The sequence below is a fragment of the Erinaceus europaeus genome, chromosome 8 (assembly GCF_950295315.1).
Source record: "Erinaceus europaeus chromosome 8, mEriEur2.1, whole genome shotgun sequence".
Classification (NCBI taxonomy): Eukaryota; Metazoa; Chordata; class Mammalia; order Eulipotyphla; family Erinaceidae; genus Erinaceus; species Erinaceus europaeus.
In genome coordinates this window covers 112138793-112426131 of record NC_080169.1, presented here as the reverse complement: position 1 = coordinate 112426131, position 287339 = coordinate 112138793, and the positions used below count along the sequence as shown (strand labels likewise).

At 46.5% G+C, this 287339-nt stretch overlaps 3 protein-coding genes across 3 annotated transcripts; 2 read left to right on the top strand and 1 right to left on the bottom strand.

Annotated features, from left to right (window-relative positions):
- The first annotated feature begins 1732 nt into the window (after positions 1 to 1732).
- KDM7A (lysine demethylase 7A) lies at positions 1733 to 91439 on the top strand. Its single transcript, XM_060196685.1, has 20 exons — positions 1733 to 2074; positions 41139 to 41224; positions 48077 to 48194; positions 51593 to 51753; positions 53530 to 53671; positions 54039 to 54225; positions 55262 to 55424; positions 59211 to 59298; positions 61619 to 61725; positions 64601 to 64692; positions 67113 to 67202; positions 72098 to 72307; positions 73855 to 73979; positions 74159 to 74313; positions 76695 to 76792; positions 77426 to 77574; positions 77707 to 77915; positions 79308 to 79393; positions 83557 to 83833; positions 84359 to 91439. Exons 1-20 carry the CDS (start codon positions 1881 to 1883, stop codon positions 84451 to 84453), a joined length of 2832 nt encoding a protein of 943 aa, XP_060052668.1. The 5' UTR covers positions 1733 to 1880; the 3' UTR covers positions 84454 to 91439.
- A 22364-nt stretch (positions 91440 to 113803) lies between these two features.
- Positions 113804 to 147019, top strand: PARP12 (poly(ADP-ribose) polymerase family member 12). Its single transcript, XM_016189120.2, has 12 exons — positions 113804 to 114630; positions 120166 to 120301; positions 121765 to 122059; positions 126061 to 126162; positions 131771 to 131894; positions 133980 to 134175; positions 136607 to 136748; positions 139813 to 139909; positions 143137 to 143212; positions 144305 to 144435; positions 145065 to 145216; positions 145917 to 147019. Exons 1-12 carry the CDS (start codon positions 114296 to 114298, stop codon positions 146276 to 146278), a joined length of 2148 nt encoding a protein of 715 aa, XP_016044606.2. The 5' UTR covers positions 113804 to 114295; the 3' UTR covers positions 146279 to 147019.
- A 2061-nt stretch (positions 147020 to 149080) lies between these two features.
- Positions 149081 to 275371, bottom strand: TBXAS1 (thromboxane A synthase 1). Its single transcript, XM_060196684.1, has 13 exons — positions 274992 to 275371; positions 248655 to 248748; positions 246469 to 246521; positions 225898 to 225994; positions 214112 to 214228; positions 199507 to 199595; positions 196183 to 196331; positions 193831 to 193961; positions 192252 to 192482; positions 152954 to 153045; positions 152360 to 152497; positions 150296 to 150458; positions 149081 to 149286 (listed from the first exon to the last, which is right to left on the bottom strand). The coding sequence occupies exons 1-13, from the start codon at positions 275078 to 275080 to the stop codon at positions 149212 to 149214; spliced, it is 1518 nt and encodes a 505-aa protein (XP_060052667.1). The 5' UTR covers positions 275081 to 275371; the 3' UTR covers positions 149081 to 149211.
- Between the last annotated feature and the right edge of the window lie 11968 nt (positions 275372 to 287339).

The window sequence follows — 287339 nt, the reverse complement described above, 5'->3', positions numbered from 1 at the left end:
GTCTAATCTTTCTCTCCCCTTCTCTGTCTTCCCCTCCTCTCTCCATTTCTCTCTGTCCTACCCAACAACAACGACATCATCAACAACAACAATAACTACAACAACAAAGCAACAAGGGCAACAAAAGGGAATAAATAAATAAATAAATATTAAAAAAATTATTTGGGAGTCGGGCGGTAAAGCGCACGAGGCGCGAAGCACAAGGACCAGCCTAAGGATCCTGGTTGGAGCCCCCCCCCCCCCCCTTCACAGGCGGTGAAGCAGGTCTGCAGGTGTCTGTCTTTCTCTCCTCCTCCCTGTCTTCCCCTCCTCTCTCCATTTCTCTCTGTCCTAGCCAACAATGACGACATCAATAACAACGATAATAACTACAACAACAATGAAAAAACAACAAGGCCAGCCAAAGGGAAACTAAATAAATACATATAAAAACTTATTGATTGATTTATTGTTGGATAGAGACAGAGAGAAATTGAGAGGGGGAACGGGAGACAGAAAGGGAGAGAGACAGAGAGAGACACCTGCAGCCCTGCCTCACCACTCATGAAGCTTTCCCCCTGCAGGTGGGAACCGGGGGCTTGAACCCGGGTTCTTGTGCGCAGTAGTGTGCCCGCGCTTAACCAGGTGCGCCACCGCCTGACCCCATTCTCTCCCCTTCTAAGTCACCTTAGTAACACCTGTCACTACTTCCACATGTCCTTCCTTTCCCCCTCTTCTCTCTCCAGGTCCTGATGGAGTCGGGAGTTCAGAGCCCCTGGTCATCTCCCCCTATGATTCCTCACCCTCTGCAAGTATGGAGCAAAATTCTTTTTTGGGTGCAGAAGGTGGGAGGTCTGGACAAGGGCGTTGGCAGGTGGATCCACGCCCCCCGGGTCTGTGCTAAACAGTTTTTATACTTTTGTTTTATCTACTTGGACGCCAGCACCACTCAGCTCTGGCATATGCAGTGCAGGGGTCTCCTGCCACGCAAGTTCTGTGGACTCCAGCAGAGCTACCTCCCGGGCCCCATGCATTTCTGCTTTTCTTTCTTATTGTTGTTATTACTAGCGGATCCAGTCTTCGTGCGGCGTTAGCAGCGCCCCTCTCGCGGGTGCCGGGTGCCTGACTTCATCGCGCTGACAGCTGAGCCCTTATCGGCCCGGCGGGAACCGGTGGGTCGCCGGCCAAGCTGGCACGGCCCCCGGGACCCCCAGCCGCTGGAGGGGGCCGAGGCGGCGCGCAGGGCCCGGGACACCTCGGCGAGGCGCTAACTTCCAGGCTCCCCTCCGCCCAGAACGGGCGCCGCTTCCTCGAGCTCAGGAACTCCCCGAGCCGCCGGCGGCTCCGAGACTCCCGCCGCCGGTTCCTCCTCCTCTCCCGGAGCCGCGCTCGGCGCTGTCGCCCGTGTCCTCAGAGCGCCTCCGCCTCCCCCGCCCCCGCGAGCCCTTCAGCGACGGGAGCGAGGCGCGCGCGGCCGCGGCGGGACGACGTGTGCGAGACGGCCGGGCCCGCGCGAGCGCCGCCGGAAGGAGCCTGGCTGGGGGGGCCGGGGTGGGGAGAGCACTCGCGGGACGTGCGCGCGATGTGCGCGCGATGTGCGCGCGATGTGCGCGCGATGTGCGCGCGATGTGCGCGCGATGTGCGCGCGATGTGCGCGCGCCGCCACTCTCCCCCTGCTCTCCCCCGCCCCCCGCCCCCCATCCCCCGCCCCCCGCGCGCGCGCACTGAGGCGCTGCCGCCGCCGCCGCTGCCGCCGCCGCCGCCGCCGCCGCCGCCGCCGCCGCCGCGGCTGCTGCTCCGGCTGCTGCGGGAGGCGGCGCTGCCAGGCGGCTGGCTCGCTCCAGTCGGCGGGCGCAGCAGCAGCGAGCGAGCGTGTGTGTGTGTGTGTGTGTGTTTTAAAGATGGCCGGAGCGGCGGCGGCGGTGGCCGCGGGAGCAGCAGCCGGGGCCGCCGCGGCCGCCGTGTCGGTGGCGGCCCCGGGCCGGGCCTCGGCGCCCCCGCCGCCCCCGCCGGTGTACTGTGTGTGCCGCCAGCCGTACGACGTGAGCCGCTTCATGATCGAGTGCGACGTGTGCAAGGACTGGTTCCACGGCAGGTAAACAGAGCCCCCGGCCCCGCGCCCGCCGCCCGGCCGCCTCAGCCCGCCCGGCCCGCGCCGAGCCCCGGCCCCGGGCGGCGGACACGCGGGACGCCGGCGGTCGCGGGGGCCGGGCGGCCGGCGGACAGTCGCCACAGCGCCCGGGAACAAAGGGGGCCGGCCGCGAAGTTGGCTGAGGGACCGGGCCGGGGAGGCGGCCGGAGCAGCAGCAGCGCCGCGGGGCTCCCGGGCCGGACTCTCGGGCCGCCCAGCCGCCCTGTCGGCGGGCGGGGGCTCCCCTCCGCGGCCCGGCCCGGCCCGGCTGGTCCTCAAACTTCGCGGGGACGGGGAACCCGGGCCCGGGGCGCGGGGACGGGGGCGGGGGCTCCGCCGGGTGCCCGGAGCAACAGATGAGGCGCTCCCCGGGACTTCTCCGACGCCTGTCGGAAGTTGGGGCGCGGGTCCCCCAGACACCCCCGTCCCGGGACGCAGCGGATGGCGTGGGCAGCGGGGACGGCGCCCGGTCGCCGGTTTCCCCCCTGCGACGGTCGCGGTGCAAACTTTCCCGGGAGTGTCGGGCCCGGGGCCCCCTCGGGGGGCAGTGACAGCGCGGGGGGCTCGGGGTGCGGGGCCCGGCCAACTTTCCGTGCCCGCGGGCGGGCGGCGGGGACCCGGGGACGCGGGGGCCGCTTGACGTCCCGGGAGCCCCCCTCCGCTCCGCCCCGCCTCGCCCCGCCCCGCCCCGCCCCGCCCCGCCACCGGCTCGTGTGTTTTGTAATCAAAGTGTGAGGCTCCCCAAGGGCGGCGCCGCAGCCTCTTGACTCCGGCGTGGGAGGGATCCGCAGGCATTTAAACAAAGAAACTAGTTGGGGCCGGGCTCCCCAAGTCCTTATTTGGGTGTCGTGGCCGAGCCTGCGGCCACCCCAGGGTGAGGCAGGTCCCTCCCGCCTCAGCCCCCTCCTGCCGCGGGCCGCCTTGCGGGGTCGGGACGGGAGCCTGCGCTGGGGCGCCGGCCGATCTGGGGACCGAGATTGTCGGAAGTGTCCTTTGATTGACAGCAGGACATTTAAATACCCCCCCCCCCCATTTCACAGCCGCTCACACGACCAGGCCAGATGCCTCAGTCTCCCTCTGCTGGCCCCGCCGAGAAAGCCGCCTGCACCCAGCTGCCGCCGGCCGTCGCGCCCCGCTTTCAGGTGGCTTGGCGGTGACAGCTGCAGCGGCTGCCGGCCCTGGCCCTGCCCTTGCCCCTGCCCCTGCCCCGGTGCCACTCTGTCCTCTACTGGCCGGGCCCTGCTTGGGGGCTGGGCTACGGCCCTGCCGCACACACCGCCGGCCAGTTGTACAAAGTTGCTATTTCTCTTTTCTTTATTATCCCCCCCCCTTTAATTACTCCAGTACCGAGGTCTTACTGTAGTTTTTGAGTCTCCGGAGAGCGGATATGTGAAGACAACCAAATCTTGCCAGTCTCGTCTCAGTTCTCTGTTCCCAGCTACCTGGAGTCTAAGTGACTGTGCCCAAGTCTAGGCTACCCTACATCAAACCCACACGTTGGTGATTTTGCAAACCCTTGCTCTCCCTTTCCCTTCCTGCCTCTCTCCCTACCTTCCTTCCTTCCTTTTTTTTTTTTTTCTTCACTCTCTCAGTTACATAAGAGATGTGTTCCCTTGTGTAGTGAGAAGGTGTGGTAGACTAGAGCTTTATTCTTGCTTCTTCTGACGTGATTTCACATCCAGAGAAGCGCCACCCCCCGCTGGCGGTGGATCTTTTAGTGTCCACGTATGGGTTTGTCAGTAGAAGCTGAGAGAAAAATAGGACAATAAAAGGACTTTCAGTCAGGACCACAGCAAGCTGTGCTCCGCTTCTCACACCTTGTGTCACTTCCTAAAGTGGAAGTGACTGAGTTGTGTTGTTGTTTTTAAATCAGCAGTTCTAGAGAATTGGAAGTGGCTCGTAAGTGGAAAGTTAGGCAAGCAGTGAAAGCAGGGAGAGTCCCACACCTCCGGGTGCTCTTAGTGCATGGCTGGATGGCTGGTGACTTGGGGGCTGTCTGCGTCCCGGCCGGCCGGTATACTCCGATGTTTGCTGTCCCATGACATGAGAGAGTAGCCTTCCCCCTCTTCATGAAATGTGTCTGCGTTAACTATTAAGCCAGTGTCCTTGCTGACCCTGCCTGCCTGCCTGTCTGCCTGCCTGCCTGGGAACCCTGTGCTCAGCTCCTGTGGTCTGGCTGGGCCATCTTGAGGGAGGATAGTTTGTTTGTTTGTTTTTCCAAGGAGTCAGTGGTTTTGGGGTTCCCTGTGCCTGGAATTCTAAAATGTTTCGAGCCTGCTGTGTCCTGATGGGGAGGAAAGGCCTGTGCGGGGTCAGGGGGTGATGGAAGCAACTTAGTCCCGGCTCAAGGAGCTGAGCTGGGAGGGCATCCCTGGTGTTTGGGAATTCCCACCCATCAGTGATCGAGAGGCCAGAGAGCTTGTGCCAGGGCGGGAGATGTAATTGATACCTTGGGGGCTGTGAGAGGTTGCCAAAGGATGCTCGAAGCAAAGCTCCTCCCAGCTGCGAGATGGGACTCCTCCTCCAGCTGAGTCCTTGGTGGAAGGTGACAGTGGAGTTTTCCTGACTGTCACCACCCCCCCCCCCCCATGACTCTTCTAGTGCTCTTCCATTGTCCCATGCAAAATGAACCCTTATCTTCACTCATTGGAATTCAGTGTCTTCTGTCTTCCTGTCTGGATATTTGTCTTTGCAGTCACATTTTTTTTTTTTTTCCTGACTGACAAAATAAGAGAAAAATTTAGAAAGCAAGAGTGTGTATGAATGTCTTGCAGAAACTACTGTTTTAGCATACATCTTTTAAAAATAGAATCGGAATTCATTCTCTGCATCCTGCTATTAACTCACTGCTTCCATTAATGGGTATTTTTTCTACCTCTCTGATGTTCTTTGAAAACACTGTCAGTGGTTGATTAGTGTCTCATTTCATCGAAATGCCATGTAGAAGCCACCCCCTCTTACTTACCTTACCTCCGTTTCCTTGTTATTTCCTAGTGATGGACTGTCGACACCCCTTTAAACCAACCATTGTGAGAGCCTCCGTTACTTCCTTAGAACAAGACACATGAGTTAGTCCACGTAAAACACTTAGAAGAGGATCTGGCACATGGAAGTACTCAGTAAGAAGTTTTCTTGAGGCAGAATTATTAGTCACAGGGTACAGATATTTTTAGGCTTCTCGTGCCTCTTGCCAGATTGTCCTCCAGAAAGGTTATTCCAGTTTGTGCTCCCAGGCCCCCAAAGCCTCACTCATCAGAGTATTATTAGCTACCCTGTTCCCCAACCCTGTGTCCCCCCAGACCAACCCAGCCAGACAAAAAACTTGGCCAGTCTGCAGGCAGGTAAATATTTCCACCAAAAGACACGCCTAAAACCATTCACGGCAGTAGTGTTCCTGCTGTTGCCCGCTGTCACGACCGAAATGTGGCTGATTGTGTGGTATGGTTAGGAACCGGGAAGCTCTTCGGCGCTGGCAGAGAACACGGGGCAGGGCAGGCGGGGAGGCTCCTGGGCATGGAACCCACACTGTCTGCCTCTGAAGTTCAAGTACAGGCAGGACTGGCTGTCAGACATCAGCCGGGCGTGGCCTTGTGGGTGGATTGTCCGGGGCAGCTTCCGAGGTGCCCACATACATGCCTGAGTGTAGACAGACTGACGGAGCTGCCTGTTTAAAGTGTGCTTCAGTCACTTCAGACTTCACAGAGTGACGTACTTTCCCATGTAGCCGGTCTCTTGACATCTGTCTCTTGTTGCCTTTGGTGTGCTATGTCATTGGGTATGATGCTGGCTGTGGCCTGGAGTCCCCCATACTCAGTTGTGAATCCAGACAAGTCTTTGCTCTTGTGACACTCTGGCTGGGGCAGGAGCTCTGCAGATAGATAAGTGTGCTGAGAGCATGCTGTGTGCAGCAAGAAATAGTGGTGGTGGGGGAGAGCTAGCTGGGGCATTGGGGGCAGAGCTGTGGTGGGCCTGCCAGGAGGCATCACAGCAAATATAGCTTAGCTTGTGCTCAGTGAGTGGGCTCACAGACCCCTCTGCTTAGCCTTTTTTACCTACTTGCAGAAACTCCGAGCACCTGTGATTTCACTGCTCCCAGTAGGCTTTTTAAAATACCTTTTAATTTCAGAGTGGAGAGACACCACAGCACGACTCCCCTGTCCTGGTGCTGGGGGCCGGAACCTAGGTCCTCTCACATGCCAAAGCTGTCCTCTGGGCCTGACTTAACCTTTAAAATGCTCGCTTTGGCTGTCAATGGAAGCTGGAAGATGGGAGCGAGGCAAAGGTAGTATTCCTGTTCCGCTGCAGTAAGAAGACTGTGACGATAATCTAGGTGAGAGGCCAGGTGCGGCACACCAGGTTGAGCACGCACATTACAGTGCACGAGGACCCAGGTTCAAACCCCTGGTCCCCTCACAAGTTGTGCAACAGTGCTGCAGGTATCTTTCTTTCTCTCCCTCTCTATCACCCCTCCCATCTCAATTCCTCTCTGTCTCTATTCAAAATAAGGCAGTGTTTAAAAAATAATTTAGGTGAGAGTCTTGCGTTCAAATTGTTTCCTGAGGCTCAGGTGAATGAAGAACTTAGTTTATGGAGACGGGAATTTTATTTGGGAGGCTAGAAGATAGCTCCCATGGCAGAGTGCACACGACACCACACACAGGGACCTGGGTTCAGGCCCCCGTGGCCAGCACATAGGTGCACCATGCCAGGGGGAAGCTTTACGAGCAGTGGAGCAGTGCGGTGGTGTCTCACCTCCTTTTGTCTCTGTCTCTTGGTCTCTCCTACTGGGTAGACATTTTTTTATAAAAGAGGCCATCCAGAGCTGTGGGACTGTACAGGTGCAAACCCCCAATGAAAAACCGTGGCGTCTGTGAAGAGGAGGCTCTCTAGAACAATGGATGGGTAGGAGCTTCTTAGGCTTTTCCTCTAGCAGCCCGGATTTGTTGGGACACCAGATGCTTATACCAAGTGCTGGGCGTCTCTCTAATTGCCTTTGCTGTGTTAATTAGCTCGTCTGACCTCATAGTCTTGCTGGACAAGTACTCTTCTTACCCCATTGGGTAGTGAGGGATCTGAGCATCAGAGACATAAGTGACTCTCTGGGCTCTAGCCAATCACAGAACCAACACTGGACCCCGCTGGGTTAACCCCAGGCTTCCCTTTTCAGCTGGGCAGTGGAGGGTCCCTCTCCTTCCCTTACTCTGTCCTGGGGTGCAGCTTCCTGGGCCTAAACAGAACTGCTCCTGGGACTTGACTGTAAACTTTGTACTGTTGTTTTTGTCCTTTAAGACCAAAATGGCTTTATTTTTATCAGAGAGACAGACACCAGAACTCTTCTGGGTGAGCTAAGTTCAGCTGCACAGCTCTGCCTTATGATGGTGTTGGGGATTGAACCTGGGGCCTCAGGCATGCAAGTTCTGAGCCATTTTTCTCCGGGTTGTCTGTTTTTATGTTGTTTATTCAGATTACTATCCTCAGATCTATCTATATGTTGACAGTGTTACTAACTGCCTTGGGACCAGTACTTACACAGTATTTATTTGAAAAGTTTGATAATTTCACTCTGCTTTCATCCTTGCTATGATGGACATCTTACTGAAATGACTTTAATTAGGGATGGGAATTATTTTTAAAATCAGTTTTATGAACATTTCCCCTTAATGATGAAGTCTGAGTGTTTTAGCATTAAGTTTACTGGTGAGTATGTATTTTCCCATAAGAGAACAAAAAGCCATTTATGGTTGTTATGGCGTGAAACTTTATCTCAGGAGGTTGTGAGTATTCTCTGCATGTGCTTCACGCATGAGGCTTCTATGGTCCGGCCCTCATGTGCTGCTGAGAGCAACTGTGCAAGGGGCCTTAGCTTAGGCTGTGGAGGCCCTGGCTTACTGTGCTCTCTGCACTTGTTTGAAGCCATCGACTTGGGGCAGGTTTCTGTGTGGTAGGTTCTTAGTGTCCCAAGGTATGAACTTGAGTCTACTGAACATCAAGAAGAGGGCTGCCTTTATGCTGGATGATCTAGAGTAGGAACAGACAGGCCTAGAGGGAGCGACGCTGAAGCCAGCTCTGTGCGTTTGCACTGCGTGAACTCCAACACTGCACGCACGCGCAGCCTTTCAGCACCGGTCTGGCCGCTGGTACCAGACTTCTGGCTCTTTGGGAAGTTCCTTTCATTATATTCCCCGCTGGATTGCCTGCTTATTTTTCCATTAGCAGCATCAGTACTATGCTTCCTCCCTGAATCACAGGGGAAGCAGTGGTGAGTTGTGTGACTTGCACACACATCTGTGTGAGCTCTTGATCCTTGTATTGGAGGAATGGCTTTTGGAAGCGAGGCTCTGGCATTCCGTGGGCTCATGCTGCCTGGCCTTCTCAGTGGGCAGGACTTGCACAAGCAGACATCTCTCTTCTCTGGCTGTGCATATTGAAAGCTGTTAGATGTGCCTGATAGCTTTCATTCGGGTCTGCCACACTCCAGAGTTCATTATAATACCCACCCCTTGTTTTGGCCAACGGTGAAGCAGCTCACATTGTCTTCAGCAGAGCTGGGGTTCAGTCCTAATGTGTATACATCAAGTAGCTTGCACTGTCCGTACACATTGGCTAGGTAGATGTTCCCATTTGTATGCAGTTACTTTTCTCTCTTAACCCGATGCTCTCTAGTCAGATTGTCGTTTCCAGAGTTAACTGAGGTGAGCTTTTGCCCCGTTCTAGTGCACCTTGTCACTCACTCACTGTACAGTGAGGCTTATTTGTCACGGTCTCTGTTTCTGCTGTACTTTGGATTCGTCCTACATCCTGGTTTCTTTTCCCTGTTGGCTGATATTTCCAGTATGTAGAACCTCACTGTGGTTCTAAGAAGTCAGTTACATGAAAAGCAATGCTCTGCAGGGTCATGCCCTCTTCATTCCTTCAGTGTTTCCACCCCTCCTACAGTCTACAGTAAGACGTCTCTGTAGTTACTGGCTTAACCTTTCCAGGGGGGTTTTCTTGTCTGTTTCCAACAAAGGAGCAGGTGAATGAATGTTCACAGGGTAGCATATGACACTGCCCCATTTCACTTAACAACATTAAGTCAGTTTATGTGGCTTTCTGTGTCCTTTTACTAACAGCTCCTCTGTGTGAGTGTGCCCTGCTACTCACCCATCCTCTTGGGCCTGGGCATGTAGATTGTTTACAGTACTTTGTAACCATAAACAGTGATAATAGTGGCTAACCCTGGGTGTATGTATTTCCAGACTGTTGGAGGTATGTCTTCAGATCAACTGAGAGAAGTGGAAGCATTTAGTTAAAAGCTAAGTGCATATGCTGTTTTGTTAGATTTACCAGAATCCCCTCAAGGATAGTTGGGCAAGTTGGAATCTACAGCAGCCATGTTTGAAAGTACCTGTTTCCTAAATTCTTGCCATTGCGTGTTGTTATATTTTTAATCAGTATGGTCTTCTTCTTTTAATCTTCATTTCTCTAATTATAAATAAGATTGAACAGTTTTTCCTATATTTGAAGATCATTTCCTTCTCTTTTTGTGTGTGGGAAGTATAATTGGTTTATTTGTGTCTTTTTCTGCTTCTGTCAGGTTTTTGGTCCTTTGAGCCTTAGTTTTCAGGGCTCGTTATGTTTTACATTAGTACATATACAAACATTTTTTTGCCGCCAGGATTATCTATGGGGCTTGGCGCCAGCACAACAAATCCACTGCTCCTGGTGGCCATTTTTCCTTCCTTCCTTCCTTCCTTTCTTTCTTTTTCTTTTTTTTTTGCTTTTAGGAGGCCGTTTTTGTTGCCATTGTTATCATTACTGTTATTGCTTCCGTTGTTGCTGGATAGGACAGAGAGAAATCGAGAGAGGAGGGGAAGACAAATTGGGGGACCTGCTTCACTGCTTGTGAAGTGACTCCCCTGCAGGTGGGGAGCTGGGGGCTCGAACTGGGATCCTTGCGCTGGTCCTTGCACTTCATGCCACGTGCACTTAACCTGCTGTGCTACTCCCCCCTCCCTTTCTATTTTTCATTCGGTGAAACTGAGAGAAATTGAGAGAGGATGGTGAGATAGAGGGAGAGAAAGAAAGACATCTGCAGACCTGCTTCACCACTTGAGAAGCAGACCCCCAACTAGTGGGGAGGGTTGATTCAAACCCAGGTCTTTGTGCTTAGTAATGTGTGTGCTTAACCAGATAGACTACCACCCAGCCCCATATACAGATATTTCATCCCAGTTTTTATTTTTTTTGGTTTTGTGTGGTGATTTTTTTTTTTTTTTGCCATGAAAATGAAAGAATATATGTTTGTGTTGTCATAATTTCCAAATTTTTCTTGGTTTTGGTGTTGGAGTAATAATTACTAAGGCTCTTTCCCAGGGCTAAGGAGGATTTTACATTTGTTTTCTTTAATTATTTGTGAGGTTCAGTTTTTTAGGTTTTTTAGAAATAATTTACTTTGAACTTATTCTTGCATATGGTATGAGATGGAGTAGAGTTGTGATTCATTTCTCTCCTCAAATAATCTACTTAGTTGCCCCTGTATTTTTTTTTATAATTTAAAAAAAATTTTAAAAATATTTATTTGTTCCCTTTTGTTGCCCTTGTTTTATTGTTGTAGTTATTACTGTTGTTGTTATTGATGTTGTCATTGTTGGATAGGACAGAGAGAAATGGAGAGAGAAGGGGAAGACAGAGAGGGGGAGAGAAAGACAGACACCTGCAGACCTGCCTCACTGCCTTTGAAACAACTCCCCTGCAGGTGGGGAGCCGGGGGCTTGAACTGGGATCCTTAGGCTGGTCCTTGTGCTTTGCGCCACCTGCGCTTAACCCGCTGTGCTACCGCTCGACTTCCGTTCCTGCAATTTTTTTCTTTGCTTTATTTTACAAAATTACATGTCAACAGGGGTTTAAATCACAACATTCCCACCACCAGAGTGTTCCTGCACTTTTTAAACTTGATATTTGCCCAGTCATTTGAGATGATATCTTTGTCATAAGCTGAAGTTCTGGTCCACCTGCTCTGTATCTCTGTTTGGTTCCACTGACCTGTTTATGTTCCAGCAACATGCTGTTATGGAAGCTTTTTACAGTGTGATTTAAAATCTGGGTCTTGTAAGGCTATTCCCAGCCTTGTAGCTGTTTGTTTTCAATATTTTTCTGTATATTGTTCCAGATTTGTTTTCCCCATATGAATTTGCATCTGATTTTAGCAAATTAATGAACTTGTCTAATGTTATTAAAAAGCTTACTGATATGCTACTGGGCTTGCATTACATTTATACATGATCCTAGAGAGAACTGACTTTTTTTTTTTTAAAAAAAAAACATTTATTTATTAACACCAGAGAGAGAAAGAGAGGAGCCAGAGCATCACTCTGGCACATGTAATGCCAGGGCTTAAATTCAAGACCTCATATTCAGAGTCCAACATTTATTTATTTAAATTTTTTTATATTTATTTTCCCTTTTGTTTCTCTTGTTTTCCTTTTATTTTTGTAGTTATTATTGTTATTGATGTCGTCATTGTTAGGACAGAGAGAAATGGAGAGAGGAGGGGAAGACAGAGACGGGGAGGGAAAGATAGACACCTGTAGACCTGCTTCACTGCTCTTGAAGTAACTCCTTTGCAGGTGGGGAGCCGGGGGCTCGAACTGGGATCCTTCAGATTCTTCAACCCGTCCTTGGCGCTTCGTGTGCTTAACCCGCTGTGCTACCGCCTGACTCCCTATTTATTTATGTTTTTGAGTCCCAACATTTTATCCACTGTACCACCTCCTAGTCTGTGAGAACTGACTTTTTATTGTTATCTTTAAAACTGCTCTAGACTGACTTTTTCATTTAGAAAGGGACAGAGAGAAATGGAAATAACCACAGCACTAAAATTTCCTAGCTTGTGCCCATGGCATAGCAGCACAGTGTCTAAGTGAGCTATTCTCCAGGCCTGAGAACTGATATTTTTATAATGCGGATTCACTATTCAAGAACAGGGGTGTCTCCTTAAGTCTACTTTGTGTCTTTTAGATACATTAAATTTTTTCCTTTATGTAGATTTTATAGGGTGTTACATTTATTCATAATTTTTTTGTTATTGTTGTAAATGGGAGCATTTGCTTTCTAATTGTTAAGTATACAGTACCTGATCGTCTTCCTTTTTTTTTTTTTTTTTGCCTCCAGGGTTGTCCCTGGGCCTCAGTGCCCACACTACGAATCCACTGCTCCTGGAGGCCATTTTTTCCATTTTTGTTGTTGTTGGATAGTACAGAGAGAAATTGAGAGGAGGGGAGATAGACAGGGGGAAAGACACATGCAGACCTACTTCACTGTCTGTGATGTGACCCCCCTGCAGGTGGGGAGCCAGGGGCTAGAATCAGGATCCTTACACTGGTCCTTATGCTTCACTACCGCCCATCCCCCAGTACCTGATCTTCTAATGTTACTTTTAAGTCTTGCTGAAGGAAGATCTTTCATGACTTCCTGAAAGAACTGTTTGGCTGAGCTGGATTGCCAGTTCAGTAGAGCTCCTTATCATAGGCAAATAGAGCTACCTTTACTGCCCCTCCTAGACTTACGCTGCTGAGTGATCTAATTACACAGCTTACACAACCAGTGTGTTGCTTAGTGAAGGAGATAGGGGTATCCTTGCATTGTTTCTGATTGTACTGAAAATGCCTCTAATGCTTCCTCATTAAATAAGGCTTTAGCCCTAATTTACCTAGGAGAGGGAGAGGGGGAGAGAGGGAGAGAGAGAGGGCGCTTGACTGCTCAGCTTTTGCTATTTGGTGGTGCCCTGGCTCCAACCTGGGGCCTCTCACATGCAAGTCCTTATGGGCTACTGTTACACACTCTTCCTGCCCCAAAATGAATGTTGAATTTTGTTGAAGAAGACTTCCTTTTTTTAAACCAGAGCACTGCTCAGCTCTGGCTAATGGTGATATGAGGATTGAACCTGAGACCTTGGAGCCTCAGGCATGAATGAGAGTCTCTTTGCCTAACCATTATGCTGTCTACCCCCACCCTTGAAGAAGACTTCTTCAGCATCTACATAAAAACCAACTCCCACCCCCAATACCTGTAATATATAACCTTTTTTTGTAGTGACACTTTTAGTTTTTATTAAGATTTTACTTATTTCTTCATGCGAAAAATAGGAGAGAGAGAAAGAACCAGACATCACTCTGGTACACATGCTGCCAGGGATTGAAGTCAAGATCTCAAGCTTGAGAGTTCCAGACCACAGTATATAACTTTTTTTTTCTTTGCCTCCAGGGTTATTGCAGGGCTCAGTGCCTGCACTGAGTCCACTGCTCCTGGAGGCCATTTATTTTTCCTTTTTGTTGCCCTTGTTGTTGTTATTGCATAGGGTAGAGAGAAATTGAGAGAAGAGGGGAAGACAGAGAGGGGGAGAGAAAGACACCTGCAGATCTGCTTCACTGCTTGTGAAGTGACCTCCTTGCAGGTAGGGAGCTGGGGTCTCCAACCCGGATCCTTACACCTGTCCTTGCAGTTTGCACCATGTGCGCTTAACCCGACGCACTACCACCCAAGCCCCCTTCCTTTTTAATTGCACTTTATTCTTTAGCTACTGTGAAGAATAACCTCATGGAAAAATACTTGTGTTCATGTTGGGTATTTACGTTGCCCTCTGAGAATGCTTTATACCTAAATTAAAAGAAAAAAATCTTTAAGTAAAAAAAAAAAATTCTGGCCTTGGTAGATTTTAGTATCAAACAAAATAGACTCCTATCAGTGACTTAGAGAAACAGACACTAAGCAAGTAAATGAATATACTCAAGCTCTCTCTAAAGTATTAACGGCCCAGAAATTTCTCTAGTGTGACGTTTTCTAAACCTATATTTTGTGAACTCTGTGAGTGTAAGGTATTCAGGGAATACCTTTCTTTTAATTTGTCCTTTAAAAAGAAGTGGTTGCCTGCCTTTTGCAGTGGATTAGTTTGGGAGTCTTGAGTGTATAGCTTACATGGTTGGCCAGTGGAAATGTTCCCAAGGCTCGCTTAACAGACCAGCAGGGTTTGTCACTGAGCTGAAGTTGTCATTCTAGCACCATGGTATTTGTGACTTTAAGTTTAATCTTGGTTTTAAGAGAAAGTTGCAGTTAACCATGTAGACTGGACTGCGTTAGGTACTTGAGGTAACCTTCACCCCACTCCAGTGATGGTCTTGTTGCCTTGTGCTGCATGATATTGGGAAGCAGATTTGTGACGTGTTGTTCTCGCTGTGGATCTTTCAGCATATGTATCGGTCAGAGGAAACTACAATACCTTCTTCACCACAAAACAGTAACTGAATTCCGTAATGTCACCAGTTAAGTGTCCGGAGTAGCAGCTGTCTCTTCAGTGTCATCGTTTTGTACTGTTTATTTCGACTCAAGATCTAAGCGAGGAGGCCACAGGTGGGCTTCAGTTGGTATGTCTTCATCTGTTTTAGGGATTTTTTTCCTGGCTGGCGGGTAGACATGTGGCAATGCCTGGAGACACGCTTTCTCAGGAAGGGGCTGTTTTGCTGACCTGCGGAGGTACAAAGTGGGATCCTGCTGAACTCCTGCACAGAAAGGAGAGATCTGGTCAGTGGCGCTGCTGGGGAAGCCTGGTTTAGACAGCTTCTCACTGCTCCCTTTCCCCTGCAATTTACTGGTCACAGAAAGGCCTTGCTTACCCTGTAAAGTTAATGAAATTGTTTTCCTCTCTGTGGATTTTGCTTCTTACATACTGACAGTATCTTTGAACATTATCCTCTCTTTCCTGGCCATTGCCAGTTTGGTCTAGAGAAACCTGCTCAGGTGCAGGTTTTCTTCCCCAAGAAACATTCAGTAAGTGGGTGATCTTCTGTCAGGAGACCTTCTGTCTGCTTGCTTCTTTTTGTCACGTTAGCTGCCACTGATGAATGCCAACAGCTGTTCATTCATTCATTTGGTGATTACAGAACGATGAAGTTTGAATTATTTTTTTTTCTTCATATGTTTTCTGGGATACTTCCATATAGAGAAAATTTTCTTTATTTCTTTCTGTGGACCCCTGTGTATAGAGAGGCAGAATTAAATGCTTGCTTTGGGTGGGGGCGGGGCTGGCTTAATAGCATAATGGTTATGCAAACTGACTCTCATGCCTGAGGCTCCAAGATCCCGGGTTCAATCCCCCTGCACCACCATTAGCCAGAGCTGAGCAGTGCTCTGGTTAAAAAAAAAAAAAAAATTGGGCTTATTAGCATCCTCTATAATCATTTAAAAGGTAAATTTTAGTGTAAACTAGCCATTAACTTTAGCAGTAGAGAGAAGTAAAAGGACATTAAAAGAATTCTTGTCTCCTTTGACCATATAACCTGCAATTTAAAAAAAAAATGATAAAAATGTAAGCAATAGAAAGATTCAAACAATGGCAAGTGAAAGTCTCTCAGCTCCTTCCCAAAGGCTTCTTACCCCAGCGATTAAGCCCACCAACCGTGGTTTCCATCTAGAAGTGAGGGGCCGTGGTCCCAGGGGAGGTGTGCGTCGTTCTGTAACTTGCTTGTTTTCATGCTTTGAATTCTCTTGGAGGTCTAGGAGGTCTTTTCCTATCAGCATATGCATACATGTCTTTCTCTTCTTTTTAATGGCGGCATTAAACTCTATTCTCTGGAGTTAATGCCATTTGCCTGGTTCTCTGTTGATGATCTCTTTCTCTTTTGATACTTAATGCTGTAGTATATATTATTTATTTATTTATTAATATTTTATTTATTTATTCCCTTTTGTTTCCCTTGTTGTTTTATTGTTGTAGTTGGACAGGACAGAGAGAAATGGAGAGAGGAGGGAAAGGCAGGGGGAGAGAAAGATAGACACCTGCAGACCTGCTTCACCCTGTAGGTGGGGAGCCAGGGGCTTGACCCAGGATCCTTGTGCCGGTCCTTGTGCTTTGTGCCACGTGCAGTTAACTGGCTGCACTACCGCCCGACTCCCTGTAGTATGTATTTTTGTGTGTCTTTATTCTGGAAAAGCATTTGGGCATCTATAAGAAGTTCCTAGCATTATATGTTTTGAAATTGTTTTTATCTGCCAATTAAAAAAAATTAAGTCAGGAAGCATACAGAACACTGATACTGAAATGTAATGTTGATCTTAAGTTTACTAACTGTAAAACTGAAGATAGTTATTTGCTGGGGCTGTAGGATATATTTATTTAGTGATCCTCATACGTCAAAAACCAGTGTTAGAGAGATTAGTAACATAACCGGTTTGTATTTTATTGGGAGGGGCAGTCAAACACTTTTAGAATGTTTTGTGAGCTTCTCTTGTAATTGAGAATTGACATTTTCTTTGAATACAAAACACAGGATTTTTGAACACCTGATACCCCCAATTATCAGTTAGCAGTTTGGCACATGCATGTGTGTTATGTGTCAGAGCTGTTGTCAAATGAGTGCTCACTGTAATCTCACAGGAAGTTGAGAGATGCAGTTCCTTGTGGGCCTGGTGGACACCTCAGTGTCCATAGAGAGGAAAGGGACAGTGCTGCCCAGCTTCCTGGAGGCCTGGTGCTCCCCATAACCCAGGAGTCCTGTAGATGGCTTTTCATTTATTGAGATATATACATATATATGTATATTTCAATTTTTAAAATTTGCCTGCAGGGTTATCGCTGGGGCTCAGTGCCTGTACTATGTATGAATCCACTGCTCCTGGAGGCTGATTTTTCCCATTTTTGTTGCCCTTGTTGGATAGGACAAAGAGAAATGGAGAGAGGAGGGGAAGACAGAGAGGGGGAGAGAAAGACACCTGCAGACCTTGCTTCACTGCTTGTGAAGCGACTCCCCCTGCAGGTGGCGACCCGGGGCCTGGAACTGGGATCCTAATGTGGGTCCTTGCACTTCCTGCCACGTGCACTTAACCTGCTGCGTTACCCTGCCCCCATATATATATATATATATTTAAAAATATATGTATTTATTTTTTAAAGCTCTTTTAAAGATTTTTATTATCTTTATTGTTAATTTATTGGATAGAGATAGCCAGAAATTGAGAGGGGAGGGGGAGATGGAGAGGGAGAGAGACAGAAAGCAGCCTTGCTTTACCCCTGCAGGTGGGGACCAGGGACTTGAACCTGGGTCCTTGCTCACTGTAACATGTGCTCAACCAGGTGTGCCACCAAACGGCCCTTAATTTATTGATATTTTTTGCTGTCACCACCTGTAGCATTGTTCTACTGCTTGTGAAGTTCACTCCTCCCCTCCGCCCCCCGGGGGCACAGAAGGCTTGAACTCATGTCTTTGGGCCCTTGTACAAGGTAATAGGCACTCTACAGGTGTGGCACCTCCCCTTCCCCCCATATTTTAAAAGCCCGTGTGGACAAAGTCAGAACACCAACAAGGATGACATTCTAGGTGATCCAGTGAGTGAGCAGAGGGGCATTCTTTGCCAGCAGCCACCATGGGGGGCTGTGGTTAGAGAACCCCCCCTGCCGGCCCACCTGTCACCTGCTGTAACCCTGCATTCAGGCTGGTTACTGCTGTGTGTGGGGGTGGGATGGGGGGGAGGGGGCTTGGCGGGAGAGCTCTGGAACAGAGGGGTCTTAGTCTTTTGACTTAATTGAACTTGTAGCAAATCTGGTTCACCTTCCTCGTTTACACTGAAGTAGAAATACTTTAAAAAATTTTTATTTATTTTCCCTTTTGTTCTTTTTTTTTTTTAATTTTTTTATTTCTTAAAAGAAAACATTGACTAAACCATAGGATAAGAGGACTACAACTTCACACAATTCCCACCACCAGAATTCTGTATCTCATACCCTCCCCTGATAGCTTTCCTATTCTCTGTCCCTCTGGGAGTATGGACCCGAGGTCACCGTGGGATGCAGAAGGTTGAAGGTCTGGCTTCTGTAATTGCTTCGCCACTGAACATGGGCGTTGACAGGTGGATCCATACTCCCAGCCTGTGTCTCTTTTTCCCTAGTAGGGTGGGGCTCTGGGGAAGCGGAGCTCCAGCACACATTGGTGGGGTCGTCTGTCCAGGGAAGTCTGGTCAGCATCATGCTAGCATCAGGAACCTGGTGGTTGACAAGAGAGTTAACATACAGAGCCAAACAAATTGTTGACCCATCATGGACCTAAAGGTTGGAATAGTGCAGATGAAGAGTTGGGGGTTCTTCATTTTGTAGATAGCTAGTAGGCATATTTTAGTCATATTCTAAAGGGCCTGTGGTTGCCCTTGTTTTTTTTTTTTAATTGTTATTATTATTGATGTCATTGTTGGATGGGACAGAGAAATGGAGTCAGACAGAGAGGGGGAGAGAAAAATACCTGCAGTCCTCCTGCTTCACTGCCTGTGAATCGACTCCCTGCAGGTGGGGATGGGGGGCACATGCGCTTAACCCTCTGCTCTACCACCCTTCATTCCTTTATTAAGGCTCACTTTTCTGAGGGAGTTCCTTGCTTCTTGAGTCCTGTTCCTTTTTTTTTTTTTTTTTTTTTTTTTGCTAGCTTGGCTTTGTTTTCTACGGATCAAAGGATCGCCATTTCCATTTCCTTAGACCCCCCTCTGATTCAGGGCCTTCTCTCGCCAAGGCCCTTAGGCCTCCCCACACCCCCCCTGCCATCCTAAGGCCTGCGAGCATCCAGGCCCAGCCCAGTGTCCCTCGCTTTTCTCTAGCGCTTCCCTCCCCACTCCTCCCCTCCCCCTGGGCCTGTGGGTGGGGCCAGAGCTTGGCGGGTCGCCCCTAGCCCCTGGGAGCCCCGACGTGAGGGCTTTCACGCAGCCCCGTCCTTCAGGCTCACCTTGAAGGGCCTGCCCCTTTCTTCAGGAATCCAGCCACTTAACCCTGGCTGTCCCAGGGGGCTTAGTCCTAGCCTCCCGCCCCCCTCCACTGCCTCAGGAGTCATCCACTGGCAGCTCTGGCTCTGAGAGCTTCTTTTGTTTCCTTAGACCAGACAGAGGCAGACAGTGGTTCACGCTTCTTAGGGCTTTCAAATCCTGTGTTCTTAGGACACGGCAGACTTTTTCTCCTTTCTGTTTTATTTATTTTTTTCTCTCTACCACATCAGTGATTTTTTTTTTTTTTAATTCCAACACTACATAATGTTGATCTGTCAGATCTGCGTAAAACTTGAAATATTTATTTCTGGAAAAAAAAACTTAATTTTTTAAGAAGATGTTTTAACATAACTTAAAATGGATTTAAAAAAGGGCATGTCCCACGTAGAGGTATCTCTTAAATCCCATGTTTGTACCACTCACACATTTTAATGTTTTGTGAAAAAAATATTTGTATTAAGACAGTCTTCCTTGTAAAAAAATGTGGAGGAAAGCTTGGAGACAGGTGATGCAGTTGCTGAAAGGATGGTAAGGGTGGCAGAAGAACACTGGGCTAATGGTGGAACCAGCTGCCCTGGCCTTCCGTTCCCCTGCATGTGGCAGAAGCCAGTGCTGAGGGCCAGACCCTGCACTCCAGCTATCTCTTGGTGGCCTCAGGCCCCTGACTTCTGCCTAGTTTAAATTGGGTACCCAGAGTGACCACTTACCATCCAGGCAGTTCCTCTGATCAGGTGGCATGAAAACTAACTCCTCAGGTGAGCCACCTCCCTGGCAGGCTTTGAGCCAGCATCTGTTCCTGCAGATGTGCCCAGCTGTACTTTAATGACCCATGGTGACCTTGAGCTAGATCATAACAGTTAACTGGAAGGTCTGTACATACCCACTGGAAATAAAGGATCACCAGATGATTAAAAGTAGTGTATCTCTTGTCATAATAGCTTACATTATTTATTTATTTATTACTGCCACCAGGATTATCACTGGGGCTCGACGACTGCACTACAGACCACCATTCCCATTGGCCATTTTTTCCTTCTTTTCTATTTTACTTGATAGGACAGAGACAAATTGAGAGGACATAGATAGGGAGAGAGGCAGAGAGACACTTGCAGACCTGCTCCACCTCACGTGAAGTGGCCCCCAGCCCCCGCAGGTGGGCAGCAAGGGCTTGAGTTTAGGTATTTGACCATCCTAATATGTGTACTCAGCTGGGAGCCCCACTTTCTGGCCCCCAGTATGTAGTCTTGAAATAAAGGAGGGGAATTGGGCGGTAGCGCAGTGGGTTAAGTGCAGGTGACGCAAAGCTCAAGGACCTGCGTAAGGATCTCAGTTTGAGCCCCACCCCCCCAGCTCCCCACCTGCAGGGGAGTCTCTTCACAAGTGGTGAAGCAGGTCTGCAGGTGTCTATCTTTCTCTCCTCCCTCTGCCTCTCCATTTCTGTCTGTCCTATCCAACAACAACGACATCAATAAGAACAACAATAATAACTACAACAATAAAACAAGGGCAACAAAAGGGAATAAATAAATAAATAAATATTAAAAAATCTTGAAAGAAAGGAGATGCTTATCTTTAGAACTTTGATCTAGTCACTGTTTCTTCTTTTATTTTCTTTCTTTTTTTTTTCCTAGTCACCTTTTTCGAAGTGCTTACATTACAGGTTTTACAAGCAACCACTTACATGTGAGCCAAAGTTTGCTTTGGTATGTTGAGATCTATTTTCAGGCTTGGGAAATTTCTGGAAATGCCATTTCAGACAGAAACAGAAAGTACTAGGTGTATCAGATCCTATCTCCTTTCATCATTTCAAGGGCAAGGCTCCAGCAGGTACCCCTCCCCCATCCTCTTTTCTCATTAGTGTGAAAATAGTATGTAACCTTCTTAAAAACATCTCCTTTGACCTGACATTTCCCCTTGAGCTACAGCGCCATTTCTTTGCTCCCTTATAGCAAAACCCATCAAGAGAATTGTCCATGGTGCTATCTCCCACCTCCCCCACCTCCCTTCCTAGCAGGCGCCCATTCTCTCTGCACCCTGCCCACTCAGCTTCCAGCACAGCCACTGAAGAGGCTGGCTGGCTCCTGGAAGCCCCTCCCTCTGCTGCTCTCCTCCTGATCCTCTGGACTCTCCAGTCCTTCTTTCAGGGGGTCTTTTACCTCCCTGACCCCAGGACTTGCAGCCACACCATATGTGAACAATTCCTAGAAGCTGATCTCTATGGACTCCTCCCTCACCTGGTCACTCATGTTGAATATGCAGTGGCCAACTGAGTACCACCCCCTGGAGCCCCAGCTTGGGGTCTGGGCCCTCTCCCAGGCTGCCTTCACTTCTGCTGGCTTCTCCATGGCAGCAGGGGCAGTTCCTTCAAGGCATCGTGGGAGCCCCCATCGCTTTTCTCTCATAATCTGCAGACTCTTGTGGGCCTTTCTTCCCTACACCTCCCTGGAGTGAAGAGGACCACTGTGGCAGCCTCCTGGCTAGTCTCCTTCCTCCTACTGTGCAGAGGCGTGTGTGTGTGTGTGTGTGTGTGTGTGTGTGTGTTTGGGGGAGTATGTTATTTTGTCTGATTTACTGTTTTTTATGCAGTTTTTAAAAAATATTTGTTTATTTCCTTTTTGTTGCCCTTGCTTTTATTGTTGTTGTAGTTATTATCATGGTTGATGTTGTTGTTGTTGGATAGGACAGAGAGAAATGGAGAGAGGAGGGGAAGACAAAGAGGGAGAGAGATAGACACCTGCAGACCTGCTTCACTGCCTTGCACTTTGCGCCACATGCGCTTAACCCGCTGCACTACCCTACCGCCCGACTCCCCAGTTTTTTTTTTTAACCAGAGAATGAGCCTAGAGCCTTGCACATGTGCTCTGCCTCCGTGGTCCTGTTTGTTCTGTATAGTTTTAGAGAGGGCCATGGGGGAGCAAGAAGAGAGGGAGGTGAGGGGTGGATGGAGAGAGAGGTACTGAAGCACCCTGCAGCTTCCCTGAAGATCCCTGAGGCCGTCTGTTCACGTTCTTCCACATGGTGTGAGGGATCGAACCCCACCCCCTGCGCCCTCTCCAAACCTTTGCCCCCATCCCCATTAGGATTTTAAAATAAGCCAGATCAGGGGATTCTTCTGCTGAACCCCTCCAAAGAATCCCATCCCACCGAGGGAAAAGCATCCCTGAAGCCCAGAGGCCTCTGGCGGCCCTTCCTTCTCTGTGGGCTTGGTGTCCTGCCCCCAGCACCCCGCTCCAGCCTCCTGTTTCCTGGCTAGGCCAGGCTCTCTCCACCTCTGCTCAGAGCGCTTGTCCTCACTGTCTCCTCTTCACGGCAGCCTCCCCACTGCTCTGATGCCTGCTGAATTAGAGCTTCCCTTGCCTCCTGCACCCCTCCCCCTTGGCACTTGGTGCCCCAGTAAAATGCCAGCTTTAAACATTCAGGTCAGGCTTTGAACGTGCAAGCATGAGGTCCCTAGTTCACTCTCCAGCCCTGCATATGCCAGAGTGCTTCTCTGGCCTTCTCATCTCTTTCTGCAGTTTCTCTCTCTCTCTGTCTCTCAAACAAATACAGGTGCCTGAGCCATAGAAGGCACCTGTTTTCACAGCAGGGCGTTTGCCTCCTGAGGAGGGATGGCAGGAGGTGTGGAGGCTGAGTCTTGCCCTGTGCTTGCTAGGCTGAGGCTTTCACCTCTCACCTCTGCTAGCTGGCTCTTCCTGACCTGCTCTCTGCTGCCCAATTCTTTGTTCCCCTCCCTCATTCTCCGAGCAGGCCTCCCGGCCCCCAGCAGAGACAGAAAAGGAGTTTCTTCTTGGGGAAATGTCTAGGAATCCCCTGATCCGCATTCTTACTTTGGTTTCTTCCTCCATTTAAAATTAGCCTTTGCAGTGAACTGTGGACCTTCCCTGAGATTCCTGAAAGCCCTGCACCCATCTTCCCTTCTGCTCCCAGCCGCCCACCTCCCCTGAGGCTCACCATAGCAGGGTCTGTCCTGCCTGGTCAGCCACAGCCATCACAGGCAGGGCCGGAGGTGCCAGAATCCCTGTCTCTGCACAGTGTGTTGTCTGAACTGTTTTCCCCTCGTGCATGAATCATTTGTGAATTTCCTTGTCACTTCACAGTGTTTTCTTTCATCTCTGTTCAGGAATTAGACATTGCATGTTAGTTATTAGTGACTGTTACTTGTTTCTGTACTTGACCTCTACATGGGTACACACCTTCAGAGTCACTCTGCTGTGTGTCTGCTATGTCTGCTTGTTCAGTATTTGTCCATTGAGGATGGAGGAGGAGTCAACAGTGAGGAGGGAACCTGCATCTACACAGACTGAGCAAGCACACAGGCACATTGGTTCCACTCGTCTAGACTTTTACACTTGCAGCTGACTCTGTGGGAGTCCACTTATATAACCCCCGGCCTTCTGTGCCTGTTTTACTCCCCTCCTTTTGTCACTTTATTGGGGGGGAAAATAATGATTTACAAGGTAGACATTGTCACATGAGCCTCTCTCCACCATTGTGCAGAGGCCCATCGCAGTGCCTTCTCAGCCCCCTCCTGCCCCACCTCTGGTCTCAAGTCCCCCCCCTTGGCTCTGCTGCAATAAGCCACAGCTAGTCTTCACTCGCAGGTGGAACTTAGGAAGCAGGGAACAAGAAAATACAGGGTGAAACTCCATCTCTGTCCCTGGAATATTGAGAGCCCTGGAGACAAAGCCTGTCTCTGGGAAAATCTAGCCACTTGCCCTGGAAGCTGGCTGGGTAAGCTGGGGAGTGCAGCCTCTGGGCTAGCTTCAGCCTGGCCTCTGAGGGAGGGGATGAGGGGGCAAGGGTTAGGTCTCTAACTCCCTCTTCCCTTGGAGAGGACCACACCAGTGTAGATTGGTTTCCAGATGTGTCTCTTTCGAGATCAGCAAGTGAACACAGCAGCCATCTAGGAAACAGGATCTGAACTGTGCTCATATCTGCACTTGGAGTTGAATTGTGGTTTGGGGTCTGCTTCTGGGAGATTCCAGTCTGAGCTGGTAGAGAGCCAGGACTACATGGTGTTGAAAGAGAGAAAGAGAGAATTTGAAGGTAGAGTTCAGGTCCTGTTTCCTACATGGCAGATGCGTTTGTGTGTGAGGGCCTGTGTAATTAGTGCGTTCACTTGCTGATCTCTATGGGAACGCAGCTCCCAACTGGAATGTGAAAGCTCCTTGCTTAACCTCCTGGACTTAATTTCTGGTTCTGCTTTCTTAGAAAAGATGTCTTGCCTTGACATTTGTGTAAATCTGGTTTTAATTTAAAGCTGTTTGTTGCCATTGCTTTATTCCATTTGAATATCTTTTTTTTTTTTTTTTTTTTTTTTTCTGGTAGGAGCATTCCATAGAAGTAAGTAACCTGGGGTCCGGGTGGTGGCACACCTGGTTAAGCACACCAGTTACCATCTGTAAGAACCCAGGTTTGAGCCCCTGCTCCCCACCTGCAAAGGGTGAAGCTTCACAAGTGGTGAAGCTGGTCCGCAGGTGTCTCTCTGTCTCTCTCCCTCTCTACCTCTCCCTTCCCTTTCAATTTCTGTCCATTAAGTAAAGATAATTTAAAAATTTTAAAAAGTAACCTGTAGCATGAGGACAGTTGCAAAGAAATATTAATGCTTCACAGATTTAAGGAGCATACACACCACACCAATCACCATCACCAGCAGCAGCAGAGAAGTGATATGGCCTACTGAGAAGACATTTTTCTGTAACTGTGGATTCTACTTGTGACATGTAGCAGTGTCTTTAGAAATATTACTCAGGAGATACAATTCTTGGTATGTCAACTATTTGTCAAAGGATTTTGAAGCTGGGGAGACAGCCTGATGCTCTGAGGTCTGGGTTCAATCCCTGGCACCACCATAAGTCAGAGCTGAGCTGTGCTCTCGTCTTTTCTCTCTCTGCACCTTTCTTTCTGTATCTCTCTGACGTTAAAATAAATGACATATTGAAACAGCTCTTCCTTCTGCTCTTCTAGTAGAACTCTGTTGTATAAAGGCTGGTGAGTCAGCACCGTGGGCCTTCACTGTTTTCTGTGCCATGTGGGCTGTTGGTCTGCTTGTACACAGCTGCTCCAGCGGGCAGTTCGTGACAGTATTCCAACCTGCCCCCTTTTTCCTGGGTTTTCTTACCTACATTCACCACCCTCCACTGCTGCTTCTAACTTCTTGTTTTCTTCACTAGGGAAAGGCTTCAGATTTTTCTGGAGATAAAGACAGTAGATTTTAAACAGGTGGCCCTGGGCAGGACTGAAGTCAAGCTGAGAAGGGGGACTTGAGACAGTTATCAACTACTAAGTGCATGTGGCGGCGCAGACTGGGAGTTTCGAAGTCAGGGTGCTCGTGATACTTCTAGGGATTGGCTATTTTTGACAAACTTGTTGGTTCTTTAGGGTAAGGGTACTCATTCTTTTTAAAAAAATATTTTGTATGGCCATGGGTAGATAGAAAATGGTTACACAAAGAGACACATGCCTGAGGCTCTGAAGTCCCAGGTTCAATCCCCTGAAACACCATAAGCCAGAACTGAGCAGTGTTCTGGTTAAACATAAATAAATAAAATATATATTTATTATTGGACAGAGACAGAATATGAGAGGGGAGGAGACACCAGCAGCCCTGATTTACTACTTACTAAGCTTTCCCCCTGCAAGTGGCAAACCAGGGGCTCGAACCTGGTTCCTTGAACACTCTAATGTGTGCTTAACCAAGTGTGCCACCGCCTCGCCCCTGGGGTACTCACTCTTTAGACTCAAGCTTAGAAACTATCCTATAGAGTGTCGGGCGGTAGTGCAGCGGGTTAAGCGCAGGTGGCGCAAAGCGCAAGGACCAGAATAAAGATCCAGGTTCAAGCCCCTGGCTCCCCACCTGCAGGGCAGTTGCTTCACAAGCAGCGAGGCAGATATGCAGGTGTCTTTCTCTCCCCCTCCCTGTCTTCCCCATCTCTCTCCATTTCTCTCTCCTATCCAACAACAATGACATCAGTAACAACGACAATAATAATTACAACAATGAAAAGAAGGGCAGCAAAAGGGAAAGTAAATAAATATAAAAAAATTTAAAAAAGAAACTATCCTATAAGTACTTCTGTAATTGTGATAAGAGAAATCTGAGGCAGATATCTCTGATATATCTTTGAAGGTTAAAAAGTAAAGTTTTAGTGTGCTATCAACTGTTGACCTTTTTTTGCTCAGTTTTTCTTATGTGCATAGTAAATTGTGGTGCTTTCACTATTTTGATATTCTGTTTTGTTAAAGGGGTGGCCTTTTTTAAAAAAAATATTTATTTATTCCCTTTTGTTGCTTTTATTGTTTTGCTGTAGTTATTATTGAGGTCGTTGTTGTTGGATAGGACAGAGAGAAATGGAGAGAGGAGGGGAAGACGGGGAGAGAAAGATAGACAACTACAGACCTGCTTCACTACCTGTGAAGTGACTCCCCTGCAGGTGGGGATCTGGGGCCTCAAACCGGGAGGGATCCTTACGCAAGTTCTTGCGCTTTGCCTGCACTGCGCTACCACCTGACTCCCGAAGGGTGGTTTTATGAAGTCCTGATTCATTGTCACTTTGAACAATCGCAAAATTGTAAGTAGGTTTTTTCAATTTTGTATTTTTAAACTATAAAGTTACATCAGTTGTGATTATAGAAACAATACATTTTTCATAAAGTTCATTGTTGGTAAGCCAGAAGATTGGCTTCAAAAGTCTGTTCTTTTTTTGTTATTATTTTAATTTTTAAAGTTTTTAAAAAGATTTTATTTATTTATTAATGAGAAAGATAGGAGGGGAGAGAAAGAACCAGACATCACTCTGGTACCTGCGCAGTCGGGGATTGAACTTGACCTCATGCTTGAGAGTCCGATGCTTTATCCACTGCACCGCCTCCCGGACCACCAAATGTCTGTTCTTAAGGTAGAAAATACAAGCTCCATGGAAGAAAAAGAAAGCCCTGGTGTCTAGCACCTGCTCATTCTCCATCTTGGAGATACAGAAGCACATCAGTGCATTTCAAGTCTCTGAAATCTCTACTGGTAAGTGAAGGTGATTTCATCAGAGCCCCGAGTCGCCCAGTCTTACTCAAATAGAGGGTCTTTTAGTGAGTGGCCTTCATTCCTATGGGTGTTTATTTTTGATCTTACAATTTTTTATGTATTTACTTCTTTTGGATAGAGACAAAGAAATTGAGAAGGAAGAGGGATATAGAGAAGGAGAGAGACACCTACAGTTCTGCTTCACTGCTCGTGAAACCTCCCCCTGCAGGTGGGGACCTGGGGCTTGAATCTGGGTCCTTGCACACAGTAATCTGTGCACTGACCCAGGTGTGCCACTACCAGGTCCTTCCTGTGGTCATTTAGGAGAAGCTCTCCTAGAGAATGATCGTTAGGCAGGTCTCACTGTGCGTGGTTCCGATACACACAGACTTTGACTACCGTGAAAAGGAAAATTCTTCCTCCACTCACAACACTTCGGACAGGAATGTGTGGCTGCTGCATACCGAGCAGAGCCAGGGCTCCTGCAGGTGGATTCCATTCTCACACTGGCCTGGAGCCTCAGCCCAGCCCACAAGACAGCCCCGCACTCTCAGACACGAATGCACATGGAGACTTGGGTACCACAACCCCCTCTTTGAGTCTGGAAATGGGCTGCAGTGACCCACAGAGCCCAGGGAGGATGCTTTAAATGCTGTCGGTGCCCAGCAGGTGCAGAGATGCCTCGTGCCAGGGCCAGAATGGTCCCAAGGGCAGGAGCTTCTCTCCCCCCGGGGCTGGAGGATGGCCCACCCTCTGGAGACACAAGAGCAGTCCCCAGCCTGAAGTCCTGCACCAATGAGGGTTCTAGTGGAGACTCCTCAGATTAAGTTGGGGACTGAGAGTGCCCTACTCCTCTGTCTTCTGTGGAGGCTAGGCTTTGGGCTGAAAGCGCCAGGCCCAGGTCACATGGTGGCCCCTGCGTGAGCTATAAGGGAGTCTTCCCAGGGTCATCTTGTGTGTAAACTCAGGTGAGGCTGAAAGGGGCTCGTTAGGGACAACAGAAGGGCTTGGGGTGCTCTCATGCCATGAGCTAGGGACACAGACCAAATCTGCATTTCATGTCACATCACAGTGGCACGTCATGGCTGAGTCAAGTACCACTAGCCCCTGAACATCAGAGTTCAGACGTTAGTCACCGTGGGAAGTGACTGAGCACTGAGTGTAAGCTTTGCCACTTGCTCTGGAGCATGGTGGGAACAGAGACGCCTCTGTCAACACAGACTGGATGGTGAGCCACTGTGCTGCCTCCTTGTCACCTTCCATAAGCCCACACAGCACATTATAGAACTGGTCACTTGAAAGAGAAGTGGGGGAAGGAAGGTGAAAATGCAGTGAGGACACAGAAAGAGATGGTTCTGGAAGTGAACTCTAAACCGAGCACAAATGGAGTCATCAAATGAACAGCTGGAGGGGAAGGCTGAGCCTGCCCCTGCTCCCCAGGTTGGCCAGGCAGCCAGAGGTGCTTGGGAAAGGCATGCTGGGGGCCTGATGTCTCAAATCACAGCGAGCTAAACAGTGGCTTTGCCTGCTTTCATGTCTCTCTCCATTACAGCTGCCAATAAGCATTTTAAATGTTTTGACAGTATTTTTAAAGGCTAGGAACACTTGTAATTTTTCCCACTGACTACTAACATTGCTTCACATAGTTTTAGCTTACTTGAAAAAAACACATTTTTAAAAAGAACACTCTTTAATGTGTGTGTATGTATCGTTGAGAGAGACTAGAACACTGCTCATCCACATTCTATAGTGCCAGGGATAGAACCCAGGCCACCACATATGCAAGACATGTGCTCTGCCACTGTGCCATCTCCCCACCCCCTGAGAATGGTTATTGTCAGGCCCCCACACCACCTTGCAAAGCAAGGACTGCCTATTTTTTTTTTATATTGGCTAACCATTTATCATCAGGCCTCTAGTCTGAAACTAAGGATGATTTCAAAAAGGATTTTGAAGAACTGTAATAATCACTAAGTGTGTGGTTTCCATCCACCACCACGCAGTGATACCCCCTCCCCCCGCCTCTCCCCCAGCCTTCCTAGGTCACCATTCTGTAACCAGAGTCCGCTTTTCCATATGTGCATGAAACCATGCAGCTGCTGCCTTTCTCCGTCTCAGATTACACTGAGCACAATCCCCTCAATTTCATCCATCTTGTCACAAATTGCAAAGGTTTCATCTTTAAAAGTATTCAGATTTTTTAATAGAAATGGAAAGAGGGCAGGAGGGATAGAGAGGGGGAGAGAAAAAGTGACACCTGCAGCCCTGCTTCACCACTTGTGAAGTTTCCCAGGTAGGGACCAGGGGCTTGAACCAGGGTTCGTGTACATTTTTTTAAAAAATATTTATTTATTTATTCCCTTTTGTTGCCTTATTGTTGTAGTTATTATTGATGTCGTCATTGTTGGATAGGACAGAGAGAAAGGGAGAGTGGCAGGGAAGATAGAGAGGGAGAGAGAAAGACACCTGCAGACCTACTTCACCAATTGTGAAGTGATTCCCCTGCAGGTGGGGAGCCGGGGGCTCGAACCAGGATCCTTTCGCCAGTCCTTGCTTTGCACCACCTGTGCTTAACCCACTGCGATACTGCCGACTCCCGTTCTTGTACATTCTAACATATATGCTCTACTAGGTGCACCACCACCATTGCCTCCCCCCCCCTCTTTTTTTCTTTTCTTTTTTTTTTTTTTTTTTTTACAGTGACTGTGTCTAGAGTCAGCTGTCAGTGATGTTTTGGTCAATGATGGATTACATACATAATGATGTCGCTATTAGCCTAGGTGGATAATAGGCTTTGTCATTTAGTTTTGTGTAATTACACCCTGTGCCATCCATTCAGTGACAGCATTTCCCATCAATGCCTTTCTCAGATTACCCCTTCCATTGTTAGTGACACATGACTCCATGTGCTGACCCATCATCCTTCACCATTCCCAAGTCTTGGCCATTGTAAATAGTGCTGCGGTGGACATAGGGATGCGTATCTTTTTGAATGACTGTTTCTGTTTTCTTTGGGCAAACACACAGAAGAGGAGTAACTGGGTCATGTGGTATGTCTGCTCTTCATTTAAAAAATAAATTGACTTCTGTACCGTTTTCCAAAGTGACTGTGCCAATTTACATTCCCAGTGACACTGGAAGATTGTTCCCTTTTCTTTACATCCCCACTGCTAACAGGTGTGAGGTGGCTTCTCACTGTGATTCTGATTTGCATTCTCCTCCTGCTAAGCAATGGCGGGCCTGTTTCCATGTGCCTGTCAGCCATCTGTCTGTCTCCACAAAGTTTTCATAGGAAGCCACTGCGTGTAAGGTACCACGTCTAAGGTTAGAGATCAATAGTTCCCCAGGTGCCATTTCTCTACCTGGCGGGCAGCAGATGAATCACCTGGGGAACTTGTTAAAAATAAAGATTATCTGGGCTCCACCAGGTAACTTTTCCCTGTAGGCTCAGGCACTGTTCAACTATGTGTTTTCTTTTTTAAAAGAAGCCATGCACAGTACAAAAGATAGAGCAGGGTAGATAGTGAAAGCGGCCCCCCTCCCTGAGGTTCTCACCACTCAGTTTTCTTTTCCAGAGGCAGCCACTTTGACCAGTCTTTGTCTGTAGTTCCAGACATACGCTCTGCGTTTACAAACGTGTCTGTGTGGCAGGTTGAGTGGAGTCATCTTATCCAGTGGCTCTGCACCTGGCTTTTGTTGCTCTAGGTCCTCTTAGAGCTCTTTCTGTAGCCTTTCTTACAGAGCCAGCCACATTGTTCTGAAAGCCTCCCTGCGGCTTTTCCGAACTCTCCAGGGATTCGGATGCACAGACCAGTGCTAACCGAGTTACTATAAAGTTTTCTTGAAATGTTGACTTCTTGTCTTGTATGTCAGAGCTAGTGGTGGACTCAGCAAGCACTTCATAGATTTACAGGTTCAGCTTGCTTGAGAACAAGCGTTGTCATGGTTCTTCCGTGCAGCAGTTATTAATGGAGTTCATTAATCATAACTCTTGAAGGCAGGTCGTGTGATGTGTAATGCTGGTGGACCTAGTAGTGACACACTTTTAAACCCTCCCTTTATTAACCGAGGACATTGCCAAACAGAGCTTGATGTGTCTGCTACTGTTTATGCTCTTATCATTATGAGAAGGTGCCCCCCCCCCCATGGTTTACAAAGTTTGTGAACTCTCCTTAAGCATTTCTGGAGGTTGTGCCACTGGCTCTGAATAGTATGATCTCCCTCCCTGAAGTAGCAGATTCACTGGGTGCAGTGTGCACGAGTGCCTCTCTTAGCCCCCGCAAGGACAGACCACAGCAGTTTGCACACACGAGGAGGGAAAGCAGTAGACTGAGCAGGTGAATGGCTAGTGATGACTACAGGGCAACGGAAAGCAGGTCCACTGAGGTTGGGGATCATTCAGAAGTTGAAAACACCCTTTCTTTACAACACTCAACTAGAAGCCATCTCTTTTTGGATAGAACAGTGTGCTTGTGCTTCCTCAGAAAGTCCCATGCCCTGCGGGTGCCCTTGCTGTTATTGCTTCTGTGTAATCTGGTGCCCAACAGCAGCAGACAGGATGAGTCTGTTTGCTGCATTCGGAAATAAAACCGTGTTACATGTCAGTCTGTAAATGCATTTGATACATGTACTTCCCATCATCATCTGGGAATAGATTTTATTAGAAGCCCATCAACAGGATCTACAGCTTTTTAAGTGATGCGTTTTTATGCTACAGTTATTTTTATTGAGGTGTAATTGGCATGGTATCTTGTATTGGTTTCAGCTATGGAGGGTGATGAGGAGATGCATCGTACGTTCCTGAGATGATTGTCAGGGTAGCTCTACTTAACATTCATCACCATGCAGTGACATTTTTTTTATTCATTTTTGTTGTTGGAGCTTCACTTCTCCAGCCTGAAGTTTTTTCTCATAGAGACAGAGAGGGAGAGGGAAAGATACCAAAGGTCTAAAGCTCCCCCAGGCTTTAGGCCCTGGGCTTGGAGCTGGGTCTCACATGTGACAAAACAGGCACCGTCCTAAGTGAATTATCTTGCCAGCCTCATGAAATGTGTTTTTTCTTGAAATAAGTCAGAAACAACAGGATGAGTATGGGATGATCTCACTCTCAGGCAGAAGTTGGAAACCAAGATCAGAAGATTAAACACAAGTAGAACCTGAACTGGAATTGGTGTATTGCACCAAAGTAAAAGACTCTGGGGTGGGTAGGTGGGGGGGGGGGGAGGGGAGAATACAGGTCCAAAAAGGATGACAGAGGACCCAGTGGGGGTTGTATTGTTATATGGAAAACTGGGAAATGTTATGCATGTGCAAACTATTGTATTTACTGTGGAATGTAAAGCATTAATTCCCCAATAAAGAAATTTAAAAAAAAGTGTTTTTTCTTGTGATGAGACTTTTAAGGATTTATTTTCTTAAAAACACTGAAACAGGGCAGAGGGTAGATAGCATAATGGTTATGCAAACAGACTCTTATGCCTGAGGCTCCAAAGTCCCAGGTTCAATCCCCCCGCACCACCATAAGCCAGAGCTGAATAGTGCTCTGGTTAAAAAATTAAAACAAAACAAAACAAAACAAAACAAAAACACTGAAACAAACAACAAAGCAAAAGAAAAAGACACTGAAACTTATCTATCCAGGTCTATTTGTGTTGTTGCAAATGATAAGATTTTTTTTTTTAAATATTTATTTCCTTTTGTTGCCTTTGTTGTTTTATTGTTGTAGGTATTGTCATTATTGATGTCATCATTTGTTGGATAGGACAGAGAGAAATGGAGAGAGGAGGGGAAGACAGAGGGGGAGAGAAAGATAGACACCTGCAGGCCTGCATCACCTGCTGTGAAGTGACTCCCCTGCAGGTGGGAAGCCAGGGCTCGAACCAGGATCCTTACACCAGTCCTTGCGCTTAACCTCATGGGCTACTGCCCAACTCCCACATGATTTCTTTTTATGGTTCAGTACTATTCATCTGCTAGTCCATTGTTGGGTACTTGAGTTGTTTCTGTATTTTATCTATTGTAAGTAATGCTTTCATGAATATGGGTATACAGACACTTTTTGAGTTAGTGTTTTTATTTTGTGTGAATAAATACCTAGAAGTGAAGTTGCTAGTAGTTCTAGTTTTATTAATCATTTATTCTTTTTCCTTAGCACACTACTCTGGCTTGTGGTGGTGCTAGGTCCAGTTTTTAGGTCCAGTTTCTTTTTTTTTTTTTAAGGAAACATTTTTTATAGTGGTTGTCTCAGTTTACATCCCCAGCAGCAGTGCACAAAAGTTCTCTTTTCTCCACATCCACACTAACATTTGTTTCTCCTCCCATCTGATAATAGCTGCTCTGACAAACCCAAAGGCACACTTCCTGTGGCTCTGACGTGCACTTCCCTAGTGATCAGTGATGACAGTATCCTTTCATGTCCCCACTGGCCATTTCTGTATTGCTGAACTTGCCTTTGTGTCTGGGGTCCCGCCCTGGAGCCATGTGCTGCAGCAGCAGAGTTCTGATCCTGTTGTCTCACAAAATGAACACTGTGTTTTTTGTTCTTCCAAATTGAAGGTATTCACTGGTTATTTGGGTGTCTAATATGTGCTCTAAAGAAACATGATTAAGTGAAAAATATCAACCTGACCGTGAAGCTGCATTTATACTAAGCCCAGAGAGATCTGGTCTGTGACTGGCACCTCGGGAACACAGCAGTGTGGCAGGCTGTACATGTATTGCTTGTGCTTCACGTTGCTTGCTCTCTAGAGGCTGAGCCGTATGTTCTGCATCCTTGTATGCCTTAGTTTATTCCATCCCAGGGGAACTCCTGCTCAGAGACTGAGAAACTTGTCCAAGTTGAATCTTGTCGCTAGCAGTCAGGATCAGCTAATTCCAGAGTCCCTGTACCTTGCAGACACCAGCAGCACTTGAGTACTTGGTGCTGTGCATGGAGGTGGAGCAGGTCCTGCCCGACTGTCTCTGTCCTAACACCTAAGCAGACCCCAGGGGCAGCTCTGGGGAGGAACATGCAATGCAGGGTATGAACCATCCAGACTTCGCCTAGCCCCTTCATTGGTGTTAGTGTGGGACTTTGGAGATCTCCAGAAGACTCAGTCCTGTCATCCTGAAGTCACGTAGCTTGGCCCTTTCAACAAGGATGGAAACCTTTCATACACAGGTGGACAGTTGTACTGAAGCAGCATTTATAATGAGTTTCAGTGCCACGGCCTTCTCCCATCTAAGGAGAAGAGAAAACTGTAATATATATGAATGGCTTTTCCTCTGCCTTTTTTTTGTTTTTAAACCAATTGTGGCCTTTTGTTCTTATAACAAGAGCTTGAAAAACTTCAGCTAAAAAAAATACATATATATATATTATTATTATTATATATTTTTAAAGCAGCTTGTGACCAACCAGGAGATAGCATGATGGTTATGACTTCCATGCCCGAGGCATCAGAGATCCCAGGTCCACACTCTGGTACCACCATAACCTAGAGCTGAGCCATGCTCTGGATTTAAAGAAGGAGAAGGAGGAGAAGTGAAAGAAAGAAAGGAAGAAAGAAAGAAAGAAAGAAAAGAGAAGAGAAGGAAGGAAGGAAAAGCAGAAGTAGCTTGTAGGGCAGCTGAGATAGCTCACTTTGGTTGGATGCCCCAGTTCACCACAGGGCTGGGGGGAGGGGCTTTGATGCTGTGGGGTCCCCCCCTACTCCTTTTTTTTAAGTTGCTTTCACCTTGATTACACCATACTTGGGTTCAAGTAAATTTACAAGAATGTAACTCCATGGTAGACTCTATGCTCTGCACACAGAAGGCCCCGGGATTATTTCCTGCCTCTACCCTCGCCCCTAAAATTCTCAGCAGGGTTAATAATCAACAGAAACTCTCTGGGATCACAGTGGTTGGGGTGGGGGGTGGGTGGCGGCGGCACAGGACTGAGAGAATTCTTGAGCTCAATTCAGGAAATAAGATGGATAGAACAGCTCAGTATTAGACACCAGTGAGTGGTGTAAGGTGTGTCAGTAAAATGGTGAAGACTTTCTGTGGGGTGACCCAGTGCAGGTTTCCCCAGAAGGAGAGCTCTGAGTTGGAAATGGAGGGTTGCTTATGGAAGGACGGGGTGTAACCTAGTGCAGAGCTTGGACGCTGAGGTCTTCAGGAATGTGGCCACCCACTCTCCTAGCAGCAAGAGCAGAGAATATAAACGGGGCATTATCCACAAGGCAAAGGGAGAATGTTTGGCAGATCCCAGGGAATTCTAGTTAGTCATTCATTCACTTCTGTCCTTGTCAAGTGTCAAAAAAAAAAAAAAAAAAAAAGCCAGCTCAGCAACTATTTCAGATTAAGACAATACAAAGTGCTAAAGCTGTCACTGTCACCCGCACCAAATGGCCACAGAGCCATTCTTGTATAGACGGAAACTATTCAGCAAAGGTCAGACTGTCACCCCTATAGGAAAATGCCACACCCCCCACCCACGCTGCTGATAGGAAAAAGTGGGGGCAGTTAGCGATGAAGGAGCAGTTTATAGGAAAAGCCAGTGGAGTGGGGAAGACTGAGGAAGGGCTCAAAGTGATGCTTACAAGACTGGTTTTCAGAGTACTAGCATGTGTCTTACTGTGTTTGCTCTTGGAGCATCTCTTACAACTTGCTGTGATTCTAGAATGCTTCAGTGAGGATGAGGGGTGGGAGAAGTTGCCCTTTCCAAAATGGCTGTACCTAGCTTACGGCAACTGCTAGGAAATGAGAGGCTCCACTGCTCCTCGTCACCTTTAGCACTTGGCATAATTAGACTTTAGGATTAGCCAACTTGCTGGGTATCATGTTGTGGTATTTTACTGTGGCTTTAATTCACATACCATCCCTCCCATCCGCCTGCCCATCCATCCATCCATCCATCCATCCATCCATCCATCCATCCATCCATCCATCCATCATCTTGGCCACTTGGGTTTTCTTTGATGTGCCTACTCAAGTCTTTTGACCGTTTTTCTGTTGGCTTTTTTCCTTTACTGGTCTGTAGAAACTTATATATTCAGGGTATAGTCATTTGATGGTGGTCTATACAGAGATGTGGTCTATCTCCCACCCTGGCTTAGCCTTGCATTCTCTATAGTTCAATGAACAGGATTTATTTTAGTATGATTGAATCTACCAGTTGTTCTCCTTATGGAGCGGGCATCTTATGCTTAGAGTTAAGAAAACAACTTTTCCTGCCACAAAGTCATGAGGACATTTCCACATTGTTTATATAAAACAAGGCAGTCTTACACAGCCTGGGTAGTTGAGATTTTTTTTTTTTTAATCTACTCTTGAAATCACTTTTCATGTTGTGAGACAGGTGTCTGGTTTCTTTTTTCCCCTGAGTACAGATAGAGAACAGGTGTCTTATATTCTTACTGTGGAAGGTCTCTCTGTGCTGAGTCTGCTGTGGAGCCCGTGTTATACAGAAGTGCCAACAAGGGCCTGGCTCTTTGTTCATCAAACCGCCTCAATTTCTGTTACTTGAAAATAAATCTTGAAGCTTGGTGCTCCCTCTCCCCCCAGAATGGCCTGCATATTCTTGGCCCTTTGTAGTTCCACATCAGTTTTAGAATCTGCTTTTCAGCTTCCATGGATTTTGATTGGGGTTAAATGAAATCTCTAAATCACTTTGAGGAGGATTAATTACTTTACATTATGGAACTTCAAATCCATGACTATGATGTATCTCTCCATTCATTTCAGTCTTCTTTAAATTCTCTTAATAAAGTCTTAGATTTCCTTTAGAGTAGTCTTGAGTAGTTGTTCAATTCCAGTGTGCTTAGTGTTTTTATGCAGTTGCTTGTGATGTATTTCACTTTTTGCACTGAAGTTGTTGGACTATATAGAGATGATTACTTTTTATGTGTTGATATTGTATCTGGAAGCCTTCCTTTTGATTAATTTTTACAACTTATCTAAATTTACTTGTGTTTTCTGCTTATGTAACCATAACATTTGCGAATGACAGCTTTGTTTCTTTTCTAATCCCTGTACTTAATTATATTTCTTCTTGCTTGAGTACAGCTAAACCTTCCCCATGGAAGGTATTATCAGAGACCACTTTTGTGATATCTGCAAAGGATTTGTTAGGAGGAATATTTACCAGATTGTGGAAACATCCTTCTAGTCTTAATCTTTGAAGAGGCTTTGTTTTCTTTTTAATCACAAGTAAATGTTGAATTTTATCATTTTTACTTATTTTTAAAGGGGCCAGCAGTTTTTTTTTTGAATCTATGAATGTGGTAGATTTCACTAGTTAAAGTTGTTAGTGCTACAACCACCTTGAATTTCTGGAATAGAGAAAATTTGATATATGTATCCTTGCTCATAAATAAGAGCTGCTTATAATTTTCCTTTCCTGTATCTTTCATTCTGAGTTTTAGTGTGTCAAGATTATATTATTTTAATGTGAGTTGAGAAGTAAAACATCCCCTTCATTCTCTGTCGCACATTTTATATAATATTGGAGTTATATATCTTTTGAGTACTTGATAGAATTTGCTTGAGAGGCCACTTGGGGCTGAGATTAGCTGTGTTAGAAGCGGTTGTGAACTATTGCCTAAACAGTTATAGTATTATTTTAGATTTTCTACTTTCTTCATGATTTGAGTTTCTCTAACCTAGTTTGCTAATCTCTGGGCTACAAATAATTTTTTATACTCTCTTGTCTTTTTTTTTTTTTTTTTTTAACCAAAGCATTGCTCAGCTCTGGTTTATGGTGGTGTGGGGGATTGAACCTTGGACTTAAGAGCCTCAGGCATGAGAGTCTGTTTGCATAACCATTATACTATCTACCCCCACCCGATACTCTCTTGTCTACTCAGTGTCTGTACAGTCTCTAGTTTTGGCTCTCTCTGTATGCCTAATACAGATTCTTTATATTTGATTTCTCTTTGCTTAAGTCAGTTTTGTAATGGTTTCAAATAAACATCAGTTAGCTTTGCTTTGTTTTCTGTTATTAATTTGTTCTTTTATTTTCCTTTCCATATTTCTTAAAGGTTTGTTTTGCTATTCTTTTTTGAAACTTTTTGAGATACTTAGGTCATTGATTTCAGCTGCTCTTTCTTTTGTAGTAATGCATTTAAAGGCAGTGTATTTTCATCTATAAGTTCTATATTCTAGAATAAAAACATACTCATTTTACTGTACTTTTAGACTTTGTTTTTCGAATTTTCACTATGATTTACCTTTTGACCCATGGGCTGTTGAGAAGCTTATTTCTTTCTGAACACATGGAGATGTTCTATTTTACTTTTTATTAGTTTCCAGCATAGCTTGACTATGTGCAGAGAATATGCTCTTTCTGACTTCAGACCTGTGAGATTTGGCTGTGGCCGCTTACTGTGAGCAGCCCATGTGAGCTCGGAGAGTGTGTTCTGCAGATGCTGGGCATAGTATCTATCAGTGACGTCCACTGCTTCTTAGTTTTGTCATTCAGGTCTTGTATACGTAGAGAGTTTTGTTTTGCCTGTTTGTTCCATCAGTTAAGCTCTGCTTCTACAATTGCTCCTGTTATATCCTTCAGTGACGTGGAGTTTTTGTAATTAAAATGTCAAAATATTTGACACAATATATATTTGTTCTTCTATGTTGCTGAAGGTTAATGTGGCTGAGCTAGCTCTCAGCTATCTTCATGTAATATTTGCTTATTGTTTTTCTCTCAGCCTTTTCCTGTCCTTGCTTTCTGTATGTTGCTTATAACCAATGAATTGTATTGTTTAAATTCACTTGGAGAATCTGTCTCTTAGCTGCAATATTTAGTTCACTTGTGTGTAAAATAGTGGCTGACAATTGAGTTTCTGTCTCCATTTTATTTTGGTCTTTTCTTCTTCTTCTCTTACTGAATTGATTATCTAATTCATGTTTGGAAAATTGTTTCTTTTTTCGCAGTCATGTCTACTAGTTTGGAGACAAAGCTGTTTCTGTTCTTTCAGTTACCTTCATCTCAGATTGCAGTAGGCACCTGGTTGAAGTCTAAGGTGGACCACATCATTGCTCTCTTTCCAGTTTGGATGTCTAGGACGTGTAACTCCATTTCTTCTCTCCTGATTCAAATTCCACCGTCTGGCTTTAGTTCTTTATGTATTGACAAATCTCACATGACGTTATTCTGTCTTATGTGGTCCATGTGCATCTGAGCTTACTCACAAATTTATTACTTTCTTCAGCTTTTCATTTTTTTTAAATTGCATTCCACACATCTCTGATCACTTTCCTTTTGCCCAAGGTGTATCCTTTGGCATTTCCTTTGCCTTGGGTTAGCTGGAGGTGAACTCTGAGTCTTCGGTTGTCTACAAATGCTTTCTTTCTATTTTGAAACATTCTGGGACTGACTGTTGAACTCTGGGTTAGTATATGTTTCCTAATGGTTTCTGATGTGCTCCAGCTTTCACTATTACTCAGGCAAGTTGTCTGTCTTTGTGAATGATCTGTACTTTTTCTTTTTGTAACTTGAATTTTCTCACATTTGTTTCCTACAGTTTTTTTTTTTTCTTCTTTTTTTTCTTCCAGGGTCATTGCTGAGGCTCGGTGCCTGAACTATGAATCTACTGCTCCTGGAGGCCATTTTTTCCCATTTTGTTGCCCTTGTTGTTGTTATTGTTGACATTGATATTGTTGTTGGATAGGACAAAGAGAAATCAAGAGAGCAGGAGAGATAGAGAGGGGGAGAGAAAGGCACCTGCAGACCCGCTTCACCGCTTGTGAAGCGACCCCCCTGCAGGTGGGGAGGTGGGGGCTCAAACCAGGATCCTTACGCCAGTGCTTGCGCTTTGCGCCATGGGCGCTTAACCTGTTGCCCGACCCCGACCCCAACCCCAACCCCATTTCCTGCAGTTTTACTGTGATGTTATTAGGTATAGACTTCTTTGTATTTGTCCGGCTTGGGTTTCTTGAATCTGAGTCAGTGTTGCTATTTCTGGAATTTATTTATTTATTTAAGAAATATTTATTTATTCCCTTTTGTTGCCCTTGTTGTTTTTTTATTGTTGAAGTTATTATTGTTGTTATTGATGTCATCATTGTTGGATAGAACAGAGAGAAATGGTGAAAGGAGGGGAAGACAGAGAGAGGGAGAGAAAGATAGACACCTGCAGACCTGCTTCACTGCTTGTGAAGCGACCCCCTTGCAGGTGGGGAGCCGGGGCTCGAACCGGGATCTTTACGCTGGTCCTTGCATTTTCCACCACTTGCGCTTAACCCGCTGCACTACTGCCCGACTCCCTATTTCTGGAATTTCTTAGCTGTTATCTCTCCTAAGATAGTGCTTCAGCCCCAATTCTGTCTTTAAGTTTTGAAGGCTCTGTTTAAATTAATACTACACTTTCTTATCTTACCCTTTTTGGTTCTTACCACCATATTTCCCCGCCAGATTCTGGGTATAGTGACCATCACTCAGTTCTTAAGCAGGTTACTTGGAATACAATAGGGCTGCTGTCATCATTCTTTGATAAATTAATCATTTCTGTTTTCAGGATGCCATTAATATTTTTAGTTACTGGTTCCCTCATACTTTTTATTTTTATTGTGTACCACTCCAGAGTATGGAGTATTCCAAGTTCATTTTCTCAGACTAACTTAGCTGATTACTTAGGGCTGTGAGATTTAGAGCAGAACTGTTGGGACTTAAAGCTTACCCTGTGTCAGCGATGTTCCCCAAACTTAGCATAACCGCCTGCGGCTGACGGCAGCCTCACTTTAAGGCTGGTCCATGTCTTTACCCGTTGGCATTGCTGTGACACAATACCCCAGAGTAGAAGTATTGTAGGCAGACTTCGGCTTTCTTGCAGTTCTGGAGGTGGCAGTCCAGTAGGCTTGCTTTCTGGCATGAGTTTTCTTGCCGACATGCAGACCCTCACCTTTGGCTGTCTACTCACGTGGCCTTTCTGGGGCAGGTGTCTTCTTACAAGGACACGGACCCTGCTGAGATAGCACCCGATCCAATGGCTTCTTTAACCATAACTACCTCCTTGGGAACCTTTCTGCAAATACAACTTGGTGGTGGCGGCGGTGGTCGGGTGGTTAGCGAGGCTGTTGGCTCTGAACTGACTACTCCCACGCGCTGGGGTGTGTTCTGGCCACCACGTTTAGCAGGCGTGCGGAGAAGAGAGCGCGCTGCTTTGTGTTTGTAAATTGAGTCTGTGTACTCTTCTCAGCTAAACTCTAGATCCTCCCTTGTAGTTCACACTGTCGACTTATCTGTGCACTAACCCCCCCCTCCCTCTCTCTCAGCTGCGTTGGAGTGGAAGAGCACCATGCTGCGGACATTGACCTGTACCACTGCCCCAACTGTGCCGCTCTCCACGGCTCCTCCTTGAGTAAGTACTAGGTGCTTAGGTAGAGACTGTTAGGTTTAGAACCCAGTGTCTCCGTGTTAGTAGAACTTGAATGAGACCCCAAATAGTGATACTACAACCACCAAGGGCTACAGGAGTAATTTTTCCGAAGATACTTGAGAATGCAGCTTTTGCCCAAGTTGTTAAGTTACTTATTAAATCAGTCAAATGGTGAAGGGTATTTGTGTATGTGTGTGGGGGGGAGGGAGGATCATCCTTAATTACCAGAGCAAAGTCCCCAAGCTCAAGTGCATATTTTCAAAGCTTTCCATGTGAGAGATGTGATAAGATAAAATGTTCCTACTTCCAAGAACTGATTTTCCTTTTTTTTTGTGTGTGTGTGTCTTTTGCAAAGATCTTTCAGTAATATTGGGAGACAGAGTAGGACTTTGATGCATACACTTGCGTAGTTGCATTATGTTTTAGGAGAACTGGTGGACTAAATGGTTACGTCCACTCCCCAAATTTAGTTCTCATATTGAGCATGGCCTGGCTGATAGCATTCTGCTTGAAACCACTTGCATGTGGTCCCTGCCCCAGGAAGACGGAGCCTAGGCCTAGTCTTTGCCCTCAGCCTCTCCCCAGGGTCAAGGGTGAAGGCAGGGGTGCTCAGGTGCCCTCCGGAAAGCACCAGCTTCACCTGGAGAACAGCACTTGGTATTAGTCACTCCCAGATGTTTCCGAAGAATAGACTGAAACGCAGCCACTGCACAAGTATTAGAGAGAAGACTTGAGAGGTTTTAGATTGTATCTCTCTATAAAAATTTAGATAATGTAGGGAGTCGGGCGGTAGCGCAGTGGGTTAAGTGCACGTGGCGCAAAGCGCAAGGACCGGCATAGGATCCCGGTTCCAGCCCCCAACTCCCCACTTGCAGGGGAGTCGCTTCACAGGCGGTGAAGGAGGTCTGCAGGTGTCTATCTTTCTCTCCCTTCTCTGTCTTCCCCTCCTCTCTCCATTTCTCTCTGTCCTAACAACAATGACATCAATCACAATAATAACAACAATAAAAAAACAAGGGCAACAAAAGGGAAAATAAATAAATATTTTTTTAAAAATTTAGGTAATGTAAATTAGTGCCTTTTTTATAAAGTTAAAAGGAGAAACTAAAGGATTAGCTATTTTAAAACTAAAAGGACCCCTTTTCTTATACCACGGCACTCTTAACAGCCACTATTTAGTGCAACACGTAAGCATGTTGTGTATGTGATTTGAAATAATATTTTATTGAAATGCTACATGTAAAAAGTATATAACTTGAAATTATTACAGAGAGTGTAATTATAAGAGGATGTAAGCAATACTATGCCATCATCTCAAGAAGGGAAATAGAACTAGAGTTTATAGCCATTACGATTTCTAATTTAAATAATATAACCCCCAAATGAAATAATTTGAATTTGATATCTATGAGATATTAAGTGGCAGGATAATACACTGTTTAAAACATGACTGCATGAGATGCACTCTATTTTCTATTTTCTCCGTAGGATTTAATTTTTTAAAAAGCTTATCATGCTCACTAAATTTATTTCCCAATCCATACTGGATCACAGCCTGCACTTTAAATAATGATGCTTCAGAGAGAAGCCTGACAGGGGCCTGACCCTTCCTATGCTTCTTATCCTTGAGAGACATAAGACCGGACGTTGGCCATCTTCTGGGCCAAAGTCCAACCCTGAGGACCCACAGGGAAGATGCCCAACATCCACTAAGCTACTTTATCTTGATTTAAGGGTCACCTCCTTACCCCTTGTCCCCCCAACCCCTACTTGGGTAAAGCCTACAGTTCCCTTTCTTCCTGCTCTTAAGCCTCTCTCGCTGGCCACCCAGAGTCTGCTGCCCCTTTCAGAGTTCCCTGGACTCCATGGTGCAGACGCCATTTAAACGATACAGTGCCCACTTACAGTGGTGGATTAGACTGTACGCACCCGTTGGGAATAAGACTCTGCTGGGGGGGCAGGCAGCACAAAACAGCGAAGTGCTGAAACACATACTCTCTGCGCTCCGCGCTCCTCGGCAGGGGTGATCCACGCTAAGGATTCTCTCTCCTTCCCCCTTGACCACCACCGAAGTGCTCCTTCCTTTAAACAACCCCAGCAGCTCTCACAGGTGCTGACCGGAGGGGTGAAGCACACTGGTCCAGCTGGACAGCCTGCTAACATCCTTTAAGTCAGCACACTGACAAGGGAAGCGGAGTAGCTGGCAGCTTATCTATGCTTGCATTATGCTAAGAAGTTCTTGACCTGTGACTCTGCCCATGTTATAAAAACATCACATCTTAATATGAGGAAAATGAGCCAAGCTGTTTGGCAGAGCTGGAGTTTGAACCCATAGCTGGCCAGTCTCAGTGCTGCTCTAATTCTAATCTGTCCTGGCAGAATGGACATTCAAGCAATGCAACATAATTCGCTTACCAAGCAGGCACTGCTTTCTTCTTCCCTCTCTCCTTCCCTCCATCCTGTCTCCCTCCCTCTCTCTCTCTCTCTCTCTCCCCCTCTCCTTCCTCCCCTCCCCCCTTTTGACCCAGAGCTTGGGAATGGGTTGCTTGCTTACACAACATTCACAAAATTGTAAACGACCTACTGCTTTTCTGGAGGCATTTTTGCAATATTTAGCAGGTGTCTTAAAAATAGAATCTTCCTTGCATTTCTAGTAATTTGTCCTAAGGAAGCAAATACGAGAAACACATTTTTTTTTTTATGTGTGAATATTAGTCTCGGCTTTGTTTGAAGAAAGATTCAGGATGAATTTAAGTGCCTAAGATAAAAAAATGATCATAATAGGATGAATCTACATATTAAAATTCTAAGCTGCCTTTAAATTGCTTTTGAATATTTAATAAGGAGAAAGTGCTGATAATAAAATAGGAAAGGTAAGCAGGATAAACATTATAATCCTAGTCGAAAATAAAATGGGGCTGGGTCTGGGAGACAGCATAATGGTTATGCAAGCAGCTTCCATGCCTGAGGTTCCAAGGTCCCACGTTCAATCTTAGGTACCACCACAAATCAGAGCTGAGCTGTGTGGGGGAAAGAAAAGGAAAAGAAAATGGGATTGCCTCTCTTTATATGTAGAGAAAAAAGGTCTGAGGTGACATGGAAATAGTTCACCTGGTAGAGCACAGGACTCACACACTTAAGGTTCCCTTGCACCACATTTACCAGAGCAATGTTCTGTCGTCTTCTCTGTCTTTATCTTCCTCTCCTCCTTCTCCTCCTCCTTCTCCTTATTATCTTTATTTATTGGATAGACACAGAAATTGAGAGGGGAGAGGGTGATGGAGGGAGAATTAATTGTCTGGGAGGTGGTGCAGTGGATAAAGTGTTGGATTCTCAAGGCTGAGGTCCTGAGTTTGATCCCCAGAAGCACATGTATCAGAGTGATGTCTGGTTCTCTCTCTCTCTCTCTCTTTCCTCTCATTAATAAAGTAAAAATATTTAGAGAGAGAAAGAAAGAGAGGGAGGGACAGAGAGAGACACCTGCAACACTGCTCCACTACTCGCAAATCTTTCCCCCTGCAGGTGGGGACTGGGGGCTCGAACTCAGGTCCTTACACATTGTAACTTGTACTGAACCAGGTGTGTGTGTCACCACCCGGCCCAGGTTTTGGCTTCTCTCTTTCCTCTCTCATGTGAAACTATCTCCTGTGAAATTAATGACATTTTAAATAGCTTAATGCAAAATATACATGTGTTTATTTTATTTTACTTTGATTTTTTGATAGGGCAGAGAAACTGAGAGGGGGAGGGGAAGAGAGACCTGCAGACCTGCTTCACTGCTTGTGAGGCGACCCCCCGCAGGTGGGGAGCTGGGGCTGGAGCTGGGATCCTTGTGAAGGTCCTTGCACTTTATACTATGTGCGCTTAACCCGCTGCGCTACCGCCTGGTCCCCATGTGTTTATTTTCAGTGATGCACTCCTACAATTTTATGTTTTAACTCTATGTCACTTCATTTTAACTATATTAATAAAATATCCTTTAAAGAAAAAAAAAAGATATGGAGTGAAATATCCTTAAATTTTAGAAGTAATTTTTAAATAAGGGAAAAAAAAATACATGAAGAATGTCTTAATGGGCTTTTCTATGAGGGTTTAACAAATATTTGTTTCTTGGGGCCGGGTGGTGGTGCACCTGGTTGAGTGTACATGTACGGTGCTCAAGGACCCAGGTTTGAGCCCCTGGTCCCCACCTGCGGGGGAAGCTTCATCAGGAGTGAAATAGTACTGCAAGTGTCGCCTGTCTCCCTCCCTCTCACCCCTTTCCTTCTCGGTTTCTGGCTGTGTCTATCCAATACATAAGTAAAGATAATAAAACAAATGAAAAAATTGTTACTTTATTTGTCATCACTTAGACTTTACTGTTCCAGGATGACTTTTTGGGGTAAAGAGGGACAGACAGAGACAAAAAGACTGAAAGATTGAAAAAGACCACAGTGCTGAAACTCGCTGCAGTGTAGTGGGGCCAGGGGAGAAACTGAATCACATATACTCAAAAGGTGTGCTACCCAGGCAAGGTCTTTTTTCCAGTCCAGAAGGTTGTTTTTTGAGTGTCATTTTTTTCTCATGAAGTTTACTTCATTGCATATTGAGGAGCTAAGTGCCTGATTATAGACTCTTAACTGTGAGTAAACCTGATTGCCACCCCAATTTGAAAGTGGAACTTGTCATTCATTACCTTATGTGGGTTTAATGCTGTTTTATTATGATTTTTTTTTTTTTTTTGCTTCCAGGGTTATCACTGTGGCTTGATGCTGGCACTACGAATCCACTGTTCCTGGAGGCCATTTTTTCCTTTTTTAAATACATATGTTATTTTTATTAGATAGGACAGAGAAATTGAGAAGAGCAGGGGAGACGGAGAGGGAGAGTGAAAGAACTGTGCCGTTCGTGAGGCACCCCTGTTGGTGGGGAGCAGGGGCTCAAACCAGGATCCTTAAATAGTTCCTGTACGTTGTACTATGTGTGCTTAACTGGATTTGCTGTTGTCTGGCCCCTCATTATGGTTTTTGAAATTACCTAGACTCATAGAAGCTGCTACCTTGGATGCTTGTTTTTTTAAATGAAAGTTTTTTTTTTTTTTTTTTGCCTCCAGGGTTATCCCCTGGGGCTTTGCCTGTACTGTGAATCCACTGCTCCGGTGGCCATTTTTATTATTATTATTTTTTTTTCTTTTTGGATAGGACAGAGAGAAATTGAGAGGGGAAGGGAGGATAGAGAAGGAGAGAGACAGAGAAATAACTGGAGACCTGGTTCACTGCTCGTGAAGTGACCTGCCTACAGGTGGGGAGCTGGGGGCTTGAACCAGGGTCCTTGTGCTTGGTAACATATGCACTCAACCAGGTGTGCAACTTATTCAGATTAAGTTGCAGTCATCAGTGCGTGGACATCTTATTCTTGAAAGTGGTTTCCAAACTTGAAAACATGTTCAGCTGAAGTCATCTGTGTGCAGTGCCACCCTGGAGGAAAGAGGAATGTGACCCACGCTCCTCCTTCTGCCTCTTCTCCATCTTCCCCTCTCTGAGTTCCCCTGCATGTCGTGAAAACTAGCATCTTCCCCCTCTCTTTCCATGGGAAGGAACCAGCGTAGGGACATGTCTGAGACTGCACAGAAGTCATAGCTGACCTGGGAGTCAAAGCCAGGCCTCCTGGTTCTGACAGCTGACTGCCAGAGGTACAGCAGTGTGTGAAATCCCCTTTCCTGTCGTCCCACTTTATCTGGCTCTTCCTTGGGTCTGTGTTGCCATGCTTATTTTGGGACTGAGTCTTGACATAGAAAGGAAGTGCACTGCTAAAATAGATTTCCAGAGTGAGATCAGAAGACCTATTCTGAGCTGGTCATGACTCTAGCAAGAGTGTTGATTTTAAATAATGGTGAGATTTTATAGAATGTGCAAGTGTGGTTGTTTTAAAGCCCCCATCTTAAGTTGAAGTCTTTTTAAGATTATTTTGAAATAAGAGTGCTTTATTTACTTAAAAAATTTTTTTTATTGGGGAATTAATGTTTTACATTCGACAATAAATACAGTAGTTTGTACATGTGTAACATTTCTCAGTTTTCCATATAACAATACAACTCCCACTAGGTCCTCTGTCATCCTTCTTGGTACCCACCCCAGAGTCTTTTACTTTGGTGCAATACGCTAATTCCAGTACTTTTTAAAAATTGTTATTGTCATTAGGGTTATTGCTGGGGTGAGGTGTTGGTGCTATGAATCCACTACTCCTGGCAGCTTTTTTTTCCTTTCTATTTTGATTTATATGATAGGACAGAGAGAAATTGAGAGGGAAGGGAGAAATAGAGAGGGAGAGAGAGAGAGAGAGAGAAAGACACCTGCAGACCTGCTTCGCTGCTTGTGAAGCGTCCCCCTGCAGGTGAGGAGTGGGGGCTCAAACCTGGGTCCTGGCACACAGTAATGTGTGAGTTCAACCGCTGCACCACTGCTAACCCCCTAAAATTTGTTTTTTAAATCTACTTAATTGTCTTAATAGAGTTCCTTTACTTCCAGAAGTATAATATTGCTGTTTTATTTGGTAACTTTGGAGGCCTGAAGACACTGTCATTAAATTTCACAGAAAAATGTTGAACATTACCAACCCTTCAGAATAACATGCCAGATCAGAGTGTTCCACTTCTGGGTAGTGGGGAGGGCCTGTCTTTGCAGCAGTCTGTTGATGATTTAGTTCTGTGGCCAGAGATGTCTTAAAAGTACGACTGTTTGAATTGTACCACAATTGTTATCGCTGGATATACAGGACATAGTGGTCAGGAAGCATCACTACACTGTAGCCCCAATTACCAGATAAATGCGTGCTTTTAAATTTTTTAAAATCCAGTGAAAAAGAGGAGGAACTGGCACAGACACGACTACACAGAAACTGACGATGGTTCCAAACCGGTGCAGGCTGGGACTAGGACCTTCGTGGAGGAACTGCGCTCTCGAGTCTTCCCCAGGTACAGAGACTGCATCTGGCCAGAGAACATTCTGACGTGACGTTATCTAAAGCAGTGCTGCCAAACATCAGATTTATTATTGCTCTCAGTTAATCTTTTGCTTCTTAAAGATGAGGTAGAATAGAAAACCTCAGTACGCTGCAAATAATAGGAGTGAACAGCCTAGCTTCAAGAATCTTTTGTTGTGTGTGTGCTATAAAAATGTTTCCTAACTGTGGATCTTAATCCAGAAAGGTGTGAACTCTGTTCATCTACGCAGTGCTTGGTTCCTTATGCTTTGCGGCTGCTTTTTCTCCTCATTACTCCTTCTCGTCAGACCCCCCCCCCCCCCCCACCTCACCCTAGCATTGTATTCAGAGCAGTCTGTGCTCTAGGTCTGTCAGATGTGCCCATACCTATCACTCAGCCTCAGTGGCAGCAGAATGGACCTGTTTGATTACTTTTTCAAAAAGATAACGGAATGTATTGGACTGATCTGTAATTCAGAGAGTCTGAAGCATTCTGCAGCATTTACTCATGTTAATTTGGATCCTTTCCTTCTCACTGCCTCACATCTATTCAAGTGACAATGGCTACGGTGCTCTTCCACACAATCACAGCCAGGCCTCTCAAAGAGGGGAAGGATGACTTAAATTTAAATCATAGTGTCACCTTCGATCTATAGAACCCCTGCTCTTTCTTTCTTTCTTTCTTTCTTTCTTTCTTTCTTTCTTTCTTTCTTTCTTTCTTTCAACTGTTTATGGAATCATAGCAATTTAAATATATCTCTATGGATTCTCTTTATCTTTATTTATTTAGTAGATAGAGACAGCCAGAAATTGAGAGGGAAGGAGGAGGTAGAGAGGGAGAGAGACAGAGAGACACCTGCAGCCCTGCTTCACCACTTGCAAAGCTTTCCCCCTGCAGGTGAGGACTGGGGACTTGAACCTGGGTCCTTGCACATTATGACATGTATACACAACCAGGTATGCCACCACCCGGGGGCCCCCCACTATTTCTTCACAGGACTACTACCCCCCAAACAAACAAACAAACAGACAGACAGAAGCGTAGAGAGGATAAGCATCTTTTATTGTCTCCCTCAGTAAGAAAGAGCACTGAGACGAGACATAACGGTTTCCACAGGATTTATGCGATGTTGATGGTCTGTCATCAGTTATTTTCCTTGAACTGCTTCCAAGTCATTGGGGAAATACTTGTTTTCCTTGATTGGTTTGGAGCTCAGGGCTGGAGTCTCTGGGATGATTTGAGAGACTCATGAGTGTCTTGTAACTGTATAAATAATCCAGTGTGAGTGCACATTGTTTTAGGATAGGAGTCCTCCCTCCCTCCCTCCCTCCCTCCCTCCCTTCCTTTCTTTCTCTCTTTCCCCCTCCTCCTTCCCTCCTTCCTTCCTTCCTCTTTCCTTCTCCATCCATCCCTCCCACTCTCCCTCCATTTCTTCCTCTCTTCCTTCCTTCCGTCCGTCCTCTAAGTAGGTTTGTAACCAAAACCCTAGTATAGTGCTTCCCATGGCACTTCTACCAATGTGAACACAAATGTCAGAGATATGCCCAAGCTGTTATTACCATTAATAAGAAATCTCTGCTTCTATTATTATTATTATACTCTGTAAGTCTTCATGCCATCCAAAACCATGGAAGAGTAATAATAATTAGCTAAAAATGATCACAATAAGTAAATTACACACACACAAAATAAGTGAATGGATCACCTTCCTCTTCTTTGCCTGTTTTAAGACCCAGCCTAAGTCTTCTCACACCCTTTTGTCCATTACTAGCACTGGTGTTTGGCATGCTAAGCGGAATGAAACTGTCCTTATCACCACACAGGTGTCCCTCTGTCCTTGACCGCTGTGCAATGTACAGGGGATATGCCAACAGTGATGTGCCTGTCTCTTTCAGCACTTGTAGCTGTGTGTGATTGACAGTAGATATAAAATGCCAAACATTTACAATAAGGAAGGTGAGGCATTTGAAAATCTTCCCTCAGAGTGAAGGAATTGCTTAATTCTCAGAGGCAAGAGATGAAGGGACACTTGTAGATCTTACTAGAGACACTACAAAGGAATTCAGAACTCAGTGAGCCAGATGAAGGGAAGCTAAGCCCTCTGATTTGAAGACTCCAGAACATTTGTCTTGACTCTTCCAAACTGACCATTTCTGTATTGCGTGAAGGGGAAGATGGAAGCACACTAAGTCAGAGAACCAGCTTCTCCCATTCTTCTCTTGACGTGAAGGTGACTTGAAGTTCAGATCTGATGGTATACATGCAAACTATTATTTTAACCGCTAGCACAAGTGTTACATGCACTTTATGTGTCAGCTGTGTTCTGTGAGAAGTTGAAAGGTGAAATGTAGAATGTTCTCATTTAAAGAGACTTGTGGCTCTTTAGATCTGTGATTAGATAGAGGACAGCTGAAAAGAGGCAGATCACACTCAAGTGTTGCCTGTAATGTGCTAATCATCAGAGGAGGCAGCTGAAGCCACAGCAACCTTCCCAGAGGTATAAGGTCACTACTTAGGAAAAGTTCCCGAGGACTAATTGTAACAGATGAGTCGGGAGCTCTCCATTGGGCATTTAAACACCTGTCTCAGTGGGTAGGAACCAGGCTACCAGTCCTCTTCTAGGGCACAAGACCACAGCATGTTGTTCTGTGTCCCCCGTGTCTGGCACATAGGTGTGTAGGACTCTGTAGCTGAGCAGGGCTAGATGCTGGTACACCTGGGGGAGCTCACGCGTCACCATGCCTGAGACCTGGACTCAAGCTCTCTCCACCTGCAGGGTGAAGCTCCCCAAGTGGGACAGGGCTGCAGATGGCATGCCTTCTCCCTTGTCTCCTTCTCCCTCTCACCTGCTTGAAAAATCAAATTTAAAAATAAAATAATTTCACAGTCAGATAAAAACTGAGTCTGTCTTTCCTTCCAACACATGCTTCCTTTTATTCTTCTAAGTTCTGCACAGACTGTATGCAGCGATTCTCATCTTGTTGCTCTTCTTTACAATTTAGCCACCCACTCAGCAAGGAATATAAGCATCCTGTTATTCTGTTCTGCCTTCAAGTCTAGTTTACCTGAATATTGTACCGATTGCAGTTCTGTATTGTGGTATAAGCTAATTTGGATTTGTCTCTCATTATAGTTAGTACATTTTCTATAGTACATATATAGATTTCCAGGTATATCAGCTGAAATAATAATTGTGTGCAAATCTCACCTGAGGACCACAAAGGGAGCTTTATCAAACATCTGTGATGAAAAGGAGAGTGAGAGTGACAGGCTGAGAGCCCCTGGTGGAGGTAATACTAGTCCATGAACTGACCCCTTGCCGGAGTTTGGGGGTCTTTTCAGCTAAACCTGCCAGCAAAGATGTGATGTCTTTCTCTTGTCTTCTTCAGTGCCGACGAGGTCATTGTAAAGATGCACGGCAGCCAGCTGTCACACAGATACCTGGAGAAGCATGGATTCGAGGTCCCTATTATGGTCCCCAAGTTAGATGACCTGGGACTCAGGCTCCCTCCACCCACTTTTTCTGTTTTGGATGTGGAACATTATGTAGGTACGAACCTGCTTCCTTTAAGTACTTGGGAAAACATGGTCAAAGGAACGAGTACTAACACCCTGTGTCAGAAGTTGGATGAAGAGTTTTTGTTGAGCTTCCTGAATCCAGAAACGTGAAGTCTAGTATCACCTCTACTGAAAGCTGTCTATATTTTTTTTTCCTCAGAGGACCTTACAGTGACATGAAAACCAGAGTGAGCACTGTGCATGTTCAGTTTCCTCAGCCAGCCTGCCATTTGTTGTCATCCGCTTTGCTGGCACTTGCTGGGGGTGGGAACAGAGGCTTTGAGGATTGAGACTTACCTTGGGAAACCCGATGGGTTCTGTACTCCACTCAGTCACCAACTCCATCGCCTCCTAGAACCTTTAGTAATCTCTTGCTGCCCAGAAAGAAAAAAAAAAAAAAGCCTAAAAAATGGTTTTCAGATCTGCCTTTAAATTAATGACTTGTTGATAAATCAGCATTTAGTATTGTTTGGACATAATTTGTGATTTTTGAGATCCAGAAAAGCACTAAGAAACACGAGGGTGGGGGTAGTCACCTGTTGTAATGACGCTGACATCTCCTCCATTCCTGTTGTGTTGTTTCCAGATGAGGCTGTCTGCAGCTGCAGCCCTTGTAATCATCAGATGCGGATTATGGGGGGATTAGATTTCAAGTTATTTTGATCCAAATACACACTCATACAATACACTATCTCCACACTGTCGAGGACTTGTCATTTTATTGAACCATTGATTAGTAGCCGAGCAAATCCGCTTAAGTGTTGTGTCTTCACATTCGGTTAATTTCAAATATGTGATAAAGTCAGAGCTGAGGCTGAGTTTAACTTAAACTTGTTGACACAGAGAGCGCTGTAAAATAATAGCTAGTGCAGCATATGCAGAACAATTCCAGTGTTTGCCTGCTGACGACCTGGCACTTTAGCAGGCTTCAATTAGCAGAATTGTCTTGCCTCTTAAAGATAACATAGAGTAATCTCTGGAGAGGAAATGGCATTTATTTGTTTTCTATTTCAGAATGATTAAGTTAGTGCCATATTTGGAATTCTGCCATAGCCTGTAATTCACAGTCAAATTGATGGAGTGTCGTGGGGTGATTGTACAGTGGTATTAAGCAATGCCTCACAGTCTTATTGGAAACTTGTTAGTTAGTCTCAGGTCAGAGACACTAATATCTACCGATTTTTGCTTTCTATCCACTATTTTCCCCTCTGGGCAGAGTGTGGAAGAGAAGACATTGCAAGACAAGCAGAAACGGTGTGTCCTGGTTAACTTGTGTTAGTTAGCCCCAGTTCTCCTGTGACTGCTTGTTCACAGTGGTAGTGGTAGAATCTTTGGTGATAGAGGGGTGAAAGGGAAACGTTGGTGCTCTTGTTTTATGCTTGAGGAATTAAAACCCAGGCCATGTGGCAGCTTCTACCCTGTATGTTACATTTACACTGTGAACTGAATAAGAAATTGGTATAGAGGAAGCTTTGTAAACCATGTAAAATTTTGTGCTCACTGTCAGTTATGCAGCTCTTTGCCCATTGTTTTATTTTTTTCCTCAAAGACTATCCCCATTGTTTTATTTTTTTCCTCAAAGACTATTCTGGTGGGAACTTCTGAAGATAAAAATATGAATATAGAAACATCTCTGTTTAGGCTATGGAGTTTTATAGTTGACTTAACTGTCTTATCACGTAAATGTGATCTTTAAAATATTTTTGTTTAGGTCATCTACTGATGTCGCTCTTAAGCCTGATAATAAGATTATAACTTTTCTTTGCAGGTGGTGACAAAGTGATAGATGTCATTGATGTGGCAAGGCAGGCAGACAGCAAAATGACACTTCACAATTACGTTAAATACTTCACGAATCCTAACAGACCAAAAGTGTTAAATGTGATCAGCCTTGAATTTTCAGATACAAAGTAAGTAGTTCTGGACAGTTTGGTTTAGCCCTCTGAGTGTTAGTTAAATGTACTTTAATGGTGAATTTGTTCCAGTCAGAAGCATAACTGTGACTGCTGATATGGCCAGTGGTAGTAGCACTGTTGTAAATTTTAGTTTGGCATGAATAGCGAATATTTAGAAATAAGAGGAGCTATAAAATTCAGTATCATTATTAACCTTGAATTCCAGTTAATTTCTTGGTTTGAGTTGAAATGGGAGATTGCAATTTTAAGAAGGTTCAATTTGCACATTGTGTGTGTATGTGTATATATGTATGTGTATATGTATGTGTATATGTATGTGAATATACACACAAGGTGTGCATTTGTGTTTTGTCTTTTCAAGGATGTCTGAATTGGTGGAGGTCCCTGATATAGCCAGAAAACTTTCGTGGGTAGAGAATTACTGGCCAGATGATTCAGTCTTTCCCAAGCCATTTGTTCAGAAATACTGCTTAATGGGAGTTCAAGACAGCTACACAGACTTCCACATCGACTTCGGTGGAACTTCAGTTTGGTACCATGTTCTCTGGGTAAGATGGGGGTATTTCTGTGCTCCCTTTAATGACAGAAATGCAGTAACTACTTTCCCCAGGGTACATTCATTTTCCGTGCAGAGGGAAGTTGTACTTTTTGCATCGGTCTGTCCTTACACAGTCTCCTTATCCCAAGTAGCAGAGGAACCCTGAGCACCTAGTGTACTTTGGGATTCACTTTTTACCTTCTTTTCCTAAAATGACGTAACCTTTTGTCTCTCTGTTTTTCCTTCACACTAGTCAATTATTTGTTAATTCTTGAGAAAGGAATAAAATTAGAGATTACTTCTGACTGTCAGTCTGGGCCAGGACAGCTAGTTGGATAAAACAGGCATTCCTGTGAAAGTGCTTATTCTTGGCAGCTTACATATTCACCTTGCTTTATCTAGAACTATACCGTTCAGTGCAGCAGGCAGTATTTCACTTTAAATACTGAAAATGAAATAGAACCGAGACTTTAGTTCCTCACCTGCACCAGGCACATTTCAAGTGTGAGGTACACACAGCTAGACAAGATTTCCATAGGCACAGATCGTGCACAGACAGTGCAAATCTGGAACCAAGTCACCGTCTGTGTCATATGTCAGGAATGCATCGGTGCTTTGTCCTTGGGCACTGGTTCTCTTTCTCCAGGAGAAACTGAAGGGTTAGTTCACTAAAGAAAGCTCATTCACGGGTCTGTACAGACCTTAGGAGCAAGGTGAACATTTTCAGAGGGGCCTGCGAAGAAGTGTTGACTCCCACACCTTCACGTAGCCATCAGTGGGTTCTCTGTGGTTCTTGTCCCTCCTCTCTGGTGACTGTTTCCCCAGCATGACTACTTAATTCACTCCTTGTCGGTTTGGGAAGGGGTATTTTAATTGCTGTAAAGAGGCTTGTTAAGGGCAATAGCAATTATCCAGGTATGTCAACTAAAAAATCGGATCACTATCTAATTTAGATGACTGTATTGTGAAATCACAGATATGTAGGCCATCCTAAGAATTTCAGACTCTTTCTTTTTCAAAAAAATAGTGTGGTAACTTCCTTCTAGGGTGAGAAGATTTTTTATCTGATAAAGCCAACAGATGAAAACCTGGCACTCTATGAATCCTGGAGTTCATCTGTGACCCAGAGTGAGGTGTTCTTTGGCGACAAGGTGGATAAGTGCTACAAGTGTGTGGTAAAGCAGGGACACACCTTATTTGTCCCTACAGGTAAGGCATGCTCAGTCACAGGCAGTGGCTTTGCGTTAGAACCCGGGGCACTACGGGTTTGGACTGCGGCCTTGCATAGTCCAAGAATTTTGCTCTTACTACTCTGACTTGTCTGTGCATCCTAGTGATATTTGCCTTCATTTAACTTTTTTACTTAGTGAGGATTCATACTGTAAATATTTGTAACATTCACCTTTTAAGTGTACAGTTAAGTGGGCTTTAGTCACATAACAAGGTTATGTAATGATAACACCAGTTTCAGAACATTCCATCACCTCCAAAAGAAACCCCGTGCCAGTCAACAATCACTTCCTCTTCTCCTCTGTCTCTGTGGTTTTTGTTTGTTCTAGAAAATGGAATGTGTATCCATTTGCATCTAGCTTCTTTTACCTATCATGGTATTTACTAGAGTTGTCCTTGCCGTGACATATAGTCATACTTTAGGGCCAAATAACTTGCCATCATGTGGGTACACCCTGTTTGATTCATCCATTCGTCAGTTGATAGACATTTGGGTTGTTTGCACTTCTTTTTTGGCTCTTATGAATAGTAAGTACCGCATTGAAGAGGGGACATAGATTTTTTGTTTGGAGGTCTGTTTTTATTCCCGTGGTTATGTACCCAGTAGTGCAATTGCTGAGCCATATGGTGTAATGACTTTTTTGAAGAGCTGCCAAAATGTTCTCCAAACAGCTGCACTGTTTTAGATTCTCAGCAGCTGTGGGCAGGTGTCCGCTTCTCCTCGCCCTCGCCAGCACCGTGATGCTGTTTTCTTTATGCGTGCTATTCCAAGACGTGTGAAATGACATTGTGTTGTGGTTTTGGCTTAATGAATAGTGGTGCTGAGCCTTTTTCTAGTGCTTGCTGACCATTTGCATTTCTTCTTTGGAGAAATTACTGTAAACTTGAAGTTGGGTTGTCTGTTTTTGAGTCCTAAGTATTCTTGATAGATTCGTTAGACCCTTAACCACATGTGTGAGTTGCATATGTTTTCTACCATTCTCTATGTTCCCTTTTCGCTTTCTTGATAGTCATTTTAAAAATATTTAATTTATTTATTCCCTTTTGTTGTTCTTATTGTTTTATTGTTCTAGTTATTATATTATTGTTGTTATTGATGTTGCCATTGTTGGATAGAACAGAGAGAAATGGAGAGAGGAAGGGAAGACAGAGAGGGGGAGAGAAAGACAGACACCTGCAGACCTGCTTCATCGCCTGTGAAGCGACTCCCCTGCAGGTGGGGAGCTGGGAGCTCGAACTGGGATCCTTATGCCGGTCCTTGTGATTTGCCCCACCTGTGCTTAACCCATGCACTACTGCCCAACTCCCTTGATAATGTCATTTGAACGGGATTTTTTTTTTTGCTTTTTTAAAAATTTATTTATGAAAAGGAAACATTGACAAAACCATAGAATAAGAGAGGTACAACTCCACACAATTCCCACCACCAGAACTCCGTATCCCATCCCCTCCCCTGATAGCTTTCCTATTCTTTATCCCTCTGGGAGTATGGACCCAAGGTCACTGTGGGATGCAGAAGGTTGAAGGTCTGGCTTCTGTAATTGCTTCTCTGCTGAACATGGGCGTTGACAGGTCAATCCATACTCCCAGCCTGTGTCTCTGTTTCCCTAGTAGGGTAGGGCTCTGAGGAAGTGGAGCTCCAGGACACATTGGTGGGGTTGTCTGTCCAGGGAAGTCTGGTTGGCTTCATGCTAGCGTCTGGAACCCGAGTAATGAAGCTGAAGGGTTGACATTCCACACCTGAAGTCTCTGGACACAGTCTGAAGTGAAGCATGCTGAGGTGGTACTCGTATTGATTAGGTTGGGATCAGCAGATGCAGTATCATTTGGTATGAACTGAGAGAAGCATGCAGGAAAGTGAACCCCATCCTAGAGGTTCCAGGACTGGGGGAAATATAGGCTTTATAGAGGAAATGGGAGGTCCTGCTGTCTTAGGGTTAAGAAAACAATAGATAGTTATTGCTATAATCACAGTATTTGGTAATTAACAGGTGTCGGGTGTGATATCTAGGCTCAGGGGTTACATGTGCACATTAACAGGTGGGGGGTGATATCTGGGCTCAGGGGCTCCGTGTGCACATTAATGGGTGGGGGGGTGATATCTAGGTTCAGGGGCTCCGTGTGCACATTAACAGGTGGGGGGTGATATCTAGGCTCAGGGGCTCCATGTGCACATTAACGGGTGGGGGGGGGTGATATCTGGGCTCAGGGGCTCCATGTGCACATTAACGTGTGGGGGGGTGATATCTAGGTTCAGGGGCTCCGTGTGCACATTAACAGGTGGGGGGGTGATATCTGGGCTCAGGGGCTCCATGTGCACATTAACGGGTGGGGGGGTGATATCTGGGCTCAGGGGCTCCATGTGCACATTAACGGGTGGGGGGGGTGATATCTGGGCTCAGGGGCTCCATGTGCACATTAACGGGTGGGGGGGTGATATCTGGGCTCAGGGGCTCCGTGTGCACATTAACGGGTGGGGGGGTGCAATGGCTCAGGCAGCCTCCAATAGATTTTGTACTTGTGTGAATCAGTGGAAAGCCCGAGCTCTAGAGCGCTACCAGATAGCTTCTCGGGGGGATCTGTCCTCCATGCTGTCCCCTTGGTCCCCAGTCACAAAATGACAGGACTGCTTCCTCATCACAGTGACACTCCAAACAAACAGCCCGGATGTTTCCAGGACAGCCCTGTGTAGAACCATGGGTCTGTAGGTTTGGTAGTTGGTCCTGACTCAGGGCTCTGTGACTCTCAGCACGTAAGGGGGACCATGTGAAAGTCGGTCTTCTAAGGAGTTGTATGCTACTGTCTCACAGGACAGTGATGGATCAGAAGATGAAAACTATATTGAAAACTGGATGTGTCCTCTTTTAAAGATTTGTTTTTATTTATTTCATGTTAGACAGTGTTTTACCAGGGGTGGGGGTGTGTAGCGGGGAATGAGGAACCAAAGTACTACTGTGGTGGATGAGGCACTAGGACTCGAACCAGGAACCTTGAGCACATGAGTCTGGTGCTCCACCAGTGGGGCTGTCTCTCCAGCCAGCAATGTGTCTGGTTCTACAGCTGATGTTAACATATAGCGTGTGTGTGTGTGTGTGTGTGTGTGTGTGTGTGTGTGTGTGTATGTGTGTGTGTGTGTACACATAAAATCTTTGTGTCTGATCTGTTGACATTTCTCTCAAACATTAGTCATTGCCTCTTGGAAATGCCTCTCAGTTTGAACACATTTTTATTGGCAAACAGAACAGGATTTGTATTGGCAGGCCCATAGCCTCCACAGTGAACTGTGGGTGATATTGCTTCTCTGTCTTAGAGTCAGGTCTTGGCTGAGGGTCGATCCTCCTTTGTTTAGTCGTGAAGGGGACCCCTTGCAGGGTGACACTGGGAGGTGACACACACTCTGCCAGCCTCACTGTTCATTTAGTGGAAAATGTTCACTTGACAGATTTGACTTGTCTCAGAGTGAAATCTTTAATATAAAATTTTATGGTGTTTTTAAATTAGATAGCAGTAACCACAGAACTCTCCACCTTACCCCATATGGTAATGGGATCAGTGCATTTGTTTTCTTAAACTCGGCAGAGACTGCGCATCATGGACATTTACTAAACATTTGAATGAATCAACCTCTAATTGCTGATAGGCATTCATTTCTCTAGCACGGGAGTAAGAATTCAGCTGGTGTTGGTATTCTAGTTACATGTTTAATGAGCAGATTTCACATCTGTGTGGTTAAAGATCACTGACTTTCACACTTAACTGTTTCAGGGTGGATTCATGCTGTGCTCACTTCTCAGGACTGTATGGCTTTTGGGGGGAACTTCCTCCACAACCTTAACATTGGCATGCAGCTCAGGTTTGTGGCACTGTTATTTAAAGAATGTTTGTCCTTCATTAGTAGGGCATTGCTTAATGGTTTCAAAAGACATAAAGTCATAACGTGTTTTAATTATCACCCTCTGGAGCCTGGTCCCTAGAAGTGATTAGAAAAGGGAACTTCTGGGAGGATTGGGCGGTAGCACACTGGGTTAAGTGCACATGGAGCGAAGCGCAAGCACTGGTGTAAGGATCCCGATTCGAGCCCCCGGCTCCCTACTTGTGGGGGTGGGGTCGCTTCATGAGCGGTGAAGCAGGTCTGCAGGTGTCTACCTTTCTCTCCCCCTCTCTGTCTTCCCCTCCTCTCTCCATTTCTCTCTGTCCTTTCCAACAACAACGACAGCAGGAATAACAGTAATAATAACAGCAATGATGAACAACAAGGGGAAAAAATGGCCTCTAGGAGCAGTGGATTTGAAGTGCAGGCACCGAGCCCAGCGATAACCCTGGAGGCAAAAAAAAAAAAAAAAACAAGCAAACAAAAAACAACCCAGAACTTCAAACAAGAATTGTCTTAACTTTTTGTCAGAAAACATTGATACATCCTAAAACTCATCAAGGAAGAGTACTTTTTTCAGTTTGAGATAAAATATCTCCTGAATTTCAAAATTTTTCAAAAATGTATGGATTCTCCTTTGGATATATATATATTTTAAATATTTTATTTATTTACTCCCTTTGTTGCCCTTGTTGTTTTATTGTTGTAGTTATTATTGTTGTTGTCATTGTTGGATATGACAGAGAGAAATGGAGAGAGGAGGGAAGACAGAGAGGAGGAGAGAAAGATAGACACCTACAGACCTGCTTCACCGCCTGTGAAGCAATTCCCCTGCAGGTGGGGAGCCGGGGCTCGAACCGGGATCCTTATGCCGGATATTTTTTTTTTATACAAATAGCTAAAACCATTTATATAAGTAAATATATTTAATGTGTGTATACAGGTGTGTGTTTGTATGTGTGTAAGAGAGAGAGACAGGGAGAGAGAAATGAAAAGCAACCACATATATCAGGGTTGCTATCAAAACACCTGCTTTAGTTTTGCAGTTGGTAAAGGTGACCAGCTGTTTCTGCTATATGGGAATTTGACCTCTGGCTAACACTTCCAGTAGCCACCTGCTGGTAGGAAGCTACTAGATCAAATTCTGGTGGCAGAAGGATCCCCAGCTGATAAACTGCACCAGGACAGGAAGACTATGTTCAGCTTGCCTGAATGAGGCCTCTCTGGTGGCATGGCCTGTCCCCGGGAAGCCAGAAGCTTTGCCTCTGTGGGGTTATTCTGAAAGACAGTGGCACTCAGGGATGTAAATTTTAGCCTGGGCAGCCTCCACACCTGTCAGGTGTGACTTTTGTTTCTGTTATACCTGGAGGCAAGTGGCTCCTGCCACTTGGACTATGCAGGGGCTCCCAGCAAAGACCAGCAGACGGCACACTGGACTCCTGCGTCTGCTGAAACTGAGCCCATCCAGTGTGGACTTTTTAAAAGATCTGTTCTATATCACACACACACACACACACACACACACACACACACACACACACACACACACACACACACACACACACACACACACACACACACACGGGGGTGGGGGGGATTTGCAGGCCATAGCACTACCCCGGTACATGTGGCAACTAGTATCCAACTGGAAAGCTTAGGCCTACAAGCCTGATACTATTTCTCTAGCCCCCAGGGTTTTTTTATTTTTTGCTAGTGTAATTATTCACTGTCATATTTGTTAAGGCCATAAGTGTTCTGTCATGCCCAAAGGTAGTGTTTTATTTATTTCTTAAAATTTTTTTTTTATTATTTTCCCTTTTGTTGCCCTTGTTGTTTTATTGTTGTTGTAGTCATTGTTGCATAGGACAGAGAGAAATGGAGAGAGGAGGGGAAGAAAGGAAGGGGGAGAGAAAGACACCTGCAGACCTGCTTCACTGCCTATGAAGCGACTCCCCTGCAGGTGGGGAGCTGGGATCCTTAGGCTGGTCCTTGCACTTTGTACCACATTCGCTTAACCCGCTGCGCTACCGCCTGACTCCCAGTGTTTTATTTTTTTTAAAAGGGAATGATCAGAGCTGGTGTTTTGTTAATATGGAGTGCCAGGGGTCAAACTCATGGCCTCGTGTGCGGAAGGCATGTGTTCTGTGTAATGAGTCACTTCTCGGGCCCCAGGTGTGGAGTTTCTCTGTAACCTATTTGACTGGTCGTATTTATGAGTGCCTGCTTACATTATCTTAACTTGGTTACCTCCTTTAGCTTTGAAAACCTTGGTACTGAATTTCTTCCAATTTTTTTCGTTTAGGTGTTACGAGATGGAGAAAAGGCTAAAAACACCAGATCTATTCAAATTCCCTTTCTTTGAAGCCATATGTTGGTTTGTAGCCAAAAACTTGCTGGAAATGCTGAAAGGTAATCACTGACCTGCACACTCTGTTGTGTGTGGGGTGGCGCATGAGGCTTGTAAATCCACTGAAGCCATGGACAAGAGGGCCCCTTTCTGTGTGGTATGTCTGCCGCCCCTGTGTTATCTTCTCATCTCACTGAACATTTTAGTAAACTGGAGTCTCTGGTGCAGAGCCTTACAAGTGAGGCACAGGAGAGCTTCTTCTGAGCAGCATGGACTCTGCTGGAAACTGTCCTCCCATCTGGTGCTCAAGTAGTCGGCTCACGCCAGCAGCGCCTGAAAGGGCCTCGCTCTCAGAACAGTTCACCTGGTCTGTTTGAGTTTTTTCTTTTTCTTTTTTTTTTATTCCCTTTCTATTTTACTTGATAGGACAGAGAGAAATTGAGAGGGAAGGGGAAGATAGGGAACGAGAAAGAGAGACACCACTAGTGAAGCTCCCCCCCACCCCCACAGGTGTGGAGTGGGGGCTCGAACCTGAGCCCTTGTGCATAGTGATGTGTGTGCTGACTGGGTGCACCACCACTGGCCCCTTGTGTTTGGTTTTAAAATTTAAGAGACTTGGGGAATGCCAGTACCCCTGCCCTCAAATTTCATTTGTCAGCGAAGACTCAGCACCTGGTTGCACAAGCTGACTTTGGTCAGCCACTGAGCCTGTGCTTAAAGTTTTTTTTTTTTTTTTTTTTTGGTGGTGATGGGGGAGTCCCTTTGTTTGAGCTTTCTGTGGAAGTTCAGTTCGGTGTGGTGGTTTTTATCTCTTGGTTTAACATTGCTCTTCTAGCTGCCAGTTGTAGACTAGACAGCACTTGACATCCATTCATGTTCTGCTTGTGCTGCACTTGTGCCTGGGTAAGTCCAGCTGTCTGATTCTCTGTTGTCTAGCCTTTCTTTCTTTCTTTCTTTCTTTCTTTCTTTCTTTCTCTCTCTCTCTCTCTCTCTCTCTCCTCCTTATACTTAAAATGTTTTTATTTATCTATCATTGGATAGAGACAGAGAGAAATTGAGAGAGGAGGAGAGGTAGGAAGGGGAATAGACAGGCAGGCACCTGCAGTCTTGCTTCTCCACTCATGAAGCTTTCCTCTATAGGTGGACCAGGGACTTGAACCTGGGTCCTTCCTCACTATAATGTGAGCACTTAATCAGGTATGCCACTGCCTAGCCCCTTTGTTGTCTAGCTTTTCTAGTCAGTTTGCTATGTAGCTCTCAGAAGAGCAGATAGAAATAAGTCAAACAGTCAAGTCTCTTAAGAAACATTGGCTTCTTTTTCCACTTAAAAAGTACACAAAAGGGAGTCAGGCGGTAGCGCAGCGGGTTAAGCACAGGTGGCACCAAGTGCAAGGACTGGCCTAAAGATCCTGGTTCGAGCCCCCAGCTCCCCACCTGCAGGGGAGTCTCTTCACAGACAGTGAAGCAGGTCTTCAGGTGTCTGTCTTTCTCTCCTCCTCTCTGTCTTCCCCTCCTCTCTCCATTTCTCTCTGTCCTATCCAACAACGAACAACATCAATAACAACAACAACAAGAAGAAAACAACAAGGGCAACAAAAGGGAATAAATAAATATTTTAAAAATTACACAGAGGAAAAAGAGTGGAGATATAAAAAGAAAATCAAAAACTTACTTTTTGAGACAGTCTGTCCATCATAAAACAATAAGGCTCCTGTATGGATTGTTTCCATCCAGGCTCACTCCTTTTTATTTATTGAGACCCTGGCCCACACCTTGCAGTACAGTCCACCACATCCTGGTGGTCCAGATGCATGTGAGGGAGATGGGGTCTCCAGGAATGAGGAAGGACAGATGCTTCTGCACAAGACATGTTGCTGGTTCAGAAATGTCACATTCTCTTTGCTTAATTCCTGACTTGTTCAGTGTTTTCAGGTATTTTCTTGGTTGCAGGAATGTCTCCATGAACTAGAATTGACATAATTTCTATTAGATTCTGACTTCATATACTAAGTCCACAGTATCCTATTCAAGTCCAAGCATAGAAATGCAGGAGCACAGAAGTACTTGTAAAAGTATTTGCTCTCTGAAATATCCCTCAGTTACTAAGCCCTCCAGGGAAGAGATTCACCTTTCTGTAACTAGAAAAATTCAGAGCACTTTCTTCCAGGTTTTCCCCCCTCAGTCACACACACGCACACGCACACACACCTACCTGGGGTTGTTCTTTTTCCCCCATTATATCTAAGAGGGGCTCATCAGTCAACTTTTTGGAATAAGTTAAGAGTTTGCCTGGAAGACAGAATTTTGCTGTTCATTTTGAATCAGAGTTATATAGCCTTAGAATAACTATTTAGAGCTGGGGACACACACACATATTTAGTTTTTGTTTTAGACCATTAGGAGTTCAGAAATATTGAGGTCTTATGGTGCCAATCTAACATATAGCCCTTGACTTAAAAAAAACTACTATGAAATACTCTTTGTGGCTTAAGGTTAGAGATGTTTTCATTTCATTAACCAGATCTGTCCCAGGCACCCAGCAGTACTTGGTGATTTCATTCAGACTAGAGCCTGGTGACAAGCAGACCAGTGGTCAGATAGATCCCTTCTGGAGAGAATCGCTGTCCTAATTTATCGGCATGCTTCTTCATTTTTATCACCTATGTCACTAGCTAAAGCAGTTTAATCTTGTCCATGTTTAGACTTCACATGAGTAGATGGGTGCTGACATTGACATCTGACCTCTTTTCCAGTGTGACTGTGAGCTTGCTTTTACCTAGAACATTTACCACCACTACAGTGCAGTTCTTTCTCCTCCTTGCCTTTTCAGTCAGTTCTCTTTATTCATTTGTAATTTGGTGTCTGTTCAAGGCCTGAAGTTAGTCCCTTTATCTCCAGAACACTCTCACTCCATTCCCCACTTCTCTGTTCCCCCAGAACTGAGAGAAGACGGTTTCCAGCCTCAGACGTACCTAGTGCAGGGAGTGAAAGCACTACACACTGCTTTAAAGTTATGGATGAAGAAAGAAGTAAGTACCTCTCGAGATGATCTGATGGTTTTTGCCCATATGGCAGGGCCAGGGAAATGGAAGCCTTGGGCCACGTTGGCAATGCTCGTGAGCGGCGGCAATGGGATTAGAAATCCTGCTCAAGGCGCAGCCTGTATTGTACGGTATGCATAGCTGTAGTGTACGGTATGCATAGCTGTAGTGGTTTCTCTTTGTTTTCACGAGGAGCCCCGCCCTGAGTATTTCTTTAATCTGTACTCCGGGAAGGACACTGATGCGAGCATATCTAGGATACCGGCTAGGACGTAAACAGGCAGAGTCATGCTAACTGGCAGCACTTGGTGCTTAGTCTGTGTCTCCGTACTCTCTCTCACGTGGCCTCCAGCAGCTCCAGGAGGCCCAGGTGCTGTTGTGCTCACCATTTTGCAGAAGGGAAAGCTGGGGTCCAGAGTGTCTTAATAACTTGCCCAAGACATCTGGCAGAGTTCAGATTTGAAGCTCCACAATTGCAAAGACTAAAGTCTCTCCCCTGTGCTAGTCTTAGGTGAAAATGAAGGAAGAAGTGAGTTCTAAACAAGAACTTTGCACTTTTTCTAAATAGTGGTCTGGTTCGCATGTGAATCCAGCTTCCTCCCAAGGTCGTCTCAGATCTCTCCCCATTGGAATGAGTGTACTTTCCCTTTTGCTTCCATGAAATAGAAGTTGTGTCTGTAAAACAGTTACTCCTTTCCCCTTAACTAGTCTGTGAGCTCTAGAAGAACAAGGGTGTCATCACCTGTATTTCTCTGTTGGCACCTTCTACACAACACTTTATTAAGTGACAAATATCTGAGCTGGTGAAAATATATTTCCATACGAATTCCTTGAATGTCCACTTAAAAATGCTCTGAAAATGTATTATGAGACTATGATTTTATACGCCTATCTACCTTTTTAAAATTAAATTTAAATTTAATTTAATTTTAACTATTTGTTGTTTTACCAGAGCACTGCTCAGCTCTGGTTTATAGTGGTGCAGGGAACTGAACCTAGGACTTTGGAGCCTCAGCAATGAGAGGCTCTTTGCATATCCATTATGCTGTCTTACGTGCCCTCTTTCTACCTTTTTATTGCTACATAGCCACTAGAGCAAGATAACATGGAAACATTCAGGGAAATAAAAATCACTTTTTCCACTATCAAAGATGACATCATTTAGATAAATTAAAACACATGCAGATTATAAAGCCAGATAACAAGAAAAATGCAAAATCAGGGATACATTATAATATCTGCAATTTGTTTTCTGCTAAATACTTGAGACAAGTGGTTCTTTGACTGGTGTGTTAACCAGAATTACCTTTAGAAATTTAAAAAAACAAATAAAAACAGACCTCCTTCCCTCTCCCCTCCCCACTTGTGCTCCCCACCCCCTCCAGTTCTGCTTTAATAGATCTGGGGTAGGATCCAAATCTGTTTTCAGCACACTTCATAGATGATGTTGAACTAAAAGGCGGTATTTTGCACACCAATCTTCATTAATAATGAATACTGTTACTTACTTGTCAAGAACATATTATTTAGTGTGGGGTTTGTGTTGAAGTTTATCTGTTAACCCTGCGCAAGAGTGGAAGGCAGCTCAGCACAGTGGTTAAGAGCGTGGGCTCAGGAGTCAAAAGTTTGCTTCTGCTCCCTTACTTGGAAGAGCAGAAAGTAGTGTTCCAGTCAGTGCTGGGAGAAGCCTTAAGTGAGTTAACACTTAGAAATGTACTTGACGGTATTTTACCTGATGCATAGTTAGCACTAGACCTAGTTGGTTTTCATAAATTATGCTAAAGTCTGGGAGGAGATATAAAGCAAAAGTGAAAGCTAATATGTTGAGTGCATCTGAAATACCAGGATATTTGTAAAGGATAATATATCTGGAAAAAGGCATAACAAATGATAGGAGTTTGTGGTTCAATAGAAACAGTGGTTCATTAATTACTCTTTCCTGTTGGTGGGATCTTTCTTTTCCCTATTCTGCTTTGGCTATTAAAAGAAAATGTTATAAACATTTTTCAAATTACACTTCTCTTGTGAAACTAGGAATATTTTACTTCTTCTTACCCTTTTACATATGAAGTGTCAGACTATTATAATTAGTTACCATTTTGACTGTGGTAGCTGGTAGAGAAGCTTTGAGGTGTTGGCAGAGTTTAGGCAGCACACAGTAGGTGTTGTAAAACAGATAGTGGACAAGGGTGTTTCTCGGGCAGGTCCATTGTTGGCTAGTCCTAAGAAGATTTGTGGTTAACAATGATCTCCCAGGTGGCCTGACACCAACTCCATGAACCCCAAGAACTGGTTAATTAGATGTGTCTGTAAAATCTGGAAGACCTCAAAACTGGTTTAGTTCCTTTTTACATATCAACGTGTAAGTAACTTCACTTGTCTTTTTTTCTTTGTCAATCTAAATACAGCTGGTATCTGAACATGCCTTTGAAATTCCAGACAATGTTAGACCTGGACATCTCATTAAAGAACTTTCTAAAGTAATTCGAGCAATAGAGGTAAGTGTTTGTTACCTGCTTTGAAAGCAGATAGCACTACCACCATATTACGGACATTTGCAAGCTCTTATACACTTAAAAAAATAATGTCTTGGTTTTCAGGCTTCTGAAGTCAGAGAGAAGTCTAGAATGTAGTTTAATGAAGTGTGAAACGTTATTTAGTTGTGATTATTAGTTTGTGTGTTTCTGAAGACTGATGACATTGGGCACCTTTTCACTTACATGTGTACCTTCAGTTGGCAATATAGCTGAAGCTTTGCCTGTATGTTAGTATTGACTTGTAGGTGTTTATTATATATTCTGGACACACGTTCTGTGTCACACATACACACAGTAGTGAATGTTTATCCACAGCCTGTGGCTTATTTTTTCATTGTCTCATTGCTCCCTTTTGATGCACAGAAATTTTTTTGTTAATATTTTTATTTACTTATTATTGGATAGAGACAGAGAGACATTGATAGGGAATGGGGACATAGGGAGGGAGACAGAGAGACATTTGTAGCCCTGCTTCACTACTGGTGAAGCCTCTCCGCTGCAGGTGGGGACTAGGGGCTCGAACCTGGGTCCTTGTGCATTGTAATGTGTGTGTTTAATGAGGCGCGCCACTGCCTGGCCCCCACAGAAATGCTTGATTTTGAAGATAGCCAGTTTATTAATTCTTTGTCATTTACAATTAGTTTTTTTTTTCCAAAGAAAACTCTACCTTCCCTAAGATCTAAACATATTTTTTATAAGTTTTTGCATTAGTAAATGGTTAATCTTGAAATTACCATATAGCATAAGGTAAATCAAGGCATTAGTTTTCTTTCACTGATGTATCTAGTTTTCTTCACTATTTATTGAGAGGTTAAAAGACAGCCATAGGGAGAGAGAAGGAGAGACACCTGCTTCACCGCTTGTGAAGCTTCCCCTCTGCAGGTGGGGACATGGGACTTGAGCTTGGCAGCATGTGCGGTCTTCCACAGGGCCCATCCCCTGGACCCACCAATTACTTTTTAATGCTGTCTTTTAAATGTGTATGATCAAGAATTTTGAGGCTGGAGACTAAAATCAAAATAGAAAATGAAAAAAAAAGGCACTTATAACAAACACTCTGTAATTATTTGCCCAAATACCTAAATATGAGGGAAAGAGTAGATGTTGTCACTGTGACAAAAAGAATCAGAGGCTATAGTGGAGGGACATTCAGAGAGGAAAGACTAGCTGGGGAAATTGGTCAGTGGGCAGAGCATAGGACTTGCGTGTGTAAGGGCTCTGTGTTTTGTCTGTAGCACCACACATGTCAGAGTACATTGATGCTCTGATATCTCTTTATCTCTTTATTGCCACTAGAGTTATCACTAGGGCTCAGTGCAGTACTATGAATCCACCACTCCTGGTAGCCATTCATTTCCACCCCCCTATTTTTATTTGATAGGATATAGAGAAATTGAGAGGGGAGGGGAGAAAAAAGGAGAGACACTGGCAGACCTGCTTTACCACTTGTGAAGCTTCCTTGCTGCAGATGAGGAGAGGAGCCTTGAACCCAGGTCCTTGCACCAGTCTTTGCACATAGTACTGTGTGTGCTTAACCAGGTGTACCAGCGGCCCCCCCAATTTCTTTTTCTCAGTTTGTTTCTCATAAAAATAAAAATTAAAACTACAACAATAAAACAACAAGGACAACAAAAGGGAATAAATAAATAAAATAAATATTTAATAAAAAAAAATAATATAAAAAAAAAATTTAAAAAGGAAGTGAGAGATAACTAGGTCACTGGGTAGGACACATGCATTGCCTTCGTGTGGCCTAAGTTTTAACCCCAGCACCATATGGGAAGTGCTGTATAGCATAGGAAGCCCAGGTGCTGTGGTGTTTGTTCTTTCTGTCTCTCTACCTCTATGGGGTTTGGGCCAGAGTGATGAAATTGCACATGTGTGATGCCCAGACTCCATAATAATAATAATAATAATAATAATAGTAATAATCAGGAGGAAAGGAAGAGGAGAAGAGAAACAGAAAGGAGTAGGGGGAGGTAAGGAGGAGAAAAGGTTGTTTTTTTTTTTTTTTGAAATTAGAAATGTAATAAAAACAAAATTTAAGGAACTGGCTTAGAAGATCATATTGGAGAAATCTCTCGTGATGTTAGAAAGTGAAGCCAGAAATAACAAGAAATTAGGTCATCTTTATAGAGTCACTATCAAAATATTAGCCATTCTCCAGAAAGAGAAGACAAGGAGAAAACTGTCAAAGAAAATGAAAAATGAAAATACTTGGTAACTCAAAGACACACCTTTCTAGATTGAAAGCTCTGCAGAAGGCTCAGTATAGTGGGTAAGTAGGGTAAACAGAGTCCCTGAGGAGCAAGTTTTAGAGAACGTGACGGGACATAGCCAAAATTCATTGGGGAGAATAGCCTGTGTCACACATAAAGAACTGGATAGTAGATTCTGTTAGGCCTCTCAGCAGTAACACTGCAAACTGGAAGGCCGGGGGCAAAGTCTTTGGGGTTCTGGGGTCAGGGACATGCAGCCAGCAACCTTCAAAACTATATTCAGCCAAGGTATGGGTCAGATATGATGGTGAAAGGAAGGTGTCAGAAAGCCAGATCGCAAAAGATTGTGATTCCAGTGTGTCCTTTCTAAGGAAACGGTCAGAGGATGTGCTCTCCCAACTAGGGGAATAGTCTCCCCAAAGAAGGAATCCTGGAACTTAATCTTCCCAGTACTGAGTACTCGCCGCTTCCTGCCTGCCAACTAGAGCAGCCTTAGAGCAATGGCGACAAGGGCTGTGTCCTCATGGAGCAGTTGGAGGAGGCTGGCCATCAGTATATATCAAGGATTGGCGCGGTCCGGGAGGCGGCACAGTGGCTAAGGAGCTGGACTCGTAAGCGTGAGGTCCTGATCTCAGTCTCCAGCAGCACATGTACCAGAGTGATGTCTGGTTCTCTCTCTCTCTCTCCCCCTCTCTCCCTCTCTCCCTCTCTCCCCCTCTCCCTATCTTTCTTCTTATTAATAAATAAATAAAATCTTTAAAAAAAAATTATGCAAAGCGCAAGGACCGGCATAAGGATCCTGGTTCAAGCCCCCGGCTCCCCACCTGCAGGGGAGTCGCTTCACAGGCGGTGAAGCAGGTCTGCAGGTGTCTGTCTCTCTCTCCCCCTCTCTGTCTTCCCCTCCTCGCTCCATTTCTCTCTGTCCTATCCAACAACGACGACAACAATAATAACTACAACAGTAAAACAAGGGCAACAAAAGGGAATAAATAAATATTAAAAAAAAAAAGAATTGACAAGTACTGCTGATTAAAATAGAAGAGGAAAAGACAGGAAGTCAGGGCCAGTGCTAGTGGTTCCTGCTGCATCTCGTAGTGGAGATGCAGCCCCTTCAGGACGAAGGGATGGGCCTTACAGGATATGCATCTTAAAGTTAAACATATCTATCTGTGTTTATTATTGAGAAAGAGAGTAAACCAGAACATTATTCTAGCACATGTGAAGCTGGGGGCCTCATGCCTTTGAGTCCAAGGTTTTAACCACTGTACTACCTCCTGGGCTTCTGAAGTTCACTCTTTTTAAGTTTACTCTTAATTATTGACTTGTGCTTTTTCTGATGATCTTGTCCACAAGGAATGTCTCTAAAAATACATAGAGAGTTGACAGTCTACCTAGTGTGATTGAATGTCTGCATTCCATTAGTTGGGAATTCTGTGATCCTTGAGTGATCGGCACATAGAAAACAAATGTAGATGCGAAGTGAAGCATTTATAAATTCAAGGGAGGAAATCAAAAGATTGAAATGTAATGATAGTATGTTGTGCTGGGTTGTAAATAGTTTTTACTGATCCACTTGAGATGTACAAGGATTAAGATTTCATTTTACCCCAATAGGAATTTAATAGTACCTGTAGTTGGAAAAACCAAGAAATAAAAGTCTAAATCTGTCATTTAGAATTTGGAGACAACCAAGCAATATCAATAGGCATAAGAGCTGTAACTCCTGGGTATTTACCCACAAGAATTGAAAATGGGTCCAGAAACAGTTATACACATGTTATGTCCACATAATTCACAGCTGCCAGAAAATACCCATTACAAATTAGAGGAAGGCAGAATTTGGGTATTGATTATTCATAAAATGGAATATTATCCATTCCTCACAGAAAACTTGCAAGTGTGTGCTGCTGGAGACTGGGCATTAGAATGGGAGGAGCAGACCGCTGCTTTTCATGATTTGCTTATAGAGCTCTAATTTTTTTAAGCTTCATAAACATGTACCTCTAATTTAAAAAGCAGCTACTGATTTATATAAATTATATATTAAACATTACTTATAAGAAGGAACTAGAAGCAGCCAAGATCAATATTGAGTCATTAAGTTGTCTTGGGTACAGTAGAATACAGCTCAGCCTGTGAAAAGAGATGTTCACAGCATATTATGTGGAGAGAAGCAAGAATAAAGATGCCAGCATAGCTGTTCCTCTTACGACTTTTTTTTTTTTTTTTTTTGCCTCCAGAGTTATTGCTGAGGTTCGGTGCCTGCACTATGAGTCCACTACTCCTGGAGGCCATTTCTCCCATTTTGTTGTCGTTGTTGTTGTTGGATAGGCAGAGAGAAATGGAGAGAGATGGGCAAGACAGAGAGGGGGAGAGAAAGACAGACACCTGCAGACCTGTGTCACTGTTTGTGAAGCGACCCCCCTGCAGCTGGGGAGCGAGGGGTTCAAACCAGGATCTTTAAGCCAGTCCTTGTGCTTTGTGCCATGTGCACTTAACCCGCTATGCTACCTCCCTTTTCCCCCCTATGATTGAACTGAATGGATTTTGCCTTCTAAAGGTAAATGTTTGTGTGGGTGGTTACTTCAGTATGTGTGTAGCCTTGTGACCCAAATACTCTGCATTGATTTCTTAAAGGAGGAAAACGGCAAACCAGTAAAATCTCAGGGAATTCCTACTGTGTGTCCAGTTTCACGATCCTCACACGAAGCAACTTCCCCCTACCATTCTCGACGGAGGATGAGGAAGCTTCGAGATCATCACGTGCGCACTCCTTCCAACCTCGACATCCTGGAGCTACACACGAGAGAGGTCCTCAGGAGACTAGAGATGTGTCCGTGGGAGGAGGCAAGTGCATGATGACGGGGGAAGCATGGTGGATCCCGACAGCTCTGTGAAGGGATCGTAGAGGGAGACCAGTCCATCTGAACTGTGCCTGGCAGGGACTGTCACCCAGCATTCAGGCCCCGTCCGCTTCCCAGGCCTCAGTATGGAGTGGGCACAATAGGTGATATTTGTCTGCTGGTGTTGCGGTGTTGACCAAGAGCGGTGGGCTCCTGTGTATTCTGGGGAAGGTACCAGAGGGAGCATCCTTGGGTCCTTGACCTTGTGTGGCTCCCTGCCTACTACTAGTAGGAAGGGCGGGATGTAACAGGGTTTCAGAAAACAGCTGTTAGGAAGGACGGCAGACAATAGGACTGAGGCTGGTGGCTGCCTCAGCTCTGTTGGCTAGAGCCCCACGGGCAGTGACAGTCACACTGCTGTCTAATAATGACCAGAAGGCAGATGGGCCCACAGATCTGAGGGAGGAGCAAGTGTGCAAAGCCCACCCTGACTCTCAGTGTCAGCCCAGATGACTGTTAGATGGTAAGGCTGACACATGCTGGCTTGAGGGCCAGAGCTTGGCATTCAGGGAAACTGAGGCAGTAATGAGGCCAGTGTAGGGTAATCATGGAAGAGAGCTGGCTGTGAGCTCTTGATCTGTCATCTTTCTTAAACAGGGGTGAGGCAGTCATTCAAAGTGAAGAAGATAGTGGTGTCTCTGAATCAGAATTATTAAAGAAGTTGTATGGAAATCATACTTTGCCTAAATAAGTTGTGTTTATCTATTTGAAGAGTTCTGCAAGGGGACCAGGCGGTGGCATACCTGGTTAAAAGCACACATTACAATGCATAAGGACCTGGGTTCAAGCTCCTGGTCCCCACCTGCAGGGGGAAAGCTTCACAAATGGCAAAGCAGGGCTGCAGGTGTCTCTCTGTCTGTCACCCTCCCTATCTTCCCCTCCCCCCTCAATTTCTGGCTGTCTATCCAGTAAAGGAAGAAAGAAAGAAAGAAAGAAAGAAAGAAAGAAAGAAAGAAAGAAAGAAAGAAAAGAAAAAAATAAACCAAAAAGAGTTCTGCTAAGTCTTCTTAGCTGTCCAGGAGGGTCAAGCTTCCTGGAAAAGATTCCACTGTTAAAACAGCTAGCACAGAGCAGAGGTAGTCTTCTATGTTAAAAACGGGTTCCTGTGTGCTGATGACTCCCAGTGGCCTTTGTCTGGTCGGTGTGGTTCCTGCCAGTGCTGGTGGGGCAGGGGTTCTGGTGTGGACACAGAGACGGGGAGGGACCTAGTAGCTGGACAGCAGCAGGAAGCAGCGGGGGGAGGCTGGAGATGACAGTGGAGAGCTTTCTTGAGCTGCTGCACTCCAGGCTTGCTTTCTGTACCTCGTGGTCTTCAGGGCAGAATGTGTGTCTGCTCGTGCCCTAGCGGAGGGGGCAGGAGCAATGGTGTAGCTTCAGGAAGCTAGCCCAGGTAGGCACTGCCAGGTTGGCACACAGAGGGCGTGCTGTACAAAAGGAGTCAGGGAAGCATGGGAGGGCAGAGCTTGATGCCTTCTGTTTGTTTCCCTTAAGGACATTTTGAGCTCTAAACTGAATGGAAAATTCAACAAGCATCTCCAGCCGTCTTCCACTGTTCCTGAATGGAGAGCAAAAGATAACGACCTCCGGTTACTGCTGACAAATGGAAGAATCATCAAGTATGTGGAGTCAGACGGCTTGCATTTCAGCGGGTGTCCTCCATCCACTGAGCCACACCTGTCCAGTGCCGGGGACTAGCAGGGTGCCTGCTCAGACCCCCTTTCTCTCTAAGCTAAGGGGTGTGGTGTATGGCCGAGCAGCTGCACTCTATCCTGATGTGTTTCTTCTCTACACACAGAGATGAGAGACAGCTCTTCACAGACCACAGTCTTTATACAGCAGACAGTGAAAATGAAGACGAGAAGAGAAGGACAAACAAGACAGAGATGAAGAGAGAGGAGAGCTCAGGAGTGGAGGGAGTGGAGAATGGAGACTCTCAAAAGCCACCGAACAGTATGCTTGCTTTATGGACGCTTTCTTTCTTTTTTAAAAAAACTTAATTATCTTTTCTTATTGAATAGAGACAGCCAGGAATCGAGAGAGAAGGGGGAGGGAGAGAGGCAGAGAGACACCTGCAGCCCTGCTTCACTGCTCGTAAGGCGTCCCCCCTGCAGGTGGGGTCCAGGGACTTGAACCTAGGTCCTCGCACACTGTAACATGTGCGTTCAACCAGGTGCTCAACCACCCAGCCCCCTATGGACATTTTCAAGGTCTTTCCCATGTGAATGTGACCCTGGGAGTAGCAGTGAAAACACTTGTGTCTCTTATGCTCTCCTCAGAAGTCTGCTGTATCTGTGAGCAGTGCACCATGGGGGAACTGTGGGCATGAATGCCAAGAGGTACAGCTTTGGGGTAGGATCCCTTGATGAGGGAATTTGTGGTCAATGACACCATTTGGCCACAGCTTTTGGAAGAGTCATACAAGCCTGCACATTTGGGCAGGGAAGGCAATTCCACTTCAACTCGTAAAACAGTTACAAATTTAGTATGATTTCATGAATAATTACAGCTCACACATATATGGTCTTCCACATTAGGAATCATGATTAATCTGAAGTTGTTGAACAGTGTGTTGTTTGACTTAATGTAAACATGCTAACTAACAAAGGAAGACAGTCTCTACTGGATAACTAGATAATGGCTCCTTCTTTCTTGAGGTCCTTGGTCTGTCTTGTTTGAACAGAGTTTTAATTTCTCGACATTATCCTGGGTCTCCATATACTATTTTTAAAAGTAGTTATGAGACCTGGGAGCTGGCTCTATGGGGGTAATACATGCCTGACCACACAGGAGACTCTGGGTTTGACCCCCAGCACCATGGACAGCGCTGCGAATGGTGGACCAGTGCTGGGTGTCCCTCCCTCTGTCTTTCCTTCCTGCCCTCCCTCCCTCCCTCCCTCCCTCTCTCTGTCAGTCTCTGTTTCTGTCTTGGTAGCAGTCTCTGTTTCAGTTTCTTTCTCTCCCTCTCAAGATACAGAGTAAAAATTAGGCTGGGGATAGGCCACTCTTCAGTACTGCAATTGTGCAAGGGCCTGGGTTCACTCCCAGCTAGTCCACTATTTTGGAACCTAACAAGTAGATATTTGGACAACTAAGATAATTTAACCTGTGCTGAAGGCCCCATTCCTGCTGACAGGGGTAATCATGGGATCACTGTGGTTGGTGACTGTCATAGGCCAAGGGAAAGACAGCTGTCCAGTGGATTCCTGCGTGGCAGTGCAGCATGGAGAGTGGAGGCAGTGCTCAGACTCAGTGGAGCAGCTTATAGCTTGTTTATTCGCTCCCACCTTACTTACATGCTCTGTCTGTCTAGGAGAGTTATCTCTCTCTTTTCTTTTCTTTTCTTTTCTTTTCTCCTTTTTTTCCTATAGAGAAAAAGAAGAATGCAGAGGGGGGTGTGAAAAACATCTTGTAGATAACTTTAGTGTTGGAGCTTTTTTTTCCTAGAAAAAAAATTAAAATAGCAAGCCCACCCGAATATGGAATACATGAGCATTTTCTGTAACATCACAGATGTTTTTAGAATTCACTTCAGTCTGTAGGTTGTCACTTGGGGAGAGAAGCAGATGAAAGCTGTGTGTGTGTGTGTGAGAGAGAGAGAGCAGGGATCTTTTAGACAGATGATCAAGTTGGGCAGATGAAGAGGGCACCTTGTGTGGTCCTGGAGGTGACACACTGGATCAAACATTGAGGTCCTAAGTTCAGTTCCCAGCACTGCATGTGCTAGAGTGATGGTTCTCTCTCTCCTCTTCTCTCATAAATAAGTAAATAAGTAGATGTCACTTTGCTTCTAAATTCTTTTTTTTTTTATTTTTATTTATAAAAGGGAAACACTGACAAGACCATAGGATAAGAGGGGTACAATTCCACACAATTCCCACCCCCAGAACTCCGTATCCCACCCCCTTCCCTGATAGCTTTCCCATTCTCTATCCCTCTGGGAGTATGGACCCAGGGTCATTATGGAATGCAGAAGGTGGGAGGTCTGGCTTCTGTAATTGCTTCCCCGCTGAACATGGGCTTTGGCAGGTTGATCCATACTCCCAGCCTGTCTCTCTCTCTCTCTCTCTCTTTCTCTTTCCCTAATGGGTCAGGGCTCTGGGGAAGCAGGCCTCCAGGATACATTGGTGTGGTTGTCTGTCCAGGGAAGTCAGGTTGGCATCATGGTAGCTTCTGAACCTGGTGGCCAGAACTCCTACCCTCACCCGAACTTCGTAGTTATGAAGCAACCTCCTTGCAGAGCTCAGGCCAGGTGTTGTCTCCAGTCAAGTCGTCATCGTGGCTCCTGTTTCTAAATTCTAACGTTTATTTTTTTCTAACTCTTTCCTTCCCAGGTTTTTTTACAAGTGTGAAGTTAGAACTCAGGAATCGATCATCAGAATATTCAGATATTTCTGATTCAGAAGACTCTGGACCTGATTGCACTGCACCGGTACCCTTGGAACCCTGGGGCTCAGGCGCTTTTAGATGGAGCCCTGAACCCTCCTTCCCTTCCCAAAGGCTATCTGTCTGTCTGTCTGTCTCTTCTCCTCTACCCTCCCATATCAGCACTGCTCAGCTTTGGGTTATGGTGGTGCTGAGGATTGAACCCAGAACCTTTGGTGTTTTAGGCATGAAAGTCTTTTTGCATAACCACTGTGCTATCTCCCTAGTCCCCAAAAGTTGTCTTTCTGACCTTTGTAGCACACATCTTTGCTTCCCTGTACATGCGTGTGTACATACACACATACTACATCCTGTGTCTGTTCACATTTAATGATTCTAGCATTTGTCTGCTTTGGGGAGGGGTAGAAGGAGATCTTCTTCTTACTCTTTTCTTGTTTTCATGGTTTATATTTGGTTTTACCTTAAAGAAAATCCTTATGGTGTCTTTTTTAGTAAAGAATTATGTTTTTGTAGTCACTACACATTTTTTCCTATCTTCTATGGAATGTTCAAAGCATTCCATGATAATTAAGACTCTGACTTCACCTGAGGGACTCAGTACTTCTATGTAGCTTGTGTAAAAATCAGCCAAGTCTCTTATAAGACTCTACTTCCATTTAATTATTTCTTTTTCTCTCAGAAAAATAACTTTACCACTGAAGAGTCTGAAAGTTCGGGCGATGAAAAGAAACAGGGAGTAACATCAAACTTTAAGGAGGAGTCTCATGTGAAGAGGAACTTCTTTCAGAAGAGCCAGAAGCCATCTAGAAGTGAAACTCCAATTAAAAGGCAAGCTTGTCAACACAAGTCTTACTCCACTGCAACCGCAATTACAGGAAAGGGTGTTTGGTTTATGTTAGATTTCACCCAGAATGTCATTACAAATAAGACTCTTGTTCTGTTCTGATGCCCCCTGTGTAGGGAATGTCCTACCTCGACAAGCACAGAGGAAGAAGCTATTCAGGGCATGCTGTGTATGGCAGGGCTGCACTCTCCCCCGTGTTTACAAAGGCAGGTGCCCAGCACAGATGACAACACTGACAGACACACCTTCCAGGACCCCGGCAGCTGTCACAGCAGCAACCACGAGGCGAGCCTGCTGTATCGCTGTGACAGGCCCGTGGAATGCGGTAAGAGGCCTTTATGAAGAGACTCTAACAGGTCCCAGCTGATCCCCGTCCTGCGTCCACTGCCGTCCTCACTGAGGCTAGAGCTGGGAGTGAGAACGGGGTGCTACAACCTCTGTAGCTGGAAATGGCACCAACTTACTGACCACACATGCTAGCCTTACAAATCGTGCAGGATCCAGGCATAAAAACACTTAGTACTGAGGGAATGGGGCAGAGTTTACAGCAACATGATTCCCACTGCTACTGCAAGGCTGTTACTGCCCCTCCAAGGTGTGGTCAAACTGGAAGGCGTGTTTTGGTGCTTTAAGGTCTGGAAGGCGTGTTTTGGTGCTTTAAGGTCTGCTGAGCTCAGCAGTCAAGCCCTTTTGCTTCTGTGGGAGGGAAAGTGAGCCTTAAGCTGCTTCTGATTGAGGATGTGCTCTCCTCCACCTGAAAGTGAAGTGTGGCAAGAGAGAAGACTCAGAGACAACACCCATGATGTTATGTTTCTTCCTGTGCCTTTAGAGGCGGTCTCAGAAGGGGTGAGGAGAAGATGGTCCTGTGTTGAAACCAGACTTCTTGTGTAGTAATTGTGTTCATCCTCACCTAGTTCAGCATTGGCTGAGTGCCCAGAGGTTGACATTCTTTTCATTCAGTTCCCCAGGCAGCCGTGGTTCGGTGAAACAACTGACTGGTAAAAGAAAGTTCATTTAACTTGTCCTCTTTGGACTCACTATTATCCCAAAGTGTTGAAATTTGAACCTAGGCCATCTGGTCTCAAAATCTCAGTTGGTTGTGCTAGAGGAAACCAAGGTATAGAGAGATTAAGATCGCCGGCCTAGAGAGGCGCTCGTTAGTAATTGAGAGCTCTAGTGGTGCATCTGTCTATTCTGACTCTCTGACCTGATCCCTAGAAGGCAAGTTTTCTATGGAAATACTGCCAAATCTAAGTAAACTGGCCTTTATTCTATATCATTTTGGAAGAGTGTATTGCATCAAGGGGGTATCTGTTTTGCTTGGTTTTTAGACACACACACATACTCACTCACCCACAGTATTGAAGGTTCCTTCCATGCATTTGAGGCCAGGCTTGCATTAAGTTTTATTCTACAACAAATGGCCATAGGATTTTACTCTAGCTTTTCTAATATCTGGCGTGAGTGCACACACACACACACACACACACACACACACAACCTGTCCTTAAGGACAGTCTGTAAGAGAATTGAAAGAATCTAGAAAGTGGCCTGGTGAGCGCTTTGTCTTTGAGAAGAAAGTGCTTCGTGTGGTGAGAACATATGATGAGTTCATATCTCAAAAGCTAACATAATCATTTTTTATGCCATCATTAAGCTTACTTGGATCTTTAAGATCAAGTTGTACAAAGATAATGTAACTAAAACTTTTCTTTAGGGTACCACGTCAAGTCTGAAGAACAGGAGTTGAGGAGTTCTTCCTGGATTAAACAGTTTGATACAACTTCCAGATTTAACTTTCAGGTACAGTCACAGTTTGACACCCTAAAAGGAAATTTAGAAGTATCCATTAACTAGGGTTTTCTTTTTTATTCTTTTTTTTAAATGCAGTTCTGAGAATTGACCCGGGGTCTTGTGCATGCGCAGTACTCCCAAGCCCCCTCCCTAACCCAGTGTTTTTTTTTTAATTCTATGATTTTTTAATTAAAATTTTTTAATTATCTTTATTTACTTATTGGATAGAGACAGCCAGAAATTGAGAGGGAAGGGGGTGATAGAGAGGGAGAGAGAGAGAGAGAGAGGGACACCTGCAGCCCTGCTTCACCACTTGTGAAGCTTCCCTTTTGCAGGAGGGGACCAGGGCTGGGCACTAAACCAGGTGTGCCACCACCTGGCCCCGAATTCTATAATTTTGAAGAGAGTGAGCGAGAGAAACGCCAAAAGTAGCACTGTGCCAGTCTCAAGCTGTTTCTGTACTGTCTGCAGTGCTCACATGTGCTGGCACCAAACCCAGGGCTTCACACATAGTGAGACCTGCACTTGACCTCTGCGCCACTGTCTCCAGGTGCCTTTCTTTCTTCTCGTTCTTTTTATTTTTTTAATTTTTATTTGTTTATTTATTTTTCTTTACTAGGAGATTAATGTTTTACAGTCAACAGTAAATACAGTAGTTTGTAAATGCATGACATTTCACAGTTTTCCACATAACAAGACAGCTAGGTCCACTAGACTCACTAGGTCCTCCTCTGCCGTCATGTTCCAGGACCTGAACCCTCCCCACCACCCTCCCCACCACCCAGAGTCTTTTACGGTAGTGCAGTACACCAACTTCATTCTAAGTTATGCTTAGTGTTTTCTCTTCTTCTTTTTTTTATTTCTTTATTGGGGGATTAATGTTTGACATTCGACAGTAAATACAATAGTTTGTACATGCATAACATCTCTCAGTTTTCCACATAACAGTACAACCCCCACTAGGTCCTCTGTCATCCTTTTTGGACCTGTACTTTCCCCCCCACCCAAGCCTGTTCATTTTCTTTTAAAAATATCTTATTTATTTATTTATTTATGAGAGGAGTAGGAGAGAAAGAACCAGACATCACTCTGGCACATGTGCTGCTGGGGATCGAACTCAGAACCTCATGCTTGAGAGTACAATGCTTTATCCACTGAGCCACCTCCTGGACCACACCTGTTCATTTTTATATAGTATTGAGGAAGAGTGGAAAGTTGTGAGGAGACAAAGGATAGGAGATAGTACACTGGAGGAAAGTTGGCAAAGCCCACTTGGTTTCTTGTTGGTGACTATGTCTCCTACTCTAGTGAGTGGGTCTAAGGACGTTACTTGACATGAGAGGCTTTCTGCCACCTGCTTGTTTTTCTTTCTTTTTAAATTAATTTTATAGTTATTTTAGAGACAGAGAAATCGAGAGAGAGGGGGAAAATTGAGAGGGGGAGAGACACCTGCAGACCTGCTTCCCCACTTGTGAAGTGCCCTCCCTGCAGGTAGGGACCAGGGGCTTGAACCTGGGTCCTTGCACACACCAGGGCTTTGAACCTGTGCTCAAACAGGCATGCCACTACACCTCCTTTAAAAAAAAAAATTATTTATTGGGGAATTATGTTTTACATGCAACATAATAATACAACCCCCACTAGGTCCTCTGTCATCATTTTTGGACCTGTACTCTTCCCCCCCACCCCACACACACCCCAGAGTCTTTTACTTTGGTGCAATACACTAACTCCAGTTCAGGTTCTACTTGTGTTTTCTCTTCTGATCTTGTTTTTCAACTTCTGCCTGAGAGTGAGATCATCCCATATTCATTCTTCTGTCTCTGTATTTTTCTTTTTAACTGGGGTTTATTAACAACTAGATTGAGGAACTTGTAGAATTAAAATTACACACTCATTTGAACATATAATTACTCATTTTTATTCATTTGCAGGCCACATGAGGTAAAAGTGAGCTGGGGTTGGGGGTGCCAGATGATGGCACAGTGGGTTAAGCGCACATGGTGCCAAGTGCAAAGTCTGGTGTAAGGACCCTGGTTCGAGCCTCCGCAGCTCCCCATCTGCAGAGGGGTCGCTTCACGGGAGGTGAAGCAGGTCTGCAGGTATCTATCTTTCTCTCCCCCTCTCTGTCTTCCCTGCCTCTCAATTTCATTCCGTCCTATCGAACAACAATAACAGCAGTAACAACAACAATAATAACAGCAACGATAAAACAACAAGGGCAACGAAAAAGGGAAAAAATACCCTCCAGGAGCAGTGGATTCATAGTGCAGGCACCGAGCCTCAGCAATAACCCTGGAGCAGTGGGTTCATAGTGCAGGCACCGAGCCTCAGCAATAACCCTGGAGGGAAAAAAAAAGTGAGCTGGGGAAAAACTGTTCACTCAGAGAGCTCACTGGAGATGACTAGCTGCCTATGCCTTTAGGTCACACCTACTTAGAGTGAAACCCCACTTTACCAGTGGCTCTATACAAGGAAGGGGACCTAAGCTTTGACTAGACCTGGGCAAATGGCAACCAAAGAAAGAATCAGAGCCCCCGAGTGGCAGAGTGGGGGCCCTAAACCTTGTGCCAGGCAGCCTCAGAGTAGTGCGATGATGGTGGCTTTTCTTTTCTTCACTTGGCTCCTCAATATTGCCTGAACATGGCTAGTTATTTTTACAGTAAGTCAAAGAGTCAAGTTAGTATTTTTTAGTGGCTTAAGAGTGTGGGGTCCTGGGTGTGATTCCTAATATCATATATGCCAGAATGACGCTCTGGCTCATTCACCTTCCTCCCCTAATAATAGATAAGTCCTTTAAAAATTCACTGTTTATCAGACGTATTTATATTATGAGAGAGAGAGAGAGAGGCTGGAATATGGCTTTGCTCTAGCCTTTGCAGTGGCAGAGACTGAACCCAGGGCCTTTTCCACACAGGCCCTGCACTTTATCCCCTGAACTGCCTTCCCAGCCACATGAAGAGCTTATTTACATTGAGGTTTCCACTCCTGGTGGGTTCACCATTCCTGGAAGACTCTTTTATTTTCTCCCAGACAGAATGTGAGAGACAGGAAGTGGGGAGAGCCACCCCAGAGTTGCTGGGGGCTTGAACCTGGACCCTTCCTTGCACATGGTAGTGTGTGTGCTACTGGGTGGTTCTCCCAGTCCCCCAAGTTGTTATTGCTGTTGCTATTTTATTTGTTTTTCCAGAGCACTGCTCAGCTCTAGCTTATGGCTGGGGACTGAACCCAGGACCTCTCTTCTGAACCTCAGACATAAAAGTTTGTTATGCTAACTGCTCTGCTCTCTCTCGCCAGCACTCGGGCTATATTTTGAGCAGTTTTGTGAGTGCAAGAGCACGTGCTGCAGGGTCATAGGCCAAGTAAGAAATCCCAGAGCTGTTTTAAAATGGAGTCAGTGGGAACTGGAGCCACACCTTATCTTAGGTTCCTTCTGCATGGTGCAACACATGCTCACTGAGTCACTGGCCCGAGTCACCTTGCATCTCTCTTCCCCCACACCCTCCCATGTACAGAATATAAGGCCTTTTGATCCACAAATTGTGATGTAGCTTCAAACCTTGAATCCTACAACATTTTGGACTGAGATGAGCCTCTGAAGGGGTGGACTGCTGTGCCTGCTACATGAAAAGAAAGCCCAAGTTCAAGAGTCTATTCCCTCTCTTTCTTCTTTTTCTTCTCCTCCTTCTCTTCTTCTTCCTCCTCCTCCTTCCTTTCTCTCTTCCTCTCCTCCTCCTTTTTCTTACTCTCAAGAATTTTTCATGTGGTTCAGAAGGTGGCACAGTGGCTAAAGCACTGGACTCTCAAGCATGAGGTTCAGAGTTCAGTCCCCGGCAGCACACGTACCAGTATGATGTCTGGTTCTTTCTCTCCCTTCTATTTTCCTCATTAATAAATAAATTAAATATTTTTTGAAAGGAGTAGATTATTATTTTTTTGCAAAAAGAGGTCTTCATTTATTAATGAGACAGAACCAGCACGTCGCTCGGGCACATGGAATGCCAGAGGTCCGTGTGGCCTCCTGCTCGAGAGCCCGGCACTTTACTCCCTGTGCCCTCCTGGGTCCCTCAGCAGCCGGTTTCTTTGCTCTCCGTGGGCTTGCAGTGATGTCAGAGCCCTCGCTAATGTCAGGGGAGCCCTAGAAAGTCAGCCCTCTTTCTTTCCTTCTTTAGGATCTAAGCAGAAACCAGAAGTGCATCAAAAGGGATGGTCCAGCTGAAACCGGCCAGAAGGTCCAAAGCAGGACTCCCGGGGACAGCAGTGGCTCCGGCCCTCAGAGCGGGAAGCATCTGCAGAACCCCGGCCTGACTCTGGGGACCTGCCAGCTGAGCAACCGTGCAGGGAGCCCAGAGAGGCCAGCTGGTGACACTTCCTCCTTCTCGGTGCCACTGCACCCCACCAAGAGACCCGCCTCTAACCCGCCACCCATCAGCAACCAGGCAACAAAAGGTAGCCCTCCCTCACTTGCAGCCAAGTGTACTTCTGCCAAAGCACCCTGCTGGTAGCCTCTATGCCTGCTTGCTCAGCAGGGTTCTTGATGGGTAGAGCAGTGGCAGCAAGTCTGCACCAGTCGCCCTAGGGTCAGAACAGAAGGACTCCTAAGTCAATGCTGAGACTCAGGAGGACTTCCTGGAGGAAGAGGAGGTAGATTCTGGAAAGAATACTTGAGGTGTGTTGATTTGGGGGAGGCAAACACTATGGCTGCACCGAGGTGACAAGACAGTGCCTAGTATATCTGTGAGCTGTGGTCAGTCCCACGGAAGTCCGTTTGGGTGCAGCACAAGTAGAGAAAGCTCAGGAAGAAAGAGGCGGAGCTCAGGCCGGGAGGTGGGGGGGGGTGCTGAGGGCCATGAGGGGCTACAGGGGCTTTACTCCTGCACTGGAAGCAGCCCCCTGCCTGCTCAGAGCACCCCAGGTGGGCCGGCAGGGGATGTGCATCTGGGCCTCACTCACACCTCCATGGATGCTTCACAGGTAAACGCCCCAAAAAAGGAATGGCGACGGCCAAGCAGCGCCTGGGGAAGATCCTGAAGTTGAACAGAAATGGCCACGCGCGCTTCTTTGTGTGATGGCGCAGCCTGCCGGGGGGGCCACCTTCCCATGGAGCCCAGTCTCGGGGTCGCAGGAGCCCGGAGCTCCTACCGCAACCCCCTACCACCCCACCCCCCCCAGCAGTTTGCATGTAGAGCAGGGAACGCCGCCCCCCGGAACCGAGGAAGCCGATGCTGCATCTTCACTGTGCCACGCCCACTCAGCAATAACCAGTTTGGACCTGGTGGGGGAGGAAGGAGGGGAGGAGGACCTTCAGAAGGGACCTTGAACTGGCAAGGGTCTCTCGTCAGGGCTTGAATCTCACTTTGTCGTTGGTAGTGTGTCTCGGTTTGTTTTCAGTAGTAGGGTAAAGAATTATCAATAATTTATTTAACAGATTTTTTTTTAAAGTTAACAGCTTTTAAATTCTTTTTCCTTTGTAAAGCTATTTATTTGGAAGATTTCTGGAGAAAGATCTCACTAATTTAGATTTAAGAATGTGAAGGTTTTTAAATTATTTTTGATAGTGTGTGTGTGTGTTACATGTGGGGAAGAGCTACGGTAACAGTAACTCGTCTGGACTCTTACACTTGCTATTCAGGTTAAAGTCTTAAACAGGGATTTGATGCATTAATTATTTTAAATTAAGATGTATATGAAAATCATTTTATTTTATATATTTCATGTGTTTTTTATAAGCTACTAGCTTCGCTTTTGCTAACATCCAAGGTGCATACTGTTATCCAGGTTGGTGACCTTATCTCCCACCTTCCCTCTGCATCATCCCCCCACCCCCATCCTTCTGCGCCTACCCGACCAGACTCCTCTCTTTGCAGGGAAATACTGTCACAGCCACGTGGAGAAACTCCACACTGACCCCACAGCGCTCATTCCCATTCCGTGTGACATTGCCATTTGCTCCTAAGTATCAGAAGTAGGCCTATCTCATGTTCATTTCTGCTGATGATATCTCGGTCCCAAAGAGAACAGCTTTAAGATCTCTTTCCACTCGTGGGAAAGGGATGATAAGTTTTGGTTAAATTGTCATGTTTGTAGTCTCTCCTCTCTCCCCCTCCTTCGCCCCCCCCCCCCCCGATGTATTTTTCCCAAACATTTGTAATTACAGAGGGCCTTCTTCAGACTGCTGGTCTGGAAGAGCAGGGCCATCACCTGCCACAGAGTTTATCTTTCATAATCCCAAAACCTAATTCGTTGGACTATATGATTTGACTTAGTATATTCAAAGTCTGCGTAATATAGTAGGGCTATATATCAAGTTGTATAGAAGCAAGCATGTCAGAGTAGATCTTGTGGGCGTGTGCGCATGTGCGCATGTGCGCATGTGCGCATGTGTGTAGATTTCGATTTCTTAACCATCTGAAGCATGTTTTAGGTATGGAGTAAAATGGGCGCTTCTTGCAGTTTCTTCCGTCTGCTCTAACTTAGTAAGTATGTATTGAGGTTAAGTGTATCGTTGAGCTTTAATCGTCAATTTCTTTTATGTACATTTTTGACTAAATGCCAGTTTTCAGTTATTCATAATGTGTATCTCCCCCCATCCCCAGCAAAGAAAAAAGTGATTGCTGGGGCTGGATATTGGGAGAACTTCCTAGTTCTGACAATAGAACATTTTTCATAAGTTCCAACCCAGAAGATATAGGAAGATAGGATAAAATGTATTTTTGTGAAGACTATGACCCTTTCATGAATTGTCTTTTTTTTTTTTTTTTTTAACTTAGCAAGGTAGCAAGACTTTCCTTCCTGTATAACTGTCACTTGAAGAATAAGGAAAACAGACTTTTATACCATCTTTCTTGGTTGCAATCAAATGTGTATTTTCAGAGAGAAATATTTCTTACTCTGTCTCCATTGCAATATTTCATAGGTTAAATATTGATATAATTTGTGAATTGGCCTTTCTGGTCCAAATGACTAAAGTTTGGATCTTATCTGTCAGGAAGAAGACTTAATGTAAATACCAAGTATCTTTGGATGACTACTGAAGCTTTGTCTACAGTATGCCAAAGCTAGCAATAAGAGGGCGAGTCAGTCAGTCATCACACAAGGTAAAAAAAAAACAAAAAAAAACTATGTGGATTTCACCCATGTTGCCACCTTTCCGACACGATACTATGTTTTGGTTTTCTGTAGACAGCAGTTAGTGCTATAGTACACACATTTTGGTTTTGGTTTAAGAGATTAGAGATTATCCTCCCCCCAGATCCATTACAATCTGTATTATATTATTTTCTTCACATTTCTCACAATTCTATGTATTCTTTATTACCTGATTCCCCCCACCTGATAAAAAATTAAGATAACTTATTTTTATGAATTAAAATCATGACCTGTATTCACTCTGTGTACTTTGGCCAGTAAATACTAAGTTCGCAGTAGTCAGTGTGTAGAACTCATAAGTGAAGGTGCTATGGATTCTCCTTGGGCAACTATAACCCAGAAACTGGCTGAAATGGGGGGTGGGTAGAGAGAGAGAGAGAGGCAGAGAGAGAGAGATAGAGAGATGGGGAAGAAAAGTAAAGTAATATAACCACTGAAACAAAATACATGTTATCTTTTTCTGATTTGGAAAAAATCAGCTGCTGATCCAGTGACTTTCCTGTTCAGACTCCCTGTGAAGTTGCTGTGCATCTCTTTCAAAGGGAGAACTGCATGTCAAGGTGGCGGCAGCTAGTGGGTGTCTGGACTCCACCACACCATGGCAGGCAGCCATTCTCCTTGCCCTCATCTCCGTGATGGTCAGATAGACAGACGCTACCGTTTAGGAAGGGAGCCATGGCAGTATGTGTGTCAGAAGCAAGTACAGATATGTAAATCAGAGTTATGACCTCAGCTTAGCCATAGACAGTTACCCAGTACTGACTCAGAAAAGTGGCTTCTGCTAACTGGGACCCATGGCACTGGAATTTATAGCATGTTAGTAGGCTCTCCAGTATTGAGTCATGATATAATCATGAAATTGGGGAAGGTTTAGCATCCTAGAAATATAATGAGCTTTAGAAGCATCAATTGATTTTTTTTTTTTTTTTCTTTGCAGAGCCAGGGCCTCATGCATGTGTGAATCCATCATCCCTGGGCCGACTCTTTCATTCTGAGAGAGCCAAGATAGACAGACAGGGGAAGACACAGCAGCACTGGAGCTTCCCTTGGTGCCTTAGCATTCCGTGGTGGTGCCGGGGCTCAACCTGGGCCTTATGCATGAGCCAGTGAGCTATCTTTCAGGCCCTGCATCAGTTATTCTCTATAAAATTTAAAATTCTGACTGAATTTTAGGAAAACAGAGAGCTAACAAGCCCATCTTTATTACTATTTAGTTTGAATTCTATAATCCTAATTATTGCCCTTTTTTGATGAATTCTACTGTATTCATTTGTAGAGATCAGCAGGTATTTATCAGATGTCTACTATGTGCTCAGCACTGCTTAGTACTGTGGAGAGTATGGAGTTAAAGCTGTGCGCCCTGCCCTCGAAGGCACCTCTCACCTCTCGAGGGGATAAACAGTATTATTTTCACTTCTAAGCAAACTTAAGCAAAGGAGGACTTGCTCACTAAAAACAAATGCATAGCTCGGTTAGTTTTAACTGAGGCATACTTTACAACTATGGGATAGCATTTTAAAAGAACATTTTTTACAATTAAACATTTCAAAAGTTATCACTTAGTGTCTGTAACAGGTGATATGCAGAGCCTGGAAGGAAACAGAAGGCCTGGACTGTTGTCCAGATTCAGCCATTGATGGATCCATTGTGTGACTTTGACTTAGTTCCTTCTTAGTTTTCGTTATCTCATTTATTTGTAAGTTCGGATAAAAACACCATGAAGATAAACACAAAAAAGCCTTCCGTAGTCTGCTACCACTCCATACTTCTAGAGACTTCCATCCTTACTTTGTTACACTTGGTAATGAGTGCACATTCATATATATTTTAATGAAACCTATCAGAACACAAACTTTGTTTTGAGATCAAACATATGCCCCGCACATACTACCAAACAAAATAGTAATAATTTCAAGACTCTGAACAAGGTGCTGAAATAAAATAAGAACCAGTGGTAGGCATGGAAGAAAGTGAAAGAGTTCAGGGACAGTGGTCCGGGAGGTGGCGCAGTGATAAAGCTTTGGACTCTCAAGCATGAGGTCCTGAGTTCTATCCCCAGCAGTACATGTGCCAGAGTGGTGTCTGGTTCTTTCTCTCTCCTATCTTTCTCAAAAATAAATAAGATCTTAAAAAAAAAAAGAAGAAGAAGAATTCAGGGACAAGAGTGAGAGCACTTCAAGGCAGTCATGTTTATCTTGATAGAGAGGCTCGAAGGTGACTTCGTGGCATTGAAAGACAGCTTCCGGTTTTGCCTCAGAGAGGGATTAGGACATGACTGCTCCACAGACTCTGAGTTTCTTGAGAGACCAGAGAAGACAAAATAAATCTTGGACCTTATGTGACTTTGCAAAACTCCCCGGGGGAGTAGGAGGGGAGAGGGTAAGATGTTGAGGAAGGTGGGAGTCCACAGAGACAGCTCGGGGTCAGTGAACAGCAGCTAAGGGCAGAGCTCTCCACTTTTCTCAAGGGCAGAGACCACCCCGGGGAGCTTGAGGAGTGACCGAGCCACAGCCAGGAGCAGCTCTTGCAGTGTATCTGCATTGGATGGTTTCATATCAAAAGAGGTGGGTTCAATAATCTCGAGCTGAACATTTTTTCAAAATCTGACTTTTTAAATTTTTTCAGATGGAGCTAATTTCCTGCTCTAGGAGGGGAAGCTAAAGCCCGCCCCCCCCTCCTGCCCTTCCCCCCCCCCCCCCCCCCCCGTCAGTTTTGGATGCCTTAGACGTTCTTTTAAAGCAATCCCCAGACGCTTGAGTCCCCAGATTTCTACCTTAGGACTAGTGTCTCCGGTAAACAAAGGAGACAGGTGAAACCCACACACAGAGGGGCATAGTGGATCCTAGACCCCGAGACCTTGCTTCCTCCATCCCCTTTCTCTGTGGGGAGGGGAGGGGCAGTGTGGCTTGCTGACTGGTAACAGACTGGTGACACTGCTGTTGAACGTAATATAATTTGAACACTCTAGCCTTACTAAGAACCTCTTGTTTTAACTTCTCAGTCAAAGTCATGCCACAAATCAAATCAATGGATACCCCTTACATAAACAAGTGTTGGCACTTAAGGTCATGAAGAAGCAAATGCCTGTTTCCAAAACAGTTAGGGTATTGTGATTGACTGTGACACCCCCCACCGCCATTTTATGATATATTTTCCCTCTGATCAGATAGGGGGAAGTATAATATTCACCCATCTGCCTTCTCCCTCTTTGATTCTCCCTCTCACCTTGGTGCCCCTTCTAGTGTCCTAAAGCTTTGAACAAGTGCAACATTCAGGATTTTTGTTAAAAAAAAACAACCGGTTTTGAAAGCTGTAATCAGTGATTCTTCCAACATGCTCATCCACTCTGCACTCTTTCACAAATAAACCCTGGCTACCACGTAGCCTTGACCTCCAGGTAGTTTACCTATGCAAGACCTGTGACATCTGGGACTCACTCTCCAGGGCTGGAGAAAGCAATCCTAACTGGAACCCAACCACAAAGATCAGCCTTGTCTCCACGTGCTTTTATTGTTACCATTTTCTTCCCAAAATGTCATCTATTTTACCCCTTCAAGATCTTCTCACCAAAACAATGATCATAAGTGCTGGAATATATAGTACTTTGCAGGTATAAAATAACCCAGATGTAACTTTTTTACCCCTAAGGTGAATTTTTGTTGGTAAGAGCTACTAACAACAAGTGTAATACATCGATAGAATGAGGACTAGGTTCCTTGCCTCGAATCCTTTCTTGCCTCTGAGTTTCATATATAACCTTTATACTTTTTACCAAGCAAACACAGGACTTCTGCATTATAGTCAGGGACCTGAGGTGTAACTTGCGAAGTGAACCCCAAGGTTATTTTATCTTGCAAAAGAAACGTAAACCAAACTAAGGGCCTTACATTTTATGGTTAGACTGAATCAAAAGCGATAACCTCAATATCCCCCCCCACCCCCTAACAGCGTCTGACTGTGAGCACACGTCAGGCAGTTGTTTGCTCTGAAATAGCACTGATCCGGGAACACACGTGTCCTCTGGAGAAGACTTTTCTACTTTTAATAGAAATTAAGCCATAACAGTTTCATGCTGTGGAAAGAGGGTGCAAAGGTTCATTTTAAGAGATTATATGATAGGGTTTTTCACACTTGCTGTGAAAAGTCTCACTTGGCCAGTGCTTCAGCATATTTTTCTTTGGGGGTGGGGGTGGGGGCAGGGATGTAGAGGGTGGTGACGGGGGTGTAGGCTTGGTCTTAGGGGTTTTACAGCTGTGAAATTTGAAAAGGGGACAGTTGTCGGCAAGGGTATTTACTAGTTTTGTAGGAATGTTTTGCTAGTCTATGATTTTCCTGAACTGATTTGTACGCCCATGGTTCCAGGTGACTTCTATCTCTTCCTGTCTGGGGTGTTTGCAGAGTAGTATGTGTTTGTGTGTGAGAGCATGTGTGAGAGTGTGTATGTGTGTGTGTGTGTGTGTGTGTGTGTGTGTGTGTGTGTGTGTGTACACGTGTGTGTCCTTTGCAGAAGCACACTATGTGACAGCAGAGTGGGGTGTGGCTGGGAGGCGGGAGGCCGAAGCTTTAAGAGCATTGTTTTCGATTCATAACAGTATTTCCCATCTTTTGCCTGCAGGCAGGGAAAGTGTACAGTATTTATTTTGTTTCTGTTGCAAATGTGTAAGTCTTTAAGTAGCTTACATTGGTTATTATAGGGGAAGACAAGTGACTTGTTTAAAGTTGTATTTAGTATTCTTTTCTGATTTCTGTATTTTAAAAATATTGAGATTAAAAGTGTATTACTTTAGTTCTGATTTATTTTTTAGCATTTGGTGTAATTTTTGCTCATTTTTGTTTGAAAGTATAAATGTTGAGAATTGTATAAAAATGTGTCTTTGGAAGAAAAAAAATCTGAATTCTATACCCAGTTTTGACTTTGTGTTCCCTTTTTTCCTGCTTGTTGGGTCACGGCAGACTTGTCTGAACGTGTGAACTATGTCTGTATTATACTTCTGCTATTTCTGGAGAGTTCAAGGTGGAAACAGCAGCATCTCCTTACCTTGAGTGCAGACCTGGAAAGATCACAGAAGAATGCTTTGGTGTTTGAGAGCGCCCATGTGCTTTGGGGCCTCGAGAGTGGGGAGACCCTGGCCTGGGCTGGCTCTGGGGTGGGGGTGGGGGGCTCTCGTTCTGTCCTGACCCCAGGACCTTTGGGTGACCAGAGTGCATGTAGCGGCTGCTATAAACTTGTCCCCAAAGCACATGTGAACACTCCTCTCTGTGTTTTAATGTGGCTTCTGGGAATGAACCCAGCATGTGACTGCTCTGGCCCACTTGCTTTCATCCTTTACTTTTTGGGGAAAGAGAGAGGGAGATGGTGAGAGACAGACAGACACTACAGCATGGTTCCACTATCCCTGGGCCTCCCGGCCCTGCTCCTCTCACTGGCCGCTTTCAGCCAGCTGACATAACCCACCTGGACTCATCCGCTCCTCTGCAGACCATCTGGATCTTCACCTATCATTGGGTTCCTCTGTGGGACAAGTCAGTGAGGTCAGGAGGTAGCTCCTTGCTGGAATGCATGCCTTAGTATCTCGAGGTTCTGAGTTCAAGCCCCAGCATCACATGGGAGCACCTTGGAGAGTGGGGTGGCACACATAGTGCTGGGGAGCACAGCCAGGGCCTCAATATGCTGTGCTACCTCCTGGCCCCCTTTTCACTCTAAATAAATTTTGCCTAGAGACAAACAGAGAGAGATACTTGCAGCAATGCTTCATCACTCCTGAAGCTTCCCCCCCGTATGGAGGGGCCAGAGGCTTGAACCTGAGTCCTTGTGCATAGTAACGTGTGCCCTCCTAGATGCACCAATCCCTTCCCCATTTTTCACTTTTTTAAAGTGTTTAATCCAAAATGTTGAAAGGTATAGTTAGGGCCCCATGGTGACACACCCAGTAGAGTGCACGTGCTCTCATGCTTGGGGACCCTGGTTCAAGTCCCAGAACCGCATCTGAATCTGGGAAATCTCATGAGCAGCAGAGTGCTGCAGGTGCCTGTCCTTTCTGTCTCTCCCCCCACCTCGTCTGTCACCCTCTGTCAGAAACAGAAAGGAAAAGAGAGAGGCTGCAGGTGCCTGTCCTTTCTGTCTCTCTCTCTTCCCCCACCTCGTCTGTCACCCTCTGTCAGAAACAGAAAGGAAAAGAGAGAGGCTGCCAGGAGTGAAGGAGTCACACACACACACCAAAGTCCAGCAATAAGCTTGGTGGTAAAAAAAAAAATAAATAAACAAGTAAAAAAAAATACTCATATGGCTCTTCTATGCCAGTTTAAAAAAAAACTAGTAAAAATAACATAATAAAAAATAATAAAAAGGCCCTACAAAGTGGAATGCAATCATGAGACTCCCATACATGTGTCAAAGGTCAACATAAAACACATCTAGTAAATCTGGGGTGAAAGACATCAGTAAGAGAAAGAGGATGTGCCCTTCACCATGGCTACAATTCCAGAAGCTTCCATGCCACCCCTCTCCAGACTCCTGGGGGTTGGGGGAGGTTGGTGTTGTTTAACTGGACACTAGTCACCAAGGCCTCAGTCTGTCCCTCCTGACCAGTGTCATTTCCCGTGTTATCTCAGGACCAGTCTGGTCTCCCCATCCAGCCACCCACCTGTCTGTCGTGTCCCTGCTGGCATCTGAGTGCAGGCACTGAGCACTGGGTGGCACTTCCCAGGCCTCTGCCAGGCTTTCCTTCCTGCTCTCTGCCACATGGCAGGGGGGTGTGGGGTGAGGGGATACCTCTTCTCCCTGCCATGCTGGGGCCTGTGCTAGACTGAGTGGCGTTAGCAGGTAAACCTTGGCTCTGCCGCTCAACAAGCTCAGGTAGGTCATAGCACCTGGCCGGGTGTGATCTCTCTGCTGGGTAATTACCTGCCCAGCTAGGTGGCACCTGAACAGTGGGGCTGTTCTGCTGTCCCCAGCATGAGCGGACGCCCCTACTCGGAGCCTCTTCCTGCCTGTCGGCCCTCCCAGTGGGCTGAGTCAACCAGTGCCAATGACATTGGGTTAAAGGCCAGGCTCTCACGGGAGAGAAGGGAAGGGGGCCTGCTGGGCTTGGGGGGGGGTCACAGCCCAAACATCCACCTGGGACAGTGGTCTTGGGGGCGGGGATACAGCTCAGGACAAGGGCTGTGGGGGACAAGACAGGGGGGGTGGCCATGGGCTGGGAATGCGCATAGATGCAGGTTCACGGTCTGGGTTTTTTCCTCATTCAAAAAATGTGTTGGGTGGGTGAGATAGCACACTGTCACTTGGCTGCTGTGCTGCTCTGCCATGTGCAGGAACCAGACTCGAGCCCAGCACCCACCACCTTGGAGGAAGCTTTGTGCTGTGGACTCTCACTCTCTCTGCCTCTATCTAGAACAAAAGCAAGTCAGATCTGTTCTGTTGTCCCATGAGGTAGAAGGTGGCTGGAGGGGGCGGGGGGTAGTTTCAAGGGTGCTGGATGGGACAGCAGGTCTTGAGGGCTGGGGCTCTTTTTTTTTTTTTTTCTTTTTTTAAGTTGACCTAGGGTACATTGTGTTTCTTTATTAGCTAGAGAAGAGGGGGCCGGGTGGTAGCACAGCAGGTTAAGCACACATGGCACAAAGCCCACGGATCCCTGTTCGAGCCCCCCGGCTCCCCACCTGCAGGGAGATCACTTCACAGGTGGTGAGGCAGGTCTGCAGGTGTCTGTCTTTCTCTCCCCCTCTCTGTCTTCCCCTCCTCTCTCCATTTCTCTCTGTCCTATCCAACAACGAGTAGTGTCAACAATGGCAATAATAATAACCACAACGAGGCTACAACAACAAGGGCAACAAAAGAGGGAAAAAAATGCCCTCCAGAAACAGTGGATTCATGGTGCAGGCACCGAGCCCAGCAATAACCCTGGAGGAAAAAAAAAAAAAAAGATTTGTTTCGGGGAGTCAGGCAATAGCTCAGCGGGTTAAGCACACGTGGCATGAAGCACAAGGACCGGCTTAAGGATCCCAGTTCGAGCCCCCACCTCCCCATCTGTAGGGAAATCGCTTCACAGGCAGTGAAGCAGGTCTGCAGGTGTCTATCTTTCTCTCCCCTCTCTCTCTGTCTTCCCCTCCTCTCTCCATTTCTCTGTCCTAACAACAACAACATAAATAACAACAGTAATAACTACAACAACAATAAAAAAAGACTTGTTTCATAAGAAAGGTGTGTGTGTGTGTGTGTGTGTGTGTGTGTGTGTGTGTGTGTGTGTGTGTGTGTGTGTAAGAGAATATAAAGCCAGGCCACCACTCTGGTGCAGATGGCATGGGAGTTTGAACTGGGACTCTCAGGCAGCACATCCTGCACCTGCCATTTATCTCCCAGCCACTTGTGTCTCCCTGGGAGCTGTGGAAACTGAGGTGCCATCTTGAGGGATGAGACTGACCCAAAGTCCCCCAGATGTCAGACAACTTCCAAGTCCAGGCTCTAGACAGTATCAAGAAAAGTGACCCCAGAGAGGCTGGTGGGAGCATACCTGCTAGAGTGCACTCTACCATGCTCAAGGAGCCGGGTTCAAGCAGGAGCCTCTTGTAGCAACCTAAGGTGTCCTGGGGAGCAGGGAGGGGTTCAGAGCACACTGCTCCTTCATCTGTAAGTATGACTCTCTCTCACCCCAGGGAAAGGCTTTCTCTGGAACACCCCCACTTCCTGGCTCTGCTTCTATTGTAAGATGCTTCTTAGTCTGTTTCCACTTCACCTCAGAGGGGTGCTGTCTCCCACCTGTCATCTGTTGGAAGATGCTACTGGGCCCCCTGGAAGATGCTGCTGGGCCACTTAAGCTCCTGGAGAAATATTTCATCAAAGGGCAACTCACAAGTGAGGGAGCAGGGACTAGGGGAGACAGCAGGAGAGGAGCCGTTATTGCCTCCCCCCCCCCCCAAAGCAACAGGCAGAGGGAAGTTTCCAGAAACTTCTTACTTCCCTGTCACCCTCCTTCATCCTCTGATGGCCGTCCTATCACCATTCCTTGTCCCACTGGTGGCTGCCAGAAGCTGGACAGCCAAAAGTCCTCCCACTCCCAAGACATCAGCTCCACCAGCACAGAGTAGGGGTGGCCCTGGTGGGGGTGGTGGTGAGGGGAACCCCCAGCACAAATCCTTTGTCTGCATGATGTTCACAACCACCTCCAAGGACAGCCACCCCCTGCCCGGCCCCAGCTGCACCCCAGAACACAGCCATCACTGTTTCTGTTACCACATGGTGGCTCAGTCAACCACAGTCTGAGTTATTCATTCAAAAATAATGGGGGGAGGGCACCAAAGTAAAAACCCTGTGGTGAGGGGTAGACATGCAGCTTCCTGGGCCAGTGGGGGGTGGGAGTGGGTGGGAGGGATGGGTCACAGTCTTCTGGTGGTGGGAATGGTGTTTATGTACACTCTTAGTAAAATGTAGTCTTATAAATAACTAGTTAATTAATATGAGGGGGGAAATTAATTGTATGTCTCGAAGTTTTTCAAAACACAAACTGAATCTTTTTAATATATAGGCTGTGTAATTGACATGCAGACTCTCTCAAAAGCCTAGACCAAGTAGAGCAGAAGCAACCAATAGCACAGCTATATACAAGATACTGGGTACTGTACAGCAAACCCTAACAAAGGGACCTTTCAAAGTTAACCCAATTACCAAATAATGTGATGATACCATTAACTATTGATTGTCTTTTTGAACCCTAAGACAGCAGGAACCTCACATCTCCACTATAGAGCCTCTACTTCCCCCAGTCCTGGAACCATTGGATAGGGCCCACTTTCCCGTATGCCTCTCCCAATCCATATCAAATAATATTGCATCTGCGATCACAACCTAACCAACACGATGGCCACCTCAACATGCTTCACTTCAGACTGTGTCCAGAGACTACACGTGTGGAATGACAACCCTTCAGCTTCATTACTCGGGTGAGACCTTTCCTTTCATAGTATACTCTAATTCCATCTCAGGTGGTTCACTTTCTAACAAAGTCCCATAACCTAGATATACACCAGTTTCTGTGAGAGAGAGCATATGTTCACACATATCTGTAAACTACTGCAAAATATATACCTGAAAGCAGAAGTACACTAGAGTTTGCAGTGAGTACCCCCCTAACACTTCCTCTCCACTATTCCAAGCTTTGGGTCCATGATTGCTCAACAATTTGTTTGGCTTCGTATGTTAACTCTCTTTTCAGTCACCAGGTTCCAGATGTCATCAGGATGCCGGCCAGGCTTCCCTGGACTGAAGACCCCACCAATGTGTCCTGGAGCTCCGGTTCCCCAGAGACCCACCCTACTAAGGAAAGAGAGAGGCAGACTGGGAGTATGGACCGACCAGTCAACGCCCATGTTCAGCGGGGAAGCAATCACAGAAGCCAGACCTTCTACCTTCTGCAACCTACAATGACCCTGGGTCCATGCTCCCAGAGGGCTAGAGAATGGGAAAGCTATCAGGGGAGGGGATGGGATATGGAGATTGGGTGGTGGGAATTGTGTGGAATTGTACCCCTCCTACCCTATGGTTTTGTTAATTAATCCTTTCTTAAATAAAAAAAAAAAGAAAGAAAAAAATAATAATGGGGGGGAGGGGCCTTGGTGTGTGTGTGTGTGTGTGTGTGTGTGTGTGTGTGTGTGTGTGTGAATAGAGGAAGACAACCAAACGTGTAGAATGCAAAGACCCAGGCCATATCTGAGGGACCTAAAGCACAGATTACTGAACCCCAAAAGCAACAGGCAGAAAGCAGTAAGAAGGGGCTGCAGTTCCCATTTCCTTTAGTCAGAAGAGGGCAGCGGAGTGGCCTCCACCCTCAGCATACCTAACCCCAGACCAAAGGGAAAGAAAATGGCCCTTCAAAAGAACACTGGCAAACAACTCCAGAAGCAAAGGTATAAACTTGAAGGTCAGGGCTAGCTAAACTGTCCTGGTTTCTTAACTTAAACCTTTATCCTCGAGCTTGACACCTCGTGACACGGCAGCCCAGGAGATGGCCCAGGATGGGCTGTGGACTTGCCAGCATGAGCTCCTGAGTGTGATCCTGGCATCTCATAAGCTGGAGTGATATGTTGGAAAAGATATACCATATATATATATGTCTCTATGGAAGAGGAAAAGGATATTGAAAATATGAAAGATGTAGCACCTCTTAAAAACAGTGTAGGGAGCCAGGTGGTAGCGCAGCAGGTTAAGGGCATGTGACCTGAAGCGAAAGGACCAGTGTAAAGATCCCAGTTCAAGCCCCCACCTGCAGGGGGGTTGCTTCACAAGCGGTGAAGCAGGTCTGCGGGTGTCTTATCTTTCTCTCCCCATCTCTGTCTTCCCCTCCTCTCTCCATTTCTCTCTGTCCTATCCAGCAACGATGACATCAAACAACAATAATAACTACAACCCCAATAAAACAACAAGGGCAACAAAAGGGAAAATAAATATTTTTAAGAAAAAAGGTGTAAGAGAAAATAGACATAAAATGGTAGAAAAGTTTCCACTATGAGAATTTTCTCTCTCGTTAAAAATAATAAATAGGGGGCTGGATGGTGATGCACCATTCGAGCGCACACACTACCAGGTGTAAGGATCCAGGTTCGAGCCCCTACTTCCCACCTGCAGTGGGGGAAGCTTCATGAGTGGTGAAGCAAGTGTTTCTATCTCCCTGCCCCTCTCAACTGCTCTCCGTCCTATCAAGTCAAAACAAAAATAAAAATAATGAATAAAAAGTACCAAGTAAGCCAAAGGTGACATTTCTATTACTGATAGTTGGTACACTGTAATTATGTACATTCTAGAATCTGGGTGAATTCTGACTGTGAGTGGGGGTCTATGAGGGATTATAGACCTGTCACACTGCTGAATCCATCCACACACATGCCAACTCTCAGAGTAAACTCTAGACATGCATTTTCACATTATTCAAGACTTGTTATGTACTGCTGGGGAATGAGCCCAGGAGCTCCCACATCTGTGGGATCACTGTATCTCCCTACCTAACTCCTTTGTGGCTTTGTTTTTTTTTTCCCCCTTTGGGGGAAAAAGAGACAGAGAGACAGAGAAACCAAAGCACTCCACCGTCCAGGGAGCTCTTTCCAGTGCTGTCCATGGTGTTTGCATGTAGTGCTGAGCACTTCTTCTTCTTCTAGCGTTTGCCCTTCTTCCGTAGCCAGTCAACAGCGTCAGGTTGAGCCTGATGTGAAGTTTCGAGACCTCCTTTGAATCTGGAGAGGTGGCAGTCGTTGACTATGTGGGTCATAGTCTGTCTGGAGCCGCAGGGGCTGTTCGGGTCTGAGCACTGAAGCCAGGGTTCTCAAACTAGGAAGGTGTGCACTCACTCTACCAAGTGAACTGTCTCCCAGTCCTCCATTCATTTTATTTAAAAATAAACATTTTCCTTAGCAGCATATTATCTATCTAGAGTTCCCTGGCCACGATCACAGTGATGGCATATAAGAAGTGCTGTTGCTTGGGGGCCAGGCGGTACCGCAGCGGGTTAAGTGCCCATGGCATGAAGTGCAGGCACCCACGCAGGGATCCCAGTTCAAGCCCCTGGCTCCCCACCTGCAGGGGGGTCGCTTCACAGGCAGTGAAGCAAGTCTGCAGGTGTCTATCTTTCTCTCCCCGTCTTCCTCTCTTGTCTTGATTTCTCTCTGTCCTATCCAACAACAATGACAGCAACAACAATAACAATGATAAAGAACAAGGGCAAAAAAGGGGAAAATTAAAAAATAAAAGAAGTGCTACTGCTCTTGACTCCACCAGCAAAGGAAAACAAAAACAAAACATACAAACAAAAAACTGGGACAACATTAAGCAAAAACAAGCAAACAGAAAAACTACTGCATAATGAATAGAATTATATATATATATTTTTTTTTTACTTTATTTATTTATTTATTTATTATGATTTTTTTTACTTAAGAAAGGATTAATTAACAAAACCATAGGGTAGGAGGGGTACAACTCCACACAATTCCCACGGCCCAATCTCCATATCCCACCCCCTCCCCCGATAGCTTTCCCATTCTCTATCCCTCTGGGAGCATGGACCCAGGGTCCTTGTGGGTTGCAGAAGGTAGAAGGTCTGGCTTCTGTAATTGCTTCCCCGCTGAACATGGGCGTTGACTGGTCGGTCCATACTCCCAGTCTGCCTCTCTCTTTCCCTAGTAGGGTGGGTCTCTGGGGAAGCTGAGCTCCAGGACATATTGGTGGGGTCTTCAATCCAGGGAAGTCTGGCCGGCATCCTGATGACACCTAGAACCTGGTGACTGAAAAGAGAGTTAACATACAAAGCCAAACAAATTGTTGAGCAATCATGGACCCAAAGCTTGGAATAGTGGAGAGGAAGTGTTAGGGGGGTACTCACTGCAAACTCTAGTGTACTTCTGCTTTCTTACTTTGGTGCCATACTCCAAACTCAGTCAATTTCTGCTTTGCGTTTCTACTTCTTTTTTTTTTTTTTTTTACATGCATAACATTCCCCAGATTCCCATTTAACAATACAACCCCCACTATTTCATTTACAGAAGGATGAATACGGGATGATCTCACTCTCAGGCCGAAGTTGAAAAACAAGATTAGAAAAGAAAACACAAGTCGAACCTGAAATGGAAGTGGAGTATTACACCAAAGTAAAAGACTCTGGGGTGGGTGGGTGGGTGGGGAGAATACAGGTCCATGAAAAATGATGAATGAAATAGAATTATATTTTTAAAAAGACAACTTACAGGAGTTGGGCAGTAGCACTAGCAAGTTAAGCGCATGTGGCACAAAGCACAAGGACTGGCATAAGGATTCAGGTTCGAGCCCCCGGCTCCCTACCTATAGAGGAGTCACTTCACAGGCGGTGAAGCAGGTCTGCAGGTGTTTATCTTTCTCTCCCCCTCTCTGTCTTCCCTCCTCTCTCCATTTCTCTCTGTCCTATCCAACAACGATGACAACAACAATAACTACAACAACAATAAAAAAAAACGGGCAATAAAAGGGAATTAAAAAAAGACAACTTACAGACTAGGAGAAGATATTTTCACTTCATGTATCAAACAAGGGGATGAAATCCAAAATATATGAAGAGCTTATACAATTCAACAACAAGAAAAACAACACAATAACAACGATGGGCAAAGATTTGAACAGACCTTTCTCCAGAGCAGATATACAGGTGGACAGTAGGCACACGCTCGAGTTCACTTATTTGTGGGTAAGTGTTAATCAAAATCTCACACCAGTGACAATAGCCCATATCAAAAAGAACTGGGGTACAGGAGATAGCACAATGGTTATGCAGACTCTCATGCCTGAGTCTTCACTCTCCCAGCTGCAATACCACCATGAGCAAGAACTGAGCAGTGCCTTGGGGGGAAAAAGTGACTGGGGTTTTCTGTTTTGGTACAATACATCACACCCAGTCCAAGTTTTGCTTTTTTCCTCTTTTTGTCCTTGTTACTTAAGTTCTGCCTATGAGTGAGATCATAAAATGACAAAAGGGGGAAAATTTTTTTTAAAAGGACTGGATGTAAGTATTGGTAAGGATGCAGAGGAAAAAACTCTGATAACACTGCTGGTGGGAGCACAACCTGGAGAAAGAAGGGTCAGTCTTTAAACAACTGAAAACGGAATTCCCATACTGTTTGGAAATATTCGAGGTGCAGCTCCAAGTGTTACAGCTCAGAATAACCAAAGAATGAGACCGAGGCTGAGTGGAGGGCAGGGAGTTATGTTTTATTTTACGCCAGCAGAACCAGGCAGATTTGTACCACACCTGGCTACCTGCTCGAATTTGGATGGCTGGTTTTTTTTTTGTTGTTGTTGTTGTTTTTACAAGAGCTTTGCTCAGCTCTGGCTTATGGTGGTGTGGGGGATTGAACCTGGGACTCTGGATTCAGGCTGCTTATATTCCCTTCAAACTGGCTGCAGTGTGATCTGACTGGCTACAGGGTAGGCTGGAAAGGGCTATTTCGATTGGTTACAAAGTATACTAAATCAGATGTGCACAGGTACAAGTGAAATGTGCAGTGGATTGGTACATTTCAAGCTGCCAAGGGGTGTGAATACAAAAAAATGAAAGATATAATCTGATTGGTTACATTCTAGTCTGCTAAGGTTTACTGGAATGTGGACTTTGAGATACCTGCATTGTGTTTTTATTCTTTACCTTGGGAGTTTTCATTTTAATACAACCCAACAATGCCACCTCTAGTTATTTATCTGGAGAATATGAAACCACTAATTCAAAATGACACATGCAGCTGTGTCCACAGCAGCTCATGTGATAGAGGGCCTCTCTGACTCCTCTGGGCTCATTTTGGACTGAATAGTCCAAGCAGCGTTACATCAGTCAGAGAGATAATACTATTCTCTTTAGGGAAGCTGTATTTCTTTATTCAAGAACAACGATTCATAAACTAAGACAAATTAATCACCAAACAGAACTCTGCTGTCTCTTTGCGGCGGCGCAAGCACTCTCTCTTACTCTTGAACTCAGGAACTCTCCAACTCTAGAACTCTGGAACTCTCGTACTGGAGAACCCTCTAAAAACTCTGGAACTTTCGAACTCAAGAACCCTCTGTCGGGGTTCTTTGGGGCGGGGCCAAGCAGGCCCGCAAAATTAACTGGACTGATCTAATTCTCTTGGCGGGAGAGGGCTAGAACAAACCAATGTAAAACATACGACATTTTTAAATTTATTTTTTGATTTAATAATGATCAACAAGACCATAGGATAACAGGGCTACAATTCCTCACAATTCCCACCACCAGAGTTCTGTATACCAGCCACTCCATTGGAAGTTTTTCTATTCTTTATTCCTTTGGGAGCATGAGCCCAGGATCATTATGGGGTGCCAAAGGTGGAAGGTCTGGCTTCTGTAATTTCTTCTCCACTGAACATGGGTGTTGGCAGGTCAATCCATACCCCCAGCCTGTCTCTTTTCTTTCTCTCTTGCTTTCTTTCCTTCTTCTTTTTTTCTATCTTTCTTCTTTCTTTTCTTTTTTTGCCTCCAGGGTTATTGCTGGGGCTCAGTGTCTGCATCATGAATCTACTGCTCCTGGAGGCCATTCCCCCCGCCCCCTTTTTGCCCTTGTTGTTTATCACTGTTGTTGTGATTGTTATTGTTATCACTGCTGTCAGTGTTGTTGGATAGGACAGAGAGAAATTGAGAGAAGATGGGAAGGCAGAGAGGGAAGGTGAAAAATAGACACCTGCAGACCATCTTCACAGCTTGCTTGTGAAGCAACCCCCCTGCAGGTGGGGAGCCAGGGGCTGAAACTGGGATCTTTAAGCTGGTCCTTGTGCTTCATGCCATGTGCGCTTAACCTGCTGTGCTACTGCTGTGCTGTGATGACCCCTCCCCCAGCCTGTTTCTATCTTTCCCTAGTGGGGTAAGGCTCTGGAGAAGTGAGGTTCCAGGACATACTGGGGGGGTCATCTGCCCAGGGAAGTCAGGTTGACATCATGGTAGCATCTGCAACTTGGTGTCTGAAGAAGCATTAAGATAGAAAGCAGAACAAATTATTTAATAATCAGGAACCTAAAGGCAGCAATATAGCAGATGAGATTTAGGAAAAAGCTGGTCAGTCTATTTGAGGTATATTCCAAGGGACCCATGACTTTACTGATTTTTTAAAAAATCATTTAAAATATATTTTATTTTTTATGTTTATTAATGATAGGGGTAGGAGTAGAGAGAAAGAACCAGATATCATTCTGGTATATGTGCTGCCAGGGCTTAAACTCAGGACCTCATGCTTGTGAGTCCAGCACCTTATTCACTGCACTACCTCCTGGACTGCACTTGACTAATTTTTGCCTGAGCCTGACAGCTAACATGCAGGTGGACTAAAGGTATTGTCTGGGGGATATGATATCAAAGTTGGAAACAGGAATAGAAAGCTGGATCAGGGAAGAGAGTAGCTCCCAAATATGGGAAAAGTATATAAATATTGTTAATTGTAAACTCCATCAGTTTGATCTGGGGCCCATATTCAGCACAGGAGCCTGTGTAATGTCTGTATCCCTGTAGGTCTGAGCTTACGTTCAGTGGTCATAGCTAGAAACATTCTAGGCTGCACTCATGTCAGGACCCGTCTTCCTCGAGTGGCAGAGTATGTTGACCCAGCCTCCCTTCAGAGAGTGGGGCAGTCCCTACCATTGTTGTTCCATGTTGAGGGCCATGTCCTGGAGAGGCCCACAAGAGAGTCCACAGTGCTGTTCCTGATGGAGATGACTAGCGATGGTGGAGAGAGGGATCTGTTAGAGGTCTAGTCTCATCATGTCTGTGTGGGAATCCCAGGATTCCCTGGCTCAGCCCCCAGATGATGGGGTGGCCTGGTAGTGACCAAAAGGATCATCATTAAAGTGTGCTGGTCTCTTGCCCTTATTCAGCTTTTGTAGTCCTTATTGTGTCTGACAAGGTTAGCCTTGGAGTGACTGAGGGAAGTGAAACAGGAAGTAGGTGAGGAGGGTATCGAGTTCTAAGTAGAAACTACTTGATTAAACACTTTATGGTGACTTTTTTTTAGGTCTTTCTATTTGCTGTACTTACTGAGTCACTGCAAACTATCGTGCACTTTTACTTTAAGGTCTATATATGTATTTTCCCCTATCTTACGGATACACGTGCACATGCGCTCTATCTCATAGACCCTGGTCTATATCTATGTTCTGTGGCTTTGTTAGGAAGTGAGCCACCTGAAATGGAATTAAGGAGTTTTATGAGCTAGGAAAGGTCTCACCAGAGTAATGGAGCCAGAGGGTTAATATTTCACACCTGGCATCTCTGGACTCAGTCCGAAGTGAAACATGTAGAGGGTACTAGTTGCACTGGTTTGGTCGAGATCAGCAGGTACAATATCAAACGGTATGCATCGAGAAAAGTGGTTTATATACACCAAGGAATACTACTCAGCTGTTAAGAATAATGAACCTACCTTCTCTGACCCATCTTGGATGGAACTAGAAGGAATTATGTTAAATGAGATAAGTCTAAGTCAGAAAGAGGAAGACGAGTGTTTGATGTTCCCACTCATAAACAGAAGTTGAGAAAGAAGAACAGAAAGGGAAATGCAAAGCAGAATTTGACTGAGTTTGGAATATGGCATCAAAGTAAAAAATTCTAAGGGGAGGGGGAGGGTAAATATTCAGCTTCACTATAGGGCAGGGGTAGGGACACAGACCTTTGGTGGTGGGAACAGTATTAATATACACTCCTATTAACTTACAGTCTTATAAATCACAATTTAATCTATATGAGAGGGGGAAAATGGATTGAATGTCTCGAATTTTTTGATGCATAGAGCAGTTCTGAGTATATATTCCTTCAATCTAAGCACGTAAGGTTTCAAACTGGGAACCTGATTGAATTTTAATAGTGGGCTTAAATCATTAATACATTTCTTTTTTCTTTTTCTTTTCTTTTCTTTTTCTTTTTTTTTTTTTTTGCCCCCAAGGTTATCGCTGGGGCTCGGTGCCTGCGCTATGAATCCACTTTTCCTGGAGGCCATTTTCCCCATTTTGTTGCCCTTGTTATTGCTGTTGGATAGGACAGAAAAAATCGAGAGGGGAGGGGAAGACAGAGAGGGGGAGCGAAATATAGACACCTGCAGACCTGATTCACTGCTTGTGAAGTGACCCCCCTGCAGGTGTGGAGCTGGGGGCTCGAACCAGGATCCTTATGCTGGCCCTTGCACATTGCACCATGTGCACTTAACCTGCTGTGCTACTGCCCAGCACCTGTTAATACATTTCTAATAATGACTTTTTCTTTGAAATATTAAATCACCTATAATCTTAGACCAGGGAGACCAGAAGCAACTGGTTGTGTCACTATATAAGATTCAGCTATATGTAAATCACATTAAATGGCATAAATCATGGTGAGGTCTTGTATGATACAACAAATCCTAACCATGGGATTTTCAAAGTCAACCAAATTCCCAAATAACTTGGTTACGATGCTGTCTATTGCCTTCTTAAACTCTTATGACAACAGGACTCTTCCCCATTCCCTATAAAATCTGTGTTTCTCCCAGTCCTGGAACCTCTGGGTCAGGGCTCGTTTTCCTGCACTGTTCTCTCAAATCATTTGAAAATCCCTTCTTACCAGTAAAATAGTTACCATGAAGGGTGGGTCCCCACACAGCTGGAGGAGCAGTGGAGGAGGAGTATATTCAGAATTGCCTTCAGGGAATTTGAAGAGAGGGGAGGAAAGCTGGAAGTGACAAACAGAAAGGGGAACAGAATTAACAATCACTTGGGGAGGGGCTAGCGAGGGTAGTTGAAGTGGTGCTTAATTTATAAGGGAGCGAGAACAGCCAAGTCCTCAGAACCCAGGTCGATGTTGGGCCTGAGTTTTTAGCCCAAAATAATGTGTGTGCTGAAGAGGTGCTTATAGAAAATATGAGCTTTGAGATGCTTCCTGATGTCTCTTTACAGCACCTCCACATGGAAAAATGTAGATGTGTGTAGACAGATGACTGGTACATATATTCAATGGAATTCTGCTCAACTATTAAAAAAAAATTAAGGCCAATCGGTGGCACACATGGTTGAGCATATGCATCACCATGTGCCAGGACCCGGGTTCAAACCCTAGGCCCAATCTGTGTATGTCTGTCTGTGTGCATGTGGGGGGAGGGGAGCTTTCACAAGCAGTGGGGCTGCAGGTGTCTCTCCCTATCTCCCACTCCCCTTTTAATTTCTCTCTGTCCTATCAAATAAAAGAATAAAAGGAAATAATAAAGGTCACCGGGAGTGGTGAATTCATTGTGGAGGCACCAAGCCCTGGCAATAACTCTTGTGACAATAAAATAAAAAAATAAAATAAAATAAAATGAGGGGCTGGGTACACTACCAAGCACAAGGACCTGGGTTCGAGACCCTGCTCCCCACCTGCTGGAGGGAACACTTCACGAGAGGTGAAACAGGTCTGTGGGTGTCTTTCTTTCCCTCTTTTTAAAAATTAATTATTTATTTATTCCCTTTTGTTGCCCTTGTTGTTTTATTATTGTAGTTATTGTTGTTGTTGTTATTGACGTCGTCGTTGTTAGATAGGACAGAGAGAAATGGAGAGAGGAGGGGGAGAGAAAGACAGACACCCGCAGACCTGCTTCACTGCCTGCAGGTGGGGAGCCGGGGGCTCGAACCGGGATTCTTATGCTGGTCCTTGCGCTTTGCGCCACCTGCGCTTAACCCGCTGCGACTCCCTCTTTCCCTCTTTAAAAAAAAAAAATTATTTTAATAAAAGACATCAGAGCAGTGCTCAGCTCTGACTGCTGGTGGTGCTAGGGACCTAGTAGCCTCAGGCAAGGGAGTCTTTTGCATAAACACTATGCAGTCTCCCCAGCACTCTTTCCCTCTCTTTATCTTCCCTTATGCTCTCAATTTCTCTGTCCTATTTAATAAACAAACAAACAAGAAAATGATTCAGAAACAAAACAAACAAAAAAGGCTGCCAGAAGCAGTGGATTTAAAATGTCGGCACAAATCCCCAGAGAGAGCCTTGGTGTCAAATTAAAAAAATAATAATAATAATTGAGGCCTGGTAGAGTTCATTTCCCCGTCTTATTAATGATTTAATAGTGGTTTACAAAATTATGAGGTTATAGGGGAAAGAGTGCATTTTATCAGGCATAAGGCCCTGGGTTTGAGCCCCGGTACCACATAAAAGTACCAAGGACAAGGGGCTCACTGGGTGGTGGGTTGTGGCTCTGGCTCTCCCTCTCCTTTCTCCTGTTCTAAAGTGAATGGGAAAACTGGCCTGGGAAAAGCAACTTTGCAGTGGTATCGTGCATCTACTAAACCCCACTGCTGCATTAAAAAAAAAAAAAAAGTGGAATTTTTTTCCTTTATCAACAAAATAGTTCATCACCCCTGGTTTCTCCCCAAAAGTATGTTAGGACACCTGCTCAGCACTAGAGGGGCAGCTAGGGAGTTACATGCAAACATTCTGAGAGGAACACGTCCACAGGCCTAAGGGCTTCCGCTTTTTTTAGTATTTAATTATTTATTTTTTAAATACTTATTTATTTATTCCATTTTGTTGCCCTTGTTTTTTTATTGTTGTAGTTATTATTGGTTTTGTCATTGCTGGATAGGACAGAGAGAAATGGAGAGAGGAGGGGAAGACAGAGAGGAGGAGAGAAAGATAGACACCTGCAGACCTGCTTCACCGCCTGTGAAGCAACTCCCCTGCAGGTGGGGAGCCGGGGGCTCGAACCGGGATCCTTTATTTATTTATTTATTTTTATTTTATTTTTTATTTATAAAAAGGAAACTGACTAAACCATAGGATAAGAGGGCTACAACTCCACACAATTCCCACCACCAGAACTCCGTATCCCATCCCCTCCTCAATAGCTTTCCTATTCTTTAACCCTCTGGGAGTATGGACCCAAGGTCATTGTGGGTTGCAGAAGGTGGAAGGTCTGGCTTCTGTCATTGCTTCCCCGCTGAACATGGGCGCTGACAGGTCGATCCATACTCCCAGCCTGTCTCTCTTTCCCTAGTGGGGAAGGGCTCTGGGGAAGCAGAGCTCCAGGTCACATTGGTGGGGATGTCTGTCCAGGGAAGTCTGGTTGGCATCATGGTAGCATCTGGAACCTGGTGGCTGAAAAGAGAGTTAACATATAAAAGGGCTTCAGCTTTTAAGTGGGGGTTGCACTCGGCACTCATAAGGACTGTCCAGTCAGGAAGCAGCAGTTGCACATGGCTCCACTTTTGCACTCAGCACTACTGTGCCTAGCACGTGATCTGAGCGCCTTTTCACCCGGCCTACCTCGGTTTCCACTCGGCCCGCTCGTGTGCTCCACTCGGCCTGCTTCTGTTTCCACTCGGCCCGCTCGTGTGCTCCACCCGGCCCCCTCAAAATGGCATCTCTGCGCTGCTACTCCCCCAAGGTCATGCAGCGGTCACGTACTGGTTGGCCCCAAGCACATGCACAGGGGCGCCCTGCTCTGGTTCTACACGGTGCTTTGCAGGGCTGGCGGCCTTGGTGGGGCTGAAGGGAGGGTGTCACACCTAAATCCCCCTTCTGCTCAGATCCCGGGGATTCCACTGAGCAAAATGAGCCCCCAAATCACATGGGAGACCTCATAGCCCAGATCCCAGGCAAATCAGAACAAACACCTAGGACTGAGGGAAATAAGATGGCACATGGGGTGGTGGGGGGGGTTGCTGGGGGTCACTCTGGTCATGGAATGACGCTAGAACTTGGGGGCCAGTGCAGTGAGGCTTATAGAGAAAAGGCAGATGAAAATAGAGCAGGGCAGAGGAGATAGCACAGTGGGGATGCAAGAGACTGAGGCTCTGAGGTCCCAGGTTCAATCCCCAGCACCACCATAACCAGAGCTGAGCAGGACTCCAAAACAAAACAAAAATAAAGCAATGCGGTGGCCCTGGAGGCAGTGCAGTGCAGTGCAGTGGCTAGGGCCTTGGACTCTCAAGCATTGGGGGACTGAATTCAAGTCCCAACATGGCTTGTGTCACCGTGACCCTCAAATCACCTACTCACATCAGCCACCCCCTGAAGGGGAGAGCATCTGGACAGGAGGAAGAGGGGAGCTGGAGAGAGAGAGAGAGGCAGGAGCTGGATTTGGGTGCAAGTGGGGAGGGGTCCAAGGCCTTCAGCGCCTCATGTCTCCTGAATCATGAGTCTCCTTGCCCATGTCTTCCTTGAACACACATAGAACAAAACCTAGGTTATTCTTTATTATTTTAAGAGGGGAAGGTGGGAATGCTATTTTCTTTACTTACTTCTTTTCTCTCTGGACACCAAGGTTATTTCTGGGGCTCAGTGCTAGCACAATGAAACCTCCACTCCCCTTGGCCATTTTCCTTCCATCTATCTATCCATCCACCCTTCCTTCCTTCTTCCCTCCCTACCTCCCTCCCTCCCTTCTTTTGTTTTGATAGGACAGAGAGAAATTTAGAGGGGAAGGGGGTTGATAGAGAGGGAGAGAAACAGACACCTGCAGTACTGCTTCACCCCCTCTTGAAGCCCCCCCCCCCCCCACCAGGAGATCAGGAGCTCCAACCCAGGTCCTTGCACATAGTAATGAGTGTGCCAGTGCCCAACTCCTGGAATGCTCTTATTTTCCAAATTCACTTTACACATACTAGCTTTCAGGAGAGTTATGCTCAATCCAATTTGTTAGCTCCAGCTCACCTCTCCTCCCCTTCCCCCCTCTGCCCCTTCTGGAGCCAACTCAGACTGTCCTGCCCTATACTTATTTATTTATTTATTTTGGGTAGAGACAGAGAGACATTAAGGATGAAGGGCGAGATAAGAGGGGGAGAGAAAGAGACCTGCAGCATAGTTTTACTGCTCATGAAGCTACCCCTGTGCAGGTGGGGCCTGGGGTCTTGAACCCAGGTCCTTGAATGTGGTAACCTGTGTGCTTTACAGGAGTGCCACTGCCTGGCCCCCTGACTGCCCTGTCCTTTAGGGCCAGGATTTCAGTGTCTTTGAACAGAGACACACAGGAAGCAAGACTAGTTGCCTGCAGTGGGACAGTGGCTCCCAGGAAGCCTGCACTTATGTTCAGAGCCATGATTCAGCGCTAACCCAGGGCACGTGTTGGCTCTCTAGCCCAGAGCCACCAGGGATAATGACAAGTCGCTGTCACTCCCCTAAGTGCTCAGCCTGTGGCTAGTGCTCCCCAGTCTCTCCTGGGAGAACTGCAAACATCACCGGGAGAAGAAGAATCAGCATCTCAGTCTGTTCTGGGGTTTGGAGCCAGAAAGAGAAGGGCAATGCCCCTACCTCTTGGCCCCCCAATCTCTCCTCATCCCCAGAGCCCTGGTGAAGAGGGTAGTCACACAGGTAACTCCCAGAACAATCTAAGGCGACTGTTACCTGCCCATACATAGCATAGTGATGTTAAAAATAAATTGCTCCCTAAGTAATGATTTATTTGCCTTGAATGTAAGGTACTCTCTGATCACCATCTTTGACCCTCTCACTTTTTTAGTCTCACTACTTATCCATCAATAAAGTGTTTATTATCTGACTTTATCATTCAGTCATTCACTCATTTGCTCAATCACTCATGTGTTATGTATCTTCTATTTCTCCTCCAGGTTTTCTTCATTACTATAACAGTTTCTGATCTAATTCAGATTTCTTTTTAAAAACAGATTGTTTCATTTATTAAACATGAAAGAGGAGAGAGAGAGAGAGAGAGAGAGAGAGAGAACCCCAATTTGGTTGCAAGTGGGGAGGACTGGATTTGGGTGCAAGTGGGGAGGGGTCCGAGGCCTTCAGCGCCTCATGTCTCCTGGATCATGAGCCCCCTTCCCTATGTCTTCCTTGAACACACCTAGAACAAACCCTACATTATTCTTTATTATTTTAAGAGAGTAAGGCCCGCAGGCCTTACCTACAGTACCCGGGGTTGAATGGGGAAGCTCAGGCGTGCAAGTCTAATGCTCTACCAGTTGAGCCATTTCTCCCCAGTTGCAAACAGATTTCTAATCCTTCTCCTTTTATACTCTTTCCCTCCCTCTCTTTGTCTTTGTCTGCTTCCCAAACCCGGACTGCTTTCCATATTCTATTAAGACAATCTGTATTGGTGTATGCAGTACAGTGCACATGTTATAATGGGGAAGGACCCTGGTGCAAGCCTCCGATCCCCACCTGCGGGGGGGGGGGGGGAAGCTTCACAAGTGTAAAGCAGGGCTGCAGGTGTCTCTCTTTATCTCCCCTTCGCTTTTTAATGTATCTCTGTTTATACCCAAAACAAATAAAGACAAAATAAAAAATAACACAAGAATTTCTAGGCTGTGGCCTCTATGGCAAGACACCCTGGGGAATAGGTGGGGAGAGACCCTGGAGGAAGCAGGGCCATCTGGGGTAGCCCAGCCCTAATTTTAGCTAAACCATTTGGGGGTAGAACTAGTCAAAGTCACCCAGTCAACTCACAGACTCACAAAAAGTCTCGTTTGCAGGTTGGGATGGAGTGTTGTGCTGTAGGACAGGAAACAGTGAGTTGGGGTCATTTCAATAGCCACTTCTCCAGCCTCATTCTCTCAGCTTCTTTCTCAGCTTTTTTTTTTTTTTTCCTCCCTTTATTGTTTGCTTCAACTGCTGAGAAGAAGCCTTTGGGGTCCAGCTGGCTGCAATAAAGCACAGTCTTTCCTGGAAGATCTGGGGGGCCCCTTGGACAGGTGGGATGAAGACTGTCATTTTGAGAGTTCCAGTCCTGCTCGCTCTCAGGAACAGGCAACAAGAAAGTCTTACTGGTTTTCAAGACTGCTGTGAAGCTGGGGCAGAGGAGAAAGGACTAACCAGCATAAGTTAAAACTTGATAAGGGGTTCGGTCCCCAGCTCCACCATAAGCCCGAGCTGAGCAGTGCTCTGGTGCATCTCTCTCTCTCTCCTCTCATTAAAATAAAATATTTAAAAGTAATAAACAAAATATGACAGGGCTCCATGCTCTTAGATTCATCTGTTCTCTGTAACCAACTGGAAATAGTTGTTGTGAAGCAGGTGAATTCCCAGAGCTCTGAAAAATACCTATTCTCACCAGCTTTCTCCAGAAGTTGCTTATCTGGAAGAACAAACCTTCAGAAAAAAAAATTCACTGGTGTATTTACTGTCGAATGTAAAACATTAATCCCCCAGTAAAAGAAGAAAATTAAAAAAAAAAAATAATAAAAAAAATTTACTGGCATTTCTTTCCTTTTAAAATAGTTTTCTTGCAAAGCACCATCTACACACACACACACACACACACACACACACACACACAATCTGCACTAAATACATTTGATTCGCCCCCCCACAATTAAAAAATTTAAAGACTGCATTTAAAATCCAAGAGGAAGACCACCCTTCACAACCTCAATTCATTTTCATTTTCTCCTCATTCTTCTGCCCGTCCTCCTCACTGATTTCAGAGATCTTATGTTTAAATAAATCCCATCGATTCCTTTCGGTGAAGTTTCCTTCTCTTTTTAAAATTATTAGGACTATGAGGAGAGGGAGGAAGAAAGGGAAGAGCACTTTACAAGGTGTTTCTTCTCTGTTTTATGGGGTCTGTAGGACAGGGGAGTGGGCTGGTTTGGAGTCCAGAGGCTCCCATGTTCTCTCCTACCTAAATTTCCTCACTCACACACAACATTATAAATCTAATTTTCAAGTTCGTTTTAAGGGAGCACTGTACCAAGGCTCCCTCCAGCCCCCCACATCTTGCCACCCCTCACCCAGTGTCCTCCCCACAGCCGGGGGTTAACGCAAACTCCCTCAGCTCTCTGATTCCACTCAGGACCCCCCCATCTCCCCTCAGCAACAGTCTAGAAACCCGCTCGACCTCAAGAAATTGAAATAATGTGGGTCAGACATGGACCAGCCACTTTGTGCCCACCCACCATCCTATTGGCACCTAACTCTTCTATTATTCCTTTTGTTTCTAGAACATTCCCTGAGGAGGAAAAGATGGCGCGTGTGTGTGTGTGTGTGTGTGTGTGTGTGTGTGTGTGTGTGTGTGTGTCACAGTTCAGGCACATTTCAAACTTGAAACCCGATTTCCGCACCCCACTTCCCAAAGGTGAGGGGAGGGTCTCTCAGCACCCCAGTTCCAGTCAGCGAAGCCCGCAGCCCGCAACTTGGGGTTCCATCCTGCTCCCACCCCTGAGGGAGAAGGGGGTGTGCCTCGGGAGCCTCCCTTCAGGCTTCAAAGACGAGGGGACATTTCTGGGGTTGTTTTGGCCTCCGTGGGCGGCCTGGCAGAGTGACTTTTTTTCACGTGTGTGAGACTTCACGGTCTCGGGGGGTATGTGTGACCCCATGATGTCGGGGTGTCCGTGTGACTGACTTCCCGTGCACGGCCATCTTGGCCCGGAGGGTCCGTTTTTTGTTAGGTGTTTGCATGCGTGTGACCTCACGCTTACGGGGGTACTTGTGAGCCCCACATTCATTCTTGTGATACGTGTGTGTATGTGTGTGGGGTACTTGTGAGCCCCACATTCATTCTTGTGATACGTGTGTGTATGTGTGTGATGGAGAGACCCCGCATTCCTGGGCTTCAAGTGTGGGGTTCTCAGGAGCGTGAGGTCCCACGTTCATTCTCGCGGAGGACGTCACCCCCTCATCTGGGGGTGTTTGTCCGTCCCCACGATGTCGGGGTGCCCGCATGTGACCCCTCATTCTCAGGGGAGCCTGTGAGTGACTCCGCCCCCACGTTCATTCTTCGTGCGGGCGTGACCCCACGTCCTCAGGGGGGCGCGTATGTGACCCCGCGCTCGGGGGGGGGGGGCGGTGCGCGTGTGTGAGACCCCACGTGCCAGGCGCGCGCGGCGCCGAGCCTTCTGGGAGGCTCTCGCGGGGGCGCCGGGACGGGACCTCTGGGGCGCAGACGCCCGACGCCACTGACGCGGTGGGCAGCAGCGCGCTCGCGGGAGCTCCACGGGACTGAGGCGCCCAGCCCGCTGCCGCGTCTCCCCGGGGCGACCCCACACCTGCCGCTGCGTCTCCTCAGGGCCCCGTCGGGGTGCCCGGCGCTCGCCCAGCTGGCGGCCCTGAAGCCCGGCGGCGGAGGCGGCGGCGGCGGCGGCGGCGGCGGCGGCTGGTGCGCTCAGCTGCGGGGCCGCGGGCCGGGGGGCGTGGCGAGGCCGCCCCGCTCGAGTTTCTCCCCCGCGGCGGCGGCGCTGGGTCGCTTTCGCTTTCGTTTCCCGCTGGCGTCCCCGCTCAGCTGGAGCTGCGGCCCGCGCTCCGACGGCCCGCGCGCCCCCGCCGCCTTGGCCGTGGCCGCCGCCGCCGTCGCGGCCATGGCGCAGGCCGCCGCGCTGGCTGAGGTGACCCAGACGCTGTGCGCGGCGGGCGGCGCCCTGGAGCTGGACGAGCTGCGGCGCCGCGTGCGGGACGGCGTGGCCTCCGACGTGCTGGAGCGCCTGCTGCGGGATCGCGGCCGCCTGGTGGTGGCGCGGCGGGCGGGCGCCGGGGGCGCCGAGCGCGTGGTGGTGGCGGCGTCGGCGCTGCGCCTGTGCCGCGCCCCGCCCGCCTCCCCGGGGCCCCCCAAGGCCGAGTGCGCCGCGGGCTCCTGCGGGCAGCTGCACCTCTGCAAGTTCATGGTCTACGGCGCCTGCAAGTTCCTGCGCGCCGGGTAAGGGGCGCCCCACTTCCGCGGCCCGCGGGGGACCCCGCACCCTCGGGGACACCGCGCCCCCTTCCACCGCGAGCGCCTCCTCTCCCGGGACGGACGGGTCCGCGGGGCGGGGGGGGGGCAGTGACTGAGAGCCGGGCGTCGGGGGAGCCACCCCAGGAGCCTGGCGGAGCCCCGGGGTGCGGGGTGGGGAGCAGAGATGGCCCCCGGGGGGAGGGGCGGAACGTTCCAGAACATTCCATGCGGGGCCTGGTTCGTTCCATGCGCCCTGAGCTCCAGCTCCAGCTCGAGCGCTTCCCCCAGCAGCGGCCGGCCGGGAGGGCTTTTCCCACAGCGCTTGGGGTTCCCCCCTGGGTTACGCCGTAGGAGTTGGGGTGCGGTGGGGGGGAGGGGGGACAGAGTGGGGGAGGGGCGGGGCGCCCCCAGCCGTTGCCCCTCAGGCCTGGGGGGAGGGTCGGCCGAGATGCTTCGCGATGCCACGTGTGTTTTGAGGCCCCTCCTTCCTCCCTGTCGCCTGCCCAGCCGGCTCCCCCAGTGCCCCCCAGCCACAGCACCCTGACAGTCTGGGGGCAGCGGGAGGTAACGGCCCAGTTGAGCCTGGGGTGACATCCAGGGCTTGAACCCTCGCACCTCATGGGAACTCCAGGGAAAGCTCTGGATGGTGGGGCAGTGCTGTGGGGTCTTCACAACCCCCCCCCCCAAGAATCAAGAAAGGGCCAGGCGTGGCGACTCCTCAAAGCTCAGGTGTTACCAGGCACAAGGACCCAGGTTCAAGCCCTCGGTCCCCACCTGCAAGCGGTGAAGCAGGGCTGCAGGTGTCTCTTTTTTTTTTTCTTTTCTTTCTTTCTTTCTTTTTTTTTTTCCCTCCAGGGTTATTGCTGGGCTCGGTGCCTGCACCATGAATCCACCGCTCCTGGAGGCCATTTTTCCCCCTTTTTGTTGCCCTTGTTGTTGTAGCCTCATTGTGGTGGTTATTATTGCCATTGTTGACGCTGTTCGTTGTTGGATAGGGCAGAGAGAAATGGAGAGAGGAGGGGAAGACAGAGAGGGGGAGAGAAAGATAGACACCTGCAGACCTGCTTCACCGCCAGTGAAGCGACTCCCCTGCAGGTGGGGAGCCGGGGGCTCAAACCGGGATCTTTACGCCGGTCCTTGCGCTTTTTGCCACATGTGCTTAACCCACTGCGCCACCGCCCGACCCCCAGGTGTCTCTCTTTGTCTCTCTCTCCCTGCCTCCCCTTTCCCTTTTGATTTCTCTCTGTCCTGTCAAATAAAAGGGGGGGGGGGAAGGCGGTAGCAGTGGGAGTGGTGAATTCACTGCATAGATCCCAGTCCTGGCACTGACCCTGGTGGCAATAATAACATAATAGTAACAACAGGTAATAGAGAATTGCGCTGGGGAGGGGCTCGGTGGTAGGCTTGTGCATGTGTGTGGCCCTGAGTTCACTGTGGTTCTGCATTGAAGTAAAACAAACAAACGAAAGTGGGCCCCAAGTTTAAGATGCTGCCACAGCAAAGGGCTGAGAGAGCAGCCTTGCAGTCTGCATTTTAGGAAGATCTCAGGGATGCGGGCGCTGATTTTAGGGAAGGAGGATGAGTATCCATTGGGCAGCAAGTCCAGCTCTCTCTCCCAAATCTATTTCATGTAGAGAGAGAGAATTTGAGGAGAGAGGAAGAGAAATAGAGGAACACCTGCAGCCCTGCTGCACCTCTAGTAAAGCTTCCCCTTTGCACTGGAGACTGAGGGCTTGAACCCAGATCCTCGCTCTACCAGGTATACCACTGCCCAACTCCATGCTTTTTGGCTGAACTCGGTCCATGCAGCCACTGGAGCCCCATAGCTGAGTGGCCCTCTGGCAGGTGGGGTGTCACCCCGGGAAGCAGCTGCCCAGGCCTGGATAGAGGGTTATGTTCCCAGACCCCAGTTCAGGCCTGGGAGAAACTGGGGAGACAGGAAGTTGCTAAGAGCACAGCGACGTGGTTTTATTTAACAGGCTGAGAGGTGAGTCATGAATGTTTTTCCCACTATTGACTGAAGGATGACTCTTAAACTCTTCCTGTTTGTTGGCTGAGGATGTCCAGAGGGGGTTCAATTTCAAAGAGTTACTTGGGCGCAGTTGCCCAGGTCTGAATGAAGCAGGACAGCCAGCGCCCCGAGGGGCTGCTTCAGGAGTTGGTGGCTATCTGCTCACAGCTGGACTTGCTTCCATCTGAGCTGGAGCCTGCGGGGCTGTGGGGGACAGTCACTTAGCCCTGGGGTGTGCTCTGAGGAATGATGTTGGTGGGGGGTTCATCCCCTGTCAGCCTCACTGGATGTAATTACACTGTGCTGGGTGTACACACTAGGGTCCGTGGTATAACCCAGGGCCGGGTGGTGGGTTGAGTGCATAGATCATAGGGAGCAAGGACCCTGGTTCAGGCCTCCTCCGGATCCCACCTACAAGGCGGAGGGAAGAGGCGCAATCAGTGAAGTGGGGCTGCAGGTGTCTGTCTCTTCTCTACCTGCTCCTTCCTCTTCAATTTCTATCCCAAAACTTAAAAATAAAGTAAAATAAATCTGAGGACCACTGGCCCATTGCTAACCAACACATCACGTGACACATGACTGTAAACGGGGTGGTGGAGGATGGACCTCTGGGATAAGCTTGTGAAATAAAGACAGCAGCCCTGTTTCACTCATTCCCAGAATTTGGGGCCAGGTGTCACTCGTTTTAGAGAACTGGATGTCTGCTGCTTGCTGGCCTAAATGATTCACGCTCCACCTTTCTCTTTCCTTGTGCTTCACGCCCTAGAGTTTCTTGAACCCTCCTACTCAGACTGCCTCTGGGTGGATGCAGGCAACTGTACTTTCTGTGCTTCTCGGGCCACCCCACCCCTCTTCCTGCACCCTCAGAAACAGGTCCTCACTGCTGGGTTTGCATTCGCTCACCCGTGGCAGCTGGGAAGGCTTCCGGGTCCTGTGTTCACACACAGAGCGCCGTCATCTCAGGCAGGTTACTTTACACCTGAGCCTCAGACACCCCTGACTCCCCCTTTTGCAGATGTGGGATCCTATCACCCACCCCCAAGTGTGTGTGCTGAGGACTGAATGAGCCCGTGTATAAAATGCATAGGCAAGAGGATCTGGGACTGTGGCTCGGTGGCCTGGGTCTGACCCGTAGCAACTCCTCCCCCATTTTGGGAGAGTCTCTGGCTTCTGTGTCCCTTGTCAATGATAGGCTTTAGCAGTCAGCCTGGCCATCATTAGATTTATTGAATGTGTTGGAGTCTGGCAGCGCTGGTGTCTTAGCTGCTCTGCCTAGAGTCTCCTTCCCTGCTTGCTTTGCTGGGGTCCTCCTCTACCCTGAGGACTGACCCAGGCTCCGTCCTGGAGGCTTCCCCACCCCTCGCAGGCTCAGGTGCCTCTGCTCCTGCCCTGATGCTTCTGGGCACAGGAGGAGGTGACAGCAAGGATTTGGTGGGAGAGGGGGGTCCCCTTTTCCTGAGGTGCCGGATGGTGGGTGTTGATCAGGGGTTTGGCTTTTTTCGGAGATGCTTCCGATGATAAGCATGAAAAGTAAGGTATGACTACGTCTGAAGCGAGCAAGCACTCCCAGGTGCAGCTAACCTGTGATGATTTGAAGGCTTATCTGAGTCACTGGCGCTCAGCAGGGGCTTATCGATGAAAAGAATGGAGGAAGCCAGCGGGAGCAAGGGCTGGGCGGGGAGGTGTGCTCACCCTACAGCACAGCTGTGCACACCCATCTGTCCCGCCCGCCCGTCTGGGTGTCTGAGTGCATCATGACTGGCAAGCTGTGACTTTTGCCAGCAGGGGCCTGTCCGCACTCAAGAGCCGGCAGACACCAGTTCTTTGGGAATACATTAACTCACTGCACAGACGTGCTGACTTTTCTCCACGGTTTCTGAACAGTGGAAGGGACTGCCTCAAAAGGGTATCTTAAACATTTGCTTTTCTTTGCCACCAGGGTTATTACCGGGGCTTGGTGCTGGCACCACGAATCCACTGCTCTCAGCAGCCATTTTTTCCTTTTATTATTTTTAAAAATGTTTTTGTTTATTATTGGATAGAGACAGAGAGGAATTGAGAGGGGAGAATTGAGAGGGAGAGAGACAGAGAGACAACTGCCGCCTTTCTCTGCCACTTGTGAAGCTTTCCCCCTGCAGGTGGGGGACCAGAGGCTTGATCCGGCAACCTTGCGCGTTGCAGTGTGTGTGCTTAACCAGGTGTGCCACCACCTTGCCCTCCATTTTTTTCTTTTTTCTTTTCTATTCTATTTATTTTATTTCTCTGCATTTTTGTTGTATCCATGTCCTAGGATATTACGTAGGATGTTAGAAGGTAGAGGGGATGGGGTGGCATTTTGTCGTGAGCCCAGGAGAGGCATTGAGAACGACAAAGGCCCCTGTGAGCAGGGAAGGGGGCTTGGGGTGCAGGGAGTGGCTGGTGGGGAGCCATAGACCTAGACTCCTGTGTTTATTTGATATGACATAAATATATATATTTATTTATTTGAGATATATATTTGAGAGGGGAGAAGAAGATACAGTCTCCACAACACCTGCTTCTCCACTTTTAAAGCTTCCTCCCTGCAGGTGGGGACCAGAGGCTTGAAATGGATCCTTGCACATAGTAATGTGTGAGCTCAGCTAGGTGCATCACCACCCAGCCCCTAATCATTTTTTTGATTTTTTTGTTGTTGTCACCAGGTTGCCACTAGGGCTCAGCACTGATATGACTCTTCTGTTCCTGGTGGATGGATATATATATATATAATTTATAAAAAGGAAACATTGAAAAAACCGTAAGATAAGAGGGGTACAACTCCACACAATTCCCACTGCATCTCCATAGGTCATATAATTTTTTAAGGGTGGTGGGGGGAGACAGACTAGAGAGATGGACAGACACCTGAAGCAGTTGCTCGTGAAACTTCTCACTGCAGGGACTGGCCTTGAATCTGACCATCGTGCATGGTAATGTGCGTGCCACTGGGTCAGCCTCCACCTGGCTTCTCGATTCATTTTTATGATAGAGGGAGAGATCTCTGTTCAGCTTTGGCATATTGGGATCAGGACTCTCAGTCCTTCAAGGCCAGTGCTCTAGTGCTCTGAGCTATCTCTTGGCCCTGAACCGTGGTCCGAAGGCTGATGTTACAGCTGTCTTGGTTTGCAAGGGCGGCAGACTTCAACACCAGGCAGCTTCAATACCAGGCACAGGCTTTCTCACAACCTGGAGGCTCTAAGACCAAGACACCCACAGGGTTGGCTTCTTCTGAGGCCTATCCCCTTGGCTCGGAGGTGACCATCTTCTCCCTTGTCCTCCTGTCTTCTTTCTCTATTTGGGTCTGTGTCCCAAATCCCTCTGCTCATGAGGGCACCCATCAGGTTGCACTAGTACAGTAAGTCATGTTAACTTAGTTACTTCTTTAGAGTGTCTAACTACAGTTCCTTCTGAGGAGCAGGAGGCAGGACACCAGCGGGAGAGTTTGGGGGAGCTAGAGTCACACCCCTGACCCCACCTCTGCTTCTTTGCAGAAAGCACTGTAGGAACAATCACAACCTGACGACCAGCCACAATCTGAGCGTTCTGAGGACCCATGGCGTCGACCACCTCAGCTACAGCGAGCTCTGTCAACTGCTGTTTCAGAACGACCCCTGGCTTTTGCCTGAGGTGAGTGCCAGGCAGGTGTGTGTGTGTGTGTGGGGGGGGGGAAGAACAACAGCCAAGGGGTCCTCTTGTGACTACTAGGGTCTCCCTGGAGAGGACCTGGGTCTTGGGCCACCCTTTCCCCTTCGTCTAGTGCTAGGGACTGAAATTACACAAGGCCTGCACTCTACCAGAGCCCCCCCCCCCCCAGTTCTGTAAAGGTGTGCGCTCTGCTTTCACACCCCCAGGAGCTCTATAGAGGTATCCTCCTCCTCTCCCTGAGTAGGGGGAGAAAACCTTTCCTCTCTTTCCTTCATTTCTTTTCTCACCTCCTTCCTTTCCTCACTCTTCCTGCTTTGCTTTTCTCCCTGAAGCAGAACACAGGTCAACTCTGGCTTGTGGTGTGGTGCTAAGGGATAAATGTGAGCTATTCAGAGGTTCACACGTCAAAGTGTGTTGTGTAGGCTGCTGTGCCCCCTCCAGCCACCACTATCAGCCCTTCTCTTTGTCCTTTTTGAGGTGCATGCTCCGCTGCTGAGTACTAGTGCATTGCTCTGGCACCCCTCCCTGAAGCCACTTTCACATCTGTCAGTTGGGCTGGTCCCTCCTGTGCAGGGCCTCGGTGGCCAGCAGCTGCAGCTCCGTGTTAACATTAACAGAGCAGAGGGCACGAAGGGCTCCAGCTGGGCCTCCCTGGCCCCCAGGATGTAGAGCCACAGCAGTGCCTCTGTCCCAGTAGTCAGGAAGCTTTCCAGGCTGGGAGGTGGGGTCCTCGCTACTAATCCCACCCCGGGAGATTTCAATTTCATCTGATGTGAATTCCAGTTGCCCTTCAGACATTAGCCACAAGTGCCAAATGTGGGTTTTGCAGCCTCTGGTGCAATTTTGCTTCTTGTCAGGGTAGTGCCCTGGACTTGAGTGGGCGGGCCCTTGGGGTCTGTAACCCAGTGACCTTCCCCAAGAGTCTGAAGTGTAGAGGAAAGGGGAGCTTCACCCAAATTCAGCAGCCCAGTGGCAGACACGTTTGTGTGCCAGGCACAGGAAAGCTGCGTGGTCCAGGGCAAGTGGCTGTCTGCTCTGTTTTACTGTGCCCTTCAGAAAAGGCAAGGGCCATCTCTCTGAGAAGCTTTGACCCCTCGGGGCCTCATTTACTCTGAATCATAGATACGAAGAGTTGGGGTCAACAGGACTGTTGGAGAGCCAGCGTGAGGAGGGTTGGCGAGGCTGCATTGGAGTGTAATGCTCTGATGACTCTGAAGTTCTTTCGCTGGGGTTTCCTGAGCAGTCTGCCTACCACTCAGTTCCTATTTTAGCAGAGGTCTGTGCTGGCATCTGCAGGAAGGATGTTCTGGCACTGTGACCATAGAAGCCTCAGGATACATCATGGGCTGGGTCCCTGGAGGGCCCCCTTTAACTCAAGGGCTGGCCTATGGGGAGGTGCTGTCACTGCAGCCTTGCTCAGCTTCACTCGTCTTTTCTCTCCACAGGTCTGCCTTCATTACAACAAAGGCGACGGGCCCTACGGCTCCTGCACCTTTCAGAAGCAATGTATCAAACTCCACCTCTGCCAGTATTTCTTACAGGGGGAATGCAAGTTTGGTGCCAGCTGTAAGAGATGTCATGACTTCTCCAGTGCGGAGAATCTGGGGAAGCTTGAGAAGCTGGGCATGAGCTCCGAGCTGGTGAGCAGGCTGCCTTCCATTTACCGCAATGCTCATGACATTAAGAACCGGAACTCTTCCCCTAGCAAAGACCAGCCTCCAGGCCCTCAGGGGACTTCAGGTAAGACCCAGGGCTGCGGCTCACGCTGCCGTCTGGCCAGTATGTGACATGTGTGACTCTTGCACTTGGGGATCCCTTCCCGGCTTGTGGGGATTGTAAATTTGGGTGGAAGTAGACAGGAACAAGCAGGGTGATCCCATTGGTGTTGGAGTAAATTCTCGACAGGCCTGGTCTGCACTGGCATGGGCTGCTCTGCTCTCCATAGGCCTTCCTCTGCTCCTTTGAGGGACCCCCTCCCAAAGTTGGGCATGCAACTCTAGGGACACTCTCTGCACTGCATTTTGTTCTGATTTTTTTTTTAAATGGGAGCAACACTTTTTCCCCATATTTTTCTCATTACAACTTTTCTTCCTCAGAATCATCAAATCAATCATCAAATCTCTCATTTATACTCACTTCTCTGATCCATTACTGGGGAGTCAAAAAATTCTTCCATATTAGGTGATATTTATTTAACTGAAACCCGAATATGAGGGAAGACCAGGAATCACTAAAATAGTGATTCCTAGACCCTGAATTTAAAGGATTAAATACTTTTTTTTCTTTTTCTCTAGAGCTCTACTCAACTAGCTTATGTACTATGGAGGATTGAACCTGGAATTTGGAGCCTCAGGCATAGGGGTCTCTTTGCATAACCTAAATTATGCTGTCTACTTCCCCACAAAAGAAACATTTTTATATTTCATCTTTGGTTGGCTTCAGGCTTTATTGCTCTGGGTGTTTTTTTTTTTTTTTTTTTTTTCAAATAGCAGAGAGAGGGAGACACCACATCACTAAAGCTTCCTTCAATGCCATGGGGGCTGGGTTCAAGCCAGGGTCATGCACATGGCAAAGCAACACACTATCCAAGTGAGCTATTTTGCTAACCCTAGAAACATACGTTTATTTTAGCTCCCTTCTTGACATGAGTAAGGAGAATTGGTTTTTTTTTATGTGGTGCTAGAACTGAATCTACAATCTCACTGAGTCACCCAATGTGTGTGTGTGGTGGGCTGTTTGTGTGTGTTTGTCTGTGTATCTACATACATGTTTACATTATTAAAAACATGTCAGGGAAGGAACCTAGGACACTGTGCATGTGACTTTCCTGACCCCATTTTTATTCTTTGCTTTTAGAGTTACCAAAGCACCCCTCTCCAATCTGTGGAGCTCTAGCAGTTTCTGTCCTTAATACTCCCATGGAAGGCAAGCACTACACTCCCTGAGCTACCTCCTGGGCCTAAGTGGATTTCTTTTTTTATTTTATTTTATTTTTTTATATATATATTTTATATTTATTTTATTTATTCCCTTTTGTTGCCCTTGTTGTTTTATTGTTGTAGTTATTATTGTTGTTGGATAGGACAGAGAGAAATGGAGAGAGGGAGGGGAAGACAGAGAGCAGGAGAGAAAGACACCTGCAGACCTGCTTCACCGCCTGTGAAGTGACTCCCCTGCAGGTGGGGAGCCGGGGTTCGAACCGGGATCCTTATGCCGGTCCTTGTGCTTTGTGCCACCTGCGCTTAACCCGCTGTACTACAGCCCGACTCCCAGTGGATTTCTTTAAAGAAATTGTCAGTGTGGTTTGCTCACTGCTCATCTCCAGCCTGGTCACAGTGACAGGCAAGGGCTGGTGGTAATGGAGGCGTTTGAGCCCTACCTTATTTCATAAGCATTTCTTGAATATCTGTGGTGTGGGCAGTGAGTAACTTGGCCTCTAGGGAAGCCACGCTGCAGCAGGGTGGCTCGGATTGACAGTGTCCTACCCGCCATTCCTCCTGGCTACCCCCTTATCATTTCAGCACAGCTGAGTGCATTCTGTGTGCTTGACCCTGTCCTGGGCTGGTTATACATACGAGGCAGGGTCACATAGTCAAACCTGCCTATAGATGCTAGTGATGCCTGGGAAATACATATATTTGAATGATGCCACCTGTTTTTCCCCCTCATTTTTTTTAACTTTGTGATTAATGGTGGGTTATAAAATTGTAGATGACAGGCTTAAGTTCTACACTATACCCAGCACCAAAGGTCTGTGTCCCCCACCCTCTCACCTTCCAAAGACAACCACTACCAATAGTTGTTAGAAGTCTTAACAATAGTTTCCTTGCCTCTGTGTTTGTTTTTTTTTTTTTTTTGCAAATTCATGTGTATATCAGTTCCCTCAATTCCACATATGAATAAAACTGTCAGATAGTTGTCTTTCATCTCTTTACTTATGTCACTAAGCGTAATTGCTTCTGGTCCCATCCATTTTCACCCAAAGGACACAATATCATCTATTTTGATTTCAGAGTAGTAGTCTGTGGAATATATATTCCATAACTTCTTTAGCCAGTCACCTGTTGATGGGCATTTGCTGTTTCCACTCTTTGGCTATTGTGAATAATGCAGCTATGAACACAGAGGTGCATATGTCCTTTCAAATTAGTGTTTGAGTGCCCTTTGGATAAATAATAGTGCCACCTCTTAAAATATTAAGCAGGTGTCAGGATTACAGTAAATAAGCTTATCAATGCAATTATTCATCCTTTCAAACTAGAGTACTGCTCAAACCTGGGTTATGGTGATGCTGATTGAGCCTGGGATATCAGAGCCTCCGGCTTGAAAACCTTTTAGATAAATGCTGTGCTGTTTCTCTGACCCTGTAATGATTTTTTAACAGCAGGGAGTCCCAGGAAGTTAGGATAATCAGGAAAGACTTTCTAGAGGAGATAGATTTTGTTTTAATTTACTTACTTTTGGAGTGTTGAGGATGGAACCTGAGGCATTGCATATGTGCTCTAACATGGAACTACATCCCCAGTCTCTGTAACCTAACTGATTTTTATTTTTAAAAGTTGTCCTTGCCATGTTTTTTTCTTTGCATTTTCTTCAGTTTCAGTTCATTTCTTTCAAAGGTAGAAAGCTGCAAGCACACAGGCTTTAGTTTAAGATCTTTAAGGTTATCAGCTAGTAGTGGCCTTCACTAGGAGGGGTTGGGGTCACCTACCTCTCAGGGCCCCTGGAGGAGCTGGCAAGGGGGCTCTGAGGGCCCCACAAGTAGTTTTGAGACCCAGTTGTGAGATACCTGAAGAGTCCGTCAACAGAAAAAGGAAGATTAATAACAAAATGATAGGTGGTGCTGACTATGCAGGGCTTGCTAATGACTTTTCATAAAAAGATATAATTTGTGAGGGGGAGAGAGATGCACCAGAGCACCTCTCTGACATGTGTCGCTGGATACTGAACCTGGGGCCTCACACTTGTGAAGTCCTACACTCTACCTATTGACTCCTCACCTCAGACTGTTTGCTAATGACTTTCACACGGCAGTAATTGGGGCATTGTGGGTTTAATTCTGAGGTCAAGATTCATTACAACACTACGATAAAGGTACACTTTGAAAGCAGCTGCATGCCTTTTTGGTGCCAGAATTCTTATAATTGACCTAACATTATTAAGACCCAATTCTAACTTTGCTAGCAAGTATTTCCCATTGGAATCAAATTAAGTTTATAGGACTTAGTTCTAGTCCTTTAGTTCCCCGCTGAGGTCATTAGAGCCTTAGGTACACCTTTCCCCAGTATCTGAAAGTAGACTGTTCCTATTTGAAATGATCTAGAAGTTATTCTGCGGGAGTCTAGGAATCCTTAGAGCATTTTTCCATATAAATTAGTGGCAATAGCTCCCCCACCCCCAAACCTACCAAATAGGAACTATCCTACAAATACCGGGGAAAACATGTCTGAAGAGGAAAGTCAGCTCAGTGAGTAGGATGGTGGTGGTTCTCTCCTTTAAAGTACCCCATGCTCTCCTCCTGGACATTTTGATGCATGTGTGTGGTCAGGGTTGGGATGCTTGTCTTATTAAATAGGTTTCCTGATGTGTTGGATGCCCAGCCAGTGGTAAGAGAAGTTTCTTTGTGCTTGTCTGGCTAGGCAAGCAGTGTGTGGTCTTGGGCTCCCTGTACCTTGCCCTGCTTTGCCCCCACATCAGAAGCTTCAACAGACACTGACATTTCTTTGTGGTGGTCTTTGTAGAAAGAAGAGACAGCTCAGGTTCTGCAACCCCAAACACAACTAGCCAAGAGGATGCTGATCAAATCTGTTTGTACCACATCCGGAAAAGCTGTAGCTTTCAAGGTAAGTCCAAGGTACCCCCTTCCTCCCACTTGGGGTTGAATGCCTTCTCCTCTGTTGGAGGAGGTGCTTCTCAGTGGTGAGATGGCATGGCCCTTCTGCCAAACCAGTCTGGAATTGGGTGGGAGCTGAGATTGGCAGGAAATCCTTTGAGTTTCTAGAAACCCAAGTGCAGGCGAGTGGGACTGTGTCTGGTTGTGCATCAGTGTCAAGTGTTAGCTCGGGGTCACAGGCCTGTAGGAGACAACATATCCCCAATTTACTTAGTAGGAGACAATGTCACTTCTTGGCTTACTAGCACTGCCTTTCTAGAAGCTGAGAATGCCCTTCCTGAGGAGGCATTGTGTTTGCTCTTGCTAGAAAAGTAGTTGTGTAATTGGGCTGGGGGGTGGGTGGGGGAGGCTTTTGTCTCCAGTTTTTCTTTTGTCAGAAGTAATTCTTGTGGGTGTATTTTCACTAAACCTTTTTTTTTTTTTTTCCTTTTCTTACTGCTGTCCCGGTTTTCCAATTTGGTGACTTCTCATAAAAACAGCTATCCCCATACTTGTTTTCAGTCTTTAAAAACTTACCCAGGCATTTCGTGAATATGTTCACTTTGTAAACAAGTCCAAATGTACAGAGTAAAGCCCTGGAGCCTGCATTCACCCTCCCCCAAAGGTAAACATGTGCAGTGTGGCTGTGATACTTGTTTCACATACTTTTTCGACAAATGGGAACATGTGATGCTGCTGATTCAACCTGCTTCTTTGACCTAACTGTGTCTTGGGTTTTTTTTTTGTTTTTTTTTTTCGTGTTAATCTTCTGGTTTGTAAAAATAATGGCATGCCATTAGGTTATAGTGATGTTCCACTGCATCTGTTTATTTGTGTTTGGTACAGATTTTTGAAAGTGGAATGCTAGGGCATTGTAGAGCTACAATTTACTGACAGTAAAAAGTACTGATTTTTAAATGTCCACTCTGCTTCGGTCAACATGTGTGCCTGTGTAATCATCACTATAATCTAGATATGGAAGAGTTCCTTTACGTAGGAAGTTTTCCATCTCTTCTTTAGAGCTAACTAGCCCTCACCCCCCAATTTCTGACCCCTGGTAGAACCTGACCTGCTTCTCTTGTTGTTGGTTAAATTCGTTTTTCTAGACTTTGTTAACATGGACTCACACCACACATGTTCTCCTGTATGTGTCCTCTCTCACAGCATGTTTCTGAGAGTCAGTCATGCTGGCATGCTGAGAGTCTGCTCTTTTGTGCTGCTGAGTAGCTTGCGTGGAGTGAGCACAGCATAACTATTATATGCCGATGTGAATTTTGGGCGGTTTTGGCTTGGGGCTTTCATAGATCTAAAACTGCCACAGACCTTTGTTACACGCTTCATGTGGATGTTTTCATTTTCCTTAAGTAGAAGTGGAATTACTGGATTGTATGATGAATGTTTACCATTAGAAGACATTTCCAAGCCATCTTTCAAAGTGGCTATAGCCTTTTACTTTCCCACTAGTAACATTTGAAAGTTTTCATTGTTTTTTGTATCTGTGCCAACACTTGGTATTATAGTTTTAAAATATTTACCTGCTCTCATGTGGGAAGTGGTTCTGTGGGCGGAGTGCTGGACCCGCACGAGGTCCCAGGTTTGATCCTCAGCATTGTGTCTGCCAGTGACGCTCTAATCCCCCCCCCAATTCTAATAAACACATAAATACTAAGAGAAAAGACTTTCTAAATTCCAAATTCTCCCTGTTAAAATTTTGGACATTCTAGGAATGAGTAGTGAAATCTTACTTTGGTTTAATTTGTATTTCCCTAATGATTAATTATACTTAACATTTTTCTTTAATTTTTTATTTATAAAAAGGAGACATTGACAAAACCACAGGATAAGAGGGGCACAGCTTCGCACCATTCCCACCACCAGAACTCTGTATCCCATCCCTTCCTCTGATAGCTTTCCTATTCTTTAACCCTCTGGGAGTATGGACCCAAGGTCATTGTGGGGTGCAGAAGGTTGAAGGCCATCTTCTGTAATTGCTTCCCCACTGAACATAGGCGTTGTTGACAGGTCGATCCATACTCCCAGCCTCTCTCTCTTTCCCTAGTGGGGAAGAGCTCTGGGAAAGTGGAGCTCCAGGACACATTGGTGGGGTTGGCTGTCCGGGTAGTCTGGTCGGCATCATGCTAGCATCTGGAACCTGGTGGTTGACAAGAGAGTTAACATACAAAGCCAAACAAATTGTTGACCAATCATGGTCCTAAGGGCTGGAATAGTGCAGATGAAGAGTTGGGGTTCTTCATTTTGTAGATAGCTAGTAGGCATATTTTAGTTAAATTCCAAAGGGCCTGTGGCTATACTAGTGTTTTTTTTTTTCCCCTTTTTCTTTTTGCCCCTGAGCCTGAAATCTGATATGCCAGTGGATCCAAGTTATTGTCTGGGGAGATGATGTCATGGCTGGAAAAAGGACCAGAAAGCTGGATCAGGGAAGAGAGTAGCTCCCTAATATGGGAAAGGGGTATACATATTGTTGACTGTAAACCCCATCGATTTGATGTGAACTGGGGCCCATATTCAGCTTAGGAGCATGTGTGACCTCTGCATCCCTCTAGATCTGAGCTCACATTCTTTGGTCATGACTAGCAACATTCCAAGCTGCCCCAGTATCGACCCATCTTCCTCAGGTGTAGCATAGCACATGTTGTCCACCCTTCCTTCAGAGGATGGAACATGCTCTACCATTGTTGATCCAGGTTGAGTGCGAGGTCCTATGGGGGCCCACAAAGGGGTCTATTGTGTTGTTCCTGATAGAAAAGACTGGTAACAATGGAGAGAGGGATTTATTTGAGGTCTAGGCCCATTATGTCTGTTTGGGAATCTCAGGACTCCTCGACTAGGGCTCCAGCTGATGGGGTGGCCTGATAGTGACTAAAGAGTCATCGTTAAAGTCTGCCAGTCTCTTGCCCTTAGTCAGCTTTTGCAGTCATTGCTTTGCTAAGGTTAGCTTTGGAGTGAGTGAGAGAACTGTAATAGGAAGTAGGTGAGGAGGGTAACATTTATTTTCATATACTGTTGGACATTTGTATATTTTTCATGTCCCTATCTGTCAAATCTTTGCCCATTTTAATAAAGCTTGCTTGGAGATACACCCAAAAGGAGGAAGGTTCTCCTTCCTGGGGGAAGGTACCTTCTGCAGGAGAGCCTTCCTCATGTGCACTGACCCAGCATACTTCCCCTGGCCTCCAGGGAGGGGCTGGGAGGTCTTAATGGGTCTGACCTCTGGACCCCAGCTGGGTCCTTATCTCTAGGTCCCACCCATCATTACCACTCTGTGGCACACATGCCTGGCAGGGAGTCCAAGAAGACCCTTGGCCTGGACTCATCTGTCCAAACTCCATCTTTGGAGCTGCCAGGATGTCCTGTGTTCCCAGTGTGGCTATAGCCAGCTTGCTGAACTTGAGTTTTCCTCAGGTAAGGGTCTCTCCATTGTTCCCCCAAGTCCTCTGGGTCTGGTGTTCTCTGGGGTCTTCTCTGCCTGATCCAACACCTAGTCTTTGTTGGAAAATTGCCCCCCTCCAAGACTTCCCCCTCCAGAGTCTCTGGACCGGAAGTGGCATTGAGATGAGATGTGCCTGAAAGAATGCATGAAGCTTTAGGAAGTGTTGTTTTTTTTCCTAAGTGTAGTTTTGTTTCAAATTTTCAATTAACCGAGATTCATTGCCATTGTTTGGAAAGGTGGGAGGAGTATACAAAGGGCAGTCAGTGGAGGTAACTTCCGTGAGCCTTTCTTCTCACACCCACACCTGTTGCCTCCAGAAGCTGTCATCACCAGTTCCGAGTACCCTCCTGTGGAGAGACTTCAAATGTTCCTGTGTCCAGTCTGTCTCGTTCTCACAGGTGTTCTGCACACAAAACAATAGATACCATTTTGTATCTTGCTTTTTTCACTTAGCTAGATATTTAATTTTTTTTGGTGTACAGTACATTCTTGAAGTTCATATTTCAAAAGATGCAAATAACAACAAATTGTCCTCATAATTCAGTTCCTGACTACCCAGGCCCCCTCCAGTAGTATGTACACATAATGTACCTAGAAAAAGTGTAGGATGTGAGGGTGATCTGGCTGCAACATCTGTCACCCCATTGATCGCCAGGGTTGATTCTGCTGATTTGGCTGGCTAGGCGGGTGTTTCCTTCCTCCTTCACTGCTCCATATGCGTCCCTTCCGGAGCTGCGTGCTCAGTCGAAGAGGATGGCCTTCCTCGAATAGAGACAGACTGGTCTTCAGTTGAGGGTATGCAAATAGCTGTGTTCCTCTGCTAGAACCTCCAAACAAGCTCTCAAGGTCCTAGAAAAAGTGTATCTGATCCTATTTGTTCTATTTTTGTACCCAAATAGGGGTGCTCTGCACCTTGTTTTCTGGATCTTTCTGCCTGTGAGTATCTATTTTGACAATAGATCCATATCTGCATGCTTTTTTCCCCCTTTCTCCACATTTCTGTTGTATCCATGTCCTAGGATGTCATGTAGGATGTTGGAAGGTAGAGGGAATGGGGTGGCATTCTGACGTGAGCGCAGGAGAGGGACTGAGAGAGACAGAGGCTCCTGTGAGCAGGGGCTGGGGCTTGGGGTGCAGGGAGCGGTTGGCAGGGAGCCATAGACCTGGTGTGTGCTTAGTAGCAGGGCAGAGCCATATGCACACACATCGTGATGAGTATGGGATGTCTTGAAGAGGGGTCAGCGTGTTGGCAGCCACAAAGGTCCCTGTGGATTGGAGCCACACTACCTTGAGGGCCTGTGTGGTCTGGACAGGCTTCTAGTGGAGATTGATCTGGCTGCCCACCTAGCCACACATCATGCAAATCCACTCCCTTCTGTACGACCAGCTTTAACTATCACGAGATGAAACCCACATACAGATTCACTTACCAACACACATATTTAAGATTTATTTATTTGTGTGTGTGTGTGTGTATGAGTGTGGTGGACCTTAGAGGTAATGCTTCAGCATGTGCAGTGTTGGGGATCAGACACTTGGCCTTCTGAATGCAGTCCTTTGCTCTTCCTGCTGAGCTATCTCTGCAGCTGCCCAGCACACACGCTTAAAAAATGAGTGTAGGACCTAGTGGGGGTTGAATTGTTACGTGGAAAACTGGGAAATATCACATAGTGCAAACTATTGTATTTTACTGTCCACTGTAAACCATTAATCCCCAATAAAGAAATTAAAAAAAAATTAGTGTATCTCTCCCTGTGCCAAAGGGTGACATAGGGCAGAGAGGAAGCATGATAGTTCTGCAAACCGGCTATCCAGTATCCCAGGTTCAATCTCCTGCACAACTGAAAGCCAGATCTGAGCAGTGCTCTGGTCTCTGTCTCTAAAGTTTCTCTCTGTATATATCTTTTACACCTATTACAATAACAAAATAAAGAAGGGTGACATAGAAGGGAAATGTATATAGTGAAATAAATAGCATTTTGACATCTGAATACCTGGGTATTATGTAAGTACCTTCCTCTACCCCCACCCCCAGTATTTCCAAAATGCTCCCAGGTCTGCAGAAGGTACTGGACCTTTGAGAACTGAGACTGCAGAGATGACTCACTTGTTGATATTTTTATTCTAGATAAATGTAATAAAGTTCATTTTCACTTGCCATACCGTTGGCAGTTTTTGGATGGAGGCAAGTGGAAGGATTTGGACAAGATGGAGATTATTGAAGAGGCGTATAGCAATCCCAGAAAAGACAGGTATGGAACTCACCACGGGTGTCTGCTGTGTGCCCAGACTGGTGTCTGTCTAGTGCAGGAGTTTCAGTACAGCTGTGTTAGCAAGTGTGAGTACATACATTCCACACACAACTTAGCAGCTAAGTCTAGAGGTGGAAGCTCTGGGTCAAGTCTCAGGAGTAAGTGCTCACATTGATGGGTGGGGGTCACTCCTTTGAGGGGGAGAGCTGTGGGAAAGGAGGTGGTGGTCCTGAGTTAGTCCTGAGCTGTTCTGATACACTCCATCACGAGTGCTGGCATTAAGTGAGAGGCACCAGTACTGTGAAATTTCAACCTTTAGCCTTTAAAGTCATATGGCAGAACCACTGTTTATTGTTCTGCCCTTAATTATTTTTTTCTAAGTGTGTCCTAAGATGTTCACTCTCTCAGTTCACAATAAATAAAATCTCAGATAGCCTCCTTTTAAATTACTTATCCTTTCTTGAATTGAACTTGCTGAAATACATGGCTAGGAAAAGAATCTGCACCTGTTTCTTGAATAGATAAATTTGTGCTTAGAATGCTGTCCTATACAGAAAGCTACTGGTAAAATATGTGAAACCAATTATTCCCTCAGAAAAATGAAATGACTCCCATCCCACCTCTATGGGTCTCATGCCTCTCTTTTTCCGAGGCAGAATTTCATACAGTGCAGTGAGCACATGCTAAGTGTATAGTTGAGTGAGTTTTGACAAACACATACACTTGTGGAGCCATACTCTATTCCTGAGAGAAATCAGTTTCCTCACCCCAGGAAGTCCCCCTGGTCCCCTTCCAGTCAGGGCCCACTGCCATTGGTCTCCACCGCCTGATGCTTATCAATCTTTGTTAGTCTCACCTGTTCTTGAACCTCCCCTGAGTGGCATGGAAGCCTGCACCATTGCATGTCACTTTGCTCTGTTCCTGAGGCTCAGCTGACTCTGCTTGTGTCCAGCCCAGAGGGTAGATGTTGGAGGCAGAGCTATGGGGAGGCAGGCCAGGTCATCCTGTACTCTGCTCGCTGATGCCAGCTTGGATTCCAAAGTGACTGTTCCACTTCCCACCCCTGTGAGCAGTCTGCAGGGACAAGTCCCTACCCTTGGCCTGGGGTGTAGGCTGGTACCTTAGTTTGCAGGTCCTGTGAGGGACAGTGTCTCTTCATGTGATGGTATCTCCTCTGCGGTGACATTTAGGGTCTGGCTGCTAAATACAGTCTAAATGGTGTTGTTCAGTCCACTTACAGGATCTTTTTATTTTTATATTTATTTTTCCCTTTTGTTGCCCTTGTTGTTTTTATTGATTTGTAGTTATTGTTGTCGTTGTTGTTGGATAGGACAGAGAGAAATGGAGAGAGGAGGGGAAGATAGAGAAGGGAAGAGAAAGATACCTGCAGACCTGCTTCACTGCCTGTGAAGTGACTCCCCTGCAGGTGGGGAGCTGGGGGCTCAAACCAGGATCCTTCCTCCGGTCCTTGTGCTTTGCATCACGTGCGCTTAACCCCTGCGCTACTGCCCAACTCCCTACAGGATCTTTTAATGAAGAAAAATATTTATAGTTTGTACATTTTGAGTCTGAAGAAATCCTTTTATCTCAGCACTATAAAAGGCACTTTCCTGAAATATATATGTATATGTATATATATATATATATATATATATATATATATTTATTTATTTGTTTTTTTGCCAAATGGGGGCCTTATTCACAGAGTTGTACTGCTCCCAGCCAACCTTTTCATTCAAATAGAAAAAGGGAGAGACATCACAGAACTGGAGCTTCCCCCAGTGCCATGGCACCTCTCATGTTAGAATCTGGGCTACTTGCATTAAGGTACATACCCTATCTGCAATATGACCCCTGAACAAAATTTCTGCCTGTGTGATTCCTCTGCTCCCAGTGGACTGAAGTAGTGATCTGGTAGGACCCTATTAAATATGTCTTTTTCTCCCCCACCCACCCTCTCCCCACGGGAACCCTTTTTAAAGTGTGCTGTCACATTTGTTATCCCTATCCTGAGTATCTCTAGGATTGAGGGACCTCCCTATTTGGCTGCTAGCTTTTCAGTCTGCCTCTCTCGTTGCTTTACAGGATCCTGTGTGCCGAGTCAGCGAGTACATTCCGCTTTGACTATCTGGACTTTGACACCATGACATTTGGCGTCACCCGGGCTCGCCGCCTCTCCACAGCCTCCTCGGCCACCAAGCCCCCACACTTCATCCTCACCACCGAGTGGGTCTGGTACTGGACTGATGAGTTTGGTTCTTGGCAGGAGTATGGAAAACAGGTGAATGTGGTGGGCAGTACGCACAGGTTCTGCTGCGGCCAGGGAAGGAGGAGCCGCTCTAAGCAACAGCTCAAGGGTTGTGCTAGAGGTCTTGTCACCCTCCTTGCACTTCCTTCCCACATGCTCTGGGTAACCCCCCACATTTGGAGTTTTTTCCTTTGAATTGTCAGCTCAAGACAGGCTCAAGACAGTAGTCTCTTGATTCTCAGAAAAGCTGTTTTTTTTTTGTTGTTGTTGTTGTTGTTGTTTTTTGTAGGAGCTCAGGAAGTGCCTGTCTGAATTATCATTGCAGTCTGTTAACTTCCTGTGGCTGCTACAGTAAAACAAAATGGCTCCAGTGACTTACTGTCCCTCAGTTTTGGGGGCCAGGAGTGACAGTCCAGGTGTCAGCAGGGCCAGAGCCTCTCTGAGACCTGGAGGAGGGGTGGGTCCCCTCCCTCCCTGCTGTTCCCCAGTTCCACTATCACTGGTGCTGTGTGCCTTTTGGGCTGGTAGATGCAGCCCCTTACTCTGGCGTGCTGTCACATGGCCTTCCCAATGCATTCCCTCAGCTAAGACAGGTATGGATCTCACCACCTGTGTCTGCTGTGTGCCCAGACTGGTGTCTGTGTAGTGCAGGAGTTTCAGTACAGTTGTGTTAGCAAGTGTGAGTACATACACCCCATGCACAACTTAGATTAGCGCCCCTCCTCGGTGTGATCTCGTCCTAACTAATCACATATGTGGTGACCCTGTTTCTAAGTAAGGCCATGTTCTATGATATTGGGAGTTTAGGACTTCAGCTCATCTTTCTGGGCTGGGGCTTTCACAGCTCAGTTCATAAGCTGAAGTCCTGTGTAAAAGCACTACCGCCTCAGCACTTAAGAGTGTGTCCTGTGTTAATGCCGACGACATCCCTGAGGTTCTGGCTCCAGGAGACAGTGACCTGACTTGTGTTCTCTCTGGATCACTCTTAGCAGGCTCTTCGCATCAGCTACCTTTCACATCCCCCTCCCCCCTTCCTGTCATCTCTTTGCCTTGATTACAGTTTAAGGGACTGGGCAGGAAGCTTGGTGGCTAGAGTGCCTGCCTTGTGTGTCTGATGCCCTGGGTTCACATGGAGCATTGCAGGTAGCAGAGTGGCGTCATGACCTGACCTCTCCTCTTCCCCCCTTCCCTTCCCTTCCCTTCCCTTCCCTTCCCTTCCCTTCCCTTCCCTTCCCTTCCCTTCCCTTCCCTTCCCTTCCCTTCCCTTCCCTTCCCTTCCCTTCCCTTCCCTTCCCTTCCCTTCCCTTCCCTTCCCTTCCCTTCCCTTCCCTTCCCTTCCCTTCCCTTCCCTTCCCTTCCCTTCCCTTCCCTTCCCTTCTCTTCCTTCCTTTCATATTTGCCTCCAGGGTTATTGCTGGGGCTCGGTGCCTACACTACCAATCCACTGCTCCTGGGGCCTTTTTTTTTTTTTTTTTTTTTGATAGGTCAGCAAAATTGAGAGAGGAGGGGGAAAAAGAAAGTGGGGAGGGAGAGAGAAAGATAGACACCACTTGCAAAGTGCCCCCCCATAGGTGGGGAGCCAGGGGTTCAAACCAGGTTCCTTGCATGGGGCCATGCACTTAGTACTATGTGTGCCTAACCTGGTGCGCCACAGCCCCCCCCCCGCCCGCACCCCATGACTGAGTGTGTGGGTCCTGTGATTTCTCTTTTGAACATTACTATAGGCAGCAGCTACCATGAGTGATTTCTGTCTTTGCTCCAGTCACATCCTCTTGGACTTCAGACATGTGTCCACACACCTCTGTGGTGGCATCTTTGCTTTTGTTCTGGCCGCCATTCTGGGCACTCAGTGCTTCCATTTTCATCATGGAAAGTGCTGCTGTTCCTGTTGTGGAGTGGAGATGACTGATCAGAGCAGTTGAGAGACTGCTGAAGTTGGAGGGTGAACAGACCGGGAACCAGAATGTAAATTCTACAGCTGTCCTGTAGAGAGGGAGAGGGATTGAAGTGGGTAATGGAAAAAAGCTTAAGAGTTTTCCAGTGCATTAGGAAAAGGAAACAGTAAGAGACTGCCTCCTTCTCTGAGCAAGAAGACCACCTCATGGTGAGAACAAGCGTGCTGGTGGAGGGGTGGGTCCCCAGGCTGCCTGCTGGGCCATGCTTGGGATTTCACTGTGGATGTCTCACCTTCATTGGAATGGACCCACCACCCTTGTGGGGGGACTTGAATGCTGTCTCTCCATGTTACCCTGGTCAGCAGACCCTATGTCAGCTGGCTCCCATTATACTGGGCAGCTTCTAGGAGATGGTATGTTCCAGGTCCCCCCTTTCTGCCATGCCCTGCCTCCCCCCCATACCCCAAACCCCCCTTGTCCATTTCAGATGTCTGAAATGTGTAGCGCGAAGTGTCTGTCTTCCCCTCGGAGCTTCCGCCCTCATTCAGCACCTGGCTTTCCCCTCACAGGGTGTGGAGCACCCGGTGACCTCCATCAGCAGCAGCGACCTGGAGAAGGCCTACCTGATGTTCTGTACCCCCGGCTCTGACGCACAGGCGGCCACCCTGAAATTCCAGGCTGGGAAGCAGAACTATGAGATCGACTTCAAAGGTACCTCCTGGCATCTGTGGGCCTGCCTCTATCGTGAACCTGGGGATCTCTCCACATATGGGGGACCTTTCTGCAAAACTGAGGCTCTAGGCCTCCAGGTGCAGTGGAGAAGCTGTGGGGGGGGGGGCTCCACTGTGGAGGGAGAACAGATTGCTCGCTCCTGCATGGTGCTGCTTGGCTGGTAGGCCAGAAACAGGTCCTCCTTGTATGAGGGTTCACCTCTGTCCTCCTGAGGCATCCCAGCATGCGGCTCTGCCTGGCATTCCCACATGACAGCCTCATACCATGTTCTCTGAGGGCCCCTGGGGACAGGTGCGCTGCCAGGCCAACCGTGTGATAGACAACCCCCCTTAGAGCTAGCGGGGTCAGGTTTTGCAGATTCATAGTGTTCTGAACTGGAGCTCTAACAGTGGGCCACTTGTCACATTTTTTTAAGTTTTAATTTGTGTGTGTGTGTGTGTGTGTGTGTGTGTGTGTGTGTGTGTGTGTGTGTGTGTGTAGCTTGGACCTCATAGTATGTCAAAATGTATGATTTCATGTTCCTGGGTCATTTTTTCCTTCAGACAGAAGGACGAAGAGAAAGGTGGGAAGGAGAGACACCACAGCACCAGTGCTTCCCCCAGTGCCAGAGCACTTCCTGTGGTCCTGGGTTTCAAACCTGGGCCACATGCAAAGCAAGGGATGCATCTCAGCCTGTGAGCTCCCTCTTCATCCCCCCGACTTTTCAAAAGTCATTTCCACCTGAATTTATGAATCCAGCACTGTTCAAAGCTTCTTGTCCACAGCAAGAGCTGCTTGCTGGCCTTGGGCATCTATTGGGGAACAGCACTCCCATGGGAGATGTTTGTTACCTCCATTCTGAAGGGGACAGTGGGCGGAATCATGAAAGTCAGGTGCCCTGAAAGTGAAATCTGTGTTAGCAGCACCCAGCTGACTGCGATTGAAAACAGTTGGAGGAGACTTTTGTTTTACTTACTGGAGGAATAGTAAAAGAAGCGAGCTGGGATTGCCAGGTGCCATCTTTGGCATTCTCAACCTAGATAGCACCCTTGGGACAAACCAGAAAGGCAGGACTAGGGGAAGGGGTGACAGTGCAGTTTGTGGCAGATGGCTGGAAAGATCACCTTCATCATAGATCCAAATGAATACAGTTCGTCCTTCCTCCTTCCTTCCTTACTCCCTCTCTCCCTTCCTTCCAAGGGTGGGAAATAGCCATAGAAAGTCTGAGGTATGTTCTCTCTCAGCTCCATCACTGGGTGCCAGGCCCAGTTGTGCCGCTCATTTTGATGAGCTGCCTATTTGTTAGGAATCAAGTGGATTCAGGAAACATGCCCATAGCAAATGACTTTTGCTTTGTATGGCTGGGGATGACTCGACTGCCTTTAAGGGACTCTTCACAAAACAGTCACTTCAGATGCCTGGGTCTCAGAGGCATAATCTGATACTTGGGAGCTGCATCCAGGAGGCAGAATTCCCAGGGCCAGGACTGGTTTAGGGATATAGGTGTGTCCTCTTCTGAAAGTGAACATGAGATTCATTGTGGCATTAGGGAAAAGACCAGTAAGAACCTTTCAAGTATAGTAGCCAGCAGAACATTGGTTCTTGAGTCTGGGTGGTAGAAGAATTGTATAGCATGCCTGGTTAGGGGCTCCTGATAAGGAAGGATATGGGGGAGCCTCTTGTGTGCTTTTTCTTGCCTAGGTTACAGATCATGGGACACACATGATCACAGGTTATGCTCAAATTTAGTAAGCAAAATTACAGATACCTACAAGTCTTAATATTCAAAATATTTAAAATAAAGCAGTGGGGAGTTGGGTGGTAGCGCAGCAAGTTAAGCGTACGTGGCGCAAAGTGCAAGGACCGGCATAAGGATCCTGGTTTGAGCCCCGGCTCCCCACCTGCAGGGGGGTCGCTTCACAGGTGGTGAAGCAGGTCTGCAGGTGTCTATCTTTCTCTTGCCCTCTCTGTTTTCCCCTTCTCTCTCCATTTCTCTCTGTCCTATCCAACAACGATGACATCAGTAACAACAACAACTACAACAACAATAAAAAAACAAGGGCAACAAAAGGGAAAATAAATTAATAAATATAAAAAATAAAAAAAATTAAAAAAAGCAGTATTTGGACTCAAGTTTAGAAAGTAATACAGTTGGGGAGTCGGGCGGTAGTGCAGTGGGTTAAGCGCACGTGGAGCAAAGTGCAAGGGCCGGCATAAGAATCCCGGTTCAAGCCCCCCAGCCCCACCTGCAGGGGAGTCGCTTCATGGGAGGTGAAGCAGGTCTGCAGGTGTCTAGCTTTCTCTCCCCCTGTCTTCCCCTTCTCTCTCCATTTCTCTCTGTCCTGTCCAACAATGACATCAGTAACAACAACAATAACTACAACAATAAAACAAGGGCAACAAAAGGGAATAAATACATAAATATTTTTTTAAAAAATCTTTTAAAAAAAGAAATTAATATAGTTAAGGTTTCTTGTTTTTTTGGTGGAGTTAATGTAATCCAACTGTGGGTCTTCATTTTTCACTTCAAAGACTGGTATTTCTGACCATCCTTTAGGATGAATCTGAGGCTTTTGAAGGTGGAGGGTGACAGGAATTTTACTATGTACATTTATGAAGATTGGGACATAGTGCTACAAAGCCAGTTTAGTCAAACTAAAGGAGAGAAGCTGAAGAACACAGTTATTATACTAATTCTAAATCCCAGTGTCTCAAGATGTGGTAATTCAGTCTCAGACTGAGCTGAAGGTTTTTTATATCCAAGCTGGGAAAAATTGCTAAGGAAAATAATAGTTTAAACAAGATTGGAAGGAACAGTTTAAATGCTCTCATGCATAATTGATATGTCAATTACTAATCCTTCATCTATTCATTAAACCTGATCTCCTAAGGAGACCCATTTTCTTTATATTGGAAATGTGTTAAAATTACCTCACCTTTTACATTCTGATTCCCAACAACCAACATTTGGGTTAGTTTTCCCACCCTTCTTAAATTGTGTTTGTACAACATTGCTGTCATGTGTGTGTATGTATGCATATATGTATGTGTGCTTTTTTTTCAGGTTTTGTTCAGAAAAACTTGCACTATGGCACAGTCAGGAAGATTTGCCGGAGACCCAAATTTGTGTCTCCCCATGATGTGAAGGTGAAGCAGACCTGGTAGGTGGTGTCTGTGGAGCTGGGTACTATTTGTGAGTATGGATTGGGGTGTGTGGGGGTGATCCTGCATGTTCAGAAGTCCTGCCTCAGGTCAGCTGGAGCACAAAAGGGTGTTGGTCTGTGTAGCCTGGTGGACCAGCTCTCAGCTTCTGAGATCTCTGTCCACAGGTCTCTCTACATTTCCCTCTTTCAGTACCTGTGTGCTGGCTTTGTCACGTCCTGTGAGAGGGCTAATGATCAGTGTAACTGAAAAGTGAGAAATGCATTAGCCTGTCTTTTCTGGAGAGAGGGGAAACAGGAAGAACATTTGGAAGAGTAAATACGTAGGTGTGACTTACAAAAGAAGCAAAGTCCGGACTATAGAAAAATGGGCAAAAACATACATATATAAAGATTATAGATACACACATAGTTATAGATAGAATTTCAACCTATAGCTGTGAAATTGGGAGAACTACTGCAGTTTCCAGTGGAGGGGATGGATGGAGATATAGAACTCTAGTGATGGGAACATTATGGAGTTATACCCCTGATACCTATAATTTTGTAAACCAGTGTTAAGTCACTAATAAAATGTTAGTCTGTATCGTAATGTAAATATATACGAAAGTAAATGTTATGTTTTTATCATTTTAATGATGAAGCATCAAAATAAATACAAAATAAAGGAAAAAAAACCTAAGACACCAAAAATCTACCCACAATTGAAAACTTTGTGCATTGGTGATATTAACTCATGACAATAAACTCATGTAGATTTTTCCAGAAGGCAAGAAACAGTTTAGTCAGTGGTGAGGCAATGGTAATAGTGGTAATAGTTCTAGTAATTTTCATCTGTTTCCATCTTCATGTGATTGTATATTTTTGAACAGCTTTTGGAGTCTTTCTGGTTTTTACAGTTTTTGTAGAGTTGGGCCTTTTTATTGGTATTGAACTATGTTTTGTTCCCCCTCCCCCAGCATTTTAGGTTCCTCTTTCTTCCTTGGGAGTCTCATGGTGTAAATGTCAGTCAGTTCCAGTCCAGAATCCCCTGTCCTGCTCACCTACTGCCATTCCCAGCCACTGGATGGCAAAGGCTTTGACTGGGGAGCTGGCCTTGTGACGTGTAATCATAAGACTGCTTGTCATGACCTTTGGTCTAGACTTGAAGCTAGCCTGTTGTTTTATCTTTTCTTTTGAATAATTAATAAAATCATAAACCAAAGTTACAAAGATGTGAAATAATGGAAGTCAAATGAATAAAGCTTGTGTATTTAATGAATGAGTGAATGAATGAATGAATGAATTTTTAATGAGCACTGCCTGACTCTGGCTTATGGTAGTATGGGGAATTGAACCTGGGACTTTGGAGCCTCAGGCATGAGTCTCTTCCATAATCACTATGCTTTCTTCCCTGCTCTGTTTCAATTCCTTGTCTACTTAGAATCTATTACAGGTGAGTTTGGGGACATTTGTCTCCTTTCTCTGGCTCATTCTCTGTTGTTGGTCTTTTAAACTGTGGTGTAATAACAAGCTATCGCTCAAGTTCAGTTTTTTTTTTTTTTAAGTTTTATCTTTATTTTTATTGGATAGAGACAGCCAGAAATTGAGAGGAATGGGGAGATAGGGAGAGAGATAGAGAGACACCTGCAGTCCTGCTTCACCACTCATGAAGCTTTCCCTCTGCAGGTGGGTACTGGGGGCTTGAACCTTGATCCTTGCGCACTGTAACATGTGCGCTCAATCAGGTGTGCCACTACCCAGCCCCTAAATTCAGTTTTTTTTAACCCTGTATTTGGAGGGAGGGAGAGAGGGAAGTTGAGGGAGAGACACCAAAGCACTCTTCATCAGCTTACCTTGAGTTCTCTTGCTATGGCCTGTGGCACTACCACTGGTGCAGGGCTCTTTTGATAATTGTGTACTCTGCTGGGTGAGCTGTTAGTCCCTGGGTATGTACTTCCAGTTATCCTGTTAGATACTGTCTGGGCTCCTTAATCCTGTGGGTTTAAGTGGTGCTATCACTTCTATTTGAAAGCCTCTGTAGCCTTGTTCTCTCTCCTCATTGGAACCTCAGAGCAGGTTTAGGCCTTCTTACTTGCTTCACCTTCTCAGTGTACCCCTCATCCCCAGCACACACACATTTCTCATCTCCTCATCGCTCTGGCTCACATTCTGGATAATCTCACTTTCCATGTCAGTTTACTGCTTTTCTCTTCAGATGTTCTAATCTGCTAGCCTGTCTTGTCTCTTAAACTTTGACTATCCAGGATTGTATTTTCATTTCTGGAAGTTGTTTGATCCTTCTTCAACTCCTCCAGATCTTTTTATAAGTTTCTTCCATATTTAAAGCAAGCCTTTAATATCTTTAAATGTAAAAAGAATCACTGTTTTATTATCTGCTCAATCATTTCGGCATCTGAAATCTTAGTGGGTCTGTTTCTGGCTGATTTTTGCTCATGGGGCCTTGCTCAGCTATTTCTAAACTGTGTCATTCTCCTAGGAACATTGTTTGTGGGAGTTCTTTGAGATGTAGGAGGAAGGTACATGTTTGATGTCAGCAGAGGCAGTAGGTAGAGCTATTTGCTTCAGGAACAGAGTATTCTGGAACTGAGTAGCAATGTTTGGAACTCCAGTTCACAGTTCTTGTTCTGAAACCCTTTGAACCACTAGTCTTTCAGAATTGTTTCTTTAAAATTTTTTCTTTTTAATTTTTTTAGGAAGAGCACACAGGGAGTTTGTTGTATACATTAGTTACCCACATTATTTCTGCAGTAAAAATGTGCAGACTCACTTGAACGTATAGAGAACAGAAGTTGTCTGTTAGTAGATGAAGTCAAATTTCTACCACCAAATAAATTGTGACATTAGTTTTACATTTTTAAAACCAGTTTTGTATGCCCATTGAACCTCATTGAGGCTGTTTGAAAAAAAAAATGCTTCAGAGCTCTTTGGATTTCAAAACTGAGGTAATGGTATAAGTGTTCTCAGCCCATACTTGCCACATGTGCAGAGCTGGGTTACAGACAAGAATGGCCCCTTGTGCCTCACTGATTCAACTTTGGTCTAAATGATGGAGGCGCTTTCCAGTGATGGATGCTGTGCCTTCTGCATCTTCTGCTTACTTGCTGCCTCTGCTTCTATGAGGCGACTTGCTGAGAGTCACAGTGGATTCTGCTGGGGGAAGCAGCCTGGTAGAGCTGCTGTTTCCAGGAACAGAGTGTCTCAGTGCCTTTGTTTACACTTTGCAGCGGTGTCAAGCTCCCAGGCCCCAAAAGTATCCCAGACTATTGGGACCTCTCAGCCCTGCCAGATCCCGGCTTTAAGGTATAGATGTCTCTCGTCCTCTACCTGGGGAAGGGGGCCTTTCTGAGACACAAGTGGGTGAAATGACTGGAGAAGCTTCGAGACCAGGGCTTGGGCTAGAGGGCAGGCAGAGGTGTGGGGGGCTTCTAAGACTGGATATCCACATAGGAGATGGTGGTGACCTGGAGGAGAGGATGTATCTTTGAGGGAGGATAGTGAGCCAAAGTCTGTGAAAGGGCACAAGTAAGGAAATTGAGAGCTGCTTAGCTAGAAATAGTTGCTTCCCCAAGCAGGGACAGGAAAAGAAAGTGGGAGGAGGATTTGAGTATAAGAGAGCTGCTATTGGGAGGTGCTGTGGACTAGGAGATGAGGATTGGTGGAGTTACCAGCTCGTGGGAACTGCTGGGAGCACATCTGACTCCTCTTGGAGATGTGTTGACCTCTGACCCAGCTTCCTGCCAAGCCCCACAAACCGGCTCTTATAGTATCCCTGCTCAGGGAGCATTTGCCTCATGGAGCTGACCAAAGCACACAGGGACCTTGCAGGGCTGGGGGAGCCCAGGCATTAGGGGATGATGCTATCCTGTTGGGATTGAGAGGTTCACCCTGAATGGATGCTGGTGTTTTTCCAGGCCCAGCTTGAGAGTGGGCCTCCTGGGGATGGCACCCAGGACAGGTCAGGAGTCTGGGGCAGAGGGTGTGCAGAACCACAGGCCGGGGTCAGACTTGTGTGGTGACGGTGCTGACTGGGGAGCCCAGTGGTGGAGCTTACAGATGTGGATGCCTTACAGAGGCTGGTCTGGGTGAGGCTGGTCTGGGTGGGGCCAGCTTGGCTCCATTCTTCAGGGGGGTTGTTTGGCCATCACTCAAATGGAGCAGGGAAACGGGAGTTAGAATTTGAGTTGCAGGAGACCTGTGGATACCTGTGTGAGCTTGGTCCTGTGTAGAGTTGGGAGCTGATCTTGGATGGGACAAGGGGTTCCCCAGGGGTCCCTAGATATGCACAGTTTCTGGCTCAAAGTGTGTGGGGACCGGGGTGCTGGCCATGCTGCATACAGGCAGATGCCCCCTGGCCTGTGAGGCAGTAACAGTGGGATGCTTTGCCCCCTGCAGAAGGTGGTTCTCAGCCCTACCTCAGAGGAGTACCATAAGGTCTGGGTCCACTTCAACAACACACTGCCTTACTACTCTGTCCAGAAGATCGAGCGAGTCCAGAACCTGGCGCTGTGGGAAGTCTACCAGTGGTATGTGGGGGCTGCTTTTGGGATGCTGACTGTCCCCTCACATGTGCTTGCTGACTGCTTTCCTGAAGGTCACCCCAGGGATCAGGCCTGTGGCCAGGATCCCTGTCCCCACCTCCCCTGCATCTGTCATCTGAATGCTGACCTGTCCCAGCAGAGAGGAGGGACAGGCTTTCCGGATGACAGAGCCAGCGTGGCAGCCCTGGGAGCATAGACCAGAGACAGGCCTGGTGCAGGCCAGGGTGACAGACACTGGTCTGTTATGGTGTCACCGTGGTGGGCCTGCCATTCTGGTGACCTGTCCCCACCAGGGCTTGGCCCAGTGATGGAATTGGGGGACTTGTAGGAGAAAGAGGGCACAGTAGCCAGGTACTAGGAAGACATGCATGCCCCACTCAGGCTGCCTGTGGTGGGAGCCACAGGAGCTGGACACCTAGAGCTGAGGAGGGGCAGCCTTCCCCGCCTCTCACAGCCTCTCTCTATTTCCCTGTGCCCCAGCCTGTGACCAGAGGTGCCTGGCAGCATGTGCTTTGCCAGTGAGCTACCTCCCCAGGCTTGTGAGTGTCTTCTTGTTCTGGGTATGGTGGGAAGTGCTCTAAGCTTCCGGCATTGGCTCCTTTCTGTGATTGTAGGCAAAAAGCACAGATGCAGAAGAGAAATGGAGGCAAAATGGTGGATGAGAGGCAGCTGTTTCATGGCACCAGCGCCAGTTTTGTGGATGCCATCTGCCAGCAGAACTTCGACTGGCGGGTCTGTGGGCTTCACGGCACTTCCTATGGCAAGGGTAAGGGCTGCATTGCAGACTCGGGAAACCAGGAGGGTAAGGGCAATTTCCTGGGCTCAGGAAACCAAGATGGTAAGCGTGGCTTCGTGAGCTTGGGGAGGTGTGCTCCTTCATATTTCTTTCTGCATAGCTTCACCAAAGTCCCAGCGCCATCCCACTATCGAGGCAACACCTCTCTCCTGCCCTTACCCTCACCATCTACTCTTCATAGTTTTCAGTCTGAGATGAAGCTTTGTTGTCTATTGCCAGTTCAGTTGCTTTGGTTATTTGTACGTTCACAAACAAGTGAACCCATTTGATAATTGTCTTTCACTCCCTGAGTTGTTTCACTTAGCAGAATTACTTCTGGTTTCTCCCATATTACAAAAAGGCATGCATTCATATTTCTGTCAGAGCTGAGAGGTATTTCACTAGTATTTGTATCCCAGCTTCTCAGTCCAGTTGTCTACCATTGGGTCTTTAGCTCGAGTCCATGTTTGGGCTCTTGTGACCGATAGCCCCATTTCATAGCTGAGGAAACCCAGACTCTCATGGGTGTGAGGAGTGAGGCACCTGGAAGGAGACCTTCTAGCATTTAAGTGACAGGCCTGGAACTTGAAAGACGTGTTCTGATGCTCTTCAGAAGGGGTACAGGGAGGGGGCTGACAGAGCAGCAGGCGTCCCTTCCGGTGCCCCTCTGAGTCAGTGCATGTCTGTGCAGGTAGCTACTTTGCGAGAGACGCGGCGTATTCCCACCACTACTGCAAGTCCGACATGAAGTCCTACACCATGTTCCTGGCTCGTGTGCTGGTAGGCGACTTCGTCCGGGGTAATGCCACCTTTGTGCGCCCCCCGGCCAAAGAGGGCCAGGGCAACCTTTTCTATGACAGCTGTGTCAACAGCATGTCCGACCCCTCCATCTTCGTGGTCTTCGAGAAGCACCAGGTGTACCCGGAGTACGTCATCCAGTACTCACCCCTCACGTCCTCGGCCGCGGTCTCCACCCAGCTGACGGCTGTGCCCTCGTCCGGCATGCTCTCCTTCTCCTCCCTGGCCTCCTTCTTCGGGAGCAGCCGCCAGTGAGCTCAGGCTGCCAGGCTGCAGTAGCCCTTCTCAGGCTTATCTTTCTTTAGGTAGTTTAGGGAAGTTCTGTTTTGTTTTTTTTTAAACAAGCTTTTAATGAACTGTTTAATGTTGACTCCTGAATGAAGTCACTGTCTTAATCTCTCACCGACAACAGTTTTAAGGCGCTTTGGACGCCCACCTGGGAACTACCCCAGAGTGATGTTAGGTGAGCTTGTTCACTGCTTTTATTGTATGTTACTGTTTTATCTTTACTTAGTGGCTTTGGTGCCAGGCACAGGGCTTCCAGGTACAATTTTATGGATTGGTTTTTAATTTTGAGGAGTGTCTCCAGTGATTGGGTTTTTGGAGGTGTCCATGGGCTCTTGTTTTATTTTTTTGTTTGAATGACTCCATGGCCAACCCCATGGGGTTTGCTCTGACTCGAGTCCAGGGAGCTCTGGTGCCTCCCTGGGCTCCTGGCCCTGGAATCAGCTGTGTGTCCTCATCAGAGCAAGTGGCCAGTGTTGGGTCCCTGTTCTGAGTCCCTGCTTTCTTTCACCCTGCAGCAGGCATCCTGCCACCCAGGCTAGCATGTTCATTTGGCAGGTGACAGGAGTGGTGCGGTCTGTGCATGCTCATGTCCACACCATGTTGGCACACTGGATACCCTCCAAATACAGATTTTATGTCCCCATGAAATTTGAAGACTTGTACTGCAAATGTCACAAGTTTGGAAATAAAAGAATATTTATGTGACAAGGCCGAGGGTGTTCATTCTCTTGCGTTTGTCTGCTCAGCATTGCTGGCTCCAGGCACTTTTCTGGGTGTCGGGGTGGAGCAGAGGCCCCTACACTTCAAAGGCCACACTTGCTGGGGGCCCGTCCATAGTCCAGCAGTCTGGCCACATGACCATATGTCTTCATAAATTTGGTGTTTTTGTTTTCCTTTGCTCTAACTCCCATGATAGGCCCCTCCAAGCCCAGGCTCACTGGGAAGCAACATGCTGTGGATGCAGAGGGCTGGACCTGCCAGGTGTCCCTTCCACACCAGGACTTGGCTGGCCACACTGTTCAGCATCTAGGGGCCCTGCAGCCTGCCACCCCACCTTCCTAACTGGGGACCTGCTTTTTCTGTTCTGGCCTGTTGTCAAACCCAAAACTGTTTATAGTTTGTCCATATTTTGGATGACAGTAGGGAATGATGTGAAAACTCCTACAGGCTGGCATCATCACAGAACTGAACTAAATGATCAGGAAGAACCTGCAGACAGCCCCACCTTGTGGGCCCTCACGCATAGGGCCGGTCTCATAGCTGTACATGGTGTGAGTCTAAGAGCCCCCAAAACTCACATCATGACTACCACTGAAATTACAGCCGGGGAACCCCAAGGTCAGGCCCTGTAACCCCCTGCCAAAGTTTCTGCACTGCTGATAGTCAGCTTCTAGTCACCATTTGGATGTGAGACAGAGAAAAGGCAGCCTCCTTTACAGAGAAGGAAACTGAGGCACAGGGCTGTTTGAACGAGGTAACCATGTAACCACATAGGTGGCAGGCCTGAGATTTACCCTGCCAAGTTCTTTGTTGATTTGAACTCAGTGACACTAACTAATTGACCAATACCCACCTTTCTGTGTTAATTCTCTGACCAGTTATTAAGAGGAGACATGATGGACTCTAAAAGAACAAGTATATTTCAGCCACTGTTGTTCTCCTGTGCATCGAAACATCACAAAGTAGGTAATCATGACCTGCAAGGTGGTGTGGCAGAGAAGCGAGGGTTAACTTCTTAAAAAGCTCAGTTGAGCTCCTTAGCTGAAGAAAAATACAGTTGGTATCTATTTTCCTCCTGCTTCTACATAAATGAGACTTCTTAACCAAAGTGACCTTGAGCTGCTGGCAAAGAGCCTCTACTGCACCTGCCAGGGAGTCAGTCATCAGACCCAGCTCAGAATGTGCTCTCTTGACACAGAAAGAAATGACCTTTGAGTTCGTTACTATACAACTTGTTAGCAGGTAGTTGGAAAATGTATCAAAGCAGTTGCCCTAGTTTGTTCTGGGTTCAAGTTTCTTTTTATTTATTTATAAAATACAAATATTGACAATGTCCACCCCCCGAGCTCCATATCCAATCCCCTCCCTTGGTAGCTTCCCTATTCTTTATCTTTCTGGGAATATGGACCCAAGTTCATTGTGGGATGCCGAAAGTGGAAGGTCTGGCTTCTGTAACTGCTTCTCTGCTGAATATGGTTGTTGGCAGGTCAATCCATACTCCCAGCCTGTCTCTCTCTCTCCCTAGTGGGGCAGGGATTTGGGAACGCTGTTTCTTTTTTGGACATGACTCCACTGAGTCTCCTGGCGTTAAATAAATGCTGCTTCCAGATTAATCGCCTTGGTGTGTCCTGTCTCTATGCCTCAGAATCCAGTAACAAAGCACTGGGCTCTCAAACCTGAAGACTTGAGTTCACTCCTTGGCATCACATGTGCTAGAGTGATGCTCCGGTGTGTGTGTTCTCTCTCCCATCATTAATACATATTCTGCTATAGCCTGTCAAGGCAAAACAGAACATAAAAGAGCTTTTGAACCACTTCGGAAGTTGAATTTCTGATGACTCACTCTCCAAGCCAAACTCCAGAGGGCCCCATGGTGGTGGGCAGGTGCCATCAGCCCTGCTCACCTCGGTGTCCCTGTGTCCCCTGCCTGCTAGGTAGATTCCTTCCTGAGGCCAGAACATCCTTCAGAACCTCACATTCCCAGTTCTCATTCAAAATCTCTCTGAAGGAGCCGGGTCCATGACTCAAACACCACTGGAAAAGCCAAGATAAGAGCAGTAAACATTTATTAACTACAGAGGAACTAATGGCAGCACCCCTTGAGTTGCTTTAGAGGCACGCCCCCAATATAAATTTTTGCATAAGGGCATTCCTTGAAAATGTGCTGTGGTGACTCCACGTCAGCGGGGCACAATCTTGATGTAGACACCATCTTTTGGGCCCAGGGCAGCTTTGGATTTTAGTTGTAGTGGGATCTGAAAGAGAGGAGACTGTTACTCATCCTGGCTAATGGATAAGCGTGTGTTCCCAGCCCATCCTTTCCTACGTATATGGATGGTAGTTGCCATCTTGGGGAGGTGATTGTGGGAGCTTGCTCTTCCCTACAGACCGGGCTGTGCTTTTTTCTTTAGTTGACATTGACATTCAAATAGCTGAGAGTGGCTAGGAGTGGTGCAGTAGCACAGGTCTAAATAAACTTGAAGCATCATAGGACATAAAAAAGGAGTGGGACTGGGCAGTGGTGCACTTGGTTGAACTCATACTTCACCATGCTCAAGGACTGGGGTTCAAGCCCCCAGTCCCCACCTGCAGGGGGGAAGCTTCATGAGAGGTGAAACAGTGTTATAGGTGTCTTTTGTCTCTCTCCATCTCTGTCTCCCTCTTCCCTCTTGATTTTTCTCTGACTCTATCCAATAAATAAATAAAAATATATAGTGGTCAGTGGGGTCTGATAAGACAAGGTAGGCTTCTAGGAGGAAGTGCCTCTGGCTTGGGGTGTGAGTACTAATTAAAGCTGGGTAAGCAGGTCTTCTCGGGGACTATGTTAAGAGTGGGAGGGACTCCTGATATGTGGAGTGAGGTTTTCTGGGGGGTTTGTACCCCAACTGAAGTCCTGGCCCTTTGAGACTGGCAGCCTGTCCCTGCCTCTGTCACACTTTGAATCTAGCCAGAGCTACCATTCACTGAAGGTCCTTATACTCTGACTTCTTGTCCCTTCTTGTTCAGGACAGTGGGTGTGCAGGGGTTTCAGATGGTTGGGCGCACGTGACCTTGAATGTGGAAGAGAGCAGTGTGTGTGTATGTGTGTGTGTAGCGCTGGGCTTGCAATAGAAGGACCCTGTTTGACTTCAGTGTCGCTGCCCGTGTGTGTGTGTGTGTGTGTGTGTGTGTGTGTGTGTGTGTGTGTGAGAGAGAGAGAGAAAGAGAGAGATGCCTGGCACCCACACAAATAGACGTGCATTTAAATGATGCTCAGGGCCTCACCTGCGTCTTGGGACAGACTTGGAAACGGAACTTGCTCAGCATGTGCAGCAGCGTCAGCTTGACCTCCAGCAGCCCCAGCTGCATTCCAAGGCAGCCCCGGGGTCCACCACCAAATGGCAGGTAGGTGAAGGGCCGACGGATCTGCTGGGCCTCAGCTGTGAATCTGTGGGGCCATACATAGTCAGGAGCTGGCTCGAGGGCCCCAGAGTTGGGGCCTCCCTGTCCCCCAGCAACCTCTACTTTCTCCTGGGGATTCCCCAACATAGGCATCCCACCAGTCTGCCTCCAGGCCCTGCCCAGCCCTGCCTGCCTGAGCCTCCAAGGGGTCCCACCAGCCCCAGAGCCTGTGCTGGGAGTGGCCTGCTGTCCCCACCTCTGTCCTAGTGCTGTAGCCAGGGAACCCTGTTCACCTCCTCCTCCTTCTGGGCTTGTCTGAGCTCAGGGAGCCCTAGGCCTACCCCTTAAAACATGCTGGGTGGTGGTGCACCTGGCTGAGTGCGCATGTTACAGTTCACAAGGACCTGGGTTCAAGCCCCCAGTCCCCACCTGCAAGAGGGAAGCTTCACAAGCAGTGAAACAGTGCTGCAGGTGTCTCTCTCTCTCTCTCCCTTTCCCTCTCTGAATTTCTTTGTCTTCAAAATAAATAAACATTTTAAAACATAAACAAGTTTGAAACAAAACCAAACGGATGCAATGACTACAGTAAAGCACCTCTTGTTTGCAGAGGCCACACAGCCGGGCCTCTACTGTATTTCCAGGAGCAGCCGTGCAGCAGGATACTATATTTCTCTAAGCCCCTCCACCCTCCCTCTGCTAGGTCTGGATGAACCAAGAAGGGTTCTGGATGGATTCTAGTGAGGGAATGTTTTAAGTTAGGCATCTTGAAAGTGTCACTTAGTAGACTCAGTCTGTGCAGAGCACCTGCATCTACCTAGAGTCTTGCGAACTCAGGGGCACACTTAGTCTACACTGTTTTAAGAGCATTTTTCTTTCTTCATATATATATACACACATATATGTGTGTGTATGTATAAATATATATATATATATATATATATAATATATATATATATATTATTGCCACCAGGGTCATCTCGGGCTCAGTGCTACCACTACAAATCCACTGTTTTTGGTGGCCATTTTTCTGCCTCCCCCCCAATTTTTATTAGGATAGAAATTGAGAGGGGAGGAGAAGATAGAAAGATAGACTCCTGCAGACCCGATTCACTGCTCATGAAGCATTCCTCATGCAGGTGTGTGCAGGCAGTTCAAATTAGGTTTTTTGCTTGGTAGTATGCGAATTTAACCGTCCATATATACCACCACCCAGTCCTCAAGAGCCAATTTTAAAAAATATTTATTCCCTTTTGTTGCCCTTGTTGTTTTATTGTTGTAGTTATTATTGTTGTCGTAGCTGTTGGATAGGACAGAGAGAAATGGAGAGAGGTGGGGAAGACAGAGGGGGAGAGAAAGACAGACACCTGTAGACCTGCTTCACCGCTTGTGAAGAGACTCCCATGCAGGTGGGGAGTCAGGGCTCGAACCGGGATCCTCATGCTGGTCCTTGTGCTTTGCGCCACCTGCGCTTAACCTGCTGTGCTACAGCCTGACTCCCAAGAGCCAATTTTTGAGAAAGAAGATGCTGGTTGGTCACTGTGCTTCTGAGGTCCAGTGGCATGTCCCCTTTCTTGGCTTGAACTAAGAGGGGACAAACATTTGGAATGGCCTTGTCTCTCATGCATAGTACCCCAACGAGAAAGTCTCATCTCTGGGGTCTCTTGGGCTTTGAAAACAGTGCATGTGACTTGGGAGGTGGTGCAGTATACAAAGTGTTGGGCCCTGAGCATGAGGTTCACAGCTTGATCCCCGGCTTTGTCTGTGCCAGAATGATGTTCTGCTTCTCTCTCTCTCTCTCCCCAATTTACACATTAATATGTGAATGAGTGAATGGATGAATGGTGCAGTCATTTACTGGAAAATGTCTGACTGTCCTGACTTTTGACTGAGGGTGACTGAACTGCTCTGTGTCCTGATCCCAGTGCTCAGCCATCCTCCCACGCTCACCTCTCGGGGTCGAAGATCTCAGGGTTTGGCCAGAACTCAGGATCGTGGTGCAGGGCACCCACTGCCACCTCCAGCACAGCGCCTGCAGGGATGCGTTGGCCTAGCAGCTCGCAGTCCCGCGTTGCCTCCCGCGTGAACCTGTGAGACATGGACCACCTGGGTTAGAACAGGGGCTGCTGGTGAGCTCATCAGCCCACCTGATGCCTGGCCTTGGGGGTTCAGGGTGCCCTTACGGGTTTGTCTTGGTGGTGGGGGTGCCTTTCCACTCTTCCTCTTACTCAGGCCTGAGTAACCTTAATTCTTAAACCCAATTCTTAAATGAGAGAGAGAGAGATAGAAAGTAAGAAAGGTAGAGTCACCAAAGAAACTTGACCCATCCAGAGAGCTCCCTCGGTACTGTCCATAGGAGAGAGAGTGGGGCTGGCCACAACCCTGCTCCACCAGGGAGCTCCCTGGACGCTGTCCATGGTGCTGCCCTGTGGTGCTGGGGTTAAACCTAGGGTCTCCCACATGGTAAACATCTGGATAGGGACACACAGCTCCTGGGCAGGAGCGGGCAGGGGGCAGGGACCCTGGGTCAAGGGGTGGGTGTACCTGAAGGCAGGAGGGTACATGCGCAGTGTCTCCAAAATCACCATGTCCAGGTAGGGTAGGCTCTTCTGCAGGCTATAGTACTCGAGGGAGCCCTGAGATGAGGAATCCAGGGCAGGAAAGAGCATCAGCTGAGCCTGTGCCACTGGCATGTCTTTCTGGTCACTCTGGGCCTTTCTCTGTCGTCAGATCGGGTTCATGGGGGGCCCACAGGTGCCAAGTGGATGTGACCCAAATGGTACTGGGCCTATGGCCAGTTCACACAATGTAGCCATTCTGTGTCTCTCTCGCCTGTGTCATCTATTATCTATCATCTCTCTGTCTCTCCATGCATGCATTTACCGATGCACCTGTACATCCATGCATGCATGCATCCATATATCCCTCTGCCATGCACCCAGGTACCAATCTGTGCATTTATCCATGCATCCATCCATCTATCCATGCACTCATCCACTCACCCACCACCCACCCATTTGTCCATGCATCCATACACTTTCTATGCATCCATCCTTGCATGCATGTGCTATCTTTCCATGCATCTACCCATGCATACATGTATACATGTATCATCTAACTGTCCATGCATCCATCCACACATCCATACATCCATGTACCTATGCATCCATCCATCCATCCATCCATCCATCCATCCATCCATCCATCCATCCGTGCTTGCATGCATGCATCATTCATCCACCCGCCTATCCATCCATCCATGCGTACATGCATCCATCTTGGTGCTGGGATGGAACCCAGGGCCTCACACATGTGAGGCACATGTCAATCACCTGCCTTCCACAGCTTCTGTGTGCTCCTCACCCCCAGTGCTGCCACCTGATGAAGCCCCTAAAACATAGCTGGGTGAGAGAGCCAGTGAGGAAGCCTGTGTGCTTTCATCTTTGTGAATCTGGAGGACACTAGACATGTTTCCACTTTGTCACAGACACATAAATTTCTGCTGGTTTCCTCAACTCTCTTCCATCTTCATTTCTGGAAACTCCTTGGGAAGGTTCTTGGGGACACCCCCTCACCCCCACAATGGCGCCGGTTGCAGGCAACCAAAGCAAGGACCCTGTGCTCTTTGCTGGCCATTTAGAGACTCCTGGTCACTTCACTTTGGGCAGGTGATCTAGAGGTGGGGTCTGATGGAGGCTGTGTGTGGGGGTGGCCTAGGAGCCTCACTGCCCTGTGATCCCACTTCTTGTTACACCCACCCTGCCCCTCCTAGCCACGACAAGTTGTCATCTGTCTGCTCTCCTGTCTCTCGTCCCAGTCTAGCACCTTCTTTTTGCTGGGTAGAGGCATGTACCCCAAAGCTCTGGGGGTGGGTCCCTGCCCAAACTGGAAGCATTATGTGGCAGGGTGCGTCAGAGGCAGGTGAACTGGGGTGTCCTCAGAGTGCAAAGATTTGTTAATTAATTAATTAATTCTTTTAATTTATTGTAATGTAGTGTCAAGGTCTCACATCCCACAGAGATGCCTTCCCAGCCCAACTTTTCACTGCTTTTTAGACAATGAGAGGAAATGAGTGAGACAGGAAGATAGATAGATAGATAGATAGATAGATAGATAGATAGATAGATAGGACAAACAAAGCCCTGCTCCACCATCCATGGACCTGCCCTTGCTTGAACCCAGGTCCTCACACATGCAAAGCAGGGGCTGTACTGCTGTGTACCCTCCCTGGCCCTTCTAGACTGGAGGTTTAAAGATTTTTTTTTTTTGGAGGGAGAATCACAGCCTTCCTTGGGTTTTGGAGGGAAGGTCTGTGGTAAGGGATGTTTGACTCAATTTCTCTGACCTTGACCCAGGTCAAGTGGGTGTTTGATCGGGTGCTGGCAGGGAGGCAGCGGGATTCCCATTAACAAAAAGGGTCTGACTCCCCAGCACTGCAGTCACCCCATGTGTGAGGGAGTGCCCTCTGGGGAGTTCTGGGGCTCCTCTTTATTTTTCATCTTCTCTCAAAACAGAAAGAAAAAGAAAAAAACTAGCAGTGGAGTAGTGCAGGCAGACAAGCAAGCAAGCAAACAAGCAAACGAACATCAATATTGCTTGAAAGATTGGAAAATTTCATGCTAAGATTGAAAAACTTAGATTTTTCTTTGTTTCAGTTTAATTATTTTTTTATTGTCACCAAGGTTATCACTGGGTTTTAGTATGATGAATCCACTGCTCCTGGTGGCCGTTCCCCCCCCCCTTTTTCTTTCTGTTTTATTGGATAGTACACAAAGAAATTGAGAATGGATAGGGAAATAGGGAGAGAGACAGGGAGAGACCTGCTTCAATGTTTGTGAAACGACCCCCCAACACACACACATACAGGTAGGGAGTGTGGCCTTGAGCCTGGGTTCTTGCACTTGGTAACGTGTGCTCAACAGGATATGCCACTACCTGGATTCTTGAGACTTTTATAACATGAAAAACCAAAACTCTGCATTGCTAAGCCAAGGGTGCAGGTGACAGGGAGGTGGATCTGTCTGGGTCCTCTAGGGGCTCTTGGCAGAGGGAGAGAATGAAATAGATCATAGCATCAGAGCTTCCTTCAATGCAATGAGAGCCCTGCTTGAACCTGCAAAGCAACACACTATCCAGGTATCCAGGTGAGCTAGTTTGCCAGTCCCTGGCCTCCTGAATAAAGCTCTTCTTGCATTTTGCGTTATGCCCACCCAATTCTGCAGTGGGCTTTTGGACCCAGGGGGTGGATCTGGAAGGCTGGATCCAGGGCAGAGAAAAAGGAGCTTTTTTTTTTTTTTTTTTTTTTTTTTTTTTACAACAGGTGGGGCTGAAACCCGAGGAGCCAGGGCGTGCTAGCATCACGTGATGTCTTGAGGCCAGTGAGCAGGAAACTTTGAGCTGACTGTGAGGAAACTGAAACTCTGTGGAGGGTTAGAGGCAGAGGACCCAGGAGAGCATTTCCTGGTGCCCCTTCCCTAGACTTCCTGTTTCCCTCCTGCTCTTGACAAGGCAGCCCCTGGTGGGGTCTCCCAGCCAGCATTCAATTTGGCCTCAATTAGTAATCGTTGGATTCTTCCATCTGCAGCCAGAGAAGTCTTCCCAAATGCAAAAACATAAATAAATAAATAACCATAGTGCTGTGCTCCAAAACAATGTCTACCTCAAAAAACAAACAAACCAACCAACAAACAAAAAAACCAAGCCAGAACTGGGAGTCGAATCCCTCGCAGGCAAATGGTATCACTTCCCCTAAACTATAAGATGGCTTGGAAGCTGTCAGCACTTGTCAAAGAGAGAACACTTTGGAAGGCAGGCTCAGGCAACTTTGTTTTATAATGCCCGTAGTGGGCCTGGGTATCAGTTCTTTCAAAGCCCCACTTCCAGCGGGTGCTAAGGTGTTACCACAGGAACCCACTCTCCCTCTGTGACCTGCCTGGGGACCCTCCCTGTGTGGGGAGAGAGGCCCAGGTCTCTAATTTTATTTGAAACCAGGCAGGACAGTGCAATTCAAGTCCTCAAAGCACCGGCAGACCCATCCACCAGGGGGTCCTTGCCCAGCCTGCCTGCGGTGCTGAGCCACATCTGCCAGCAGGGGGCAGCAACGTATGGCAAATGGGACACCCAGCAGGGCTCCTTGGAATCCCAGGCTCTACCTAGAAGTGGCCCTAGGAGTCACACTACAATTTGCAGTGAGTCACAAAATGAAGCAAGAAAGTAGAAAGAACTAAAAAAGCCACCTTAAAGTACCTAATGAAATAGTTTCTACTTAGACACAGATACCCTCCTCACCTACTTCCTGTTACATGTCCCTCAGTCACTCCAAAGCTAATCATGTCAGACACAGTAAGGACTACAAAAGATGAATAAGGACAAGAGACTGGCACACTTTAATGATGACTCTTTAGTCATCAAATCAATGGGGTTTACAGTCAACAATATTTATATACTTTCCCCATATTTGGGAGCTACTCTCTTCCCTGATCCAGCTTTCCAGTCCTTTTTCCAACTATGACACCATCTCCCCAGACAATAACCTGGGTCCTCCAGCACATTTTTTGTCAGGCTCAGGCAAAAACTAGTAAAGTCATGGGCTCCTTGGAATATACCTAAAACAGACCTACTAGCTTTTTCCAAAACGGAGGCCCCAATCTTCACCTGCAATATTCATGCCTTTAGGTTCATGATTAGTCAACAACTTGTTCTGCATTATATCTTAACTCGTTTTCAACCACCAGGTTCCAGATTATACCATGATGCCAACTGGACTTCTTGGGCAGAGGACCTCACCATGTGTCTTGGAGCCCCACCTCCCCAGATCCCTGCCCCACTGGGGAAAGAGAGAGAGACAGGTTCTGAGTATAGATCCATCCGCCAACACCCATGTTCAGTGGAGAAGCAATTACAGAAGCCAGACCTTCCACCTTCTACACCCCACAATGACCCTGGGTCCATACTCCCAGAGGGATAAAAACTAGGAAAGCTATTAAGGGAGGGGATTGGATATGGAGCTCTGGGCTTGGCAATGTGTGGAAATGTACCCCTTTTATCCTATGGTCTTGTCAATGTTTCCATTTTATAAATAAAAAATAAAATAAAAAACAGAAATAGTAATAAGTGTAGGTGAACTTTAGAAAGAAAGTGAAGGCTGGACTGTAAAAAAATAGAATATGTATATACATATACATCATATACATATACATCATATACATATACATCATATACATATACATATATATCATATACATATACATCATATACATACATATACATATACATGAAGTCAGCCCATATCTATGACCTTGGGAGAACTACTGTAGTTTTCAGTGGAGGGAATGGGGACATAGAGCTCTGGTGGTAGGATCGGTATGGAATTATGCCCTTATTTTCTCATAATTTTGTAAATCAATATTAAATCACTAATTAAAATGCAAAAAAAAGTCACACTACATAGGGAATGACAGGTGTTTGTGGGGTTGTGAGGAAGAAGGGAATGCAAACTGGTGCGGCCCCTTTGTTGAACGTCCTTAAACAAATAAAAATGGAATTGCCTAATCATCCAGCAATACCACTCTTAGGCATTAACTAAAGGAGACGCAAACATTAATTCAAAGGGACATATGCCCCCTTATGTTCATAGCTGCATTATTCACAATAGCCAAAGAGTGGAAGCAGCCTAAATGACTGGCTAAAGAAGTCATGGGATATAGACTCCATGGACTACTATTCTGCAATAAAAAAAAATGATAGTGTGTCCTTTGGGACAAAAAGGATGGAACTGGAGGTAATCATGCTTAATGAACTAAAAAGATGAATGACAACTACTGTATGGTTTTCTTCATATGGGGCATCTAGAGATCTGATACACATGAACTTAGAGGAAGAGGAGGAAGAGGAGATAGGAAGGAAGGAAGGAAGGAAGGAAGGAAGAAAAGAAAGAAGAAAAGAAAAACTTTTTCTAAGACTTGTGAGAACTATGGTGGTTATCTTTGGGGGGTGGGAGGGTGGGGACCGAGAACCTTGGTGGTGGGTGTGGAACTAACCACTGTGATCTTGTCACCCAGTATTCATCATTAAAAAGGGGAAAAAACCAGACTTCCTAAAGAAAATAAAAAGAAAGAAATTGCCCCCACACACACACAGGAAGAGAGAGAGAGAGAGATCCTGTGAACCTGGGGTCACATGGAGAGCCTTAAGTGTCCTTGTTTCCTTAAGGGGTTCCTCCTGAAAACACCAGGCAGGGTTCTGAGTCCCTGAGAATGAATGATGAAGTGTTTGTTGCTGAGTGAGCCATGGGGCTGTAGTGGGGAGAGGACCAGGATAGGCCCCAGACGGGTGGGTGGGGGTGGTTTGTGCATTCATCCAATAGATGGAGAGTTGGTCCCCCTGTAAACCAGGCTCTGGGCAGGACACAGGGACAAGAAGAGGACACACATGGACCCTTCCTACCCTCAAGAGCATGCAGTCTGTCCGAGCAGGAGACCAGCTGTACAGGAGACAAAGAGAGAGTACAAGGCATTTGGGATGGGGACACTGCCAGGGGGAAGCCCTGTTAAACCAAGACCTCAGCTCTTTTATTTCTCCCTGTGGTGCCACCATGAGCACAGGGCCTCAGGCAGGTGTGATGCTATGGCTGAGGTGTGATGCTATGGCTGAGGTGTGATGCTATGGCTGAGGTGTGATGCTATGGCTGAGGTGTGATGCTATGGCTGAGGTGTGATGCTATGGCTGAGGTGTGATGCTATGGCTTCCAGGTGCAGGCTTTGATACCTTAGTTCTTTTGAGAGATACAAAGAGAGACCCCAAAGCCCTGCTTCACCACCCATGGGGCTTCCCCTGGTGTTGTTCATGGTTCTCCCATGTGGTGCAGGGGCCTCACACATGGTGAGGTACATGCTCTTCTGGGCGAGCCATAAGAATGATCCAGTGAGAGAGGGAGGGCTTCTTTGATGCTGGTTCAAACAGTCCAGTTTGGGGAAGGAAAAAAACAGAAACAAAAACTATGTGTCTTTCTGGAGAGAGCTTGAGTCCTGACCTGAAATGCTTAAGAAATTGGTTTAATAGGAAACTGGCAGTGATATACCTGGTTGAGAGCACATATTACCATGGGCAAGAACCCAAGCTTAAGCTCCTGCTCCCCACCTGCTGGGGGAAAGCTTCATGAATGGTGAAGCAGGTGACGCCCTCTCTTCCTGTCTGTCTCCCGTTTCCCTCTCAATTTCTCTTTGTCCTCTCAAATCAGGCAAAGAGCCTGATTCCTTTACAGAGTGGTGCCCAATTGATTACAGGTGACTGGATCTAGGATTAAACAAACAAACAAAAAATAACCTATCAGACAGGTGGCTGAATGAGTGGGACACAGGACTTGGATTCTTGAGGCCATGGGTTCGAGTCCTAACACTACATGTGCCAGAGTAGTGCTCTAGTGATGCTCTTATAAAACAAGCAAATAACCCCCCCCCCCCAAAATTTGTTAGAGAGGTGGAGGCACATGGGGAGGCAGAGATTGAACTCAGGACCTCTTGCTTGAGAGTCCAATATTTTGCCCACTGCACCAACTTCTGGGCCCCAAATTCATCCTTGAACAACTTAGAAAAGGGTGAGAGTAGAATCCTCTGTGAGACCTGAGTGGGTGGGTGTTGGCACTTGGGCTGGAGTTGGGTGCCAGGCTGCACTCTGGCCTTAGGCCTGTTGCCAGGGCAACACCAGCAGGTGGCCAGTGGGCCTGTCAGCTGGGACTCTGTGGTTGCCCTGCCCAGCTTGCAAGGCAGGAAGGAGACAGAGGTCTCTGGGAAGTGCGGAAGTGCAACAAGCATCAGAAGGTGGCAGAGAGCCAGCCCCACCCCAAGATAACCCCTTCCCAAGTACACCTCAGGAAAGAGAGACTGAACTTCCCATGGAAGTCCCCTCAGTGGGGGCTGCACACATCAAAGATGCCACTGTGCATGCAGAAGGTTGAGGGTGAACACGGACATTCGTTAATATTGAATCGGAGGAACTATGGATGGAATATCTGATATTTAGCCACTAAATACCAGGAACACTGGCTGTTCAAACAACAACAACAATAACAGGCAAACAGGATCTGGGGCCTCCTGGTGTATATCCTCAACGTGGAATTCCTGGATTCTCAAGGACGTAGGTGTGTATGTATTTACATCTGTTTGGTATTCAGTACAATTGTTGTACTTTCTGGCCTCTTTGTCGTTCAGGTTCAGTCTTTCTAAACTGTCACACAGCTGAGGACCTGTGGCCCAGTACTGAAATGCAACCGGGTAGTTCAGGGGATGCTGTGAAAAACCAGCTGAGAAGGTCTTTTAAATAACGCCGCTCCTTCCTCTTTATCTTGCTCTGCTTATATTTCTGTGTGCACTGTCCACTCTGAAAGCTGGATACACAGAGAACCTCTCTCTCTTTCTCATACACACACACCTCGAGCGCAAGGCCAGGTGGGGGGAGGCGGGGTGTGTACAGATCTGATAGGAAACAGACCTGAGAACAAGGAAACAGACATGTCGTTGCTTGCGAAGAGATTTTCCCTGGAGAGTCAGGCCCCTAATGGGAAAATGAGCGTTTTCCTCTTCTGCTGAAGGAAATGGGGGCAGGGAGGCTCCCCAGAGCCCTCTGAGCAGCGGGCGTCATGGTCAGCAGGGGCTGATGGGGCTGAGTAGTGTCACCCCGGATGTGCCCTCTATGAAGTGGCCTTGAGAAGTTTTGGGGGGGCTGAACCCCACAAGACACAGCCTTCTTTTGCTGTTGTTGTTGTTTTACATTTCAAAACTCTCTTTAATGTGTTTTATAGAGAATAAAGCTGGATTGGGTGGGGGAGATAACATAATGGTTATATAAAACAGACTTTCATGCCTGAGGTTCAGAGGTCCCAGGTTCAATCCCTGGTAGCAGTATAAGCCAGAGCTGAGCAGGGCTCTGGAAGAGAAGGGGTGTGGGGTTACAACAGAGCTGAATCCATGCATCTACTTCTACTATGTGCATTTAACCCAGTGTGCTACTGCTCATCCCCCATATGTATCTACTTCTGTACTGAGTTGATTGTGGTAATTGAGAAATATCCCAAATCTAGTATTGAGAAATATTACACAAGGCACAATGAAATGTACCAAAATGAATAACACCTTAGTATTACTGTCATTATCATTTTCTTTGTTGAGGGATTATTGGTTTACAGTCAACAGTAAAATACAGTAGTTGGTGCATGAGTCATATTTCTCAGTTTTCCACATAACACTCTAATAACCCCACCTAGATCGTCCTCCACCATCATGCACCAGGACATGAACACTCCCCCACTCACCCCAGAGTCCTTTACTTGGGTGCAATACACCAAATTCACTACATCTTGGTATTATTATCAAACCAGTTTAGCACTACATGTTGAGAATGCTGGATAGTCTGTCCATTTCCATCCTGTTTCTTGGATGGAGGGCATTCTTGGGTTCTGTCATATTGGAATTTAATCTCTTTGAAGGCATAGCCTAGGCAGCGGGCAGCTAGTCACATGAAGACAGACCCCCTCGCTCTCATTCTCCAGGGAATGAAGATGAGAAAATGAAGCCAAGTCCTTTGGATACAAGTCGAGAGATGGGGGGAGAGGAAGGAGAGTGAAGAGAGAGGAGAAAGAAAGGAGAAGAGAAAGAAGAGAGGAGAAAGAAAAGAGAAGTGAGAAGAGAGAGGAGAGGGAAGGAGTGGGAGGAGAGGAGAGAAGATAAGAAAGGAGAGAGAGAGATAAAAGAAAGAGAGGAAAGAGAGAAGAGATAGGAATGAGAGAGAGAGGGAGGAGAGAGGAAGAAGAGTGAGGGAGGAGAGAGAGGAAAGAAGAGAGAGAGAGAGAGAGGACAGAGAGTAAAGAGAAAGAGGAGAAAGGAGGAAGGAGATGAGGGGAGGCTCTCTGCTGGCAACCTGTCAGGCTCTGAGACCCGATCCAGGGCCCGAGTCCCCCACAGAGCAACCCCCCCCCCCCCCATGCAGGGTGCTGGTGCCGCAGCTCAGATGCCCAGCTTCAGCCCCAGGAGGCTGTGACATAGACTATCCCAGATGAAGGCTGGGAAGCTGTAGGAGGAGGCCAGGGAGTTACAGGAGGGGGTGAGTGGACCAGCCTAGCAGAGGGCTGGGAGAACTTTCCAGCAAGGTGTGGGCTGCCTACAAGGCCCAGAAGGTTCCCCTGTGGGTGAGGGAAGGTGGGAGTCAGATGAGGACAGGGAGTGCACATGTGGCCATTCAGGGACAGAAGATGGCTCTTGAGATCTCACTCACCCTGGACGCTGGGGCGAGGTGAGGAGTGAAATAGAGAACACAGGGGCTGTGGCACACCTGGTTAAACACACATGTTACTATGCTTAAGGACCTGGGTTTGAGCCCCTGGTCTCCATCCTGCAGGGAGGAAGCTTCATGAGCAGTGAAGTCAAGCTGTGGATCTCTCTCTCCTCACCCCTCTTAATTTCTCTCTGTTCTGCCAAGTAAAATATAGAAAAGGAAGGAGGGAAGGAGGGAAGGAAAAAAGGAAAAAAAGAAAAAGATGATCCATGGGAGCTGTGGATTCATAGGACTGGCACCGAGAGATAACCCTGGTGTGGGGGGGGGGAATATGCCACCCAGATTGGTAGAGTATTTGTGTAGGCACTGAATTCTGGTGGCAAAAAGGAAGGAAGGAAAGAAGGGAGAGGAAGAAAGAAGGAAGGGAGGAAGGAAAGAAAGGAGAAGGAAGGAAGGGAGCAGAAAGGGAAGAAGGAATGAAGGAGGGAAGGAAGGAAGGGAGGGAGAACATAAACTGGTCTGCACTGACAACGTGCACCACTTCAACATCAGAAAAAAATATTTTTCTTTCCTTTCTTTTCCTTCTTCCTTCCTTCATTTCTTTTTCTCCTTCCTTTCTTCTCTCTCTTTTTCTTACTTTCTTTCTTTCCCCTTCTTTCTGTTTGTATGATAGAAAAGCAGGAAGCTGAGGATAAAGGGGGAGAGAGAGAGACAGACAGACAGAGGGACACCTGCAGCCCTGCTTCACCACACCTGAAGCTTTCCCCCTGCACATGGGGACTGGAGGCTTGAACCTGGGTCCTTGTACATGGTGATGTGTGTGCTCAACCCAGTGTCCCCTCACCTGGCCCCAAGAAAAATCTTTCTGCTCACCTGTTCCCCAGACAGACATGGAGGACCTGCCTCGCACTGAGTCGGGGAAGAGGGGTGAGATCTGGTTCTGCACATACAGCTACTATGCCCTGGGGACACCACTCCCTCCTCCACACAGAGGTGTGTAGTCATGGTCATAGGGAGCCACTAAGGGGTTTTGAGGAGTGCAGGTAACACTGAAGATGGTGTTTTGGGGTATGACGATAGGCTGGATGGAAGGGCCGGGGAAGAGTCAGGAAGAGGACACCTCTGCAGGGGTTCAGAGTGCCAAGTGAGGTTGGCTGCCATAGTGGACAGAGACTGAAAGAGAGAAGTGGGAGGAGGGGCTTTCCCCATGGCAAGCCTCCTGGAGTAGTAGTCCACCTTGATCGGTCTGGACTGGGCTCAGGAAGTGGCATTTTTTTGTGTGTTGCTGGGGAGTGAGCAAGGACTATGCACATGGCACAGCTGAATAGTCCTGCTTGTTTAGTTTAAAACTCTACACACTGAAAGAGAGAAGAGAGAGAGGAGTCACAGAGAACAGGAGAGACACCACAGTGTGCCCCACCATTAATGGGGCTCCCTCCGGTGCTGTCTGTGGCTCTGCCATGTGGTGCTGGGGCACAAACCCAGGGCCTTTCATGTGATAAGGCATGCCCTCCACCTGATGAACCATCTCCCAGTCCCTGGGTGTTTGTACGGTTTAAGAACTTTCTAAAAGATTCTCATATTCATCTGGGTAGAGTCATATTAACAAGGGAAGACATGTCAGGGGAGGTGAAACTTGTGGCTCCAGGAGTCAGGGAGAAAGGATTCCCAGGTTTCAGTCCTGGGAGGCTGCAAGAAAGAGGAAGTTAGCCTGCAAGATAGCTCAGCTGGCAGAGAGCAGACCTTGCATGACTGAAGCTCCTGGTCCAAGCCTAGTACTGTGTGTGCCACTAGAGCTGTGCTCTAGCTTCTCTCTCTCTCTCTCTCTCTCTCTCTCTCTCTCTCATCAGTAACATTGTCTATCTCTTATGAAGTAAAACAAACCGAAGTAGCAAAAGAAAGACTGAAGCAGGACTGAGTGGGTGGGTGGGGGGAGCTGACTCAGTGTTGGCAAGGGTAGTATTGAGTCCCTGCTGAGCTTTGCCTGCAGGTGGGGACCAGGGGCTTGAACTCGCATCCTTATGCATTGTGTGTGCTCAACCTTATGCACTGTGTGTGCACCATTACCCACCCCCCTTCATTCTCTGGAATACAACAAACCAAGGGGAAAGGGGAGGACTTACTGGTGGCAGGTAGATGACAGAGCCAACCAGTGTATGTCCAGTAGTTACCGGGGAAAGAACCCCCTCAAAAGTGGATGCTCACTGAGAAACACATGAAAAAAATGCTCCAAGTCTTTGACTGTCAGAGAAATGCAATTAAAGACAACAATGAAATACCACTTCACTCCTGTGAGAATGTCATACATCCGAAAGGTAACAGCAGCAAATGCTGGAGAGGTTGTGGGGTCAAAGGAACCCTCCTGCACTGCTGGTGGGAATGTCAATTGGTCCAACCTCTGTGGAGAACAGTCTGGAGAACTCTCAGAAGGCTAGAAATGGACCTACCCTCTGATCCTGCAATTCCTTTCCTGGACATATATCCTAAGGAACCCAACACACCCACCCCAAAAAGATCTGTTCATACATATGTTCTTAGCAGCACAATTTGTAATAGCCAAAACCTGGAAGCAACCCAGATGTCCAACAACAGATGAGTGGCTGAGCAAGTTGTGGTCTATATACACAATGGAATACTACTCAGCTATTAAAAATGATGACTTCACCATTTTCAGCTGATCTTGGACGGACCTTGAAAAATTTATGTTCAGCAACAAATGCTGGAGAGGCTGTGGGGACAGAGGAACCCTTTTGCATTGCTGGTGGGAATGTAAATTGGTCCAGCCTCTTTGGAATGCAGTCTGGAAAACTTTCACAAGGCTAGACATGGACCTTCCATATGATCCAGTAATTCCTCTCCTGGGGTTATACCCCAAGGACTCCTTAACACCCAACCAAAAAGAGGTGTGTACTCTTATGTTCATAGCAGCACAATTCATAATAGCTAAAACCTGGAAGCAACCAAGGTGCCAAACAACAGATGAATGGCTGAGAAAGCTGTGGTATATATACACAATGGAATACTATACAGCTATCAAGAACAATGAACCCACCTTCTCTGATCCATCTTTGTTGGTATGCATGAGACCCCTTCTGTTTCATTTGGTTTAAATCCCCCCTGCTTAACACTATTCTATTTTCATAACCACTTAATTCTATTTACATAACCACTGTTAACAAGTACCACCCTCCCTCCAGGGCATTGGTGGTTCAGTGATAGGATTCTCGCCTGCTCTGCCCCCTCCTTGTCACACTTTTCACCAGTCACTTTTCTCTCCACCCTCTCTATGTCACATCCTGTTTCCACCCTACTTGGCAAGTATATATAAAGATAGCATTGTGAGTTTTAGGGTACTTTAGTTTAGCTTAGCCCGGCTTAGATTGTGCTGCGTCCTGCATGAATAAAGAGATACTGCCTACAGCTCAACCATGAGTCCCTGGTCGTCTGTTACCCGCCGGTGAAGCCAGCCCGGCGAAAACAACATAACCCGGAGAAAACAGCATATCTTGGACAGAGCTAGAAGGAATTATGTTAAGTGAGCTAAGTCAGAAAGATAAAGATGAGTATGGGATGACCCCACTCATCAACAGAAGTTGAGAAAGAAGATCTGAAAAGGAAACTAAAATCAGGATCTGACTAAATTGAAAGTAGGGCACCAAAGTAAAAACCCAGTGGTGAGGGGTAGACATGCAGCTTCCTGGGCTGGTAGGGAGTGGGGGTGGGTGGGTGGGATGGGACACAGTCTTTCGGTGGTGGGAATGGTGTTTATGTACACTCCTAGTAAAGTGTAGTCATATAAATCACTAGTTAATTAATATGAGGGGGAAAATTAATTGAATGTCTCGAAGTTTTTAAAACACACACTGAGACTTTTTAATATATAGGCTGTGTATGTGATATGCGGACTCTCTCAAAAGCCTAGACCAAGTAGATCAGAAGCAACCAATGGCAGAGCTATATACAAGATACTGGGTACTATACAGCAATCCCTAACAAAAGGACTTTTCAAAGTTAACCCAATTACCAAATAATGTGATAACATTAACTATCTATTGTCTTTTTAAACCCTAAGACAGCAGGAACCTCACATCTCCACTATAGAGCCTATATTTCCCCCAGTCCTGGAACCTTAGGATAGGGCCCACTTTCCCATATGCCTCTCCCAATCCATATCAAATAATATTGCATCTGCCGATCGCAATCTAATCAACGCAATGATTGCCACCTCAACATGCTTCAGCTCAGACTGTGTCCAGAGACTTCATGTGTGGAATGACAACCCTTCAGCTTCATTACTCAGGTGAGACCTTTCCTTTCATAGTATTCTCTAATTCCATCCCAGGTGGTTCACTTTATAACAAAGTCCCAAAACCTAGATATAGACCAGGTTCTGTGAGAGAGAGCATATGTTCATACGTATCCATAAACTAGTGCAAAATATATACCTGAAAGCAGAAGTACACTGGAGTTTGCAGTGAGTACCCCCCCCCCCCAACACTTCCTCTCCACTATTCCAAGCTTTGGGTCCATGATTGCTCAACAATTTGTTTGGCTTTGTATGTTAACTCTCTTTTCAGCCACCAGGTTCCAGATGCCATCAGGATGCCGGCCAGGCTTCCCTGGACTGAAGACCCCACCAATGTGTCCTGGAGCTCTGCATCCCCAGAGACCCACCCTACTAGGGAAAGAGAGAGGCAGACTGGGAGTATGGACCGACCAGTCAACGCCCATGTTCAGCAGGGAAGCAATTACAGAAGCCAGACCTTCTACAACCCACAGTGACCCTGGGTCCATGCTCCCAGAGGGATAGAGAATGGGAAAACTACCAGGGGACGGGATGGGATATGGAGATTGGGTGGTGGGAATTGTGTGCAGTTGTATCCCTCCTACCCTATGGTTTTGTTAATTTATCCTTTCTTAAATAAAAAACAAATTAAAAAAAGAAAAATTCATGTTAAGTGAAATAAGTCAGAAACAGAAGGATGAATATGGGATGATCTCACTCTCAGGCAGAAGTTGAAAAACAAGATCAGAAGAGAAAACACAAGTAGAACCTGAACTGGAATTGGCGTATTACACTGAAGTAAAAGACTCTGGGGTGGTTGGGGGGTGGTGGTGGAGAATACAGGTCCAAAAGGATGACAGAGGACCTAGTGGGGGTTGTATTGTTATATGGAAGACTGGGCAATGCTATGCATGTACAAACTATTGTATTTGCTGTCAAATCTAAAACATTAATTTCCCAATAAAGAAATTTAAAAAAAAGTGGATGCTCACGGAGAGAAACTTTTTTTAAATTTGCTCATGTGGAGTTCATGATTTACAGCATAGCTGTTGGCACATGGGTGCACTTCCCATCTCGCCAGAATAGGCATCTGTAAAACACCCTCACCCCCAGCTTAGGTCCCTTTTCATCATCATGTACCAGGTCCCCAAAGCCACCCACTCCCTTCCTGAGTCCTTTGCTTTGGTGCAATACACCATACCCAGCCCAAGTTCTACTCTGTGTTTCTCCTTTATGTTTTCTTTCTTTCTTTTTAAATTTCTTTACTGGGGGATTAATGTTTTATAGTTGACAGTGAATACAATAGTTTGTACATGCATAACATTTCTCAGTTTTCCATATAACAATACAACCCCCACTAGGTCCTCTGTCATCCTTTTCCAGGACCTGTATTTTCCCTATCCTTTCTATTTTTATTTCTCAGCTTCTGTCTGTGACTGAGATCCTCCCATATCCATCCTTCTCTTTCTGAATTACCTCATTTTACATGATTCCATTTTACATGCTCCATCCAAGATGAGGTGAAGAAGGTGAAACCACCATTTTTAATAGCTGGGTAGTATTCTACTGTGTATATATAGACCACAACTTTTCAGCCACTCATCTGTAGTTGGACACCTGGGTCGCTTCTAGGTTTTGGTATTACAAATTGTGCTGCTCTAAACGTAGGCATACACTGATCTTTATGGATGGGTGTGTTGGGTTCCTTAGGATAAATCCCCAGGAAAGGAATTGCAGGATCATAGGGGAGGTCCATTTCTAGATTTCTGAGTGCTCCCCCAGGCTGCTGGGAGAAGAATTTAGAAGCAAGAAAGGGGAGTTGGAAGGTGCAGCCCTCACTTCTGTGGGGAAGGCTGGAAAGGAGCACCCCAGAACCCAGACGCTGCTGGTGGGAAGGTCAGTAACCCCAGTTCCTACTGGAAAAGGCAAACAAGCCAGCACCTCCTCTCCACAGCGGCTACTGGAAAACCCCAGGAACACCAGCCCACAAGGTGTGAAACCTGCATGCAGTTTCTCCTTTGGCCACAAGTTAGTGAGGAGGATTTGAACCCAGGCTTGAGCACTGTAATATGTGCATCCTACCAGGTGTGCTACTGCCAGGTACCCTCACAGCTGCTTGGAAAGCTGAGAGGTGCTGTCTGCCTCAGCACTGCGGCATCTACCACTGACAAGTCACAGAGACACCAATGGCCCAGTGGTGAGTATCCTGTCCCTCCCCTCTGCCAGGAAAGGACCAGTTTATCAAGAAGAGTGTTGTAGGATTCATCAAGTAAGAATCTGCACACCTAGTTAGATGCAAATCTCAGATAAACTCTCTTTCTATATATACGTGTATGTATATATATCCTAAATATTGCATGAAATATTTTTATATTATAAAAATGAGTCATTGCTTTTCAGACATGTTTTCCCTTTTAGTTTGGGAGAGGGATGGAGGGAGAGAGACAGAGAGAAACAGAGACAGAGAGAGATAAGGAGAGACACGACACCATGTCTCTACCTTCTGTAGAGCTTCCCCAGGTGTTGTGCATGGCTGGTGCTCCCATGTGGTGCTGGGGTTCAAAGCACAGTAAAGTGTGTGCTCTGCCAGGTGAGCTGCCTCCTGGCCCAGCCTGCTGGGAATTGAGATTTAACCAGACAACTATATTTTTACCTGATGGCCATAGGCAAATAAATAATAAGCAAAGAGCCAACAGGAGGCAGAGTTTCCAAAGATAGAGACTTGGAACTGCCCCAGACTACAGAACTTCGCACCTGAGAGTTATTAATCCTGTATTAGCAGCTGACTTGTATTATGCAAATGTATGTTAAGTTATTCACTGCTTGTCATCACGCTCCAATAAAAATGGTGTAGATGACATTTAGAGAAGCATGGCCTCCTCTGATGGGGGTCTTGCTCTGTGTGCTGGTGGCGTGGTGGCTTTGCAACCGAAGGCTGGGCAGGGGGCCTCATGACAGGACTGCTGGGTTGTTATGGTCCATTCAGAACCTTCTAGAACAGGAGCGAGGCTTGGCCCTTCCCTCTGCTTTAATCCTTTTGAAAAAACCCGGTTCAGTGTTGAGATGGGATGGATGTTGGGCCTCTCAGTTGTAAGGGGCAGTTTCCCCCAAACCTCAAGCCCCAAGCTTGGGGGTCAGGGGGGTTGAAGGTTGGTGTGTCTGGACAAGCAGAAAGTGAAGGCTTTTTTATCTCTCCCCCCTGAGATCCTGGGTGATGACAGACAGGGGAAAGGGCCACCTCTGCTGCTCAAGTGCTGGGCGCTGGGTGCTGGGCGCTGGGCGCTGGAGTGTTTCAGAGCAGCAGAGAGTACCTTATATTCTGGCTGATTTTCAAACCAGTCACTTTCCTCTACTTGGAGGAAAATATGCTGCCAGTGGTTTCTATTTCTTTCAGTCATAATAGTAATGGTGGTGGTGGTAATGATGATGATAAGGCTAGAGAGGCAAAGGAACCCTCCTGCACTTCTGGTGGGAATGTAAATTGATCTAACCCCTATGGAGAACAGTCTGGAGAACTCTCAGAAGGCTAGAAGTGGACCTTCCCTATGACTCTGCAATTACTCTCTTGGGGACATAGCCCCCTTTTTATGCTGAGGATATATCTTAAGGGACCAAACAACATCCATCCAAAAAGATTTGTGTATACCTATGTTCAAAGCAGCACAATCTGTAAGAGCCATAACCAGAAGCAACCCAGGTGAGTGGCTGAGAAATTTGTTGTACATATACGCAATGGAATACCATGCAGATATTAAAAATGATGAGGTCATCTTCTTTGCAATATTTTGGTCAGAACTCAAGGGTATCACATTCAGTGAGACAAACCAGAAATAGAAGGATGAATCCCAGATGATCTCACTTAGAGGTGGAACTTAAGAAAAAAGGGCAGAAAAAGAAAACATAAGGTGGACTTGGACTGGGTTCTCTGCATCACACCAAAGCAAAGGACTCTGGGGAAGGAAGAAAAGGGAGGGGACAAAGGGACCTTGGGATCCTGGGGAAGAAAGGTGGGGAGGGGGCCTTAGGTTGGGGGGCCGGGTGTCTCCCAGACTCCTAGACTCCTGTCATAGGGAGCTGAGGGGTTGTGTGTATGTGTCATTGACTGTACTGTCAACCATTAACTGCCCAATGAAATAATTAATAATAATAACAGGTGGCCTCTTGGTGAGGGTATGCCTGTGTCTGTCTGGGGAGGGCTAGGGCCTGGCTGAGGTCACACAGAGCCCAGTGCAGGGCCCAGTGGAGGACAGACCCAGTGACCCCATGCCTCCGTGATGGATCCAGCAGGCCCACGAGCAAGTGTGGGGATTACAGGGGGGAGGCAGGTGAGGTGGCAATCGGTGTGTTCACCCAGAGGAGAGGAGAGAAGACAGGAGAGGAAAGGGTCTCATTCTGCACTGCTCCCCCTCAACCACAAAATAAAGAGGTGATGGGATGATCACCAAATCCTTTTGTACTTTAGCATTCATTCATTCATTCATTCATTCATTCATTCATTCACTCACTCACTCACTGAGGACCTACAGTGAATCCAGATGTGATGACTCCTGGTATCCACAGATGGACTCGACCAGAGGCCGATAAACAGAAGGAGGCCATGTTGTCTGTGAGTAGGGGGAATGGGAGGAGGAGGAGGAGGAGGAGGAGGAGGGGGAAGCAGAATAGGAGAAAGAGAAGGAGGAAGCGGAGTAGGAACTGGAGAACAGGAGAGAAAGAGGAGAAAGAGAAGAGAAGGAAGAAGCATGATGTGAAATTCCCTCTGAGGTTACTGACCTGCTACTGTCTGTCTTTTAAAGATAGTTATGTATTTTAACCTGTTAGAGTTTCACATGAGACAGAGAAACACAAGAAATCAGAGCACCATCATGCAACATATGGAGCTGGGGATCAGAACCTCAGGCCCGCAAATCCAGTGCTCCACTAGGTGAGGTATTTAACCAGCCCTGACTCCTTATTTTCAGGAAATAACCAAGGAAGACAATGTTTGTGTGTGTGTGTGTGTGTGTGTGTGTGTGTGTGTGTTGATCTGTACCTTCCTTGCTCAATGATTCCCCCAGCTGGAGGAGGAGGGAGAGTCCTCTAATGATCTGACATGAACATCTGGATGTACTGGCTTTCGGCAATTTCTATTCGAGACAGAGCACTAGCAGGGATAGTATAAGCCCACAGACCATTCCTATCCTCAGCAGATTCACATGAAAATGAATGAATGCATGAATGAATGAATCAGGAGAAGTATGCCTTTGGAAGTAACACACACTGTCCAGATGTTGAGGAAAAAAGCAATTCTGGAAGTTCAAGGGACTCTGCTTAGAAGGCAGCAATGCAGGGACTGGGCAGTGGCATACCTGGTTGGGCGCACACATCACCATGCATGAGAATTCAGGTTCAAACCCCATCTCCCCACTGGCAAATGGGAAGCTTCACAAGTGGTAAAGCAAGTCTACAGGTGTCTCTCTTTCTCACTATCACCCCCCTCTTAATTCCTCTTTGTCCAAATAACTAAATAATAATATAGCCAGCAAGCAGAGGACTGCCTGGCCATGTTCCCAGGAGCCTCAGGGGCCCTGAGGAGGATGCTTGTCAGGAAACCCACAGATCTTATAAAACACCTTTTCAGCTAGAGCTGGAGGGATGGGGAGAAACAGGGTAGTAGGTATGGTGACAAGTGACAGGTTCATGGTATGAATTGTTCCTGAGGGAAGAAGCTGTCTGAAACCCAAGGGACAGAGTTAAGAGTTAAGAGAGGGGTTCCTGATGGGGTGAACTTAACAGAGGAAACAGGTGACATGGAAATATCAGCAGGGTTTTCTGCTAGACGCCCTGGGGCAGACAGGGAGAAGGCTCATCTGTCACACACAAGGTGATGAGAAAAAGCATGTGTTTTGCTGTGTAGGGCTTTTTTAGTCTTTATTTTGCTGTGTGTGTGTGTGTGTGTGTGTGTGTGTGTGTGTGTGTGTGTGTGTGTGTGATCTATTTGATACTGGCTGTTGGACAATTAATTTCCATTTAATTGAAGAGCCTGAGACCTTTTTACTTTCTAAGGCTTCTTAGTTTTTCAAAGCTGAAAATCCACATAAAAAAAAGAAGCAGGAGCTCTTTATTTTGACAATGTCCTCAGGTGACTGGTGGTAGTGGAGAACATGGAGGGGAAGACGACATCCACGATAGAAGAAAAAGTGACTTTGGGACCATCCCAACATTGAGACCTGGTATCACAATGCTAACAAAAAATGATTATTAAAAGTCTTTGGCTTGAGGACCAGGAGATAGCTCACCCAGGAGAGTACACATTTGGCTGAGCCTGATGCTGTGAGGTCAGGCCCAGACACCACCAGTTGGGAGCACCGTGTCAGTGGGGAAGTCCCATGGATAGTGTACCCACACTGTGGTGTCTTTCTCTCTCTCTCTCTCTCTCATCTATAGAAAAAAAAAGATCAGGAAGTAAGTCTTGGCACCATGTAAACATGAGGTAGCATTAACAATCAAAGGTGTTTGAACTGTGCAAAATTACTTGGACATTTGTCGGAGACCCCTGATTTATAATGCCTGTTATTTATTTATTTATTTACTTATTTATTTATTTCCCAGAGCACTGATCAACTCTGGCTTATGGTCCTGCTGGGGGATTGAACCTGGGACTTTGGAACCTCAGGCATGAGAGTCTCTTTGCATAAGCATTATGCTACCTACCCCCACCCTGATACAAGCGTGCACTGCAGATGTTCTTCTATTCCATTTCCTCAGTTCTTGAAAGCTATGTATAGAACAGAGGAATGCTTGACTACTTGCAGCCACTCATGTTTCCCTCTGGCTACAGTTCCTGTTCTCTGATGATTGTCTGGTGCATGTCAGAAGCTATTGAGCAGTTGGGGCAACAGCCTAATCTGCAGACGGTGGGAAACACTGCTTCCCCTCCCAGAGTGGAACACACAAGATGGACAAGAGGGTACATGAGGGACCCCTACTGCTCCAGGATGAGTTACACAACAACACAACATTCATTATCATGATACAGGAGCCTCTGTAGGAAGGTTCTTCATTTTCCTCATTCCAGATTCTGACATCATGCGTACTTTTGTCAATAAATACCATGTGGAAGGTCTGTTCAGGGATACGCTCAGTAAAACCCCACCACTTAGAACTTATGCTGGTGTAAGCCTGTCTAGACTCCTCTGTCACCGTCGATAACATCTGAGATATGTTCCGTCTGGGGTTCATGTCGGAACCCAGGTCCCAGCAGCCACAGACAGTCAACTGTCTTCAGTGAACAAACAGGCACAGAACTAAGGGCCCTTCCTCACAGCACCAAGGATGCCAGGATCTAGTGATTGGGGTTCAAATCCAGGCTCCCAAGTGAATAAATATCTAGACTCCATCTTGCTCTTCACGCATACACCAGCTTTGTCTTATGCTGTAAGTCCTAGCCCTCATGCGTGTCAGAGTAGGAATCTGTCACACAGACCTCTGGGAAAGGTATTGTTTTACCCGCTAACACTGGCCAGATGAGCACAGGTCCACACCCAGAGCCTCATCCTGAGAGCCAGATGGCTTTTGGAGGGGTGAGTCGGCCATCTTCTCAGGCTGCTAGCACCTGAACAAATCTGTCTTTCTCTCGTCGCCCAGTTCTCTTGAGTACTGGCTTTTGAGTGCTGAGTCAACATGAAAACCATGTGTATGCTACCAGGCTCTTTCCACTTTCAGCAGGTCACTTCATTGGCCCCTGCACTGGCATCTAAAACGGGGCAGGTTTCCTACATCTAGAAGACACTGAGTTGTTGGTTAGACTCATGCAGCACCAGGCACAGAGCACATGCTTGACAAACAGTAAGTGTTCTTCTGTGTGTTTCCCTCACTTTGTTACTGTCAGTACTGACATTGAAGACTTGATCCCAAACAATCACTCCTTGATAAAAACAAGTTGGAGATTCCTGTGACAGGTCTCAGCACTGCACACATAGCCAGGAGACCCCAGATGGAGAGCCCAAAAGATGGACAGTGCCCCTCAGAAATTGTACACATGACCCACAGTGACTGAAACCCAGAAACAGAGTGTAAACTTGATGTAGTGCCACCCACCATGCTGGGAGCTCTAAGGCACCTGGGAGAGCTGGGTGGGCTCAGGCCAGATTTATGGAGACATAAAAAGATGGTTCCAAGTAATTACGGAGCCTCATAAATGCTATCTGTTAGGATGATGGTGGTGGTGGCCCCACCATTAGCATCTTTCAGGTCCACAAATCTCTAATCTGCAGGCCAGATGTGAAGTCATTAAATCAACTTTTCAGAGAAAGGGAGAGAGAGAGAGGGAGGGAAGGAAGGAGGGAGAGAGTGAGAAAGAGAGAGAGAGAGAGATATGGAAAGAACCTTTGCTCTGGGCAGCCAGATAAGCACCCTGAACCTGGAGACAGTCAGGAGGCTTCCAGGGCTCAGAAGACTCATCTGTGACATGGGGAGGTAGCTCTGTTGCTCTTAGTGGTGGGGATGGAGCAGATGATCTCATGGGTTAGGGCCAAGATCCTAGAGGTGTTTCCATAGAGGCTGGTCTGCCAGTGTCACTGGGCTTGTCCTCTGTTGTCTTCAGGTCTTTCTCTCTCTCTCTCTCTCTCCTTCCAAAGTCAGACAAGATTGGGCACATTCAGGGTGGTGTGGCTGTAGACTCTCTTTTAAAAACTATTTTATTTTAGGGGCAAGGTGGTATCACACTTGGTAGAGTAGAGATGTTACCATATGCAATAACTTGGGTTCAAGCCTCCAGTCCCTGCCTGCAGGGGCTGAAGCTTCACACGTCACAAGTAGAAGTAGAGAAGAGATGCAGGTCTCTTTCTCTCTCCCTCCCTCCCTCCCTCCCCTTTTTTCCGTCTTGATTTCCCTCTGTCTCTATCCAAAATAAATAAAGAAAAAATTAAAAAGGTTTAAATTTATTTGATAGAGACAGAGAGAAGTTGGTAGGGAAGTGAGAGATTGAGAGGAAGAGAAAGAGGGATGGCAAGATAGCATAATGGTAATGCAAAAAGTGTGTCATGCTTGAGGCTCTCACGTCCCAGGTTCAGTTCCCTGGACCATCACGAATAAATGCTCTGGTGTCATCACTCTCGCTTGGTATAGATATCATTAAAATAAATAAATAAGACCAGAAACAATCAAATACTTAGAGGAAAACATTGGTAAAACACTTTCCCACCTACACCTCAAGGACATCTTTGATGAATCAAACCCAATTGCAAGGAAGACCAAAGCAGAAACAAACCAATGGGACTACATCAAATTGAAAAGCTTCTGCACATCCAAAGAAACTATTAAATAAACAGAGAGACCCCTCACAGAATGGGAGAAGATCTTCACATGCCAGACATCAGACAAGAAACTAATCACCAAAATATATAAAGAGCTCAGCAAACTTAGCCGCAAAAAAGCAAATGACCCCATCCAAAAATGGGCAGAGGAAATGAACAAAACATTCACCACAGAGGAGATCCAAAAGGCTAACAAACATATGAAAAACTGCTCTAGGTCACTGATTATCAGAGAAATGCAAATCAAGACAACACTAAGATACCACCTCACTCCTGTAAGAATGGCATACATCAAAAAGGACAGCAGCAACAAATGCTGGAGAGGATGTGGGGACAGAGGAACCCTTTTACATTGCTGGTGGGAATGTAAATTGGTACAGACTCTGTGGAGAGCAGTCTGGAAAACTCTCAGAAGGCTAGACATGGACCTTCCATATGACCCAATAATTCCTCTCCTGGGGTTATACCCCAAGGACTCCATAACACCCAACCAAAAAGAGGTGTGTACTCCTATGTTCATAGCAGCACAATTCATAATAGCTAAAACCTGGAAGCAACCCAGGTGCCCAACACCAGATGAGTGGCTGAGAAAGCTGTGGTATATATACACAATGGAATACTATGCAGCTATCAAGAACAATGAACCCACCTTCTCCGACCCATCTTGGACAGAGCTAGAAGGAATTATGTTAAGTGAACTAAGTCAGAAAGATAAAGATGAGTATGGGATGATCCCACTCATCAACAGAAGCTGACTAAGAAGATCTGAAAGGGAAACTAAAAGCAGGACCTGATCAAATTGTAAGTAGGGCACCAAAGTAAAAACCCAGTGGTGAGGGGTAGGCATGTAGCTTCCTGGGCCAGTGGGGGGTGGGAGTGGGTGGGAGGGATGGGTCACAGTCCTTTGGTGGTGGGAATGGTGTTTATGTACACTCCTAGCAAAATGTAGACATATAAATCAGTAGCTAATTAATATGAGAGGGGGAAATCAATTGTATGTCTTAAAGTTTCTCAAAAGACAAACTGAATCTTTTTAATATATAGGCTATGTATTTGATATGCAGACTCTCTCAAAAGCCTAGACCAAGTAGATTAGAAGCTTCCAATAGCACAGCTATATACAAGATACTGGGTACTGTCCAGCAAACCATAACAAAGGGACTTTTCAAAGTTAACCCAATTAACAAATAATGTGATGATAATATTAACTATTGATTGTCTTTTTGAACCCTAAGACAGCAGGAACCTCACATCTTCACTATAGAGTCCCTACTTCCCCCAGTCCTGGAACCCTTGGATAGGGCCCACTTTCCCATATGCATCTCCCAATCCAAACCAAATAACATTGCATCTGCCGATCACAACCTAACCAAAGCAACGATTGCTACCTCAACATGCTTCACCTCAGAATGTATCCAGAGACTTCACGTGTGGAATGACAACCCTTCAGCTTCATTACTCGGGTGAGACCTTTCCTTTAATAGTACACTCTAATTTCATCTCAGGTAGTTCACTTTCTAACAAAGTCCCATAACCTAGATATACACCAGTTTCTGTGAGAGAGAGCTTATGTGCACACGTATCCATAAACTACTGCAAAATATATACCTGAAAGCAGGACTACACTAGAGTTTACAGTGAGTACCTCCCTAACACTTCCTCTCCACTATTCCAAGCTTGGGATCCATGATTGCTCAACAAATTGTTTGGCTTCATATGTTAACTCTCTTTTCAATCACCAGGTTCCAGATGCCACCAGGATGCTGGCTAGGTTTCCCTGGAATGAAGACCCCACCAGTGTGTCCTGGAGCTCAGCTTCCCCAGAGTCACACCCTACTAGGGAAAGAGAGAGGCAGACTGGGGGTATGGACCGACCAGTCAACGCCCATGTTCAGCGGGGAAGCAATTACAGAAGCCAGACCTTCTACCTTCTGCAACCCTCAACGACCCTGGGTCCATGCTCCCAGAGGGATAGAGAATGGGAAAGCTATCAGGGGAGGGGGTGGGTTATGGGGATTGGGTGTTGGGAATTGTATGGAGTTGTACCCCTCCTACCTTATGCTTTTGTTCACTAATCCTTTCTTAAATAAAAAATTAAATAAATAAATAAATAAATAAGTAAATAAATACAATATTTCAAAGAGAGAGGAAGGGAAAGAAAAAGCTTCAGCATCGTTTGCTTCTTCCCGCAGGTGAGGACCAGGGGCTTGAACCTGAGTAACTGGTAGTGTGTGCAATTTACAGCGTATGCCATTACCTGCAACCCCCAAGTTTCTTGTTTTTGTTTTAATTTGTGATTTAGGGCGGAAGAATAAGCCTAGGGCTTCAAGTATGTGTAATGCTATAGCTGAGTGGACTCCTGTGATGTCTTTTTCCATTACCTACTTGAGAGAGAGAAAAGAGGCAAGGGGAACGCTGACAGTGAGACAACTCAGCATGAGTCCACCGCTCATGGAGTCTCCCCACCGCCATTGCTGTCCGTGGTGCTGCCATGTGGTGGCAGGAATCAAAGCCTGAGTCTCGGGCTTGCTAAAACACAGGCTCTACTGGTGCCCCATCTCCCTGCCCCATGACACAGTGGGTTCTCTGTCAACAACCTCATTCCCCTTGGACCTTCATCCTTCTCAGCCACAAGACCCCTTCCTCTCTGACTCAGGGTTCTTTGCTTTCACTGAGGAGCTAAGCTGCTAACCCTCTTCCTTTCACTCTGAAATCACTAATTCAAATATCCTGGGACCTAGACAAGAGGCTGAGCAGTGCCACTATAAGTCAGAGCTGAGCAATACCCTTCTCTCTCACTTACTCTCTTTCTGTATCATCACTATCACTAAAAATAAGATACATATATATGATCTATTTAAATGCTTTATGCATTTAAGGAAGGTGATTCTCTTTTTATCTCTCTAATGAGCCTTCTCTCTGGTACCTTCCTGCTTTCTCCTGCTCCACCAGCCTAGCCAGCTTGGGAGGCCGGTGGAGTTTAATTACATTCCTCTTGGAGGGAATATTCCAGGAAGGAGGCTTTGAAAAACAACTTGTGATACCAAAAAAGAAAGAAAAGAAGAAAAAAAAAAAAAGAGTAAAAATCAAATGAAGCGAGGGAGAGGCCAGGACCCCCCTTTTGTGTCCTAGAGACCTAATCTAAATATTTAAATTTGAGGAATCAGTGATCCTAAGTGGTTCACTTTCACAACTGTGTGATTTGCAACTGTGTGAGTAGTCAGAACTCCCTTCTGATGTGGGACAGATCTGGAATATTCAAATGCCTGGGTCAACACATGCGTAATGCTGATATTTTCACCCACCCTGCACTTAGTTATATAAAACCGGGTCCAGGAAAGAAGTCACCCACTAGAGCGTGCATCTGATGATGAGTTAAGTTCTAGGTTTGATACCTGGCATCACATGGCAGCACCACAGCACCAGGGTAAGCTCCCTGAATGGTGGAGTGGTGCTGTGGTGTCTTCTGGTCTCAGTCTTTCTCTGGAATACAAAAGAATGAAACCTTATGCTGAATGAAACTGCACACACACACCAACAATTAGACTATGCACAGTCCTGGAGCAAAGCAAACTAACCAGAAAGCTCAGAGCAAATGGACCCCAGGCAGAGAATTTAGACAGACTGCCTTCCTCTCTGATTTCTCAGTTTCCTTTCCTCTCTCTAGCTCCGAGACCTGTTGGGTAGTTGCCATCTCCCCCTGGCTTCTTCTTATCCATATGCCTATATAGGGATTTACTGATCCAAAGGTTTGGTCTATTTACATAAATCACTTTTACATAAAGCACTCCAGGGCATTGGTGGTTCAGTGATAGGATTCTCGCCTGTTCCGCCCCCTCCTTGTCACACTCTGATTTTCACCAGTCACTTTTCTCTCCACCCTCTCTATATCACATCCTGTTTCCACCCTACTTGGAGAGTATAAAAACAGCTGCTCTTCTGATTAAAGACACTTGGAAATTGCTTTCCGGCTCCGAAGAGTTCCAGAGTGTATCTCCTGCGGAAGTTGGTGCAGCACGCGTTCCTGATCCCTCTCCCACACAGCAGCCTAGATCAGCTCCAGTTGAGTTCTCTCCAACCCAGAGAGCACCGGCTCGGGAAGAAGTACCCTCAGGCTATCCCGGCAGAGACCCACAATGGCTGGGCATTATTCAGTATAATGGGGATTTGCTGACCCTGGGCAGATGAGTTCGACCAACTGTGTTGGGCAGTATGCTAGCTTCCCCCTGCTTAACTCTGGGGTCTATTTACATAACCAGTTACCTAAGAACCGCCCTGCCTGCAGGGCATTGGTTTAATCCCCACTGGTTCACGCTATTTGTTCTGCCCCCTCTCCTTGTCGCACCCTGATTTCCACCACTCTCTTTTCGCTCCACCCTTTCTACATCACATCTTGTTTCCACCCTTCTTGGCGAGTATAAATACAGCTGCTCTTCTGATTAAACACACTTGGGATTGCCTTCCAGCTCCGAGAGTCCCACAGTCTCTCTCCTGTGACGTTAGCCCATGCTAGCCCGGCACAAGTTCCTGATCCCTCTCCCACGCAGCAGCCTAGGTTGGCTCCAGTCGAGTTCTCTCCAACCCCGAGAGCACTTGCTCAGGAAGAAGCACCCTCAGGCTATCCAGGCACAACTGTGAAAGTAAAGTGGAGGTCAGCAGAAGCTTGATCCAAGAAGTAGATGGTGTAGATCAAACATTAAAGAAGATGAGAGGTAGGAAGCTCCTTGTTCCTGGGAGCAATCAAGCAGAGCTTCTCTGAGACATGTGCCCTGGGGAGAAGCTGCCTTATGGCCCAAGATCTCCTGGGAGTCTGAGAAGCCATATCATCCATCTGTCCATCCATCCATCCATCCATCCATCCATCCATCCATCCATCCATCCATCCATGCTCTACTCATTGCAAGTCTCTTTGTACTAGGAAGTCATGGAGACAGTGGGGTCTGTCTTCTTTTTGTGAGTCTTCTTACCAGTGGGGACCTGAGATTATAGTCCCCATCCTCATCCCTGTCCCCTGCCAAAGAGAAGTAGCATTTTCACAATGGAAAATGTGTTGAAGAGAAGAAAGCCTAGGATTTTTTGAGTTAGTGCCAGATGGCGACATCTGAGTTTATCCCTGAGGACAGAAGCTTTAGCCAAGAGAACTCAGTAGAGGTTGTTCTTTTGTTCCATGAGCTGATTGTGGGGAGAACCCCCCCGACAATGTTTTAAGAGTCATCAGCATTAGTGACAATTAAACAGAGGGACTGTTGGGTGGTGAATCCAGCCCAAGGCTAAGTGTACCCACAGAACTTAGGTGTCAAGCTCCCAAGTACAATTTCAATTCTTGTTCTTCTGAGCAGTGGTAGTGGTGGTAGGGCATGGATGAACTCCACCAGCTTGTTAGCTCAACCAAGCTGGGTCCCTCGAGAGACCCAGAGGAGACTGAATGACAGGCATTCTGAATGAGAACCAGAAAGAAAAAAAGAAGGATTGAGAAGATGAAGTGGAGCTGAGAACATTGAAGAGAAGAGAGACGAAGGCAGAGAAGCTAAGGCTTAACTTTTCAAGAGAGAAGCAAAGATTAACTTCCTAGATGAACAAGAAAATTTCAGTTAGCAACAATCTTCCCCTCCTTTCAGCATAAACAGGGCTTTCTACTGCTGTCACCAGAGTGGTCTTGGTCATTAGCTTTCAAATATGACACTTCTGGACTACATCAAATTAAAAAAGCTTCTGCACAGCAAATGAAACTGTCAGGCATTAAGCCAGCCCCACCCCCTCCATCCTGCATTGCTGATACTATGGCCTATATACAGAATCATTGTTTTGCCTGAAAGAGCCCCACACATCCCATTGATCTATCTTCTTTCTACCTCAAGACCCGCCCTGCCTGCAGGGTAACATTAATCCCACCGGTTAAAACCCTCACAACAGTTGCTAAGGAAGCTTCTACCTTCCCAGTGTGCTCTTGCCTTTCTCCACCCCCTTTCCTAGCCATTTCCATTTCCAGCTTGCCACTTCTGCTTTTATCCTATAAAAGCATTGGCTCTCTGATCAATAGATCCTTTTGCATTACCTTTTGCTGCCACGAGTTCCTGACTCATCTATCTCCCGTGTTGCTGAGTGAGTTGCAGCCCAGGCTGAGTCCGGTCGAGTTCTCTCCAACCCAGAGAGCATGCACCCAGGGAAGAGGCACCCCCACGCTAGCCTGGCAGAAACCATCACCCAAAAACAAAGAGACTCCTCCCAGAATGGGAGAACATCTTTACATGTCATCCATCGGACAAAAGGCTAGTAAGCAAAATATACAAAGAGCTCACCAAACTCAGCAACAGAAAAACAAACAACACCATCCAAAAGTGGGGAGAGGTTATGAACAGAATATTCACCAAAGAAGAGATTCAAAAGGCCAACAAACACATGAAAAAATGCTCCAAATCATTGATTGTCAGAGAAATGTAAATAAAGACAACAATGAGATACCACTTCACTCCTGTGAGAATGTCATACATCAGAAAAGGTAACAGCAGCAAATGCTGGAGAGGTTGTGGGGTCAAAGGAACCCTCCTGCACTGCTGGTGGGAATGTAAATGGGTCCAACCCTTGTGGAGAGCAGTCTGGAGAACTCTCAGAAGGCTAGAAATGGACCTGCAATTCCTCTCCTGGGGATATATCCTAAGGAACCATCCAAAAAGATCTGTGTATACCTATGTTCATAGCAGTACAATTTATAATAGCCAAAACCTGGAAGCAATTGAGGTATCCAACAACAGATGAGTGACTGAGAAAGTTGTAGCATACATATACAATGGAATACTTCTCATATTTAAAAAATGGGGATTCCACTTTCTTCACCTTATCTTGGATGGAGCTTGAAGGAATCATGTTAAGTGAGATGAGCCAGAAAGAGAAGGATGAATATGGGAGGATCTCACTCATAGACAGAAGTTGAAAAAATAAGAACAGAAAGGGGAAGCATAACATAGAACTTGGACTGGGTTTGGTGTATTGCACCCACCAAAGTAAAGGACTCTGGGGTGGAGTGGGGTGGGGTGGGGGGGCTTCCAGCTCCTGGTGCATGATGGTGGAGAAGGACCTAGGCTGGGGGTTGAGAGTGTTTTGCAGAAAACTGAGAAATTTTTACACATGTACCAACAACTATATTTACTGTTTACTGTAAACCCATTAATTCCCCTCAAATCTGCTCCTTCTGCCCAAAAGTCTGCTGATAACCCAAACAAGTTGTCCTCTCTTTATACAGAAAAGAAAAAATTAATCTGTTCAGCTTGTTGCTATGAGTTACTGTGGGAAAGTGGATAACTGTATAAAAAGACAAGCGTGGCTGTGCTCAGGGCCCAGCTTTTTTTTCTTTTCCTTTGGGGGGTGGTAGAGTATAAACCCTCTGAGTCAAACTTCTGGCATTGAATAAACACAGCTCCCTGCATTAAAGCCTCGGTGTGCCTGGTCTCTCTGCCTGAGAACCCCATAACAAAAGGAGAGGAGAGAAGAAAGCAGGCAGAAGGACAGGCAAGGGGGCAGGTGAAGGGGAGGGTGCATGGAGAAGTGGGGGAGCAGAGCCTGAGTTGGTGGGGGGCTCAGATCAGGGAGCTCAAAGCCAGTGTCCACCAGTGTCCTGAGGGTCCCTGTGGGCCTGGGTTTTGTTGTCTCCGGGTGACATAGCAGGACTGGTAGAGGCAGAAGAGGGTCCTGGCACTGGGGACACTCACTCACAGCACAGACCCCCCCCCCCCCATTGAAGGCACAGCCTCATTCCCTGAAGCATCCTGAGCCAGAAGGGCTGAATGACCCCACCTGTGTCAGGCAGAACCTGCAGGGGTCCGTGACCAGGTCTTTGCCACCTGCCCTGCTGCCTGGCTGCTTTGTGGATTCTTGAGCTGCCTGCAGCGCAGAGGGCCTCATGTTCTGGCCTTCTTCCCTTTCCCAGAAGGCCACCTGCTTGGTCACCAGGTGTCATTACCCGCAGCTTCCAAGATGGAGCTTTGGGGACACCCCCCCCCCCCCGGAGATCTGTCTCAAAGGCACCAAGATATCCTCCCTCCCTCCCTCCCTCCCTTCCTCCCTCCCTCCCTTCCTCCCTTCCTCCCTTCCTTCCTGCCTTCCTTTCTTCTTTCTTTCCTCCTTCCTTCCCTCTTTTCTTTCTTTCCTCCCTCCCTCCTTTCTTTCTTTCTTTCTTTCTTTCTTTCTTTCTTTCTTTCTTTCTCTTTCTCTTTCTTTCCTTCCTTCTTTCTCTCTCTCTTTCTTTCCTTCCTTCCTTCCTTCCTTCCTTCTCCTTCTCCTTCTCCTTCTCCTTCTCCTTCTCCTTCTCCTTCTTCTTCTTCTTCTTCTTCTTCTTCTTCTTCTTCTTCTTCTTCTTCTTCCTCTCTCTCTCTCTCTCTCTCTCTCTCTCTCTCTCTCTCCCAGGTTATTACTGGGGCTATGTGCCTGCATGACTGCACTGTTCCTGGTAGCCACTTTTTTCTTTTAGAGGGAGTATGAGAGGTAGAGAGAGAAGGAAAGAAACCACAGCCTGAGTCTATCTACTGCTTGTGAAGCTTCCATTCCTTCAGGTGCTTCCATGTGGTGGCTGGAGGCTCCAACCTAGATCCTTGATCATGGCAAATTGTGTGCTCTACTGGGCAAGCTATCTTCCTGGCTCCACATATCTATTACCCCTCTCTCTATCGTCTATGTGCCTTCCTTCGTTCATTTCTTTCTCCCTCCCTACATTCCTTCCTCCCTCTCTTTCCTTGTCTTTCTCTCTCTCTCCCTCCCTCCTTCTTTCCTTTCCCTCCCTTCCCCTCCCTCCTTTTCTACATTTATTTATTTATTTATTTATTTATTTATTTATGTATTTATTTATTTCCTTCTTTCAAATGATATGGTGTCAGGAGTCTTCCTGTGATAGCAATGCTCCTTCCCTGGACTTGAGCAAGTGATCAACAGAGGTAGGAACCTCCCAGCTAGTTCCCAGGAAGGTCCCCAATCATATCACTTCTTTAAATAAACTTTCTCCAGGGTAAGAGGCGAGGGAGTGCTTTGGAGTTGATTGGCAGGGGCTTCCCAAGCTGGACAAGGTGGCAAGTGGGGGTTTATCTCAACTGGAGACTGGGGGTGCTCCCCACCCACCAACAGACATCCACTGAAGGATGGAACCCAGATGCCAAGCTAGTGATAAATGCAGAGTCCTTGGCCCTTATGCTGAAGAATCCTTAGGGCTTTGCAAACACACATTTCCCCCCCTTAAAGACAGAGACCGAGAAGTAAAGAGGGAGGGGGAGGAAGCAGAAGGAAGAGACACCACAGACACAAATCTTCCTTCAATGCTGTGTATGCCAGGCTCTAATCTGGGGGGGCACAGTTGGCAAAGCTACTTCGCCAGCTCCATGTTATGGTTGGAAACACCCTCCAGCCAGGCACTGTTGTCTCTGGCTGACAGCCTCTCTCCTGTGGCATCCCAGTCCTTGCCTTTGCTTCACCCTTTGGCTCTAGGGTAATAGAATGTTCTTCAGCTTTGCCTTCTGCTTCACCAATGCTCTGGGTTCCAGTGCACAGTTTGGTGGTTTGCAGGAGAAGGAGAGGTTTGGGAGAAGCTCTGAGCCCCATGTAGAGGGGTGATCAGGCTTGTGGGGGCAAACCTATACCCCTTAAACACAGGACAGCAGGTCCTCAAGAGACTTGGGCCAAGAGGAGGATCCTCTCCCAACAGGGGAAACTTCCTGGGCTGGTTTTTAATCCAAATCATAAAACCAACTCTGGGTGGGGGTACACCTGGTTGAGCATACATGTTATAATCACAAGGACCCAGGTTCAAGTCGCTCAGTCCCCACCTCCAGGGGGGAAAGCTTTTTCCAGTGGTGAAGCAGTGTTGCAGGTGTCTGTCTGTCTTTCTCCCTCTCTATCTCCTCATTCCTTCTCAATTTCTGGCAGACTCTTTCCAAAAAATAAATAAAGACAATAATAATAATAATAATAGTAACAACTCAATTCTGCCTGACTCCTGGTATGCAGGTGACCTTTGAAGACCAACCTCGAGTGAGGTCCAAATTGGAAGTGGCTCCCCCCCACCCCACATACAGTGAGGAAAACTCCCTCCCCTCTTCTCCTCCAGTGACAAAGGCCTCACAGCTGGCTGGTGGTTGGTATAATGACTCATTTTTCTGTAATCTAGATTATTATTATTATTGCCTTTCTCACCCTTTGAGCTCATCTGGATGCTTCAAGAAACAAATCCTCAGCCTAAGTCATAGTAGCAGCATGAACTAATCAGCTGAAAGCTCTGCCACAGAATGAATGTTCTTTTATTCTTAAGAGAAAGAGGGGAAAAGTTGTATTTTAATTAGGTATTTACAATGGCTACAAAGCAGCTCTCCAAATGCTGTCTCTAGGGTTCGGCCTCCCTTCGAAGGCACAGCTCAAATGATCCTAAGTTGAGGCGGTGTATCAATCTGGTATAATTTCCGATAAATTTACAACTGGGTTTGGCACCACAGATTTATGACAATAATTAAGCTAAAGGAAAATGGGTCTTGAATTGTGGTTGACACAGTCCAGTGAGAATAGAGAGAATGGCTGAACCAGTTCAGAAGTCAATAACTCAGGGCCATGCAGTGACATGCTGGGTAAAGCACATACTTTATCATGTGCAAGGACTCAGGATCAAGTCCCCTGCCCCTACAAGCAGGGGGCAAAACTTCACAAGTGGTGAAGCAGATCTGCAGATGTCACTCTTGTCCTCCATCTCCCTCTCCTCTCTCAATTTCTTTCTGTTCTGTCAAATAAAAGAAAGAGAAAAATTCAATTTAATTTTTTAAAAAGCCAATAACTCCAACATAGCACCCTCAAGCCAGCACAAAACAATTTGCATAGAAAGAGATTTTTATTTTTTCCTTTTTTACTTTCGTTCCTTTTCAAAACCAGATATTGGAGAACAGGATTGGTAACCTGCATTTCTGAGGTCTCAATAACTGTGAGCTCTCTTAATTTTACACTTGAGTATAATGAGTAGGACCTCTCTTTCTATGTCACTTTGGCCAAGGAAACACAGAGAATAAGAGTTTTCCAAGAGATTAGGGAGCTCAAGAGAAAAGGTTCAGAAAAGGCTGTGATGCACTAGGTTGAACACACACGTTACAGTGTACAAGGATCCAAGGTCAAGCCCTTGTCCCTCACCTGAAAGGGGGAAGCTTCATGAGTGGCAAAGCAAGTGCTGCAGGTGTCTCTGTCTCTCTCCCTCTGTATCTCCTCTTCCCTCTCAATTTCCCTTTGTCCTATCAAGTTAAATAATAACAACCAGAATAATAAATACTAAAATTAAGAGAAGCAGAAGACTTGAAGCTAAGTTTTTTTTTTTTCCTCCAGGGTTATTGTTGGGCTCGGTGCCTGCACCATGAATCCACCGCTCCTGGAGGCCATTTTCCCCCCTTTTTGTTGCCCTTGTTGTTGTAGCCTCGTTGTGGTTATTATTATTACCATCGTTGATGTAGTTCATTGTTGGATAGGACGGAGAGAAATGGAGAGAGGAGGGAAAGACAGAGAGGGGGAGAGAAAGATAGACACCTGCAGACCTGCTTCACCACCTGTGAAGTGACTCCCCTGCAGGTGGGGAGCCGGGGGCTCGAACCGGGATCCTTATGCCGGTCCCTGCACTTTGCGCCACATGTACTTAACCCACTGCGCCACCGCCCGACCCCCTTGAAGCTAAATTTTAACAGTGGGGCAAGGAGAAGCTGTTGGGACTTGTGTAAAATTTCTCAGTTTACTGCAAAACATTCTAATCCCCCCCCCCCCCCAGCCTACGTTCTCCTCCACCATCATGCACCAGGACCTGTAACCCACCCACCACCCCACCCCCTTTACTTTGGTGCGATACATCACATGCAGCCCAAGTTCTACATTGTATTTTCCCCTTCTTTTCTTATTTCTCAACTTTTGTCTATGAATGAGATCATCCCATATTCATCCTTCTTTTTCTGATTTATCTCACTTCACATCACTTCTTCAAGCTCCATCCAAGATGAGGCAAAGAAGGTGAATTCACCATTTTTAATAGCTGACTAGTATTCCATTGTGTATATAGACCACATCTTTCTCAGCCACTCATCTGTTGTTGGTCCTCTTCTATTCTAACCAGTGGTTCTTGTGGTTCTTGATGACAGAGCAAAGGGAGGGGGCCTGGAGAGAGGTGTCAGGGCTGAGAGAGGGGACAGTGGGTTGAGTGGCCAAGATATATCCCCGGTGCATCCATTGGACCCTGTAGAAGGCACTGGAGCTGGAGCCATCATGTGACAACCTGCACTGGGTGTTCAACAGCCATCAGGAGATCCCAGTATTGAGGGCCTCTGAGTCAGAACCTGGGGATTCCCTCTTCCCCCCAACAACTGAGCCCAGGGGTCTCTGAGTGACTCCCACTCCTCTCTACATTTTACTGCAGGGGAGGTGAGGAGAGGAGCCCCAATTAGGAGGATTTTGGGGATGGTCTGCTCACAGATCCCAGTAGGAGTGCTGGGGTCAGGGGCGAGGGACCAAGAGAGGGAGAAGGGAGAAAGGAAGGTGAAAGACAACCCCTGCACCACACACACAGCACCCAGGACAGCCTCTTAGTCCCTGGGCTGAGACTGGGCTGAGAATGAAGTTTCAAATGGAGCAGATGAGTCTGCACATATAATGCCTAAGTGACCAGTGTGCTTTGTGATCTCTTCAGGGCATCATGGAGGAGAGGGAGAGATGCCATTTGGAGCCAGGGGGAGCACCAGCCTTATGTGCATGGGGTCCTGGGCATGACTCCTGGTGCTGTAAACAGAAAGAGTGACAGGTGAAATAGGATAGCGTAAGTGGAGGAACAGTGTCTCTCTATCTCTCTGGAATGGAAGAGACCCATCAGAGCACACTAAAAGAAATAGCTGGAGAAAGTATGATTCAAAATCTACGTTACACAGGTGCCTTGGGACTGCTGGATCAAGTCGTACCACACCCCTGTTCACTGGAGGTTCAGTTTTGTGGTATGACATCCCCTCTCCCTGCAGCTCATCTGAGTTGAATTTCAGTTGCCACCAGCAAGAAACCCACTACAGTAGGGACCTTCAGTCTGGCATGAACTGGCACTCAAGAAGAATTTGTTGAATGAAAACCAGCAGGAAAATTATAACAAGTTTTCCTTTACACACAGATTTTCAGGGAAATACCTAATGTGTGAACATCTAATCTGCATTTCCATGTCCTGACAGATGGCCCATAGTAATAGTGCTCTGATTATAGTCAAAGGGAAGATGGGGGGGGGGAGAGGAGAATACACAGATACTTACATGCAATGCTACACAAGGCTACACAGCTATTAACACAACTATGACTATCAAATATATTTATTCAAAGATGTATTATTTCTCTTAAAATATTTTACTTATTTATTAGATAGAGACAGAGAGATTGAGAGGGGGCAATGGAGAGAGAGAGAGGGAGAGGGAGAAGAAGAGGGAGAGAGAGACACTAATGCAGTGCTCAGTCTTGGCATATGGGGTGTTGGGGACTGAAACTGGGACCTCAGGTGTGTAAGTCTGGGGCTTTAATGTTGAGTTATTTACCGGGTCCACATGTTTTTTTTTCTCCAAAAGGACACCCTCTCTGAATTCTAGTTCTTCATAGATAGCCTCAGCTGTTACCCAAGAAAAGAAAATGACCGGGGTGGCAGGAGTAGGCCTTTGGATTCTCGTACTTTTAAGAATCTGGGTCTATACTGTGAGAAGCGAAGGCTGTACTCTCAAAGTCAAGTTAGGATCCACTTGCATTGGAATTACCTGGGATGAATGTCCAGTGGAGAAGCAATTACAGAAGTCAGACCTTCTGCTCCCCACAAAGATCTTTGATCCATACTCCCAAAGGGATAAAGACTAGGGAACCTTTCAATGGAGGGGAGGGGATATGGAACTCTGGTGGTGGGAATTTTATGGAATTGTACCCCTCTTATACCTCAATCTCGTCAATCATGATTAAATCACTAATAAAAATTTAAAAAATACCTGGGATGTTTATTATTTATTGTTGAACTTTATTTTATTTGGTAGAACAGAGACAAATGGAGAGGGAAGAGGGACAGAGAAGGAGAGAGATACCTGCAACGCCGCTTCACCACTCATGAAGCTTCCTCACCAATCATGAAGCTTCCTCACCAATCGTGAAGCTTCCTCACCAATCATGAAGCTTCCTCACCACTCATGAAGCTTCCTCACCAATCATGAAGCTTCCTCACCAATCATGAAGCTTCCTCACCAATCATGAAGCTTCCTCACCAATCATGAAGCTTCCTCACCACTCATGAAGCTTCCTCACCACTCATGAAGCTTCCCCTTTGCAGGTGGGGGCTGGGGGCTTGAACCTGGGTTCTTGTGCATGGTAATGTGTGTGCTCACCTCAGCGTGCTACCACTCACCACTCACTGACCCCCGTTCTACATCTTAATCGATGACACAATTGGCAAATCTTGATGACACAGAGCTGGAGCCATGTTCATGTGACAGATGGAAGAATTAGGATCTGAGATTATTTTGACTGATGGAGCACAGCAAGGATAAACAGACATTCCTGTAGCTCAGAGGGAGGGGTGCAGTGGGCATGCAGGCAGTGGGAAGGGGCTGAGCTGACAGGCAGGTGTCACAGAGAATGCCAGGTCCTCCCCACTCCCCATCCTCCCATATGACCAAGCAGTGCTCTGATATCTCTCTGTGTTCCATCAGTTACATTTTAAAAATTCTTAAAATTAAGAGAAAGGTGGAAATTTCTGGAAAGCAGTTTTCAGCTCAATAGAGGAGGAAAAAAAATCCTTTAAGGGTGCCAAGATCACAGGAGGCTCCCCTCCCTACCAAAAAAAAAAAAAAAACCCTTAGGATGATTAAAAGTACTTAAATCAGAATACAATAGAAAAGGTTTTATAAAGGAGCTCTTTACTATGAGATAGTTCACATGATAGAGCACCAACTTAGCTGGGGGTAAGGTCTTGGATTAGAGCCCCAGCAGCACCAAGGGTAGCACTGGGGTAAGCTCCGTGGATGATGAAACAGGGCTGTGGGGTGTCTCCTCTCTCATCACCATGGACAGCACCCAGGGGGCTCCATGGATGCTGGAACAGGGCTGTGTGTGTGTGTGTGTGTGTGTGTGTGTGTGTGTGTGTGTGTGTGTGGTGGGGGTCTTTCCTTTCTCAGCACCATACACAGCACCCAGGGAGCCCTGTAGATGGTGGAGCAGGGCTATGGTGTCTCCTGTCTCTTTCTCCCTGTCTTTTAAAAATAGTGAAAAAAATAAGCAAGATTCAATTCACCTCTGCAAACTGGTACACACACAAAGTCTTGGGTTCATTCCCTAGCACCACATAAAACACCAAAAGAACATTTTTTTTTCTAAGATAGAACCAGAAGCAAAGAGAGAGAGAGAGAGAGAGAGAGAGGGAGAGAGATGCAGTGGGGGCTCAGACTCAAACCTGGGTCCTATGTGGCAAAGGAGTGTTCTATCCAGATGAGCTATTTCACCTACCCTAAATCACTTCCTTTTAAAGTGATGCACGAAAGCATCCAGGAAGACAGTTGATGAAGCAGTGCCTCTCAGCCTCCCTGGACACCCTCTTCAATCCCAGCTGGGAGTGCCCTCCTCTGCCCAGAATGCAGAGGACAGGGACTCAGTGCCCCACCACCCTCATACGCTTGGGGACTCCCTTCCCAATGCTCCCACAATCTTCTTCTTTGTGTTCAGCTCCTTCTTTCAGTTCACTCTCACACTGGCAGCATCTTGGGGTTCAGACCTGCTTCCCAGAGTGCTGGGAGCCCTACCCCTTCCCTAACCCCATCCTCTGACCCTGCCCTGTGGGGACTTTGTTGGCTTAGGATGCTGAATGCATGTGTCCAGGTGCTGTCCCCACCACCATCACTTTTGGCTTACAAGGCCCTCCCTCTACCCACCAAACCGAGAAGGTCATTTCTGGCAAGGCAGCCCCATGGGCATAGCCCCGTCTCCCTCAGGGATGTGGACTCACATGGGCCCCATGGAAGGCATCCAGCTCAGCCAGCAACCTCTCCTGGTACTTGGGGTGAGTGGCCAGCAGGTAGGTGGCGAAGGACAGCGTATTGGTGATGATCTCGTAGCCAGCAATGAGGAAGAGGGAGGCCTGGCCCACTACCTCATCCTCAGTCAGGTGCCGGGTTGCCTTGGGACCCTCCTCGTCCAGGGAGGAATCCAGGATAGCCTGGAGGAAGTCCTTCCGCCTCTGAGGGACAGAGGGGAGAGGGTGATTACTGAAGGGAGATTCTGGGCATAAAAGAAGACATAAGCGGGGACGTACGGTCTTGTTTATTTTTTTCTTTGTCTGCTCTTGAATAAATCCAATGTGGCTGGGCTGCCATACCCATCAGGTTTTTTTAAAAAAATATTTTATTTATGTATTGGATAGAGACAGAGAGCTGTTGAGAGGAGAGACATCTGCAGCACCACTTCACTGCTTGTGAAGCTTCACCCCTTCAGGTGGGGACTGAGGGTTTGAACCCAGGTCCTTGAGCACTGTAAGAAGTGGGTTCAACCAGGTGTACTACTGCTTGCTCCCCTCCCTTTCTTTTCCTTTCTTTTCTTTTCTTTTCTTTTCTTTTCTTCTTTTTCTTTTCTTCTCTTTTCTTTTCTTTTTCTATTGCCACAAGAGTTATCTCTGGGGCTCAGTGCAGGCACTATGACTCCACTACTCCTGGTAGCCATTTTTCTTCCTTTTTATTTATTTGTTTTTTCTTCCTATTTTTATTTGATAGGACAGAGAAAAATTGAAGGGGGAGGGGGAGATAGAGAGGGAATAAAGAAACAGATACTTGCAGACCTGCTTCATTGCTCTTGAAGCATCCTCCCTGCAGATGGGGAGCAGGGGCTCAAGACCAGGTCCTGGCACACGGCAATGTCTGCATTTAACCAGGTGTGCCACTGCCAGGCTCCTTGCTCTCTCTTTTATTGCCACCAGGCTTCCTGCTGGGGCTTGGTGCCTGCATGGTGAATTTACCGCTCTGGTGACCACATCCTTCTACCCTCCCTTTCTTCCTTCTGTGTTTATTTTATTTTTAATAGAAACAGAGAGAAATTGACTTAAAAATTTTTTTTAGTAAGAGAAATACAAAGAGAGACTAGAACACTGCTTAGCTCTGGCTTATGGTGGTGCTGGGGACTGAACCTAGGACCTTTCGTGCCTCAGGCATGAAAATGATTTTCCATCACCATTATGTTGTCTCCCAAGCCAAAAGACTTCTTTTTAAATTTTTTAGTAAGAGAGGAAGCAGGGAAGTTGAGAGGGAAGGGGGTGACAAAGAGGGAGAGAGACAGAGAGACCCTTGTAGCACTGCTTCAACACTGCGAAGCTTTTTCCCTCTGCAGATGGGGACTAGGGACTTGAACCTGGGTCCTCATGTGTGGTAACATGTGTGCTGTACTGGGTGTGCCACCACCCACCTCCTTGTTCTGTTCCCTGTGTGTGAACTAGTGGAGACCAGCCTAGTGTGGTGTGCAGGGCTGTGGAGGGAGGAGAAGAAGGACACAGGGAGGCCAGTGAGTTCAGGCCGCATCACACCCTCAGCTCACAGTACCTCTCCCCGGGCCTGCTGCTCCCGCGCTGCTGTGACTGTGCCCACGAGGCTGCTGAAGTAGTGTGCCACCTCCTCCCACTGCTTTTTGGGCAGCATCCGGGCCAGCGGGACCATGACAGATGGGAAGGACACTGTGGGGAGAAGAGGAAAGCCACTGGCAGCGAAAAGAGGTGATGAAAGGGACCAAGTGGTGGCACACCTGATTGAACGCACACATTACTATGTACAAGGACTCGGGTTCAAGTCCCTGCTCCCCAGCTGTAAGCGGGAAGGTGAATCAGGTCTGCAGGTGTCTCTCTGTCTCTCTTCCTTTCTATCCCTCTTCCACCTCAATTTCCCTCTGTCCTATTACATTAAATAAATAAAGTTTTTTTTAAAAAGGTGAAGAATAAGCCAGGACTATGGTGCCTGTTGTGGGGGTGGGAAAAACCTGGCTTTGAGCCTGAGACCCTTGGAAGACCAATCTCCCTGGGGGGACTACTACTAGGGGGTGGTGCTATCCCATTACACACCCCCATCAGTGCTTGCATAAACAAGCAAGAAATATCCATGCAGATGTGTGTGTGGGGGTGTGTGTGTCTCACTGGGTAGACTACATGCATCACCAAGGACCAGAGTTCAAGCCCCTGGTCCCCACCTGCACAGGTGAAGCTTCATGATCTGTGAAGCAGTGCTACAGGTGTCTGTTTTTCCCCTTTTCTATCTCCCTTGCCTGCTTCAATTTCTCTCTGATTCTCTCCAATAAATTAAAAAAGAAAGGCTGCCAGAAGTGGTGAATTTGTTGTGCAGGCACCAATCCCCAGTGATAACCTGGAAAAACAAAAATAAAAAGCTGGAAGTAAACCAATAGTCTATAGGAATCTGTGAGAACTCTAGTGGTTACTGTTGATAGGGTAGGGACACAGAACTTGGTGCGTGTGGTGAGGAACTATACCCTGTAGTCTTACAATCTTGTAACTCCACTATTAATCACACACACACACACACACACACACACACACACACACACACACACACACACACACACACACACTGGTGAAAAGAAAAAAGAAAAAGAAAAACAGTATTTATATACTTTTCCAATATTTCCACATTTGGGAGCTACTTTCTGCCCTGATCCAGCTTCGTGGTCCTATTACCAATTCTGACACAATCCTTCCAGACAATACTTATAGCCCACCTGCATGTTAGCTGCCCGACTCAGGCAAAAATTTGTAAAGTCATGGGCCCATCAGAATATAACTAAAATAGACTTCCAGCTTCTTCTAATATGAAGACCCCATATCTCATCTGCTATATTCTTACCTTCAGGTTCCTGGTTATTATTAAACAATTTGCTCTGCTTTATATCTTAATGCTCTTCAGCCACCAAGTTGCAGATGCTACCATGGCACTAACCTGACTTCTCTGGGCAGATGATCTCACCAATGTGTCCTGAACCCCACCTCTCCAGAGCCCTGCCCTACTAGGGAAACATAGAAACAGGCTGGGGGTATGAATCAACCTGTCAATGCCCATGTCCATTGGAGAAGCAATTACAGAAGCCAGACCTCCCACTTTCTGTGCCCCATAAAGATCTCTGGTCTATAATCCCAGAAGTATAAAGAATAGAAAATCTTCCAATGGAGGGGATGGGATACAGGTGGTAGGAATTGTGTAGAATTGTTCCCCTCTTATTCCATAATCTTGTCAATCATTATTAAATCACTAGTAAAATAAATTTTTAAAAAAGAAAGTGATTATGAGAAAAACTTTTGAAGATTAAAAAAAGAAGAAGGAGAAAAGAAAAAAGAAGAAATAAAGGGCAAGGTTGGCAGGAACTGAGACAGGGCAGTGAGTGCCCAAGGCAGTTCTCCTACCCCAGGCTGCACCTCACAGCCTGTCTTTTCTGGAAGGCCTGTTTGCTAGGGCAACCCAGCACTAAACGTACAGCGGGCTCTCAGCTGGGGGCTCATGACTATCCTCTCCTGAGGGGACAGAGTCCTGGGTCCCTTGTGAGAGTGACATTGAGGTCCAGCTGATGTGGCCTTCATAACCAAGACTGCATCTCCTGCTATGCCCAGCCTTAAGCTGTCTTCTTCTCTGTGCATATCTTTCTCTTTGATCCTCTGTCTCTGTATCTCTCTGTGTCTCTGACCTTCTGTGTATCTATGTCTCTTGTCTCTCATCAGAACTGTTATATCTGCTTGTTGTGTGATGCTGGGTGAAGAGAGGCTGCCATGATGGAAAGGTTTGCGTGTGTCGAGCTCTCCGGAAAGTGTTGATGACAGAGACACCCCAACAATGCCCTCTTAGTGTCGGAGGCTGAGCCCCCAAGTTCTACCTTGGCTCACCCACCCTGGCAGTACTCACAGATAAGGACCAGGAGGGCCCGGGGGATGGAGAAGGCAAAGAAACGGTGGCAGTGCTGCACGAAGGGGTGGGTGGGCTCCTCCTGGGAGTCCAACTGGGTGCCGAAGGCCAGGCTGGCCACCACATCTGTGGTGAAGCTGCAGTAGCTCCTGTGAGCAAGGGGGCAGGGCGGGGGTTAGTGGTGTGGGAAGGACTCTGCTGGGACCTTCCTGTCCACACAGCCCTGGAGAAGCCCTGAGCCTGCCCTCGTCTCCCTGCTCTGAGTGGGAGGTGGCACACACAGAATCACATCCTTTTGGGGTCCGGTGGCAGTGCACCTGTTTGAGCACACACAATAGCATGCTCGAGGACCCTGGTTCAAGCCCCTGGTCCCCACCTGCTGGGGGGAAGTTTCATGAGTGGTGAAACGAGGCTGCAGGTGTCTCTCCCATCTTGATTTCTCTGTCTCTATCTAATAATTAAATAAATAAAGCATTAAAATATTTCTATTAATTTTTCTACCCCCTGCCCCATTAAAAAAAAATTTTTTTTTTCCTCCTCCAGGGTTATTGCTGGGCTCGGTGCCTGCACCATGAATCCACCGCTCCTGGAGGCCATTTTTTTCCCCTTTTGTTGCCCTTGTTGTAGCCTCGTTGTGGTTATCATTATTGCCCTTGTTGACGCAATTCGTTGTTGGATAGGACAGAGAGAAATGGAGAGAGGAGGGGAAGACAAAGAAGGGGAGAGAAAGATAGACACCTGCAGACCTGCTTCACCGCCTGTGAAGCGACTCCCCTGCAGGTGGGGAGCCGGGGGCTCGAACCAGGATCCTTACGCCGGTCCCTGCGCTTTGCACCACATGCGCTTAACCCACTGCGCCACTGCCCGATGCCCTAAAAAATTTTTTTTTTATAGAGCACTAGTGAGCTCTAGCTTATGGTGGTGCTGGGGATTGACCTTGGACTTCAGAGCCACAGGCATGAGAGTCTCTTGGCTTAAGTATTGCTATCTCCTCTCCAACCCCCTTTCTATTTATTTACTTAAATGTTTCCCCACCACCACCACCACCACCGATGCCTGGTTATTCTCTGGAGCTCAGGGCTTATACAACTTCGCCATTGCTGGTGGCCTTCTTTTTTTCTGTCTTTTTGAATAAAGGGTGAGAGACAGGGTGATGGAGGAAAAGGCAGAGAGGCAGAGAGACACCTGCAGGGTGCTTCCACTGCTCATGAAGCTCCCCTCCCTGCAGGTGGGGCGCTGGGAGGCTTGAACCCAGATCCTTTTGCTTGGTAACATGTGCACTGCACTGAATGCACCATCAACCACTTCTTCTCTTTATTTATCTTTTTACATTTATTTTTACTAGTGATTTAATAATGGCTTACAAAATTATAAGATTATAGGGGAATAGTACACTTGGACCTCCACCCCTTTAATTCAGTGCCAGGGGCTGAGGTCAGGCCCTTATGCATGGGAGGTCTATGCTCTACTGCAGAGCCAACTCCTGTTTTTTATGTGTTTGGTGGTACCAGGGATTGAACCCACGGCCTCTCACATGTAAGGCATGTGGTCTACCATTGAACTATATCCCAAGGCCTCCCTCTGAAGTTCAATTTGTATTCTGTATTTTTTTTTTTTTTAGAAAGAGAGAGACACCGAAACACCCAGCCATTATCCACAGAGATCCTTGTTACTGTCCTAGGTCCTGCCATGTGGTGCTGGGGCTCAGACTTGGGGCCTTGGGCATGGAAGGCATGGGCTGCATCCACTAGTGTTGGGTCCCAGCCTCGGATTCTTAGAGCAATGACAGCAGAATGCAAGAGGAGACACAAAAGGGTGATGGAGTCAGTACAAATTCAAGGATATTGGGGGTGCTTGGAGGGGGCAGGGGAGCATGGCTTCCTCACTGTCAGATCCCAGTGGGCTCAGTCAGTGGTAAGTAAACCACAGGCTGATGGTTTGGTTTTGCTGGCTTCACCACCTCTTCCTCCTGCTTTTACAGCTGTCACAAGAGCAACGAACCTGCAATGCACACAATACCAAGTGATCTATTTCACTGGCCCTCAGATGACTATTTTAAACTACGGTAATCTGGGTTGGAGAGACAGCCTAGCAGCTGTGCACCAGAATCTCATGCCAAAAACTCTAGAGGCTGAAAGTTCAGTCCCTGCTACCACCATATGCCAAAGCAGAGCAATACTCTGACTTTTCTCCCTCATTAAAATAATAAAATAAGTCTGGGTGACAGCACAATTATATGCAAAAAATTCTTTTGTGCCTAAGGCTCAGGTTCAATTCCCAGCACCTCCATAAGCCAGAGTTGAGCAGTGCTGTTTAAAAAGGAAAAACAAACAAACAAACAAAAAACAAAGAAGAGTGTTCCTCTTTTCTTCTCTCCTATGGAATTTTTCTTCTCCTTTCCCTCCTTGCTCCTTTCTTCCTTCCTACCTTTATTTTTCCCCTCCAACTCTGGCTTATGGTAGAGCCTGAGAAGACCTTGAAACCTTAGTCATGAAAGACTTTTGCAGAACCACTATGCTAGCATGCCAAAGGCCCTGGTTGTTACACATGGGGTAAACTTAAGTGGTGAAGCCCTGCTAGTGTCTCTGTTTCTCTTTATCTTCCTCTTCCCTTTCAAATTCTTTTTGTTTTTATCCAATAAATAAGTAAATATATAAAACACAGAAGGAGGAAATAGGATAATAGTAACAATAAAGTGAAGGAGGAAGAGGAAGGAGGAGTAAGAGGAGAAGGAGACAGAGGAGAAGGGGAGGAGGATGAGGATGAGGATGAAGGAAAAGAAGGAAGAGAAGGGGAGTCAGGAGGTAGCACAGTGGGTTAAGCGAACGTGGCATGAAGCGCAAGGACCGGCATAAGGATCCTGGTTCAAGCCCCCGTCTCCCCACCTGTAGGGGAGTCACTTCACAAGCAGGTCTGCAGGTGTCTGTCTTTCTCTCCTCCTCTCTGTCTTGCCCTCTTCCCTCCATTTCTCTTTGTCCTATCCAACAATGACGACATCAACAACAACAATAATAACTACAACAATAAAACAAGGGCAACAAAAAAGGAATAAGTAAATAAATAAAATAAACATTAAAAAGAAGGAAGAGAAGGAGGAGGAGGAAGAGAAGAAGGAGACGGAGAGGAAGGAGTAGGAGAAGGAGGCAGAGAAGAAGAAGGAGGAGAAGGAGATGGAGAAGAAGAAAAAGAAGAAGGAAGAGGAGAAAAGAAAGGAGAAGGAAGATGAAGAAGGACGAGGAGAAGGAAAAGGAGAAAGAGGAGGAAGAGGAAGAGGAGAAGGAGCAGAGTGGCTCCTCCCCACTGAGATTGCAGGCAAGCTCTTACTTCTGGATATCGAAGGCCTCCCCGGAGTCTGCGAAGCTCTGCAGGTGGGCTAGGAGCACCTGGCAGGAGTGGCTGATGAGGGGAATCATCTGAGGGGAGATGGAGAGGTGGGGTTAGGTCAATGGGGGAAGGGGTTGGCGCCAGGCCACAGGGCTGAAGGGCCTAAGCTAGTGTGTGGCTTCATCTGGAAGGTGACACTCACACAGAAAGTCCAGAAGCAGCTCTGAGTCTAAAGTGTCTAATATACAGTCACTGTGTCTGTCTGTCTTAGCGGAAGTGATCTAGTTCTTTCTGGAAACACAGAAGAAGGAAGGATTAAACATAAGGGCTGTGAAATATTGATATGTTGGAAAAGTCGTGACACTTTTTTTTTTTTTTTTTTTTTTTTTTGCTGAGTAGTGCTCTGGCTTCCCAGGGGCTTGAACCTGGGATTTTGGAGTCTCAGGCATGAGAATCTGTTTGCATAACCACTATGCTATCTCTCCCACCCTCCATAAAATATTTTTAATATGGAAGATTCTAATATACACACAGGAAGATAGAGACAGTGGAATCAGGGACATTCATGTAACTTTCACAACATCAGGAAAGCTTTAAAAATATTTTACTTACTTTAGCTTAATGAGAGAATGAGGGAGGGAGGGAGGGAAGGAGAGAGAGAGAGAGAGAGAGAGAGAGAGAGAGAGAGAGATAGTGTCAGTCCAGAGCACTGCTTGGCTTAGGCTTAGGGATTGAACCTGGAGCCTTGGAGTCTCAGCTCTGAAAGTCTTCTGCATAACCATTATGCTGCCTCCTTATCCCTGTTAGTAAATTCAGGTCTTGTTTTGGGGCCACCAGGCTGGCTGAAGTGGGCAGAGGCTTTGTGGCTCTTTTGAAACACAGGCTGGCACCGTGGAGGGAATTCTTTTGCTGAGTACATTCTGGGATAACTCAATAGCCACAGCAGCATGCTGTAGTGCTATGACCTTTTCCTATGGAAAATACTTTTTGAAAAACTGCCTATGCTGACATTTGACTTTTGTGTGTGTGTGTCCTCACTGAGGATTCATTGTTCTGGCCCTCTGTGCATTCAGACAGAAAGACGGAGACAGTGACAGAGACAGGGAGAGGAAGGGAGACATCACTGAAGTTTCTTCCAGTGTGGTGGGGGCTGGGCTTAAACCTGGGTCACACACATAGCAAAGAAAGCATTTTCTAGTTGAGCTATCTTGCTGCCAATATGACTTTTTTTCTTTAAAAAATTTATTGAAGGCTGGGGAGATAGTATAATAGTTATGAAAAATATTTTCATGCTTGAGGCTGTGAGGTCCCAGGTTCAATCCCCAGCACCAACATAAGCCAGACCTGGGCAGGGCTCTGGAGTCTCTCTTTCTATGTATTTCTCTTTCATTGAGAAATAATAAAATTAGAAAAAAGCAATAGTTGCAGGGCTAGGTGGTGGTGCACCTAGTTGAGCGCACATGTTACAATGCACAAGGATCCAGGTTTGAGCCCCAGTCCTCACCTGCAGAGGGAAAGCTTTGTGAGTGGTGAAGCAGTGCTGCAGGTCTCTCTCTCTCTCTCTCTCTCTTTCTTCCTCAATTTCTGACTGTCTTTATCCAACAAATAAAGAAAGATAATAAAAATTAATTTAAAAAGCAGTAGTCTACTTGGCTGAGTAAATGATATCAGTAAAAAGCTCGAGATAAAGACCTTCAAATTTTGTCACAAAAGTTTATCAATGAGAGAGAGAGAGAGAAAACACTTTGGCACACGTGATGCCAGGGATTGAACTCAGGATCTCATGTCTGTGAGTCCAACACTTTTCAAGTGAAAAATGTCTCCTTTTTTGTTTTCTCTTTAAAACCAGATCAGCGATCAGCTCTGGCTTATGGTATTGTTGGGCACTGAAGAAGCCTCAGGCAGGAATGCCATTTTGCAAAACCATTATGCTCTCTCCATGGCCTTCAATTTGACTTTTGAAAAATAAGATCTTAAGGCCCAAGAATAACACAGTAATTACACAACAGACTTTCAGGCCTGAGGCTGTGAGGTCCCAAGTTCAATCTCCAGCACCACCATTAGTCAGAGTGCTCTGATTCAAAACATTTCATTTGTTGTTTTCCTTATTTTGTATGAGATAAGAAGAGGAGAGAGAGAGAGAGAGAAAGAGAGAGAGAGAGAGAGAAAGAGAGATGCACTCTGCTATATGTGGAGGAGGTACTGAGCTAGGAGCATGATGCAAGCAAGTCTGGTGTTCTACCAACTGAGCTATTCTTCCAGTAGGGGACTTCTTTATTTTTGACACTAGAACATAAGTTCCCAGATCTGGATAGAGCTCCTGTGCTTGTTGCTTTCTGGCTTCCGCCACGCCCAGCGCAGTGCATGGCACATAGCAATTATTTGCTAGATGGATGAGTCTGAGGATCACAGAAGATGCACAATTGGTCCTTAAATCCTAAGACGCAGGGAAGTTGTCAAAGGCTACTCTCTTTGGTGGAAGGTACGAAGATGCAGTGAGGCAAAATCCCACTTCCTCTTGCTGGCCCCAGGTTGTCTTCCTTCTAGTGACAGTGCTCCCCACACTGAGACAGCAGGTGCTGTTCCTGCCCTGCTCTGAGACCCTCTTCCCCCACTGACCACCACACAGGGCCTGATACTTCTCTCCTTCCCTTTCTCCTCCTCCTTCTTTTCCTTCTTTTTCTTCTTTTATTGCCACCAGGATTTTCACTGGGGCTCAGTGCCTGCTGCGACCACTGGACCATTGTTCCTTTTCATTCCTTTACTTTACTTTATTTCCTTTTTTTCTTTTTTATAGAGACAAAGAAGAGGGTAGATATGGAGAGAGAGAGAAAGAGAGAGAGAGAAACTTGCAACCCTGCTTTTCCACTCAGTGCAAAAGTGTGTGTAGGACTAGCAAAATAGCTCACTTGAATAGTGTGCTGCTTTCCATGTGCCCAACCCAGGTTTAAAGCTGGCTCCCACTGCATTGAAGGAAAATGTAGTCTGTCTGTCAGTCTATCTATCTGTCTGTTTCTCTCGCTGTCTATTTATAATGGCTTCTGGGCCATTGTTTTACAGAAATCTCAACCCATTTGATATTTAGAAAGCTAAGTATTCTCTAGGTCACATTTCTTGTTTTATTTTTTTAGTAATATTTTTTCTTTATTTTTTTTATTGGAGAGAGACAGAAAGGAGAGAAAGGGAGGGAGACAGAGAATCTGCAGCACTGCTTTACCACTCTTGAAGATTTCCCTCTGCAGCTGGGGACCAGGGGCTTGAACCTGGGTCCTTGCTCGCTGTAGTATGTATGCTCAACCAGGTGTCCCACCACCTGAGCCGTCTAAGTCCTATTTCTATGGCTACTTTCCCTGAATACATTTCTCCCATCATGTTAATAAATGCAGTGCACAAGTGAGCTTAACTTTAATAAAATGCCATCTACCAAAATATTTGAATTTTAGATTTGTTTCAGTGGAATAATGACATGGTAAGAAAAGAAAAAAGGAAATAAATTGGATCGTAAATGAAAGAGGAAATATCACAACAGACACCGCAGAAATTCAACATATCATGCGAGGCTTCATGAACAACTATATGCCACCAAGCTAGAGAACCTGGAAGAAATGGACAATTTCCTAGATACCTACGAACTTCCAAAATTAAATAAAGAGGAACTAGATAATATAAACAGGCCCATCACAGCTAATGAAATTGAAACAGTTATCAAAAACTGTCCCAAGAATAAAAGTCCTGGACCAGATGGTTTTACAAATGAATTCTACAAAACTTCCAAAGAAGAACTAGCACCTCTACTTTTAAAAGTCTTCCAGAAGATTGAAGACACTGAAATACTCCCTGCCAGCTTCTGTGAAGCCAACATCACTCTGATACCAAAAGCAGACAGGGACACAACCAAAAAAGAAAACTACAGACCAGTATCTCTGATGAACATAGATGCTAAAATATTGAACAAAATTCTAGCCAACCAGATACAGCAGTATATTAAAAAGATTTTTCATCATGACCAAATGGGGTTTACCCCAGGGATGCAAGGTTGGTTTAATGTATGATCCACCACATCAATAAAAGCAAGACCAAAAACCACATGGCCATATCAGTAGATGCAGAGAAAGCCTTTGACAAAATCCAACATGCCTTTATGATCAAAACACTACAAAAAATGGGAATAGATGGAAAATTCCTGAAGATAGTAGAGTCTATATATAAGAAACCTATAGGCAACATCATACTCAATGGTGAAAAACTGGAAGCATTTCCCCTCAGATCAGGTACTAGACAGGGCTGCCCACTATCAATCACCATTACTATTCAACATAGTGTTGGAAGTTCTTGCCATAGCAAGCAGGCAGGAGCAAGGCATTAAAGGCATACAGATTGGAAGAGAAGAAGTCAAACTCTCCCTATTTGCAGATGACATGATAGTATACATAGAAAAACCTAAGGCATCCAGCAAGAAGCTTTTGGAAATTATCAGGCAATACAGTAAGGTGTCAGGCTACAAAATTAACATTAAAAAATCAGTGGCATTCCTCTATGCAAACACTAAATTAGAAGAAGTCGAAATCCAGAAATCAGTTCCTTTTACTATAGCAACAAAAACAATAAAATATCTAGGAATAAACCTAACCAAAGAAGTGAAATACTTGTATACTGAAATTTATGAGTCACTACTCAAAGAAATTGAAAAAGACACAAAGAAGTGGAAAGATATTCCATGTTCATAGTTTGGAAGAATTAATGGCAACAAAATTAATATACTACCCAGAGCCATCTACAAATTTAATGCTATCCCCATCAAGATCCCAACCACATTTTTAGAAGAATAGAACAGATGCTACAAATGTTTCTCTGGAACCAGAAAAGAACTAGAATTGCCAAAACAATCTTGGGAAGAAAGAACAAAACCGGAGGCATCACACTCCTAGATCTCAAATTGTATTATAGAGCCATTGTAATCAAAACTGCTTAATAATGGAACATGAATAGACACACTGACCAGTGGAATAGAATTGAGAGCCCAGAAGTAAGCTCCCATACCTATGGATATCTAATCTTTGACAAAGGTGCCCAGACTATTAAATGGGGAAATCAGAGTCTCTTCAACAAATGGTGTTGGGAAAAATGGATTGAAACATGCAGAAAAATGAAACTGAACCACTACATTTCACAAAATACAAAAGTGAATTCCAAGTGGATCAAGGACTTGAATGTTAGACCAGAAACTATCAGATACTTAGAGGAAAATATTGACAGAACTCTATTTTGCATAAATTTTAGACATCTTCAATGAAATGAATCCAATTACAAAGAAGACTAAGGCAAGCATAAACCTATGAGACTACATCAAATTAAAAAGCTTCTTCACAGCAAAAGAAACCACTACCCAAACCAATAGACTACTCACAGAATGGGAGATCTTTACATGTCATACATCAGACAAGAGTTTAATAACCAAAATATATAAAGAGCTTGCTAAACTCAACAACAAGACAACAAATAAACCTATCCAAAAATGGGGAGAGGACATGGACAGAATATTCACCACAGAAGAGATCCAAAAGGCCGAGAAACACATGAAAAAGTGCCCCAAGTCTTTGGTTGTCGGAGAAATGCAAACAAAGACAGCAATGAGATACCATTTCACTCCTGTGAGAATGTCATACTTCAGAAAAGGTAACAGCAGCAAATGATGGAGAGGTTGTGGGGTCAAAAGAACCCTCCTACACTGCTGGTGGGAATGTCAACTGGTCCAGCCTCTGTGGAGAACAGTCTGGAGAACTCTCAGAAGGTTAGAAATGGACCTACCCTCTGATCCTGCAATTCCTCTCCTGGGATTCCTCTCCTGGGGATATATCCTAAGGAACCCAACACACCCATCCAAAAAAGATCTGTGTACACATATGTTCTTAGCAGCACAATTTGTCAGAGCCAAAACCTGGAAGCAACCCAAGTGTCCAACAACAGATGAGTGGCTGAGCAAGTTGTGGTATATATACACAATGGAATACTTCTCAGCTATTAAAAATGGTGACTTCACTGTTTTCAGCCGATCTCGGATGGACCTTGAAACATTCATGTTAAATGAAATAAGTCAAAACAGAAGGATGAATATGGGATGATCTCACTCTCAGGCAGAAGTTGAAAAACAAGATCAGAAGAGAAAACACAAGTAGAACCTGAACTGGAATTGGCATATTGCACCAAAGTGAAAGACTCTGGGGAGGGTTGGTGGGTGGGGGAGACAACACAGGTCCAAAGAGGATGACAGAGGACCTAGTGGGGGTTGTATTGTTATATGGAAAACTGGGAAATGTTATGCATGTACAAACTATTGTATTTACTGTCAAATGTAAAACATTAATTCCCCAATAAAGATATAAAAAAAAAAGAAAAGAAAAAGGGGGATGAGAAAAACTGTTTGAAAGGAAACCTTCTTGGATTTCTAGCTTAAGGGTTTCTGTGGTTTCCACAGAGCCCTTTAGAAGCTTTTGCTTCAAACAAAGAGGAACCCATGCCCATTGGACCCTGGACAGCCACCAAGTGACCAGAAGGCTTTGCTTCTGCTGCAAGAATTGTCATTCATGCACCACTCAGGATGCTGTTGAATGGAGTGGATAATGACATTTTCATTTGGATGAACATGATATGAGATGGGGCACATCATACGAAAAGTGGCTTTAGAGAGCCAGGAGGGAGCAGGGGACAGTGGTGCACCTGGTTGAGTGCATATGTTACTGTGCAAAAGGGCCTGAGTTTGAGACCTTTATCCCCACCTGCTGTGGTGAAGCTTTATGAGTAGTAAAGTAGGTCTGCAGTTATCGCTCTTTCTCTGTCCCTCTCTAACTCCCCATCCCACCTCCTTGTTCTTTGTACTATATGTGCTTAGCCCATGCGCTAGCACCTGCCCCCCCGCCCCCCCCTTTTCAACTTATCTCTGTCAAATAAAGAAAAAGAAAAGAAAAAAAAAAAGGCTGCCAGGAATGGTAGATTCATTGTGTAGGTACCAAGTCCCAGTGATAACCGAAGGAAGGAAGGAAGGGCAATATATATAGTCTCTACTGACTCTGAGAAATTCAGAACAAAGATATAGATGACAGAAGGTGAGCACATTAATTCCAGAAGGTAGAGACATCTTTATGAGATAGCAAGAAGGATTAGGGGTAAGGATACAGAAGGGCTAGACTTTCTCCAGTTCAAAGGAAGGCTTCTTTGCGTTTCTACTTCTTTTATTTTTTTTTTTTACATGCATAACATTCCCCAGATTCCCATTTAACAATACAACCCCCACTATTTCATTCATCATTTTTCATGGACCTGTATTCTCCCCACCCACCCACCCACCCCAGAGTCTTTTACTTTGGTGAGTTTGGAGTATGGCACCAAAGTAAGAAAGCAGAAGTACACTAGAGTTTGCAGTGAGTACCTCCCTAATACTTCCTCTCCACTTTTCCAAGCTTTGGGTCCATGATTGCTCAACAATTTGTTTGGCTTTGTATGTTAACTCTCTTTTCAGTCACCAGGTTCCAGGTGTCATCAGGATGCCGGCCAGACTTCCCTGGATTGAAGACCCCACCAATATGTCCTGGAGCTCAGCTTCCCCAAAGACCCACCCTACTAGGGAAAGAGAGAGGCAGACTGGGAGTATGGACCGACCAGTCAACGCCCATGTTCAGCGGGGAAGCAATTACAGAAGCCAGACCTTCCACCTTCTGCAACCCACAATGACCCTGGGTCCATGCTCCCAGAGGGATAGAGAATGGGAAAGCTATCGGGGGAGGGGTGGGATATGGAGATTGGGCGGTGGGAATTGTGTGGAGTTGTACCCCTCCTACCCTATGGTTTTGTTAATTAATCCTTTCTTAAATAAAAAAAAAATAGGAAAAAAATAAAGGAAAAAAAAAAACAAAAAAACAAAGGAAGGCTTCTTCTCTCCTGTTTTTATGGGACTCTCAGTCAGAACCCCATCGTTGGAGTTTCCTTCCTGTTGGTGAAGACTGTGACCTGATTATGTGCACTTGGCCCACAGAGGATGAGTCCTCAAAGCCACTGTTAATATTTTTTTGGCTTCTTCGCTTTGGCACTCTATGCGTATAACCTCAAGCAGATGACTCACACTCACTGAGTCTGCTTCTTCATCTGCAAAATGGGACTTATCAGGTTCCCCTGAATGAGCTGTGACAAAGGTCAGAAACAAATCATGCTACAGACTTAGTGTGGCCTGAGTGACTCATTTGCCAATATGTGGAGGGGGCTCAGGAGAGGGACCCATTAGATGCCACCTCCCTGAGATCAAACATGGCTGCCAGAAGTAGAGACTGCTAAGCTCCACCCACTTACAAGTTGTCTCCTGTGCTCAGGTAATTTGTGCCACTGAGGGGGGCTTGGGGAACAACCTCAGAGGCTAAACAGCAAGCACATATCCCCTTTTCCTTTATTCCCTCATTTTCAGAGATTTAATTGCTCCTTACTCAGCACTCCAATTTGCCCACGGTGCTCCCTCTAGCATCAAGCAGCCAATGCTACACATCTCAACCTATTTCCCCAGTTTCCTCTCCCAAGAACTTTATACACACTTAGTGTTCTGGTCCATTTGCGCTCCTCGGTTCTCTGAACAAGCAAGTCCTAGACTTTCTGTCCATGAGTCTCTGTTTCAAAGGCTCATTCCACTTGCGATGTGTCTTCCCCTTCCATCAAGACTCAGCACTATCTCGAGGGCTTAGTGACACATACACACAGTCCCCAAAGCGTTTCTTCTGTTCAGAAGAGGATGTGTTCTGTCCCCCATCTTCCACTGTGACATCAGCAATAATGCAGGAATGAATGCATCCAACTGCCCTTGTATATTATAATCCCTCACCCCCACCCCCCAAGATAGGAACCAATAAATATTTGTCAACCTGAGTGAACTTAACATTTAATTCTCTTTGGTGCTCTTTCAACCATGGGCAATGTTTTGGAACTGACACCACCAAGGAGGTTTCTGAATAAGGTCAGCTAATGAGGTTGGAAGATGATATTTCAACACAGTTGGATTAAAAAAAAAAAAACAGAGACACAAATGCCTTCGAGTGCTCTAACCAGACCACTGACACAAGTAAAATTAATACCAGCTAGGGAAACTTAGTTTTTCCCCCACCACCCAGATATTAAAAACATCCATGGCTTGCTTGTTATGCAAAATGTCCGCTGTGAAGTATAAGCTTAGGCCATCTAAGTGAATGCTCAAGTGTCATTTCTAATAAGTCTAAAGCTCCAGTCAAGAGGGCTGGCCAATTAGAGCTCACTCCACTGAGGAGGTGACTGGGGGCGTTGCCAAGCAACTGCCAAGCCTTCAGATGCTCTTTTAGATTGAACCCATGGCAAGTTGGAGGGACATTAAGATTCTGGTGAAGGAACACTGAATTAGAACCTGGGTAAGGGACCTGAGGTCAGGAGAGTGTTTTCTTTTAAGACCAGGTGGAAAGGGAACATTTACACCAGGGTTTCAACAGCCTATCATTACCCTGATTTTAATTAGGAGATTATGGCTGTGTTGTGATATAATAGCCTCTTGCTGATAGATAAATTCCCAGACATTCTAGAAAATGGCCAACTGGTCAGTATGGACTGTGTCATCTTAGATGCTCAAGTACTTATGTCACAGCCATGCCTGGTGATAATGCTTTCTTTTTGTATTATTCAGAAGGCCCCAGAAATATAAGCAGAGATTAAAAATAGACTGCCAGGGGCCAAGGTGGCCGAGAGGGGAAACTGGCTGCTCTGACATGACTGGGAGACTGAGCTGTTTCTGAGCGGCCCCTGTGCTCATCTGGACAGTTCACAGGGCAAATGGAAAAGCCAGTGGTGGTGATGATGGTCCTTCTAGCAAAGATGCAGGCACTGAAGTTGTGGGAACTCTGCATTTGCATGTCAATGTCTCCATCAACTTTTTTTTTTTTTCTTAATGTAGTCATTCTTGAGTAATATGTCTTCTCCAAGGCAGGAAAACATCTAGAGGGAACAATAAGCACATCTGCCCTTGCCTTTCAGATCTATCCATTATTTGACGGTATCTTCCTAACAGGGAACATCTGGGGAGATGCAAACAATTAGGCAGAGAGCTGGGTCCTCTGACAAGGAGAGAGAGCAGCCTTGCCATTGGACTGACTTTTCTGTATCTGGGTCCCCCTGTGTGTGGAGCTGTGATGGGTTCTTTTTCTCTTGAGTGGCACACACGGGCAGCCTTGAGCTCTTATTTAGAAGTGACCAGGTCTTTGATCCCTGCTCACTGAGTCACCACAATAAGCCCTGTCATCTAAGTGAATGAGGAAGGAGTTGTCCATCCCATCTTGGAGGACTGAGAAGATGCAAGCCGCCATCTTGGATTGGATGGATGGTCCATCTAATTTGGAGCCTTTTCTGAGAATGGTATGGCCATGAACTCTGCTTCCAGGGGCATCTTTCCCAGTACCCTCTTATCTTTCAACAGCTGACAATGAGGTTGACTACTTATGTTTTCATCTGTGGGAAATGTCTTTGAGCCCTGGAGAAATAATGTGAAACATTATTTCACCATAGTTCTGTCTTAGCGAATCTCTAAGAAGATGGCTTGCTGCGTTTTGCCAAGTTATGGGGATGTTGGAAAAGTCATGATACATTTTTGCATAGGAAAATATAGAAAAATATGTCATGACTTTTTAGACAGGGTCATCTTGGTCTTCTATGATTTCAAATCCTTTCCCTTGGTTGTAATTTACAACTTAGACATCATCATTATATAATCACTATTCCAAGGCCTTTCTCCCAAATGTATTGTTATTGTTATGTTTTTTTTATAAAGATAGAGAGAAATTAAGAGGGAAATTTGAGATAGAGAGGAAAAATGACTACTGCAGCATTGCTTTACTGCTTATGAAACTTCCCTCGCCCCCTACAGGTGAGGAGCGGAGACTTGAAATTCGGTCCTTGTGCATGGTCACATGTGTGTTCTACTGAGTGTACCACCAACCAGCCCCTAACAGTGTTATTTTATTCATGATTACACTGAAAGTTGCCTGCCACCTCTGTGCTGATGTATGCAATATTTTAAGAATCGTAGGAATTAATTCCATTTGATTTGATACTTTTCAAGTCAGAAGGGCATAAAGGAATATACAAGTGTACAGATTTCATGCCTTATTTTCTATTTCATATTAGTTCAAAAATTTTAAAAAGGAAAACAAAGTGAATATTAACCTAGGTGCCTAAGAAATCCAATTTCTTCTCTTTTCCCTTTAGCAATAAATTAATAAGACTCCAACTTTATTTCTTAAAATTAAATCTATTTATGTCCTGGCCCATGGTAAGATTTTATATAACCACAGGACTAGTTTTAGGGATAGAATCTATCCAACAGACTATTTCAGGTAGTTCTTCCTGAAACTTTTTTGGAGTCCCTCCACCTAAATATGGTCTTCCCAGGCTCACTTCCCCAGCCCCCCACCTCTCCCTCTCTCCTTCTCTCTCTCTCTCCTTTACTTTTCTTCTCTCTCCCCTCCTTTCCTCTCTTCCTCCCTCTCTCTCTCCCTTACCTCTCTCTCCATCTTTCTCTTACTTTCTCTCCCTTCCTCCCTCTCTCCCTTTCGCCCCCTCCTTCTCTCTCTCTCTCTCTCTCTCTCTCTCTCTCTCTCCCTCCCTTCCTCTCTCTCCCTCTTATGCCCCACCAGGGTTTTCCATGGATCTTGTTTCCAGCACTGTCTCCAATGGCCACTTTCCCCTCCTTTAGATTGAAGGTGAGAAACAGAGACACAGAGTGGGAGAAAGAAAGACACAGAGAGGTAGAGAGGAAGGGGGTTCAGTGGTGGCACAAGGGGTTAAGCGCACAAACTAAGAAGCGCAAGGACCCTCCCAAGGATCCTGGTTGGAGCCCCAGGCTCCCCACCTGCAAGGAAGTCCCTTCACAAGTGGGTGAAGCAGGTCTGCAGGTGTCTATCTTTCTCTCCTCCTCTCTGCCTTTCCCTCCTCTCACAATTTCTCTCTGTCCTACCCAATACAATGGGGGGGGGGGAGGGGGGAGTTGCCTATTCTCTCAATTTCTCTCTGTCCTATCCAACAATAATGACAACAACAATAATAACCACAACAACAATACAATAACAAAGGCAACAAAAGGGGGAAAAATGGCCTCCAAGAGCAGAGGATTCGTGGTGCAGGAGCAGTGGATTTGTAGTGCTGGCACTGAGCCCCAGCAATAACCCTGGGGGCAAGAAGGGGGAGGGGCGGGGGAGGGGAAAGAGAGAGAGAGAGAGAAAAGGAGAGAGACCACTGCACCACTCCACTGCTCATGAAGCCCTGCCCACCCCATAGGTGCTCTCAAGCTGTGGCCAGGGAGACCCGGTCAGTACACATGGTGACATATACTCTACTTGCTGAGCCATTTCCTGCCACTTCCTTCTCCTCTCACATGATACCCAGTCCCAGGAAGGGGACCCTCACACAGGGCTGCATATTTAATGGTGCTCCCTCCTACCCTTCTCTCCAGTCCTGCAGACGGCTGTTTCCTGAGGCATCTATTTTGAAACTTGACATTGACCAGAGATGAGTTATTTCCACCTTGACTGGGTAAGGATAGGGGTGAGTTGTGGGGGCCACCCCTCAGTCCCTGAAGGGGCAGGCATCCTTCTTGGTGGAAATGCAAAACCGAATGAGTCTACTGAGTAGGAAGTCAATGGTCTATCCTTAATACAGCTGGCAAAGTAGCACCAGACTCTACTGCCTGAGGCTCCAAGGCCCCAAGTTCAAACTCTGGCACTGCCATAAGCCAGAGCTAAGCACAGCTCTGGTCCAAAGAGTAAAAACACAGCACCAGGGAATGAGCCCAGAGCCTCCTACATGCCTGATACCACCAAGTGGCCTCCTTAGTCCAACTCGCATGGTCCAGAAGTAGTAGTATTTTTTTTCCCTACCCATTATCACTGGGGCTGGATGCTGGCATGACAAATTCACTACTCCCAGTGACCATTTTTTATTTTTCTATTTTATTTAATGGGACAGAGAAAAATTGAGAGTTAAAGGGAGATAGAGAAGGAGAGAGAAAAAAAGAGACACCAGTAGTCCTGCTCCAGTGCTCATAAAACTCCCTCCCTCAACCCCCCATGCAGATGAGGACTGGGGACTTGAACTTGGGTCCTTGAACATGGTAATGTGTGGGCTCAAACAGGTGTGCTACTTTAAGGCCCCTGGAAGCAGTTTTTTTTTTTTTTGCCTCCAGGGTTATTAATGGGGCTTGGTGCCTATTCTACAAATCAACTGCTCCTGGAGGCAGGCCATTTTCCCCATTTTTGTTGCCCTTGTTGTTATTATTATTATTGCTGTTATTGTCGGATAGGACAGAGAGAAATCGAGAAAGGAGGGGAAGACAGAAAGGAGGAGAGAAAGATAGACACCTGCAGACCTGCTTCATCACTTGTGAAGCGACTCCCCTACAGGTGGGGAGCCAGAGGCTCAAACCAAGATCATTATGCTGGGCCTTGTGCTTTGTGCCATGTATGCTTAACTCACTACATTACCACCCAGACTCTGGAAGCAGCATTTTAACAAGATCTCAGGGCATCATTGTGCATGGAGATGAGGGAAGGGCACCTCCAGTTTCTCTTTTTTAAAAAATTTCCTTTCTTGGGAGTTAGGCGGTAGCACAGCGGGTTAAGCACAAAGCACAAGGACCAGTGTAAGGATCCCGGTTTGAGCCTCCGGCTCCCCACCTGCAGGGGAGTCGCTTCACAGGCGGTGAAGCAGGTCTGCAGGTGTCTGTCTTTCTCTCCCCCTCTGTCTTCCCCTCCTCTCTCCATTTCTCTCTGTCCTATCCAACAACAACAACAATAATAACTACAACAATAAAAACAACAAGGGCAACAAAAAAGGGAAAATGAATAAATAAATATTAAAAAAATTCCTTTCTTCCTTTCTTCCTTCCTCTTCCTCCCTCCCTCCCTCCCTCCCTCCCTCCATCCTTCTCTCCCTGCTTTCCTTCCTTCCTTGGTTAGAGACAGAAATTGAGAGAAGAGGGGAATATAGAGAGGGAGAGAGAGAAAGAGAGACACCTACAGACCTGCTTCATCACTTGTGAAGAAGCTTCCCCCCCTGCTAGTGGGGAGCCATGTCTTGAACCCGGGTCCCTGCACCTGATAATAGGTGCACTCCACCAAGTGTGCCACTGCCCAGCCCTTAAAGATTCTTTTCTTTATTTCCTAGGAGCTAGAGTGTCACGTGAGGAAGAGGGAGGCCAGAGCATCTCTGGGACACGTAGCACTGGGGATGGAACAGGAGCCTCAGTATGCAAGTCCTGTGCGCTAGCAGCTGAGCTGTCTCCCTGGGCTGATGCTATAAGCTTTGACAGACTCCAGAAGGTTCATGGAAACTGGGGGTGGGAGGTGAGTGGGCAGAAGCTGGAGAAAGATCCCAGACTCTGAGGAAATTGATGTGTGTGTGTGTGTGTGTGTGTGTGTGTGTGTGTGTGTGTGTGTGTGTGTGTCTGCGTTCACGCGCACGTGTGTCTGGTGGAACCGAATAAAACAGGGCCAAAGAGATAGCATAATGGAGATGCAGCAGCCTGGAGACCAGCTCCTGCTGCCTCCTGGTGGCTTACCTCATTCAGCTTCTCAGGGCTGAAGGCAGAAGTTAGGGCACTCCTGACCTCCGTCCACCTTCTGTCTCGTAGAAACAGGACACTGTCAGTGACTGGCTTGGACTCCAACCCTGATGCCTGATGGGAAGTGACAAGCATAGCGTGAGGAAGCAAGGACCACACAGCCCCCGGGGTGACTGGAGCACACTGTCTGCTGCGTGTTCCTCCACCCCGCCACCTCCCCATACCTCCTGCCCCGTGACCAGCAGATGAGATTCCTCGGGGCTGGGATGTGCTCAATCAGCAGAGTGCATACCTTGCTACACACACCATGTCCTGTTTTTCACCCCTGGCTCTCTTTGGCAACAACATGAATAGCATCAGCCAAATGCTGTGGATAGTGGAGCAGTACTGCAGTGTTTCCCTTCTCTCTGTGTGTGTGTCTCTCTCTGTCTCTCTCTCACTATACAGAAAAAGAAAGAGAAAGTGGTCAACAGCAGAGGAAGGATACTCTCAGGTAGGAAGTCCCAGTGATAACCTTGCAGGGGAAGCAAAAGATGGGAAGACACCAGGAGAAATGAGGTGAGAACAATACAGGACCGTCAGTAGCTAGGAGGTCTTCTTGGATGAAGTAGACTGAGTCTGGAAGTTTGCTAAGTGTGTGGTCTCCTCATTCCTTTTCCCTAGGCTGTTTCAACCCTCCCCAGATACTCTCAGCAACAACCATCTCCCTCTCTAGCCTAGGGTCTGAGGGTATGGAAGGAGGCGGGCAATCAGAAGACCAAACACACACGTAATGCAGGATTCTGCTATTTCTGTTCATTGTTTTAATTATAGCTGACTCACACAGCCATCATTCAGCAGGCTTGTCAACACTCCTGCTTAGAGGAAAATTATCATTTTCTGATAAAATATGAGCGCTTGGAATAAGCTCTAAATCCCACTTGTTAAGCATGCGAGGGGGGGGGGGGGAGTTAATTATATACCAGAGCCGAGCTGCTGGGATATTTTTCTGCAGAGGAATCCCTCTATATTTAGAAGGAGATAGTTGAGGTTGCCCAGGTCAGCCTGCAGAGCTGTGGTTTGGAGGAATTATGGGAACACAGCCCCTTTGTGTGGGCTTCAGAGTCAGAGGAAGAAGTGGTACATGAAGTGTATTTATAGAGTGGCAACCACTCAGCCCTGTCCCACGGAGTGTAATAAAGCGTTTACTCCAAGGAAATTGATGTGTGTGTGTGTGTGTGTGTGTGTGTGTGTGTGTGTGCATGTGCTCACTCATGTGTCTGATGGAGCAGAATAAAACAGGGCCAGGGAGATAGCATAATGGAGATACGCATGACTCTAATGCCTGAGGCTCACTCCTGCCACACCAGCATAAACCAGAGCTGAGCAGTGCTCTGGTCTCAGCCTCTCTCTCTTCCCCCTGCCCCCTATCTTTCTCTCTTTTTCTTTGTATTTCTCTCTTATTAAACAAAGCAATTAAAAGAACAGAATAAAGCAGTGAGGAGAGTCACGGGTAACTCGATTGTCCTTTAGACCTGAAAATTGGATGCATGTCAGTTTTTTAAAAAAAAAATTTTATTGCCACCAGGGTTATCACTGGGGCACTAAGAGTCCACCACTCCTGGTGATTATTTTTCCTTCCTATATTATTTGATAAAACAGAGAGAAATTGAGAGTTGAGGATGAGATTAGAGATGGAAAGAGAGAGATAGCTATAGACTGCTCATAAAATGTCCCTTCTGCAGGTGGGGAGTGGGTGTTTGAACCCAGATCCTTGCATAGGGTGATGTGTGCAATTAACCCAGTGTGCCATTGCCCAGCCCCAGCATGCCATTTTTTAAAAATCTGGCACTTAGAGTGATAGATTTTTCATGCAAGATGTCCACAGAGCCCTCAATCCCACCCCTCACAAACCTGCCAGGACCCCCCCCCCCAACCGCATCGCTCTGGGTCCATACATCCAGAGAGATAAAGAATAGGTTGCGATGGACCGCTCAGACAGAGGAGCAGCAGGAAGGATCAGGGAACTCCGAAGGTGACCACCAGGGTGGGTCAGGAGGAGAACAGAATACAACACACTCTGCTGGAGGGTGAATCTGAGCTCAAGTTTTATTCAGCCAGTGAGAGTTTATATATCCTTCAGTCTTACATAAACAATATCTGGAACAAAGCTCATTTCTTGATTAGATGGCCTTGCAGTTTTACACAGTAATGTCGTACTTTATGGGGTGATACATTTCTGAGTAATAGGCTTAGCAGATAGTATTTTACATAGAGTTTTAACATATTTCATAAGAGGAGGTGAGTAAGTATTATTAAGAATTTTTCCTAAAACTTTATGTATTTGATGACCCATAACTTTGTCCACCTCATTTCCTGTTCATCTGTATCTAATCTGGGAACAGGGGCTGTTTGTCCCCGATTACACGGCATCATTACCATGTACATAATGAAAACAATAATCAGAGTTTCCAATTTAGATCTGCTCAGGATGCCAAGACCCACTCCCAGAACTCTTCTTCCTTGAAGAGAGTTTTCCTGGGTGCTGACCCTGTCAGACCCATCATTCTGGAGTTGAGGGGGGCGTGGCAAATAGGAAAGCTTTCAAGGGAGGGAATGGGATATAGAACTCTGGTAGTGGGAATTGTGTGGAATTGTGCCCCTCTTATCCTATTGTCTTGTCTATATTTTTTATTTTAAAAATAAATTTTACAACAAGGGGAAAAAAAGAATATAATTTACAGAGATAAAGAAAGAAACAGTGGTCAGTGGAACCGGGTGGTGGTGTACCCGCTAGAACGCACATGTTACTTAATGTGAAGGATGGTACTTTCAGCCCAGCACTACCATCCATGGAGCTCCCCTGGGACCATAGAGGTGCTCCTATGTGGTGTCTGGGCTCAAACCCAGGGCGTCACATATGTAAGGCAGGTGACCTACCAGGAGAGCTATCTCCAGAGCCCCCTATGTCACCATTTGAAGTAAGTAAATTAGGAATAAGCAACATCAGGGGGTACCCCTGCCCCCTTTAATGAAAAGATATATACATGTGGGAAAGAAGACATTCTTCAGCCTCTGAAGGCATTCCCTGGGAGGAGGAGGAGTTGGTCTCTAACTCCAGAGAGATGGCCACAAGGCAGACCAAGGCAACTTGAAACACATAATTAGCCTCAAGTTACTTGGAGTCACTCAGCTCAATTTTTTAAAATTTATTTTTATTTTATTGGATAGAGACAGAAAGAAAGGGATATGAAAAGGGGAGATAGTGAGAGAAAACGAGAGATCTGTAGCCCTGCTCCACCACTCATGAGTGTCTCCCTCCTTAAAGACGGGGAGCGGGGGCTTGAAATCAGTTCCTTGTGCATGGTAATGTGTGCATTCAATCAAGTGTGCCACCGCCCAGCCCTTCAGCTCTACCTATGCCTGAACCAGTCCAGCCTAAGCTCCTACTAACTCCGCCCAGAAGACCTTCGTTCAGAGTCACAGCAACACTCACGCCCCGGCGAGCTGGCAGCATCTGCTTCTAAAACTTCCCAGAGACCTTCCAGAATGAAAAACTATAGGTCGTCATTGTTTATGGACACAGATCCAACACCAGCTCCTCCTAAACAAAAGAGTAGCTGATACAGTCCAGTCATACGGTGACAGAATCATGAAAGTAGGATCAAGTGATACTTGGCTCTGAAGCATGAGAGTCAAGTCACTGTAACTTGCAAGCCACATTGACAGAAGCAGGGAGAACCCCTCCCTCACATATGTCCTCAGAGGGTGCAGGAGAAAACAGGTGTAAATGCGGCGTCTGTTTCTTGTCACCATTCTCTGCAAGCTGTGAATACCGGGAGTTTTCTTCAAACTAAGAAGTAGCAGCTACCAACTGGGGGTGCAGCTCAGCCGGTGGGGTCCAGGACTTGCATACCTGAGGCTCCTGGTGTGGTGCTCTGGCTCTCACTCTGTCTCTGTCTCATGTGAAACTCTCTTTTATGGAATAACAAACCCGGGTCCTTTTGCATGGTGATATGTGTGCTAAATAGCTGCACTAGCGCCCGGCCCTTAAGGTGCAGAATTCGCAAAAAAGGTCTGAGGGCCTTAGTGGACCAAGATAGTTGGGCTGTGTCAGGATATCCTTCCTTCCTTCCTTCCTTCCTTCCTTCCTTCCTTCCTTCCTTCCTTCCTTCCTTCCTTCCTTCCTTCCTTTCCTTTCTCTCTTTCTTTGTCATTTTTTAATTTGTTATTGAATAGAGACAGAGAGAAATTGAGAGAGAAGGGGGAGATAGAAAGGAAGAGAGACAGAGAGATGCCTACAGACTTGCTTCATCACCTGTGTAGCAACTCCCCTGCAAGTGGGGAGCCAGGGGCTGGAACCAGGATCCTAACTGGTCCTTGCACTTTGTGCCATGTGCGCTTAACCCACTGCGCTACTACCCAACTCCCAGGGGTATTGTTTCTACAAAAGGGGGTGGAAGAGCTTCCCCTTGAGCATGGAGGGAAGCAGTTTCAGGAAGAAATGGGTGACTTGTGACATATAATAGAGTTAGAACACATTTTCTAAACAAATGGTCTTTTAGAAGTGGCTGGAATTTAAGTAGCGACTCTCAGTGTTATCAGGACACCCTCTCTGCTCGAGCACCCCATTCCCAGTCTCGCCTCTCCCCCCTCAGTGACCACTCAGCCTCCGACATACAGCCAGGCTCAGCTCTGGACTGCATCTTCTGTCAGCACTCTGTGTTAGCTGAGCACCTACTACAAGCCAAGCTCCAAGCCAGTGCTGTTGAACAAGACCACCATTGTGACATGGAACAGAGCAGCCCAGGAAGCAGCTCAGGCTTTCCAAACCTGGGCTCCACATGTGCCAGTGTGGAGCAGTGCTCTAGCCTCTCTCTTATTAGGTAGAAGAACACATCTTTTAATTTTTATTTACTGTTATTGCCACCAGTGTTGATGTGGTTCTGGTGCCTGGATGGTGAATCCACTGCTCCTGGAGGCCTTTTTTTTTTTCATTGTTGTTATTGCTGCTGATATTGTTGTTGGTAGGACAGAGAGAAAATGAGAGAGAAGGGGAAGACAGAGAGGAAGAGAGAAAGATAGACATCTGCAGACCTGCTTCAACACTTGTGAAGCTACCACTCTAAAGGTGGGGAGCCGGGGACTCCAACCAGGATCCTTACAAGGGTCCTAGCACTTAGCACTATGTGCACTACTGCCTGAACCCCAAGGCCAGGTTTTTAAAAATTATTTATTTATTTGTTTGTTTTTGGATAGAGACAGAGAGAAATTGAGAGAGAAGGGGGAGATAGAGAGGAAGAGAGACAGAGAGACACCAGCAGACCTGTTTAACCGCCTGTGAAGCAACTCCCCTGCAGGTGGGGAGCCAGGGGCTCCAACCAGGATCCTAACTGGTTCTTGTACTTTACGTCACATGCGCTTAACCTACTGTGCTACCGCCCGACTCCCCACCAGGTTTTTTTAAAATAAAGTTTTGGGGGATAAAGACAGAGGGGAATTGAGATGGGAGGAGAGAGAGAGAGATGCACCTGCAGTACTGCTTCACTGCTAATATGAAGCTTCCCCCTGCAGGGGGGTTCTGGGGGGGGGATTGAACCTGGGTCCTTGTACATAGTAATGTGTTCTCTATGGGTTACCCCTCTGCCTGGCCCCTGAACAAGTCTTTTTTTTTTTTTTTTTTTTGCATCCAGTGTTATCGCTGGGGTTCAGTTGGGGCTCAGTGCTGCACTAAAAACCCACTGCTCCTGAGACCTTTTTTTTCTCAACTTTTTTGGATAGAAATTAAGAGGAGAGAGGGAAACAGAGAGGGAGAGAGACAGAGTGACACCTGCAGACTTGCTTTACTGCTTGTGAAGCAACCCCTCCTGCAGGTGGGGAGGTGGGGGCTTGAACCCAGTTCCTTGGGTGGGTCCTTGTTCTTTATAATACTTAACAATTCTTTTTTTTTTTTTTAAAGACAAAGTTTGGACTCCCTCAGGGGTCTCAGGGAGTTAGAGAGAGGGAGTGTTTTACAGGCAGCTCCCACAGCCTAGTCGGTGCCTGCCACGTCTTAGCTATTTGGAGTGTCTTTCTCGCAGGTAGGGAGTGCTGTCCTGAGAAGTGGCCTGTCTGCCACTGTTAGGTTTCCCTGGGACAGCTGGACTCCTTTTCCAGTGCTCAGAGCCTCCAGGATTGCAAAAATGTCACCACAGGAAGTCTGTCAGTGTCAGAGAAAGGGGCCGGGCCTGCTCCACACCGCCACAGTGACATGTGTGTTCAAACAGGGGCATCACTGTCTACCCTACGCACTGCCCAGAAGTTATTATTATTATTTTTATTATTATTATTCCCTGCAAGGTTATTGCTGGGGCTTGGTGCCTGCACTACAAATCCACTGCTCCTGGAGACTATTTTTTCCTTTTTTTTTTGTTTTCCCTTGTTGCCCTTTTGTTGTTATTGATTTTGCTGCTGCTGTTGTTGGATAGGACAGAGAGAAATTGAGAGAGGAGGGGAAAGACAGAGAGAGGGAGAGAAATATAAGACACCTTCAGACCTGCTTCACCGCCTGTGAAGCAATGATCCGGGGGCTCAAACCAGGATCCTCATGCCAGTCCTTGCACTTCAAGCCATGTGTGCTTAATCTGCTGTGCTACCGCCTGACCCCCGGGTGTTTTTTTTAAATAGAGATGTTGTTTTTTAAATACATATATATATATATATATATATATATATATATATATATATACTTTTGTTTGTTTATTACTTTGTATAGAGACAAAGAGAAATTGAGAGGGAAGGGAAGGTAGAGAGGGGGAGAAAGAGAAAAACACCTGCAGCCCTGCTTCACCACTTGTGAAGCTTCCCCTTTGCAATTGGGGGCTGGGGGCCTTGAGCCTGAGTCCTTGCACATGGTAACATTTAGGCTCTACCACGTGCACCACCGCCCAGTCCCTAAGTGCTTATTTTTAAGCCGATCATTTTGTATGGCCCAGGAATGATGCTGTAAGTGTCCAAGTTGGCAAAAAAAAAAAAAAAAAAAGGTTCCTCACCTCTGCCTTAGACTCTGGTGCAGAGTGGAAGTTTCTCTGGAGTAGGAGGGACACTGACACTCTGGGGGTGGACATGAGGTGACAACACAGATTTTGCAGAGGTGTGGAAAACTTCTGGAAACCAATATCACCACACACATACACACAACAACAACAACAACAATAACAATAAAAATCCAAACAAACAAAAAACAGTGGTGGCTAGGGCAGGGACTCGGTAGAACACAGGATTGTCTATGTGAGGTCTCGGCTTCCCTCCCTGGCACCAGATATGCTGCAGCAGGCACTCCGGCCTCCCCCCACCCCTCCATGAAATCAACCAACCAACCATGCAAACATAAGCAAAGTTCCGGGGAGGTGGCTCAGTGGATAAAGCATTGGACTCTCAAGCATGAGGCCCTAAATTCAACCCCCAGCATCATATGTGCCAGAGTGCAGCTCTGGTTCTCTTTCTCCCTCTCTATATTGAGGTACTCAGTAAACAAAATCTTTTCTTTATTTATTTTTTAATAAGCAGACAAAGGGCCCAGGAGGTGGTGCAGTAGATAAAGCACTGGACTCTCAAGCCTGATGCCCGGAGTTTGATCCCTGGCATACCATGCCCTGCTTCTCTTTTTCTTTCTCTATCTTGTGTTATTAAACAAATAAAATCTTTTAGAAAATTAGTAAAGATCAAAGTTCTAAAAATCTAGTAAATGGGGAAAACACACACACACACACACACACACACACACACACACACACACACACACACACACGATGCTTTCAACTTCCATGACTTTGCTGTTCACTTGTGTGCTGGATGCAGACTGGATGGGGGGGTCCCCGTGGAATCATCCTACTTCCAGCCAGCAGGCTCTGCCAGTCCCCTGGGGACTCTCACAGGGAAACCTCAGCAGAGACGGGCCATCAGAGTTGGGAAAGGAATCCAGCCTCATTGTAGCTCCTATGACTCGGTGTGTCACAGTGATCCACAAAGCCACTCGCTGTTTCAAAAGCTGGGGCTCCTTTGCCAGGGACTGGCATGGAGTTGGAGTTCCGTGATCCCCCAAGTGAATGTATAATCAAGCCGGATCACTGAGCACTTAAGCAGAGTGCTAGGTGGAAGGGAAGCAGCAGGGAGAAGGCAGCTGGCTGATCTGAGCTCTTCCTGGAGAGAAGGGAGTCACAGAACCCAGCCCTAAAAAAATCTCTCTCTCTTTTTTTCCCAGAACCCTACTCAGCTCTGGCCTCTGGTGGTGCTGGGGATTGAACCTAGGACTTTGGAGCCTCAGGCATGAGAGTCTGTTTGCATAATGACTATGCTATCTCCCCCACCTAAGAAAGTTTCTCTTTAAAAAAGAAATTGCGTCATCAGAGTGGTTCCTTCACGAATAGGAATCTGCATAAAGACCAGACTCAAAGCTCTAGCTAAGGGGGTGTGTTCTGAGAGAGAGAGAGAGAGAGAGAGAGAGAGAGAGAGAGAGAGAGAAGGACAAATCTGGGCTTTCTGGAGCTCTGGCCTAATGCTCCTCCCCAGGTTTCTGAGTGGTCCAGAAGGGCCAGTGTCACAAGCCTGCAAATCCTACCTGGCTCTTCTTGGGAGAAGGCTGGGTGGGTGGAAATTCAAGCTGGTCAGAGTGAGAATATGCTGGGTACTGAATGATCTTTATGTGCTTGGACCATGGGAACATTTAAAGGGAAGGAGGAAAAGGAGGAGGAGGAAAAAGGAGGAAGAGGAAAAGGAGGAGGAGCTCCTTGGGGAAGAGACTGAATTTCTTCTCTTCCCATCAGCACCTGGACAGAGCCTGGCATAGGACACATGCACAACAGCTTACTCAATAACCAGCAAAAGGAAATTAGAGCTGGGGAAATAGCATAATGGTCTGCAAAGAGACTCAGATGTTTGAGGCTCCAAAGGCTCAGGTTCAATCCTCAGTACCACCAGAAGCCAGAGCTGAAGCAGTGCTCTGGGAAAAAAACAAATAAATGGCCTATGGTTCCTATAAGGATGGAAGATAAGCTCCAAAATAAAATAAAATAAAATAAAATAAAATAAAATGTTAGTGCATAGTGGTTCTCTGAATTCACTGATTTCTCTGAATTCAGACATTCCCCCACCATGAATCAATAAAAATAAAGGTTACTGTTCTTCTCTGCTAGAGTTGTTCCATCTTCACTTTTGGAATCTATGGACAGCACTGGTCTCTATTACTTTTTTCTTTTCTCTCTTTAATTAATTTTTTGTGCAAGAGATTGAGCAAAACACTTATCTACCACTTTTTTTTTTTTGCCTCCAGGGTTACTGCTGGGGCTTGGTGCCTGTACTACAAACCCACTGCTCCTGGAGGCTCCGCCCCTTTTGTTGTCCTTGTTGTTTATCATTGTTATTGTTGTTGCTGTTATTGCTGTCATTGTTATTGGATAGGACAGAGAGAAATCGAGAGAGGAGGGGAAGACAAAGAGGAGAGAGATCTGCAGACCTGCTTTACCACTTACAAAGCCACCACTCAGCAGGTGGGGAGCCGGGGGCTCAAACTAGGATCCTTGAGCCGGTCCTTGCACTTGGTACCATATGTGCTTAACCTGCTGCGCTACAGCCTGCCCCCCCCCTTTTTTTTAACCAGAGCACTGCTCAGCACTGGCTTATGGTGGTGTGGGGGATTGAACCTGGGACTTTGGAGCCTCAGGCCTCAAGTCTCTTTGTGTAACCATTGTCTATCTACTCCACACCCATGGAGCTCTCTTAATCCTAGATGGTACTGGGAATTGAACCCAGAGCCTCACATATGTGCTTCCCTTCTGAGCCAGGTGCTTTATCCGGACTTTTGTCATTTTTGACACATTTCCCATTCTTTTTCTTCTTCTTTTTCTTCTTCTCCTCCTCTTCCTCCTCCTCCTCTCTCCTCCTCCTCCTCCTCCTCCTCCTCCTCCTCCTCTTCCTTCTCCTTCTTTTTAGTGCATTTCTAGGCACTGAACACAGCTGTGCTAGCTGCAATCATGTGCAGTTGTGCTAAGCTGCCTTCTTAACACCAATTTTTATCCTATTCTTGTTAGAGACAGAGAGTAGGAAGTAGAAGAGAGAGAGAGAGAGGCTCCAAGGAACCACTCCACCATCCTCAGAGCTCCATGACCTCAGTCCCTGGCTCTGTCCATGGGGCTCCCATGTGGTGCTGGGATTAAACCCAGGGCTCTCACATGGCAGGCATGTATTATACCACTGAGCCCCTCTCAGGCTCACCATTCACTAGGATTCCTCACCAAAGGGGGGAGAAAAAAAAAAGTCAGTTTTGTGGCGGAGGCAAGTGACAAGTTTCTGGTAGGTGAGACACGCGGCTACCTGTCTTGGGGAGAAGTGGAACTGTATCTCTATGACAATGAGGATCTTGTCAGACAATATTTCCTCAGTAGTCATATAACAACAACAGCACAGTAGGATGTGCATGTTCCCCAAAAGATGGTAAAATGGTGTGTGTCAGTGGAATACTACTCAGCTATTAAGAATAATGAATTTGATTGAGTACACATGTCACAATGCACGAGGACCCAGGTTTGAGCCCCTTGTCCCCACCTTCAGGAGGAAAGCTCTGTGAATGGTAAAGCAGTGCTGTGGGTGTCTCTCTGTTCTCTTCCTCTCTCACTTATTCCCTCTCAGTTTCTGATAGTCTCTATCCAATAAATAAATAAAGATAATTAAATTTTTTTTCAAGAAAACTTAAAAAAAAAAGAATAATGAATTCACCTTTCTCACTTCATCTTGGATGGTGCTTGAAGGAATTATGTGAAGTGAGATCAGCCAGAAAGAGAAGGATGGAAAAGGAAGGATCTCACTCATGGACAGAAGTTGAGAAATAAGCACAGAAAGGGAAAACACAAAGTAGAATTTGGACTGGGTTTGGTGTACTGCACCAGAGTAAAGGACTTGGTGGAGTGTGGGGTGGGGGGTCAGGGGGGGAATTTCAGGTCCTGGTGCAAAATGGTGGAGGACCTAGGCTGGGGTGAGAGTATTTTGCAGAAAACTGAGAAATACACATATACCAACAACTATTTACTGTAAATCATTAACCCTGCCCCCTCCAAAATAAAAGAAAACAAAACAAAAAAACAGACGGTATGTGTGTCCTTTTGGTGGGTGGGAGACTTTAACCAATATAAAGCTTTTTTCTTTCTTCTTCTCTGGGAGAGATGTGAGTGCAGAGGCTGGGCTCTTCTCAATCCCTCTGGTACTTATTAACTTAGCCATTTAACCAGTGTAATCCGCATTCCTCTCACTTTGGTTTTTTTAAAAATATTTATTTATTTATCCCCCTTTGTTGCCTGTTGTTTTATTGTTCTAGTTATTATTGTTGTTGTTATTGATATTGTCATTGTTGGATAGGACAGAGAGAAATGGAGAGAGGAGTGGAAGACAGAGAGGGGAGAGAAAGACACCTGCAGACCTGCTTCACTGCTTGTGAAGCGACTCCCCTGCAGGTGGGGAGCTGGGGGCTCGAACTGGGATCCTTATGCCGGTACTTGCGCTTTACGCCACATGCGCTTAACACTGTGCTACCGCCCAACTTTCATTCCTCTCACTTTTGAACCCAGCTGTACAGAGGGCTCCTGGTTGCAGCATGTTTATTATCCATCACTTCCTAGCTTCCTCAGAGTCCTCCACTGCCTTGCTTTTGAAAACCTGCATCCACAGCCACGGGGAGCCCAGTCTGATGGATGCCAGCAAGAGATTGCATTCCCAGGGAGTGTGACATGTGGTCCCTCCACTCCCCCACTGGCCCCAGAAGGAAAACCACTCACTATTCTGTTGGTGAAGTTGCTGAAGTTCTCAACCAACACCTGCTCAATCATGTCGGGCTCTGAGATGACGATGAACATCCGACGGCCAAGGTAGTACCTGCGAGGAGGAAAACGGGCTCCCTTTACAGGACTGCATTACCCTCCCAGTTTCTTTCTCCTTTAGAACCTGCAGGGGTGTGGAGCCAAGAGAGCCAGGGAGCTAAGAGGCAAGATGAGGAGGAACCACCGGTGTCTCTGGGACTCTCTCACATCAGATGCCACTCTGCAAGGCATTGGTGGAAGGAACCCCAATTTATTCCAGTCCCTGCAGAGTCTGGGACTCAAAGAAGACACTTTCCTGGCTCCTGAGGAGCTCATGAGATGGGAAAGTCCAGTCTGTAAGTACAAAGGCAGTAGGTAGGAATTCCAGAGACCCTATAGTTGTGAGTCTTCAGTCGCAGGACCAAGAAGGATCATGGGAGTGTCCTTGTTTTTCCACAGTGGGGGAAGATATATACCTTAGAGACCGAGAGAAATTGAGAGAGGGTGGGGAATTGGGGGTGGGGGAGAGAGTGAGGGACAGAGACCTGCAGCACTCCTCCACCACTCTTGAAGCTTCCTCCCACAGGTAGGGACTGGGGGCTAGAACCTGGGGCCTTGCACACTGGAATGTATGTGCTCAACCGGGTGTGTCACCTCCCAGCCCCAGGTAGCCATTTTCGCAAGAGAAGACCAACAACCTATACACACAAACATATGAAGAAAAAGTCTTCAGTGAAACATTAATGCTTGTGAGAATTCAGGAAAGATTATAGCGGTGTGTGTGTTTGGGGGGGGGTGTTGCTGAACACTTAGAGGAGATACCGGAGTATAAAAGAGAAAGAGCTCAGAGGATGTTATGACATTAATTATTGGTAAGACGGCATCAGTTACTGGCACCATAACATGAGGGGGAATGAACCAGATGCAGGTAGCAGGGTCTAGATGGAAGCAGTACTTAACTTTTCTTATCTTTTTTATGCCTCCAGGGTCATTGTTGGGGCTTGGTACCTGCACTACAAATCCACTGCTCCCAGTGGTCAATTTTTCTTTCTCTCTCTATTTTATTTGACAAGACAGAGATAAATTGAGATGGGAGGGGAGTGAAAGAGGCACCTGCAGATAAACTTCACTGCCTGTAAAGCGTCCCCTCTGCAGGCACAGAGTGGGGACTCAAGGGAACCCAAGCACTTGTGCATGGCCACACACAAGTGAGTGTACCACCGCCCAGCACCAGGCAACACTCAGTTAAGTTCATCTGTTGCTCCATATGTTAAATCTCTGGGGGGCAAAGACAATCAAGACCCAGTCACAGCTGTCAGAGGCCCCATAGTCAGGTGGGGGTGACAACGGGGCAGTGACACACACACTGGATGGCATCTGGTGGGCATGGGTGACAAGCCAGCATCCCAGAGGTGGTTCTTCACAAACAGCTCTTCTGGATGAACAAGAGTGACAGAGAGGGTGGAGGAGGGTCTAACCATGGAAGGGGACACAAACTCAGCACAAACAGTACAAAGCAAACCAGAGTGAGGAGCAGTGGATGCTTTGAATGAAATCCAGTTTAGGTTCTCATGCCCGAGGCTCCCAGGTCTCAGATTCAGCTCCTTGAACCATCAGTCAGAGCTGAACTGGTTAAAGAAATCTATTTATTAGAGAGAGAGGACCAGAGCATCACTCTGGCACATGTGCTGCTGAGGATTGAACTCAGCACCTCATGCTGGCAAGTTCAAGGCTTCACCCACTGCACCACTCCTGGGCTACAGAAACTAACATCTTAAAAAAAAAAAAGAAACAAACAAACAAACAAACAAAAACACCACAATAATGATACTTGAAGCCATCTGGGAGCTTACAGAACTGCTACCTGGTTTTTATCACCTGGGAGGTAGAAGACCTGGGTGGGGCCTGAGGCTCTGCATTCTGAGGGCTCTCCAGGGTCTGCTGCCATAGAGACGACCCCCAGGCTCCCCTCTGAGTCTGGTCTAAACCACCTGCCAAGGATTCAGAAGGGGTCCCCAGGCCCCTCGATTATAAGAAGGTGGACAGGGGATCCTGGTAGGGTGGACAGTAATCAGATTGGGTTGCCCTCAACCCCAAGGTCATGCCACTGTCACTTCACTCAAACCCAGAGCTACAGAGGAGGCATCTTCTCAGAGATATGCACCTTGTTTGGTGTTACATTTGTATCGATTCAGCTATTTCCAAAATAATTCTGCACATAGTCTGGGTCTTCACAAAAATAAATAAATAAATAACAAAAATCAAAAGCATATTTCTACCCCCCAAGGAAAGCTGTCCTTCCAGGAGGGCACCTGGGGAGACTTTGTGCCTTTTTTTCCCCTCACTAGCATTATTGCCAATGGTTAAAAACAAAAGAAACTTGATTCTGTCCCAATTCCCTTAGAATTGCTTCTGAGTGGGTTTATGAACCTCATGAGGAAACCGGCCCCATTTTACATGTAAATTGTACAATCTTGTGAATTTGTATTTGCACAGACCTTCCTTTGAGGAGAGATTCTTAAATGGAGAACAATGCACATGAGGAGTCTTTTTTCAGACCCTTTTACTTTTCCTTTTGCTGGGTGGGGGCTGTGTGGAGCAAGGAATCTGAGGTGGCTCTTTTGTCTTTGTCTGCCCAGCCTCCTCCAGTCCATGTGGTTCTGGAGACCTGCTGGTATCAGCTCCCTGCCCTTTTTTCTCCCTAACAAGTGATGCTGGGGCCACAGGGTAGGAGTCTGGGGAGCCAAGGGGGGCAATCTCTCTCCCTTCTGGAGCTGTACGCCCTTTGGGCTGTTTATAAGTTCTAAGCCACAGACAGTGACCTGGTTGGCCATTTGGTTTGACAATATTGTTTCTTAGCTCTCAGGACTGGGCAGTGGCACACTAGATAGAAGTGCACACATTACCATACACAAGAATTTGGGTTCAAGCCCCTGGTTCCCACCTGCTGGAGTGAAGTTTCATGAGCAGTGGACCTCTGTCTCCCTCTCTAGTTCTCCTTCCCCTCTCAATTCCTCTCTGTCTCTATCAAAAGAAAAATAAACAACAACAACAATAAAAATCCAAATCTTGGTTCTCATAATGGCCAACCCCATCATGAGTAGTTGGGGCAGCCTTAAAATAATGCACAAACACAGCTACAGATAGTTTATAGAAAACAGGGAGGCAGGGCCAGAGAGAGAGGGAGAGGGTGAGGGAGAGGGAGAGGGAGAGGGAGAGTGAGAGGGAGAGGGAGAAAGAGGGAGAAGGAGAAAGAGGGAGAGGGAGAGAGAGAAGGAGGGAGGGGGGAGAGGGGGAGGGAGAGGGGGGAGAGGGAGAAGGAGGGAGAGAGAGAGAGAGGGAGAGGGAGAGGGAGAGAGAGAGAGAGAGAGAGAGAGAGAGAGAGAGAGAGAGCCCTCACCAGCTATAGTGTGTGCCTTGTGTTCTTGACCCAGGTTAGAATCATGACACCGTAAGTCAAGGGCTGTAGGACCAGGGGAAGCTCTGGTGTTGTGGTGTCTCTCTCCATCTCTGTCTCTGTCTTTGAATGAAAAAATGGCCCTGAAGTGAAATCACGCACAAGCTGAGTCTTAGGCTAAGTTGTCTGTGCAGCGACTCAAACCCTGACTGCCTTAAGCTGGGCCCCTCACTACTGTGCACACTCCCTGGAGCACCAAAGGGTGCTCTTCTCCCAGGCCAGACTCCTCCATGTCTGCATGTCAGCTTCAGTGCTGAGTGCTCAGCTGGGCCCCAGGGCGTATGAAGCATGACTTCTACCAGAGGAGAGATTCAGGGAGATGGTTGAGTACGTCAGAGCACAGGACTCACCTGCCTGAGAGCGCAAGGTTCAATTCCCAGGGAAGCTGAGTGGTGCACTGGTCTCTCTCTCTCTCTCTCTCTCTCTGCCCCAGTCTCTATCAAACATACAAACAAACAAATGCGGTGATTCAGAACAGTTTCTGCCTAATATATCCAAGTCTCCTCCCTGCCCTCCCCTCTTTTCCCCCACCTCCCCAGGCTGGGAAGGTGAGGTCTTGCTTCTCTCCAACCCAAATGTATAGAAAAGTCACCTTTAGGGAGTGCATAATTCCAAGCCCATCATACATCTCTTTATTTATGTTTGTAAGACTTTGTATTCAGCTTCACAGGGATGGGCAGAAGAGGACATTAATCACATAGGTGAAGTATTACGCAGACAAAAATAGCCCTTGTTGGACAGTTTGAAGGTGGAGTTTTCTTAAACAACAACAACAATAATAATAGCAAAAAGACTGAAAGGTCAGTTCAACCAGGTGAGTTCCCAAGCACATTGAAATCTTCCTAGACAATATTTTTAGTCTACCTCCATGTTAGCTATCAAGATCAAGCAAAAATTACTAAAGTCCTGGGCCCCCAGGAACGCACCTAAAACAGACTCCCTAGCTTCTTTCCATCCTAAAATCCCTATTCCCACTGCTCCCCAAAGGGAGGCAGCACCCTGATAGAAGATGGAGGAGAAGGGCGAGGGAAAGATCATAAAGGTTCTGCAAACAGACTCTCATATTTGAGGCTCCCAGATCCCAGGTTCAATCCCCAGCACCACCATAGCCTAAAGCTGAGCAGTGCTCTGGCGAATGGAAAAAGAAAAAAAAGCTCCAACACTGGAGGAGAGGCCCAGGATCCTTTGCTCCCTACCGTGTGTGTGTGTGTGTGTGTGTGTGTGTGTGTGTGTGTGTGTGCGCGCGCGTGCGTGCTTCACCCGGTGTGTCACTGTCCAGCCCCACCCCTGCTCTTTCTGAACTGGTGACAAGCTCCTTGTTACTCCTGCTTTCTCTGCTAATGAAGCCCAGTTTACTTTGCCTTGTCCCCCCAAGGATCTCGCAGAACACCCCATGGGCAGGAGAAGACAGAAGGGTGGATGCCTTTTTCGCTCTCAGAGGTCACTTTCCATCTTCCAGCTTCCTGGTTCCTGTCACTGGTGTGTGGGAAGCCAGATAGGAAGCCTCAGACCCTGACTTTCTCTCCACTGGCTTCCTCCTGCATGCCCCACCTGACCCTGTCTCTGCTCACCCACCCCCCTATCCTCCCCCAAAGTGTGACCCTGTCTTTCTGCTCCTCGCTGGCCACCCTGGAGGAGGCAGCCACCTGCAGGTCTGGCTTCTGCATGGGAGGCCAGTGTGAGTGAGTCTGAGGTCCCTTCCCTGCCCCAGAACTTTTCAGGTCATTTCTCCATTTTCAGGTCATTTCTCCACTTTCAGCCAACAACTCTGCCAAAGGTTTCCTGTCAATCAAAGTTTCCATGATACAGTGACACCAAGAGGTACTGCTCAGATGTCCCTTTGGGAAAGGATATGCCGTCTATTGTCTATTCAGCAACCAAGAATGTGGCCAACAGAGTTTCCAGTGGGCAGCTCCTTCCAGGTCACATGATGGATTTCCGGGTCAGTCCTTCTCAGTCTCTATTTCTACCCCTCCATCCAGTCCCGCTCAAGGCCTTTCTCTTACTGCTTTTACTGGGTGGGGTGTTCCTTCCTCTACCTCCTCACTTTCTACTAGTCATCCTTCAAGACTGTGCTCAAGTACCGCGTCTTCTAGAACATTCTCTGCCTTCACTAGTTCAAGCAGTCCAACCAGTCTGTGGCTTCTGGTTATCTGCTTAGTCATGTAGCTCAGTCGCTCAGATGCCTGCTGCCGCCAATCCTGTGCAACTGAGCCCAGGTCTAGGGCTGTGGTTTTTCGTTTTTTGTTTTCTAAAGTAAAGTCACACTCCCCTCCCTTACACTTCTTTTCTCCCTTTTTCTCTCTCTTTACTCTCTTCCTCCTCCTCTTCTTCTTATATAGTTACACAGATTCTTTTATTATATTTAGTTCTTTCATCACAAATCTTGACTATTTTGCATTTTTATTTTGTAGCTGGGGAAAGAACTCAGATGGTAGCACATAGGAATTGCAATGCCCTAGGCTCCTGGCATGAGTCAAAAGGCTGCTCTGACTTCTCTTTCTCTCCTATAGGAAACTGTCTCCTTCTCACATGAGTTAAATAATAAAATATCTTTAATTTTTAAAATTTTTCTCACATTTTAGGGAGCTGTGAAATTGTACTCCTGACACAATCACGGTCCTCAACAAGAACATGTTTCTCTTCTTTAGTTAAGGTTTTTCTTTATAGTTGATTTGTCTTTCCTTTAGATGCTATAGAATTTCAGGAGGTAGCTTCAAGCCTCCATGTGTGTGCAAAACTCAACACACTGAGCACTAAAGTCTCAGAGTTCTTTGTCACCTCACCCCTTTGCCCAGGGCTCCCACCCCACCACAGCTTTCACCAACTCTAAGAGTCTTGGGGTTTTTTTTTTGCATGTTCATTTGCTTTAGTTATTTATATTCCACTCAGGAGTTTAATCATCTAACTGTTATCTTTCTTTTTTTAATATTTATTTTATTTACTTATTTCCTTTTGTTGCCCTTGTTTTATTGTTGCCGTCATTGTTGGATAGGACAGAGAGAAATGGAGAGAGGAGGGGAAGACAGAGAGGGGGAGAGAAAGACAGATACCGGCAGACCTGCTTTACCACCTGTGAAGCGACTCCCCTGCAGGTGGGGAGTCAGGGCTCGAACCGGGATCCTTGCGCTGGTCCTTGTGCTTTGTGCCACGTGTGCTTAACCCACTGTGCTATAACCCGACTCCCAACTGTTATCTTTCTGTTCCTGCCTTATTTGACTTAGCAGAGTCACCTTGAGGGCCATCCATTTTTTCTCCTAAGTCATGGTTTCTTTTTCAATGGCAGAGTAGTATTCCACTGAAATACATAGGCTCCTTCTCCTTCTCTTCCTTCTTCAGGTATTTATTTATTTATTTATTTATTTATTTATTTATTTATTTATTCATTTATGGAGACAGAGATAAATTGAGAGGAAAGGGGGAAGATGGGGGAGGAAGAGAGAGACAGACATAATTTCACCACTTGTGAAGCTTCGCTCCTGTAGGTGGGGGTTGGGGGCCTGAATCCTGGTCTCTCTGTGCTGTAATGTATGTGCTCAACAAGGTGTGCCACCACCAAGACCATTTTTTAAATAATTTTTTTTAATTGTTACTTATCAGAGCACTGCTCAGCTCTGGCTGATGATGGTGTGGGGGACTGAACCTGAGACTTTGGAGCCTCAGGCATGATAGTCTCTTTGCATAATTATTATGCTTTCTACCCCACCCTCCCCCTTTTTAAAATGTATTCTTTTAACCAGTGGGGCTTCTCTGGGGCTTTGCACCTCCATGGCACCTCCCCTGGCAGATTCTTAGAGGATGAGAAACAAAGAGGGAGAGAGACACACACACATAGAGAAGGAGAGACACCACAGCACTACTCCGCTGCATGGGTGTTCTCAGCTGGTGCCTGGGGTCTTGAACCTGGGTCCTCCTGTGATAAAATGTATACTCTGCCAGGTGAGCTATTTCTGAGAGCCTTTCTGGAAGCTTCTTTATCCTGTCATCTGTAGGTGAATGTTTGAGTTGCTTTTATGTTCTGGCCTTGTGAATAATGTGAACCACATTTCTTCAGCAAAACAAGACAAGATTGATTTTTTTTTCTTTTTCTGAGGGGTTTGTGGGGTGGGCTGGTTGCTCCATTGCTGTCTGCTCTGCGCAGGCCACACAGTAAAGGGTGAAGGGGTCACTGTGTAGACTACTCCCTGAGGGAAGCCAGAAGCTCTCCATCTGCCTCAGTGCCACCAGAAGACACAAACATAGACCATGAAGTGCATGTGGGGATGTGGGGAGAGGGGACCCCTCTCCAGAGGGCACCGAGAACTGAAGGAAGAAGGAGCAAGAACTTAGAAGTGTAAGCTCAGTTTCTGGAGCCTGGGAGGTATGGGGGTCACAGTGTTCACATCTGGTGGCTTCCTCAGGCTTGTTGGGTACCTTTCCTGTTGCTGCTGGGGATAGGCCTGGTGGGTCCCTGGGTGTGTTCATGAATGGCAGGACATGGGTTCAAGAAACAAACACCCAGCTTTTCATACACTCAGGGCTCTGGGGCAGGAAGTGGGTTTCTCTACTGATACCCCAGTTTCTCCCTCTGTAAGAGAAGGGGTCCCAAGGGAGGTGTAATTTATGGAATAGCAGAGATCAGATCGGCGCTCTTCTCAAAACAACAAATAAATACAAGAGGCCCAGTTGGATCCAGAATCTACAACCTCAGACATCGAGTTGCAGATGCCACCATGATTCCATCCTGATCTCTCTGGGCAGATGACCTCACCAGTGTGTCCTGGAACCTTGCCTCTCTAGAGCTCTGGCCCACTAAGGAAAGATAAAGACAGGTTTGGGGTGTGGACTGACCTGCCAATGCCCATATCCAGTGGAGAAGCAATGACAGAAGCCAGAACTCCTACCTTCTGAACCCCCAAAACAACCTTGATCCATACTCCCAGAGTGGGAGAAGTGATAGGAGGAAGAGGATAAGAGGGCTCTGAATTCCTGCTCCATGAGTACCCAGAGAGAAGGGAAAGGAGAGGGACATATAGAAGTAGTAATGTTGGCATGAGTGGCTTGGAGGGGAAGGGAGGATTGGATCAAAAAGAAAAAGGGGGAAATTATGTATAAATGTAGACAGATAGTTGTAGAGATGATGGTTGGCCCATGTCTACAACTTTAGGGGAACTGTGGTGGCTTGCAGTGGGGAAAGTGAAGATTCAGAACTCTGGTGATGGGAATGGTGTGGATTTATACCCCTGTTAACATGTAATTTTGTAAATCAATATTTAATCACTAATAAAATTTAAAAATAAAGAAAAGAGAGAGAGAGAGAGAGAAAGAAGGGGTCCCTTTTAGTCTGATGTCTTGTGTGGAGCTGCAGGAAAGCTTCTTCAGCCCAGGGCTCTGGCTGACAGCGGAAGCTGAGTGGCAGAGGCAGGAGAATCATCTGGAACAGACTTACAGTGAGAACCCTCTTTCCTGTATTCCTGTGCCTGCCCGTTTAATTTATTCAGTTAATAAAACTCATTCCCCAGAGGGGACAGACAGAGGTAAGCTACAAGCCAATCTAGAGCTCGCTCATCACAATAAAAAGGGAGTAATTAAGAGAGGTAGTGAAGTGTAGAGAAATCCTGAAGGACACTGGGAGGCTCCACTTGAAGCTCCTGTCCTTGGTGCAAATCCAATCCACCAGGGGATGAATAAATAAAAATAAAAGGGGGTGGGCAGGGAAGAAGCCCACACTCGGAACAGATGTTACTCGAGCCATTTTTTCCGCAGTGAGAATCATAAACGTGAAGAAGGGCCTATAAGGCAAAGCTGTTGATGCAAACAGTGCTGTGCTACTAAATAAATAGCTGCATGGAGCCGGGGGACAAAGACGCATTAAAATCGTCATCTAGCTGTCCCTCAGTGTTCTCACCCACGCAGTCAGGCCCAGGAGTGTGGATTCCTGGGCACTGGAGGGAGGCGTGTGTGTGTGTGTGTGTGTGTGTGTGTGTGTGTGTGTGTGTGTGTGTGTGTACAAGGATGGAGTAAGTTCAGATGAAAGCCTGATTCAGAATCTTAATAGAGGACATGACCAAAGCTTGTCTCAGTTCTGAAAAGATAATGAAGCTTGGAAGAGATCTCCTGATCTCTGGGGCCAAGGGAAGAAGGGATCCTCCTAGGCCAGGTGAGAAAAGGCCCAGACCTACCTGTGACTCTGGAAATTGAACGCTACAAGGAACAGGAAACTGGGAATTGGATCACAAGGCACAGTGGGGGACAAAGAAGAGGCATGTGGAAAGGGAAGAAATCAGCACTGACACACAGATCATAGCTTCTCAGGAGTGTTCCGCAGAGATCCCCCAGCACACAGGGGCAGGAAGGTGCTGAAATCACTGGCACACAGATCATAGCTTCTCAGGGAGTGTTCCGCAGAGATCCCCCAGCACACAAGGGCAGGAAGGTGCTGGAATCCCTTCAAGAAAGAGGTGCCCTGTGTTTGCAGCGTTTGACCCTGGAACACCTCCTTTTCATTATCTACGTAACAGTGATACGTGTCAGAGGAAATGGTCCAAAGGACAAACTGGGAATTGCCACAGCAGCTCAGTACCAGATGAGATGTGGAAGATTGTTATTGTTTTTTTAAAGACTTGTGTATCTGATAGACTCTTGGTAGAGATGCAAACTGGTGCAGCCCCTGTGGAAAACTGTCTGGAAAGTCTTAAAGAAGTCAAAATGGAATTAACTTATGATCCAGAAATACCAAGCTTAGGCATTTATCCAGTGGACTCGCAGAACATTAATTCAAAGGGACATATGCAGCCTATGTTCATAGCTGCATTATTCACAATAGAAGCCTAGGTGCCCATCAACAGATGACTGGATAAAGAAATCACGAGATATATGTTTCATGAAATACTACTCTGTAATTTTTCCTTTGAGAGAAAATGGATGGAACTGGAGGTGATTATACTTAGTAAATAAGTAAAGAGATGAAAGGCCACTACCAGATGGTTTCACTCACATATACAATCTAGAGATCTGATACACATGAACTTGCAAACAAAACAAAATAAAAATCTAGAAATAAACACACTCTCTCAAAGACTTTGTGAGAACTATGGTGGTTATCTTTGGGAAGTAGAAGGTTGGGGGCACAGAACTTTGGTAGAGGGTGCAGTGTGGAATTATATACTGCAATTTACAATCTTGTAGCCCACTATTAATCACAAATAAATAATATCTAAATGACTTATTTACTATATTTATTTGTTTATTTATTTTGTCATCAGTGTTATTGATGGGGCTCATTGTCTGCAGGACTCCATCATTCCTAATAGCCATCTTTTCCTCTCTCTCTCTCTTTCTTTTTTTAAAAATTTTTTTATTATTTATTTATTCCCTTTTGTTGCCCTTGCTGTTTTATTGTTATAGTCACCATTGATGTCATTGTTGTTGGATAGGACAGAGAGAAATGGAGAGAGGATGGGAAGACAGAGAGGGGTAGAGAAAGATAGACACCTGCAGACCTGCTTCACCACTTGTGATGCGACTCCCCTGCAGGTGGGGAGCTGAGGGCTTGAACCGGGATCCTTATACCAGTCCTTGCGCTTTGCGCCACCTGCGCTTAACCTGCTGTGCTACAGCCTGACTCCCTCTCTTTCTCATTCTTAAGAAGTGAAAGGCAAAGTGAGAGACAGATAGACAAGGAGAAACAGTGCTGCTCCGCCACTCATGAAACTTCTTCCTACAAGCACTCCTGTGTGGTGACATGGGGTTTGAATCTGTGTCCTTGTACATGGTAATGTGTGCTCTCTACTGGACACAACACTTGCTGGCACTCTTGCTATTAATCTTTTTGACAGAGACCAGAGCATTGCTCAGCTCTAGCCAGAGTGGTGGCAGAGTCCAAACCTGACCCCAAGGCATGCTAGCCATGAGCTCTAACATGCTGAGCTATCTCACTGGTTCTTAAGGAACTTACATCAGTTATCAAGTTCTATGGGCGTTTTCAGGCAGGCAGACATCTTAAAACCCAGCAGCCTCTGCTGGGGCATCACTGCCTGGGCGCAGCTGCAGAAATGTCATCCTAAGATCTGACCAGGTGGCATCTGGGCAGTGGTGCACCTAGCTGAGTGCACACATTCTAATGTGCAAAGACCCAGGTTTAAGGCCCCACTCCCCACCTTCAGGGGGGAAAGCCTCATGAGTGCTGAAGCAGGGCTGCAGGTGTCTCGCTTTCTCTAATCCCCCACCACCCCCTCTCAATTTCTTTCTGTTTCTATTAAAAAAAAAAAGACAGACTAAGAACCACTGTACCCAATTCTAAAAGGTATAAGGGTCCTGGACAAGAGAGGAGACAACATTGCTGTTTAAAGCTACACTGTGAACATCTGGTTGAGTGCACACATTAACCTGTGAAAGGACCTGGGTTCAAGCCCTGGTCCCCACCTGGCAGGGCAGAAGCTTCACAAGCAGAGAAGCAACATCACAGATCTCTCTCTCTCTCTCTCTCTCCCTCCCTCTCTCTCTGCCATAACAAATTTAGTAAACAAATAAATAAAACTTATAAATAAATAAATAAATACAGAAGCACTTTACCTATTCAGAACTCAACAGAACTTCAAACTCACAACTTTCCCACTTGAGTGTCTCTGCTCTGGGCCCGCAGCAAATTTGTTTGAGACCTCATGGGGCCTTTTGCCTTTTGCCCCATGGGAGTGAACTAACATTAAACTGGTTTCCTTAAATCATTCAAAGCTTCCCAGAACTTGTTTGGGAAAGCTCTTTCTGTGCACAAAATAGTGATGAGACAGGAGCTTGATGCTCTCTGTGGATTGCTTCCTTTATAAAATGTTTATTTATTTATTTATTTGCTACACACAGAGAAAAACTGAGAACGGGGAGATGGAGAGAAAGCGGCAGACATGTTTCACCACTTCTGAAGCTTCCCCCTAAAGGTGGAGACCGAGAGGGGGGTGAACCTGGGTCCTTGCACACTATAATGTATGCTCGAACAGGTATGTACCACTTGGACTTTTGCATTTCGTGACAGTGGTTTAAAACCCTGGATTCAGAGGCAGCCTGTCGCATTCAGAGCTAATCAGCACTCAGAGCCTTTAGAGTCTTAGAGTCGGGTGCTTGTGACAGACCGATGCATGAGGCCATGTGTCACTACACCTCCTTCCAGGTGGGACAGGCCTCAGCAAATGCCACCGTGACTCATGGCAACATGATGTGGCTCCATTTTGCCCTCTGGGTGGAATTACTGGGATGTGTTGCAGACTCAGGTCACTCCTCTGTGGAACTGAGGACTCTCAGATCCCAGGAGGGAGCACCAGAGAGAACACAACAGACTCTCAGGCCTGAGGCTTCAAGGTGTCAGGTTCAATCCCTGGTGCCACCATATGCTGGAGCTCAGCAATGCCCTGGTTCTCTCTCTTGTATTCACTCATGAAAATAAACTAAGCCATATATATATATATATATATATATATATATATATATATATATATATATATATATATATTTGCTCAAACTCGAGCTTGTCTGCTATTTCTGTCAGCTGTGTCAGGCTGCTGGCTGGGAAAGGATGAGGCCAGCGATGTCAGAGTTGTTCATCACAGTCTCCCAGAAGCTGGAGAGACCCCTGCATTCTTACTCACTATTTGCCTGCCTACCTGCCTGCCTGTCTGTCTACATAGGAGAGGCCTGGTCCCCAGCAATAATGGGGATGGGGGGGCTGCTTTCATGTTTGGAGGTGCCACTCAGTCCTGGGGTCCCTCCCCTAGACATCCTGCTTGTATCCCTTCCAGATTCCCACCTCACCCCCTTAGATGGACATCTGCCTATAGTCACCTGACACCTTTTCTGTGGATCATTTCCTCCTGAGCTGTCTGCCATGACTGGAATTAACTCCAAATCAGAGTTGCCCATTTTTTGTTCTTTGTCAAAAGTTCATTGATTAATGGTCCAGGAGGTGGTACAACGGCTAGAGTGGAAGCCTTAAAAACTTGAGGTCCCAAGTTTAGTCTCCAGCATGGCATGTGTCAGAGGGATGCCCTAGTTCTCTCCTCACTTTTTCTATCATTAATAGGTAAGTAGATCGTTTTAAAAAAATAATCACTAAATTGATGAATCAGGACCTTATGCATGTAAGATTCCACTGCTCCTAGACCATTTTATTCTTTTATTTCAGAAAAAGACAGAGAGACAGAGGGAGAGATGTCACAAGAGCAGAGCTTCCCTCAGTGCCCTGTGGAACTTAAATTTGGGTCATGCATAGCAAGGTAGGCCATATATATATATATATATATATATATATATATATATGTATATGTATATGTATATGTATATGTATATGTATATATATATATTTGATAGAGACAGAGAAATTGAGAGGAAAGGAGGGAGAAAGATAGCTGCAGCACTGCTTATAAAGTGCTTAGGAAGCTTCCCCCCTGCAGGTAGGAGTAGGGCCTTGAACCTGAGTCCTTGCACATGGTAACGTGTGCTCGACCAGCTACGCCACAGCCTCCCCCCTTCTTGGAAGGTGTCCTGAGTACTGAGCTCCTCCTCAGGCCCGAATTGCCCATGTCTAACCCTCTATGTATCTCTCCTTGCTCTCTCACTGTAGAGCAGAGCACTGCCCGACTCTGGCTGTTAGGGAGGCCGAGGATCGGAGCTGAGCAGTGCTCTGGTCTCTGTCAAAAAGATTAATAGCAAGAGTGCCAGCAAGTGGCACCTAGTTGGGCACACATATTACAATGAAAGTCCCATGTGCTGCCACTGCACTGGCTCCCTGACCCCATTGCTTCTTTCCTCTTACTTTCTGAGAGGTAGGAATTAAGATGGGAAAGGAGATAGGAAGAGAGTCAGAGACACCTGCAGCACTGCTTCACTGCTCTTGGAGCTTTCCCCCTGCAGGTGGGGATCAGGTGCTTGAACCCAGGACCTTGTGCATGGCAGTGTGTGCACTCTACCAGGGGCATCACCACCCAGCCCCACTCTGATCCCACTTCTTCTAAGTGCTGCACTTCACAGACTAGGAGGAACCTGCCCTCTCAGCACCCAGAGGCAGACCCGTTTCCCATAACTAGCTCACCCAGTGACTAGGGCTACTTCCAGTTTCTAGACCCTTCCCCTCCTGCTGCCCTAACCTCTAGAAAGCCACCAGTTCAGACCTCAGCTGAGACAGGGCAGCCACCCCAACTCCTCCAGTGCACCCAGTCTTCCAGAACCAGGCTCTGGCTGGTCGTCTAGTATATTCTGGAGGGCGAAGGGGCTTAGGGGTCTGGGTCACCTTACCCTGCTGGAGCTGGAGGCCTTAGAGGAGGAAGGTGAGACTGGGCCACAGTAACCAGCCCTGGTCTGCGGTCAGAGCCTGGCATTTCAGCTTCCACTCCACTTAGGCTGCTAATACTGGGCATTTGTTTTTTTTGTTTTTTAAAATTTATTTTTTTGTCTCCAGGGTTATTGCTCCTAGAGACTATTTTTTCCTTTTGTTGCCCTTTTTGTTGTTTTTTATCGTTGTTATGGTTATTATTGTTGTTGTTGATGTCATTGTTATTGGATAGGACAGAGAGAAATCAAGAGAGGAGGGGAAGACAGGGAAGGGGGAGAGAAAGACAGACACCTACAGACCTGCTTCATTACCTGTGAAGTTACCCCCCTATTGTTTTTGCCAGGCTGGCTTTAAGGGCCGGTAACAGACGACCCGGGACTCATGGCTGGGTTGTACGCAGTATCTCTTTATTCATGCAGGACGCAGCGCAATCTATACCAAGCTAAGCTAAAACTAAAAACTACAAACAATCTTGTCCTTATAAATATACTAGCCCAGTAGGGTGGGAACAGGATGTGACGCAGAGAGGGTGGAGAGAAAAGTGACTGGTGAAAATCAGGGTGTGACAAGGAGAGGGGCCAGAGCAGGCAAGAATTCTACCACTGAACCACCAATGCCCTGGAGGGAGGGTGGTGCTTGTTAACAGCGGTTATGTAAATAGAATGAAGTGGTTATGTAAATAGAATAGTGTTAAGCAGGGGGGATTAAACTAATGAAACAGAAGGGGTTTTTAGAAGCATACCAACACCCCCCTGCAGGTGGTGGTGGGGGGGGGCTCGAACCGGAATCCTTACGCTGGTCCTAGCGCTTTGTGTCATGTGCACTTAACCTGCTGTGCTACTGCCTGACCCCTGGCATTTGCTTTTTGTCAGATAACTTCACAGAACTTTGGGCCACAAGAGGGCAAAGAGAGAGACTTCGGAAAATGTTCTTCAGGGGGCCAACGGGATAGTGCACCTAGTTGGGCGCACATATTACAATGCACAAGGACCCAGGTTCAAGCCCCTAATCCACAGTGGTGGGAGGACAGCTTCATGAGTTTTGAAGCAGTGTTGCAAGTCTGTCTCTCTCTCTTCTCCTTTCTACTCCCCCCTTCCTTTTCAATTTCTCTCTGTTTCTACCCAATAAATTGACTAAAAAACTTGATAAAAAGAAAGGTGTTTTCCTCTTTCTAGGTGTCACCTAGTCAGACATGCACCTGCCCAGGTACAGAGCTCTGGAGTTGAGCTCCACACCACATGCAAGCACCACAGCACTTAGGGAAGCTCCAGGGATGGTGGAGAGATGCCGTGGTGCTTCTCCCTTCCTGTCTCCCAGTCTCATTTGCCATTGGGGGGGGGGAAGATCTTCTGTATCCTGATGGGGCTGAATCATCAGTTTGTAGTTATGTAATTTCGTTCTAGAAAGAACTTCTGATGTCATCTGGCCCTCAGCTTTTCATACTGTTCATCTTGACTCACTACCAATCACTGATCATGAAATCAATTGGATGGGTTGTGATTAGCTTGTGTTTAGTCTTCTCATCCCTCCTCATAAAATGGGATAGGACACATGATAGAATCAAAATAGATACCTTATAGAGCAATATTTTATTGTGTGAATGAGAGTGTCACTCTGCCACTGATGAGTGTGAGTGTCACTGTTTCTGATGTTCTTTTTTCTTTCTTTTTCTTTTCTTTTTTACACACTGCTTCAAATTGAACCCAGAGCCTCAGGCACACAAGGCATGAGCTCTACCAGTGAGCTGCCTCCCCAGCTGGCCCCATATTACCAAAGTTTTTACTGCTGGTGTCTCCATGTGTAGACCGGACCACAATGGTAGAAACATTATTTACTGAGGCTGATAATTAAAGTGGTATGTTTGATCTAGACCAAATCCCTTCTTTTGCAGCTGAGAAAATCAAGTTCTCTGAGTTGACCTTTTTTCAGATACAGAGAGACACAGAGGGAGAGGGAGAGAGGGCAAGATGTCACAGCACCAGAGCTTCCCCCAGTACAGTGGGGGTTCAAACTTGGGTCAAGTGTATGACAAAGCAGATACACTACCCAGGTGAGCTATCTTACCAGGTATAAATGACATTTTTTCAATGAAGGAACTCAAGGCTCACTGACAGGCAGCCTGAAAGTACATCTGTATAGGGTCCTGGCTCCTGAGACAGAGGAGAGAGAAACAGAGACAGAGATACAGAGACATGGGGGGGAGGGAGGAGGGCACTGAAATTCAGTATAACTTCAGTCAAATCATTTCCTAACGTTCTGATCTTTCACTCAACATAGCTCCTCCCTGGGATCCCCCATCAGTGAGACTATTTGGGCTACTTTAAGCAGTAATAATACTTTTTAGGGGCTGGGACCACAGCACAATGGTTCTGCACAAGACTTCAAGCCTGAGGCTCTGAGGTCCTGCGTTCAACCTCGGTACCACCGTAAGCCAGAGCTGAGCAGTACTCTAGTCTCTCGTCCCTCCTGTATCTCTCTCATAAATGAACATCAAAACAAACCAATTCGTATATGGTCAGGGTGATTGCTCAGCTGGGCACAGCATTTGTGTGCCTAAGGCTCCCAGTTCAATTCCCTGTATGTCATGTGACATAGTGGTGCTATAGTATTGGTTTCTCTCTCTCCCTTCCTCAATCTCTCTCTCTCTCTCTCTCTCTCCCATATGAAATCAATGAAATAAACCTTAAAAGCACTGCTTAGGGCCAGGGAGATAGTGTAGCAGAAATGCATAGCATTTCCATATGAGAGGCTTCAGGTTCAGCCCCCAGCACCACCACATACGAAGGCTAGGCAGTAATCTGGTGATAAATAAATAAATAAATAAATAAATAAATAAATAAATAAATAAATGTTAGGGCTGCAAAGGACCCTGACTGAAAAGTATTTCAACCCTTTCATTTTAAATGTGAGCAACCTGAGTCTCCTCAAGGTTATAAAGTTCATCCTTGGGGAGACGACCTCACCAATGTGTCCCAGAACCTCACCTCTCCAGAGCCCTACTCCAGTCTTAGAAATAAGGGGATTTAAACCTCTATTATTTACTCTATCGAAGTAACTCTTTTATCAGACATATTTCTTTATTGGGTCATACTATTAACCCATGTAAATAGGCAGATGGTGCCTGGTGGTGGGGGGGGAGAACCTGGGGGTATGGATTCACCTGCCAACATCCATGTCCAGCAGAGAAACAATGAAAGAAGCCAGAATTCCCACTTTTGCATTCCAAAATGAATTTTGGTCCATATTCTCAGAGGGGGGAAATGTCAGGGGAAGATGACCAGAGGGCTCTGAACTTCAATTCCATTAGGACCCAGAGAGAGAAGAGAAAAAAAAGAAGGGCACTTGAAGTAATAGGTGTGACTTAGCAAGAGAGGGCAGTACCATAGAAAAAAACAGGAGAATGTGTATACGTATAGATAGTTATAGAATAATAGTTGGCCTATATCTGTGGGCTTGGAGAACTACTGCAGTTTCCAGTGCAGGGAATGGAGATAGAGAACTCTGGTGGTGGGAAAGGTATAGAATTATATCCCTGTTATCTTATAATTTTGTACATCAATATTAAATCACTAATAAAAATTTTAAAAGTTAAAATAAAACACAACAATGCAAATAAAAGAAAAAATTATGGAGTCCAAAGAGGACCTCCTTTTCTGATTTTCCAGCTAAGTCCAGGAGTAGAAAGTCACATTTTAAAAACAACTGGCATTTTATGATGCATCTTTTCTTTTCTTTTTTTTCCCTTTCCTTCAAGAGCAGGAAAGGCTTTGTCTGTAGGAGTCACGCTATCACATTTCTTCCATCCTTTTTCACCAGAAATGGGATCTTAGAGCGGTGATAATTCCTACATCTACAACCTCCTGAAAAGCGCTCCCTCTTTTTGATTTTTTATGTTCTTGAAATGCAAAGGAGAAATGGAGCTGACTGAGCTAAAGTTAAGAGGGAAAGTGGATGGAACATGATGATATTGTCAAGGAATCCAAGCCTCTCTCGCCACTGCCAGCACCACCCACCCACCAATTAATACCATGGCCTTTAAAATCTTCAACTGACATTTGCAATGATTTAAAAACCCTCAAGGACTCTCCTTGGAAAATCTGTACCCAGAGTACTCCGGGGAAGGGATTCCTAGAATCTAAGCACACGAGCGTCTTATTCTCATTCTCGTGAAGCTGGAGTCATTCTGACTGAGTCAGTGCTCTGTCTCAGAAAAGTTCAGGCTGGTCCCTGAGGTCTGTTTCAAGCTGACTGCAGAATGAGAATATTGGGAAGGGAGCCGGGTGGAGACTTTTGAAGAAACAGTGGCATAGCACAAGAGTAAAAGAAAGGTAAACAGCCTGCCCCCTTGAGAGTTTCTGGAGCACTCTCACGCTTACAGCAAAAAGCAGTGCATTAAAAAGAAGCAAGTAATGAGGCCGGGTGGTAGTGCGCCTTGTTAATGCACACATTATCACTGAGCACAAGGACCCAGGTTCAAAGTCTTAGTACTCATCTGCACGGGGGAAGCTTCAGAAGCAATGAAGCAGGGTTGCAGGTGTCCCTTCCTTTCTTCCTTGTACTCTCCCTCTCCCCTCTCAATTTCTTTCTGTCCCACCTAATAAAAGATTAAAAAAGAAAAAGTCGCCACTGGGCCTGGTAGACTCATGTATCCACCATGCCCCATGATAACCCTGGTAGTGGCAATTGAAAACAAACAAACAAAAACCAGGATGCAACAAAGTTAAAAGGGACCTCAGGGGCTCAGTCAGAGCTATCACTGAAAGCCATGCACTGTTCTTCCTGCTGTTCTCTGCAGGACTACACCTCTTAGTTCCATTAGCGCCAGGTCTCTAGGCCCAGTGTGCCTCCCACCTTGACTTCCGGTCCGGCCATGCCATTCAGTCCTGCCAGGAGAGTGCTAACAGACACCTCTGCACCTCTGAATGTGCTCTCTGGTCCCTCTGCCATCACCTAGAGAAACACCTGCCCTGTCTCACCTACTGTTTCAGGAAAGAAGAGAGATAGATGGGGCAGAGACAACTAGCTGAGCCTGGTGGCGATGAACCACCCCCCTCCCTACAGTGGAGCCTGCAGCAGTGGCGGGAAGTCCACTGAGCTGCCCAGCCAAGGGCAGTTCAGAACAACTCCCACCAGCCCCAACACAGGCTAAAAAAAAACTAGTGGCTGCAGTTACAGAGTTACAAAGTGATTCTGTGCAATGGCAGATGCAACAGAGAGCCTGCAGTGGGACATGGCAACACGGAGCTGCCACAGGGTCATGTAGAAAACTACACAGAGGTGAGAAGAACTTGGCCACAACTAAAGGTCTGCTGGGTGCAGCCACTTCCATAAGGAATCGATCCTTACTGCAAATTATTATTATTACTAATTGACATCAGGGTTATTGTTGGGGCTCAGTGCCTACATGACAAATCCACATCTACCGGTGGCCATTTTTTCCTCTTTCTTTCTTTCTTTCTTTCTTTCTTTCTTTCTTTTTATTTCATATGACAGAGATAAATTGAGAGGGGACAGAAAGATAGAAAGGGAGAGAAAAAGAGAGAGAGAGAGAGACCTATGGCACTGCTTCACCACTCATGAAGCTTCCCCCTGGAAGTGGAGACTGGGGGCTTGAACCTGGGTCCTTGCACCTGGTAATGTGTGTGATAAATTAGGTATATCTTTCTCTTTCTGTTATTCTTTCTCAGCTTCTATTTATGAGTTCCATCCTCTGAAGGGAGGCTGGACAATATGCTCTATGCTACACCTGAGGAAGATGGGTCCTGATATTAGGGCAGCTTGGAATGTTCCTACTTACCCACTGAGAGGTCCATATTGATGTCTAAGCTCCAGGTGGGCTTCCCAAAATCCCTGTGGAGACACAGCGTTCAGTCAGCAAGCCATCAAGCCAGACTTCAAGACTCCAAATACACTCAGAAAAAAAAATCAGGAGCAGTGAGAACATAATGACATAAACCAGAAGAGAGAAACCAAGTCATTTCCTTCACTGCCATCTTGGATAGAACTTGAAGGTATAATGTTAAGTGAAATATGAATACGAGATGATCTCAGAGGTGGAACTTAAGAAACCAGGACAGAAAGGGAAAACACAAAGCAAAACGTGGACTGGGTGTGGTGTACTGCACCAAGGCAAAGGACTTCTGGGTAGGGAAGGTAGGGGGGACTTGGTGTGTGTGTGGTGGTGGTGTTGGGGGAGGGGGTTTGAGAATCCTGTGCATGATGGTATAAAGGAGCTTAAATTGGCCAAGAGAATATTTTGCAAACACCTGTCATGGAGAGATGAGAAACTGTACCCACGTGTCAACAATGGTACTGTAAACTGTTAACCCCAGTAAAGTGATTTTAAAAAAAGAGAGGAAGAGGGTCCGGCAGTAACACAGTGGGTTAAGTGCACATGGTGCTGGGGTCCCAACCTGGACTTTATGCAACCCATTCTCTGACCCTTTGTGACACACACTTTAATTTTGTCTGCCTAGTGGTTTGCTGGTGTCTTTCAGCACCTGCATTTCTTTATCTTGGCCCAGGAATCCCACGGAAGGCTGTGATGAGCTAAGTATTTGTGGATTTTAAGTGGTGAACCGGCCATCCCTGAGACAGATGAGAGAAGACAGTATTAGAAACAGGAAATAGCAACACTGAAGAGTGACAAGGGCTGAGGAGGGAGGAGGGACATGAAGAAATAGAAAAGAGAAGGGGAGGAAACAGGACAGAAATAAATAGCTAGTCCTTTTCTATCAGATGCCCAAGGCCAGCCCTTCTGGGGTGGGTGGGAAGGAATCTAGAAAGCTCATCTGAGCACCCAATTTAGCCCTTCCTTCCATTTCTGGGCTCTGTGGCTCTCCCCCCAGGAGTTAGCAGAATAAACTAACTGGTTTCTGAGAAAACCCAATGGGAGGGGAAGACTAGCCTAAAGAGATAGAGCCCTGAGCTGAGTCACCTTCCCTCTGTCTTCTCCCTGAGCTGGCTGCCCTCTGGCAAGCTGTGGCCACTCTCCCAGTGACTCTGGACCACATCTGCCAGGCACACTGGGCTCACTTGGCCTTCCCTGCTCTCCCATGATTACTCACAAGACATGCTATTAGCTCCTCAACTTCCTCCCTGTCCACTCTCCCCAAGTGGGCTGAGCCATCACTTCCTCAACAGCTGAATTCAGTAGACCTTAGCCAAGACCCCTGTTCTTACAGAGTGACCCTCTGCTGCTTGGGAGCTAACCCAGCTCTGAATAAAGCACAATAGCTCTTGGCTTGTCTCTTGGCCTGTCAATCACCTTGCTCACCTTCCTTTATTTCCCTTTTGATAGAGATAGAGAGAAAATGAGAGGGGAAGAGGAGATAGAGATAGACACCCACAGCACTGTTTCACTGCTCATGAAGGTTTTCTCTCCCCTACAAGTGGGGAGAGGGGGCTTGAACTCAGGTCCTTGTATATTATAGCATGTGTTCAACCAGGCACACAAGTACCTGGCCTCTGGTTCCCCAGTCTTTGACTTCTAGCCCCCTAAAGTGTGCCCTGTTTCTACTGTAACTCCAGTTCCATAAACTGCCACTCCCCACCTGGCTGAGTATCCTTGTGTTGGTGTCCATTTCTCCTGCAAGACCCCCTCCTGCAGGAAGTCCTCCAAGATGATTCTAGTCCTGATGGTTAGAATCATCTTGGCTCATCCCCAAGGATGAGTACAGCTACCATCTATGCTGCCCACTTCAGATCTAGGGCACTGTCCACCTGGGGCTGGGCATCATGGGATGTAGGCCACAGAAGGCACAAGTTGCTTCTATGTTTCCACAATCCAGAATCTGGCACATCCAGATCCTCAGTAACTCACAGCCATCAATGGAGGAGCGACAAGGAGCACAGTGTCACCACAAACACTCAATCCAGTGGGTAGGGCTCTCCCCAGGCATGGGTGGCCACCACAGAGGCACTGAAGCAGGGGACATGCCTGTATTGAGCTTAGCAAATCTCACACTGAGAGAAAGGTTTTACCTGGTGGAAAAATGTCAAGTTCCCAATAAATGGAAAAGGCTTGGGGTGTCTGATGCCCAGCTTCTCCAGCCTTGAGAATGCAGATGTCGAATACCTGGGGGAGAGAAGCAAAAGGTGACAGCTTGCAACGCTGACTGCACTTCCTGTTAGGGCCCCGCTCCTGACCCCTTGCCCCATTACACTGCCTCTGTTGGCCTCAACTAAATCAGTGCTCCCTGTGCTACCATGCCAGGTAATGCTGCTACTGCCTCTGTGCTGCAGACTGATTCCAGAGATGTCAATCCTGAGGTGCCAACCTCCCAATTTCTTTTGCCCCGTGAGATCTTTCTTAACACAAGGGACACTACCCAATCCACCTAGGCTCCCACATTTCCCATCAAAATAACGGATCCTAGATATAGGCCTGGGCTTATGGTCCTTTGTACATGAGTTCATACCTCCGTAAATGAGGAGCAATTCTCTCCCTTAAAGTAAGTGCTTAATAGTGCTCTGTGGTTGGATTTAATAAGCTCGGCAACCTAGAAGAGTGGCCTAAAGAAGGCACCAAACTTTCTTCAATCAAGTATTGGTTACTTAGGCCTAGACATTTTCCTCCCCTACTCTTACTTCCCATCACCCATTCAACTACCTATACAAAAGAAATTAAGATTCACTCTTCCATCTTTTCATCTCTCCTAGCAGGCCATGAAGATTATTGTCACCACTTGCCAATCTTTAGAAGTAACACTCTACACGACTGGTCAAGGGATGTTCTGCCAAAATATATATCAAATAAAGGAAAATTGTTGTCTCTAAGATAATCTTTATTACAATTATCAAACACAGAAATGCAAAAGACTTGAGGTTACCTTAGACCCCACTAAATCTAGGTCTGTGTCCTTCCTAACTCAAGGCCGGACTCCGTAAATCTGATGCTGACTTGAATATAACAAATGACATTCAAAGCATTAGCAACCGGGAGAAAGTCTAAGCTTGCCTGACAAAGACTATACAAACTGGAAAAAAGCAAGAGAATGGCTCACTTGGTGACGACCACTTTGGACAATACCAGGCCACCTCATCACCTGGGGTCCTAATCAGGGAATCCTTGGATCCCCCTGTAGATACTATGGGCCTAGATCACTAAGGGATCCTGTTAGGGTCCTCGGGGGGAATGAGCCAGCCAGGTTCCCACTTCTACGTCTGGCCAGTTGGCCACCAGGAGACAGACGGGTGTGTGTCGGGGGGGATCCTCGGGCTAGCAGAGGCAGGAATGAGTTCACTAAGGGTACCATGGCTTACCCTTCCAGCGTACCATGGCAGTGAACGATACACAAACCTCCTTAGGGTACCGTGGCGAAGAACGGGACATTTTATTGACGCAGTTCCAAGTTTATAAAGGGGTAGCTGTGCAGGGGAAGTGGCCAAGCTGGCCAATGAGACCAATATCTCTTTATAAGGGAAACAAGAGCAAGGCAATGAGAAGGTATGGATGGTATGGAAGGTATGCAGGAACGGGGAAATAGAAATATAAGGAAGGCGAAGCCCACCAGAAGGAGGAGGGGTGGGGTGATGCAGCGAGGCTGATAGGAAGGTTGGAGTTCTCCCACGTACTCTGGCCACATCTTGCTAGACCACAAGGCTGACATGCCAAGGGGAGTCTGGTAGACGTAGATGAGCTTCCGGGGGGGGGGGGGTGTCAACCATCCATTCTCAAACACGCATTAGACCCACAGGATCCTTCTGTTGTCATCACTGGTCACTTCCACGGGAATGTCCTCATTAACGGACTCTTTTGTGGGTCTCTCCAGGACCTTACCCTCACTATAAAGTAGCAATGGTAGACTGTCCCACTCTCTGAAGGGAGGCTGGGGCATCCTATCCTGCCACTCGAGGAAGACTGACCCTGAAATGAGTGCAGCTTAGAATGTTCCCAACTGTGACCATGAACTGTGAGCTCAGACTGACAGGGACTCGGAGGTTGTATAGGCTCCTGTGTTAAATATGAATATGCATGGGCCCTGGGTCAGAATGATGGGGTAAATAGTTCATTGTATTTATATATTTTTTCAAGTTTGGAAGCTACTTTCTGCCCTAACCTAGCTTTCAAGTTCTATTCTCCACTCTGACACCATCCTTATAGAATTGTCTATAATTTCTAGTCCACCTCCATGTAAGTTATCAAGTTCAAACAAAGATTACTAAAGTCCTGAAATTCTAGGAATATACCTGAAGTAGACATCCGAGTGTCTTTCCACCCTACATTCCCTGTTTTTATTGGCTCTATTCCTACCCTTTAATCCCTGTTTATTAAGCATTTTGGTCTGCTTTATATCTTACTTCCTTTCAGTCACCAAGTTGCAGATGCTACTATGATTCCATCCTGAACTCCTTAGGCAGATGACCTGAACAATATGTCCCAGAACTTCAACTCTCCAGAACTCACCTTACTAGGGAGAGCTGCACCCTAGAAAGAATTTTGGTGCATACCCCTGGAGGGGGGAAATGTTAGGGGAAGATGACCACATTCCTGGTCAGTGCCACTCTGAGCTTTTACCCCCCCACACCTCTCCCACCCCAAGTTCTGCACTCTACCCACTGAGCAATCTCTTTTCCACTGTTTATATTCTTGGTCCAAAAGGAGCCCTGCACATAATCTGTCCCTCATCACATTCCATGGCCCAGTATGAGAAAATGCAAAAGAGGGCGCAGGGGGCTTCCAGAGCAAAGTGTGGAGCCCAGACCTTATTACCAAACTGCTTACAACCTCTTTAATGCTCTTTCCCAGCCCAGGCAGCAGATTTTCTTAACCAAGAAATCAGGAGATGCAGTACCAAAGACCTCTGAGCCACTTTTCCCAGAAGGCGGCTGTTTGCGCCATGCGGCCTGGCTGCCAAAACACTGGAGTGGGCAGGGCCTTTCCACAGTGTCTGGGGACAGAAGGCTCACACAGTCAGAGTCAGAGTCAGGGCAGGCTTCAAAAAACCCCACAAATGGCCAGAATGCCGAATCCACCAGCCGTGTAGGTCAAAAGTTCAGGGTGTGCAGAATAAAAAGGACAGGTTCCCATAGGATGTTTCACATCCTGTGGAGAGCCACTGGGTCTCGGTTTGGGTCCCTGAAACCTGACTTCCATGAGGGTCCCTGAAACCTGACTTCCACTGCTCTCAGCAGTGCTCCTCAGCATTCCCAAGATGGAAAGTCATTCTCTGACCTTCCTGCCCCCTGTAGGATGAGGACATTCATGCAGCAAGAAAAATAGCTCAGCTGGAACTTTCCTGTCCAGGGTTCCCAGTTCTATCCCCAGTGCCGCAGGCACCCATTTGGTGGTGTTCTGGCCTCTTCTTCCCCACCCCCACTCCATCTCCCTTGCATATGAAATTAGTAAAATAAACCTTCAGGGTCTAAGTGGTGGCACAACCAGTTGAATGCACATATTACCATGTGCAAGGATCTGGGTTCAAGCCCTGAGTCCCCACCTGTAGGGGGGGAAGCTTCAGGAGTGCTGAAGAACAGCTTTAGGTCCTTATCTCTCTTCTCTGCCTTTATCAATTTCTCTCTGTCATATCAAGTAAAATAAATTAAATTAATGAACATTTTTACCACATGCTCACATATTCTGGCAAAGAATGATTTGAATTGATTGTTGCTTTGTGCAGCTCTGAGAACTGGGCCTGTGTTTTGAATGATCACAAGTGTGCTAACTGGGAGATAGCTCAGTGGCAGAGCACAGGTCTTGCATGCCGGAGGCCCCAGGTTCAATCCCAGGGAATGTCACATGGCAGAGCTGAGAAGTGCTCCACTCTCTCTCCCCCATCTTCATAAAGATTAATACATTTCAATAACTGAATAATGTAGCCACAAGAGAGCACTGAACCAGGGCAGAAGGGAAGGTGGGACCCCTCCCCCCCCCCACACACACACCCTTGCCCTCAGGGCATGGTTCTAGCATCTGGTTGCTTTAAGGGCTGATGGGAATTCCCAGGACACCCCCACTTAAGTCCATGTTCAAGTGTAATTAAAACACAGCCAAAAGTCACATGCAAATTACAAGGCCTGGTCACAGCGTCTTTCCTCATTAGTGGGTCCCAAAGATTGAAAGTACAGAGTAGAAAGTTCCTCTAAAAAATCAACCCTTTTCCTTTAAATGGAAAGCCAGACACCCCCCTCTACCCTCCCATCACTTGAGGCTTCCTTAGACACACTCTGATCTGGTCATGAAGTTCATCTCTCCATCTTTTTTTTCTTTTCTTTTCTTTTTTTTTTTTTGTGAATTATTTGCTGAATATAATCTGTAATGGGTAGAAAGAAATCTGGAGATCTTGGGCCACGTAATTACATCTTAATTTTGTAATTAGATGTCTTGATCATCTAATTAAAGGACAAGAACAAGAAGGCTGTGCCTAATTACACATGCTAATTAGCATGCAAGCCCATGGCCTAATTATGGAACGCTACCGAAGGGTCGTTCATGTGTCTCGGCACAGGATTCAGACATTTCCAAGCCCAGGGTGTCCAGAGAGAATGTTCTGGACACCACCACCAGCTCCACTGTGCAGGCTGGGCCTGAGGATAAAGCTTCCACTGGGAGTTGGTCACCTACTGCCATCTGTCCCCAAGACAAAGTAGTCCCTAGATTTATGGGAAAGACAGCAAAGGGGATCTTGTTTGTCTCTGCCCTACTTCCTCCTCTGCACCTAGTTTCATTGTTTCTGGTCCTAGACATCCTGTCCTGCTGTCTGTCTGCCTCACTGGACTCTTAACCCAGAATCCATGGCCCCCTTTGAATTATTTTGAATTATTCTTTGACTTACTATTTGTTCATGATACTATAATATTCCTACTTCTATATGTCTTTAAGTCTCACTGCAGCCACCATCAGAGTATCCACATGTCACCCCACTGTCAAGAAGGCCCAGCTACCCTTCCCCTCACCCTCTGCTCCTTCTGTTCTGGAAATCAATATATTTTCACCAGGGCTAAGAGTTCATTAAGTTTTGCCAATTTGCTGGCTTTTAGTTTTTCATTTCCCACAAACCATCTGGTATATGAGATGACTTTGTCACCCTCTGTCCTTATCAAAGGTAAACTGAGGGATCAGGAGATAACTCGCCCAGTAGGGTGGGAACCTGGATACCACATGAAGGCACCATAGCACTGAGGGAAGCTCTACAGAGGGTGGAGTGATGGTGTGGACTCTCTCTCTCTGTCTCTCTGTCTCTCTCTGGGCAGGGGGCCTTGTCCTTTCTCTTTTATTTTTATTTATTTTTACTTTTTTTTTTCTCTCTCCAGGGTTATCTCTGGGGCTTGGTGCCTGCACTACAAATCCACTGCTCCTGGAGGTCATTTTTTCCCATTTTGTTGTGGTTATTGCTGTGGTTGTTAGATAGGACAAAGAAATCGAGAGAGGAAGGGAAGAAAGAAAAGGGGAGAGAAAGATAGACACCTGCAGACCTGCTTCATCATTTGTGAAGAGGCCCCTCCCCCCACAGGTGGGGGTCCTTATGCTGGTCCTTGTGCTTCATGCCATGTATGCTTAGCCTGCTGCGCCACTGCCTAAGCCTCTGTTTTTACTTTTTATTGCCACCAAGGTTATTTCTGGGGCACGATGCCAACACTACGAATCCACTGCTCCCAGTACTCATTTATTTCCTTTTTCTTTTTTCTGTTTTATTTTATAGGACAGAGAGAAATTGAGGGGGAGGGGAAGACGGTGAAGGAGGAGAGAGAGAGAGAGAGAGACCTGCAGCACGGCTTTACCGCTTGTGAAGCTGCCCTCCACGCCTTAGGCAGATACTGGGGGCTCAGACCCAAGTTCCTGCGTATGGTAGAATGTATGTTCAGCAAGGTACATCACAGCTTGACTCCCTCCCTCTCTCTTTGTCCATCTGTCTCTCTCATCATGTCTGAAATAAAAAGAATGAGAAAACAATTGATCTGGGAGTGAAGGTCTTCTATACACATCAATTTCTGACAACACACACACACAAGTGAAATCATCCTGCCAAAACCTTGTCCTGAGACCACTGGCTTCCAGAACACACCAGGCAATCCATTCCCAATGCTGGAAGCCCAGTTTGTGACTTCTGTTTGCAACCCTAAGTGACAGAAACACCAGAGATTCCCACAGGTGAGTTTGAGGCAATTAGTGGAAATTTATTTATTTATTTATTTATGCCTCCAGGGTTATCACTGGAGCTCAATGCCAGCACTACAAATCCAAATGCTCCTGGTGGCCATTTTGTTTGTTTGTTTTATTGGATAGGACAGAGAGAAATTGAGAGAGGAGGAATGACAGAGAGAGGGAGAGAAATATAGGTACCTACAGTCCTACTTCACCGCTTGTGAAGCGACCCCCCTGCAGATGGGGAGCCGGGGCTTGAACTAGGATCCTTGTGCCTATACTTGTGCTTTGTAATATGTGTGTCCAACTCACTGCTCCACCTTCTGACCCATGGGATTTTTTTTTTAATTTCCATACTACTTAAAAATTGTCACCAAAAAAATAATGAAAGTCTCTTTTAATCTCAAGTCATGACATTAAGGCCAGTGTCCTCTCTAAAGTATGGGGTGGTGGTGTTGGGTGCTGTTCCATAAAGCAGGGGGCATGTCAGTGTCACCTGGCCACCAGATGGCGACATGTGGGACAGCTTGCTTTTGATGTGAATTAACTCCAAAGGTAGGAGTGTGGCATTTGTCATGGTTTACAGGCAGGAAAGGTAAGTTGGCAGATGAGAGGTAAAGGGACAGGGAATAACCTCAGAGAAGGTCCTCTGGTCTTGCTTTCACAGCTAAAACAGGAGAGAGGTTTTTTTTTCTTTTTTTTTGGTTGTTCTTTGTTTTTGCTACAGGATATGAATCCCGAAGGGGTGGTGGCGCATCTCCTCCTGACCATTCCAGAGTCAATACAAGCATGTGGCCTACTTCTAAACTCAGATAAGATTCCTGATGACTGACCCATCTCCCTGTGAATAGATTTACAAAAGGAGAGAGAATCGGGGCATCACCTTGGTGCATGCGTTGCTAGGAACTGAACTCGGGACCTCGCGCTTATAAGTCCTATGCTCTGGTATTGGGCTGCCTCCCAGGTCGCAGAATCAATTCTGAAAGCCTAGAGATTCTCCTGACATTTCATTTTCCTGCCAACAAAGACCTCTTGGTGGTTTCAGCAGAGATGCTTTTCTCACTGTTCAGTCTGAGTAGTCTCTTGTGAGAAATGGGGGTGGGGGGAGGAACTGGGAGTATATTTTGGTGAAACATGAATTAAAGATATGTACCAGCTACTTGATGTTTGGGGCAAAGAGAAGAAAGCAGTATATGGCGGCTGACTGCCCCCCCCCCCCTTGATTTTTTTTCTCACTGAAGCCTTGGAGGAACTGGTTTCTCTCTGGGACGCTTCTAGAAGCAGCCAGAACCACTCAGCCATAAATAACCACGAGCCTCTGTCAGAGAATTGCTGTGTGAGGAGCAGCTTTGAGAAATTTCTGAGCCCGATGATGCTTTTAAAATGGTGAATGACCCTTTTGGGCAGACAGTGCCTTTTCTGGGCTCTAAGTCTGATGGTCCAGGAAGAGAGGGAACCAAGGAGTCTCTGGAGAAAAAACCCCCTTTGTCATGGGTAAACTACACTTGAGATGAACCTGGCCGTAACTGATGTGTGTGGCCAGCCATTCCACAAAAGGCTGTGGACACATCAGAAGCAGGAGACAGAGGAGCGGGAGATAGTGTTCACTAGCTTTCCAGAAGACAAATTCTAAAAGGCAGGGCAGACAGCTGGCCTAGTCGCTGGGAAGGTTGTGCAGTGAACAGAGCATAGGACTTGCAAGGACAAGGTCCCTGGTTCGATTCCAGCATCACATTGCCAGAGGTGTGCTCTGTTTTGTTTTGTTTTTTTTCTCTCACCCTCCCTCCCTCTTTCTCTCTCTTACTTTATCTCTCTCATAAGTAAATTTTGAAAAAATTGGGCAAAAAAAATAGGCTAGGCTAGGTGGTGACACATCTAGTTGAGCTCACACAATATACTGTCCAAGGACCCACGCCAACCCCCCTAGCCCCTACCTGCAGTGGGGAGGCTTCAAGAGTAGTAATTCAATGCTGCTCGCTATCTCTCTCTCTCTCTCTCTCCTTCCCCCTCTCCCTCTCTATCTCAGCTTCTGTCTCCATCCAAAATAAATTTAAATAGATAAAATTAGGCCTATTTTCATACTGTCATCCCCCACCCTGACACACTTATATATGTTTGAGATAATATTCTCTGTATTTTTCTATTTCTATGTCTCTTTTTTATTCTAACAAAAAAATAAAAGGTCCCCCAATCCTCAACTCCTTGGCAATATTATTTTAGGCTGCAAAGTATTCCTCTTCTGGAAAGATTAAAACCGACTGAAATCGCCTTGTGTTCAATACAATATTTTAGGAGATTTTCAGGTTTTAAAAATGTTTGTTAAACCACCCTGTTTTAGTCTTATGTTTTATTTTTTAGATAGAGGCAGTATGACAGAAAAAGAGGGAGAGAAAGAATATGTATTAAAGGGGCCACAGCTCTGAAGCTCCCTTCAACTGGTGACCAGGCTCAAACCCAGGCTGTGCCTTTGGCAAAGCAGTGTGCTACCCAAGTGAGATATTATGCTGGCCCACAAATTTCTATTTTCTCGGATTGAAGTCACATCAAAGCAGTGACCAACACTGTACCTCCCTCTTCCTGAGCACTTTATACACAGTGTGCAAAATTTACTCAAATTTCTATTTTCTCAGATTGAAGTCACATCAAAGCAGTGACCAACACTGTACCTCACTCTTCCTGAGCACTTTATACACAGTGTGCAAAATTTAGACACAAAGTGATCCCAGACTGGAAATCTGTGAGTCATAGTTTCAAACACAATGCCCAAGCCTTCCAGAAAGTTTTCCGTTAGCCTGACTGACACTGTATATATAGATTTCGTCAAAAATTCTTATGAACTATCTTCTAGTTAGGTAGGCATATCAAAGTACCTTGATGTCTTTTTTCCATTCTTTCTTTCAAGGCTTGCTTTTTCATTGATATTAGGAGACAATGGGATGCATTGGATCGACCTTCCTGTGGTGCATCCCGTGAGTACCCATTCATTGGGGAAACTGACGATCCTTCCTAGCCGACTGAATCCACATGGATCCCAGTCACTTTCAAAGCCATTAACTGGCTATGGAAGAAGGGCAAATGCTAGAAGAAGAAGAAGAAGAAGAAGAAGAAGAAGAAGAAGAAGAAGAAGGAGAAGGAGAAGGAGAAGGAGAAGGAGAAGGAGAAGGAGAAGGAGAAGGAGAAGGAGAAGGAGAAGGAGAAGGAGAAGGAGAAGAAGAAGGAGAAGAAGAATGAGACAATGACTGGATCCACGCTTTGCCGTATATGGTTGTGGTCTTTCCACGTGGCACATGCTACATTTTACCATCAAGCTCTCTCCCCTGCAGCAGTGTCTGTATCTCTTGCACTGCTAGAGACAGTGCATTCGTTGTCATCTTTTCTCCAATTTTGTGAGTATTTCTCAAGTTCGAATTTCTTTCTTCCTCCCTTCCCATTCCCACACTGTTTCTCCAGATGGCAGAACTGTGCTATATCAGGAAGTTAAAGAACTAGTTGGGGGTCCAGGGAGGTGGCTCAGAGGGTAGAGATCTCCTGGTTTGCACCTGTGAAGCCCTGGGTTTAATCCCTGGAGCAACAGGCACAAACCAAAGAACTCAGTGAATGTTGGAGCATTCTCTCTCTCTCTCTCTCTCTCTCTCTCTCTCTCTCTCTCCATCTTTCTACTATCTCTCTCTCTCATCATAAAAATTAGGTTGGGAAAGTGGTTCAGCTACAGAAAACAAAAGTGAGATCCTAGGTTTGATTCCCAGAGTGACAGTAAGACACAAAGGTACCATTGGAACAGTGACAATCCTGGATAGGGGACTGGCTCCCAACACACATTTGGTCTGGGAGCAAAAGTGTACAGATGAATTCTGCAGTTTTCATTTAGAAAACAACTAACTACAGTCTTTCTGGTTTCCTTGAAATTCCATCTCCCCCAAGCACAGCTGGAGAAACTCTGAGTATAGAAATTGCTGTAACCAGGAGTCGGGCGGTAGCACAGTGGGTTAAGCCAACATGGCACAAAGCACAAGGACTGGCATAAGGATCCTGGTTCGAGCCCCCAGCTCCCCACCTGCAGGGGAGTCACTTCACAAGCAGTGAAGCAGGTCTTCAGGTGTCTATCTTTCTCTCTCCCTCTCTGTCTTCCCTTCATCTCTCCATTTCACTCTGTCCTATCCAACAACGACAACATCAATAACAACAATAATTATTACAACAATTAAAACAGCAAGGGCAACAAAAGGGAATAAATAAATAAATAAACAAATAAATTGTTGTAACCAAGCCTTACATCAAGGGTTCCTTGGAAATGCTGGTTTCCAGGGACCTCTCACTTCCCATTTTAGCAGTTCTTCTCTGGTTTAGTGTCCTTGTCACAGTTCAGTCCTCTCTCCTGTGACCCACCCATGCCCTCAGGACCTTGCCCTTGAGGCTGGGAGTTACCTTATCTCTATTCACTCTTGTGTCAATGAAAATTTTCCCTAATATATGGACAGCAAACCAGAATTCCCCTCTGTTGGTTTAGTAATAAACTTTCCTGGAGTAAGAATCTGACATCCCTCCTCGCCAGTCTTCTAGAATTCAAGTCAATTAAGGGTGGTTGGGGAGAGTTTGGGGAATAGCTCCCTGATGGAGTATGTGCCTTGAGGGCTTGAGGCCCTGGGTTTTGATCTCAGGCACCAGGACAGAACAAAACAAAGCCTATCAGAAGGCAGTGGGAGGTGGTTCAACAAAACAGGTAAAGCAATGGGACTATAATGTAAAATAATCCTTTCCCGAGTTCACTCCATCAAAGGGCTGGCCAAGAGGCATTCACTTGTCATCCAGTCCCTCTCTCCCCACTGATTTGCAAGCTGCCTCTTGCATAGTATCTTGGGTCTGTTTTGATCCATTTATCTAGCTAATGCCAATATCTCACTATTACAGTTACTAGAATGCCACAATAATTTTGCCTGCCTTACTCTCTCATACTAATTTTGAAATTAGCTAGTCGAGTTTGGTGAAAAAATCCTGTTAGGGTTCTATTAGAATCGCATTCAATTTATACTTAATTCAGAGAGGTCTTTCACTATTTAACATTATATCTCCTCACCTCTGAGTATGTTACATCTCTCCATGAACTTTCGTTTACTATCATTCATTAATACTTTGCAATTTTATGAATGAAAGAGTATCCATTATTTACAGATACTGGCTATTGGTGCTACTTCTGTGTGAGAACACCATCTGCTTTATTTGTTTGGTTAGCTGGTTTTTACCACTAGAATTATCACTGGGGTTCAGTGTCTGCATGACTCCCCTGTTCCCAGTGGTTTTTTTGCCCCACTCCCTCTTTTTTTCTTATAGGAAGAGAGAGAAGTCAAGAGGGAGAGAGAGGGACACCTGCAGCACTGTTCCACTGTGTGTGACACTTCCCTCCTGCAGGTGGGGCCCAGGAGCTCTAACCCAGGTCCTTGCACGTGGTAATGAGTGTACTCGACTGGGTGTGCCACCACTCAGTCTCAGAATTTGTTTTTTTTAAGCCCATCTTGTAACCAGTCATCTTTCTGTACTTTCTTATTAGTTCTCCTGGTTTACAGTAGACTTTCTTATGTTGACAATTGTCCTCTCTGTGAATCTTATCAGTTGGTTCTTTTTCTAGTTCTTTTATATTGCTTTCCTTTTTTTTTTTTTAATGGCTGGGACTCTAGCATAATACTTAAAAGAAACATTGACAGACAACATTCTTTTTTACTTTTGAATCTGTGGGGGTTGGGGAGATGGCTCAGTGATGGAGCACTTGCATGGAGGCACCAGGCCCTGAGTTTGATCTCATTGTAACAGAAAAAACGAGACTCAGCAGGCTTTTCTTAAATATAAGGCCTCTTCCCAAGAATAACTCCAACACCCTTATCCCCCCCCCCAAACATACATAAGTTCCTTGATATTCTCAAGCATCTCTTTCTCTCCTTCCCCTCTCAATTTCTCTCTCTCCTACTAAAATAAAAGAAAGGAGGTGAGTAAGATAAATGGCTGCAGGGAGTGGTGGATTCTTGTGCAGGCATGAAGCCTCAGTGATAATCTTGGTGGGGAGAGAAAGAAAGAAAGGAAGAAAGAAAGAAAGAAAGAAAGAAAGAAAGAAAGAAAGAAAGAAAGGAAAAGAGAAAGAAGAAGAAAGAAAGGAAAGGAAAGGGAAAGAAGAGAAAAGGAAAAGGAAAGAAAAGAAGCCAGCAGTGGGGAAGAGACACGTCAGGTAGAGTGTAGGACTTGCATGTTTGAGGCCCCCACAGTCAAGAGTGGTGCTCTGGTTCTCTGTCCCTCTCTCTCTTACATACATATATCTCTTTTTCTAAAACAGAAGAAACAAGTTACTCAACTATCTGAAATGTTTTAAAGAGACAGAGTGAAAGAGACCGCCACATCAAAGCTTCCTTCAGGGGGTAGGCGGTAGCACAGCGAGTTAAGCACACATGGTGCAAAGCACAAGGACCTGCATTAAGGATCTTGGTTCTAGCCCCCCCGGCTCCCCACCTGTGTGTGTGTGGGGGGGTTGCTTCACAAGCGGCGAAGCAGGTCTTCAGGTGTCTTATCTTTCTCTCTTCCTCTCTGTCTTTCTCTCCTCTCTTGATTTCTCTCCTTCCTATCCAGCAACAACGACAGCAATAACAACAATATAATAACAAGAACAACAATAAACAACAAGGGCAACAAAAGGGGAAAACTGGCCACAGGAGCAGTGGATTCATAGTGCGGGTAGATAACCCTGGAGGCAAAAAAAAAAAAAAGCTTCCTTCAATGTGGTGGGCCCCAGGCTCAAAGTTTTGCATAAGCAAAGCAGTGCATTATTCAAGTGAGCTATTTTGCCAGTAGGGCCATCCCAGAGACTCAGAACACTGTCGCCCCCTCAAGAGCCCTCCTCACATCCTCCATGTCCTCTTTCACATGCACAGACCCTGGGGTGGGGCTCCCATGTGGCTTCTGGGGGAGAGGAACATGCAGTCAGTCATAAGGTAATGTAGAACTGGCTTTTTTTTTTTTTTTCCTTTTGACAGGGCTTTATGTTCTGAAAAGGAGAAGTTGGAGTCAATGGGGAGGGGAACTGAAACTGTTAAGGCTTCCTGTTTGGAAAGAATTAGGAGGTGCAGCTTCAGGGCTAGAGAGAGGCCAGAGAGACTCTGGTCCACTGCCTCAGACCCCCAAGAGTCTGGCTTTGGGGTTCAAACACATAAACAGACAACACGTAATTTGTCTGAGGGGTTTGTGTATGCATGTGTTACTGGGCTCTTGCACATGCAGTTTGACCACTCAAGAGTCAACGTGTGTGTGTGTGTGTGTGTGTGTGTGTGTGTATAGAGAGACAGAGACAGAGAGAGAGAGAGAAGGAGAGAGAGAGAGAGAGGAGAGAGAGAGAGAGAAGCTATAGCACCAGAGCTTCTCCCAGGACTGTGGCACTCCTGTGTGGTGCCAGGGATTTGAACCTGAGCCCTATTCATGGCAAGGCAGCTGCCCTACCCAGTAAGCTATGAAGCTATGTCTTCATGAGCAGACAAGTCTTTTCAAGAAAATACTGCAATTAAAATAAAGTCACAAGGTGGTCTTGGAGAAAATAACTTTTCCACTTTGAAAGTAGTTAATTTGGGGGCTGAGTGTGGGGGGGTAACTCGATAGAACACATGTTCTGATACACAAGGACTTAGGTTCAAGCCCCCCAGTCTTTGGCCTGTAGTGGGTGGAGAGTTTCTGTCCAACTTGCAGAATATATTGGCTGAACCCGAAAAAAAATGGCGAGTGGTCCTACATGTTGTTTCCGTGCAGGACTAACTTCTTTCCTTTCCTCTTTTCCCTCTTCTCTTCTCTTCTGTTCTCTTCTCTTTTCTTCACTCTTCTATTCTCCTCTCTTCTCTTCTCCTCCCTTCTCTTCTCTCCTCTCCTCTCCTCTCCTCTCCTCTCCTCTCCTTTTGTCACCTCTTTTGTTCCCTTCCCATCTCTTCTCTTCTCTTCTCTTCTCTTCTCTTCTCTTCTCTTCTCTTCTCTTCTCTTCTCTTCATTTGACAGGACTGAGGCCCAGCACTTTACCCAGTGCACCCTCTCCCAAGCTGCTGTGCAGCCTTGTTCTTCTGTGCCTCTTCCAGGTAACTTTCCTCTATGACCTTCCCTTCTGCCATCAGGGTTCTCACTGGGACTCAGTGACAGCACTACAAATCCACCACTCCCAGCCACCCTCACCCTCTTTTTCCTTTTCTATTTTATTTGATAGGACAAAGAGAAATTGAGAGAGGAAGGGAAGATAAGGAGAGAGAAAGAGAGACACCTGCAGCCCTCATCCACCACCCATGAGGCTTTCCCCCTGCAAATGGAGAGTGGAGGCTTGAACTTGGGTCCTTGTGCATGATAACATGTGTGCTACCGCCTGGCTCCCTCCAATGTCCTCTGCACTAAGTCCCCACAGTGAATGAGTGACACGTCTTCCTGGTTCCCTCCCATATGTCCTGGAGGTGTCCCTGGCATCAGCAAGTTTCTCCTGGAGGCCATGGAAATAGCTCATCTGGTAGAATGCAGGACTTGCATGCCTGAGGTTTCTGATTCCATCTCTAGTCACCTGTGCCTTTACCTATACTGAAAGACTGCTCTGTCTTCTCTCTCTCTTTTAAAATTTATTGTATTTGCTTTACTCTATTGCTATCTTTCTTTTTTCTTTTTTGTTGGTAAGTTAATAGTGATTTAGAAGACTACAGGATTATGGGGTGTAGCTCCACACCATTCCCACCAACAAACTTGTGTGCTCCCAACCCCCCCCCCGACAATGATAATCACCATAGTCCTCCCAAATGCTTAGAAATAGAAATGAGTTGACCATATATACACTTTTTCCAAGTTCATGTGTTTCAGTTCTTTATATTTCACATGAGTGAGATCATCTGGTAGCTAGCCTTCACTTCCTTACTTATTTCACTAAACAAAACCACCTCCACTTCCATCCATTTTGTCCCAAAGAACACATTATCATCCTTTTGTGATCTCAGAGTCATATTCCATGGAGTCTATATCCCATAACTTCTTTAGCCAGTCATCTGTCAATGGGCATCTAGGCGGCTTCCACTCTTGCGCTATTGTGAATAAAGCAGTGGCACTCCATCGAGTATATGTCCCATGGCTGCCACTACTCCTCCTCCCCCTTGTAATTAATAAAATTCAAATGAGTGATCCTTTGCCAGCTTCATGTCACTTTTATCTACTTTTTAATGCGGCTTGAGGAAAAAATCATATTGCCAATGGGTAATCAACCCTGCTGAATAGTCGTCCCAAGGTCTATATTTTACCTCCTTAATTAGAGAGGAGAGACACCACAGTACTGCACCACCATCCATGGAGCTTCCCCAGTGGCATCCATGGTGTTCTCATGTGGCGCCAGGGCTTGACTCTAGGGCTTCATGCACAGCAAGGCGTGTGCTTTACCCCTTCGTTTAGCACGTTGTACCTTTGGTGCTCTAAGCCAACCAACTGAGCCTCTCTCCACAATGCTCCCTGCCCTGGATGCCAGCAAGCCTGCCTACCTCTGCCTACTTGTTGCTGTTTTCTAGACTTTTGTTTGCCTCTGCTGTTCTCCAGGGTCAGGAGACCCTGCAAGAGAAGTAACCAGTGCAAAAGGCTTAAGGTGGCACTTTCTGTCAGGGGCCTGAAAGTGCCCAATCTGCTCTTATAGGACCTTGAGGGAGAGTGTGCCTCCTTAAACCCTAAGGCCCTGGAACCTGCCTGTCTCCCCAGAATCCAGGTACTCTCCTTCTTCTGGGCAAGTCCTGAGCATGGTTGTGATGCTGCCTCCTCCAGAAGCCCACCAGGCCTCTCTCCTAATGGCCCAACAGCCTCAGGCAGGGGGCAAGCAGGAGGCAGGAGCCCTGAACATTGGGCAAGGAGCCTGTTGTTTGTAGGGCTCTAATCCCTCTGCTTGAAGTCACTATTTACCCAACCTGGTCTATTTGCACCAAGCCAGCTGAGTCATGCGGAGGTAATCCACTTGTTTCCATGAAGTCTGGAAAGAGCCCTCTAGGATGTTGCTGTGAAGAACGGATGTCTGACCAGAGTGAACCCCAATGGACAGTGGAACCAGACCTCCAGCAGGAAGCGGGGGGGGGGGGGGCTCCTGTCTCTGAATCCCAGAATCACAGTTGAGAACAGAGTGTCCTGCTATAGCTATATTCCATCGCTGGGGAGCCAGAGACGACCCGAACTGCCCCTGCGGCTACAGACAGACTATGACCCACATAGTCAACGACTGCCACCTCTCCAGATTCAAAGGAGGTCTCGAAACTTTACATCAGGCTCAACCTGATGCTGTTGACTGGCTACGGAAGAAGGGCAAACGCTAGAAGAAGAAGCTATATTCCTCACAAGACTCACTTAGCCCCACTCTGTGTCCTTGTGGGAGGCACTGTCATGGCCCCTCTCCCTTTGCAGATGGAAATGGAGGCCCAGAGAGGGTGACTTTCCCAAGCCCACACAGCTGGTTGAGTAGCAGTGCTGACTTTCAGACCACGTTTGTCTGGCGCTGGAGTCTCTCTGCTCTTAGTTACTGGCCTCTGCTGCCCTCAGTTTACCTTTTCAGAGTGGTGAACTCATTAGGGACAGTTCTGAGGGACAGGAGGGCTGGAATCTCAGTTAGCTGGACTGTTGGGATCTATGGCCACTTTATTTTGGGTTATCACCTCACCACCACCACCACCACTACCACGAGTGGGGAAGAACTTAAGGATAGCACCAGGGAAGTGGTAGGAAGGGCTTTTGAGAGCACAATGGAAGCACCTTTACATGGTGGGAGGAGCTTTAGAAAGATAACCACAGGCTGGGGGATAGCATAATGGTTCTGCAAAAAGTCTCTTGTGCCTGAGGCTGTGTGCTTTCAGGTTCAATACCCAGCACCACCTTGATCTGAATGTCAACTCTGCTACTCACCAGCTGTGTGGACTTGGTGAAGTCACTTACTCTCTCTGGGACCAGGCAGTGGGTTGGATGCACACATGTTACAGTGCACAAGGATCTGGGTTCAAGCCCCCTTGGTTCCCTTCTGCGGGGGTGGGGGGGGGGCTTCATGAGTGGTGAAGGAGTGTTGCAGGTCTCTCTCTCTCTGTCTCTCTTTCTCCTGTCTCTCTCCTTCCTCTCAATTCCTCTCTGTCTCATCAATAAGTAAATAAAATAAAATAAAATACTTGTTTGAAAAGAAAAGAGAGGTAGGCACACTTGGAAAGCAAGTATCCCAGTAGGAAAGGCAGGTGATCTCAGCGGACCAGTGAGAAGCTGGCTCCAGGTGGGACCAGAACTGAGCATCTGAGAGAAACGAGAGCACATGGCAGAGCAGTTCTCTTCGTGGTCCTCTTGTAATCGGTCGCATGCGCTGTCCTGCACCGGCATACTGTTGCTGCACAGCTTCTGACTCACTTCTTTGTAATAAAAAGTTTTCACTTTGCACACCTGATCACAGAGGCATCTGTGATTCTTCCGAACAACACTGTGACCAGACTCTCAAATCTTTGTAGGGGGGACCTGATCCTGAGGTCTCCCCTCAAATCCTGGCGAGTGCAACAAGCTGCCCCAAATCCAGCAGAGGCCTGTGTGATTCATTTCCGCTGGAGGAGGACTTTGGGGTCCCTGCACAGCACAGCTGGGGGTACTGGTGCTTGTATTCAGCAGGGAAATCAGACTAAGTCCTTTTTTTCTTTATATTTTGTTTATTTATGTATTTACTTAGTAGATATAGACAAAGGAATCAAGAAGGAAGGGGAGATAATGAGGGAGAGAGGCAGAGAGATACCTGCAGACCTGCTTCGCCACTTATGATACTTCCTCCATGTGAGTGGGAAGTGGGGACTTGAACACAGATCCTTGAGCTTGTAACATGTGCTCAATCTGGTGTGCCATCCTTGGGCCCTAAGACCCAGTCTTTTCGCATAGAGCCTTGCAGGCACTGAGAAGAATATTTGCCATTCGGATTGGGGATTCCGTCTTCATGAAACTAAGAGAGAGTTCCCCTTTTCTGTCACACTGTGTCCTCCCCCACAACCTGGGACAAGAATAGGGACAGGAAACCCCATTTGGTCCAGGGCCTGGCAGATGACTTCAAGAACTTAAGCAATCAGCATCACAAAAGCGCATGGGGAGCATTCTAGTCTGGCCATATGGCATTTGGTTGTCTATGAGCTTCAGCCCTGGGTACTAGGGGGAGTTGTGTGACTGAGGGCCCTCAGGGAAGATAAGACAGAAAATGGGCTTTACTTAGGAAGATACTAGTGCCAGAACATCCCCTAGGCCAGGAGGTAGTTCTGGAGAGGTATAGAGGTCCCGGGTTTACCTTGGACACTACAGAATGACAAGAAAGACCGGCAAAATCGGGGTGTTATAAATGGTAGAGCAGGGCCGGCAAAATAGCTCACTTGGATAGTGTGTTGCTTTGCTGTGTGAGTGACCTAGCTTCAAGCCCTGCCCCCCACTGCATTGACAGAAGCTCTGGTTCTGTGGTTGCTTTCACTCTCCCCCAAGCAGTGCCTCTGTGTGTATGTTTCTATCTAAAATGAATAAATTAATTAGTCAACACACAGATTAATAGTAGAGCAGTGTCTAAGAGCCAGACAGTGACACACGTGGTAGACCGTACATATCACAGTGTACAAGGACCCAGGTTTGAGTCCCCGGTCCCCACTTGCAAGTGGGAAGCTTTTTGAGTGTTGAAGCAGTGCTGCACTATTAAGAGGGAAGTGTCTCTTTCCCTCTCCATCTCCCTTCCCTCTTAATTTCTCTATCCTATCAAATAAAATAAAGAAGACCCAAATGGCAGAGCTCTGATCGTTCCTGCTTTGTTTGCTGTGTTGTGTTGCCTCCCTGCTCACATTCTTTCTGCACTGCCAGAGATCAGGACACAGACGCGTGATCTGGGGACCAGGGGTGGGGAGTTCAGTTCAGTGACATTTTGGTTTATGGAATGCATGGGGAGAGGGCGTTGGGGTGTGGTGACAAGAACTCTGTGAGGAGGCATGTGGCTGCAAGGGACAGCTCACTATTCTGGGAGATCATGCACCCTCAGAACCCTTCTTATCCAGCTCGACTCAGTCAGGGACCCAGTACCTCTTGGCCTGATAGCAGTGTGCTGAGTGCTCTGGGCTTTGGACTGGCACATAGGTGAGCACTGAGTGATGCCCAGTCCTTCTTCCCCCAGCTTACCTGTGAATGGGGAGCCATGGGAGCTATGTGTGTGTGGGGAGGGGAGCAGGTGGCAGAGGTGCTGAGACATGTGGATGTGGGGAGGGGAGGAGCCTGTGAGTGCCAGAGACCAGCAAGCAGGTGAGAAGAGATGGCAGGTTGGAAAACACCTTTTGGATGGTGGCAGCTCAGAGGGAGGAGCACAGGGCTTGCACGTGTGAGGCTCCAAGGTGGACCCCAGGCGCCATGTATACCAGAGTAGTGAGCTGGTTCTCTCTCTCATTAAAAGTAACAAAAAGAGGGCCAGGCAGAGGTGCACCTGGCAGATCTCTGACATCACCATGGACAAAGACTCGAGATCAAGCCTCCAGTCCCCACCTGCACAGAGGACACTTCACGAGCAGTGGAGCAGTGCTGCAGGCATCTCTCTTTATCTCTCCCTCTGTGTCTCCCATTCCCCTCTCAATTTCAATTCTACACATAATTAGAAATAACACATAATTAGAAATAAATAAATAAGTAAAGGTTGAGTGGTGGCACACCTTGTTGAGTGCACATGTTACCATGCTCAAGGATTCAGGTTCAAGCCCCAAGTCCCCACCTGCAGGGGGGAAGCTTCATGAATGGTGAAGCAGTGCTTCAGATCTCTCTCTTTCTCTCTATCTCCCCCTACTTCTCTCGATTTCTCTCTATTCTATCAAATAAAAATTAATTAATTAAAAATAAATAAATAGGGCCTAGGTAATGGTATACCTGGTCAAGTACACAGGTATCTCTCTGTTCTCTCCCCTCCTTTCTCAGTTTTTCTCTGTCCTATTAGCAGTGTTATTTGTGGTGCTGCCATGCAGCCCTACAGCTTGAACTCAGGCTGTGCACTCTACCAGGTGACCTATAACTTGGGTTTCCACATTTTGTTTTGGACTGAAAACATAAACACTCCATCTCACCTCCCCTTTTGCCAAAAGCTAAGCTGTGTTAACCCATCCCATCCATGTTCAACAAAATGTGGGCTGCAGAGACCATTCCAGAAAGAAAGGGCCAAGACTGTGTTTTCTGAGAGCAGCAAGTCCTCAGCAAAAGCCTTGCCTTTGGGAACCGGCTTGTGAAGGTGACACCGTCACTGGGTCCTGTCAGTGTCTACATGTGAGTGGGTGCAATCAGTCATGTCACTTTACAGTCACTCCTCGTCCTCCCACTCTGGAAAATCAATAATGGGAGGGCAAGGCGAGGACAACTGTGTATGACTATTGAAAAGAGAGAAAACAAAGGAGAAAAATGCATACTGGGGAAACAGCCTGCAGGCTGAGTGGTGTCTGTAGACAGGCTCGGACCCATCTCCACATTTACAGCTGAGTTAGGAAACCAAAGTCAATCGCATCTTGGACACAAAAGGAGAAAGTAAAAAAGGGACCAACTTTTGTGGGCCTCTCCAAGGCCTTGCCCCCACTATATAGTAATGGTGGGGACTGCCCCACTCTCTGAAGGGAGGCTGGGTCAGCCTACTCTGCCACTCGAGGAAGACGGGTCCTGAAATGAGTGCAGCCTAGAATGTTCCCAGTTGTGACCATGGACCTTAAGCTCATATTGATGGGGACTCAGAGGTGACACAGGCTCCTGTGTTAAATATGAATAGAATGGGTCCTGGGTCAGATCTATGTGATAAACAGTTAATTGTACTTTTTTTTTTTTTTAGTTAATTATATTTTCTTCAAGTTTAGGAGATCCTCTCTGCCTTAATCCAGTTTTTTAGCCCTGTTCTCAACTCTGATTACATTTTCCCAGACAATATTTACAGTCCACCTCCATGTTAACTATCAAGCTTAAGCAAAAAGTTACTGATGTTCTGGGCCCCTAAGAGCATACCTAAAATAGACATCCTAGCTTCTTTCCACCCTAAAATCCCTATTCTCATCTGCTCTATCCCTATTTTGCAATTCTTTCTTCTTAAACATTTTGTTCTGCTTTATATCAGCCACCAAGTTGCAGACGCTATCATGACTCCATCCTGACTTCCCTGGGAAGATGACCTCACCAGTGTGTTCCAGAAACTCACCTCTCCAGAGCCCTACCCCACTAGGAAAAGATAGAAATAGGTCGAAGGTATGGATCCACCTGCTAACATCCCTGTCCAGTGGAGAAGCAATTACAGAAGTCAGAACTCCCACCTTCTGCACCCTGTAAAGAATTTTGGTCCGTACCCTCAGAGGAGGAGGAATGTTAGGGAAAGCTGACCAAAGAGTTCTGAAAATCAATTCCTTCAGGACCTAGAGAGAAGAGAGGGGGGAAAAGGAAGGACACTCAGAAGTAGTAAGACTTAGAAAGGCCTGTAGGTGTGACTTAGAAAGGGAAAGAAGGCAGGACCATAGAAAAAAGATATATATATATATATATATATATATATATATATATATATATATATATATATATATGTAATAGTCAACCCTTCTGTGATCTTAGGAGAACCACTGAAGTTTCCAGTGGAGGGAATGGGGACACAGGACTCTGGCGGTAGGAAAGATATGGAATTATACCCGTTATCTTATAATTTTATAACTCAACATAAAATCACTAATAAAAAAGGGGGCAAGCAAGCATCCTGCCCTTGGTGATGGGGGCGCTGGGTATCGTCCACAGCCTCTCAGACACGTTTCTAAGGTGTGGCTATTTTCTGAACGCCTCATGGTTTGCTTTCCTCAAAAGCCACCAACCTTGATGCTGATTTTGCCTGATGTGCTGCCTGACCTGGAATGTTCTCCTCTCCTTGGCTATACTGCTTCTACCCTGCATGACAAGACCCAGCTTAAGATTCATCCTGCTTCCTGAAGCTGCTTCTTTGCAGAGGAGGGGACCCAAAGAAGCTGAGGGGCTGGGGAGGCGAGAGGTGAGAATGACAGGAACCAGCCATCCATTTCCAGACCTGTCTGGAAGCTGAAATGCTCTGCAGTGCTGCCTCAGGGGCCACAGCACTGTGCAACTGACTTCCTGTATGTCAGAGCTCTCCCTAAAGTCAGATTCATTTTATATCATTTGTATTTTTTAGTTTGATAGAGACAGAGAGAAATTGAGGGGGGGAGGGAGGGAGGGAGGGAGGGAGGGAGGGAGAGAGAGAGAGAGAGAGAGAAAGAGAGAGAGAGAAAGAGAGGGAGCTGCTGCCCTGCTTCGCTGCTTGGGAAGCTTTCTACCTGCAGGCAGGGAATAAGAACTCAAGCCTGGGTCCTTGTGTGTGGTAATGTGTGTGCTCTACTGCATGTGCACTGCCTGAGCCCAGAGTCTTCATTTTACATGGAAAGCCAGGCCTTAAGATGTCTTATAATATGTGATAATCACCTTCCCAGGCAGCAGTGTGTCCTCCACACATCTCACCCCCCAGGGGCAGCCTGCTCCCCTCCCAGCCCCCTTCTTCTGCTCAGCCCACCTGTCTGTCTGTCACTTAGTTGAAATGACTGTCACTGGAAAAATTACATCAAGTGCCGTTTTGGGAAGAAACTGTCAAAACACATTATGCCTTTTGATAATGGTCTCTTTCTTTTGGAAATCAGGTGTATTTTATTAACTTCCTATTTCTTCTTTTGAGGATATTGCTCATTTGAGTGAAAGAGAGGGAGAGGGAGAGAGAGAGAACTAGAGCGTTAGTCACTCAGGCATTATGAGTTGCAGGCAGTAAACTCGGGACTTCATACTTGCAGTCCTGAATTCTACTATTTCATCTCCTCTGCAGCCACTGTCATTCTCAATACCCCCACTCTTTACCAGAGCATAGCTCACCTTTGGTTTATGATGGCACAGGGCACTGAACATGGGACTTAGGAGCCTCAGGCACGAAAATCTTTTTGCATGACCATTATGCTATCTACCCCCACTGCTGCTGTTTTTCCCCTCCCTCCATCCCTCCCTCCTTTCCTTCCCTCCATTTCTTCCTTTCTTCTTTCCCTCCCTCCCTTCCCTCTATTCCTTCCTTTATTCACTCCCTCCCTCCCTCCCTCCTTTTTTTTTTTTTTAACCAGACCACCGCTTAGCTTTGACTGATGGTGGTGTGGGGGGATTAAACCTGTGACTTCAGAGCCTCAGGACATGTGAGTCTTTTTGCAGAACCAATATGCTATCTCCCCAGCGCCCTTTTTCTTTTCTTCCTATTTTTTACATTTTTATTTATTTATTCACTGTTTGGTGCTGAGGATCAAACCCACGGCCTCATACATTGAAGCAGGTGCTCTACTGCTGAGCTACACCCCAGGCCCCGCCCCTGAGGTCTCTTCTTCCATGAAGTGAGCTTTTTTTCTTTTACTTCTTCCTAAATGGACACCTGCATTTAACATTGAGGTGTGTTTCTTGTTTCTGCCATGGCCTCTGCTCTCCAAAATGAGCGAGGGTACAAAAATGTTTACATCAGTTAAAAGAATAGAGATCAAGTCATTATAAGCTAGAAACACAATAGGGCTTTCAGGAAAGGAGGTGCGGTGTATATGCAAAATCGTTAAGATTGGCAGTGAGCTGGAGAAGTTAGAAGAGCCCATGAGAAAAAACCATCCAGAGAGATCTGTGTATGTCTATGCTCATAGCAGCACACTTTGGAATAGCCCAAACCTGGAAGCAACCCAGGTATATTTGAGGTCCTGGTACCTGTTTCCATGATGATGGAAAAGGACCTAAGCTGGGGCTGAGAGTGTTTGGTAGACACCTAACTTAGTGAGATGGGAAACTGCACCCATGTGTCAACAACTGTGCCATAAACCACTGACCTCCCAAAAGAGAAATGAACACATCCATACATGGCAGCAGGCGCAGCTGCTAGTTCCAGTTTAGTACTCCCAGGACTCCAGGCTTGGAACTTAAGAGTCAGGACAAACCTTACAAGTTCCCCGACCCCCACCCCCAGGGCCCTTGGTACTCTAAACCTTGGATCTTTTGTGTTATTTAACCATGAATTTTCAAAATTAGAAGCACAGCCTACTCTTAATAGATGTGTGTAAGAGACTCTTAACTGATGATTACTAGTATCACACACCCCAGAAAGCAGCACTGCTACTGACTAAGAGGGAGTGAGAAACAGCAGAGTTTGGGGCGAGGAGGTGGCTCAGCAGGTTCGATACATGCCTTACTGTGCACTGGGTCCTGGGTAAGAGACACAGCACTGAAAAGGAGCACCAGTTCCTATAGAAGGCATAGGACCACATATGGGGAACTCCACGTATGATGGGGAAGAAGAGGGACATATGGAGGTAATAATGTTGTCATGAGTGGCTTAGAGAGGAGGAGAAGATTGGATCAGGAAGAAAAAGGGGACAGTTATGTTTAAATGTAGACAGATAGCTGTAGAGATGATAGCTGGCCCATGTCTACAATCTTAGGGGACCTGTGGTGTCTTGCAGTGGGGAGACTGAAGATTCAGAAGCCTGGTGATGGGAATGGTGTGGATTTATACGCCTGTTTTCATATTATTTTGTAAGTCAGTATCAAATCACTAATATTTTTTAAAAGACTTTTTCTCAGTGTCAAGGTGCAGAAATGACAGCTCATTGCAGTGGGGATGTTTACTAAGCACCTACTATGTGCTGGGTTCTGCACTACCCAGAGCAGAGATTAATGGGGGTGAGGGTGGGGTCTAGCATTCACCTCTATTTTTGTATGAAGCTGTATTCAACACAAGAGATGCTCCATTGAGGAGGAAAAGTTCAGAAGATGCTTCAACTCACTGAAAAGCAAAAAGCCTTGGGGTATCAGACCCTGTGAAATCAATCTCCAGTTACACAAACCCCCACAAAGGAATGACTCATATTTGCATGTTGCCTGATGCGTTCCAAGGCCTTTTCCACCAGAAACATGAGTGGAAATTCAGTTCCAACTTGAGTTGTTTGTTTGTTTGTTTTCCCCACTTTCCCTTCAAAGCCCAGAGCTGCCCAACTTCCAGGTGTTTTGGCTTGAGTTTGGAATCCATAAAGTTTAACCAGAAGCTGAGCATGCTGTATTGGGAAGTGTGGGGCAGGGATTTGACTGAGCTCAGCTTTTCAGAGTCTATTGGATTATCAAGAACAGCACACAGCAGTTATTCTCAGTTCATTCACTTAAAAAAAAAAAAAAAGTGGGACTAGCATGCGTCAGAATCCATTCCCTCATCCATTCAGTTATTCCCAATAACTGAAGCTGGGGCTGGGTGTTGGCACACCTGGTTGAGCACACTTTTCATTTACAAGGACCCAGGTTCAAGCCCCCTGCTTCCAACCTGCAGGGGAGAAGCTTCAGGAACAGTGAAGCAGGGCTACAGGTGTCTCTCCTTCCCTCTCTATCTACCCTACCCCTCTCAATTTCTCTCTATCTCTATCCAATAAATGAATAAAAATAAATAAATAAATCTGAAACCAGAATTAAAGCCACCCTTAGAGTCTGGAAAGCATTGGTGGTTAAGGAGGAAATGAGGTGAGGTAGATGGAGGAGGTCTTTTCGATGTGATGATACTGGAACTTGGATGATGTGTCCCATCCATGTATGGTCATGAAAAACTCTATGCCCTGACGTTGACAGTACTGCCAGTCAATATTAAATCAAGAAGAAGCGAACCTACCATGTATCCACCACAGACATGAGCATGTACAGTCACACACAGAAGGAGAGGGGGGAGGGAGAGGGAGAGAAGAATCCACTATATATATATATATATATATATATATTTGTTTTTGTTTTTTCTTTTTACCAGAGCACTGTTTAGCTCTGGCTGATGGGGGTTTGGGGGGATTAAACCTGGGAATTGGGAGCCTCAGGCATGAAAGTCTTTTTGCATAACCATTATGGTATCTACCCCCCACCCCCATAACTATTTTAAAAACCAAGAAATCACCTTCTTGAACCTGCCAAAGTCCCCACCCCCAAATGACTGTCTTTTCACAAAGTGGCCCATTTAGGGACCATTTTGGATGTAACACGAGGCCCGAGGTTGGATGCTCTGGACACCCTCCCTATGGAAGGCTCTTGGAATAAAAGAGGAGAGAGACTATGGCAGGCACACAGTGACACATGCACCCCAACCTTCTCTGCTCCGCTCTTGGCCTGTCATTTTCAAACCCCAGGACCCCGCTGGCCCTTGGACTCACCATTTAAGGAGCACCAGGAACACTGCCAGCAGAGTCACCGTCACCGTAAGGCCACTCACTGGGAGGCTGAAGAGGCCCAAGACTTGCATGGTTCCTCAGAGGTCCTGCAGAGGAAAGGTAGAGCTGGGAACCCCACTGCCACAGCTGAAAGGAGAAAAGGAAAATACTGCAGCCTGCTCTCTAGAAAGAGGAAGGAAGACGAAGGAGAAACAAAGGCTTTGGGGTCAGCCAGTGAATCAGCATCTTTAGTTTTTGACTGATGACTGTTCTATCAATAAACATTTATGTTAAGCAGCCGAACTGGTCCCCAGGTCTGTGAGAAATGGAAGATTGGGATTGTAGAGCTTGGCTCTGACAAGCAGTCTTTAAAGAACAACTCTGCTCTGAAGGGAAAAGAAAAAAGAAAAAAGGAGGAGGAGGAGGAGGAAGAGGAGGAGGAGGAGGAGGAAGAGGAGGAGGAGAAGGAGGAGAAGAAGAAGAAGGAGAAGGAGAAGGAGAAGGAGAAGGAGAAGGAGGAGAAGGAGAAGGAGAAGGAGAAGGAGAAGGAGAAGGAGAAGGAGAAGGAGAAGGAGAAGGAGAAGGAGGAGAAGAAGAAGGAGAAGAAGGAGAAGAAGGAGAAAGAGGTGGGACTGGAGAGAGCTCACCAGGTACCTGCCCTGCCAAGAGCATAGTCTAGTTTGGAGCCCCAGCACCACATGAGAGGTGCAAGGGGAACAGAAGGAGCAGTGTTGCAGTTTTTACAGCCAGTAACGAGACGGAGACCAAGATGGGTCTTGGTACACTGGTAGGCCAGAGTACTCCAGAGAAAGTGATCGCCCCCCCAACCTCAGGGTAAACTGCCTTTTATAGTCTTTTCCAGCTCTGTAAGCACAAGCAAGCAAGCCAGGAAGTACAGAAGCAAAATTCAAAGCAGTTAGCTCTTGCAGTTACAACTACAGGGAGTTTTGCAACCCACCACCATCAATAACAAGGGCATTGTCAATTAGCAGGTGCATTATTCAGGGGATGGAATATTTCACTCTACATATGACGGAGTTGTCTGACCTAACTTGTTTTTATACATTCCAAGTTTTCTACTTATCTGATTTTCTTAATCTATTTTCTGACCTGCTTTCAATCTGCTTCCTTGTCTATTTTTGGCTACATCTCCACTACACGGTGTCATCACTGGTTCTCTCTCTCTCTCTCTCTCTCTCTGTCTCCCCCCTCGTGTGTATGTGTGTGTGTTAACATGTGCGTTTAGTCTGGTGCACCACCGCCCTGCCCCCACATTTTCACCAGGCTGATCTTCCAGATTCCAATTGCTCTGGAATATCAAGATTCTCCTGAGCCGTGTCTTCACCTGAAAGTGTGCTTGCAACAGCCTTTTCAGACCTACTTAATTATTTCATGAGAAATTGACTGGAGCCCCACTCTGCTCTGGCTAGAACCTAGAGCCTCCTGTGTGAAAGGCATGTGTTTTTCCATGGGGCCACCTCTCTCTTTCTCATGAATTAAATCAATCAATCTTGGCTGGGGAAAGCACTAGGCTTGTATGCTTGAGGTCCTGGGTTCAGTCCACAGCCTGGAGGCATTCCTTGCCCAAATAAATAAATAAAAGTTTAATAAAAGGCAAAAAGAAAAACTAACAACCCAAGAAGTATCACAATGGTCAGAGCCCTGGACTTAACAAGCATGAGATCCCGAGTTCCACTCCTGGTATTGCATCTGCCTTAAGTGATGTTCTGAACCCTCCCCCAATAAACAAATCTTTCAAAATAATAATAGAAGGTTTGCATTTGGGCGGGGATAGCTCAGCGTGTCAGTGCACACAATTTGCATGCCTGGGTGCCCAGATTTGAACTCTATAGCTGTATATGCCAGAGTTGACAAGTACAAGCAAATAAATGTTTTTAAAAAATTAGTTTGAGGGTTGGGTGACAGCTCATCTGGTAAAGTTCACACTTTACTACACTCAAGGTCCTGCATTCAAGCCCCCAACACTAAATGGGAACACTGTCACAGGGGAGCTTCATGAACCAGGGAACAGTGCTATAGTATCTCTCCTCTGTCTGTCTTCTCTGTTTGAAACTAAGAAAAACAAGAGAGTCTTCTAGGAGTGGTAGGAGCATGAAGCCTAGGGTGCTGGGGAATCCCCAGATGGAGTGCAACTGAGTGACATGGCTGGTGGCACCGACGAGTGGGGAGGGGCGCTGAGTGACTTGCACTGAGGGTTCCTAGGAACCTGCTTTTAAGACCAAATGTGCAGCCAGGCTGTCTCTGATTCACAGGGGAGGAGATGGAGGCCCAGAAAAGGACAGTGACTGGGTGCAGTTTCCTGAGAGAAGCTAGATCTCTCAGCTCCCTTTTCAGACTCTTCTAGAATGTTCTCCTTATGCCACCCTGTGAACACATCACCGGCACACCTGGCACAGGCCTCAGGTCCATGGAAACCCTATGAAATGTGGGAGCCTCACCCACAGTCTCTGCTCAGCTTCGTTGTAAGAAGGTAGTTACTAAGGCCCAGGAGAAGGTGGGGGAACAGGAGAGTATAAGCCTTGCAAGCCTGAGGTCCCAAGTTCTATACCCAGCATGGCATATGCCAGGGTCATGCTCTGCTCCTCTCTCTCCTCCCCATTAATCAGTCAAGCCATAAAACAAGAAAGGAAGGAAGGAAGGAAGGAAGGAAGGAAGGGAGGAAGGAAGGGAGGAAAGAAAGAAAGAAAGAAAGAAAGAAAGAAAGAAAGAAAGAAAGAAAGGAAGGAAGGAAGGAAGGAAGGAAGGAAAGAAAGAAAGAGCGAGCCTTGGGCCAAGAGCTGGTTCATTTGGTAGTGCAAGTCTTGAGCTCCAGAACCATTTGAGGTGCTCCATAAATGGTGGGGCAGTGCTATGGCCCCTGGCCCCTGTGTGTTTCTTTCTACCTCTCTCTCTGAAATAAGACTGAAAAAGGTGGCCTGGGGTGATAGAATCCCTCACACATGCAATACTTGGATACCAAGAAGGAAGGAAAAGAGAGAGAATCAGTTCTATAGACTGTGTAGGGAACATTCTAGATAGAACCCCAACCCCAACAGATGAAGTGCTAACAGACAGATGAGTGTTTCTCCTCCTTCTCCTCCCATAGCTTTTTCTGACTTTGATTTTTCTTTCCTTTCTAGGTTTTCCTCCCTCCTTCTTCTTCCCCCCCCCCCCCACCTCTCCAGAGCATGTTCAGCTCTGAAGAAAGTGATGTTAGGATTGAATCTGGAGCTTGGAGCTTTGGGCCTGAGTGTCTGCTGTATCCTCCCACCCTACCCCCAGTGCTGTCTGTCCCCTGTGCCTCACTCTCTGTACACACACAAACAAAGACATGCTTTTGGTGTGGACGAGAGCAGCCTTGGTCATGCCTTGGTTGGCCCAGGCTCATTTTTCTGCGTTGACAGGAGGTGGGCGTCATTGGTGACTTAAGAATCCTGCACCCGTGGCTGTGGGTGCCTTTCTCAGCTGGCCCTACACAGGGGTCTCTGCACCTGTACACCTCTAGGTTCTCCCGGCTACAAATAAGGTTGTGCCTGCCCCCTGCTACTGCAGGGTCTTGTGGGAAGCCATCCTGAGTGACATTTTTAGCAGTGGAATAGCTGGCCCCAAAGACATTTCAGAAGTGGGGTCAAGGGAAAGAACACTTGCCTTGCTTGCCACAAGGATCCTAGCACCACATGGGAGTGTCACAGCCACAGAGGAAACTCCATTGCTGTGATGTAGCTCCCTCTCTCTCTCTATCTGAAATAAAGAGGTACATCAAGAAGGAAGGAAAGGGGAGTCGGGCTGTAGCGCAGCGGGTTAAGCGCAGGTGGCGCAAAGCACAGGGACCAGCATAAGGATCCCAGTTCGAACCCCGGCTCCCCACCTGCAGGGAAGTCGCTTCACAGGCGGTGAAGCAGGTCTGCAGGTGTCTGTCTTTCTCTCCTCCTCTCTGCCTTCCCCTCCTCTCTCCATTTCTCTCTGTCCTATCCAACAACGACAACAACAATAATAACTACAACAATAAAACAACAAGGGCAACAAAAGGGAATAAATAAATAAAATAAATAAAAAATTAAAAAAAGAAATTAAGAAAAAAAAAGAAGGAAGGAAAGAAAGAAAGAAACAGAGAAAGAAATAAAGGAAGGAAGGAAGCGAAGGAAGAGAAAGCCAGCCTGAAAGCAGTAAAATTATATACTTGTGAGCTTCCAGAATCATAAAAAAAAAAAAAAACACTTGTTAGTAATTTGCCCCCAGATGTTCGGCCTCCTTATTTGCCCCCACAGCTGTGTGTGGAGGTGCACATGTACCCCATTTGGTGGGATCTCCCCCCACCCCAAGCATCTCCTCTGTCTCCACTCTCTCCTAGCCTCTCCACACCCTCCCCCTCCAGGCAGACCCCCTTCCTGGTGCTGAGTCAGCTGTTCTGCCTGGAAGCTTGTGTTTCTCTGTAAAGCTCTCACTGCATAAACTTCGCAGCATTTCCTCCACTCTGTTCAGAAATGGCCATGCACAAGTGGGGGTGCACCCCCCACCTTGGCTAGGCCCCCTTCCCTGCTCCTGCCCCACCCCATCAAAGGACAATGGTACTTGCTCAGCATCCTGTAAGTTCCAAGAAGATCTGTGGGGGAACAAGAAGCAGGTGCCCAATAATGCTCATTCCCAGGCTCTAAGCAGGCAAGAGGAGAATCGCAAAAGGCTGCCCTCCACTTTTTTCCCCCAGAGCACTAATCAGCTCTGACTTATGGTGATACCAAGGATTGAACCTGGGACTTTGGAGCCTCAGGCTTGAGAGACTCTTAGCATAACTGTTATGCTGTCTCCTCTGCCTGAAGTCATACATTTAATAACTCCCCAGGGCCAAAGTTTCAATCCTCAGCACAACACGGACTGAGCCTTGCCCTGGTCTCTCAGAAAAATAAACTCATTTCAGTGAACCTCAGAGTGGCTGAAGAGGGGGCTCAGTACCCTGAGTTTGGCCCTGGGCATACCATGGGCAGACTGGTGATCTGTTCTCTATGGTGTTAAACAAATAGAAATCTTTAATGCTTAAAATAAATAAACAAGAGCATGGGAGACAGCTCAGAGAGGTAGAGCATAGTATTTGCATGCCTGAGGGCAGAGGTCTGATCCCCAACTGCATAAGCCAAAACTGAGCATTGCACGTATTCTCTTATTCTCTTATTCTCTTATTCTCTCTCTCTCTCTCTCTCCCTCATAAATAAATCTCAGACTGGTAAATAGCTCCCTTGGATAGTGTGTTACTTTGCCATATACATGATCTAGGTTCGAGTCCAGCCTCTACAGCATTCAAGGAAGCTTTGGTGCAGTGGTCTCTCTCTCTCTCTCTATCTCTCTCTCTCTCTTTCTCTCAAAGTAAATCAATAAAGCTCTAATAAACCCTAGAGAGGTCAGAGAAGTAGCTCAGTGAGAGAGCCCAGGACTTGCATGGGGTTTCAAGTTTGATCCCTAGCATTGCAGATGGAGGGGGGGTTGGCTTTGGCTCTTGTTCTCTCTCTCTCTCTCTCTCTCTCTCTCTCTCTCTCTCTCTCTCCCCCTCCCTCCCTCTCTCTCTCTCTCTCCCTCTCTCTACCTCTCCTTGAATTAAAGCCTAGAGGCCAGGCTCTATCTTCTGGCTTTTTCCCCCAAGGATTTCTCCACCAAGTCTAAATCATGGGGTGGATCAGTGTCAGAGTTCAGCCATAGTTGCGGGAACATTGATTCTTGGGACCACACACCTCCCCCATGCTCAGCTGCTGTGGTTCAGAAGACTGGGGAAGGGGGCTGAGGGCAGCCTCACTCCTTCATAGAAGATTTTAGGCCCCCTTGGGAGGACTGAGAGCCTAAGCTCCACTTCCCTGAACCCACCCACCCCCCACACACACCCACCCACACACACACATACTCCCAGAGCAGCCCAATTGCCTCTGTAGTCTCCTCAGGGCCTCCTGGTCTTATTTCTGGGGACCCAGGGTAAGCTCAGTGGGGTCCTCCCTCCCAACATATCTCCCACCCACAAATATTCACCGACCAAGGACAGACACCAGAGCCCAGAACTTGGGTCTCCCTGGGCAGGGAAACAGAACCTGAGGACACCCTGTGTCCTAGGAAGGGGGGAGGGCTTCACCTGCACACAGACAAAGAAAAGCAGCAGGGAGCTGCTAGGTGGCAAAATGTAGGGCTGGCACTTGTGGGGTCCTGGGTTCAATCCCCAGCCCCGTCTGTGCTGGAGGAACACTACTTTCATCTCTCTTTATCTCTCTCTTTCTCTTCCCCACGCACAAAGTAAATGAATAATTTTTAAAAAATAATAAAGTCAGGGCCAGGTGGTGCTACATCTGGTAGAGCACACACATTACCAAATGCAAAGACCTGGGTTCAAGCCTCGCTCCCCACCTGTAGGGGGGAAGTTTCATGAGTGGTGAAGCACTGCTACAGGTGTCTCTGTCTCTCTTTTTCTATCTCCCCCTCCCATTCTCAGTTTCTCTCTGTTCTATCTAATAAAATAAAATAAAAGTACTTTAGAAAATGAAAAAAACATGAAATAAAAACATTTAAAAAGAGGAGGTCAAGTGCAGAAAGGAGAAGAAATGGTGACAGAGTTCAGACCACACAAGTACCCCCCCCCAAGCTTCCTCACCCCAAATGGGGAGCACAGCTGGAACCTGCTCAGGGCACTGGAGTGGGGAGCCCAGAAGTTATCAGGTGCTGGGCACCGAGCCAAGGAGTCTGGAGGTGACACAAGAGGCTCCTCACTCCCTGCCACTCTGTTGAGCCCAAGGCGGGCAAGGTTGGTGCATCAGTGATGGGCTAACCCCTAGTGGCCTTAGAGGGAATGGCATGCAGGAGGCAGGCAGACCAGGAGAAGGCAGTTCAGCTGTATGTGGTCACAGAAAGCAGATAGGGGGCAGGAGAGACAGCTAGCTCAGTGGAGGAGTGCAGGACTTGCAAGTGCGAGAGTTCTGAATTCAGTCTCTGACACTGCATGTACTCAAGTGATGCCGAGTTGTTCTCCTCTTCCTCTTCCTCCTCCTCCTCCTTCTTTCTTCTCCTCCTCCTTTATCACCATCATCATCTTCTCCTTCTTCTTTTCCTCTGTCTCTCCCATTCTCCCTTCCCTTCTCCTGCTTCTCACTTTCTCCATATATCCCTTTCTCTCTCCCTTTCTCCTCTCTCCCCACTTTCTTTCTCTCTGTAAAGTAAGGAATGAAGGGCTCTGCTCAGAGCAGCCTGTTCAGCCAAGCATGGAGCATACAGAGAGCCTGGCCTCATGCCCTGGAGCCTCACGTGAAAATGTGAGAATGGAGGGTGGGGGGAGAGAGGTTGGGGGCAGAACCCCAAATACCTGGCTGACCACATGAGAAAGGGCACATGTCCTTCCCAGAGGAAGGGGCTTTACTGATGGGAGCTAGTGTATATAGGGGTGAGGTGATGCTCTTCAGACCACCCCCAGGCTGAATCCTGAGGGATGCAAACATCGGTCCCCCATGATGCCACAGACTCCCATGATGCTAATCTTCCACAGAGCCCGACTGCCTATTTCACCTGAAGGAGACAGCACAGTGATTCTGCAAACAGACTCTCAGGCCTGAGGCTCCTGGGTCCCAGGTTCAATCCCCAGTACCACCAGAAGCCAGAGCTGAGAAGGACTCTGGTCTCTCCTCTCTATATATCTCTCCCCACCCCCTGTATGTCTCTTTCTCAAAATAAAAATTAAAAGGAATGGTTGCTTTTAAAAATAATATATAGGGCTGGAAACAGAGTAATGGCCATGCAAAAGAATTCTATGCCTGAGGCTCTGAGGTCCCAGGTTCACTTACTCAAAACATCAGAAGCCAAAGCTGAGCAGTGTTCTGGTTAGAGAGAGTAAGGGAAAGAGGGAGGGAGTAGATAGATAGATATGTAGATAGATAGATAGATAGATAGATAGATAGATAGATAGATAGATAGAGGTATCAGTATAGGTATATACACAGATATAGCCCAGGGCTTCAGTCCTGCAAGGAAGGGCCAGTGAAATAGCTCACCTGGATAGTGCGTGGTGCTGCTTTGCCATGTGCATGACCAGATTCAGCCTGGCTCCCACCACACTGAAGGAATCATCAGTGCCGTCTCTTTTGCTGTCTCCCTCTCTAAGTAAATAAGCAATTGGATGGAAGCAGATAATGAGGGACCTCAAGGCAGAAGTCTGGCAACAGCAGCCTTTCAAGGAGACCCCACACACACAAGTAGGCCACAGGGCCAACCCCAGAACTGCACTGCCTGGCAGGGAAGAAGGGGTAGAATGAGCACTGACCCAAGACCCCTCTCCCCCCCACACACACCATCTAGAGACTAAGCTCTCTGGAATTCTCCTCACTCACTGGACAGTCCCAAGGTGGGTGCTGAGTGGGCAGCCTGGGACACCCCCCCTCACCCTGCTGGCAAAGAAAAAAGAGACGTGAGGAGGTGTTTGCACCTGGGTAGTGGAAAACAGGTGTGGAGTACATGGGGCCTGCTCTAAGGTCACTGCCAGGAGCCCTCCAAACCTGAGGCCCATCTACCCCTGACTGAATGACACAAGGCCACCCCTCTAGAGCCCCTGAGAGCTGGGCACCACTTAAGCCAAGGCTCCAGCCTGGATAAAATGCATCCAAAATTGCCCCCTCTTCCTGAAGAAGTCAAGCTGGCATCTTGCCCCCTGTCCCTGCTGGTCCTGACTCCCTTCCCACCTACGTGATCTGTGTACTGGGGTCCAAGCCTGGGTTTTGACAGACCCTGGCTCACCCTGTGTCCTCCCTTGCACTTCCCAGGAGGCCCAACTCCTTCCTGTGCAATTATAGCACTCAGACTAAATATCACTTCCCCTGGGGTGCCCTCCAGGACTTCAGGCTAGCATAACACTCCCAACTCTCCCCATTGAAGCTGCCTGGATATCTGTCTGCATACAGTCTGTCTATAAGCTTTTCAAGAACAGGTTATATCTGGTTCCAATACTGTATTCTGGGGGCCTGCCCTTGATAGACCGAATATGTTTTAATGTGCAAAGACACAGATTTAAGCCCCCTGATCCCCACCTGAAGGGTTTAGGAAGCTTCAGAAACTGTAAAGCAGGTCTTCAGATGTCTTCCTGTCTCTCTCCCTCTCTATCTTCCCCTTCCCTCTTGATTTCTCTGTCTTAACAAATTAAAAGGAAAAAAATAATGACTGCCAGGAGCAGTGAATTCATTTAAAGAAAAAAAAAACTACAGTATCACCAGTGACTAGAAGAAAGTCTGCATGTCACCTAGTGGGCATCCAGGAACGTTTGTTGACTGAAGAATGTATGAATGAATCTCAGGCCTGTGTTTCAGGTAGTAGCCACGAGGTGGCAGCAGTGCTCTTGGAGCCTTAAAGGTACATGTAGCCTATGCCAGTACTCATGTTCCCCAACCCAAGTATTTGGTTAAACGTTCAGGAAATATATCAATTTATTGAAATGACCCCCTGAGTTATCTCTCAAGTTAGATTCTCTGAGAGAGAGAACAAAATGTAATACTGGAAGAGATGCAGTTACAAGAGGACCCGAGTTCCAAGGCCTCCCTAGTCTCCCATTGTACCACGTGATTGAGCTCCAAGGTTCCAGGCCATCTAGAGTTTCTAAAAGTTTCCAAAGCAGCCCAGCCTGACACCTGTGAGGCTGCTGGTACCAGGCCTGCGCTCTCTGGCCCAGGTTCCACTGGCTTATCTTATCAGCTGGGCTGGAGCAAGGCTTTGCAAAGGCCCATAAGAGATAAGATTGGAGTCGTAGGGAGGCGCCAGCAGGTCGGAGCCTCAGGGTGCCAAGCCGGGGAGGGTGGACTTTACCCACATGCAAACGAGTGCGTGACTGTAGGGGAGCCTGTGGCCAGCACGTGTGTCCATGCACGTTCATATGTGCTGAGTGGGGGTGGAAGGACACGTAGCAGGGGGAGTTGCGTAGGGTGGGTGATGGGGGCTGAAGCTGGGGAGACCACCACCACCAAGCCCCCAGAGGTGACCCCTAGAAAACAAAGCTGAGGCATGGGACTTGCTCCATGGGCAGAGCAGGGGGATGGGGGACCAGAGGTTGAGGTGAGAGTCCAGGGAATAAAGGGACCCCACAGCCGGGCAAAATCCCAGCCTTCTACAAGTTAGAAAGATCTGTGTTCTCCTGGGACGTTTGACTTATCTCCCCTCTGGGTGTGCTGTCCACACAGCTCCCAGGTGATCCAGAAGTCCCAGTACAAGCACCCCTCCCTGGCTGAAATAAGCCCTGTCAGGCAGATTCCAAGGTCCCACGCTTGATGGAGAAGGAAAGCTGGGTGGTGTGTGGAGAGAGGTTGAGGTGGTAGAGAAAGAACTGTGAGAGGATGATAAGTAATATGAGGGACCAAAGAGACCTCACCTATGCCTGAGTTCCAGGTTTGAGTCCCAACGCCATATGGGAAGTACCACCACAGCACTGGGGCAAACTCAAGTGATGCAGTAATTTCCCCCTCACTTTCTGAGAATCTAAATGAAAACGCAGCGAAATCACACATTTAGAGCTCACGAACAACCACCACCACCAAACAGCTGAATGGCCATGAGGCGCTGGTCAGAGGCACAACCAGGTGACCCTGGCACTTTAATTGAGCACAGATGTGTCTGCTACTGAAGCCAGGCTGAGGCCCCCCACCCCGAGACCTCCTACGATTAGTCTCTTACTGCCACCCCCGCCCCTTGAACTTTACTCCAATCAGAACTGCACTGGCTGAAGACCTTATTTGCATAAACAGCCTTGGGCCCCGCCTGTCTATATAAAGGCGGGGGGGGGGGGGGGGGGGAGCTTTTATGCTTCCTAACAGATCCCTGTGCGGATCATCCACATTCGTCGGGATGCAGCATCGTCTAAGTTCATTTCCCACGTCTACACTCGACCGGACCTGCCAATATACGCGGATATCTTGCCCACCCTGTCCAACGCTTGACGTCTCGTCACCCTATCTGGTCCCCTACGCCTACACTGAACTTCTCTGTTCCAGTCTCTTGGAAACAGAGTTGGCAGTCAGCTGAGGTAAAGAACAAACACCTCATCACAGACCCCTGCGAGCGTCAACCCGGCTTTGACCTAGCACGTTATGATTGGCCATGGCCGGTGCGCCACTATGTTCCATCGCTGGGGAGCCAGAGACGACCCGAACTGCCCCTGCGGCTCCAGATAGACTATGACCCACATAGTCAACGACTGCCACCTCTCCAGATTCAAAGGAGGTCTCGAAACTTTACATCAGGCTCAACCTGATGCTGTTGACTGGCTACGGAAGAAGGGCAAACGCTAGAAGAAGAAGTAGTCCACAGGGAAAGACTTTCTCCAGGAGGGCTTCCCCACCCGTTTCCAAGCACCTCTAGAGTGTGGAGAGATAGCTTCATGGTTATACAAAAGACTTTTGTGCCTGAAGCTTCAAAGTCCCAGGTTCTATCCCCAGCACTACCATAAGCCAGAGCTGGGAGCAGGGCTCTAGTAAAAAGAACACACACACACACACACACACACACACACACACACACACACACACACACACCATCCCCAAGCACCTCTGCGGCCAGCTCACTGCAACATATTAGGGCAACATATTAGGGCCTCATGTCATTTCTGTTTCTGAATTTCTCTCATCTTGTCTCTGATACTCTCCTCTTTCTCCTAGGAGAGGCCAAGCTTCCCACTAAACCCTGACAGGGATACAGAACCCACCAGAATCTTCCAGTCCTTCCTAAAAATCAAGCTGACCTGAATCCAACCTGCTATTTTTCAGGTGTTTCCTTTCTCTCTCTGCCTCTCTCTCTCTACCCCAGAGTACTGCTTAACTCTGATTTATAGTGGTACTAGGCACTGGAACCTGGGATCTCAGAGCTTCAGGCAAGAAAGGTTTTTTTGTTGTTGTTGTTGTTATTTTTTTTTTTTTTACAGAACCATTATGCTGTCTCCCCAGTCCTTGGGCTCTCATTCTAGAAACACTTCCTGAAGCATTTTATGTGGGCAGGGCTGCAGGTGTGTGCACCTGCGCAAGAGGGAGTGACCCCGTGCCTCTTTCTCTCACCCTGGCCTCACCCTTACCCTCTCTGCTGCCTGTCTCTTTGGGGCCCCTGTCTGCCCTCTCTCCCTTGGCGCCTAGTGATCAGAGAGTCTGCTGGAGCTAAGAACAGAAGGTGTCCTTTCCATGAGGGCTTAGAAAGATGCGATAGCATAAGGTGTGCATAGAACAGAAGTAAATATGGGTCTGCAAACCCTCGTAATTACATAATAGAGAGGTACTGCCAAGGTAAATTAATAAGAAAACAGTTGGGTGATGTTTACCGACAAAATCGGCTTGGGGTGTGCCAGTGCCTGCTGGCTCTCTCAGACGAACT

What these genes read in the sequence shown, in the direction of transcription:
- KDM7A (XM_060196685.1), top strand. Translation starts at nt 1,881, where the DNA reads ATGGCCGGAGCGGCGGCGGCGGTGGCCGCGGGAGCAGCAGCCGGGGCC. An exon ending in CACCTTATTTGTCCCTACAG is followed by an intron (nt 55,425 to 59,210) that starts GTAAGGCATGCT and finishes TAACTGTTTCAG; the next exon opens with GGTGGATTCATGCTGTGCTC. An exon ending in CAGCAACCAGGCAACAAAAG is followed by an intron (nt 83,834 to 84,358) that starts GTAGCCCTCCCT and finishes GATGCTTCACAG; the next exon opens with GTAAACGCCCCAAAAAAGGA.
- PARP12 (XM_016189120.2), top strand. Translation starts at nt 114,296, where the DNA reads ATGGCGCAGGCCGCCGCGCTGGCTGAGGTGACCCAGACGCTGTGCGCG. An exon ending in GGCAGGAGTATGGAAAACAG is followed by an intron (nt 134,176 to 136,606) that starts GTGAATGTGGTG and finishes TTCCCCTCACAG; the next exon opens with GGTGTGGAGCACCCGGTGAC. An exon ending in CTGTGGGAAGTCTACCAGTG is followed by an intron (nt 144,436 to 145,064) that starts GTATGTGGGGGC and finishes CTGTGATTGTAG; the next exon opens with GCAAAAAGCACAGATGCAGA.
- TBXAS1 (XM_060196684.1), bottom strand. Translation starts at nt 275,080, where the DNA reads ATGCAAGTCTTGGGCCTCTTCAGCCTCCCAGTGAGTGGCCTTACGGTG. An exon ending in ACTTGACATTTTTCCACCAG is followed by an intron (nt 246,522 to 248,654) that starts GTAAAACCTTTC and finishes GTGTCTCCACAG; the next exon opens with GGATTTTGGGAAGCCCACCT. An exon ending in CAATATGGACCTCTCAGTGG is followed by an intron (nt 225,995 to 246,468) that starts GTAAGTAGGAAC and finishes TCCTCCTCGCAG; the next exon opens with GTACTACCTTGGCCGTCGGA.